General features: G+C 38.8%; 6 protein-coding genes and 1 long non-coding RNA gene across 11 annotated transcripts in view; 3 read left to right on the top strand and 4 right to left on the bottom strand.

Moving 5' to 3' along the window:
• The first annotated feature begins 4,572 nt into the window (after window positions 1-4,572).
• LOC121860418 (cullin-5-like) lies at window positions 4,573-38,724 on the top strand. Its single transcript, XM_042357566.1, is given in 18 exon segments — window positions 4,573-4,864; window positions 10,590-10,639; window positions 11,164-11,373; window positions 11,881-12,063; window positions 15,808-16,008; window positions 19,518-19,679; window positions 20,277-20,370; window positions 21,114-21,244; window positions 24,991-25,120; window positions 25,123-25,157; window positions 26,193-26,330; window positions 27,645-27,769; window positions 28,309-28,442; window positions 29,587-29,759; window positions 30,804-30,965; window positions 32,441-32,559; window positions 36,110-36,233; window positions 37,424-38,724. Coding segments are annotated over 17 exon segments (2,334 nt in total). The 5' UTR covers window positions 4,573-4,864; window positions 10,590-10,621; the 3' UTR covers window positions 37,619-38,724.
• A 16,514-nt stretch (window positions 38,725-55,238) lies between these two features.
• LOC121860416 (probable ATP-dependent RNA helicase DDX49) lies at window positions 55,239-74,385 on the bottom strand. Its single transcript, XM_042357565.1, has 9 exons — window positions 74,286-74,385; window positions 69,272-69,465; window positions 67,554-67,732; window positions 66,115-66,280; window positions 63,159-63,335; window positions 60,241-60,402; window positions 59,099-59,275; window positions 58,607-58,743; window positions 55,239-55,543 (listed from the first exon to the last, which is right to left on the bottom strand). The coding sequence occupies exons 1-9, from the start codon at window positions 74,377-74,379 to the stop codon at window positions 55,351-55,353; spliced, it is 1,479 nt and encodes a 492-aa protein (XP_042213499.1). The 5' UTR covers window positions 74,380-74,385; the 3' UTR covers window positions 55,239-55,350.
• A 592-nt stretch (window positions 74,386-74,977) lies between these two features.
• On the top strand, window positions 74,978-100,876 carry LOC121860414. 2 transcript variants are annotated; one of them, XM_042357563.1, is made up of 9 exons: window positions 74,978-75,092; window positions 83,636-83,716; window positions 84,878-85,052; window positions 85,320-88,659; window positions 93,004-93,160; window positions 93,853-93,992; window positions 95,437-95,544; window positions 96,226-96,442; window positions 97,287-100,876. In XM_042357563.1, exons 2-9 carry the CDS (start codon window positions 83,679-83,681, stop codon window positions 97,348-97,350), a joined length of 4,239 nt encoding a protein of 1,412 aa, XP_042213497.1. In that variant the 5' UTR covers window positions 74,978-75,092; window positions 83,636-83,678; the 3' UTR covers window positions 97,351-100,876. The 2 variants fall into 2 exon arrangements, with proteins under 2 accessions (XP_042213497.1, XP_042213498.1); XM_042357564.1 differs by lacking the exons at window positions 93,853-93,992; window positions 96,226-96,442; window positions 97,287-100,876 and having other exon boundaries at window positions 95,437-95,524.
• On the bottom strand, window positions 94,724-97,346 carry LOC121860415. Its single transcript, XR_006087873.1, has 3 exons — window positions 97,213-97,346; window positions 96,218-96,425; window positions 94,724-95,561 (listed from the first exon to the last, which is right to left on the bottom strand). It is a non-coding gene; the product is annotated as an uncharacterized LOC121860415 (long non-coding RNA).
• A 16,603-nt stretch (window positions 100,877-117,479) lies between the features above and the next one.
• LOC121860434 (frizzled-9-like) lies at window positions 117,480-159,734 on the top strand. The gene is made up of 12 exons (XM_042357593.1): window positions 117,480-117,902; window positions 131,553-131,684; window positions 133,163-133,366; window positions 138,455-138,577; window positions 145,265-145,419; window positions 145,588-145,699; window positions 149,073-149,246; window positions 149,741-149,933; window positions 150,525-150,686; window positions 150,728-150,763; window positions 152,615-152,724; window positions 153,411-159,734. Exons 1-12 carry the CDS (start codon window positions 117,705-117,707, stop codon window positions 153,651-153,653), a joined length of 1,842 nt encoding a protein of 613 aa, XP_042213527.1. The 5' UTR covers window positions 117,480-117,704; the 3' UTR covers window positions 153,654-159,734.
• On the bottom strand, window positions 152,663-206,558 carry LOC121860413 (tyrosine-protein phosphatase non-receptor type 14-like). Of its 4 annotated transcripts, none has more exons than XM_042357562.1 (22): window positions 206,219-206,558; window positions 202,636-202,729; window positions 199,218-199,397; window positions 198,300-198,475; window positions 197,656-197,753; window positions 196,558-196,628; window positions 196,013-196,168; window positions 195,703-195,791; window positions 195,140-195,275; window positions 194,395-194,529; window positions 193,453-193,566; window positions 188,651-188,785; window positions 186,026-186,183; window positions 184,400-184,560; window positions 183,283-183,424; window positions 180,255-180,441; window positions 178,429-180,126; window positions 177,693-177,911; window positions 175,273-175,473; window positions 172,371-172,530; window positions 162,782-162,850; window positions 152,663-152,742 (listed from the first exon to the last, which is right to left on the bottom strand). In XM_042357562.1, the coding sequence occupies exons 2-21, from the start codon at window positions 202,639-202,641 to the stop codon at window positions 162,816-162,818; spliced, it is 4,257 nt and encodes a 1,418-aa protein (XP_042213496.1). In that variant the 5' UTR covers window positions 202,642-202,729; window positions 206,219-206,558; the 3' UTR covers window positions 152,663-152,742; window positions 162,782-162,815. The 4 variants fall into 4 exon arrangements, with proteins under 4 accessions (XP_042213496.1, XP_042213494.1, XP_042213493.1 ...); XM_042357560.1 differs by lacking the exon at window positions 152,663-152,742 and adding an exon at window positions 169,027-169,366; XM_042357559.1 differs by lacking the exons at window positions 152,663-152,742; window positions 162,782-162,850 and adding an exon at window positions 165,730-169,366.
• A 12,783-nt stretch (window positions 206,559-219,341) lies between these two features.
• Window positions 219,342-233,013, bottom strand: part of LOC121860412 (perlucin-like protein) — a 14,293-nt gene continuing 621 nt past the window's right edge. The window contains exons 2-6 of the mRNA XM_042357558.1: window positions 224,665-224,873; window positions 224,196-224,382; window positions 222,818-222,939; window positions 222,266-222,371; window positions 219,342-221,600 (exon numbers count right to left, since the gene is read on the bottom strand). Coding sequence (XP_042213492.1) covers window positions 221,437-221,600; window positions 222,266-222,371; window positions 222,818-222,939; window positions 224,196-224,382; window positions 224,665-224,873 — 788 coding nt within the window. The 3' untranslated portion in view covers window positions 219,342-221,436. The remainder of the gene's footprint in view (window positions 221,601-222,265; window positions 222,372-222,817; window positions 222,940-224,195; window positions 224,383-224,664; window positions 224,874-233,013) is intronic.

Below are 233,013 nucleotides of genomic sequence, written 5' to 3'. Positions count from 1 at the left end.
GTTTTAGCTTCCAATAACTTGCTTAGACATGAAACCATTGACTCTTCAGGCTTCTACGCTAGGGTTGCCATATCTGAACATTCAAAAGAGACACCCCCCCCCCCCGGCACACACAGGCTAATATACATCATACATGGTATAGAAATCTTTAAAAAACATTACCTTTGCTTAAGGCTGAACATCTTCATTCCCTTAGCTGCAGTCTTCTCCCCCCACTGTGTGTGATGTGCCCATGCATACTTTTCTGTAGATCGGATCTTTTTCAGTATTGGCTGATCGCTCTTTAGAAAGGTATAGAAGTCACTGCAAGATGTTTCTCGGAAGTTGTACTGTACAGTCAGAATGCCTTTCATTGTTTAACACTCAATTTGTTCCTTTCCTTTGTCCATTGGCTTTGCATCAGTGAAAAAACTTTCTACATTTGCATTGCGAGATGATATAGCAAAGAAGAATTGTGCAATTCTTAGCAATTCTGAGTGACATTCAATGTTTGATTTTTCAAAGTATCTGGTCCACTTTTTGTGCTGGCAGATTACTAAATTCTTCATCACTTGTAATTTTCCACAAACTGCTTCAGGTTACTAACTTGGTCAAAACACTTGATCAACTTCTACCCCCTTATCAATCAAATATTTGACAGCTAAATTGACAACACCGTACAGGCGTACAAGTGACTTATCAGCTGACGAAAACTGAACGAGATCTCTACGGTTTCCACCTTCCCTCTCTCTCTCTCTCTCTCTCCCGTCATTACAGTTTCATGTTTTTTTTTCCGTGGAGAAAATGATGGAAGCTAAAATACCGGACTTTTGAAGAATTTTAAAAATTCCTTCCGGATGAAGATTTCGAGACCTAAATGGAGGACATGTCCGGGAAAATACAGACGTATGGCAACCCTATTCTACGCCCTTAACTCATGAGACATAAAGGCAAGCATGAACTTAGCATGCTTCCCTGTTGGGCGCTGTAAACGCTTCTGCGCTTCACCTTACACGAAGATGTAGGGAGGGTGCCCAATAAAAAAAAAATAAAAGTATACTTTCATTCAGTTTGGCCAAGGCTGCTTGACGTATCCTGACATCCGAGAGTAATTCTTGGGACTGACTCAATGGCTTCTTTGATTTGGACCCTTTGGCATACTTGTTGCAGGAAATGTATATCTGTTCTGGTACACGTGATGAACCTGGTGAAGGTTCTCTGGTGGACTTCCTTATTTCTGTGCCGTAGATGGGAGTTGTTCATCTCTCCATAATCTTTAAAGAGTTTTCTTGAGAGTAAAATAATGTTGCACGACGGTTCCTGTGATAATACAGTTTGTCGTCATATTCTTCATGTTGTAGATCAGTAATGGGATGGAAGTTATGGATGCTGGCTGCTTTCTACACAGTTTACACTGACTTGGTCTATCGGTTGGTCAGATCAGAGATGGCGCTGCCGAAACATATGATACATGGTCGTTTCTCTTGTCCCTTCCAGTGAGGCCGTGTCTTTAGTTTCTCTGGATCCATCATTACATTCACTCACTCATCCTGTAAATAGTATACATCTAATTATGATTATAAATATATATACCTGTATATATACCTGTATATATATATATATATATATATATATATATATATATATATATATATATATATATATATATATATATATATAGAGAGAGAGAGAGAGAGAGAGAGAGAGAGAGAGAGAGAGAGAGAGAGAGAGATTCTATCATGCATATTTGCCATCCCCCAGGCCTAGGGTGTACTATCACAATAAAATGGGTGCGTATACTCAGGGCCGGATTTACCAATAGGCCAAGTAAGCCATTGGCCTAGGGCCCACCGGTATCTGGGGGCCCACTGAAACTAATTTGTCGCCAGGGCCGGATTAAGCTTAATAGGGGCCTGAAGCACAAATCAACTTGGGGGCCCCTACCCTCAAGGTATATATATATATATATATATATATTTCATTAGCCCAATAGCACGAGGGTTGAGGTGTTGATTGTGTGTGTGTGTGTAAAATGGAAGATGTTCTGAAGCTCAGTAATAACGAAATAACTAGAACAAATGGCTTTAAATTAGATAAATTCCGATTCAGAAAGGATATAGGCAAGCACTGGTTTGGTAATAGAGTTGTGGATATGTGGAATAGGCTACCGAGTGCTATAGTAGGATCGGGGACGCTAGGGAGCTTCAAGACGAAGTTGGATAGGCACATGGAAGTGCTGGGATGGGTGTGAAAGGGATCTGCCCTTTATGGGCCAGTCGGCCTCCTGCAGTATCCCACTTTCTTATGTTCTATATATATATATATATATATATATATATATATATATATATATATATATATATATATATATATATATATATAGCAAGAACAAAATATACCAAAATTTATCAATGATTTCATCAATATTAAGCTTCTGCAAAATAACACATTCAATGTTCATAAGAGACAGAAAATTGAGACGTTGCTGGGACATACGAAGTTCATGTTTTTTACGCTTCTACTTCGAGAATGTTTGGATTTGGGGGTCCCTTGGAGTCGGGGGGCCTGAGGCCAGTGCCTCAAGTGCCTCATGGTTAATCCGGCACTGTTTGTCGCGCAGCGTGCCAGCGTATAACCTTGTTTCAAGTGTACACCGAGTATTTCATTATATCATATATTCACAACCATAAGGGCTCCTGTACAATAAGTATAGGCCTGCAGTGGTCTTCAACTGGTGGGCCATGGCCCACGCCATGGGGTGGTTCTCAGGTGGGCCACGGACTAGGCCCTATACTAAAATGAAGAAAATAAGATAATAATAAAAAATATATACATTTTTTAAATGTCCGTGTCCCACCATCGATCTGTCGATATATTTATTTATCTACCTATCTATACATGCATATATACTGGGGAGAGAGAGAGAGAAGTTCAAGAAACCTTCCGCGCCTTGACGTGTGAAGGACAGGATCGTTTCACGTTCAGTACGTGTCAGGGTTACCGTTGGTTTGCTGACAGCTCGCTCAGCCAGTCATGCAGTCAGTCATTGAAACATGCAAACATTTCTATAAATTTGGGGGCCCACAATTAGGTAAATCCGGCCCTGAACATTTCTATAAATTTGGGGGCCCACTGATGAGTTTGGCCTGGGGCCCACAAGTAGGTAAATCCGGCCCTGAACATTTCTAAAAATTTGGGGGCCCACTGATGAGTTTGGCCTGGGGCCCACAAGTAGGTAAATCCGGCCCTGAACATTTCTAAAATTTGGGGGCCCACTGATGAGTTTGGCCTGGGGCCCACAAGTAGGTAAATCCGGCCCTGAACATTTCTAAAAATTTGGGGGCCCACTGATGAGTTTGGCCTGGGGCCCACAAGTAGGTAAATCCGGCCCTGAACATTTCTAAAAAATTGGGGGCCCACTGATGAGTTTGGCCTGGGGCCCACAAGTAGGTAAATCCGGGTCCGACTAATTACCCAAATGCGGCTACCTTTGGCTACATTTGGGTAATTCCTCGCTCCGTCGGTACATGCACGCGATCTATTAACTCAGATTAAAGTAAGTTTTCCAATTTTTTGTGACTTTCTGACACCAAATACTAGTCGAGAAGTGATTGGCAGTCCGATTTATTCATTTAGGACCATTATTTGACTTCATTCCGGCTATATTTGGCTACATTTGGGTACATTTGGGTAATTAGTCGGACCGGGTAAAAATCCGGCCCTGCGTATACTGCAGAGTGGTGCCCTCATTATGGTACCTATATCTCACTCGGCTCACTGAATACCTGTATAAAGAAGGCTGGTAGTTTATCCGTTCAACACTATAATCATTGTCTTTCCCACACGAGTGTCGTTAACGACACCTTATGGTTGGCAGAAATAATGACTAACCTCGTATGGTTTACGGGTGACAACTTGGAAACCGCCTTACCAACTAGACAAGTCAGAGTATGTCCTGCACTTCTCTGTTCCCTTTGCAATCATCCCGCAGCTGTGCGCTACTGAGCAACTTCACCTGGACTGTGTCGGTCAGTGACCAGTGACCACCTACCATACGGAGAGCCGCTGACCACAGTGAGTCACAACTTGTTTCAACTTTATAAATTAGGTAAAATACTAGTACCCAACCCACACCACTGGATACTGACTGGACTCGTTTTCATCTCTAGTTTGTGCAGATAACATTATAAATAATTTCAATGGTGATCAGTAGTAGTATCTATAAAGATAAATTAATTAAATTGGAATATATATGAGACTTAAATACTGCTCTTAGTCTACAATAAGGAAATGCAAGAACATTTGAAAATCGCGGGCAGCTGTCGAGTTAAAATGTATCAAATGAGAAACATAACTTTTTCTTTAATAAAAATTGACGTAAATATCAACATCGATTTATCTGTGATGAGTCCTTATCTTATAATTTTGCTTATAAAACAACAATTTTATTAAAATTTCTTCAAGAGATGATATAAATTTTACAAATGGTAATAACATGAACTTTAATAATATGTCATGGCGGCGTTGTTAAAGGTTTGTTGTACTATGGTATTACTTCACATTTCTTTATTTTCTCCTCCCCAGATGAAGCTAGACACAAGATATTTTGTTGTTGTATGCATGAACAGTTAAATATTGAGTATTTAGTGAGATTTTAGTAATTTATTGCCGAGATAAGGAGTAATAGGGGCGACAGTGGCATGTCATGGTTTGTTTACATCTCTATATGACTTTGTCACCGAGCTGGGCTGCCATCCAAGAATTTCTCTTTGTTGTTCTGAGTCGCACATGATGTCGTATTTAATGGCGTAGTTAAGGTTTGGCTGTGATGGAAGACGCAGTGAATCTAGCGTCCCTCAGAGCAAGGCAGTGTGGGAAGTGAGGGGTTGGTGGTGGCCAGAGCTCAGTTGTTGGTCTGGTATACAGCAGGCTCTTGTACCTCAATGTTCTCTTCTGCCCTTATCATGAAATATAGGTCTGCTGCTTGAGGCCCAAAAGTGTAGGCGAAATAGTATTTTGGGATTGTGGGTTTGTGATGGCAAACCTCGGGAATGTGTCATATTTATCAGAGGTCATAAGTTTGACAGTGTTTGTAAAGCCAGTGTGTTGTGATGTGGGAGTGCACTTAATTTAGAATTTTTTTGGAGACATCCAGCATGCAAGGATTTCTCATCAGAATACAGGAATCTTTGAGAGAGGTTAGGTTAGGTAAGGTAATCTCAGTTCGATGGTAATCTCAGCTCGCCACATCAGCACGAAGATTCAAGTGCTATAAGTACGTACTCAGTGATCGCGAGTGTCCTGTAGGCCTTAAATGTTATTCTATATATTTATTTTGAAGGTTATTTTAACACACTTTTGAATTGTTTTTTTTTTGTAACTTTCATTTTAGGCAGTTGTTACTTGTCTGGTCACGGACTTTTACTTACTTCTGCTATTTGTCTGGCATTCATTGTAATTGGTCATTTGCAAACTTAAACTGACCTAACTTACCCATGTTTACAAGTGACTGAATTCAGTAATCTTGGTCATCAGCCTCAACCAACAGAGTGATTGCTGGACAAATAACAGAAGTAAGTAAAAAGTCTAACCGGAAAAATAACTGCTTCATTTATTTTACCATTGGTAATAATGCATATAATTCATGTCTGTGGTAGAGAAAGGAAAAATTAAGGAAATTGTTTTAGTGACGTTTGTGTTTTATGCATGAAAACCATTATTTCTGGGGTATTTTGGTGTTTTTTGTTTTAAATATGACCTTCATTTCCTTGGAAAATTAATGGTTTTCAAGTAAGTGATGATTTTACATGTCAATGACATACAGAATTAACTAATAAAAATAACTACCTAACTTCCTAGCTGGGGGCTCCGCCCCCTCGGACCCCCGCCATATTAAACAGAAAGTATTTATTTTGATATCTGGTACCAATGAAAGCAACTTTGTCGAAGCATCATGGAGTAATTTAATGTTTTTAGTGGACATGGGAGTACTCTGGGACTGAGTGGGCCAGTTTTTAAACAAACAGACGACACACAGAGATTTGGCAGATTTTTCGGAGGAGTATTTACAGTAAATAATTCAACTTTCGACATTACCTCCAAAATAAAGACTATCCAAGAATATTGAAAGGTAATGTAACCTTTATCTAAAGTCCAAATAGCACAATATTAACTCTTTCTACAGGAAATGTTAACATCAGTAAAACCAACGTTAATCAAAATTAATCTTAAATTTACTCATCAATTGTAAGGATTCCGTGGCCTCCACATCTATTGTGCTTTGCTGTTTTATAATACGAAAAACTTCACTAAAAACTAATTAATTTTAGCAGAAACCAATGGGTGCTGGAACAATTGGTCAGTGGTTCATTCCTGCTAAAACAAAAATAAGTCTGGCATTCTTGCTGATTCTTAAGTAAACTAAAGTTTTCAGTATCTTTACACAGCTACCAAGTACGACAGTATGTATTCTGTGCATTAAAGTACTTAAAAAGCAGAAAAGTAAACTACAAGTATAAAACTTATAAATTGAAACTCTCAAGTGGAAGATGAATTAATTTGTTCTAGACACCTTAGACACACATTGAAAACACTTCTCTAGGTAAAGAACTTACCTTGCTGGGACCAGAAAAATTTCTCAATTACTGTACAGGACTGTACTATATGTACAGTCAGTAAAAAAAAGTATCTACCATTTTCAATGTTGTACAATATGACACACTGGACCAAGAATTCTGACCAATTCCTCTGAGTTGTGCCATCTGTTGGTAGACCTGCAGTCCATACTTCGAGTTGCCAGTTACTCTTTATCTTTTGGTTTTTACAGCTAAGGTGTTTAATTGTTAGTGTGCACAATGTGTTTTAAATCATACAAATAAAGCAGTGAGGAAGGTCTCTTATAATGTGGTATAATAAAGAGGTTTTGTAAGCTCATTTCATAAAACATTTATTTCTTTACAGCAACTCATGTCCTGATGAGAATTAGTGTAGGGCTTACAAAACTTAATACAGTACTGTAATTTATATTTTTCTTCCTCTTTGATGAGGTCATATATTTCATCCAATGTTACTTTAAATCAAATATAAGTTTGAATACTGAGGAGTTGCGTGAACCTCTCTTTATCTCATATGTGATACAGTATTCCTATAAGGCAACTCATATACACTAGTATTGTATATCCTATAGCGGAACATATTTTTTATGTGGGTAATACAACATGATATACATTATATTAATATAATATTGTCTGTTTTTTTTAAGGTTTTCCATGTGCCGTATTATGGTCAATTTTTCTATTTTAACTATACGTAATATAGAGGATATATCATATTTGTTAAACAATACGTTACACGATCAGAAATACCAATCCTACTAAATGAACACGATCTCAGACACAGTGATCATTTTCAAGGCCATCAGATCAGGGGTGCAGATCCTTTTTTTTGCTGACTGTACATACAGTACAGTAGAGGTAATTGTGAAGAAAGTCATCATGTAGCTACAGAAAACAAACCTTGCAGTCCACCTGATCTGTACAGTAATAAAGTTTTATATTTATAATGACAAACATGCGGTTATAGTCTACAGTACAGTATTTGCGTTGATCAGTGAGGGGTGGAGGGGACAACTCTCTCATCCACAAAATTCATTCATTGTACAGGGTATACCATAATAGGCTTTGCACCAAACATTGCAAAATATTGCACTCATTCTATCTCATAGAAAACTGAAGTGGTTGAGCATTTGACACGGTGGGTCATCATCTATTGCTTCGTGATCTTTGGTTATTTGGTGTCCATGAGAATGCACTCTCACTACTTGAGTCTTATTTGTCAGAGCGATCTCAATGTGTGATGGTTGGTGAAACCATTTCAGACCTTGTCTCTTTGCAGTTTGGAGTCCCACAGGGATCAGTTTTGGACCAATTCTGTTTACAGTCTATGCAAGTGCGGGTAGTCTGCATCTCTGCTGGATGCTCATGGTGTTGCCTACCATTTCTATGCCTATGATACACAGCTTTGTGTGAAAATGGTAAAAGTTGAGGATATTGAGGAGATATAGTAATGAAATCCTTGATGTCTGATATTATTACTTGGATGGCTAGGAGAAAATTTAAACTGAATGACAGCAAAACCAAGATTATTTTGTCATCCAAGGAAATAGGAGGGGTGAGAGCACAGATGATTTGGCTCCTTAAATTTGGGGAAGTGCAACTCAGTCCTGTCAATTCTGTTAGTAATCTTGGAGTGTACTCTGACTCTAAAATGAATTTTAAAGTGCACATAAATTCAGTAGCTAAGAGTTGCAACTTTCATATTTGAAATTTATATTCTGTTAAACAGTTTTTGGATGGACAGTGTCTTGTGACACTTACAATCCCTTATTTTGTCTCGGGTTGACTATTATAACTACCTAATTATATACTGTACTGAAGACATTTCAAACATTGTTTAACAGGGTTGCCAGGCTTGTTTTTGTTCTCCCACCGAGGACTCCCACTACCCCATTCTTGATTGAATTACATTGGTTTCTAATTAAAGCTAAGATAAAGTTCAAACTCTGTATAATGACTTTTGAGACACTAATGTTTGGTGAGGCTAAGTATTTGGTCAACCTACTAATTCCACTGACTATACTGTACATTCTGAAGTGATTTTGTGTAGTACTGTTGTAGTACGACACCTTGAGGAGCCTAGAGCAGTACTGTACAGGAATGTTCTTTTGTTGACCGATCCCTTTCCTATACAACACCCAGATTGTACAGTCAGTTGCCTGCATCCATGAAGCAGCTGACTTCTGTGGAGGTCTTTTAGAAACAACTTATGACCTTTAATTATTCATTTATTTATTTATTTATTTATTTATTTATTTATTTGTTGTTTTTTAAAGCTTATGATCCCAAACAGGGTACAGTGATGGAGAATTACAGGGCTTGGGAAGTATTAAAACTTAAGAGTATATGAATGATAGAAGTTGAACTGTCACTTTTTGTGATCTTTTATTGTAGTACAGTATAGTTTTTTTTTATTCTCAAGTCTTTGACTTCGTTGTATTTCAAGTGCTAGTGAATTCCTTAGAACTGACACTTTTGAGAAACAAAAGACCAGCAATTATTATTATAACTTATGTAGAAAATTTTGAACTGGTAAAAAATGTGATGTTTGATAAATTATTATTTACAAAGAAATGGTTGAAGCTGTAAAACTACAAATTGCGTGACATAAACTAAAGTAATTTACTTTTAAATTGATGCCTGAATGGTTTTGCAATTACAGTACTGAATATGGAATAAGCTGACAGATATATTTTTAAGTTAGAAATTCAAGGATTAATCCTGAAATCCCATATTATGTCAAAGCCCAGGACTAGGTGACATGAATGTGTACGCTCATTAAAGTGTCTGTCTAGGACGTGGATACCATGACAAAAGTGACCAGGATTATTTTAAATGAATAGATAAACTAAATAATGATTGCCAATACTTCAGACAATTTCAGAAAAATATTGTACACTTTTGGGGAGAGAACAGTGTCTTGGTGACAACAATGGTGAGATGTAGATTTGGGGAAGCTTTTGTCTCTTTCCCACATACATTTACTGCATAAAAACTTATTTTCATTGTACTCCATGGCTGAACTTACAGAGACAATATAATACTATACCGGTACTCTTCGACTTACGACCACCCGGACATACGACCGCCACAGTCGTATAAAATATTTTTCAAATTACGTATTTTCGAGTCCCAACGTTAGTGATCGCGCTGTGTAATGACAAAATTTTCGTTTGTAATTCCCTTTAAAATGGCTGGCAAGCGTAAAAGTGAGAGTTCTCGTGGTGCTGAGAAGAAAAAGAGACACCCATTTTAGATTTTCTATGTATTATTTTCGCATTTTCGACTTACAACCAATTTGACTTACTACCTGGTCGTCGGTCCCTAACCCCGTCGTAAGCCGAGGACTGTCTGTATTACTTTCTGGATGATGATTTTTGACCATGATGATATCACTGGGTTGTGTCATGATTACCGTACATGAACTTGAGACAAGAATTATATAATGAAGCTATGAGTAATTTTTGTCCAGTATTTTTATCGTCAGTCCCAAGATAGAAAATAAAAATCATACCTGGTAGTTCTAAGTTTCAGTATTGACAAAACTAAAGTTATCACCCTTAGTGTCATCATGAGGTACCGGTAACTTATGCTTTGTGTTTCCGCTCTAAGTGATGTGGTTATCTGAGATGGACATCAGCTGTGCAACACTTGTGCACTGTAGTGCCCCAGTGGATCACAATAGATATGGCTGGTTATTGGTTTGCTCAATTTGATTCCTTCATTACACTGTAACATTCAAGGAACTGAAGTACTACTGTGATTTGTGATGTTCTCAGATATGCTAAAGAAATTTTCAGTGAACTAATGAATTGAATATATATGAAGGCTCAGGAAGGTGCCATATGCATGGAAATATTTAGGGACTAAGTCCATTAAGTGTTAATAGTCAGAAGATAAACTACAGTAATCGACTATAAGTTTGAAATTTATTTAAGTGACTGGGGGATTTTTTGCCGATAAGTGATCACTCTGTGCCTGTGGACCTATTGACAGATAACGTGTGATTAACACCACTACCCCAAGCTATGGGGTCAATTTGGCAGGTGAGTACTTTGGTTATAGATAAAAAAGTCATCACTTCAGGGTTCACTTCCTCACAAGGGTAGGCCTGTACAGTAAATATCATACAGTATCTGGATAGATCATACCCTTTAGTACTGTACTGTAATCCAGAGTCATATAGCTGGAGGCAAATGGTGTCAGGTTGTTGGGTTATTAGAAACAATCTCTGGTGGAGCTGATCAGTTTAGTACAGTATAGTCTAGATTGATAACAATAAAATTTTGGAAAATTTACTATTAGAATAATGAGTATATTATCCTGGAACATAATTATTTTGCTACTGTACTCTACTCATGTTGGGTCATGATTGGAAAGGTATCAGTGAACAGTATCAGATACTAAGGATGATATTGCATTGTCAGGTTGGGAATAATTTCAGGTTGTTTGGTGAAAATGTGATGATTTTTAAATTTTGATTCATGACAGAGATAGTTTTTGACCGTGGACATAGTATGGGTAGTGTTATGGGTTAGGCGGCAGGATATTGAGTATATTATCTCCCCAGGACAAAGGAACCGTCACCTTTGAGGAGAAATGGCCGGCGATGCGACCGACCGTGTTGAAGCTGCTGAGGCAGGAGTGTGTGAGTCGTGCCGAGTGGCAAGACTTATTTTGGGCTGTCCACAAAGTCTGTCTGTGGGATGAGAAAGGCCCTCCAAAGGTTCAGAAGGCACTACAAGATGACATACTTGACTTCATCACACATGCTCAGGCGGTAAGGAAAACATTCTTTTATCTTTGTTAATCAACTCGGTGTTAACTGTTCCCAGCATGACTGTAATGTTTTTATATGTGAGTTTATTTCAGATGCAGCTTAACACACTCATCTGTGTATTTTTAACTGGTAGTGTTAGTAGTGAAAATTTTTTAGTGTTACATTACAGTATGTATACTGCTGTTGCTTTTTAAAAGTAAAGATTGATTTACTGTATTATTATCCACTTACTGTAAGTAACCATTTCTTGAAACCAAGTATTTATGTACCTCTACTGCATTATGTGATTTTTATAAAACAGTACTAAAAGTAATTACTTTCAGAATACCGTTAATATTATAGTTTGTTAAAAGTAAGTTAAATTGAGCACTAAACCTGCCATTGCTATTGCTCCTTATTATGATGGAGTAGAGAAATGGCTACAGTATAATAGTAACATGAGAAAAGATGTGTAGCAGCAAATAGCACATACAGTCGAGAGTAATAATGATACTTTGGTGTTGACAGCGTGTACTGGACCAGCATGAGGATCAGGCACTCCTGAAAGCATATATTAGTGAGTGGCGAAAGTTCTTTCAACAGTGCAACTACCTTCCGCTACCTTTCAATCAACTAGAGTCTGCGTTAGCGGGCAAGACTACTACCTCAGTCTCCAAGAAGGTCCAAAATGATGACTCAATAGTTAGAAAGGTGAGTTTACCAATACTAATTAGTGAGGCATCTTCTTCAGTTGGTGGAATGGTTCCAAAACCCAGATATTACCAGAATTTTGTGTAGGCAAGAGGGAAGACTGTAAAGTGTGTTGCCAGTTTCTGTATTATGTAGAAAGCAGACTCCTTATAAGGATGCATGACTCAGGACGTAGAGCTTCTTTCCTCTGTTTCACATGTCTTTCCAAGCTGGTTCCAAGTTATGAATGAAGGTTTGATCCTGAAAGCCCAATTTTAAATAGAGGAAACATGGAGCAACACAAATGCCCCAGGACGTTAGTTTACAACATTATCAAATAAGTTGGCATCTGTTCAATGGAAAGAATGAGATGCACAGTGTCATTTCATGCCACGGGGGTGGAGGAGACTGCAGTGGGAGCGGGTAAACAAAGTGAAAGATTACAGGGAAATAGTGTTAGGAATGATGACAAAACTGAATTAGACAGGGAGTTTAAAACTAAACGCGGTAGGGGGAGGACTCAGAACACAACTAACTTAAATGTATACTACGCAAACAGTAGAAGTATGAGAAACAAAATGGATGATATTAGGGCCTTGGTATGTACCGAAAAAATCGATATAATTGCATTCACTGAAACATGGATCAACCTAGACACATGTGAGTTACCAGTCGAATACCAAATTGCGGGTTACAAACTTTTCCATACCGATAGGCAGACCAGGAAAGGAGGCGGAGTAGCAATCTATGTTCGGGATAATCTGAAATGTGAAATAAATAAGGAAATAAAAACTGACCGGAATACAGAAACAATTTGGATAGAATTAATCGACGGTAGAGAAAAATTAATCACAGGAGTAATATATAGACCTCCCAATCTTGATAGAGTCAAAGAGCGACTTATCTGGGATGAAATGCGCAGGGCTTCCATACACAACAAAGTCTGTATAGTAGGCGACTTTAACCTTGGCCAAATAGATTGGACTGACCTTACAGGTAACTCAGAATCAGAAGATTTTCTCGAGACTATCCAGGACTGTTTTCTAAGTCAACATATAACTGAACCCACGCGGGGTAATAATATACTCGATTTAGTTCTGTCAAACAGAGAAAACCTCATTAGCAGGGTCGAGGTAGGGAACGAATTTGCAAGCAGCGATCACAAAGAAATTAGATTCCAGTTAGACTTTCAGGGCAGACGTAAGGAAAATCCCACTAAAGTACCAGATTTCAGAAGGGCGAACTTTGACAGTTTAAAGAGGCAGCTGAGAGAGGGGGTGTCGCGCTTGGCCGTGAACCTGTCAGATGACACTGACCTGATAACGAGATCTGAGATTGCCGAGTTCCACAACAATTTAAATAGTGAGTTACTTAATGCACAAAGGCAGAACATACCATACAAAAAACTCAGATCAGACAACAATGACCCTAAATGGATTAATAATTATCTAAGGAACATCATTGGCCAAAGGAAGGCTATAGGTAGAAGGATAAATCGTGGCGAAATTCACCTCCGGGACTATTATAGGGTACTGGCGAGTAGGGTTAAAACCGAGATAAGGAAAGCAAAGAGGAATAATGAGGTAAGGATAGCAAGGGAGGCGAAGACAAACCCCAAAGGATTCTACCAAATGTATCAAACTAAAACACGAGAAACGATTGGACCAATACGGTCAGACACCGGCGAGCTCACTGATAACGACAGAGAAATGAGCAATAATTTGAATAAATATTTTTCAACAGTTTTCACCACCGAAAATTTAAACATGATACCCGAGGCACCGACTCTATTCAGAGATAGTGAAGAAAACAAATTAAGTGAGATAGTAGTGACTAGCAACGATGTTAGTAAGCAAATAGACAAACTAAAGCCTAATAAGTCACCTGGTCCCGATGAGATATTTGCCAGAGTATTAAAGGAATGTAAGGAAGAGCTTAGTATGCCCTTAGCAAAGTTGTTTAACATGTCCTTAAAAACAGGTGTAGTACCAGAATCCTGGAGGATAGCGAATGTAATACCGATTTTCAAGAAGGGGGATAGATCACTATCCTCTAACTACCGCCCAATCAGTTTAACATCAATAGTAGGCAAATTACTGGAAGCAATCATCTCAAACTCTATTCGAAATCACCTGGAGAAGCACAGATTGATCAATGATTCCCAGCATGGCTTCACAAGCGGACGCTCTTGCCTAACTAATCTATTAACATTCTTTTCATCAGTTTTCGAATCGGTGGACGAGGGGCACAATTATGATGTGGTATATCTCGACTTTAGCAAAGCCTTCGACAGAGTCCCCCACGAAAGACTAATTAGAAAGGTAGAAGCACATGGCATCAAAGGTGACATCCTTAAATGGATTAGGGCGTGGTTACAGGACAGGAAACAGCGAGTGAGCATTAACGGCACTAAGTCCCATTGGAGCAACGTCACAAGTGGTGTTCCCCAAGGCTCAGTACTTGGACCATTATTATTTATTATATACATAAACGACATAGATATCGGCATAGACAGCAACATAAGTAAATTTGCTGATGACACTAAAATAGGACGTGTTATTAAATCTGACGAGGACTCGGCAAAACTACAGGAAGATCTAAACAAATTTTTCGAATGGTCTGAAAAATGGCAGATGAAATTCAACGTCGACAAATGTAAAGTACTCAGTATAGGAGATGTAAACAGGGAAACCAGATACCAGATGAACAACGATGCCATAGAGAAATCCGACTGCGAGAGAGATTTAGGAGTAATGATAAGTAGGAACCTTAAACCAAGTAAACAATGTGTTTTTGCTCGTAACAAGGCTAATAAAGTACTTGGGTTCATACAAAGGAGTGTTAGTTACAAGACTAGAGAGGTCATCCTACAACTGTATCTTGCTCTTGTGAGACCACACCTGGACTACGCAGTTCAGTTCTGGTCACCGTATTACAGAATGGATATAGAATCCTTGGAAAGAATTCAGAGGAGAATGACAAGACTAATCCCGGGCATTAGGAACCTTGAATATAGAGACAGGCTAAAGCATCTTAATTTGCACTCCCTCGAGAGACGTAGAGCGAGGGGCGACCTGATAGAGGTGTATAAGTGGAAGGCTGGGCTAAACAAAGGGGACATTACAAAGGTACTCAAACTATCCAACCAGGAGTGAACTCGTAACAATGGTTTTAAATTAGATAAATTTAGATTTAGGCGTGAAATCGGTAAACACTGGTTTGGAAACAGAGTAGTGGATGAATGGAACAAGTTACCAAATATCATCATTAACTCGAATACGCTGAATAGCTTTAAACATAGGTTGGATGCTTATATGAGCAATAGGGGTTGGGTGTAAACGGGACTGCCCAGTATGGGCCAATAGGCCCGCTGCAGTTTCCTCCATTCTTATGTTCTTATGTTCTTACCTCCCATGTATTAAGGGCAAACTTAAGACACTATTGGGTGTTGGTTGTGAAAGTGGAGTTGGGCAATCTTTGGATTACCTCTAGTTGCATATTTCAAAATGATATACTAGGTAAACTATGCAATTTTTAGCATGAATATAAATGGATTACTCCTCAATGTTTCTGTCTCGAAAGAGAATTTTTTAAGATCAAACCCCATCCCTTCCATTATTATTTGGAGGGTGGGTTTATTTTATAAGCTCCCACTGTTTTCGGAGGAAATATCAGGCTGTTTTTATGTAAGTAATGTTGATGATCATTGAATTGATCAAGTAATTCAGATGTGAAATTTTGTTATTTTGTACTTTTCTTTTCCAGTTAATGCTGGATAGTTGGAATGCAAGCATCTTCAGCAACATTAAGCAACGGTTACAAGACTCGGCCATGAAACTGGTTCATGCTGAGAGGAATGGAGAAGCGTTTGACTCTCAATTAGTCATTGGTGTCAGAGAGTCTTATGTAAACCTTTGTTCCAATTCTGGCGATAAATTGCAAATTTATAGAGAAAATTTTGAAAAGGTAACGAATTTACAGATTTTGCTTTTCTCTCTCTTCATAATCTTATGATTGTGATGTAAATCTACAACCAGTAGAAACATACATACAGTATATTTAATACATCAGTAGAGTTAGTTATCCCTATGCCTTTTTTATCATGTTACTGTGTCTCTCATTTATTGACATTCGAGTCAATAGTAGGTACAGTAGTAGGCAGCTACCAAACAGGGAGGTACTACTGCCTGGGAAGATATTGGAAGCATAATGTGTTGTCTAATGGTAGACCCTGCTGCTATATGGCTTCACAAAAATTGTGACCAAGTCCCAGGTTGCTGATCTGACTTTCTGCTTCATTTACACACAATTGCAGGGTCTCAATTGTTTCTCTTACTTTAACACAACATACTGTATACCGTAATACAGTACTGTATATTGCTTCTCACTTTTGATCTTTTTTCATTTGGTTATTTCTTTGTTATTATTATTATTATTATTACAGTGTTATCATCATCATCATCATCATCATCATCATCATTAATTTATTATTTTATTTAAAAAATTTTATTTTTTATTATAAATTTTATTTACTATGAATTATTATTACTTTTATTATTATTATTATTATTATTATTATTATTATTATTATTATTGTTAATATTACATTTTCACCCCCAGGCCCCGATGTGGGTCAATGACCTGTGCCCGAGTGAGCTAATCCCCGTAAAAAAAATGCATTTTTATTTTTGTCACTTTCATTCCTTAAAGTGCTGAAGATTTACTAATACAGTAGAACGGTGATATAACACGAGGTAGGTTCTAAGAGAGGTTGCTTTAAACCGAATTCGCGCTGAATCGAAGTGTTGCTTCAATGGAATAATTTAGTTTGGTACTAGAGAGAAACACAAAATACTAAAAAAGACTTTTATTAACTAGTAAATATGAGAAAAATATATGGTGTAATGATATATATGCAGCAAGCACTCCCTGCAGTCGAGTTGAGAGCTGGATGGTACTGATACTGCGTAGTACTGTCTGCTGCCTCGGGCCACTGGCCCTCCCCGACTGAGAGTATACACCCAGATGCACCTCAGCTCATCTCCTAGATTAAACAAAACATTGTTTTTGTACAGGCTGTAGTATTATGCTAAAACAAACACTTGTAAATCAACACAGCTAAAATTACTGGATGCGAAATGGTCTGTTTACTAGTGATCAGCTGATGGGGGAGGGTGGTGGCGCTGGTGCCGCGCTCCACCCGCCTCTCGTCTGACTCACTTTCCTCTCAACTTATATTTTAATTACTTTATGCTATCAAAAATAGGTTTTCAATCACCTTTAGTTAGGCAATTTATCCTCTGAAGATGCAGAGCCCAACTCGACCAGCTCAACATCCACATCACTGTCTAGTGGTGTGGCTGTTGACACATCTGACATGCGGGAAGCACCGGATGACGGCCGTGTCTGCCCAGACGTAGATGGGCCAGCTACCTCAGGAGCTGAAGGAATGGAAAACATTCATTAAATTATTGAAATTCTGCCACATTATTATTACATGTCGTATAACCAGAATTTAATGTCTATTTTTCCAATCAATAAACATTCAGTTTCATATCAAACTCACCTGATGAGGATATTGGACAGAAGAATGAGGTGATTTTCTTCTATTGCTGGGCCATAATCAGTTGATCTAGCAGCTGAGAGTACGGAGATGCAGCCTGATTCAACGCCTGCACCACTTGCATATTGCATTCCATATCAGGGTCATGTTGCAGTGCAGACTGGGTGGCAGAATTGACGTGCTGCATAAACTCCCTCAGCTTAGGAATTGTCAGTTCCTTCCCCACTGTTTGGGGTTCATCTGTCACTTCCTCTTCTTCTTTGTGTTTTTTTGCCATTTCCACCATCTCCAAGACTTCTTCAGAAGTGAGAGGATCCTCCATGCTAACAAGCAGTTCAGTCACATCCTCTTCTTGGATGGTGATGGTTGATACATGTGGTAGGAGATAGTGTCACACAGTATGTCCGTTCACTAGAGCGTCAGCACGAGAACTGAGAATGCTTGAGGGTGTGAGAGAGTGGCGGACAGCCGTGAAGCGTGTCCAGAGATGCGTCTGGTGGGAAACATTAGGCGCGAAATTTAAAATATGTTGCGCCAGATTGACTCACGCAAAATAGGAAAGATTCACTTTAAATTTAATCATTGACCTTAATTGTGGGTGTCGCTTTAAATCAATAATCTTAAATTGATTCGCTTTAAATCGACGTTCTACTATACAGTACAGTGACCCCTCGGTTAACAAACTCAATCCGTTCCAGAAGGTCGTTCGTTAACCGAAACCATTGTTTCAATGGGTTTTTGGGTAATTGGTTCCAGCTCACCGAAAATTTCCTAAATTCAACAAAAATGGTAGAAAAGTTCACTTACTTTGAGGTGTGTTTGTAGAAGGCTCCTGGATGATGATGATGGGATTTAGAATGGGGGTGGAGGAGAAGGAAGAAGAGAAGGCATTGGGGTGGAAGAGAAGTCACCCCATGGCGCCATTTCACCCATAAAATTTTAGCTCTCTTGGTGTAATTCAAGATTATTTTCTTTAAATCAACACTGCACTGCATTATATATTGTCAATATGTAAAATATATTTCAAAATGACCAATAATTTGCTTGGAAACACAGAAAAAAAGTGTTTAGTTGAAGAGAGTCTCAAGCAAGATGTTACCTCCAGTGAAAACAGAGAGAGACTAACGCCTGTTTGCTGTGTTAAGAGGCTGGATGCCGCGCATTAAACTAGTCACTTTACCTTCAATTATGTTCAATAATCGTTAAAATGACTAAAAAATTGAATATTAAACTTTTAAAATTATTGAATAGTATAAACTTCTTGATATTTACTAAAATAGTAAGGAATTTAAGCCCTAGAACCGATTAATGTATTGGCGGACTGATACTAAAGCTGGTTGCCCGGTCAGTGCAAGCGAAAACATGTTGAGGTCGGTTCGTAAGAAATTCGTTAACCGAATTTTTGTTCGTTAACCGAATTGAAGATCCTTATGGAAGGCAGTTCGTTAACCGAAATTTCGTTAACCGAGGCGTTCGTTAAACGAGGGGTCACTGTACTGTGCTACAGGGCTGGAACTTCTGATGAAGAATTCTGTGTGTAGCTTGAAGAATCAGACAAATGTATAAAACAATTGTTATGACCAAAGTACTTTGAGAAATGAGTTTGTGACAGGAATTTGGAATTGGAGCACTAATTGTAGTTTGGGGTTAAAATAGATTAAGCAAAGCAAGTAAATATGGAAAGAGTAAAATGAAGTAAAATAATGAAGGAAAACAGCAATACCCTGTACTGCATTTTAGTGATAGTTATGTGCTGAAGAAGGCATGGCAGTGCCAGTAGAAGTATACCAAAGAGACAAACTGTGTCACTTTAACCAACATGTTGACATGTCCTTGCAAAATTGAGGCCAGCCAGTTATTACAGTGCCAGCAACTAATATATGATTACTAATGACTGCTGTCTCTCCCTCAGGCATATATAGAAGCAACTAAATCATTTTATCGAGTCAAAGCGCCACAGTACCTAGAGGCCAATGGTGTACAAAACTACATGAAATATGCAGAGCTTAAGTTGAGAGAAGAAGAACAACGAGGAGACAAATACTTAGAGTCATTTAGTGGATCATTACAGAATGTAAGTTTATTGTCTGATTATAGTTTCAGTCAATTTGTAACTTTATTTTTTATTTTTTGCAAATTTCTGGGTACAGTACAGGTACTTTTAAAGATAGGCAAGGTGATTGTGCTAAGATCTTGAAAGTTAGAATGTAAACCTGCAGGCATGGCAGAGTTTACTAGAAAGTGCAGGTCAGTCTTCCATGAATACATTTATAGCAGATTTAAACCAGTCAATGTGCTTCCAAGAGTTTTGTCTCTGCACATCATGTAACATTAATGGTATTTCATAGGCATATGAGTAGTGTCCATATGTCTGATTAGGGTCCATGTTGGGAATTTTCCAAATTCTTCTCTTACTTTACTACCAGTTTAAGCTTGCCATCCAACTGTAAGAATATTGATTGTAATCTTAATATAAAATTCACTCTTAAAATTTTTCCCCAGTTCTTTGGACAGAACATGAAGTGTGTTACTAAAATATTGTATTAAGAGATGTGTGGTAACTATGGATAGAAGTTGTATAACAATTGCATATATTCCAAGTAGTTAGCAAAATTTATACTCTATATATAACTACCATTCTTTTATATATTTTCTTGTCTTGTACTTTCAGCTAAACGAATGTTGTGTTGAAGTGTTGGTGACGACTTTCCGTGACACCATCTTGGCAGAGTGTTCACAGATGATCAAGAACAATGAGACAGATAGTCAGTATCTGCCAGTGAAGTGTTTGAATGTTAACATTTAGATTTTCATGGGTGTTCAAGAGATGAATTAGTTTGCAGAAAAAAATTATATACTATACACTGCATTTATGATTACATTGCAAACTGATGTGTAATTTTACATGCATTTCCCTTTGGAGGAGTTGTCTGTCTCAAATTATGATCCTTTATCAGCTGTTTCTACATTTTTGTACTTGTTGGTCTTGAACAGTCATAATTAGTGAATTAGTAGAGGATTAATGTGAGCATGTGAAGGATTATCTCTAGCTTGAATATTAAACACCATAGAGCACATTAAACTTGTATTAAATGATATACCTTAAGTATGGTATAAACCTTTGATTACAAATTTAGTTTATTATACTGTAACTATTATTACAAAATTTAGTAGTGTAAGTAAATAAAAAAAGTTAAACAACAATGATTTTTTTCAGCATATTACAGTTGTATCTTTGTTGTGCAGCCAACTGCATAATGAGATTAAACCTTTTTTCTTCAATATTAAAAGTAAATGATTATTATAATGTTAGATTTACATAGAAAGAAATTTAAACTCATATTTTTGCAGGTTATTTATAGCAAACAGGATTAGAAAAGAGAGAATTTTCCTCATGGGAGACAATACTGTACGTGATGGTACTGACTGATCGAGAGAAGGAAGTTTGGAAACGTTTGTATGGGAGTGAGAGGTGGCTGGAAGTACTCATTTCTGCATTGCCTTACAGAATTGCAGCTTATGTTCAAGTTAATGGATCGTGTACCAGATGGAATACAGCCTATGCTGAATGCACTAGAGGAACACATCGTTTCAGCTGGCCTGGCAGACATGGTGGCAGCTGCAGACACTATAACACAAGTGAGCATTATGATTTATGTACAGTATAAGTGTTTGAAGGTGTATTTTTGAGTTGTGGATATATTACTTGTCTCCTGACTCCCTGAAAGACATCAATCATTTTAGATTTTACTGATCACTAATTCTTCATAAAAGTTCTGAAAGTTGAAACCATATGTGGGTTGTGAAACTCCCCCCCCCAACTAAAGATGGTTGATATCCTTAGAGGTGGAGATAACAGGGCTCAACAGTTGTACAGTATAGAGAATGAACCTTTGCATCATGTACTTTAATTTTTAACTGTAGATGTATCCCAATTTTTTCCAGGTGACCCAAAAGAATCATTTGGTTTCATTATGGTGATATTTGTGTTTAAAGAAAAAAAAAAAAGGAACATTCTGGGTACTGTATAAAATTTATCAGATTTTTACAGAATATCTCTGGGCTGGTCAGAGACAGTCTGACTGTTCTGAGTTTCTGAGACATTGATAGCTCAACTGTAGACATTATATTTAACTGCATTTTTTTATTGTAGTTATAACACCCTATCATTTCCTGTGGTAATTATATTTTTATACTGGTGAGTTATTTCTGTATTTTGCAGATTAAGCATTAGAAATTACATTCTTCTCCAATACAGTAAAGCCTCCGATAACAACGGTTCGACCAACAACTTTTCATATTTAGGACCAAATTCAATTTATGTCCTTATTTCATTCGTATTTACAACCAAAATATACCGTAATACAAATAAAATAAAATAATATTTTCATATAAATAATAATTAAATCCCGTTATGTATTATAAAAAAAATTACTGTAAAAAATGAAGAGCGCCATGCGCAAAAAAACTGCCTGGCTAATGAGTGGTAATGCGCATCGCCAGTAAACAACAGTCGGAGCTTGGCGGTCCATTTGTTTTCACGCATCTGAACAGGAACAGGAGAAATACTTTCTGAGGTTTCTTACAGCATTTTTGCATCCCTATTCGACATGAGCAAGAGAGCAAGTGATGGTAGAGTTGTTTCAAAACCTAATAGAAGGTGTATAAGCTTAGCCGAGAAACTAGATGTGTTAAAACCATATGAAAAAGGTGAGAGGTCTGTGGATATTATATGGAGCAAGCAATGAACATATTTTCTGAAGTGGATCCATTAGCAGAACAAAACATTAAAATTTAAATAAACGCAAATGACCTCTACGTAAAGATGTATAATGAGAAAAAAAGCAGCTGTGCAAGGTTCTTTCGACAGCTTTATTATTCGAAGGCCTAAATATCAACTTCAGCTACACCATCAAATTCAGCATCATAAGCAGCTTCAACAACAACTTCAGGTTCAGTAACAGTTTCAGCAACAGCTTTATGGAAAGCTACAGCTTCAGCCAAAGTTGAACCTGATGACTTCGTCATCTAAGTAAAAACTCGCACAATATTCGTTGTCTGTCCTTATGTTTTAGACTTTACCACCATTGGCAAGTAGGATTTTTGTTTTACATTCGTTAATATTATTTAAAACATATATGAACAGTAAATAAGTGTTGCTTTCATATTCATATGTAGAGAAATGACGATATGTTTTTACTTGTAATCACTTAGGTACTGTTCATTCGTTGGCGTTCCCAATCGTCTCGCTTTATTTATTTACCATTAGTGGTTAGCGACTTCTAGTGTTCCATTTATTAACATTAAATAACATTACTTAAAACATACATACAGGTATTCAATTTTTTTTAAATTAAGTTCACTACAGCTACAACCAGGGTTTTACAGTGGAGTATGCTATAACGAATCTAATTGGTTCTAGAACCTCGTTCGTTATAGCATTCGTTCGTTATAGGATTAATCCATTCCAGGCCCCCAAATACAACCGCTTAACACAGAAAAATTTCTGTGGAAAATGTAAAAAATACAGTACTTTATCTTACCTTAGTGTTATTCAGCATGCAGGTACCCCTAAACACTGGCACAGCGCTATCACTTGCACTGGGAGTCTTGGCTTTAAGGTACTCAAACAATTGTTTGGCCTTCTCACAAATTATAGCTTCACTAATGCTATCACCTGCCATTTCTTTCTCCTTTATCCACACTAAGAGTAAATTTTCCATCTCTTCAATCACATTACACCTTGCTTTGCTAAGTCTAGAGATTCCCTTAGCCACTTGCACAGTTTTTAACTCCTCTTTATTCTTCAAAATCGTACATATAGTCTATTTAGCCATCCCATATTCATCACTAAGTTTCGCAATGCTTCTTCCATTCTCACGTTTCTTTATAATTTCTTTCTTAATTTCAAGGGTTATTAGCTTTCTCACTCGCTTTGGACGATTCATTGTTACAATTGTATACTTGTATAACAAAATAGTTATACAATTAACGCGAATTTCCACATCAAAAGACGAAATTTCAACAATAACAGTGGTGCACTGGCTACACAATGAGACAAAGATGGCGCATCATGCTCTTGTTGTGAGCCGCGGTACAACAATATTCATGCGCCAGACGAAATAGTCCCGTATTCATCCGCGTTCGTTGTAGGAGTTGCGTTCGTTATAGCATTCTCAATTTTATAGGTAAAACCGTTCGTTATAGGAATATTCGTAGTAGGATCCGTTTCTTATGTAGAACCATTGTCACTCACGAAAACAATGCCGTCTTGTCTCCTCGTGTGTGTTTTAATATTCTATGTGTTATTAATGAATTGCATTGTTCATTTCACATATATAAGCATTAATTCAATCAAATACATATTCAGTAATAAACAATAATGAATCTTTTGTACATATTCTGAAGATAAATGACTATGTTTCCTTGAGTGCACACGTATACATTGGCGTTCCACCATCAGTCTCACTTTTTCTTTAATATCAGTGGTTACTTCTACTGTACATGAAATAACATTAATGAAAACATACATATTTTTTACATTAATTTTACTACAACAACAACCGGGGTCTTATTTTCTTCAGTTTCAGGTGGATAACTGACATTATGGGTGTAAACACTGACAGCAATGCCGTCTCTTATCCTCTTGTGTGTTTTAATATTCTACGTATTATTAATGAATTGTATTGTTCATTTCGCATATATAAAGATTAATTCGATCAAATACATAAACAATAATGAATCTTTTGTACATATTCTTAAAAAGATAAATGGCACGGTATCTTTAAATGTGCACGTATATGTTGGCGTTCCCAATCCATTATTAACATTTAATAACATTAGTTAAAACATATATATTAATTTTTTTACATTAATTTTACTACAGCTACAACCAGGGTCTTATTTTCTTCATTTTCTCGTGTAGAACTATCGTCCCGGACTCCCGGCTGTAAACACAAACAAAAACAATGGCGTCACATCTCCTCTTGTGACCATATTATTATTCATTTATATTGTATAAGGTGCATTCAGAAACATTATTTAAAGAATATAGTTTGCAATTTTCATTAATTGTATTGTTTTGGGGGGAAAAGAGGGTAAAAAGCCACACAAAAGATATGAAAAGGTCACACTTGGGAACATCTCATTATTGCTTTATTTTAATGGTAATTAATGATTTGGTTACGATGATTCACCTTACACTGAAATATTAGAGGACACATTACCGTCGTTATTTAAGGCTTTACTGTACAGTACAGTATATTCAGGACTGTACACTGTTATAATTATCTTCTCATACTTGGGTTTAGTGGCTTAGATGCTTAATTAATAACACACCAAAAAGTTGTGTGTTCATTTTCTATTTGACTGTTTCTTGTTTCCAGGATTCAGAACAATATGTAGAAAAACTTCTAGACCTGTTTCAACGATTTAGTAAATTGGTAACAGAGGCATTTAATGAAGACCCTCGGTTCCTCACTGCAAGAGACAAGGCTTATAAAGAGGTTGTCAACGATACGCAGTCTTCAAATTAGAGTTGCCAAGTAAAACAGTACGTTTTCATGCATTGTTCCATTTTTTAGTTGTGTTTAAAAGATAAACTTTACCCAGATTTATGACATAATATGCCATCAAAGTGTGTCATCCTTTTGACGAGAAAGAATTGTGAATGCCAGGGGGTCTCACCTCATATAGTAACCAAGTCTGTTCATATTATAGTTATGAAAACCTTGCCCACTCAGAATTGGTCCAGAGTCATGGATTGTGTGTCGATTGTTATTGTTTCACAGTGATGCTCCTTGTTGATCAGTCTGTTGTCAGTAGATATACTCCTGCTGCACAACAGGATGCCTAACATGCACAACAGGATGGAACTTCTTTTACACAGCACTGTCATGTGTATCCATATATTTTTGCAACACACACACACACACACACACACACACACACACACACACACACACATTTTACCCTTTTACTAGTCTTTTTCTCTACCATCAAGAACACAGTTTCCAATTAATTAACTTTAGAGTATGTCTCAGCAAGTGAATGGTTTGGGATCATTTCTCAACTGGAGTGGGGGATTGGGTTACCTCCTTGTACACTTGCACTTATGCATTAAGCATTGAATGTATACACCATCATGTGTATTTGCTGACAGTAGAACAACCCTTTAAAGACTAGTATCCTGCCATGGGGATGGGATAACCCCATTAGCTGCTGAATGTTAAGTCTCAGTTGATCAGCACCCATCTGGCATCCTTGAATCATTGTAGGAAAAGGCTTGTATGATTTAAGAACAAATTATATGTACTGAATATACACTATTTATGATACTGTTTATGATAGGCTTATTCCTTTGTCTGTCCACTCAACAAACTCCTTAAACTTACCTTGTATGCTTCCACACATAACAGTAATAAGTTTGCTTATGGTAAATCTCTTTGAGAGATATTGCAGGCTGTTTAAACATCATTTCACTGAATGTTGAGAGAAACAGGACCATGTTGTGTATGTTGAGTGATCCACCTGGTAGTAAAACAGAATGGTGGTACCAGTACTCATTAATTTTTTTATTTCCCTGCAGAAAGGGATTGGCAACAAGACCCAACCTGAATCTAAATGTCCAGAACTGCTTGCAAACTACTGTGATATGCTGCTCAGAAAGACTCCACTTAGCAAAAAGCTTACTGCAGATGAGATTGAGAGCAAATTAAAAGATGTGGTAAGTACTATATTCCTGTACATTATATTTGGCAGGGCTTAGCACTGTTTTGCTCTGTGGTATGTAAGATATACATATAGGATGCTTGTTTGTCTGTTTTCAAGTAGTTTGTGTATTTTATTCTTTATATGTATACTGTATACCAAATCAAAGTGTTTTTTGTCAGTACTCTTAACTCCCATATTTTTGCAAACGTTCTCTTGTCTTCTTAAGCATAATTTAAATAGAGAAGAGAGTTGCCATATATGAGGTCTGTCCAAAAAAGAAACCGAACTTTTTAAATAGCATGCCAACGAGCCGGCGCAGCGTGCTCGTGATGGGAGTGCTGTGTATTGGTGACCTGACCAATTAGTCATCGAGTTACACGCGCTAGAGTGAACGTTTGTTTAGTGCACTTAGTGATTTGTTGCAAGTTGAACAATGAAGGATCTTGAAGAGCAACGTGTTTGCGTGAAATTCTGTTTCAAATTGGGAAAAACTTTAAGGGAGACTTTTCAAATGTTGCAACAGGCTTATGGGGAGGGTTATTTGAGCCGTACACAATGTCACGTGTGGTACCAGCATTTTAAAAGGGGGAAGAACATCCACCAAAGACGATCCCAAATCTGGACGTCAGAGTCGCTCAAATGTGGAGGTGATGTTGATTGTCTTTTTTGATTGGAATGGAGTCGTTCATCATGAGTTTGTTCCACGTGGTCAGACAGTCAATAAAGAGCTTTACGTGGAGGTCCTGAAGCTTTGAGGGAGGCAATGCAGAGGAAGAGGCCTGGACAAACAAGACCTGGATGCTGCACCATGACAATGCACCTGGTCACGCGTCGCTCCTTATCCGTGACTTTTTGGCGAAGTTCGAGGCGACTATCATCCTCCAGCCACCCTACTCTCCGGATTTGGCTCCTGTGGACTTTTTTTGTTCCCAAAGTTGAAATCCACCCTGAAAGGTCGCCGATTTCGGACGATAGAAGAGATAGAAGAAAATTTGCTCCGTGACTTGCGCACCATCTCTCAAAACGCGTTCCAGAACTGGAAAAAACTTTGGGAGCTGTGTATCAACAGTGGAGGGGAGTACTTTGAAGGAGACAAGTCTGATTAAGTTGTAAGTAAAGCAATAAATTTTTTTTTTTTAAAAGTTTGGTTACTTTTTGAACAGACCTCATATTAGCTTACTCTTGTTGGTAGTTTGCATATACTGTACTTTTAATTTATTTGTGAACACGGTAGCACTGGGAAGGGAGGAGCCACAATTTATCATCCATAAGATGTTGGGGCCTTAGAGTTCTTTGAGACTCATAATCTTTGTAATTTACTCCCCAGTTGCTGGTGCTAAAGTATGTGAGCAACAAGGATGTCTTCATGCGGTACCACAAGGCGCATCTTACGCGCCGTCTCATCCTCGACACCTCAGCTGACTCAGAGAAAGAGGAGAATATGGTAGAATGGTAGGTAAAAGGAATATGATGATGTTATAGGATATAGGGGTGAGTCACAATATGATAGGGTGATGGGTCAGACTCATGAACAAAGATGTTAGGGGATAGTGAGTCATTAGGAAGACTCATGTTTGGTGGGGTAGAATGTGGTAGTATGGTTGGTAGTGAGTGAGGAATGTACAGCAAATAAGTCGTATTCTGTGTGAATGGGTAAAAAGGATGCTATAGAGTGATATATGGGGGAGGACATGCTGCTAATGACTGCTGGGTTATGTAAAGCAATAGGGAGAAACCAGATGGATATTTTGGGCCTTATTGTGGAAAAGGTATCAAAGTAGAATATCTGTTACAGGGGTAAGAATAAAAGAACGACAGCATATGAAAGGAAAATATGTATGTGTAATTGTGTATGATTCCACCCACCTTACATTATACAGTAGTTGAAAGTCAAAATGCTGTAACATGATATTATTTACAGACTGCATTATAATTTAGAGTTCATGAATGAAAAAATTACACATACTGTATGGTATTTGTATTCTACACAGGTTGCGAGAGGTGGGCATGCCTGCAGACTATGTCAATAAGCTGGCAAGAATGTTTCAAGATATTAAAGTGTCCGAAGATCTCAATCAGCAGTTTAAGGAAACCATTAGAACTACTACCAAGTCTAGTGTAGCAGGTAAGGATTTTACAGCTGCTGTTGAACAAAGTTTCATCCTTTCCATATGGTCTTTCTTTTCCAGGTAAGCAAGTGATGATTGCTTCACTTAAATGACAGCCAAACATATGTGTAGTAATCTTCAAGAGGTGTCCCAGTGTTCTTGAAAAGAGGTCCATCTTAGTCCCTAGACCTTTCCCCTCTATATTTTGGTCTACATGGTCACCTTAAATTTGTGTAGTAAAAAAATTACCCAAGAAGCTTAGAAGACACGAAGGAGACAATTACGGGTGAATGTGCTAAAATTTATATTCCCATGTTAGGAGGGATTCAGTTATCTTTGCAAAAAAGAGTTGTAAATATTATACGTGTAAGTGATTCTCATTTTGAATAATAGAAATACTGTAGATTTATTACGTTAACATAGAAATGCAGTACTGCACCTGTACATAAATATTTATAAATTTCTACAGGTCTTGACTTTTACTGCACCATTTTACATTTATATGAGTCCTCCAATCCTAGTACAGTAATATTAGAAAAGAGGATTTCAGGGTTACTTTTATTTTTTTCTTCAGAATTTGCAGTAGTGTCTGGTGGGGGATCACTTCAAAACCTCCCACCTTATTGTATGTGGGATTTTTATTTTATAGTTTTATTCGTTTATGCTGTGATCCACCCCATATTAGGTAGGAGAGAAGTAAAGATAAAAACCGTGATAGATTGGTAAATAGATGTTTTACTTTATAATAGAATGGTAGACATATGCATATAAGAGCCAAATACTGATATTGTTGGTGTTTAAGTGGGGGTTATTTGTTATCCACGTTGAAAGAATTGGAGGCCCAATGAGGAAAGGAGTGTGAGTAGGAAAGAGACCTCCACTATCAAAAGGGAGGAAGAGGATGTTCATGTATGTGGCATTTAAAGAATGTTTTGATGACAAGTGGTGGAGTACTGATGGTAAGGTGGAGTACTGGGAAGAGCATCTGGGTACAGTAAGGCTTGGGCTGGTACATAGATTGTTGGCAATTCCACACATGGATAATCAAAGTTCTGTTAATGGAACAGTTTAACAATTGGATATAGTATGAATGTTAAGATATGTGAATTTGCATTTACAGTAAATACTATGTAATCATTCTTTGTTTACCATTTTTTACAGATAATCTTAACATAAAAATATTGAATGCGGGAGCATGGGCGAGAGGTAGTGATCGAGTAGCAGTCAGCTTACCCATGGAGCTGGAGGACTTCATCCCAGAGGTTGAAGACTTCTATCGAAAGAAACACTCAGGCCGTAAACTTCAGTGGCATCATCACATGTCCAATGGCACAGTAGGTCCCCCCTCCCCCCCCACCAAACTTTCCTGTTTAGAATTTTAGCTATGTTTAATCATTTATTGTATGCAAAAATTTTTGTGTTATTAATAGTAAAGGTGATTCTAGTAAATTATTGCACCCAATTCAGTTCTCATCAGTGGCATTTCCGGAACCTCAAGGATTGAAAGGAGGATGGGGAACAAAAGTAATCAATGCAATAAGAGCCACCTGGCTTAAGGACTTGTGCAATGAATGGAACATTGATCTTGAAATAGTATTCTTTAGCTGTGCCCATAATTAACCAGGCAACTTGAATACCCTCTCTCCTCATAGAATTTGTGAATTAGTTAGTTGTAGCAAAATTTCAAATTAGCAGATTCACCCTGAAATTGAAAATAGCTAACAGTAGCTTTGGCACAAAATAAACTGATGAGAGAGACAAGGTTCTGTAAGGTCTGCAGCTAGAGGGCAACTGTTATAACTAATACCCTTATTGGAGGCCAACAGTGTGATGGGGAAGAAAGATCTCCCAGGCTACAAGCTCCAAAAGACTATGATTTCAGGATCAAAACTTCATATATGGACTAATCTATAAAAATATAGATTAACCTTCAGAGATAAAGTTCTATTTAGGAAGTTAAGCTGATAAATAAATAAATAAAATTACTCATTATGGGGGTATATTGACACAGGTATTTGGATAGCACAAATAAGAATCCGTGAAGACTTTGGTGCAATGACTGTGCAGACAATAAGGTTAGGTTTAGCTTGGGAATAAATTTGATAATGTAGTTTGGATGCTGCAATGGTGTGTTTTAACTATTAAAAAGTATGCATTTTCTAGTGTTTGTGTTTCTTGAAATATATATGAGAGAGAGATTACCGTACAATCGTACATGTAGATTGATATGGACCGAGTTGCTGAAAATTTTGGTTGGGCTGCTAGCACTAACAGAACTAAATTGCCAAAAAAGAGAATGCAGTTACATATGTTTCAGTAATTAATACCAGAATATTTTTCATATAACATTAACTCTTCCTTTTTCTCATTCTCTACAGATCACATTCTCTAACAACATGGGAAGATTTGACTTGGATGTCACCACTTTTCAAATGGCTGTCATGTTTGCATGGAATCAGAGGACGCACGACAAGATTTCTTTCGATAATCTTCGTCTTGCCACTGAGCTGCCCGATCCTGAGTTGCGACGGACATTATGGGTAGATAACTTCTGTTGATGTTGGATAAGAAGTTCTCTTTCCTCTGTTATTATTGAATAAGAAGTATGTTACAGTTAGCAGGGCACAAAGGGGACAGCAAAAATATGATGATTATTTATGAGTGAAGCAGTAGTGAGAGATTAAGTGGAAGGCAGGTAATAAGCAGAAAGCTGTAGAATTTAAGAAGGTGTTTGATACAAAAATAGAGGAACATTTGTGGAAGTTTACTGCTTTGTTTACATATCAAAAGAAACACAAGATGAAGAACAAGGTTAAAGATTTTCAGACTTTGACATAAAAGTTTTTACGAATAAAAGAAATACAGGAAAGGAATAAAAAGACAAAATATGCCGTAGAAACAGACTAAATTTCCCTTCCACCCTAAAAACTGTTTGATGAGTGATATATGTCATTAAAGGGCAATAGAGACTGAGTGGATACAGTGCTTACTTCCTCTTTTAAGGGTTAAGTGTTTGATCCTAGGACATCTCAAATCCATCCAGTTGTAAAGAGGTACCAAACTTTACAGTTGGGGAAATGAAAGTGGTTGAGTGGCCCACCTCACGTTAGAACCAACACTCCTTGGGGTGAGGCCTCTTTTTTCCTAATGCAAAATACTGCAGGTGGACTAAGGTACTGTGCCAGTGAGACTATGGTATATTGACTAGTTTGGACTTGAAAGGTATAGTAAACATTGTTTACAAAACTCACAAAATGACAAACACAAACATAATACTGTACAATAAATTAGTGTACTAATCACCTGACAATACTAAGGACTGTTATGATTTCTAGCAGTACTCGTAATCCCTGATGTGTAATAATAGGGATGTAACAAAGCTGTTTGTAGTACGTACATATGTCATCCAGAGGAGAGCTAGTGTATATGGATGTTCATTCATTGAAATGTTGCAAGGAACTGAATCAAAGATGGCAGATTGGTTCTGAAATAAGATGTCAGAACCATTACCTTGGAGAGAAGTGTGCTGATTGGTCAAACACAGCTATAATAGTGCCTTCTTTTCCCAGAGACAACAGAGGGAATGCAATTAGGGAATGGGGATGAATAATATAGTCTTCAGGTTGATAAATATTTTGAACTTGGATGAATGGATTGATGAATAATCAAATTTGAAGTAGAATTGTCTTGAATGGGCATTTCAAGGTTATTAGTAAGTATACAGTACATGGTGTTACAGTGGATACATACTCCTGAAGTAGAATTGAAGGGAAATAATTGTAATTTGCCTAAGCTTGTGAAGTTAAATATATGGTATAAGATGGTGATTCGTATTTGTTCTAAAAGGTGAATAATGTCAAAATGTACATATGCTAGGATGAACATTGTGCCAGCAGCCCACCAGCTGTAAGTGATGTTGGTAGAGGGAGATCCTTTGTGAACTTCCTTGTCTGACATACTATGAGCTGTATTGAGTCCTTGTTTTCTCATCTTCTCACTTCTCTTTCTTCACCAGTCGTTGGTAGCATTCCCCAAGATGAAGCGGCAGGTACTCAGTATGTCTGGGGAGGTGACATCTCCGAAGGACTTCACTGAGAACACCCTCTTCTGGGTTAACCAGGAATTTGCCCCTATGTGAGTATGACTTGGCTGAGTTTTAAGTTTTTATAAATTTTCCATTATTGTATTATGTACTGTGTATGGTATTTGTTATAAATTAAATATAAATGATTGTAATAATAACTATTCATCAAAAGTTGAACATACATTATTGAGTATGTTCTTGAGTGTGCTTAACCTTCTGGTGAAAATTTGGAATACCCAGTACATATTTGGACACCTGTCCTGAAAATACATATGAAGTACACAAATAATTTTTTGGAAAACAAATTGATTAAAACAGTTGAATCTCATTTTTATGCTTTAATTGCCAAATACGGTACAATACTTTATTAACCCTTAGGCCCCGGGTGACATTCCAGAACGTCCGCCTATTTTCCCGCCATTTATTTATTTTTTATTTTTTATTTTATTTTATTTATTTTTTTTGAAATGTTGATTTATCAATTTAACCCCGTGTGGGGGGTACTGCCAGCAGCACCCTAACCCAGGGCTTAAGGGTTAAAAAGAAAAAATAATCACTTGATTTTTCTTCTACTTATCATGAATAAAACCATTGATATGCTTACTATTCCCTTTCCTTCATTACTGATCGACTAGATTTTTAACATTTACATCATGATACCTTACATGGTCAACACCCCACAACATGAGATGAGAATTACACAAAAATTAATGAGTTAATGTTTCCAGATTTAAAGAAGTATATACAGTACTAGAAATAATAAACTGTCCAGTAATAAAACTTGTCTATTGTACAAAACTTTAGTTGAATATTAAAACCAACAGTATACTGTACAATTGACACACCATTAAGGCAAAGTAAACAAACTTAGATGTATTTGTAAATCTGGAGTGATATGTATCTATGAATGACTTAGAGTAAACCCTGAGGATAACGGACAAATGGAGAGGGGGGGGGGAATAGTAGCTAAAGCTGAAAATCCGTTAAAACTGATTGACCAATAATTATTTCGAACTAAATGGGGGAGTTTTGAAATACCAGATATTTTGAAATTGGAGATTTTATTGCAAATTGTTATATAAATTTGAAATAACATATTCCTAGTAACAAATGTTTTACTTTAATCATCCATTAATGCTTAAAGGTATGTACTGTATTTAAAGTCCCTGATTATTGACAAGATAACACTTCTGATATACAGTCGGGTTTCAAAGTCGTGAGGGTTACGTTCTTCCAGTTGGTATTCATGCAGTGACAATAAAAACAGACAACTCCTCGGGGATAGCAGACACCTGTTTGTTGTCTTGGGGGTTTGTCCGATAGGTTTAGAGCGTTTCATTATAACTGGGTTCCGTTATACACTGTACATTGTCCGTTATACTGAAGGGTTTACTGTGCTTGCTTACTCCCATGAGAATTACTGTACAATAGAATGGTGCAAGTAAAATTATTTTCCCTATAATCTTGTAATTTCAGCTTGGAAATGAGGTGCTCCGCATTACAAGGGGGTGAAGTGCCAAATTTAAAAAGAAGAGAAATACGCGTTTAAAGTTTATCAAAGTTCAAACAACCATAACTTTGTTGTTTTTTAAGCTAGAGGGTTAATTTTATTTTACCGTGCAGCTCAATCCCTCTCCTAGCGAAGAGTGAAAACTGGAAGTTAGTGCTTTGAATAGTTATTATTTTATTAAGAGTTGAATTAGAATAACTACCAGTTATTTTCTTATTATTGTGGGATAATACTGTAAAACAAGTTAATGGTCACCAAAAAAACAACACTCGTCTTACCCCTCCCCCAAAATGATTTTAAAAAACTCATTTGCTTATCAGTGTTTATCTTTCCGTCCCTACTATTAGCCAAAGATTTATAATATTGTTTAGTATAATAGTGTGTAATAATAAGGAAACACCACTACACTCATCCCCCCAACAATTAACCTCTTCCCCCCCCCCAACGTAATTAACATATGAATACAAAGGCGGAGAAAGTTTGCATAATCTTGGGTAAAAACAGTATTATGATTGTTATAGTATTACAATCTTACTTTGTTTAGTTCCTTTATTTTATTATTCCTGACGATCGTAGTAAGTTGAAGTTAAGTAAATCCTGAGGAGTGCATATAACTTTAACGGCCTCGTCATAATCATTCACGTACTGTTCAGAGTCTTTCTTTGCCCTCTCAAAAAATCGCCATCAAAATCACTATCACCAAGCATGGCTGGGTTGTCCACTTGAGCACTATTGTCACTAGACACACACTCAGGATTTAGGGCTCCTGACGCCACACCAGAAGGGCTGGCCTCACTCGAATCTTGCTCTAAAATCGACCAGACATTGTGTAGCACTTCTCACACCCATGGAACACAAATAATGTCCATGTTAAGCCGAAAAGTTATCCAAAATAGCAGTAGAAACACTGAACAGCCTTATGCTATGCAGCGCGGCAAGACTAACAGGGATACAGCATCCGGGCGTTTGGATTGGCCGAGGAGCTGTGACATAGCAAGGAAAGTCCATTGTGATTGGCTGACTCAGAGGGTATGGTCTGCGGGACTCGCGCTGTCATTGGCTCACACTCCTCTCACTCTGAACAGGATGTGACCACCTTTACTTACTGAGCGCACAGTCAGATACGTAGCTCCCGGCCTGAGGCGAAATGATACCCTATTTTTGAAGGACTTTCAACCATATTTCTAGTCTACCTAGGGGATTACATCCAACACCAGCATGTAGAAGAAGGGTGAAAATAATGATATCCATCAAAAAACTCATTTTGCCCGGGGTGGTGATTTACCCCTTTGTAATACGGAGCACCTCAAATGTTGTAAGGATGATGTCATGAACAAAGGTATTACAGCAATGAACTTGTGAATGGTTGCTGGTATTTATTAGCCATAGACCCTGAGCTACTGTGGGTTTGTGTCTATAGGTTATAGAATCATTATGGTACAGTACACTGAAGAACCAGAGAGGTAAGATGATGACTGTGGTCTTTAAGAGTAAATGGCCTCTTCTTTTAGCTTTTGTCTAGCTTTCTTATATTTATAAAATTTTGTCCTTTGTCTATTGAAAGATATTATTTGAAGATTCTTGCATTATCTCTCGTCACTTTCCTGTTTGGCTAAATATACCTTCACTCACAGAGCTTTATACTCTGTATAAAGCCTCCGGTAACTATAGTAAACATCTTTCTGTGGCTTGTTAAGACTTGAGAGTTTGACCCATTGATGTTTTAAGTGAAAAACAAAAATGTATACATCCATAGTTGCATCTTGATTAGGAACTCCGGATGACTTACAAGCCCTACACAGTATTAGTACCCGGTATGTACATTTAGTCAGTTTTCTATTAAAGGGTATTGTGTCTCCTGAAACACATAATTTTGTGTGATGCTGCACGATTCTGTTTTACTTGGGTTTTCCAGCCACAGTTGTATTTTGTAACCAAGTTCATTAACCTTGAGCAGTTGATCCTTCCTGTTACAAGTGTTGATAAGAGAGAAGTGGGCTCATATATGACTAGAAATACCTAATGAAGTAAGGGATGACATTTATATACACTCTTTGTTTTGTTATTTTTTTGTGATTTCATTCCAACAGTAAGAATGGAAAGCCTCAAAAACGGGGAAAAGTCAACCTTATTGGGCGACTTCAACTGAGCACGGAGAAGAGTAAAGAGGAGGACAATGAGGGTATTGTGCAATTGAGAATACTTCGTACTCAGGTCAGTAATCAGCGTAACCGTTACAATATGATGTGTGTACAGCACTTGATGCACATTTGTATTTGTAGCAGTTCCCTGTGTTTATTTTATTGTGTCTCTTGCTTGACAGGTTACTGAGACATTAAGCATAACAGCAGATGGTCCCTGGAAAAGTTTGGCTTCTTTCACTTTTCCAGACCACTGACTCTGATGCTCTATTTCAGGTCGAGTTAGATTATTATGTAATTAAAAGACAAGATGATGCCGTTGTGTATATCAGTTTAATGGTAGGTGGAATGATTATTTGTTATCTGGTAGCAATTAGTAGATGTTGAGTGTTAAAGCAAGGGTAAGGGGTGAATTTGAGACACATGAAAGAGAATGGTAGTACAGTATACCATGTTAAAATTAATATAAATTGCATACTGCCAGGAGGTGTAAAAAAAATGTGGAATAATGAAACTGCATTTATTATAGTCCAGTCAAATGGTGAGGAAAACAAATATGGGCTTTGTGTTATAAGCAAGAAACTTGTCACACTTATAGAACTTGATGTGCTGACTAATCCTGAGGTACGGGGGCACTTAAAAATGGCTCTTATGACATTGAGGAAATATTGTAGAAACTCAGTAAAGTTGTGGCAGTGAAAAGACATAGTGATGATTAAGGTGTGGCTTCCTTTATCAATTATGATTTAAACAAAGAAAATGATAAGTGATACTGATAAAGTTATTACTAAGCACAAAATCCATGATAAGGTGCTTTGTAAATGGGTCTGGCATTACATAAGTTTAAGCTTCAACTTGGCATTCATCATTTGAATGGGAAAACTGTCCACTGGAAGTGAGGCCACCAACAAATTCATTAGTGGGTTTTTCAAGTTGTGGTGTCAGTGGTGCAGGTGTGGGGAAGACCCGAGGGTAAGTACTGTTCAAGGAAAGTGTGATTAGATTGTGTTGATGAGTGTTAGTATGAATGAATAATGTATATTGTTAGTACTGGAAAGTACTGTACACAAGAGTTGAAAAAAAATACAATCAAGTTTATTCATATGCCTTCATATGCATAATAAGAAATGAAAAGAAACTGCACTGTATGTATTGTATTGCAGAATACCAGTATACTATGTGGTTTGATGTGTTATGAGAGAGTTTGATGTGCTGACATACAGTATATGTTACGTATCAGTAAAATACATTCTTGTTCTACAGGAAGCCATTGTGAAGATACTGAAGATGAGGAAGAGAATCTCTAATGCACAGCTTCAGACAGAGCTGGTGGAGATGCTCAAGAATATGTTCCTTCCCAGTAAGAAATTAATTAAAGAGCAGCTTGAATGGCTCATCGAACACAAGTACATGAAACGTGATGATGATAATATTAACATATTCATATACATGGCCTAGTTGCAAAATATTGGGCTGCAACAGAGGAAAACCGTCTGCGCGTGCAACCTCCTGGCACTTTGTGCAACTGTACATATATGGAGTCTCTTGTGGCCAAGTGGTTGTTGCAATGGCTGCTGCCTGCTTACTGTCTGGTGGCTGTTACTGTATAAATAATAGTGTAAGATTCTTCACTCCGTATTGGCCAGATAGTTAAATGTTTCTTCTGTCAAGCAAGCAGCCAGTGGTGAGGTTAATGGGTGTGTTGGGGCTTGTGCAGGCACAGGTCAGGTGCTCTGGACACTATCAGAGACCAAGTTCACATTTTTTTGCTATTAGCTGTACTACTTACAGCTAGTCAACAATTATAATGAACCTGTCTTGTGAAAGTTTAAAGAAGATTTTAAATATTTCACTGCTGCTAATATCACAATTTTAACCCCCACAAGCAGTGCAAGTTTTGAGTTCAAGATCAGAAAGTTAATGATATTTACAATGGTATTCCTAAAGAAAATCATGGAAAATTTAGAATTAACCAAACACACTTTTACATATACTGTACTGGTAAGAACAACTCTCATGTCTCAGAAAATTCTGCATAATTAAAATGCTTTTACATAGTCATGGTAAGTCATTCGGCCTAAATGATCCTGTCAGGTTAACTAAAATATGACTGATTTTTTTCTTTCTTTTTTTTTTTTTTTTACTATAACATTCAGTTTCAGCTTGAAGGCAGGAAGATTTTTCCTTTGGAGATGCAGATTGTAACTGTCAGTAGTAGTACTTATTACTTTTAATAGTTAACTTCATTGAGTGATTATTTGATGAACTACAAGCGCTCACACTAGTTTCTGAAGTCTCTCTAGATGAGGATCATAAGACATTTGGATGGACAAGGGCAAGGGAGGGGCATAATAGCTCAATCAAAATGGCAGGCAGACGTAACTGAAATCGCAGCTCTGGATTTATATACATGATTGTTAAGCCCTCACTTGTACCAGAAGCATTTTGTGGAACCTCAGGTATCTCATAGAGGTTAATAAAATGTTTAACACTTGTGATACATATGAATATTATTTGTAAATAAAAAATTATCTTGTGATAATATTAAAAGTACTATTCCTGAATTGGGTTGTATTGGTTTCTCTGAGGAAATCCTAGTTGTCATCAGTTCGTAATTTGTAGTATTGTGTAATACAGTACAGTAGAAACTCAGCTATCAGCATTTCAACTACCTGCAAGCTTCACTTATAAGCACTTTTCTGGTCTTTGACCTTAAGCCAGGCAGTTCTCGTAATACAGGATGCCTACAATAAGATCTTATGTAATTTGATTAGCCTTTATAATTTCAGCTAAGGTTGATCTATTAATTCATATGGATGTACTAATCACCTTTCCTTCCCTATCATGCCGTTAGCCTTAATGAGGGGATTTGTTGATAACAGCTGCCCACTGGAGGTTAGGCGGTTTTAATAGAGCTGTGATGGCCAATCAGCTCACGATATGTTTCTGCCAATATCCACCATCTTTGGTTCCAGGAAAATCCTCTATTTTCTAATACAGTAATTCAATTCCTAGCATACAGTCCAAGAGGACAATCACAGTAGACCAACCCTCTCTGTTTTGCTAATATTGTACAAAAACTAAGTGTTGAGCCCCTTGGGACACTTCAAGGTGTGTTGGCTAGAGCTTCCACAGTTTTAAGTACATGTACAGTATTGTTATACAGAGTAAGATAAAGTTTGTTTATGTGTTACTGACCCTCCTGAGTTCAAGTTTGCATGTTATAAATGGCAAGTCTGCACTGGTTCTTGTTGACTAATCATTACAAGCAACATATTTTGTGGTCTGTTGATTTGCAAGGGGGTTGCTTTTGACCTGTCAACGTAGGAGTATGCGATAGTCATGAACTGGTTAAGGATTCGAAACTAGACAACTTCCACTGGGCTTTAGCATTCTTGCATATTACATATCCTCTTTTATAATCCTGGGCAGCTTACCCTGCTTTAGTTTTGATCTTCATGTATTAAACTTGGTGAATCCTTCAGGGGAACTATTAGGTAGCCCAGAGAGGTTGTGGTTAGTCAGTGAGTGCATGTTTGCTAGACTTGAACTTTGAAATACCCCCCTATCCTCCCCCTCATACTTGTATTACTAAATAGGCCTTTTTACCCTTGGGGACATGGGATTTATCTTCATTTAGATATATGGACTCACTGGGTAAATAAGCAATTGACAAGTAAAGTTTAGCTGCTTTAACTTGCTCACAGTGTTGTACTAATACTATGATCATCTAGGTAATACTGTAATTGATATAGTTTGTTAATGAAGTTAATGAACAGCATTTAAAAACAACTCTAATTAAATGATTCACTGTATAATTATGAACTGTGTGGTATCTAGTGGAGGTCAGCTCTAATGTATTCTTTTGATACTGGGTGGCTTTGGATTTTTGGGGGTTGGACCAATGCTCTGCTGGGTAAAGGAGGGGGGGCTGTTAGATTGGGTGAATAAAAGTACAGTACTTCTGTATTTCAGAAAGGGCATTGAGGGCACCTTTTAATGGGTCATGTGGTTGAATATAGTTTTGTCTGAGGATTGGGAAAGGCAAAATAAAACGTCAAAAAATATTTAAGTTTTGTTAAAAGAAGGTCAGATTCATTTGTTTGCTACACCTATGTTTTCAAGATTACATTGGTCTTATCTGTGGGTAAATCAGCATTCTGTTATAAATCTGTATCCTCAATCAGCTCAACGGTTCTCATGGGTTTTCCTTGAATTTTCTGCTTAAACATGACTTATTCTTAGAAAATAACATGATTTAACTCCACTGCTTCTTGTGACCGGAGAATGGCAGAAGAAATGTTGATTCATAAAGAGAATGAGGGATTTAACTGGGGTTTCTCTATTGAAGATGGGCTTTCACTGCCCCTAAATCCTGAACTGTGATTCTTGGGTTTCTGAAGTAGTTCAGGAAGGTTCTAATATAAAGGAATAATTTCCTATTCTTTTGGATTTTGGAATATAAATACTATTGGATAAGTATTAGGTATTGAAGGTTCAGGGTAGCATATTTGTAGACTATTCATGTTCTTAATGCGTATTGGGGTCAAGAGTAATTTCTTATCCTTGGTGCACATGGCCTTGGTGGTTGCATTTTACTTGGCTTTCCTCAAAGGTTTGTCTCCGAGTCAAACTTTTGGGAAGGAGTATAGATACTAGAGAGGACTTCCTTGGGTTGTTTGGATTAATCTTTTGCATAGTTGACCTGCATGGTACCTTGGAACCTGTGGTGCTTTCATCCTGGTTCCTGGGATAAAGGTTATGAGTTACTCAATTACTTGGATTTCATGCCTTCATCTTCTGTATTAGTTGTCTTAAGCATCAATTGGTAACCCAGTCCATCTTCATTTATATACAATACAGTATTAGAAATTAATCCTGAAACCCTGTTTTATAACTAACATGGATTGGGTAACTCTAATCTCTCCCTCCCTCCCTGGGAATGCTGATGAGCAGAGGATTGAGATGTGCATCTGGGGTCCCTTTTTATAACCTGCTTTGGTCAGGAGGTGCATGCACAATGTCTTGGCATTAATAGACTCAAAGCTGTTGCCTTTGAGCAACTGATTCATTGTCATCCCATTATTAATTGGGACTAGTTAAATCAGAAAAGATCCCATTTCTAGTTGTACTGAATTTCTGGGTTATAACTCAACAGCACAAGTGCAGATCCTGGCATTAAACCCACAGGCTACTGATGGTGCAAATAAGTTGCCTGATTCATTTTCTATATGAAATGAAACTTCAGGATCATTCTCTAATTTCTGGTGAAGCTTGTAGTCAGGCAGGTTACTGAAACTGATTGGAAAATCGTGGATTGTTTTGGAATCAAAGATGACAGACATTGGCCTAGACATGTAATTTGATGATTGTTAGATATGGCATTAATAAGACTTCCTAGCCTCCATAGGGCAATTGGTACCCAAATTCCCCATCAATTTAAGTGGACGGTGTGAGATAAGTGAATGCTATAGCCAAATGGATTTATAGGTCAACCATAGCTGACCTATAAACAACCCACTATTATGAGAGCTACCTGGCTATGGGCTTTGCTAGAAAAAGGGATTTCAGAGTTATTCCTCCAATTATCCTCATATACTGTATGTATCGTCCAAAATTTCAACAATCTGCAAGGAGAAATACACTGCAGTAGAAATAACCGTGAATTGAGGAAATGGAGTAAACTTGGGTGACATGCCTCCTGTCCACACCAAGAGTCAGCCAGAAACCATTGAAGTTTATCCTGCTCACCAAAGGTTAGAAAAGCCCTGAACATGAATTATTTTAAGAAGCACTTGTGTTAAGTCAGACTATGAGTGGGTCTATGGTAATTATCAAGGCCAAAGAATATCAGCAGAAAATACAAATGAGAAGTATGTACCCATCCTTGGGTTGCTAAGTTGTTTTAAAGGTTGTCCATAATAGGTAAGAAAGCATGTGCCAGTATCCTTGCTCCAAAGAATTGACTTTAATGGTGGCCCTACTGACTTGAAAGTAATGTACCAGTGAAATCTACTGAGAGTACTGTTTATGTACCAGCTTGACTCAATAATCTGATGAGGACTATTCCTGCTCAGTCTGTAACATAAACTCCATAAACACCAGAAAGACATGTTAGTGTATCAAGTAAAAGGTGGCATGTACTGCATTCCCAACAGAAAGACAACGGAGAAGTGTGAAAAAGTGGATTAACCTGTGATCGACCACAGTGACACAAGTTAATATATACAGTACATGCATAAAGGTAAATTAGTGTTTCAGTTCTGTAGTTTGTTGGTAATTTATATTTTGACAGCAATACATCTCCATAGAGTGGAAAGGGTGACTGTTTTCACTTCACATCCTTATGAGTATAAACTTACTGTGAATTGACTGTACTGTACACAACAACTGTGTGCACAAGGTAGTTACATAAGAACAACACCCATACAATCTGAAAAATAATTTAGAATACAGTACCTGTAATGCACTAGGCCTTGTCAATTTTTCAACTTGTTTTGCATAGCTGTATAACTTGAGATGTGTATAACCTTTCAAATGTATTATTTTCATTTAATTATAAAGTCCACTGTCACTTGCTTTCTAGTTTGGTGTGCTGTAGCCTAGTACATACTGTACTCCCAAAGTGACTTAAAAAGAAATCCTGTTCCCTAACTTTTTTTTACTGTTTATGTTAATATGCTATGCTTTCACCTCAGAAAATTTTGTGCATAAAAAGTTTATTTTGCAGTGCAAGATCAGTTTAATGGTACAATTTTGTCCTTGGTGACATCTTGCCACAACCTTTAATATATCCCCCACCTCATTTTCAATATCTCTCTGTAAATAATTTATATCCACGCAGCTTGCATGAAAGAGATCTCAAGTTCTTTGAATAAGAATTGAGAAAATTTTGGAAGTGGATATATCAATATGACAGTGCAACCCTCTTAGCAACCAATCCACTTATCTTAGCTGCCATGATTGCTAAGTACAGAGATTAGTGGGTAGGTTAGTTGTGTGGCCAACTTCCAGAAGATTCTTTAAGAAAACATCTGGATGCTGGGGAGTTAGGTACTACAATACAATAATAGGTCTTATAATGTTTTAACTCCAAGTAAAGTATTTAACATACAGTATAGTATGTAAAAGTTATTAGTCAAAATGTCAGAACACCTTAGTGAAGATTCAAGTATCTGTAGTTGTTAACTGCACATGGTCAGGAATAGAGACTTGGAGGTAATAGAGTTTCTACTGTTGTGTAATGCTTCGTTTTTCTTCTTAGTTGCATCAGTAAGACTATAAATTGTGTGTAAGTAATAAAAACATGAGTTACAATGATGACATTGGAAAAATCATAACATTCAACAGTTCACTTAACAAAAGGGCAGTGGTAGAATTTTGCACACAAACTGAAAACTGGATGGCTAGACCCTGCTGCTGTGTCCAAGAACCCCAACCTTTAGTGTTTTTCTTTTCTCATGCCAAGAGTCACATTTCACTCTTTCTCATGGATTTATAATTTTTATGATGTGTATTCTATGATGACTGTATATACTGTAGTAATTAAAGAGTTTAAGAGTCTTCTGGTGGTACAATGTGCTGCAGCAATGGCGAGATGGTGATTAATGATTTTTGGATGTCCAGTTTGCATTTTTCTGAATTTTTTTTTAATTGTTTTCCCGACAAATATAATAATTATGATGACGTCTATGATGTGATGCGCCAGCATTCATTGAGTGCCTCAATCTTGCATGACAAATGCTTGTTAAGTAATCACCTATGACTTCCTGCCTTTGATACATTGTCAATACCAAAACTATTGATACCTGTATATTGTAGAGGGGAAGGCTGAATTTTGTGAACAAATGCATGAAACCCCAGATGGATTAGGTTCACGTTACTTCGTAAGGAACAGGCAATTTTTTTATCATGAAATTATTTATCACGATATTGTTTTCTAAAAAATTTCACTGGGTTTAATAATAAAAAAATATATCCTGCCTTGGTGACTGTAAACCCTGGCATTGATGTACATGTTTTGATCATATATCCAAACCCAATTTAAAACTACATTTGGAAGAATTAGCAGTGTTAAATTGTTTTAAACATCTATCAGCATCTACACCATAGCATTGATAATTTGTCATATTGACATGATGAAAAATGCAAGCTGGCCAAGGAATAAGCCTTTGTCTTATCACAGTAATATCGCCTTATTCGTGCCCTTGGCACTCTCATAATGTAAATACTATAATAATAACTATTAACTAACCTCTGAAAATGCCAGCTGTCCAGAAAGGCAAATATTATGAAAAACCATAGTGATTTTTACCGGTATGTTATGTGACTAGTAGAACAACCAATGATGGGGCAGCTCTGTGTATATCCCTGTGTGGTCTTTCCATACACCCTTCTTATGTCTGTATAGTATTATACTTCATCCTAAATCATCATCCCATACCAACACTTACATTAGTTTGAGGGCTTGGCTGTAGATTGTGTGGTATGGTAATCTTGATTGTGCATTTCTTTGGGGGTATGACTGAATGTATTACGGTACTTCTTCACTCTTTTCTTGATCTGCTATTTTTGTTATAGTAGTGACTTATAGTTATCTCTCAATTGGTCTGGTAAACAAGTACAGTACAGTACTGTATTTGTAATTTTGAAAACTGACCTGCAGTATACTTTCTCGTTCTGGAATTTTTTGTATCATTGAATGTACCAAATATAGTACAGTAATGAACTGTACATCCCATGGAGCAAGTGGAGAAGCACATATTATGATAGATATGGTTCCTCCAGGGGCAAGTGTCATTAAGAACTTGGTTGTTCCTACCCACAGTATAAACCATATGAGCTTTTGTCATGTGTACTTGTCATTCACAGCTATAAACAGAACTCATATTAATCATGTAAATTGTAACTTGACTGTTATTTAACTAGGTTACAGTCAAGAAAATTTAGACTACTGTAGTTAACAGCATTTTAGCAATTTGGAATATTTGTGTTAATTACTTGAACTTTTTTCCAATAGGTATGTAATTTTCTTGTTCATGAACCTGCTATCCTCTGACCGAAGAAAAAGACAGATTTATTGAATATTTTTTGGGCAGCAGACTGGTTGGCGTGTTGTTACAATTTCTGCAATATGACATTAAGAATTGTCAAAAGAGAGAGTGCTTTTATCCTGCTTTCTTTCAGCTTCACTTTCTTGGCTACTTGCACCATGTTCTTCAACCCAATTATGATTAACTACAGGCTTGTTAGTTAGTTTTACTTCTTGTACTGGAAACACTCAGTTTTTACTCAAAAACAGTGTATTTTAGTAAGTCTTACTTCTGTCACGGAAAAACTCTTTTTTTCTCCTAAAAATGCTGTTTTAGTTAGTTTTACTACTTATAGTGAAAACACTCAATTTTGAATGAAAACAGTTGAATTCGTTAGTTTTACTTCTTTTCACGGAATACGCTTGTTTTCTGCATAAAGCAGTGCATTTTAGTTTATTCTATTTTTTCACAAAAAATGCTTGTTTTCTGCTCAAAAAAAGTGTATTTTAGTTCACTGGCGTCTTTTGCGCGGAAAACGCTTGTTTTGTGCTCAAACTACATGCATTTTGTATATCCCATTCAGTCGAGAGTATCAAGCATATTCAGCTGCCCCAAGAGCTCTGTTTGAGACTTTTTTTGCTGCCATTTATGAGTAACTCGTACTCACTTAAGACTGCAGCACAACTTTTAACACTCTTTGTAACTTCTGCAGTACAGTATAACCTCAAAATTCCAACACTGTTGGGAGTGGCATCATGCCAGATGCACAATTTTGCCAATTTACTGGTCAGTGCACCTCCCCTTTATGTCATCTTCCTTAAAAACGTTTTATGGCCATTTTCCACACTTGTGTGGAACCATGAACCAATTCTCTAGTGAAGTTCCTGAGGTAAGTTATGGTTTAGTTTAGTGGTAAATGCCTATTAAGGAAAATTTTCTTTAAAAATAAGAAATATAGTATTGGTTATTACAGTAGGACTTGCAAACAACAATGTCCTTGTAAGACTGGTTTGGACATTTAAGTGAAATAGTTATGTCAAGTACCATACTCATGTAAACAAGATGAGCATAAACCTTTTATGAAACAGACAAAATTAATCAACTAAACCCTAACCAATCTTAATATTACAACATTTTAAAGTTTGGTAGGATTTGGTTAGTGCATGTCCTATGTTGTCATTAATGGTTTGTTTGCATTATTTACATGGCTGATTCTTTTCAGTATGTATTTTCTCATATTTTTGTGTGTTTAAAATCTCTACATTATTCCTACAAGGTTGTTTGTCGTTTGTGGGTACAGCCCCCCCCAAAAATTTTTCGGTCCTCTATTATTCGCGGATGACACTCTGGATGTACCCAAGAATGTCTGTGGGTAGTTTTAAAGTTGCCGGCATTTTTGCGGCTGGGACAGGGAGCCATTCGTTCTAGAGACAGTAATTTCCTTTACCTGTAGGTATTGTAAATATATGTGTGTGTGTGTGTGTGTAGACACACTCACACATACAGTATTTACAAGACAGGTAAAAGAAATAATTGTCCAAAGGGCAAACACATAAAGGAAATATACATTTCTTTGTACACAAGTAAAAATGTAACACTTTTATTAGGTCAGCAAATGTTATTTGCGGATTTGGCGATTCGCGGCCATATTGAGAACCTAACCCCCGCGAATTTGGGGGGCCCCCTATATTAAACAATGCCGTGTATGATTTTTGTATGGATACTCCATTTTCAAAGCAGTGTGCCACTAAATTGAAAGTTTTATGACTACCAGTGCCAATCACATGTCCACGAAATTGCTTGTTAAATCAACATCCCAATATGTCTACGTTATGAGTTAGATTTTCCTTTACTCTTTAATTTATATGGTTCCTTTTTCCATATACAGTATACAGAACAATTGAACAATAAACAGAACCCCAAACACTTATAACTATATTTCCTGCTCATGAAGTCAATAACCAAATAAATGAATGAATGACCTACAGAGGTCAGCATATACTACTATATTTTATACCTAATATTTAACTTTGGCAAATAATTTGTAAAAAAAAAAATTACACTGTATATGTAAATGATCAACATTGTATTTTAAATTTCTTGAGTTCTAAATGGCTGACTGCTGTTTACTTCTGGAGTGTGCGTGATGGGAGACATCCAAAATTGTATTGTGTTCGGTGTCTGTGAGCATAGCTTTTACTGTTATTATGAGCTTATCATCTGAGGCTCTTGAGAAACTGATTTAGGGATTTGTTGGAACACCCTGGGTTATCTTACTGCTGGGGACACCCTGGGTTATCTTACTGCTGGGGACACCCTGGGTTATCTTACTGCTGGGGACACCCTGGGTTATCTTACTGCTGGGGACACCCTGGGTTATCTTACAGCTGGGGACACCCTGGGTTATCTTACTGCTGAGGACACCTGATTGTCACCACTGGGGACATGGATTTATCTTACTGCTGAGGACACCTGGGTTATCTTACAGCTGAGACTTTTGGGTTATCTTCGCTGAGGACACCTAGTTTATCTTACACTACAGACACCTGAGTTGTCTCTTACTACTAGAAACACCTACAAGTTTATCTTGCTGCACGAGACACCCTGGGTTTGTCTTACTGCTGAGACACCCTGGGTTGTCTTGCAGCTGTAGAGACACCCTGGAGGTTGTCTCTTACTGCTGAGACACCCTGAGATTTGTCTTGCTGCTGAGACACCCTGGGTTGTCTTGTTGGGGGCACCTGGGCCATCCACGCTGAGGCACCCTGGGTTATCTTACAGCTGCCAGAGACACCCTGGGTTATCTTACTAACAAGACACCTGAGTTTATCTCTTACTGCCTGGGACACCTGAGTTTATCTTACAGCTGGGGACACCCTGGAATTTATCTTACAGCTGGGGACACCCTGGGTTATCTTGCAACTGGGGACACCCTGGGTTATCTTACAGCTGAGGACACCCTGGGTTTATCTTACTGCTGGGGACACCTGGGTTATCTCTTGCTTCAGGGACACCTGGGTTGTCTTGCAGCTGGGGACACCCTGGGTTGTCTTGCAGCTGGGGACACCCTGGGTTGTCTTACGGCTGGGGACACCCTGGGTTGTATCTTGCAACTGGGGACACCTGGGTTGTCTTACTGCTGGGGACACCCTGGGTTGTCTTACTGCTGGGGACACCCTGGGTTGCATCTGCAGGGGCACCCTGGTTATCCTTACAGCTGAGACACCCTGGTTATCTTACAGCTGAGAGACACCCACAGGTTTATCTTACAGCTGAGAGACACCTGGAGTTATCTTACAGCTGAGAGACACCCTGGGTTGCATCCTTTACAGCTACAGGGACACCCTGGGTTATCTCTTGTGGGGACACCCTGGGTTATCTTACAGCTGGGGACACACTGGGTTATCTTACAGCTGGGGACACCCTGGGTTATCTTACAGCTGGGGACACCCTGGGTTATCTTACTGCTGGGGACACCCTGGGTTATCTTACAGCTGGGGACACCCTGGGTTATCTTACAGCTGGGGACACCCTGGGTTATCTTACTGCTGGGGACACCTTGGGTTATCTTACAGCTGGGGACACCCTGGGTTATCTTACAGCTGGGGACTCCTTGGATAGAAGGATCATCCTCCGTCTTTTCACATATGATAAGTTGTACTGACATCACAAAACAAGCTGTAGGCAACTACGAATTTCAATTTTGAGTTAGATCAACAATCAAAACTTTTAAACATATGTATGAAATGCTTTTGTTGTGTCTCCTATTTTACCAAAAGAGGTACAAGTTATTTATGCATGAGACATATGAGGAATTTTTATATTTAGTATTGATGCTAAATGAAATTTAGTTAATTTTAACCTTGTTTGTGCAGCTGTAGTCTCCTAGATGGGGAAATGAAGCTCAAAATGTATGAGTTTCACTGTTACCCTCGATAAAACTAACATGCTCTACTTAATTGCATTGTTTCTTGTTTATAGGCTTGCAACCCCCAGACAAGAAGCTATATCTGAGCTGATGCCTTGACAAAAAAGAGTGACCAGCTTTATGTATACAATAGACAATAATGCTTCTTTAGTCCAGTCTGGCTATATACAGTACATACTGTACTTTCACCCGAACTTCATGGGCTGGTAATCCAAATATATGCCAGGTGAAATATAACACCCACATGAGCCGCAACTGTTTTTAATATACAGTAATTGTTGATTGACCTACACAATAGCACATCATAAATCTACAAATTGAAAACTCAGGATTCATAATACCTTGGCTAGTGACTGTAACCAATTTGAAAATTGTAGGCCTTTTTCTCATACCCAGGTCTTTTAAGAGATCAGATGGATACAAAAGTTACCATTGTAGGTTGAAGGCTGTGAGCCTTTGCTACCACAAATATATGCACTCTGCAATTTCTCTCTTAGTTCAGGTACAAAGTACCATTTTTGGGTCATCTGATTCAGTTCCAATTACCTTAGTGAACAGAGCAGACACACCCAGTTTATCTTGGTTCCTGTTGGAAGCAAATTGCTGACCTTTTAATAATTTTAACACATTTCTCAGGATATGACAAGCCACATAGTTGGATGTATAATAGTACAGTACAGTAATTCCTCTCAACAATGGAATTTTGATAACTGGAATTGAGATGGATTCCCCCCAAAAAATTACATCTTCAAAATTCCATTTTAGCATAACACTTTTTTTTAATCCCATAAGGCAACCGTGTGCACTCAGAACTGTTTTGTTACCTCTCCCCACATTGTTAGTCTATCTCTGCATATCATTTTTATGGACTTTACTTTTTAAAACCTTCACCATGCCTAAAATTTTGTAAGAGTTTGTAAGAAAAAAGTAAATGTATTGATGTTAATAAAAAGCTTGAAATTTTAGAAAACTCAATAAGAAAGTGCCGGTGAAAGATCTGATGAAGAAGTACAGTGTGGGTTGCTCAACAGTTTATAATGTGAAAATATAGAAAGGAAAAATTAACAAAGCATGTTGCAAGGTCAGTACCAGATCACTGTGTTGTTGAAAGCCTGAAACAGAAAAGGATGGGCACTGAAGTTTGAAAGAGTCAGCATGGCAGTGTACGACTGTCATAAACAACAGCGTGCGAGTCCACTACCCAAGGACTCTAGGGCAGCAAGCTACATGCATCAGTGCTTTTTTGTGCAAACACAGGTGGTTCCCACAGGATAAAGTGTAGACCACCTGCCAGTGTCATGGAAAGCCAATAAGCACGTATGGTTCACCTGTGAGTTGTTCACAGAATGATTCCATTACATCTTTGGACCAAGTCTCTGGCCATTCCAGGTATAGATGGGCATCCACAGGAATGTGGTCAAAGTACTGTTGCTGCTGGTTAATGCACCTGCATAACCTCAATGAGGACAAACTCTGGAGTAGTGACAGCTGCATTAAAGTGAAATTCCTTCCTCCGAACCTTAATAAGAAGCAGCATAAGATTGGTGACTACTTCACCCAGGTGCCCAAGCAATCTCCAGATGTGTCAGTCGTTCCTTAGACATCAGTCTCCTCAGCACTAGCACCTTAGATCCGGGACCAATTGGCAGCCCCTTGCTATGGGTTTCATCTTCAGACAGAGAAGGTCCCTCATGCAGCACTCCTGTGTATGAGCCTTGTGTAATACTCCAGACCTCCCTATAGCAATTATGGAGGAGGATGCGAATGAACAAGAGTAAGTGTTAATTACAGTATTTTGTAGTGCTGTAGTGAATTTAATACAGTACTGTACCAGTATGAATTTTGTAGTACAATTAATTTTGTACAGTACAGTACTGTACTTGTACAATAGTAGTTTTGTAGTGTACAGAAGTGAATTAATTTTGAACAGTGCTGAAGTGAATATATTACAGTACAGTGATCCCTCGGTTAACGAACGCCTCGGTTAACGAATTACCTTCCAAAAGAATCTTCAATTCGGTTAACGAAATTCTTACGAAATCATGTCAACACGTTTTGGCTTGCTCACCAGCTGGAATAATAGTCCACCAATACAGTAATCGGTTCTAGGGCTTAAATTCGTTCCCATTTGAGTAAATATCAAGAAGGTTGTACTATTCAATAATTTTCCAAGTTTTATATTAACATTTTTAGTCATTTTAACACTTAATTAACATAATTGCAGTACAGGAAACTAGTTTTTGGTGTGCCAATCAGCCACTTGTGACTCGCCCACCAAGGTGTCAGTTTGTATCTCTGGTCAGTGGAGGTAACATCTTGCTTGTGGCTCTCTTGAACATAAACTATTTTTACGTTTTTACAGTACAATTATTGGTCATTCTGAAATTTATTTAACATATTGACAATATATAGTGTAGTGCAGTGTTGACTTAAAGAAAATAATCTTGAATTACACCTAGTAAACTTAAAATGTTATGGGTGAAATGACGGCATGAAGCATGGGGTGATTTCTCTTCCATCCCCACTTCCTTCTCTTCTCCCTTCTCCTCCACCCCCACTTCTAATTCCCATCATCAACCAGGAGCCTTCTACATACACACCTCAAAGTGAGTGTACTTTACTGCATTTATTTTTACTTTGTATGTAATTTTCGGTGAGCTGGAACCAATTACCCAAAATCCCATTGAAACAATGGTTTCGGTTAACGAACGACCTTCTGGAACGAATTGTGTTCATTAACCGAGGGACCACTGTATATGCTAAAAAAATCACACAAGGAAATAGGAAACAATGGAGCACCTTAGCTTTCGTCTTTATTAAGACATCTTCAGAGGCAACTGAATTACAAAGACTGAGAGAGAGCTTATGGACACAGGGTGACCTTACAAAACATGAGGTCAGGTCAAAAAACATGACATCCACTAATCCACAAACCAAACATAAGAAGAGATTATAAGAACGGGCGATATAACTAGTCATGTCACGTCAGGTAAAAAATATGAGACCCACTAATCATCTATCATACATCTACCTTACATGCTTTCAAAGCATTTTTAACCTTGGGCCACTGACAAATAAATTTATGTAATATATTATCAGTTTTGTACTGACCATCACTAAGGTTTAAAGAATACATTTCCCTAATCAAACTTGCTTCAACTAGAAGTGTTTCTGTGACACATGAGGATTTATACACTTCTAAACTGTTTTCCCAATCTATGGGATGATTATTGTTCCTTATATGAACGAAAAGTGCACTGCTTTCAGATGCCGTTCTAATATTGCACTTGTGCTGTTTAATTCTGAGTTGCAATGCTTTCCCAGTCTGACCTACATAATTTCCAAAACAACTGCAACATGGAATACAGTAAACACTTCCATATACATTCAAGGTTGATGATGACATGCCATATTCTTTACAGAGTGCATTGGTTCTAATGCCTTTTTCATGTTTCATAATAATTTCTGCACTGTATATTATCAATATGTTAACTAAATTTCAGAATGACCAATAATTTTAATGTAAAAATGCAAAAATATTCAAGAGCACAACTTTCTTGATATTTACTCCACTGGAAACGAATGTAAACATAGAACCAATTACTGTATTGGCGGACTAGACGATCAGCTGATGCGCACAACAAAGCGTGTTTCTTGTAAGGCTGTCATTAATTGAAGTTTTGTTCGTTAATGGAACTGAAAATCCTCATGGGAGCAAATTTGTAAACCAAAATTTCGTTAATTGAACCGTTCGTTAATCGAGGGACCACTGTATATATTGTGCGTGTGTGTGGGGGGGGGGGGGGACAACAATGAGTAACAAGGGGTTAAGAGTGGTAGACAAGTTATTATCATAAATTTCACAGCTCAACACCATGCCTCATAATTCCAGCTGGATTTTTTTTTTTCGTAACGAAATGTTCGGAATGCTGTACAGGGGATACTTCACTTTTAGTGTTGAAGGCTATACAGAACATTCATTCCACCTTGAAAGATGTCAGTTCTGAGCATAATATTCTTTTTCAAGTTTATCATGAAGTCCCCTATGTTCAATATTAGGACATAAGGAAGCCTCATGAGGTATGTGCATATAGGTAACTGAAAGGGTTGTCATAGCTTGAGTCTTCGCTGATGTGGAAGTTCTAGGAAGGGTCTTAGAACTGTTCTTATACAGTACTCTGGAATGCCTATATCACATCATCAGGAGACAATTCCACTTTTTCTGGAAGTACTGGATTTAGTGGAGAGGGTAATAGATTCTGTGCATGAACCATAGTGATTAATTTGTTCGTTTGGAAGGAGGCATTTCTGTGGGTCAGTATGACCAGGAATCCCTCATTCCTTAGCTCTGAACACCTTAGCAGGAATATGTTGAATGAGTAATGAGCTGCCTGAAGATTCATAGCTCTCAGTGGTAACGTTTGTACCCAATAGTGTGACAGGAAGGTACTGTACTTAATAATTTTCAGTTTAATTCCAGTCTTTAATCAAGGTATTGTATAGATAATCCTGGATATTCAACCTGGAGAATTGTATGACTAAATTCAAGTCACCTGCCCCAGGCTTGACTATAAAATGGGATTTGTGGATCAGTCTTTCATTTATTAGATCTAGAGAATAATATATCACTCAAGAAGACTGCTACTTGTGATGACTGTATTGTGTGCCTTTGCTTCTTAAATCAGAAAAAAAAAATCCTGGTAATAGCATAATTTTTATGATTGATGGAAGGATACTTCACTGTTTTGACATACGGTACGTCACTTCTGAATTTCAAGTCATTAACACTTAATATAAAGAACTATTTGGTAACTTTTGTGTAAAAAAGCAGTAGGGGGTACAGCCAGAACTGTCTGTTAATATTAAAATTTCTATGCACCTTTACAAACTGTCCTTGGAGATCTAACAATAAAGCTTGAAACTTTTGTTTATTGGTGATTCAGGATCATAAATGGTGAGGATTGACATACCATAATTGTGTGGATGTTACATGATTTGTGAAGCATCACTGCCGCCTTGACACTGCAGATTATTGTGTAATGCAGTGTTGTGAGCCAAGATATCAAATTTTTATGAAATCTTTAGAATTATTTTCTGAATTAAATAATTACACTTGAGACTCTGAATGTTACTGAGGTTAGTATTGAACAAAATTAAGTATGAAAGGTTATTTAGTACAAATGAAACTTATTGTGTGTTTGCCTGTATGCATGTAAGCATATTAATTCCCAGTTTGACAGTAACCAGTTTTTACCTCATACCCAGAACACTGTCCACAACCTGATTCAGGTTTATGACCCTGAGTTTATAAAAACAACAAAGGCTTTTCATGAGTATGGTAACTAAGTTTACCAACTGATATTTCCTTTGCATGTTTATGAAGTCCAGAAGTACCCACAAAAAGTTTCTAATATATATCAAAGTTGATTTCATTTCAGTGTGTGTGTGTTTGAAAGCAGTAGTTGAATGATGGGGAGGGGTTAATATTAAGAACTCTTAAACATTAATATATAGACTACTGTAATAATCAAGGTGGATTTTTTTTATATACTGTACCGTTTAATGGATTAATGCCAGTGTCTTGGATGAGTCAATAATTAGCAGCTTAGGTTACACATGAAAACTGGTTGTTACTGGAATGAACAAATGGGTGAAGAAAAAGTAGCTGTAAAAGGAAGGTAAAATACTCCTGCCAGACCACACACACTTGTTCTTCTGTCTTATGTTGTTACTGCTGTCCCCATCTTGTTGTATGCTGTGATGTTATTTTAAATAAATGAATATTAATTATGCACTTCTCTTAACTTCCTTACAGTGTAGAATCATCAGATTGTAATTTGTATTTACTTCTGTTCAAGATATACCGGTATGTACCAGTGTTTAAATACAAAAATAAAAATATCGGTGAACCTGGTTGTAAATGTGATAGTGGACATATTTTTTGGTTGTCGCTCTAATGGTTGTATACATTATGAAGTGATTTGTTCAGGTTTTGATGCACTTGTGAGGAAGATTATCTTTGTTAAGGTGGATGTGGGTATATCTGAAAAAGTCTTATGATAACTGCAATTTTTATTTGTTTGAAAAAAAAAGGGACTGATATCCAGTAATATCCACATTAATTTTATATATTTATTTAAAAAATAATATTTTCTTTACTATGAGTAAGTCCTCAACAAATAACTGTACTTCTATAAAATTTAAGAATACTATTTACAACTTTACTGCCATTACTTAATTGGTGATTTTGGTTCCTTTATCTTTTCATCTGCTACTCCTTCAGAGATGTGGCTCCCCTTACCAGCTTGTCTCTTTTTTTTCTTTTTTTCCAACTCTTCAATTAGCTGAATGCGTTCTTTTCTCTCCGCCTTTCTGAGTTTCTTCACACGTTTTTGTTTCTTCTTCTCTTCTTCATCAGGATCTCTAAATGGATTAAAATATAAAGAAAATATTAGTGTGAAATGAATGTGAGGGGTAAATCTGATGGATATTTTAGGGTTGTGTTGTAAAATCATTATACCATGAAGTCCATTCCTCTTGATTTCAGCCACCCTGTATCATGTGGGAAGACGTTTTCAGGAGGGTGAACAAATTATGCACGTCATTGCTGTACAGTACAGGGATTTCTCGGGTTAGGTACGTAACTCTCGACATAAATAAATTTTACTTTGTGTGTAAGTCCTATTAAAAATAAAAAAATATCTGACATGAGCAGATATTCTATGTTATGCTACATACGGCCAAACTTGGTCATAGAGCATTGCAGAGGAATGTTGATGATCCTGACGACCCTACAGAGGAGTATGCTGTCCTTTCTTCCTCCTCTGCTACCTACGTGAAGTAGTAACATCGCCATCACATAACCACTTCTGTCCCTTCAAACTAGCAAGTCAACACTAAGAATTAAGGTACTGTACTGTAAATGTTCATTTATAATCTATTCATACAACACTTTTGTATATTTCAATTCAATGGATACAAAATAATCATATACAGTATGTACTGTAGTACTTTAGTTATTTAAGCCTTAAAGGTTGCATTACCTTATGCTAGGTATTGCATATAATATGTTCACAACGTAGGCCATCCACTTAAGGTTACTGAGAAAATCAGATTTCTATAAAATTTGAGTTACATAATGTTCCAGGAACATAGCTCTTACTTAAGTTGAGGAGTGACTACTAGGGGACAACTCTAGTGCAGCTATGTGATACATCTATGTAAAGAAGAATACAGTGAGAATCAGCTCCAAGGGAGGGCCTACACTACAGCCACATTTCCCTTCCTTCTCGATCACTCGCCTTGAATTTGGGTCTGGGCAAAAATTCAAATTTTGCCAGCTGGGAGTCAGCTAACGTGGCCATCTTGGGGAGAGATGCATAGATGTATTCTCGCTCACTGATCACACTGCCCCCTCCCTCCCGCATCTCCCACATCGTTCCATTCATTGTGTGTGAGAAAAGATGTCTATCCACTTGTATCCGTTCCAACCTTTCGTTATGACATCCAAGCGTTCCGATAATTATTTGGCTACCAGTAATACACCGAAGACACCACGAAAGGCTGTGATTCTTGAGACAAAGCTGGAAGTAATTAAGCATCATGAACACAGTGATGGGCCCAACCAAGATTGTGAAAGATCTTGGTCTGGCTGCTTCTACTGTGGCCACAATTTACTAGCATGCCAAGGACTGTGGTGTCCTTGGCAGACAGCAGTGTTGAGGTGGACAACCCTCTACATTTCATTAAATAAGGCCCTTACTCAGTCCACCCCTGTTCACCCCCTTGTGGTGGTGAGCCCAGACTGCCCTCAGTAATGTACCAAAAGTTAAAAAAAAAAAAAAAAAATTCATGTTAGGTAGTAAATTAGAGAAGTTGTGTACTATTTATCATTAGTTTTATTCTTGTTTGTAAACCAATTTTGTGTTTTGGGGGGTATGATATTGTGGTATTTTTGTCATTGAGGAACCGAACCATATTTTCCCATATGTTTATCAATTCATGATAAGAAGATTCACATAACTAACGTTTTTTTTTTTTTTTACCTAGCCCATTTGTATTTCAAGGGATACCTGTACACAAATACTATGACTGTAAAAAGCAGTTACTACAAATCTACTGTACATATAGTAATCCCATTTAACTTAAATCCTCCTGCTGATTTGTTTATCCATACTGTAAGTAAATTTTTCCATCTCACAAATAACTTGTGGTCACTGCTTCATTATCACAGTAGATTTTAAAGGCACTGAACCTTTCATACGTTCCTTTATACGAGCTCTGTCCTTCATAATCTTGTGTACAGTTGAGGTAGCAAGACCTGAGGTAACATAACAGGACCGAGTTCACATTAGAGCGTGGTGACAGTTTTCCCTCCTTTCATACTGCTTAATTAGTTTCATTTTCTGTTCTAGTTCTATTACTTTACGTTTACGAGAAGATCTGCACTGCACTCTTACTATTACGTGGGTGCTTTCCAGTCATTTTGCTACAAAATTAAGGGCGATTTATGATTGAAATTTCTAAGACGATGAGTAGGGGATGCGCACCGTAATAATCTAACAAAATAACACCTTGCCCAGCCACTTTATGCTTACTCTGTGGGTCTCTTCTGCACTATGCCACACTACTTAATGTCCGTAACAACGGATACTCGTCCACTACCCGAAAATGGACTTGGGGAGAGTATCCGTAAAAGTCAGAAATACGTAACCCAGGAAGTGTCTGCATATGTATATCAATAAAGAGAGAAATAACATGGAAAAGTGGTCCAAGACAATTAGGAAAACCCCACATATGACAATATTAATTCTTTGCCTCTGTACTGATTCACAATATGTACTCTTTATACATTTACTGTACAGTATATACCAAACTTAAGATGTGTGTTATGTCACAATTTGGCATTAATTTTTCAGATACAGTATTTCTACCTAAATTCTTTTTCAATTCATATCAAGTTTTTATTTAAGAATTTTCTCTATATTATTCACTAAAAATATCAATGTAAATAAACAACCTAAAAGCAAAACTATAAATGCAAATTCTCTACACCTGCACATTAGTTTGTTTTATTTTACTGTGTGCCAATGGTCAATATTCCTTATACCACACAAAATAAGTCACTACCAGGACACATTTTTTCACATCTAAAACTGCCTCTGTATTTCTTCCATCTAAGAATAAATTTTTCTAAGTGCTACTTACCTCACATTACCTTAATTAGGTAACATCTTGCTGTCCACATACTGTACTGTATTTCTCACAGTGGCAAATTTGTTAAGTTCCCTATTTCCTTTGCGATACTTTTCACTTTATCTACAATTCATTTCTTAAATTTCCCATATATTTTTCACAATGCCTATTCAGCACATCTCAAAATAATCATCTATTTACTTTATTGTTGAATTTATCTATCACTTAATCAGCTCTTAACCTTTTCTCCAAGTAGTAAAAATTGCCCTCAAAAACATCCCTCTTTCTCACCTGCCCTCCATAATGAGCCGTTTGCGCTTGTTTATGTTCCGACGCTCATCAAAATCTGTCTGATTGAGTTTGATTTCTTGTTCTCGACGGGTTACATTGACCTGCTTCATGATCTTCCTTACTACAGCTTCATCCATCTGTACAGGCAACATAACTCTACTAGTAAAAGTTTTATATATTGGGGAACACAAAACTTTGATGTTATGTTATATATTAATAAGGTTTCATCAAACAAAAAATGAAAATATTGTTTGTCTACATGTTCAGGCAGGTAAGTTTTTATTTAAAAGCTTAATTTGTCCTTCTCACTTATAACTTGTAAGTACAGTAACTTAAAGCTTTAAAACTAGTCATTCAAGTCTTCTCCAAATATTTTTATGACTGTACATATCTGTATATTCATCTCCATACAAACACACCCATTCATGTCATTTCTTAACAATATATATTGTATCTTTTCATATGTCAAATCTTTGTATCTTTTCAACTTACTTTTAACTCGGTCATTTTTTGTCTGGTCTCTGCCTCAATAGCCAATAAAATTTTGATTTCATGAGGAGTGATGAAGGAGACAGCCTGACCAGCTCTGCCAGCACGAGCTGTCCGACCAACTCGATGGATATAATTCTTGGGAAGGTTTGGGATGGTGTGATTGATTACTAATTCCACCTAGGGGAGGATAAAACATAACATATTATAAAAATAGTCAAAAACAGTGGAAGAATTAACCCTTCTCATCAAATACAGATATTTCTATGACAACAAGTACACAACTTCAACTTTATGCCATAAACACTTCCTTGTTGCCTTGTGGTAATTACAGTATCCAACAATCAAGTAAACATGTCCATCATTTCTCTAATGCCTTTACTTAGTCAGTCTGCATCACTTTTATGGCCCCTTTTACAAACATTTCAACATATTTCACCCACAGTGGAAGGAAAAACTTAAAATGCTTTTTAAGTTAAAAATAATACAGAATAGTGTATAAAAGTTATTGTTAAGAAAACTGTAGCAAAATTAAAAACTGATTCTTCATTTGTCAGCCTTACTCCTAGACTCGTTCAATTCAAGTTTGTTTGCTGGTGAACCTGTATTTAATGTTAGATGATGGAAGCTGATGTCTTGTTCTTGAACTGAAGTACTGTAGATGGGATCAATTTTATCTATTTCTTCCCCTCCCCGGATGCTTCTGGTTCTCACAAAACTGCAACAGCTTTGTGGTACAGTAGAACTACATTAGTAGCTCCTTATAGTTTTCTTTGGTGGCAGTGTATTTGGTTTTGAGTTTTATAATCTATGTACAGTCGGGGTCAAAAGTTCGCTCATTTCCAAAATGAATGAGCATCGACCCTAAATGAGATACAACAGTCAGGGTAAGTCAATTTGGAGACTCCTTCCCATGACTCGGTTTCCCCACAGGGAGTGAACTTTTGTTTGCGACTGTACAAGGTACTGTACTGAGTTCCTAATATTCATAATGAAAACTGTCTTGTATCAATTGTCAATCTGTTTACAGAACCCATTTGAGTAATTGGATATTGTTGAGTTGACATTATTATATGAGTGTGGGGCATAGACTTTGGGGGTAAGAGGAAGTAACAAATTACAAGCAACAGAAATAGTGTACTTACCAGAGGAATGTCTAGCCCTCGACTAGCAACATCAGTAGCAATGAGGACTTTCACCTGAGATGACTTGAATCGTGCCAAGGCAGAGAGTCGCTCTTTCTGGGGCATCATGGAATGCAAAGCTACACACTCTATGCCTAAAGAGTTCAGCAACATGCTCAGTACCTGCAAAGGAACATATAAAAATAACAATCTTACAGTTATTCAGTGAGGTCCTCGTTATTCGAGTATTCAATATTTGTGGATCCGCATTTACGAGGCCAAATTATTGTAAAACTACTGTACTGTATATGCAAAAAATACACGAATTTACGAGGATTCCACAGATGAAATCCACCGGTTGACAGCATAAGTGCTTGAAATTCCCATTCTCTCCAAGTTAATCCTTCTCACCCGCGCCACACATGCTCAGTAACAGTCGCATTCATCCCCAAGCCTTATTTTGAAAGTGCTCCAAGGATTTTTTTTTAATTTGTTGTGCCTTTGGTGGAATTTTTTGTAGCCATGAGTTCCAAAGCAAGGTGGTGCGGTGCCTAAAAGCATAGTAGCTGTGCCTGAAACAACCATCCATACCATACGTACTTGAGAATACTAAAGAAATAGATACGGGCTACAACATTATTGAGCCAGTCCAAGGTGAAATTAACACGGCAAAGGAGTGATGTGGTGGAAAGTATGGAGAGGCGGCTTGCCACATGGATTAAAGATCTGTACTAGCAGCATACACCGTCAGCTTAGCCCTCACCCAAGAGGCTTTAAGGTTACATGAGGAGCTAAGGAAGGAGTTGGGAGAGTAGGCAGCTGCTAAGGAGAAGGATTTCAATGCATCTAAAGGATGGTTTCACTGCTTCCAGAATCGATATGGCTTCAAAAATATCAAAACTCAGTGTGAGTCTGCCAGTGCTGACGTCCAAGCAGCCGAAACATTTCCTTGTAAGCTAAAGAAGATGATCAAGAAAGGTGGTTACACATCATAGCACATGTTCAACATCGATGAAACTGGCCTCTACTGGAAATGTATGCCATCTCGCACCTACATCTCCAAGAAAGAAACCAGTGTGCCAGGTTTCAAGACATCTGAAGACCATGTAACTCTGCCTGTGGGAAGTAATGCAGACTAGTGATTTTAAGTTAAAGCACTTGCTTGTGTTTTGCAGTGAAAATCCACCAGTATTGAAAATTTTTACCAAAGCTTTTCTTCCTGTGATTTGGAAGTCACAGGAAAGGCATGTATTACATGACAGATTTTCTGTGACTGGTTTGTTGAGTAATTTTTACCAGAGCCAGTGCTCATAATCTTGCCTTTGTGAGTTAGTCTCCAAACGTGAAAATACAAAAGTGTTTTTGCCACCGAAAACTACAACAGTGTTAACCCATGGATATGGGGGTCATTAGTTGTTTTAAGGCTTATTTATGCCGTACATTAAGGAAATTAATCACAGAAAATGATGCAAGTAAAGTGATAGTGCAAGAATTTGGGAAGAACTTTAACATTTTACATTGTGTGCAACTATTCAGCCAAGCTTGGAGAGAAGTTTCACCTCAATTCATGAATGGTTGCTGGAAGAATTTAATATCCGGAAGCTGTTGACTCTTTTGAAGGCTTTGATGCTGCCCAAATGCACACTGAGATTGCAAGTCTAGCAAAAGATGCAAGTTTTAACAATGTTGGTGAAGATGATGTTCAAGAATTGCTACAATCTTATTCTCTTCCATTATGGAATGAGGACTTGGCTGAAGTAGACAAGATGACAACTCTACTCCTGTTGCAGCAGAAAGTGAATGTTTAACAGTTAAAAGTCTTATAAAAACCTTCGTAAAAGTTGAAGCTGTGCATTATTTTAAGAAGAATAACCCTCTCTACGATCTTGCTCCTAAAGTTGAACGTGAAATAAGAGATGTGTTATCCTGCTATTCTACAATTTTGCATGAAAAATATTTGTTGGTAAACAATTGATTCTTTGACTAGTTCTTTGTGACACAAATCAGTCACAGAAGTTTCTGAACCTTAGGCAGGTCCTTCTGGTGTAAGGCCACCACCTCGAAGAGATGATGATGGGATAGCAGTAGACAATCCACCTAGTCCTGCCTCTCTTTCCCAACATCCACCTCCATCCGTCCCATTAAGCCCAACATCTCTACCTTTGAAGGTAAGCTAATAAAAATCATTGATATATTTAAATTATTAATTTTTAAAACATTTTAATAACGTGTCTCAATGAACCACTTTTACTGAAATGAGCGTGTGAGAGCAGTTACCAGACCGTGTGGTTAGATAGCCTGTGCAGTATCAACACACCAACCCCAAATGACTTTAAGTACCTTAAATAAATTATAAAGTTAAATATACTGTACTGTATGGTAAATTTAAAGAAGTGTCAGTTTGTTATGGGAAGTGAGAGTTTGGGAACAAGAACGTATAGTACAGTAATTCAGAGATGAGTAGTAGGAGGGAGAAAGAAAGACGTGAAGAAAGAATTATAAGTGGGAGGGACGGACATCCAGGACGGCAATTTGTGTGTTATAGAGAGGAAGGTTTATAAGGATATCATAGAGGTTAGAATGAATGGATGAAGAGTCTGCTTGCTCTTGTTTACAACTACCCTACAGCATAATTGGAAATTCTTTGCAAGATTAACAAAATAATAATAAAAGACCAGTCATACCCACTGTAGTTGAAGCACATTAATGTAAGGTTCAATTTATCACTGCCTACAATATGAATAGTTTGGCTAGTAATAATTTTCTCCACTGACTAAGAAGATGACAATTAGTAATCTATTACATAGAGGTCCCTAAAAAAAAGTTCTCTTAACCAAATTCCAGTTCCTGCATTTTTTACCACCCTGACAAAAACTCTTTTAGGATAACAAGTACAGCACTTACTAATGTCGAGTCCCTCTCCTAATCATGTTACATACCTGTGTACTTTTGCATGTATTGGTGAAAATTAAAATGAGTCCCCTTGGTTTCTCTTCTGTGTGTTGAAGTACTGTAGCAATCATGGTGGCATCTTTTACTATGGGATTGACTAGTGCATAGCGCTCATCCAGTTGTTGAACAGTGGCCTGTTTATTTGTTGATTGCCAGAGAAATACCTAGAAATATGGGAATGCTTTTAACAGATATTTGTTTTCTATAGGGTACAGAAATTCATTACTTAAACTTAGTCATTGAGACATTCCAGAAAACAGTAGCATAATTTGTTGAAAAATAAAATAGATATATAGGAGTAAGCATAAGTTTACAAACTAGAGGTGTACCTGTGAAACATATGCCCATAGTGGTGCAAAACATAACAAATTCAACATGTAATCAGGTACACACATGCTTTTTCCACTTGTTTTGTCCATCATTGCCCCAATTATTTTTTCCTTGGGAGGTGAACCTCATTTTTCGTAAAATCTCAAATCTCGAATTATGGTGATATTACTGTACCTGTATACACCCTGTAGGCATACAAAATGCAAACAGTTAAGAGAATGGCTTGAAAAATTATGACAGCATGCTTAAATGGTAACTAGATATACAGTAGTATTGTAGTAAGGAAGAACTATGGAAATTGACTAGAAGTGCTAGGAATGCTTCTGGATGCAAATGCAGGGCCAGATAAAAGAAAGCAAGTGTGGATGTATCTTCATGTTGTCTTATAGATCTTTCCAGTAGCATTCTAAACATAAGTCTTGCCTTGCATCACTCCATACAATATCTTTCTTTCTTTAAAGTTCTGTATCCCTTGATCCCTCTCACACAAAACGAAGAGAAATAAAGAAATTGGAGAAACAATTACTGTAAATTACTTTACAAATGCAAAAACTATACACACCATAGATCTTACATGTTTTCAGACACTCCTCAAATCTAACACACCAGCACAGGAGAAAACACCCAACCCATTCCTAGGCCTCACTTTCCTTTCTACTTAACAAGACATATTAGCACAAAGTGTAGCCTTCAAAAATCTTCTTTCCAATTAGAAACACTCAAGAAAACTCGTATTATTATACCTTACACTGCTCCTTCCAAATTACTTCACTTTCCAGAAAACTATGTTTAAATTTTGTGCTTGTTTTTTTCCCTTAAAACTTCATATCAAAATTAAAATACCCACATATCTTTGTCCATGCACCAAGTAATTTCAATCATATTGTGCTGTACTATCATAATACAGGTACCCATCGATATACGAATGTTCGAGATACAAAAATTTGCTTTATCGAATTTCATAAATTGACACCACTATTTCGAGATACGAAAGCGTCTCCAACTTATACGAATTTGGGCCTGGGCAAAAATTCAAATTTCGTGTGCCAGGAGTCAGCTGGCACGGCCATCTTGAGGAGAGATATGCAGAGACATTCTCGCTTGCAGATCATACCCTGCCATCCCTCCCGCATCTCCCACATGCCTGCATTTTTCCTTCTGCCATTTGTTATGTGTGAAGTGATCTCTCTTTATCTGTGTTGTTACGTGCAATGTAGGATAGAACTACCCTTAACAACCAATTACTAAATGAGCTGTATGCCCCTGCCAGATGTACTGTAAATGAGTATGTATTCTTGATATATATATATTGTATGATTATATATTTTTCCTAACTAAAATTACATTGTTTTGTTTTTGTGTGTGAATAGTTATCATATTAAAGTCGGTAACACTGTAATAACATTAACAATGAGACGTTGGTTTAAGTACGATGTTTGGGTCAGTCTGCAACCCATATAAAGCCGAGGGTTTCAGAGCCGGCTTAGAGTAGCACTCAAGCTTGGGTAACCTCCGAACCTTTAGACTGGCCTGTGTTGTCAGTTGACTTCTGTCTTTGATCAATCGGGTGATGTACTTATGGTCTTCATTATTGAGGCTGGCTGGCTGTATTTAGTGTTTAATGTACAGTATTTTTGTTCTTGAATCGTGTATTGATTTAGTTGTCAGTGATATTGGCAACCTTAAAGTAATCTAGTATGTTCATGTGATTAGTCTTATTTCTTTGTTATTTGTGGTAAGCATTTGTTAATATAGTTATACGTTTTATTTAAGTTTCTTTACTCCAATCATCAAGTATTCATTTATTAAAAGGGGGTTGCATTCAATCCATACATTATACCGTAGTTGGCGTTGTTCTCGATACAAATTTAAGAATCATATATTGTAATTCTCTTTAAATGCCTTCACTTTTTGTTTGTTACCAGCTTTACCCCTTTGACACGTAACAGTGTGTATTTGTGTCATCCTTTTGTTATAACTTTCATGATGGCATCCCCAAGCGTTCTGCTAAATCTTCGACTACCAGTACTACACCAAAGAAACCACAAAAGGTTGTGACTCTTTGAGACAAAATTGGAAGTAATTAAACATCATAAACGTGGTGATGGCCCTACCAAGACTGGGAAAGATCTTGGTCTGGTTGCTACTACTGTGGCCACAATTTACAAGCATGCTGAGGACAGCAGTGATGAGGTGGAAAACCTTCCTCATCTTGCTGAGTAAGGCCCTTACTCAGTCCACCCTTGTGGTGGTGAGCCCAGACTGCCCTCCCATAAGGTAATGTACCAAAGTTAAACAATATTTTATTACTTTTTCATGTGTTAGGAAGTAAATTATATTCGTGTCCTATTCATCATTAGTTAGGTAGGTCTTGTTCTTGTTTATGAACTGATTTCATGTTTGGGGAGAGGGTATGATATTGGGATATTTTTGTCAATGGTGAACCGAACCTTATTTCCCATATTTTCTTTTATTCAAGATACGAAAATTCACTTGAGATGGGACATCTGTAACAGTATTTTTTCCAACTGACATCTAAAAATCTGTGGTTAGCTCTTGAGAGTATAATTTTATTGCATATTATGGGAACACAAAAAAATAAGAATAATGTACCTCAGATGTTGCCAGTTGTTTCATGCGCTGTAGTCTGTCTGTGACGGTTGCAGAGAAAAGCAGTGTCTGCCTCTTCTCTGGTAGAGCCGCCCAGATAGTGCGCAACTGGGTGTCAAACCTGCCATCCATGAGACGGTCAGCTTCGTCTAAAACCAGGAATTTTATCCTGAAACAAAGCAGACAGATATCCTTAGAATGGACATATGATTTCAAGCTATGAAACATTTGTTGTGTGTATAGTTAACCTATCAGTAAACAGAAAATAATTATCACACTTGTTGGTTACACCAAAATGCAAGAGTAATTTTTCTATAAAGTGTCTGTAGTCATTTTCTACACAATTCAATTTTTATCTTAACATGCAAGGTAGCTAAGATTGAACATTCTTACCACACACACATATATAAATAGAATAATAAGACGTGAAAGGACAAAAATATCAGGGTAAATATGGCAGGTAAACAGATGGAGGACAAGGAGAGACATCAATTATTTTTTTTTTAAGTGAGCAGTACTGTACTACACTACAGTAAACATCCACCCTTAAACACATCTCATGTCCACCCTCCCAGTCTCAATCAGACTCCTCATATAAATGAGGAATTCATCATGAAATCCCATTCTTGAAGCAGACAATGCACCAACAATTTGATATATTGACACTACTAGAATTTAAGACTTTAGTGACACACACACACACGCCCACACACACACGCCCACACACACACGCCCACACACACACACACACACACAAAGCAACCCAATTTTAACCAGATCTACACAAAATCATGTGTGCAACAATATATAAATACAGTATACAATACTGTTAACATATAAATGCACAAACATATACACTTTAAAAACATATAAACATTCAAAAAAAAATATTCACAAACACTTCCTTAAAAAAAAAATATATGAAGGGAAATGGAAGTCAGTGGCTCGTTTAATATCCCCATCGTTTCTGAAGTTTGTCCTTCATTGCCCAGTGTTCGTACAGGAGGAAACCGGAGTACCCTGAGAAAACCTGTGATGTTTGGCAGGGTCACACTGAATAACATCCTTCTCACATCCAACCCCGGCATATATAATAGTAAGAGGGAAGCATAGAAGCATGCTGTTATAGTTCTTCTTACACCTAGAAGGCAAGAAGTCTTAAGTCTCAGCATAAGCAGCACTGACTCCTTCAAGTACAGTGTACCTCCTTTTAAGGGATGTTGTTGAGCTGGGAAAGATACCAATTTTGCAATATATATATTTTTTTAAGAATTTCAAGAAAATTATAAGCTACACAAGATTGATATCCTAAAAGCCCTGGGGTGTCAATCTGTAATATCATTGACGGTACTGCATGTGGGTCACCTGATTCACCGTGTACATTATAAATCTACAGAAATATCTTATACAATTCATATACTGTAGTACAGGTATACCTTTACCTCTTAAGTGTAAACTCTGGTGATGTCTCCAAAATATCAGCTAGGCGTCCAGGTGTGGCCACAACCACATGGGGAGACCGATTCAACTCGGCTCCCTGTGCCACTCTGTCCAGGCCCCCTATAATCACAGTGAGTCGCAATGATACTGGAGATCCAAGACCCCGGAACTGATCAGCTATCTGCAGGAGACAGTCATCAAATTAACAAAGTCATACATTTACTGCACAGCTGTTACATAAAGTGATTGGAATTTTACTCCTTATATTGTAATGAGGTTTCACTTTCCTCAGTCAAAACTTTAGATGTTCCCATGTTTATTTTCATTTATGAAATATATAATAAGCTGTAATGAAAATCTGCATCTTAAAATTACAGGTACACACTGCAGTGAAAATTCAATCTACAGTAAGCACCATTAAGTTTGGTGCAAGGTGACTTTTCAGACACTCCTTCAAATGGGCAGGAACTGAGTCAGAGAGGTTTTGAAGCTAAGTAGGGTCTAACGTAAAGAGGAAGCGTCCCTGTTTTGTAATTTTTGTTTCAATAGAGACCACAAGTTCTCAACTGGGTTTACTGTAGGTCAGGTGAAATCCCTGGCCAGTCATTAAAACATTCCACTTAACTGTCCTTAAGCCAATCGGTGATGTATTTAGCTGTGTGGCAAAATTATTGCTGTATCCCACCATGCCAAAGAGTTGCCAATGTTTGCTTGAATGTCCAGGAGAGATGAAATACTTTGGACTGGATATTTGTTTAATTGGCAACTCATCTCATGCATAATACTCGTGCCCCCTGGTCAGTTACCGACCAACTATTGTGATGGATGCGTGTCCTTTGACCTCTGTTCAGTATTTTATAGTTCTTTTGAGGAAAATATAAATATTTGTGTTTTGTAGTACAGTAGCTCTAAGATAGATATATGATATAAAAGTGCCTTCAAGTAAGAACTGTGCGATGCAAAATCGTGTCAACATCCCTTCTCACTTGCTCTGGCTGTGTCGCAGCAGCTTCAAACAAGACATTGATTGATTGTGGTAATTAGATCCCTGGCAACGCAACAGCTTAGGTCATATGTCACCGAATTAAAACAAAGGCTTAAAAAACTCAAATCAAATAATGCAAGGTAAAAACAAGACATCTTTCATCACTCCACACTGCTTATCAGCACCCCAACCATGCTACAATCAAAGTTGAATATAAGTACTGTACAGTACATTCTTCTGGGTTTTTTCTATTAATTAACCCGTTTATAAGGTGACAATGGATGCAATTTTTTGGGCCAAAATATGTCAGCATAGGGGGTCCAGTGGGTCTGTTATTGCCCAAGCCTTAAGAGTTAATAAATGGCTATAAGTCATTTTAGAGATGGTTATTTTTTATTATAAACTGTATTCAGGTAACTTTTAAAATGTAATACTGTACAAAAGTCTGTAAAACTAATAATGAAATACACTTAAGTTATTAAATACCAAGAAAGGTCATGATCACTGTCAGCTACATACAATCTTTGAAAAGCTACAAGTGTGACATAAGAAAAAGAAAAGATAAAGACGGAGGCAAAAATCATGCTTGACAGACATTTACACAAAGTTGATTTAAAATTCATTCTCCAGTCATACATATACTCATATACTGTATAGTATTACAGCATAAACAAATTCAAAATAACACAATTATTATGAGTTATCACAGATCACTTCACTAGTAAAAACACTCACCTGGAAAGCAAGTTCCCGAGTAGGGGTCAGGACTAGAGCATATATGCCATATGGATCAATTGATAGCTGCTGTAAGATGGGGATAACAAAGGCAAGAGTCTTCCCAGAGCCAGTCTTTGCTGCTCCAATCACATCTCTACCTTCAAGTGCTGGCTGGATGCAGTGATACTGAATGGGGGTTGGCTGATGGATCTCTGAAGGAAGGAATGGGTGAAAAAAAAATATCAATCTTCAATAAGTAATCACAGTAAAATGAAAAATTATGACAGTAGTCTCCTAGTTACTTGATATGTCTCAAGATAGAAGTGTGCTCTGTACAACATATGCTAAAGATTCTGGCAGATGTAAAAATTTACATTGGTAAACCAGATTTGTATATCATAGTGAAAATCCCAGAGAAAAAACTATGACCCCGAGGACAAAGTTACCTTGGAGAATAATTGAGGCCAAGATAATGATGGTTAACATTAAACAAATAACAATCCTCTGCTCTATAATGTACACTCCACAAGTCCCCCCATATTGTCAAATATCCAATACAGTATTCCTACCGTCTTAGAATAACCTGATAAAAAGGCCAAGTTTTGAAGCTGACAGCAACTTCAGAAAACATATAAACACTTAATACTGTACTGACATAAAATCTTAATCTGATGGTTAATGCTCAATTACAGTAAAAAAAAAGAACTTAATATAAAGTAGTTTAGAATTTCATATAAATAGGAATTGATTTCCCCTGTAGATGTTTATTTCTCTTATCAATGTGATGGTACTTTTTACATAATGGCTTTCAAAAAATATGTACAGTGCAGGTATCCCTCATGATACGAACGTTCATGATACAAAAATTTCCTTATACAAATTTCCTAAAGTGATACCTCTATTTCGAGATATGGAAGCTTCCCCCGTTTAAACGAATTTGGGTCCAGGCAAAAAATTCAAATTTTGCGTGCCGGGAGTCAGCTGGCGAGGCTATCTTGGAGAGAGATGCACAGAGAGGTATTCTTGCTCAACGATCATCCCCCCTCTCACATTTCCCACAAGCTGCATCCTTCCATCCGCCATTTGTTGTGTGTGTGATGTGATCTCTCTTTTATCAGGGTGTATTCATGCCATCCTTTCGTTGTACCTTTCGTTATGGCATCCAAGCATTCTCTTGAATTTTCAGTTACCAGTACTTCACCGAAGAAACCACGAAAGGCTGTGATTCTTGAAACAAAGCTAGAAGTAATTAAGCATCATGAGCACGGTGATGGACCCTACCAAGATTGTGAAAGATCTTGGTCTGACAGCTTATACTGTGGCCACAATTTACAAGCATACTGAGGACTGTGGTGTTCCTGGCAGACAGCAGTGGTGAGGTGGACAACTCTCACCATCTCGCTGAGTAAGGCCCTCACTCAACCTATCCCTGCTCTTCCATAAGGTAATGTACTAAAGTTATACAGTATTTAAATTCATTTTTTCATGTGTTAGGTAGTAAATTAAAGTAGTTGTGTAATATTTATGATTAGTAAGCTGGGTTTTGTTCTTGTTTGCGAACAAATTTTGTGCTTTGAGGGTATGATACTGGGGTATTTTTTTCATTGTGGAATCGAACCCTTATTTTCCCATTTGTCTATCTATTCATGACATGAAAAATAACCCGAAGAATGTTTTTTGTTTTGAACCTAACCCATTGTATCTCGAGGGATACCTGTACAATATTTCAAAATACAGTGTAACTGTTATTGCAGCAAAATTGTACACTTCAAATTGGCAGCCAAAATATTCAGCTACATTAAAAAAATTCTTATTACTGTATCATGTTGAAAATATATGTTAACAATGTAGTACAGTACAGGTATTTTGAAATTTGTCCCAATCTTGTATAATTTTCAGTATACTCGTACTGTACAGGCATCTGAGTTCTAAGTACCTACACCAATCGTTTTATTTGTCTTCTTATTCCCATACAATACATAAAATTCCAACTTTGAAGTTCTTCCCAGGCTTATTAACAGTTGGGAATATCCACAGATTATACATAAAGATAAAGTAGATCAGTAGTAATACCCATACAGCTCCTCCCCGACTTACGACGGGGTTAGGGACCCAAATCCAGGTCGTTAGTCAAAATGGTCGTAAGTCGAAAATACTTAAATAATACATAGAAAATCTAAAATGTGTCTCTTTTTCTTCTCAGCACCACAAAACTCTTACTTTTAAGCTTGCCAGCCATTTTAAAGTGAATTACAAACGAAAATTTTGTCAGTACACAGCGCAATCACTGACGTTGGGACACGAAAATACGTAATTTGGCAAAATTTTGGTACGACTGAGGCGGTCGTATGTCCGGGGGGTCGTACTGTAAGTCGGGGAGGAGCTGTACTGTACTGTATCTGAGAGTGGAGAACAAGAAGCAAGCAGTGTTTGCACTTGGCCACCATGACCCACAATTTAATGTATAACTCATAACCATAAATGAATGAAAAGAGGTTTAGGTTACTCGTCTATACAGTTCTCATGGAATTAGAGTGAGCCATATTTCAGCTGCATCAAGATTTATCACAATTACCAAAATCATTAATTGAATAAAGGTACGGTACTTTACATTTGAATATATTAGTGTGGTTGCACATCATTTGAATATGCATCAATAAAAAGAGACAAGTTTTTCCAAGTGCTTTATTTTTGAAGAGACAATTGATTTAAACACATGAAAGAAGGCTGCATCCAAGATTGGTTCAAACTGTGGAATGGTGCAAATCTGTATATTTCATCATTAATTGGTGACTGAATAGCAGTAATTTTTTTTTTTTCGAGTGCATTCACATAAATACTATACAATGACATGAAAATGTGGTACAGTAATCCTTTTTGCCAATGTTGCCGTAGTCCAGAGCATTAATAGCTGACAACAGATTGTGAATGTGCTGTATTACCTTCAGGATGGAGAGCTGGACATGAGTGAGAGTGGCATTCCTAGCGGTCAGTGATGTTACCTACAACAAACTCTTAGAGCGGATAATGTAATATCGTAAAAAAATAAATAAATAAATAAAAATAGGCCGAGGTTAACCATAGTCAAATTTCATCATTACGTCTCGCAATTAATGAGAGTGCAATTTCTTGACCATTGCAAGACTTGTAATGAGATTTCTATGTTTAATGACCTTGAAAAAAATAGGGGCAATAATTACCTTTCCTTATACTTTTTAATTATTGTATACTGTATATGAATTTTAGTATTGAAGAAAAAGTACTTAATATCTTGTAAGTACAGGCAATCCCTGATTAATAAAAATTGTTCCACTCTTGATAAACCTTCTTGTAAATACTGTACATTTTTTCATTGAGATCACATTTTCCTGTAATTTCCCATTACAAAGGCTCAGATATATTAAACTACAACAAAAAAATCCTTCCAGGAATGTCTTAAAATGATAAAAAAACCTCTTTTTAATTGTAATTTTATGTGCACACAATGGCTGAGGTTATACACAGGACCGTCCTACAGCTACCTCAAAAAGGTTAGATACAGGACTGTCCTGATATTTCATAACATGTCATGTTCTGACATGAATATGGCACAAACAGCTTCTTTCTGAATTTATATGAAATCTCGCGACATTTCCCAAAATTAAAAACGGTCCTGTATATAGCCTTTTGCATTAGTTGCAGGATGGTCCTGTTGCTATATAGTATTCTTTGAGTTAGTTGCAGGACGGTCCTGTATATAGCCTTATTGAGTTAGATGCAGGACTGTCCTGTATATAGCCTTATAGAGTTAGATGCAGGACGGTCCTGTATGTAGCCTTATTGAGTTATATGCAGGACAGTCCTGTATGTAGCCTTGAGTTAGATGCAGGACGGTCCTGTATATAGCCTTATAGAGTTAGATGCAGGACGGTCCTGTATATAGCCTTATTGAGTTATATGTTAGATGCAGGTCGGTGCTCAGTTATATGCCTAGAGGTGACCTGTCTAGTGAGTTATAGCATGAAACGTAAGGACGGTCCTGTATATAGCCTTTTGCATTAGTTGCAGGATGGTCCTGTTGCTATATAGTATTCTTTGAGTTAGTTGCAGGACGGTCCTGTATATAGCCTTATTGAGTTAGATGCAGGACGGTCCTGTATATAGCCTTATAGAGTTAGATGCAGGACGGTCCTGTATATAGCCTTATTGAGTTATATGCAGGACAGTCCTGTATGTAGCCTTGAGTTAGATGCAGGACGGTCCTGTATATAGCCTTATTAAGTTAGATGCAGGACGATCATGTACAGTATATAGCCTTATTGAGTTAGATGCAGGACGATCATGTACAGTATATAGCCTTATTGAGTTAGATGCAGGACAGTCCTGTATATAGCCTTTTTGAGTTGGTTGCAGGACAGCCTTGTCTATAGCCACTTCTGCATACAATAAATTTAAGCTAATAATATCATTGGCTTATAATCATTGCATAGGCAAAATTTCTTATAAAAAATATGGGTTAATATTCGTTTGATATTTTTCCTATTTAATAAAAAATAAATTAAAACCAATTTATTCTATGGTTGTTGTTGAGGCAAAAGCTTTACTTCTGAGTTACTCTTATCCCCTTGTATGATATTAACACAGCCCACCCACCCACTAGGCACGTGGGATTTTTTATGAATCGCACACTCGTTTCTTGGGCTAAATTTGAGTCATAAGGGATGTGTTGTATCTCCATTTTAGACAATTTAATCAAGAAATGAATGTATAATGTAACTCATTCAAAACTGTCAAAACACATCAGAATTTGCAGGAAAAACAGTCGTATCCAGAACGTCGTGGGATATCTTAAATCGAATATTGATCAACACAGTGTATATGATTTGTGGCATTTTCAGATATTTCGGGCAAGTCATTTTTCTTAACAAGGATTTAACACGAGATGAGGGATGATGGTTGAGGGACAATCTGTAACATGCTTCAGGAGCAATTACAATACACGTATATCCTCACAAAAGTACTTATGGTATACCTAACTTCCTGAGTTACTCACTGAGTTGGTTTAATTGTTCTATCACCCAAGGCTGAAGTCCTGTAATATCTGCATACGTTGTACCACGCGTGTCCTGGCTCACCACGTCGGCCATGTTCCTTGTTTGTAAACATTGTTGCATTAATGTGTGACGGAATAATTGTTTTGTTATTTATGATAAGTAACTTAAACAAAAGATAGAAATAGAGGCTTAGAATGAACATAATTGCATAATTATAATACATTATTTAAAAACAACTATATAATATATATTGTGTCATTCAAGGAATATTGTCATTATTAATAGTGGTCCTTAAAATCTCCGTTCACTAATCCTATGGTCACATGGCGAATTATTTCACGGTAATTTATTATCATACCTTTTAAGAGTTTTAACTCCGTGAGAAGATGAGAGCATGGGTTTATATGTTATCACAGTGAATGTATAAGAGCGGCCAGTTCGAATGTGCGCCTGCGTAGCGAGCAGCGGGTGAGTGCCAAAACGCTGCCATTAAACCCTCTCTATCTTTAAGTTACACCAAATTTGTATCAGCAATTTATAAATTTAAATATTTATAAGTAATAATATAACAAAAATATTAGATAAAGATATCTTAAACCGATGAAATTATCTGTAAATTAAGCCGTCTTGGGGTGCTAACTGGCACCACTGACAAATTCCCCTTGTCACGAGCCTTCCTTGCCAGTTTACCGTGAGTGTTGCGGGTAGGGGCGTGTGGCACCGCCCTTCCCCACGTGTGTATTGCACTACTTGTTTCATACACTAACCCGATATGTCTGCTGTTTTTTCACCTCTCTAACATCATGGTAAGTCCTTCCAGAGAGAGACCTTGGCACTACAGTTATAGTACTGCTTGATACCTCTGATATTTGAGTATCAATGAGACGCTCTCACATCACCAAGAACTATCATGGTACGTGAATATAATGATAAATGTCCGTTTAATGAGCCTCTGCAAGACGGTAGTGCGACTAGCGTGTGAAGATCAGATATTGTAGTCAATACAGGGAGAGGAACCTACGAGTCCGGGTATTATACTTTTTCACTATACTCATTTACGTATTATTTGTTACCCAGAATCCTTCTAGGGACTTTTTTCTAGAATGAATTATAGTTCTGATTATTATATTGTATCTACATGAAGACTACTAAGGTAAGGCAGGGGGGGTAATGCTATAAAAAGAATGTACATGTCTCCGTTGCAAGACCGTCTCCAAGGTGGTGTTGCCATACTGTAGGTGTTATTATTGTGCTGTTGGCTTGCCGATGTCTCATGTCACATTAATTTGTCTTGAAGCTTTGACCTTAGTGAGTCTGTTTTTGGCTTCACAAAGACCCTTAGTGTTTGTGTTTACTGAGTTCCCCATGGAGGTTACAAAGCAAAAACATCGTGTTCTATGTTTTTTCTGTACACCACAACTATTCACCACATCCAGTGACATTTTCCTTTTTATTTGCTTATCAGGTAGAAGTGGAAAAAAGAACGCCATAATGAAGTCTTTATAGTTAGACTTATGAATCTAATTAAAAATAAACATGGTTAAGAATTCCGTTATGTGAAAAACTTATAGAAAACAAGATGATGTTTTGGATGTGTAACTTCAAAGAACTCTGTAAAAAGTAGTATTATGGGAATTGTAATTTTTATTATTGTGTGCTTATTAATAACGTATGTAAATGTGTGTACTGTTGAACAAACTTACAGATGATAAACTGTTTATTAGTGGGGAGAGAGAAGTTAGGGATGTGATTTCTCCGTTTTCCGTTTTCTGTTTTTTCCCTTTCATCGTTTTAGGCAACCCACGTGAATCGCGTAGACTCGTTGAGAAAATGGGGGGTATGACCATGAGAGAGATGTTTGACAATAAATAACAATAATTGACCCTCTAGGGTAGATGGGTCTGCCACGTGAAGACTGTACTGAGTATAGTGGCCGCACTCTGCATGTTCATACATCACAATTATACTCTATTTCTCATTGGCGGAGTATTGCTTGTTTTACATTCCATTCTTCGATTCTTTAGTATTTCATTGACCAAAGATTAATGACGTCATACAACGTCACTATTAGAAGCATTATAATATGCCCCTCCACCCTGTCCACTTGATCCACCCTCCCCCACCGTCACTGGCGGGGAGGGGCTTTTCAATATAACTAAGTTTCTATAATCATTTTACACTTTCTGATGATCACAATTTATTCAATATCTTATAGTTGTATACACAACTCTGTGCAGCATCTCCGAATGGGGAGGTAGAAATTTGGTTAAATTCAATAGTAATAAAACTCAGCATTTACCAATTACACTTTCCAGATTAGATTATTTTATTTATTTTTTTATTTTTTATTTTTTTACGGGGATTATCCCATCCGGGCACAGGTCACTGACCCACATCGGGGCCTGGAGGGCGAAAATGTAATAATAATAATAATAATAATAATAATAATAATAATAATAATAATAATAATAATAATAATAATAATAATAATAATAATAATAATAAAGAACCACAAAGAAATAAAAAATGAAGAGTGAGAAACAATATATGTATGTTGTGTTGTCAATGGTGAGAGAAACAATTGAGACCCTGTAATTGTGTGTAAATGAGGCAGAAAGTCAGATCAGCAACCTGGGACTTGGTCACAATTTTCGTGATGCCATATGGCAGTAGGGTCTACCATTAGACAATACATTATGCTTCCAATATCTTCCCAGGCGGTAATACCTCCCTCTTTGATAGCTTGATCTCCCACCAATCACATTTCAGGACTCAACCATTCTGCCAATTTCTAAAATAGATATGCTAGGCCTCACCATTTCCTCTAATATGTCATGGAAGCCACACATCCTCAACATTGCTAAAGCTGCCTCCCAAAAGCAGTTGCTTCAAGTATATAAGGGATTCATTCATCCTAACTTGGCGTACTGCTCTCATATCTGGGGTGGCTCTTCTTCTGTCCAACTGTTAGATAGGGTGGAATCAAAGGCATTTCGTCTTTTTAACTCTCCTCCTTTAGTCGACAATCTTTCTCCCCTTTCTCTACGCCGCAATGTTGCTTCACTCTCTCTCTTCTTCAGGTACTTTAACAGGCAATGTTCGGTGTATTTGGCATCCTGTGTACCGCCGGCAAGGCCATGGGCCCACCGTTTCTCTGTGGGTGTCGGTCACACAAGAATAACCCGTTACAGTACCCCCTTCTTTCCTCACACAGCCAAACTGTGGAATGCTCTGCCTTCTTCTGTGTTTCCATACTCATACAATCTGTCTCACTTCAAAAAGCTGGTTTTCCAGCATCTTTGTGGTGTAGATTAATAGAATCTTTTTCTTTTCTATTTTTAATTTATTTTTACTCCTATTTTTTCGCCCCCCAGGCCCCGTTGTGGATCGAAGACCTGTGCCCGGATGGGCTATTTCCCGTCAAAAATATAAAGAAAAAATCAGTAGGGCATGTGTGTGTGTACCCCAGGAGGTCAAGGCTGTAGGGCATGTATGTGTCCTCCAGGAGGTCAGGGCTGTAGGGCATGTGTGTGTGTACCCCAGGAGGTCAAGGCTGTAGGGCATGTATGTGTCCTCCAGGAGGTCAGGGCTGTAGGGCATGTGTGTGTGTACCCCAGGAGGTCAAGGCTGTAGGGCATGTGTGTCCCCAGGAGGTCAGGGCTGTAGGGCATGTGTGTGTGTCCCCCAGGAGGTCAGGCTGTAGGGCATGTGTGTGTGTGTACCCCAGGAGGTCAGGGCTGTGGGGCATGTGTGTGTGTCCCCAGGAGGTCAGGGCTGTAGGCATGTGTGTGTGTGTGTGCACCCCAGGAGGTCAGGGCTGTAGGCATGTGTGTGTGTACCCTAGGAGGTCAGGGCTGTAGGGCATGTGTGTGTCCCCCAATCAGTTGTAGGGGCGTGTGTGTGTCCCGCAGGAGGTCAGGGGCTGTAGGGCATGTGTGTCCTCCAGGAGGTCAGGCCAGGGCATGTTTGTGTGTGTCTCCAGGAGGTCAGGGCTGTAGGGCATGTGTGTGTGTACCCAGCAGGTTAGGGCTGTAGGGCATGTGTGTGTGTGATCCCCAGGAGGTCAGGGTTGTGGGGCATGTGTGTGTGTCCCCAGAAGGTCGGGGCTGTAGGGCATGTGTGTGTGTACCCCAGGAGGTCAGGGCTGTAGGGCATGGTGGTGTGTACCCCAGGAGGTCAGGGCTGTAGGGCATGTGTGTGTGTGTTCCCCAGGAGGTCAGGGCTGTAGGGCATGTGTGTGTGTGACTCGGAGGTCAGGGCTGTAGGGCATGTGTGTGACCCCAGGAGGTCAGGGCTGTAGGGCATGTGTGACCCAGGAGTAAGCTTAGGGCATTGTGTGACCCCAGGAGGTCAGGGGTAGGGTGTGTGTGTGTACCCCAGGAGGTCAGGGCTGTAGGGCATGTGTGTGTGTGTCCCCAGGAGGTCAGGGCTGTAGGGCATGTTGTGTGTGTCTCCAGGAGGTCAGGGCTGTAGGGGCATGTGTGTGTGTGTTCCCCAGGAGGTCGGGGCTGTGGGCATGTTTGTGTGTACCCCAGGAGGTCAGGGCTGTAGGGCATGTGTGTAGACCCCCAGGAGGTCAGGCTGTAGGGGCGTGTGTGTGTGAACCCCAGGAGGTCAGGGCTGTAGGGCATGTGTGTGTGTACCCCGGGAGTCAGGCTGTAGGGCATGTGTGTGTGTGTCCCCCAGGAGGTCAGGGCTGTAGGGCATGTGTGTGTGATCCCCAGGAGGTCAGGGCTGTAGGGCATGTGTGTGACCCAGGAGGTCAGGGCTGTAGGGCATGTGCGTGTGTACCCCAGGAGGTCAGGGCTGTAGGGCATTGTGTGCACCCCAGGAGGTCAGGGCTGTAGGGCATGTGTGTGTGTCTCCAGAGGTCAGGGCTGTAGGGCATGTGTGTGTGTCCCCAGGAGGTCAGGGCTGTAGGGAGTGTGTGTGTGTCCCCAGAGGTCAGGGCTGTAGGGCATGGTGTGTGTGCTCCCCAGGAGGTCAGGGCTAGGGCATGTGGTGTGTACCCCAGAGGTCAGGCCAGGGCATGTGTACCCCAGAGGTCAGGGCTGAGGGGCTGTGTGTCCCCCAGGAGGTCAGGGGCTGTAGGGCATGTGTGTGTGTACCCCAGGAGGTCAGGCTGTAGGGCATGTGTGTGTGTACCCCAGGAGGTCAGGTAGGGCATGTTTGTGTGTACCCAGGAGGTCAGGGCAGGCATGTTGTACCCCAGGAGGTCAGGGCTGGGTAGGGTGTGTGTGTACCCCAGGAGGTCAGGGCTGTAGGGCATGTGTGTGTGTGTACCCCAGGAGGTCAGGGCTGTAGGGCATGTGTGTGTGTGCACCCCAGGAGGTCAGGGCTGAAGGGCATTGTGTGTACCCCAGAGGTCAGGGCTGTAGGGCATGTGTGTGTGTCTCCCAGGAGTCAGGGCTGTAGGGCATGTTTGTGTGTGTCTCTCCAGAGGTCAGCTGGTAGGGCATGTGTGTGTGTGTACCCCAGGAAGGGCTGTAGAGCATGTGTGTGTGTGGTCACCCCAGGAGGTCAGGGCTGTAGAGCATGTGTGTGTGTGTATCCCAGGAGGTTAGGGCTGTAGGGCATGTGTGTGTGTGTACCCCAGGAGGTCAGGTGTAGAGCATGTGTGTGTGTGTGTCCCAGGAGGTCAGTGGCTAGGGCATGTATGTGTACCCCAGGACGCCGGGGCTGGGCATGTGTGTGTGACCCAGGAGGTCAGGGCTGTAGGGCATGCGTGTGTCCCGGAGGTCAAGGCTGTAGGGCATGCTTTGTGTGTGTCTCCAGGAGGTCAGGCTGTAGGGCATGCTTGTGTGTGTCCTCCAGGAGGTCAGGGCTGTAGGGCATGTGTGTGTACCCCAGGAGGTCAGGGCTGTAGGGCATGCGTGTGTCCCCAAGGGGTCAAGGCTGTAGGGCATGCTTGTGTGTGCTCCCCAGGGGTCAGGGCTGTGCATGCTGTGTGTGTCCTCCAGGAGGTCAGGGCTGTAGGGCATGTGTGTATCCCCTAAGGGGTCAGTGCTGTAGGGCATGTGTGTCCCCAGGGGTCAGGGTGTGGGCATGTGTGCACCCCAGGAGGTCAGCTGTAGGGCATGCGTGTGTCCCCCAAGGGGTCAGGGCTGTAGGGCATGCTTGTGTGTGCCCTCCAGGAGGTCAGCTGTAGGGCATGTGTGTATCCCCAAGGGGTCAGTGCTGTAGGGCATGTGTGTCCCCAGGAGGTCAGGGCGAGCATGTGTGTCCTGCAGGAGGTCAGGGCTGTAGGGCATGTGCTTGTGTGTGTCCTCCAGGAGGTCAGGGCTGTAGGGCATGTGTGTATCCCAAGGGGTCAGTGCTGTAGGGCATGTGGCCCCAGGAGGTCAGGGCTGTAGGGCATGTGGTGTCCTGCAGGGGGCTAGGCATGTGTGTGTACCCCAGGAGGCAGTGGCTAGGGCATGCGTGTGTCCCCAAGGTCAAGGGCTGTAGGGTAGTTTGTGTGTGTCTCCAGGAGGTCAGGGCTGTAGGGCATGTGTGTATCCCCAAGGGGTCAGTGCTGTAGGGCATGTGTGCGTCCCCAGGAGGTCAGGGCTGTAGGGCATGTGTGTCCCAGGGAGTCAGGGCTAGGGCATGCTTGTGTGTGTCCTCCAGGAGGTCAGGGCTGTAGGGCATGTGTGTATCCCCAAGGGGTCAGTGCTGTAGGGCATGTGTGCGTCCCCAGAGGTCAGGGCTGTAGGGCATGTGTGTGTCCCGCAGGGGCGGGAGGGTGTGTGTCCTGCAGGGGTCAGGCTGTAGAGCATGTGTGCACCCCAGGGGTCAGGGCTGTAGGGCATGTGTGTGTCCTGCAGGGGTCAGGCTGTAGGGCATGTGTGTCCTGCAGGGGGTCAGGCTGTAGGGTGTGTGTTCCGCAGGGGTCAGGGCTGTAGGGCATGTGTGTGTCCTGCAGGGGGTCAGGGCCAGGGCATGTGTGCGTCCCAGGGGTCAGGGCTGTAGGGCATGTGTTGACCTGCAGGGTCAGGCTGTAGGGCATGTGTGGTCCCCAGGGGTCAGGGCTGCAGGGGCTGTGTGTGGGGGTCAGGTATGTGTGTGTCCCGCAGGGGCCAGTGCTGTAGGGCATGTGTGTGCCCCAGGGGTCAGGGCCAGGGCATGTGTCCTGCAGGGGTCAGGGCTGTAGGCATGTGTGCGTCCCCAGGGGGTCAGGGCTGTAGGGCATGTGTTCCCCAGGGGTCAGGGCTGTAGGGCAGTCTTCCAGGAGGACCTATGATGTGTAGGAACATAAAACTCTCCAGCAGTAGGTATAGAAGCTTGTTAAAGCAGAAGAGGTTGCAGCAGGAGGAAAATTGTGTTTAAGAAACAGTTAGAATCAAAGAAAACAGTGTGAGGAAATGGCTCAAAAACAAGGAAGAGCAGAGAGGCCTTCCAGCAACAAAAACAGAAGCGTTTATTCTTGAAAAAAAATAGCTTATGGGAAAGAAAACTAAATATTTTGTTTGTATATATCATGGAACAGGCTTATTGTTCTTATTTTAGTGCTACATATGCTATTGAAACCCCAGTTGCTGGTGCATTAGACATAAATCCCTTTGGTAAGTATTAAATTATGAATTCTCACACAATGCAGTGCAAAAAAAGCTTACCTTATAATTTATCTTCTCAATAATGCACAATTAAAAATATTAAAAAAGTCAAGTTTAGGAACAGCTAATATTTGTAAAGGAATTATTAGGAGTATATGCATGAAAAATATTGTTGTAATAAACATACACGTTTGTTTTTGGGTACTGTGTATTTTAACTATTAGGCGCTCACAAAACGAGTAACAATGTGAGAAATTAGGTTAAATATGGTAAAAACTACCCGGGTAGGTGTTTCCCCGGACCCCCAGCTCAATTTATTCTTTTTTTTTTCCAAGACCCAATCACATCCCTGATAAGTACAAGTGACCAACTGTGTCTAATGGTGATATACTTGGCCACTGTTGCGAACGTTTTGGTACAGGTGATATAACTTTGCTTAAGCATGGTATGAGTACTGGTGACGGGTACTATTCCCACAATATGCTGAAGGCATACAGTGGTCGCGATATGTACTATCAAAAAAAAATATATATATAGTTGTTGAATGAGATGAACCCTGGAATGCTCAATGTCATTGCCACGAGGTATCATTAAGTTTGAACATCCGGCAGTTAGCTGCAAGTCACTATAAATAATGAGTTAGTGAGCAGTGTTAGTTGACAAGATTCGGTATCAAAGCCTAGTAGTAGAAATAACACCTTTGTTTATCAGGTCTGGGAGATGCACAGTAACAGCTACGTGATTAAAACTCATGTGTTGGTTTTATATGTAATAAGAAATAAATGCCGTTACTTATTTAAGGAATGTCTATTTGTTTAGATTAAGAAATTAATGTATGGTTCACTAGTAGAGTAATATCTAACACCACTCCTGTAGCGTGTTGAACTGTAGTTATTATGAAGTACTGACGGCATCCAGATTCACAAAGGTTAGTGCGTTGAATATTCATCACGGTGTGACTACATAAGAATGTACACCTAACTGGTTGGCACAGCACAAGATAACGTACAAAAATAACATCAATATAACGCAAACCACCGTAACCAGATACGTTCACTCAATCAACACAAGTTAGGAAACAAGATCCTCACCGACAATTATTGGAAAGATTATCAACGTCCTAAAAATCCATTCATTCAATAACCTTACTCTGATTAGTAGAGCATCAAATTCCTTCTTGGAATCGGTATTCATGGGAAAGCTCATTAAAATTTTCTATGAACATTTCTAAGAGTTTCGTCAAGTTTCTATGGTTAAGATATTTTATTGCAAGGCTACGAGCAGTTTACCTTTCATGAAATCACAAGAGAGGGACGAACGCCCCCAATCTCTCTTGACGGCTTTCAGTGGTAGGAAAAGCTTTACAAGAGAGTTGGATGACAACGAACAATATATTATGGCATACAGGTAATTATTCCCCGCTAGCGCAGACTCCACTCGACGATGTTTTGTGCGGTACAGTACAATGATCATGTTCATCACGTGTCAAGAACCGACCAAAACAGGCAAGAATAATACTACTGTACATCTACTATTCTACTTAATAGTTCCAGTACAGTATTTCCAAAACGCCTCACCAAGAAAGCGCCGTATTTAGCCACCAGAAACAGGAAAACAGACAAGTCAATTTACAAACTAACTCTAAAAATACTCAGATTTAAGTGGTTTATATCTTGACTAAAATAGTTTCATGTTCAGCCACCTACGTTAAAAATTATTCAAAACATCCAATAAACGTTACAAGTAATTAGCTCCAACATCATTTGCCTCAAGGATACCAACATAATTTACGTTTTTTTTTCTATAATTGAAAGGTCGGTAGGCGGTGCTGTATGACGTCACTCGATCACCACCGCCATGACACCTACAGGCAACAATATCCTGCCAGAGATTAAGTAAGTTTTCATAAGTGATTTTTGTTGGGCGTGTGTTTGTAATGGTTGTGTTTGTTTGGCGTTATGCGTCTATAATGGCTGTTGTTTGTCGCGTGTGTAAGGTTGTGTTGTTTGTTGCAAGGCGTGTTTGTAATGGTCTGTGTTGTCTTTGGCAAGCAGCGTGTCTGTACCATTGTGTTGTCTTGTCACGCAGTGCGTCTTACATGGTCATGCTGTCTGTCAAGGCTTGCGCCTGGTAATGGTCAGTTGTCTGTCACAGCTGCGTCTGTAACGGTTGCGCTGTTTGTTGGCAGCTGGTCTGTAATAATTGTGCTGTTTGTCAGGCAGTGCGTTTGTAATGGCTGGTGTGTCTTTGCAGCGCGTCTGTCGGTCTGTCTTGTGTTGGCTGCGCGTCTGGTAACGGTTGGCTGTTTGTCAAGGCGCTGCGCGTCTTGGTAATGGTTGTGGTTTCATTGGCATGGCGCAGTTTTGGTAATGGTGTTGTTTGTTGGCAGGCAGTGTGTTTGTAATGGTTGTGTTGTTTGTTGGCAGGCAGTGTGTGTTTGTAATGGTTGTGTTGTTTGTCTATGTATGTGTTTGTAATGGTTGTGCTGTTTGTCATAAGGTGTGTTTGTAATGTGTGTGTTGTTTGTTGGCAGGCAGTGTGTTTGTAATGGTTGTGTTGTTTGTTGGCAGGCAGTGTGTTTGTAATGGTTGTGTTGTTTGTTGGCAGGCAGTGTGTTTGTTGATAATGATTGTGTAATTTTGTTGGTGGAAGTTCTGTTTGTTGTTTATGTATGTGAGTCTTTATATGTTGGTAAAGATTACGTTGTGTCCAATTTTATTTGTTGGATGTTTTACGTGTTAAGGGAACATCTAACGTTTTTCTGACTGTAATTATCAGAGACGTGACCGACCGCCCAAGCGGCTAACGAGCCGATCAGTGGCGAAGAGGATAAAAGTAAGAAAAGGTACTTCTTCACTTTGTCTGGGATGTGACAATACAACTTCATTAGCTTAAAAACTGTTGTCAGAAAAAATATGAAAACAAAATGTGTTATCTCATCTCCACGTACAATTAAAATTGAACAACGGGTAGAACATATTTATAAACGTTGGGTGTAGACTAGCAACATAAAACACGTATTAATACAGTAAAAAGGTATGATACTTTTTCCGTAGGTTTCGTTGGTGCCGGACAGTAAGGTGCCGGGTGCAGGAAGTGTGGCTGGTGTTGACATCTGTGACGGGGACGCGCGTGAGTCTCACCTTGCACCAGGACCTGGGCTGGTACGAGGCTCCGCCCACACCCATACCCTGCGGCCTCCACACGGGCTTCATCCTCATCCAGGACAAGGTAGGGCTGCTAGTTGGCGCTTTAACTGAAGACCCCCTATTAGCTAGGGCTCCCTTATCAGCCAGGGCTCCCCTATCACCCAAGGCTCCCCTATCACCCAGGGCTCCACTATCACCCAGGACTCCCCTATCACCCAGAGCTCCTTCTATCACACAGGGATAATTTCAAATTTTCTGTAGTAACTAGGATCCCTTAGTTTGGGTGTATACGTGCGCGTGAAGGTGCGTTTGTGGGTAAATTTTCACCGGATGTTTCATTGTTTCTCAGGTTCGTGACGCGATCACAGGCAAACTGCGAACCCGGGAGAGGGACTATAAGGTTGACCCGTTCCACATCGTGCCACACAAGTTCGCTGTTGAGTTATTCTTACAGTCAGATCAAACATCACCCTTCTGGAGCGACGTGCCAGAGCTGCGCCTGCGCTACCTCAGCTCAGACCACTTGGAGAGACTCGCCACCTCCACACATCACGACTCACTCACCGACCACCAGTCTGGCCGCCTCACTGGTCGTAAATGGGTCTCTTCCACCACTTTGAGCTGTACCGGAGATCCAGTGAGAAGAGAGGTAACGTCTTCCAGCACTTCGAAGGTTATAATTGATTCCAATGTTGAGAGAAGGGCCCACCCAGGAGAGCTGACTAGAGGCAGGTCTCACAGCCAACTCCGCGCACCATCCACGTCTTTTGATAATCTCAAATATCAAAGAGAAGCATCAGTATCTTCGCCAAATCTCTCACGAGCTTTCCAAGTGGCTGTCGATCTATCACGTGCTAGTTCTAAGTTCCTGGCAGGGCTATCCTCCACGAGTAGTGGGGTGTGTCTTGGGTTTGAGGATGGTAGTGAGCCTCCCTCCCCGGACACTAAAGACTCTGCCAACATCAACAGTCCCTACGCTGCTGGCGGGGAAACATCACAGGATTCCGAAGACACTGGAGGTGCCAGACGGAAGAAGTCCTTATACAGCTCCCGAGATCGGTCTCTTCATATTGAGGACTTAACTGGAGAAGAAACATGGAGAGGGAGGGGAAGACGACCCAAAGAGCTCGATGAATCCAATGCCTCCAGCACGTCATATGAAGATCTCCTTGCTTCCATTTCTTCAACCAGAAGAGCGACATTCAAAACGGAACTGAACATTTTACGATTTGATACCCTTGCACAGGAACGTTTGGTAAAGGAAATATTAGCACCTTCAGATTCTGATTTTGAAGACGAAGAAGGGGCGTGTGAAGCCAGTGATTCTGACCTAGTGGGACCTTACGGGTGTGTCATAACCTTTGAGAGTCGCAGCTCTAGTATGGACGATGTCGGGTCCCCTCGGGCACTTGAGGACGTCCTCGTGTCCTTGACATCAAATGAAAGTCACCCAGAAGTCACCTTTGAACCATCACAGTCCCAGCCGGACTTTTCCTCCGCTATAGAACATGATTCAGAGTCCAACCTTGAGACACCAAGCAGCTCTGAAAGGAGACAACCTCAGCCTAAATCCAGAACGATCACTCCCGTGTCACGTTCAGAGACGTCAAGTTTGGATAGTAAGACGTCTTTGTCAGTACCTTTAAGGATGAATACGAGTCCCGTGTCTGAGTTTGTGATGAGCGTTGTGGCCTGTGACTCAGAACTAGATCCTCCCTCTGATGGTGATCCACCACATGACGAGAACCGTATGGACGATGACGTTCACATGTCTGATATAGAAGCAAGTGACAGTGACGCTGAACATGATGGAGCGACCGAGGGTAATGGCCTAATTCCATCAGTCATGGCCACTAGAGGTCCACCTTTAACACCTGACATTGAAGATTATAATTTCCAGTACGACTCTCTGAAACACGAGGATGAACACCTCCCGATAGACATCAGAAATATTGATAGTGAAGAATCGCTAGAACCTGTCGTATCTAAACCTTATGGTGCATATGATGCAGACGAGGAAGAGGAGGAGGAGGAACCCTGTTGTCGACCTGACACTGGTGCCAACGAGAGTGAGGGGAGCGGCTTGTATGAGGTGGAGGGGGCACAACCCACCTACTCATCAGTGGACGGAGAAGTGCCCAGTGATTCTCTCACTCAAGTAACAACCAGCAGCCAGAAAGTCACTGTGAGAGATGTCCAAGATGTTCATTTTTCTGAGAGTGATAAGAAGTCACCGGTGGAGGAGAGAGAATGTGTGAGTGACACAAATGGGAAAGGGAAAGTCAGTAGTGAAGAATTTGATGTGCCAAAGAGGAACGAGAAAACAGAAGAAATTACAGTAGAAGACCTGTTAGACGACAGTGATTTAGTGTCAGCAGTGATTAAGACAAAGGTTACATTTAGTGGCAGTAAGACTGGTGGACCCTTGTGTGACGTAGTTGGTGAAGGCGAGAGATCTTACGAGCGTGGTGACTTGGGCAGAACTTTAGTAGATGGTGATAGGGGTAGAACTTCAAGAGGTGGCAATGAAGGTAAAACATTCACAGTTAGTGACAGAGGCAGAAGTGTAAGTGACGTTGAAGGAGAAAGTTTAGCAGTTGGTGACAGAGGGAGAACTTTGATGGGTCACAATGAAGTTAGAACTGACACACGCATTGGCGGCAGAGCTAAGGCAAGTGATGGTTTTAAATCTGAACATGATAGAGAAAATAATAAACAGAGGCAGTTGAGAACACCGGCAGGGGGCAGCAGAGAGCGGCAACTTCCAGCTACAAGAGGAACCAACCCTCAACACCTGGACCAAAGAGATTCTGAAAATTTACAACCACTTCCGAGGCCTCTGAGGCTCCAGAACGCCGGCACGCAAACACCGCAGACGAAACGCACTTCGAAGATGACATCCACACGGTCACACAAATTCAGTGAAGGTGAAGGAGCCGCCACGAGTACCACAAAATACAGTCGATCTCCTCTACGTAACAGGACCAACGGGCAGGCGGAGTCTCCTTACACCCCACTACCAGATAGACTGAGTGGCCCCTGGTCACAGAGGGTCAACAGAGGCCCCACTGCTCCACCACCACCTCCGGCTGGTAAACCAGAGCTGGCCACACTACAGAGGAACTTATACAGCCTGGTGCAGGCACACGAGGCGGGTCAGGTGGGCCAGAACAGCCTGCTTCTGAGACATCTGCAGAGTGAGTTGAGACAGCCGCGAGGGTACCACCTGCCCCACGGGCTGCACCTGGCCCAACACATCCTCCCGTCCGCCTCACCTCACCTGCCACCACCTGTCCACAACACCCGACATCATCGTTATCATCATCACCACCACCAGAGTCCTGTCAAGCACCATCACCAGTCATCCTTTCATAACCGCCACTATCAGTCTACCATACACCACCACCAGCCTGCCGTCCATCGTCACCACTCACCCGTCCATCATCACTCACCCGTCCTTCACCACGACCACCAGTCACCCGCCCATCACTCCACCCCACCATTTCTCCACAAGTACCCGGTGCTGAACTCCACCTTGGTACAATCGTCCTCCTCCATGGCCTACTACAACACCCGACCCAACCCGACCTCACATAACCCAGGGGACAGGTTGGGAGGTGTTAGCTACGGGGGCAGTGCCGGTGACCTCGGCAGACTACAACACACCGCCACTTTTTCACACCACACCGGTAAGTCCAGGATTATTTGTGGTTCTTTTATTAAGGTTTTCTCATGAATTGGCGTACAAAATGGCGTCAAATTTACATGGATACGATCACAACACCATATAAGAGGATAACTTGAGAGAGGTTTTATGAATCCCGAACCAAGTGTGTATTACAGTATAGTAGAAACTTATTACACTCGTTAGTGATGTTAGAATGAGATGTGTAGAGTAATTTGAGCTTACGACATTGTGTTTGTGGTGTGATAATGAAAAGATACATAAATTTATTGTTTATGACACGATCTTATGAATAGTGTGAGTAAGGTGAGTCGACAATACATTGGTGCTTTATTCTGAAGCGTGACCTTATGTACGTTTATGATGTGAATTAAGACCTTATGACGTGAGTTTCAAGGCATAGTTTGTGGTGTAAGTAACTGTAAATTGTAGGGTGGTAATGTGTAAGGTGTACTAACTAGCGTATAACCCGTGGTGGTGATGACTCAATATTCCACATTATTTATTCAGTTCAGGCTGTCGCTGAAACATGGTGTGCTCCGTGCAGGCTAACACCCCCTCCCCTCTCCCGTACCCCACTGAGGACCCACAGCACGTCTCTGGACCTCACAACTTACTCTACACATACAATACAATTTCATACGTTTTTAGTAACAACATGAAGATACAGTATTTGATATTTTCGATGTGAGTAACTCATAAGAACGAATATTTGGCCGGAATTTGGGATCACGAAGATTAGCTCCTCCCCCACCCCAGTCCGAGATGATTGAACTGAGGGGAGATCATGTGAGATTAGGTTAACATTAATCTTAAGGTTAAATAAGCTGGAAGGATTCTACCATTTTCTATACGATTTCTTAGGTGTTGAAACTTATTGTTATTTAACAGGGAGTGATGTCAACAATAGTCGTTCCGTAGATTCACATTTGTTTCTTCTTTTCATCGCGTGTGTTGATAACGTTCCCCTTGGTATATGGGCAGTCGGAGCTCAGTTTAGTTTTTTGTCTAAGGTGTGTGTGGTGTAGAGTATTGGTGGTAGTAAGAGGGTGTGGGGCCAGCGTCACCCCCAATACACCTGGCATTTACCGATGTTATCAGTAGAGGAACAGCAGGGGTGAGGCTCTACCACCACTACTACTACCCATCACTGTCAGATACTTCCTCGATCAATACCTCACCGCCACTCACAATATGCCATCCTGTGTGACATAATCCCACTTATTCTAATATGAAATTATCTATCGTAAACTGACCTATTCAAACCCAACCTAAAACTGTGATCCTAACTAAACCTAAAACTATCTTAAACTCCCCTATCCAGACCTAACTTAAAATAGTGATCCTAACCTAAAACTATCTTAAATTTACCTACCCAGACCTATCTTAAAACAGTGACCCTAACCTAAAATTATCTTAAACTAACCTATGCAGCCCTAACCTGACTTGACCTAACCTCAAACTATCTTAAACTAACCTATCCAAACTTTACCTAAAACAGTGACCAGGAACCTAACCTAAAACAATCTACCCTTCACTGACCTGGCTAGCCATAACCTAAAGTAAACTAACGTATCTAAATCTAACCTAAAGGCAGTGTGAAATTAACAAATATTCTAAAGTACTGAAGAAAGTAAGCCTTCAGTGCACACGGGGTGTAATATGGTTGTCACTACTCGATCACCTTCACCTCCCAAAGTGTAGAGGCGGAGTAACAGGGGGTGTTGTCTTGTACGAGATTATGTTTTTTTTTTTTTACGACTTAATAGTGTTGAACCACGCAGTTGTGCTTGACAGTGATCGAGAACGTCAACATCATGATGTATTAAACTGTAATTTTCAACCCAAAATTGAGTGAGACGCGGCAAACAAGTGGACACAGAGATCTTGTCCTTAAAGTCACTGGTTCGCGCCTTGGGGATCTCTCATAGATGATGTAAATGGGTGTGAAGGAGGGTCGGAGTAGTACCGGCATCCTGAAGGTGCGTTGTGTAAGTTGGTAAAAATTAATATTAATTGTATTTTGTGACTTACAGTAAAATACTTGAACTAACGTGGGATTTTGGACAAGCGAACTGGATAAGTTTTATGTTTTATTTGGGGTGAATTTAGTAATGTCAGTGTTGATATTGTTCGTCCGTCGTCCCAGACAGAACCTCTTGCTCGGTAACCTGTAGTAGGTGGATAACTAATTAACCGTGCGTGTCTCAGGTAAATTGTTTCCGTTTTTACGTAGATGTCAATGTTTGCATGTATCTTATACTTGCATCTGTGTACTATACGTTTTTTGGTTGCCATTGTTTGTATGTTTATATTCATGAGTGTATGTTTATTTGGGTGTGTATGGGTGTAGATGTAATATTATGTGTTATGAATATTTTAGTGTGTACAGTACATGTGCGCGTTAATTAGTGTACATACATGTTTATTTTTTGGCGGTGTTAGTGTGAACAGGAGTATGCTTGTGGTTTGCTCTTGTGAGTGTCATTTTATGTAATTATGTATGCATGTGTATGAATTTATGTATATTCTGTATGGCTGTCTGTGTATGTGTTTATGAATGCCACTGAGTGTATGCGTTTGTGTGTAAATGTACGTGTATGTTTTGTATGGGTCTCTCTCTTCTCTCTCTCTTTCTTTCTTTTCTCTCTTTCTCTCTCTCCATCTCTTCTTTCTCTCTCCCTCTCTCATATGATTGCCGCATGCGTGAGAGAGTATCATGATGGGCAGGAGTGGACCATCACGCCACAGTCACCCTCGAACCGTGGTCAGGAAAGGTAGTTCGTCCCGTCTTTACCTCACACCCCCTCTCTCTCTCTCTCTCCCTCCCCCTCCCGCGGTTCTCCTTGCCCTATTCAGTGGTTCTCCGTGCGTAAGTGGTTGACGTTGCGTGGTTCCTGCAGCGCTGACGTCTGTTACCTTTCTCTTGGTAAGCTAAAAGGAATTTCACTTCCTGCAGTATCGACTTGTCTACAAAGGTCAGCTGACTGCCATGTTCCCACCTTGTGATCAGCCTCCTGTTTACTTGAATAGTTTTTATATTATATGTGCCACTTCAGGACTAATTGCTTGAGGTTCTTCATAACTAGTAGTATATAGTTTTATATACTTATCTGTGGTTCTACATACTTAATTACCTGTGGTTCTTCATAATGAATTACCCGTGGCTCTACATCCTATCAGTGGTTCTACATACTTATCTGTTGTTCTTATATACATGCGGTTCTTACATACCTGCGGTTCTACATAACCTGTGGGTCTTACACACCTGAGGTATGACATATATACCTGTGGTTCTTACATACCTGTGGCTCTTACATACCTGCGGTTCTTACATACCTATGGTTCTTACATACCTATGGTTCTTACATACCTGCAGTTCTACATACCTGTGGGTCTTACATAACTGCGGTTCTTACATAACTGTGGTTCTTACATACCTGCAGTTCTACATACCTGCAGTTCTACATACTTGTGGTTCTACACTTACCTGTGGTTCTACATAACTATGGTTCTACATACTTACCTGTGGTTCTACATACTTACCTGTGGTTCTACATACTTACCTGTGGTGCTACATACCCGTGGTTCTACTACCTGTGGTTCTACATACTTACCTGTGGTTCTACATACTTACCTGTGGTTCTACATACTTACCTGTGGTTCTACATACTTACCTGTGGTTCTACATACTTACCTGTGGTTCTACATACTTACCTGTGGTCTACATACTTACCTGTGGTTCTACATACTTACCTGTGGTTCTACATACATACCTGTGGTTCTACATACTTACCTGTGGTTCTACATACTTACCTGTGACTGAGCATCATTAACCTAGCATCTCACTCATATGCCCCCACACGTTTTCCCTGGTTTCTCCTGATGATAACAAACCCCAGGCAGGTAATTACTTGTTTTCCTCAGTAATTACCTGTACCTTGGCTTGGCAGTCACCTCACTCACTCATGGTAATTACGTCTGTGTACTGATTCAGCTGTCGGTCCATACGTAATTACCTTTGTGTCTTGGTGATATTTACACACACACACACACACACACACACTACACACACACACACACACACACACACACACACACACACACACACACACACACACACACACACACTACACATATTTGGCCATGTATGTACCTATGTGTGTATGTAAGTAATTAAATTACTCTTTTTTCAGGCAGTACTGTACAGTATGTTATTGTTTCAGTAAAGTGTCTAACTGTCATCAGATTGTTATTATAGGTGTAACTGTGTGTGTGTGTGTGTGTCCAATTATAATTATGTATATCTGGACATAACAACTGATATCCTTAATATTCTTGTCCTCAGTAAGTGGTGCATCAAGTATCCGCAGTGCCTCCAGCCTTCCAGACCTATACCATACAGCACCTGCTGGTCACCAAGGTCCTGCCCGCACCACAACCTTCACTCTCAGTAACCCCGGGCCCTCACACGCCCACTCTGCATTCGACGTGATGGTGGGCAGGTGAGGATCCTACGTTTATTTTTGCACTTTCTCATGCAGGATTTACTGGTTCTGTGTATGTACAAAGTTAAAGCACATATGAAAATGTATTGATATGTTTTCACAAGTTTTCCCTAATTAGTTATGGACATGTTACTTCACCTATTGATCAGTCTTGTTACCAACATTATGTGATGTCATACACTAGTTTTGACCTAGTACCAAAGTGCTAGCTATTATTCTAAACTGAATATGAATATTAGTCCTAGATTATATGCACATCCATATAAGTACTATACTGTACACTCTTAGTGCTATTGCATGTGATGACAGATCTGCTTTTTTCCTCACATACATGTTGCCAGTACTCTACTGCTCTTTCCTTTCTCTCACACTTGTTAACTTTCCATCTCCTTCATACATACACTGACAGCCTGTCCATGTCACAGCTCTTAACCACAGTGTTCTCTCGTCCTTTCTCTTCCTTTCCCCTTAACAATTATTGACAATTGCATTCTTTCTCTCTCTCCCTCTTACACCTGTTGATAGTCCTCAGCCCCTCTCCTCATACATGTTAAAAAGTCAGCTTCCTCTTTTCCTCCCTTCTTCCTCTCTCTCATTAAGATGCTGTATCTTCTTTCCTTTCCATCCTATTTCTTTCTTTCTCATACACATACACACACATAAACCTATTCTTTTTTCTTATCTTTTAGTGGTGGTGGTATTGGGCAGAAGGGGACCTACTGGGACAGTGACAGTGGTGGCTCTACTGATTCACTCATTGATGAAGCTGACCACATCACCACCACACCCCTCGACCCCAACATCTATACTGTTTATTACCCTGGCAATGGTATGTACCTCACACCCTCGATCCCAGCATCTCCTGTAATTAGTGTACAGTGCTCCCCTAACAATAGTATGTATAACTACAGTACCTCATAGTTATCTGTGGTCTATGCCTGGAAACTCACTGTCATTCTAATTTCCCAAGACATTCCTTTATATAGCAAGTTAAGTTTTAACTTAAAGAATATACCTGTAAAGTACTTCTGTTAGACATACCTGTACACACATATTCAGTGTAATTGCTTGTTGTAAAGATTAAAACAGTACAAAATTGGAAAAATAAACTTATTGTAATGAGGGCAGTAACAGAACAGTAGCTTAAACTATGATACAGGTACTGTACTTCAGAGTTTTAGATTAAACTCATAAATTAGTTTTTATCCTAATAAAAACAAAGAAGAGATGCGAAATGATAATCACTTTAAGGCTCAATAATTGCTCCTTGGATTGAGCAACTATGATCACATATTATAGCATTAACCCCACGGGTTGAAGACCTCAGGTAAACACATAGAGGTTTGGTCAGTAAAGGTTGGAACAACAACAGTCATCCTTAAAGAAGGTTCATTATAAGCCAACATACTAAATTTCAAAGTTTAGTTCCAACTGAAACTCCATCTGGTTTGAATAGTAGAGTGGCAGCAATTTCTCCTACAACCCAGGGAAAGGGAAGCAGAACTAAGAGTTTTAGCCTCTACTTTGAGCATTATACAGGTAGTGGAATATCACGCTGAATTCATGTTGTAATTTTTATTTCCCAATGACTACACTCAACTTCCACCTTTATTTAATATAATGATACAACAAGAAGCACATCATTTGTACCACAGAAGAGTGTCACTGTTTCTAAACCACGAAGTGACCGAAACAGCTAGACCAAGCACAGGAACATTTGGGTCTATGATCATGTAAAAATTAACACATTCCTTGTAAAGTAGAAATGCATTTAACAGGTTGATTTAAAATAAGACACATAACTAATTAATGAATTAGTCCCAGCCACTAAATTCTAGGGTTTACAAGGGTTTCCTTGTAACACAGTCACTTGGGGAGGACATCAGTCATGAAAAATGATATTATGGAAGTTGATACAGCATATTAGTATTTAATTTTAAAATTATTTGTCATATTGTGGTATATCACTTTCCATTATCTGTTAAAATTATGGTTTCCTCTCATTAATTTTTGGTAATTTTACAAATTCATTAAAAAAATTGATAGTGCTTTTCATAGAAAAAGTTTCTTTTTGATAATTCGAGTAAAAAAAAAAGTTTCAACCAATTACAGTTACTGGTACATTGTGTCATGCTCCCACACAAGATGCATACTGTATTTGTAATCGTATTATCATATCATTAAGATTTTTAATATTGTTCTTAAAATTGTTGTAGTGTACTATTGTAGTGGTAATAATTATCTGTTATTATTAACCATGACCCTGCCAACAGACAGGGATGGACAATACAGAAAACGACACAGACAGCGGAGACGGAGGACACGCTCACACCAAGGTGGATTCAGTTCTTGGAGAGGTGAACCTGATGCTGCTAGTCTAGGTTAGTCCATCTGTAAACTATAGTCCAATGAGTTCGTTACAACTGTGTGTTTATGTTGTTGAATGAGTGTGTTATAAGGAGTCTTCTTGTGTATTGTCTAGTGTGTGTGTGTGTGTGTTCAGGAAAGTATTTGTGTAAAGTGTTCACTGCTTATACAGTACTGTACAATATGTGCTTTCAAGTGTCTGTGTAATCTATCAATGTTTGTGTGTGCTGTAATTGTTGAGTGTTTATGTCAGTGTTTCTGTGTGCTGTAATTGTTGAGTGTTTATGTTCATTAGTGAGTGTACTGGTTTATTGCAGAATATTAATTTGTATTAAGGAATGTCTGTTGCATGTTGTATACTGTTTTATCATGTACACTATTACAAAGCTTTGTGGTTATTCTGAATTGTTTTGGTGTGTCTGTGACTGCTGTAAAATATTTATGTGCTATAGTGTTCATGGTTATTGTGGAGCAATTTAGATTTCCATGCTGTGTTGTTTTCTTTCACTTCATTTTAGTACACTTACATCATTATGTATACCTGTACAGCACACTTACTGTATATCACTTACTGGTATATCATTAAGGCTTAGATTAATATGTATACTAATCATTCAACTTATTTTAATTAATTTTGTAATGAGAATACAGAGTTAAAAAATGCTGTACATATACAGTATAACTTACTTCCACAGGAGCCAGCAGTGGGCGTCCATATCTGCCCTACCGTGGTGACCAACTGTCCCCAGGTCAGCAGGTGAAGGTGCTCGCCCCAGGTGGAGGAGTAGCAGTAGCTAGGGTCCTCACTAATCAGAAGTCTTCGTGGCATTTAGCTGATAAGAGTCGTCGTTCATCTTCTCTTCCTGTTGCTTCTGCCAGTGTAACGGTCATCCTGCTGAGTGAGCCAAACAGGTAAGTACAGTATTGTAAGAGGTACTGTTGGGTTGTGATATTACAGTATTGTACATAATTTTGGAAACACTTTAGAAAAAAATCTTCTTAAAAGTGTTAAAACAACAACACAAAACACACACTCATACACACATTCCTGTACAGTAGTATTTAGACATAAAGAAACCTTAATTTATCACAAACAGGAGAGTAATTATATAATATTCTTAAAAAATATTTTCAATGTTACCAGGTTAGACACTCATCCCTCAAGCAGGACCTTCCACTGGAATGATAAGTTTGCCATAGCGTATTATAGCCAGAAACAGTAAAGAGTTAGTGTTGGTTATAATATGTTACCTTACCTGTATCTCTGTCTTTTGTATATACGTACTGTACAGTATGCACTTAAACCCAGGGAAGGGAAAGACAATGAAACCAGGAGTAGGAGGAGTTAGTAGAATCTGGGGGGGGGGGATTATATAGCCAGGTGAGGGGAAACTGCAGAACTACAAGAGAGAGAGATAGTACAGCGAGGAAGGAAGGGGAATCAACGGTGTCAGTATACAAAGAGGAGACAGTAAAATTAGGTGAAATTGATGTTAAAATACTGTATGACCTGTACAGACTTAAGTTCATACACATTCATAGCAAAGCAAGTTAGTGGTACCTGAGGCATGCAATCAGGGTCGCAGCTTTTCTTAGATCAGAAATTAACCATGTCATTCTTTTCATTCTCTAACTTTCCTTAATTTGTAACTTTATGTGTGTTTAAGGAGCAAAGTACATACTGTATACGGAATCTGCTTTACATGACTAGATGTGAATTTCTGTATTGGATAAAAAGCTTGATGTCGTATTCCAGGTTGCAGGGAAGTGTGGTGACTGTCCCCTTGGAGAAAGTACTGCTTGCCTGGCCAAGAGCCTAATGACAGTAAGCATTATCACTACTCCAATCAAGTCCGCCAGTGCCACCATCAGTACTGTACTAGCATGTAATTTGAAAATAAGAAAATATATTTTGTATTATGCATTGTATGGCATTAAGTATATTAGCCAAATGTTATTTATCATCTGTATGTTTCGCCTAATATAAGCTAAAATTCATGGAACATTTTGTGGATTTATAGTGGGTATATTATGACCAACACTATTTTCCTTGTACTGTGCTTCTAAAATTAGAGTATGTAAACCTACAAACTATAACCAAAATATGCATTATGATAATGTTTAAGTCTATTAATCTCATACCATATGTACCTTCTCAGTTATAAAGGAGCGATAAAGTGCCTGAAGTCTCAGACAAAGTGTGAAGTATCTCTTGTACATCTAATTTTTTTTACAAAAGAGTTCCCAACCTTAAATTCATTTCCACCAGTCATTTAACATGATGTACAGGAGACAGTTGATACAAGAGAAATTAAGGATTTGACATCAGTGAATCATGAAAAATTAGAATGCAAAGAACAAAATGATTATGGCATATTACAAGGCTTAAGACAAAAGAAATTATGGAACAAATTTTCCCCTGATATATACTGTAATAAATTTTTTCTTAAATGTGAGTGAACAGTGAAAGTAAAGGTATTAAAATGATAAATCTGTAACTTGTCATTGAACGGGCAGCAGAGTTTGTTACCTGATATAGTACAGTACAGTATATGTAATGTAAAAGTGTCTGAGCAGTGAGAGGATTAGTTTTATCCCATCACCCAGACAAGAACACACCGTCCCTACATGGAGTAAGAGCAGCAATTTTGCATGTTAACCTTTAATAAATTGTTATATTTATACAACACAACATAATTTTAATAAATTCTGTATACCAACATAATGAGACCCATGAAGATGTGCCATGAACAAGGAAACACACCTTAATAGGACAAGACATATGTAGTGTAGTCACTATAATGAATACACTTTAGGTTAAGGTCACTCAAATTATGAATTAATTTAGTCATTTGCTTTCATGATACTACCTGGAATCCATTGTAAACTTTTATCTCATGGGTTCATGTTTTTTGCTTAATGAGTAGATTGTAATTGAGCTGTGCACACTGCCAAAGCTTAAAGGATTGTACAGGTAATTACTGTATTGGCTTGGAAGACATTTTCTTCTATTAATTACAGTACTCTTATTTAATTTTTGTTGCATTTAACTAACTTTATCACTGTCATCATCAAATTTTCAAACAATTTATGTGATGCTGTTTATATGCTTATTTACCAGTCATCCACCTGGGCATACAGACGTGTCACCAATTAAGATGAGAGGCCTCTTTTCAAGATTTTACCTGCCATCAGTTGTTTATGTTATACCAGCCAGCACATGATATCTACTCATACTCAGGGGCTCTGTGGCTCCTTCAAGGAACCCATGAAAGTAAAGCTTAAAGAGGCCCAAGATTCTGAATTAATGATGTACTGTATATGTTCTATAAAGTAAGGGAAATTAATCCTCATACAATACAGTATAGGCAAATAAAACATGTTCAAAATGTTACTGAAAGATAGAATCAATGCCTAAATAACCATTAATGATTATAAATATTATAAATTGTTACCTAAAATGTTATCCTACGCAAATATTTATTTTAATATTTCATGTTATGAAATAGATTTACCAGCATTTATTTCATCTTGACTTATCAAGTAAGAAAAGTGCCTGCCAGGTTATCCCAACTCATTGTTCAATACAGTATAACATAAGAATGAAGGAAACTGCAGTGGGCCTATTGACCCATACTGGGCAGTCCCATTTACACCCAACCCCTATCGCTCATATATCTATCCAACCTATGTTTGAAGCTATCCAGCATCAAGGTTGTTGAGCCTATTAAACCACTTGCCTTAAATTGGTAAATTAATAAAGTGGGGATAACTTATTGGTTCTGTTGACTAAATTGTTCTGTTCAGAAATATATTTGTTGCAATGAAACTGATTTTATTTAGTTGACTATATTACAGAATAACTATTTTTGATCTCTTCATTTGCTTAGAGTTCCACCTTATAGTTTCTCTTGGCCTTGTTAACTACCACCAGACTACTGCTTAGCATTTTCAATAGTTATTTCTGAAGATAAACAGATCTGCAGTATCACAACAGAGGATACAGTCACTGGGAGGATACAGGTCTCACTGTCATATTGAGGATAACTGATTTATGCTCAGGACACACCCAGTTTGCCCAGATATAAATGGATACCTATCTTTACAGTTTGGCAGTGAAATCCGTCAAGTGCAATACTGCCCATGTTACTTCCTTGTGGTTTGAAGGTTTGAGTATACAACTGCCTCTAATGGGCTGTTAGGCCTATGGGATCCACTCACCCCTTTTCACTATACATAAACACTTACATGTTAAAGAGTATACAGTACTGTACATTACTACTGTATTTGCCAAATTTACAAATATGAGTCTTGAAGCTCATGTTCCATGGTGTGAGAACACACGTTTATTGAATCTTTATTATACCTGAAGAAACATGATGCTTAGGCACCCCAACGTGAACCTCACATTACATGATCTTATCTAACTTAAACTAACCCCTCCAAGTAGCATTAGAGGGTTTAACTGTCAGGTGAAATAAGCTGGGTTGCCTAATCTTCATGTGAACAAAAACATGAAAAAATGTACTGTAATAACTAAGGTAGGTCAAGTATTATTTAGAATTTCCATATAGTGGAAGTAGTCCTGAGATTAGTATTTTTTGTTGTTGTTATTTCATATACTGTACTGTACAGTATACATAAGTATCTTCTAAATTCCTGGCCAGGTGTTATTATTATTATTATTTTTTTTTTTTGTGGGGGGAGGGGGTTACTGAGGTCCATTATATGGTACTGTATTCTTAATCCTACATTTTCTGTCTTTCAGTAGGTCCGGTGATCCAACTTTCACTTTATTGCCATGTTTTAATTATTAGAATCATCAAGAAGAAAACATCAAACCAAAACTTGTCCACTTTTTCACCATCACAAAAACATTCTTGATGGGGCAGAGGGAAGTTGTGGTGCTCATGTTAAGGAGCTAAATGGGGCAAGACCTACCTGGGTACTTCTCTTTAAGATCTTTCTTCTACTACAGTTATAAGATTCTGTAATGAATAGATTATACAGTTTTATGTATTTGATTTATTGGTTATACAACATTATTCTTAACACTAATTTCTTTGTGGTTTATCAAGATACAATTCTGTGTAATGAGGTAAATGATGACAGTACAGTAAGAACAGAGGACTTATGATCATTCCTTTACTGTTGTCCTAAGAGATGAAAGTTTCTTCTTTAATGTATGTTGAATAATAGATATATTTATACTGTCATGAATTTTGTAATGAGTGTTGCACAATTTGCTATCATGAATGTGTGATGTATGACCTTACTTTACATCAACATTGTGCTACTGCCATTTATCAATGTACAGTGTCTACCCAATTAAAACTTGCTATATAATACAGGGGTTTTCACTCATTTAACATATAAGTTTGATACACCATGTAATTCAGCCTGATCAATTATGTTTTTACCACGTTCTGGCTTTTTTCAAATATTTCGCAAAAAAATTTCAATATATTTCCATCGTTTTTTTTAACTTTTATACCTTTGTTAATCACATTAATTTACCCTGTACATTCAACTGTCCCAAGTAGCTCGTCTTGTAAGCATATTAATCAGAGCCATAGTTTTGAGTTTCTCACCTTTATATGATTTATCAACAAGTTAAAGGATTTCCATCAACTTGTTCCTGAATTCGGCTATAATTTGGAGAAGACATTCTCCAAAACTGTATATTTTACACACTGCTTCTGACTAATGGCTGTGTTCAAACTGGGATATTCTTCTAGTTAGCCAATGTAAATTACTGTAATCACTTTATTTGCATTAGCCACCAGCTTGCCCACACTGTTGGACATCAGATTAAAAGCAACTTAACCTCATACTGTATTATGTATAGTACTCTAATTCACTGTAAGTGTGCAGCTCATTGACTGACAATTCATAAATACAAAAGCTCTTATTTCATCTTAATATCTTAATAGTGACATTACTGTATATAATATATACAGTACTATATATTATATAGTACAGTACAGTATACTGTACAGCTTACTATGTACAATATCACTAGTAAATGGGGATAATCATCCAAATAAGCCTTTTAATATAACTATATTTAACCAAATACACAGTACAGGTACTTAATTTTATCTTTATTGTTGACCAAACAAAAATGATTTAAACAAAATACTGTACTGTACAACAAAATTTGCTTTCTCATTTAAGATGTCATTTGTAATTAAAACAAAAACTACCTGTAGAATATATGTAAATTCTGTTAATTTAGTGATGATATGCTTCAATTATACTGTAATTAGTGTATGATCATCAGTTCACAAATTCACAATGCAGTTAGGAGGTTAGGGCAGGCCATTTGCGAGGGAAACGTCATAGAAGAAAAGTTTCTTAGAATTGTCTAAACTACTTATTCCAATATTTAAATTCCCAAGATTCCTTGGATGACCGAAACTAAAATAAAACCTTAATTTGTATCCTGTATTAAAAAAGTATACACCTGTATAAACAATCGTCATTTCGATGCGTTCCCTACCTTAGTTAGCATGACACATGCAATGATGATGATGATATATTATACTGTATATATTCATATAATATACTGTATACAGTACAAACAGGCGAGGTGGATCACCCCCCTTCGTTGTTTTATTTGCTGGCCGTGAATCGTGGTGCATCTCCCCAAGGACATCCATATACAGTGTAGAGGTCATGCTATATTTATTTATTTATTTTATTTTATTTTTTTTTACGGGGATTAGCCCACCCGGGCACAGGTCACTGACCCACATCTAGGAATAATGCACCCTATTAAGCCTTAAAGTGCTACCCTTACCTTTGCCTAATAATGATAACTTTTAAATTAGTTTAAGTACGCAAATCTTGTTGTGGATATGATATATTATCGAGGTAATCGACTACTTTATAAACGTAATAATGCGTCTTTAATAGCTACTTTAGGGGCGCAAGAATGGTAAAGGATTACTCACTTGGATATTCCTAGGGATTATTGAAAACCAGTATACTGTATACATGTAGAAAGTAACAAATGTACGATAACAAAAGTAATATTTGTTAGGCGATAAACCAAACCTTCATCCAATTTTGGGTTAGACAATTCCTTCCAGCCAATTTATGCTCTCGTTTCAGGTAAGATAGATTTACCCTATCATAGACGTTATTCTGGCATTTCGTGGAACAAAATGTTTATTATATACTCATAAATATGTTATAAATATATTCTAATAACCACATTAAGGAATTATTTTTGTTTGCTGTATGTATATGTCGACATTATGCAGTAGTAACCCTATCAACCACTAGATGGCAAGTGAATGAAGTACATTAATATTATTGTTCTTGGTGTCGGGCAGAAGTACTATCCTTTCCATTTGTTTAATTTAATTAAAACTTTTTAAGACTTTGGATTAATTTAAGTACATGCAGCGCCGTCAACTGATTTGAATACCGCGATGAGAGAGCTGATTTAAGAACTCAAGACAGTACCAGTAAGTGTTGTTTTTTCCGTCTTAAGTTCTATTTTCACCCGTACCTTAATTCTTATGTGGTTTAATATTTAGAAGTTGCCAAGCACGGATCTCTATATTCATTCATGTATAAGGAGATAGAGAAAAATTAATACTTCAATCAGTAGCGTTCCCGGCGGAAATTTGTAGTTTTCGAGTTATTTTTTGTTTTATCCTGGAATTTAGGAAAAATTCTAGGGGAAACCATCTTTTTACTTATTACCCAACCAATTAGCGGAAGTTTGTATGTCACGTTATACTTGTGAGCCAATCAGCGGATGACCTATAAGCATGCGCAAACTCCGAAATTTGAAATGGTTATTGGTTACTTGTAGGATGGCGGCGTCTGTCTGTGATGGCTCAGGTCTGCTCGATGACGGATTGTCGTGTAATTTGGTGATTTTTATTTTTGTTCTAGATTTCAGCGAATTTTTGAGAACCAAGCTGCAGCTGTTGACAACTTAAAGAGGACTCACTGTGTTCTCCTTTCTTCAGTTAAGTGTTCAAGATGTGATTCTGACTCAATATCGTGAAGATCGGCATGCTGTACAGTATTTGGTATTTGCTGTAAGAGAAAGACTGTCCAAGGTAAGTTTTTTTTATTTTTTTTAATACACCGTCCAGGGGGGCGTTAGTAGTTAAGGTCAAGGTTTCTCTGGTTAAGAGCTTTCGTTTTGGTATTACTTTACAAGTGTACTCTCAAAAGATGTTAGTAAATGAATTGTTGCTATAGGTAGATCTCACCCATCTCTCATTTTTCCTTGTGGCATTTCTATAAGAAATTACATGTTAGCGAGATATTTAAAATTTTTGGTTATTTACCGTAAATATTCCTCCTGGAGTCACCGCTTATCGTCTGTTTGTTTACAACTTGGTCTGAGCTGCCCTCACGTCCACAAAAAATGTAAAATTACACTATGACACTCAAACTAGTTGCTTTTATTGGTACCAGATAAAATAAGGTAAAATTTTACTTTCACTCAACCATGGAATCTTAAGAATTTTATCTTTGCACTCAATAGTTTAGACAATTCTAAGACACCTTTATTCTATGACATTTCCTTCGCAAATGGCCTAAACATTATCTAACCTAACCTCATCTCACCTCTTTGGAACCCCCGAAAAGTATCTCAGAATTGTCTAAAACTCTAAACTATTGATTGCAAAATTAAATTTCTAAGATTTCATGGTTGTGTGAAAGTAAAACAATACCCTAAATAAGTACTTTCTTTATTATATGGCGGGGATCCGGCTAGGAAGTTGGGTTTCTCTGGTTGGTTGGTTGGTTGGTTAGGTCAGGTCCTACCAGGTTAATTATCATTCATTTGCGACGGGAGTGTATAGAATGAAAGTTACCCAGAATGCTGTGATGTATCTATTGCATGCATTAAAAACCTTAAAATCGCTGAGAGTCCACTTGTAAAAATTAATATTTTTTTGCGTGTTGACCTATCGTTCCCTCTACTTCCAAAGCTTTGCTCACTTTGTGTTACCAACATTATTGGTAATTGGGGGTGGGGGTCATATCTCCATAACTACTCATTTCCGCCAGAAATGAAGGTCAAATTCTTATAAAAACGATGGAATACACTGTAAAAACATAAATTCCATAGTAATATCCACGCATGACAACTTCTAATTATTTACCATATCCAATGTTTAAAGAAAGCCGAGCACACCATGAATCGTTTTTATACAACTTGAATATATTAGAATGGCGAGTTGTGTGTGACCAGACAAAATAATGTAAGGGAAAACCGCCAACATCTGTTTGTTAAATGACTCATGAGGGTGCAGACGACACTGAACGAGTTGACAAGGAACCGACTGTCAGCCATCCAGGAGGTGTCATGGGTGAGGTTGGTGGTGATGTGTTATGGTTGAGGCTGGTGGTGATGTGTTATGGTTGAGGCTGGTGGTGATGTGTTATGGTTGAGGCTGGTGGTGATGTGTTATGGTTGAGGCTGGTGGTGATGTGTTATGGTTGAGGCTGGTGGTGTGTCATGGGTGAGACTAATGGTGTCATGGGTAAGATTGGTGGTGATGTGTTATGGTTGAGGCTGGTGGTGTGTCATGGGTGAGACTAATGGTGTCATGGGTAAGATTGGTGGTGATGTGTTATGGATGAGGCTGGTGGTGTGTCATGGGTGAGACTAATGGTGTCATGGGTAAGGTTGGTGGTGATGTGTTATGGATGATGCTGGTGGTGTGTCATGGGTGAGACTGGTGGGGGTATCATGAGTGAATGTCCTTGGAGTGAGGTATCATGGGTGAACGTCCTGAAGGTGAGGTATCATGGGTGGGGCAGAAGCCAGCACGAGTGTCAAGTGGTCGCCGGGTACTCAGCATCAAACATAGCCGACTGGCCACAGCGCTCGGCCCTCACTCACCCATGTGATAAACTAAAACATCCGAGACATTTTTATACACCAAACGGAAATCTTAAATTAGAAACTTATTGTGTAGGGGTGGCCCTTTTTTTAAGGCGTTGGTGAGTTTCTTGTTAGTAAGGAGTTGGATAGGCATTCTTAGTACTGTAATTATAAGGAAGAACGAACGACCTGAAACTTGACCGAGAATCTCGCGTTTCAGTGGGAGGGGTTTTGAACCACCTGCCTGAGGTACGACCACAGCAATGCACCCCCTCTTTCCCTTGGTGTGTAAATATATATATATATATATATATATATATATATATATATATATATATATATATATATATATCGGTAAATAAATAATAAGACGCGTAAAACATAACTGAGTGATTGTAACTAATTCCCAAGTCTATTATCATATTGTAAAAGCAAATGCATATACTGTGCTGGATTATATATGTTAATATTCAATATTAGACTTGGATGTATTTGCTAAATACTATCCTCATTTTCCTCTTACCTCACGGCAGTAAAATTGTTTCATGTACCCTAAGTTATACTTTTTTGGACAGAAAAATGGTAGATTTCCATAAAATATTTGGGGTAAAACAATAGGAAGTTGGGAACCCAGCAGGTCCTCAAACGCTCCCGCCAGTTAACATGTCACACATTCTTGTTATATTTAAAATGTCAACTTCTTCTGTTAAGGAACAAATATGTGACGTATTGGTTATACAGCAACTCTGGGCACCTGTACATATTTTGAGCTACTGTTAATGATAGGGGTATGTTTTAACTGTTGTATGCTGTACTTTAAGATCTTCAGTATCGCTTATATTTTTCTTTTGGTGACATCGGTGTTGTTAAACTCATTCTGTTTTCCGCACTACACAGCAACTGCATGAACATGTATTAAGTTGAAGCGCCCATGACTGAGCGAACTTGCTGGTTAAAAGTTTCAAGATTAGAACTTTTTGTTAGAATATTGAATACTACATTATTCAGCTGTTACACTCGCTGACACCTGGGCAGCAGATTCAGATAGTTCTTGGGTGTTGGCATTTGCCGTACACCTTCTTGTAGACTTAAGATGTTTTTCTAAACTCCAATGAACTGTGTGTGGCACCGCAACATGATCCACTTCAGTGTCTGTCGTCCACAATCCCAGGAGAGCTGTTATTATGTCGCTGACTGCATCACAGGGAAGCTTTGTACCCACACCCGGCAATGAGAGCCACAGCAAGCACGTGTTCAGATAAATAAGGCAGCTTATCACCCAGCGCTAGTGTTTGGTGGCCATGAGTAGCCTTGTTGCGAGCCTTGAGGCAAGAATTTACAATGTATTTTTATCCGAACCTAAGCTTGAATGTTTCCAAATCGATTTACTTTATTAGATTCTGACTACATATCCTTTGAATTAAGAAGTATTAAGATAGTCGTCACCAGCAGAACGAGTGGCTGAGTGAGCCAAGAGTATAAATTAACGGAATCATTTGAGAAGTGTGTGTAGTTAATTTTGTCTCCTGAACGTAAAAAAAATTGTGTTGAGAAGAAAATTAAATCCCCAACACGTAGATTTTTATACATGTTTAGGTTCAGGGGTTCAATGTTGGCATGTTACTGGTTTATAGACACACGCCGGGGGGTCCAAAAATAGTAGCTACCGTGCCAACTTTGAACCTCTGACATGACCTACCGGTATTATACTAACGCCTGGCTGTTGCTGGAGTGAACATGCACTGGTGGTGATGATGATGTAATTACTCCACCACCAGACGGGCTCCTGTTGGTACTGGTTGTATCATGCCCTGGCGCCATGACTTCAATAACTTAGTTGTACTGTACCATTAAGTGTGGCTTGACGGAGCAGCAGCACAGATAGGCGTCATGCACTAATTTTGAGTTCAGATTCTCAAGGTTCGTAGGATGAATGTTTCTCATAACTGAAAATGTAAGAATACGACTACATGTAAAGTGACGAGGGGGATTATTTATATATAATTTCACCATTTATCACCTTACTATCCGTGAGGGCGATTAATATCTTATTTTACTACCTTTATTGTCCAGTGTAAGTACAGGAGGAACTCGGAGGGCTCAGGAGAGGGGGGGGGGGGCTGTGATCTTAGGGGACTGAACCCAGGATTGTGGTGAGATACTCGCGTTACCACTGTACCACCAGCAGTAAGAAAAACGGATAATATATATATATATTTTTTGTTACAGTATATCATGTTGGTAGAAACTGATAGTACTGGTGGGTGTGGACGCTGTCATGGTCGAGAAGGCAGCACTCGTGTGGGTGACAAGTGTTTGGCATGTTTAGTTTTTGTTGTGTGGCGGTTAGTTTATTTATATTATTTTTTATCATCATTTCACCACTCATCAGATTACTAGCCGTTAGGGCGGTTGCTCTATCCGGTGTTAGTGTTATTATGTCCTTCCTGATGACGAGCGCAAACACCTACAAGTATATATACACTAAAGACTGGATCCAAGCCTCAGTGATACATAAGTATTCAACAGTTGTACTTACGCTGAGAAAGCTCTTCCGCCAGGTTCACTTGTGTATTATCTTGAGCGTTGGAGGTTATCAAAATGTCATCTCATTCTTTATGGTTTACTGACCAAGGAGTTTTATTAGATGAGACAAAATCATAATCGACTCTCTCAGAGGCAGTTTGTCTGGTGCATGTGTCCTGTCCTGCTCCAGGAGACGTAATAAGTGTAACTTCACATTGATTATCTTCATCATCATTGCAGGTACGGTACACCTGTGTCTGGCTTTACACTTCAGCATACTACACTCAGGATTGAAGGCAGTGAGAGACATGAGGGATGAGAGGGAGTCAGTTACGCACATGAAGACTACATGTATGTGGATGACAGAACTCTGTTTATATAGTAGGTGTTGCTCAACTGTCTCTCTTGGTACACTTATGACCTACTGTCCTTTCTGTTTCCCCCAATCATCCCCACAATCACCAGTCATTCCCCAGACTCACTCAGTCCCTAAATTATTACACACACACACACACACACACACCTTGCAACCATACCCCTTAAGCTGCTGTAGTGCCGCCGCTCGCCCTCCCCGTTCCTCAAGGGTCGTTTAAGAAGATAATCTCCTCGACATCATTAACACACTAACACACCTTGTTGGCAACATTGTAGTCGGCCTTGAGATATGTAAACAACTGCTCAGGCGACTAGTATAAACACGCCCGATCCCACACACACACATGCTCCCACCCACACACCCATTTACACGCTCACACCCACTTACACCCACTTATACCCACACACCCACTTACACCCACACACCCACTTACCCACACACCCACTTACACGCTCCCACCCACTTACACGCTCACCACCCACTTACGCGCCCCACCCACACACCCACTTACATGCTCACACCCACACACCCACTTACACGCTCACACACACACACACCCACTTACATGCTCACACCCACACACCCACTTACACGCCCACACACACCCACCCTTACATGCTCACACACCCACTTACACGCTCACACCCACTTACACGCTCCCACCCACACACCCACTTAAATGCTCCCACCCACACACCCACTTACATGCTCACACCCATTTACACGCTCCCACCCATTTACACGCACGCTCCCACCCACTTACACGCTCCCACCCACTTACACGCTCCCACACCCACTTACTGCTCCCACCCCCACACCCACTTACTGCCCCACCCCCACACCCACTTACCCACCCCACACCCACTTACTCGCTCCACACCCCCACCCACCCACCCACCTGCCCCACCCACACACCCACTTACTCCCACCCACACACCCACTCACTGCCCCACCCACACACCCACCCACTGCTCCCACCCACACACCCACTTACTCTGCCCCACCCACACACCCACACCCACCCACACCCACTTACTCTGCCCCACCCACACACCCACTTACCTGCCCCACCCACACACCCACCACCCACCCACACACCCACTTACTGCCCCACCCACACACCCACTTACCTCCCCACCCACACACCCACACACGCTCCCACCCACACACCCACCTACACGCTCCCACACACCCACACACGCTCCCACCACCACACCCACTTTCCCACCACCACACCCACTTACACGCTCCCACCACCACACCCACTTACACGCTCCCACCACCACACCCACTTACACGCTCCCACCACCACACCCACTTACACGCCCACACCCACACACCCACTTACACGCCCACACACGCGCACACCTTCACACCCACACACACGCACACACCACACCCACTTACACGCTCCCACCACCACACCCACTTACACGCCCACACCCACACACCCACTTACACGCCCACACACGCGCACACCTTCACACCCACACACACGCACACTCCTCCCATACACCCATACTCCTGCTCCCATACACACCCATACACACACATACACCTCCCCTTTACCACACACACACACACCATCACACACCATCAGGGTATTATAGAACAAATGAGAACATTCCTAACCCGGACAAGTAGTTACCCCTCACACAAACATCGCTACCACACTGGAGGGTTAGAGTTAACATTCTAATGTCAGCGGAGGACAAGTACATTTTGCGTGTATAATGCGGCACCGACAAAGGCGGGCGAGGAAGCAGTCTCGAATTCTCCCGGTTTTAAAAGATGTGCCGCCCAGGGTCGACGAGCCCCCGTCTTGTTAGCTCTCCCTTCCTCCTCGACTTTTGATAATTCTAACTAATTCGAACAATTTATTGACGCAAAATCTAACGTCTTTGTTGCGTTATAAGACGTGTCGAGGTTAGTTTATGAGTGGGAGGTGATTATGGCTGAAGTGGGTGTTTATAAAGTGTTGCGTATGTCTAAAAAAAACGTGAACTTTAGTGAAGATGAGCGAAAAACTGCGAGAGTAACATGCCCGCCTTGCCGGGACAAAGGTGACGCCGACCACTGTCACACGCAACCATCCCATAACACTTCGCTCTCGTCGCCCACTACTGCTCCCAGAATACTACTAAACACAGTAACATCTCCCTGTTCTTATACCTCTAATAAACTGGGCAACTGACACTTACAATAAGAAATAATATAATGTAAAGATATAATATTAACCCATTGTATATACTGAATCTTCTGAATGGTACTTTACGAATAACGACCGAAATGTTAAGAAATAAAACAATCGAGAGAGATACTTCATCCCAACTTCCAGTCCCGCCAAGACCGTCATCCGACACCTACCCGGACTAGAGGGACATATGGTCATGATTCACTTTGACCTCTATGCCCGGGGAGGTTAATCCTGTGAGACACGGGGGGAAATGGCTGACGTCTCGCCCTGGCGATTTGTGACTATTTGCCATGACAGAGAACACAAGGCGGGAGTACAGGAGGAAAAGGAAAGAAAACAGACGCAGTAGAAGATGGTTGGCAGCGGCTGTGAAAATAGGGTGGCGCTGTTTGTAATATTGTTGTTAGGGCAGAGACATGCTGGAAGAATGTTGTTGAGGGGAAGTGGTAACACTGTTGAGGGCATTTTTTGGTTTATCCCTAGCTGGGGATATGTTGGTAACACTAATGGGGATATGTTGGTAACCTTGCTGGGGAATGTTGGTAATCCTGCTGGGGACATGTTGGTAACACTCAAAGGTTGTAATGTTGGTAACAACTGTAGGAATTTTGGTAACACTTGTTTGAAAAATTTCGTAAGATTATCAAGGGAATGTTGGTATTACTGATATTGGTAACACTGGTGCAGGAAGAATGTTATTGGTTAACCTGATGGAAGAAATTTTGGAAAGTATGGATATTGGTAACACTGGGGGGAGAAATGTTGGTAATACTGGAGGAAGCAATATTGGTAACACTTCCTGGGCAGCTTTTCCGTGGTCGTTGGTAACACTTTTTTAAAAAATTTGTAGCGCAATAATTGAGTGAAACTTGTGTAAGTGATGCTGGTAACACTGCAGGATGGATTAATATTGATAAAAAGATTGTTAACAGTGAGAGAGTGATGGTAACAGTGCCAGGTAGAGAATGATGGTAACAGTGCCAGGGAGAGAGTGATGGTAACAGTGCCAGGGAGAGAGTGATGGTAACAGTGCCAGGGAGAGAGTGATGGTAACAGTGCCAGGGAGAGAGTGATGGTAACTGTGCCAGGGAGAGAGTGATGGTATTGAAAGTGCCAGGAGAGAGTGATGGTAACAGTGCCAGGAGAGGATGGTAACAGTGCCAGGGAGAGAGTGATGGTAACAGTGCCAGGGAGAGTGATGGTAACTGTGCCAGGGAGAGAGGATGATAACAGTGCCAGGGAGAGAGTGATGGTAATGAAAGTGCCAGGGAGAGGACAACAGTGCCAGGGGAGAGAGTGATGGTAATTGGAAATAGAGAAAAGTGATGGTAACAGGTGCCAGGGAGAGTGATGGTAACTGTGCCAGGGAGAGAGATAGGGAAAACAGTGCCAGGGGAGAAAATGATGGTAACTGCCACGGAGAGAGTGATGGTAACAGTGCCAGGGAGAGAATGCCAGTGCCAGGGGAGAGAATGATGGTAACCAGTGCCAGGAGAGAGATGTGATGGGTAACAGTGCCAGGGAGAGTGATGGTAACAGTGCCAGGGAGAGAGTGATGGTAACAGTGCCAGGGAGAGAATGATGGTAACAGTGCCAGGGAGAGAATGATGGTAACAGTGCCAAGGAGAGAATGATGGTAACAGTGCCAGGGAGAGAGTGATGGTAACAGTGCCAGGGAGAGAGTGATGGTAACAGTGCCAGGGAGAGAGTGATGGTAACCAGGGAGAGAATGTAATGGGGTGGTCAGTGCCAGGGAGAGAGTGATGGTAACAGTGCCAGGGAGAGAGTGATGGTAACAGTGATAATGGGGGAATGGTGGTAAAAGTGCCAGGGAGGGAATGGTGGTAACGGTGCCAAGGAGGGAATGGTGGTAACATTGCCAGGGAAGGAATATGGGTAACAGTGCCAAGGAGGTAATGGTTGTAGTAGTGCCAGGGAGGGAATGGTGGTAACAGTGACAATGGGGGAATGGTGGTAGCAGTGCCAAGGATGGATTTGGAAGTGTCAGGGAGGGAATGGGTAACAGTGCCAGAGACGGAATATGGGTAACAGTGCCAGGGAGGGAATGGTGGTAACAGTGCCATGGAGGGAATGGTGTTAACTGCCAAGGTAAACATGGTTGCCATCACTTGTTTGGGAAAATAGTGGCAACACTGTCAAGAAGCAAAGTTGGTAACACTTCTTGATGGAATACTGCAAGCTTGATGTGTTGTGTTATGTAGATTTGTGTTTGTGTTGCTTTGTGTTGTGTCGTGTCGTGTCAAATTATGGCGACCAGTGGTGTAATTTCTCACTTACTAAATCCACAAACTACGCTGTCTAGAGTTAAAGTCGTATATACTTAGCCGAATGTTACAACGCTGCACACACACACACCCAAACACACACCCACCACCCACCCACCCACGCACCCACCCACCACACGCACCCACCCACCCACACCCACCCACACGCACCCACCCACCCATTGACAGCCGCACAATAACAAGGCCCAGACACACGCACATGCTGAACACAGACATAGAGGGTCATCTTTTCATCAGTGCTTATATATAAATTGAGGTCTGCTTCTATGCATCGTTGTAGATAGTTAAACAAATGTGTGACCCCATCTAGGATGTTAGTTTCTCACGGGTCACTGCACGAAAATGATAAGGATCACCTGAAGATTAAACACCCCAGTTTAATTTACCTGAAGATTAACGCTAACCTAACCTAACCTACCCTAATTAAATCCAATCTTTAGGTGATCCTTGATAACTATTAATTTTTAACCAATTTCCTGTAACTTACCTTTTACCAATTTCCTATATATTACCTTTAACCAATTTCCTGTACCTTACCTTTAACCAATTTCCTTTATATTACCTTTAACCAATTTCCTGTACCTTACCTTTAACCAATTTCCTATATATTACCTTTAACCAATTTCCTGTACCTTACCTTTAACCAATTTCCTATATATTACCTTTAACCAATTTCCTGTACCTTACCTTTAACCAATTTAAAGTAACGGTCAGTTTATGAAGGCAAGGAGGGGGGGGGGGGCTATTTACCAAACACAGGGCACCCGGACCTAACCTTTATGACTCCCGTGTTCCACCAGGTGTGTGTGTGTGACTGTTAACACCTAGTAAAGTCTCTCATACCTGTCAATCATCTTTTTCTCAGTCTTACTCCTATCTTCTTCCTCTCTCTCTCTCCTCCTTTCCCACTTTCTTGCTATTCTCTATCTCCTCCTCCCCTCTCCCCCTCCCCTCTCCCCCTTCCCTCCCCTCTCCCCCAGACATACCAGGTTGGTGTAAATCTGGTCTCTGCGGCGCCTGTTGTAACTGCTCGTAAATCAGGTCATAAACCGTATTAGATAACAACCCTTGAGAGATAATGAACGTGTGAAGAGATAGTGAGGGATAACGGGAGAGATGGTGTGGCTGATGGTGGTGGTGGGGTGAGAGAGATAGTGAGATATGGTGATGGTGTGAGAGATAGTGATGTAGGTGTGGCGGTGTGAGATTGATAGTGATAATGAGACAGTTTATTTTGGCAGAACAATGTAGATACAGAGATGCTACAATAATAACAATACCAACATGGGTGAGCTAATTGAGAACCTGAGCTCTGTTAGTGGCACCTGTGATGATGGTGTGGGTGATGGTGAGTGATAGTGGTGTGGGGTGTAGTGTGGGGGAGATATGGAAAGATGATGGGTAGCATGGGGGTTAAAACAGGGTCACTTTAACAAGATGTGGTGGGTGTTGTACGGCTTGCGGTCAGTGTGAGTGAGGCTTCTTACAGTGCGGTAACACCAACAGTACAGTACTCCCTTAAACACCTCATACATACACGTATTTATATGCTTCTACATATAAATAAATACCCTTATACATGTAGACCCAAAATACATTTACGGTATTTACTTGATTACAGATTTTATATATTTATTGTGTTTTGATTCCAACTGATGGTCAGAACGACTTACTGTAAAGCCCCCTTCGTCACACTGCCGCCACCTGTTGGTTGTGCTGTAAATACGTTTGTGTATTGTCGATATTTGTACGGTAAATTTTTGTTGTGTAGGTTTTTGTGATATGCCGATACCTAGTTGTGTGTGTGTGTTTGCGTTTTTGTTTTGTTTTTATGGGTGCAAGTTAATGGGGTAATTAGTTCATGTATAGTAAACTATGGTAGTGCCTTCATCCCACTCCATCCACCCTGTATGGTAAACTATGGTTGTGCCTCCACCCACCCCTTCCTCCCCACAGCGTTCATCCCCAGGAAATATTTAGATACGTTCACTCTATTGATTTTTTATTTATTTTATTTTTTTAGAGACTTCATTATAAGTCAAGAACAACATTTTAAATATCACTTAAACATTTACATAAAAATTTTACATCATATTCAAAGTAGATAAATACGTGTCAATGTAACAACACATATCTGCAGTTTTTCATAAGTATATACAGTATCATAGTTCAACAAATATTTAATGTTCTAATTTAATGTTAAGCTCGACTTGTGATACTGAGTTAACATTAGGAGCTTAGGATTATACCTTCATGCGTCAGTTATGAGTTTAAAACGAGGTTCTTCTGTCAAAATATTTTAAATTACTGTATTTTCAAATTTCGTAAGAGCCAAGTTGATACATCTTAGGAAAAGGTGATTTGTTTTCCTATTTTCATAATTACAAATGAAATTAATGTCCAAAAGTTAAGATTATCTCAAAATCATGTGGAATTCAACTAACAGGGTTTCTTATTACTATACTGTATACTTTTTATTATTTTTATCATGATTCTTCTGTATTTGATTGTCCGTTGTGTCATCTCAGTTTTATTCTCTGTACCATTTTCTCTCGTGTGCTGATAGTCTCCATTACTTCAACAGTCAAATTTTGTATTCTCAGTTTGTAGTGATCACTGGCAGGAGTAAATTTCTCACTAGCGTGGACATCGTCTGTCAATGCCATATAGCCTCATCAGTCAAGACCAAACTAAGATGTTCTCACTTCGTGGATTCGGAGAAATGTACGGTACAGTATCTCAAATTTTCGTTGTAGATGACTCTTATTCATTAACATGGGATACGTTTTAAATACCGAAGTAGTTGAATCTAATTAATATAATTTTGACTTTTTATAAACTAGACATCAATAATTATTGATGTCTAGTTTATTATCGACTAGTGGGTTCCGTCACTTGTGTGAGATCAAGAAATTTTTCCACTTCAGCTTGAGGTCAGATTCACCCAGTCTATCGTCTCGTGATCAAAATCTCCATCGGTAGTGCTTGTGGTACAGATGCCGCCTTTATGGTCTCTCCCTCCTCCCCTCGCCTCCTCTCCCTCCCTCCCTCCGAGATCATAAAAATTTTAGTGAACAAAATGTTAAAGTACAGTTATTTGAGTGTCGGTGAAAACTCGTGTTTGTTGAAGGATTGCTAACAGAGCAAACGCAAGTCAAACATACATTACGATTTCGTACACGGTAATGTCAATCAACTTTCCTCCGTCTGAATGACTACAGTTTGCCCCGACCAGTGTGTGTCAGTGACCCAGCCACGAGTAGTTAGGTCGGCTGATAGCTGTCTGGTGTAAGAATATTTTTTATTTCATAGTTTAATACTGTATCCGCAAAAAATAGTAATTCGATAGTAGCTCCGAGAAGTAGTCGTAACGTGTCAATTACTACTCACCAGTAATGAGTAAATGCTGTATTACAGAATAAGTCTTATATAGAGTAACGATAAATATATGTCCATTTTTATTTTTTGGTGACATACATTTACCAACCCAATATACATGCTGAAAGAAATTAGACGTTGAAGCTCACTAATGAATTATAACATTAAATCCTAGTGGCATTGATGTAAGATAATGTTGTGTTTTTTTTTTTACGTATTCCAAAGTGAATTACGTTGTGATGTAAGAGGTGCGTTATACACAATAAATAAACTCCGCCTCGGTTGTCAAGGTAGTGTTACTATTCATCGGTGACACCCCCATGTATAGTCTCCTGACGTTAAGATGCCGGAGGAGGTAACCTACTTCCAACCCCCCCTTAACATGGAAGCCCTTGTGGGGACAACAGGGCTGTATTTCTGAGGAATGAAACCTTATTGTTATGGTACTTTGGTAGCATATTATTTTTGGCTGTCGTTATCCACACACACACACACACTATATATACAGGTATACCGTATATTTATATTTTAATTTCAAAAGGGACCGTTATAATTTTGTTTTTTATATTAATCTTGTCCCTGGATAATAGTTTAGGCATAGCTAAGCATGAACATCAGCGCCATCTTCGCTGAAAAATCACCAATGACCAATAACTTCTTAGCGTGTGATTACCAGAAACGTTGCTGTCACCACAATCACTATACTACCGTCACTATCACCACTACATACCGTCACTATCACTACTATAACCATCACTATCGCCACCAAAACCATCACTCAACATCTCATATATCATCACATCCATCACCACTCACCATCACACTATCGCCACCACATCCGTCACTATCACTCACCATCACAACGGGCTATCATTACCACCACTTCATTCGTGCCGTCAAGTAACTACCACTATCATAACACCATCATATCAGTACCATCATCACCACAGCCCACCATCATCATCACTACCACCTTCCCCGCCACTATCACCACCGCCGTCGTGCGAAGGACAAATGCCAATAAGTGTAATACCGTACAAACTCGTAAATAAGACTGGGATAAACTGGTAAGTATGTGGTAAAGAGTTTTAAGTCGCATCAGAACTAGATTACAGTTTGATAAAAAGATACAAACGTGGTTGGCGGAGAATCTAATATCATGTTCACGTAAATGGTTGTGAGGCAGTAAATGGTAGTTTACCATTGAGGAACAGCTAATGGTGGCCCTGGAGGGAGGATGTGGTAGGGGTTAGGTGAGGGGTGGTGGGAGAGGGAGGTGAGAGCGGGTAGTAGTGGTGGTGGTGAGGAGAACGGAGGTCCACCAGCCACCAGTTGAAGCCTAACCTGTGGAGTGAGAGCGCGCGACACTCTCCTGTCTTCAACCTTCCACGCCTTTCTTGTTACTAACTAAAAGACACTCCCGCAAGCATCGTGTTCTCATGGGGTGCATGTGATCACAGCAGGGGCAGTCTCCTCACCTGTGTGTGGTCGAGGATCCCTCCGGAAGTTAAGAGAATTCTGTGAAAATGAGGGTGAATTTGGTGATTTGGACGGGAGTGTTGTGTGGGGTGGGCGGCTGGGCCCTGGACCTGGACTCAGGTTTGGGCACGGCAGTCCGTAAGTGTGAGAGGATCACTATACCCATGTGTAAGGAGATGCCCTACAACACCACCAGGATGCCCAATCTGCTGGCGCACTTCAAGCAAGCCGACGCCGCAATAGAGGTGATTTTAAGTTTAAGGGAGACGTGTTGATGGAGTGAGTCAGGTGACATGTACAGTACGTATATAGGTATGGGTAGTGTGGTGTGGTGTGGGTAATTCAGGCTGTTTATCCTGGTGTAGTGTGAGTAATTGTAGGACAAATTCCCACGAAACCGAACCTAACATACCGAGCCGTAACCGCACTGGGTTTTAGAATTTGCAAGGTAATGTCTGCGATATTTCGTCATTATTTTGGCTGTGTCATGTACGATGGGAAATTATCTCCTGGGATTTTCCTCCACTGATATTTCGGCCGTGCACTTGTGTGGGTTACGCAGGTATTGCTAGTTGTGTCTAGGCGTGTGCGTGTGGTGATGTAATTATATCAATGATTAACATTAACTCCTTGTAGTTATTACTTCATTTACTTTCAAATTATTTGTATTGTAAGATCTTGTGCGATTTTCCTAATGTTAACCTCCAATTCATTGTCTATATAGCGTCATCTGGGATACGATAGTTCTGGGAGTAAACAGTTATTATTGTTACACAAAATTGAGTAAGCCTAGACATCACAATGCATACGAATAATATGATGTTTTGATGTCCTTATATGGATGGTTACTAAATAGCCTGCTGTAAACATCTAATATGGATATTTAGCGCATTTTGGATCCGTGTTTGAGGAGAGACTATGACAAGTACTGGACAGACTCGAAACTAATCCGAATGAAAAAAAAACACGTAGTATTTCGACCCTTGGATCTGGGGGTAAAATTTAAGATCTTGAGGTTGTACTGAAACTCGATACGTTCTCTTTAACACGAGATCCAGTATAAAATGAACACTGTTTTCCAAATCTGTAATGTATGTTAATTTTGTCTTGTATCTGGTGTTAAGTGAACCTATACTAAGTACAGTTATTATTTTTTTTTGTTCAGCTCTAGTTAAACAAGTTAGGCACATTGTTATAACTTAATTTGGTAGGAATAGTGAGTTAAATTCAAGATGTGTCCTCCCTTGTTTATGTACAGTACGGTATGTTTTAACACGGACATTTCCCTAAAACTTTTGTTGTTGTTAATGTGTGCGAAGGAAATCCCGGGGCGGATCAAGGAAAACTAAAAAAGTAAGCCGTGACCCACATCTTGGCACATCAATGATAAAAAAAAGAAACCCTGAATTGTATCCTGTACCTGTAGTCGTAGTTAAAAGTGCTGTACCTGTAGTCGTAGTTAAAAGTGCTGTACCTGTAGTCGTAGTTAAAGTGCTGTAGTCGTAGTTAAAAGTGCTGTACCTGTAGTCGTAGTTAAAAGTGCTGTACCTGTAGTCGTAGTTAAAAGTGCTGTACCTGTAGTCGTAGTTAAAAGTGCTGTACCTGTAGTCGTAGTTAAAAGTTGTAGTGCTGTATGTAGTCGTAGTTAAAAGTGCTGTAGCACTGTAGTCAAGTTAAAAGTGCTGTACCTGTAGTCGTAGTTAAAAGTGCTGTACCTGTAGTCGTAGTTAAAAGTGCGTTGCACCTTGTAGTCGTAGTTAAAAAGTGCTGTACCTGTAGTCGTAGTTAAGTGCTGCACTGTAGTCGCAGTTAAAAAGTGCTGTACCTGTAGTCGTAGTTAAAAGTGCTGTACCTGTAGTCGTAGTTAAAGTGCTGTACCTGTAGTCGTAGTTAAGTGCTGTAAGTTAAAGTGCTGTATCTGTAGTCGTAGTTAAGTGCTGTACCTGTAGTCGTAGTTAAAGTACCTGTAGTCGTAGTTAAAGTGCTGTACCTGTAGTAGTTAAAAGTGCTGTACCTGTAGTCGTAGTTAAAGTGCTGTAGTCGTAGTTAAAAGTGCTGTACCTGTAGTAGTTAAAAGTGCTGTACCTGTAGTCGTAGTTAAAAGTGCTGTACCTGTAGTCGTAGTTAAAAGTGCTGTAGTCGTAGTTAAAAGTGCTGTACCTGTAGTCGTAGTTAAAGTGCTGTAGTCGTAGTTAAAAGTGCTGTACCTGTAGTCGTAGTTAAAAGTGCTGTAGTCGTAGTTAAAAGTGCTGTACCTGTAGTCGTAGTTAAAAGTGCTGTATGTATTCAGTGAGTCGTTCTAGTTCATTGATTTTTTTATTGCTCGAGATAAGATAAGGGTTCGGAGGCTAAGGCGTATTGGCCTCGTCTTAAATCGATTTGTTTTTTTCCTGCAGACTCGTTGGATTTAATTCTCCGCCTTACATTTTACGTGTTAGTGAATTTCCACCTTTGTAATTATAGAATCAAGAGGGAGAAATGTTGGGATGAATACACACACATACCATGAAACATTTTAACTCCATCTATATATAAAATAAAGTAAAGCTTTGTTACGACAGAACTTTAAAACCATAAATATGGTTACCCGGTGCACGTTACGTACGGCTTCCATCCATTTAGCTAGGAAAGGATGGGTGAAGGTTCGGAGGGCCAGGCCAGCAATACCCCCAACTAAATGTTTCGGTGTGGAAAAAAAATGCGTTTCTTGTTTGTACGTGGATGTGTGGTTACCTGACAATATAGTACTTACATAAATTAGTCAGTTAATGCATCCGGTAGTAAATGGGCCAGTGTGTCTTGATTGGCTCTCAGAGATGCTGCTTCTGCACTAGATCAAATTCACTCATATGTCACAATCGGCAATGTTTGCGAATCGAATGCAGAGTTCAACACCCAGTCAGCAGGTATTGAGCTCAGCCCCGGTACTAAGACTACTCGCTCACTGCCCATAACCAGCTAATTATTCAGCTATTAGAATAGAAGAGTGATAAAAGAAGCGAAATGATTTTTTTGCCTGTTCCGTCAGCCTGTGTAAGCGTTTTATGTTAATTGAATAAGCCTCTACTACGAGGTAGGAGTAGCACTTGGAATGGGCTGTGTTGGCACATTAATTGTATATAGTCAAAGAGCCGTTACCATCACACTAGCCACATAACTGCTAGATTCATTAAGTCTGAAATCTGCCAGATAAAACTGCTGCCATAAACACGATATCTAATGATAGACATGCTGCAGCTTATCTTAGTGGTACAGGAGTTGATTCACTATATAGTAAATTGTGAACTCTTGGAACAATCTGCCAGAGGGTGTTGTGACGGCACAGACTGTGAGCTCATTAAAGGATAGACTTGACCAACACTGGAGCAGGTTCCGATATATTCAGGAGCTAGTGCATGCCTTGTACTTGCCATCAGTGCGTAACAGAGACGTGACCGACCGCCCAAGCGGCTAACGGCTCGTCAGCCACTTGGTCGAAGAAGACAAAAGTAAAAGTTAGTACTTGCTTTCTTAACATGATAAGAGGGTGGATTTTACACACAAACACACAAACAGAGGTTACAGTTCAACGGGTCCATCTCAGGGACTCTACATCCTTGTGTAAGGTGAAGCGCAGAAGCGTTTACAGCGCCCAACAGGGTAGCATGCTTAGTTCATGCTTGCCTTTATGTCTCACGAGTTAAGGGCGTAGAAGCCTGAAGAGTCAGTGGTTTATGTCATGAAGTTATTGGAAGCTCCAACAACTTTCCCTGAATACGAGTTCGCAACTTTCGATTTACAACAGGTACCTACTTTACTGCTAGGTGAACAGGGACTAATGGGGGCTAGAAAGTAAGTCCAAACAACTTCCACCAGCCCGGGAATCGAACCCGTAACATCTCGCTTACGAGGCAAGAACGGTACCGCATCTACCACCGGTCCCCAAACGGTGAGTTAATCAGCCAATCTGACGACACCTTGACCACGAGTTTACCCAAGACGCGCACACCCTGAGCTGTGTATTGTGTCTTCAGCATCACGTACGTCCTGTTGACTTCCTGGTTGAGTGAGGGATTGTGAATGGAAGAGTTAGTGTTTGAGTGCAAGTAACATTGAGAATGTGAGTGGAGGTGATATTAAATGTGAGGTTTTCGTGTTAATCTGGACTAGCTCTTAACATATTGCACTTATTAGTTGTGTGTGTGTTTTTTTACAGGGCCATTGGTGCTGTTTAGACAACATATAGTAAGAATGTATTAATGTATAGTAATCTGCATAATCCGTTGAATAGGCTTTTTAAGTGCATGGTAACTCGGGCCGTCTGTATGACAACTCGGGCCGTCTGTATGATAACTCGGGCCGTCTGTATGATAACTCGAGCCGTCTCCTGTCAATCATCCGTCAGATCAGGACCGCTATATCAGTTAATCTTCTTGTAAGTTCGAACGTTGTCTGTCCCTGCGTTTTAATCTCTTCTCGGGAGTTTTATCTTGATGAATCACTGCTGGAGTTCAGAGATTTTTAGGATCCCTCGTGTGTGTGTGTGTGATGCTTTAAAAACTGAGCCAGTTTATCTTCTAACCTAATGTTTGTAGTTTACGCACACTGTACACACACATCGGGTTACGGGAGTCTCCACACTACTTCCGCCGCAGTGTTTGTGTTGTACGGTACCATAAGTGAGGCTGGTAGTCTCGTTCACCCACCAAGGGGATGAACTGGCAACACGTCTGCAGTAACTTTAACACTTTGTATTTTAAGTCTGACCCAAATATTTTGAATATAGATTTTTCTGCAATCCTTTGTGAACATACTGTACTGTTCATGAATACCCAGGACATCAGCCCATCAAAACTTAATTTATATCCCAGACTAGCAGTGTGTGTGTGTGTGGAACTCCCTGCCTCCGTTTGTTTTTACCTGTGTAATATAATCCCCATCAGATAAAATCATCATGGTTCATATATCTCCAGTCTTTAGCAGGGGGACGCCTCGGTGAAATGGTTTGACGAGGAAACTTGTCTGATCTCTGTTTTTTTTTATGTAAACAAAAAGTGAGAGACATCATCACAAGGAGCACTGATAAAAGGACCATAACAGGGGGACCAGTGAAGGCTCCGGGGGAGAACTGAGCAGAGGTTCCTCACTAATCAGTCACATAAGGTTTCAGGCGACCATTATTCCTCGGAAGAGTCGGAACTGTAAGATATGATAATATACTAAACCTACGGTAGCTGAACGACTTAACCACAAAGTAACGCTTACATGAAGAACTAAAATTATGCTGATATTACATTAACCTACGAGTTACCACCAGATTCTGGAGTTCAAAATGCAGTCTGTACACCATTCCATTTGGGGGATAAAAAAAATATTTATCTGGGAAATAAATAATATGTCACAAATAAACTGAAATTGTAATAATGGAAAGTAATGTTTACTTTTTGTAGATTACTAACACTTGGAGTAACGTATGTTCTCAAATTTAGTTTTCCACGAAGACACGATCTTGACCACAGAAACTTTATACGCTGTGTAGACAAGATCAACCTCAATACTCATTTTTATTTGAACTATTTATTTAAAGAATTAAACACAGTACAAAAACAGTCAATATTGTCAGATAATCCTATTATATGAATCGACGATCCACAAAAACACGGAACCGAATAAACTATACTATACATGGCTGGCTGCGGCCCACTGTACATTAATCTTAGACTTTGGGCTTTACTTTATTATAAAGCTCGTCAACAGTAGCGGCTTCGTGACTCGGCTTATCAAACCTGTCTATAAGAAAAAACAACCCCAGAATATTCAGAGAAATATGAGGCTTACACTTGGGTCATGCTCGTCTTAAAATCTATATATATATCTCCTTCCGTAATGTAATAAATGGGTCGATCAGGATGTGTAGGGTTAGTTACCAGTTTCCTGCATTTACTACCATTACATTATCGGTTCCGGTATATTAACTTGTAATGGATATAGTACATTAAGGGTATTATACAAGGTTTGTGGTCATGTTGGCATCCCTGACAGACTTTTGGTTATGTTGGCACCCCTGACAGTTTTTTTTTGGTTATGTTGGCATCCCTGACAGTTTTTTTTGGTTATGTTGGCATCCCTGACAGTTGTTTGGTTATGTTGGCATCCCTGACAGTTTTTTTTGGTTATGTTGGCATCCCTGACAGCTTTTGGTCATGCTGGCATGACAGTTTTTATGGTCATGCTGGCACCCCTGACAGCTTTTTTGGTCATGCTGGCACCCCTGACAGTTTTTATGGTCATGCTGGCACCCCTGACAGCTTTTGGTCATGTTGGCACCCCTGACAGCTTTTTGGTCATGTTGGCACCCCTGACAGTTTTTGGTCATGTTGGCACCCCTGACAGCTTTTTGGTCTTGGCGTAAAGAAGTTCTTCCTTTCCAGTCGCTCATACGTGGCTTCACTGCTACCTGGACTTTCAGGCATTTTTACCATAATTTCTTCGTTTGGCAGTAAACCTTGTCACATGTTTATTACTAATAGTTAAATTTATGAGTTTGTTCTGGCAGCTGGTAAAATGAGTGCAATGTCCTCCCTCCCTCCTTATTTTTTCAGTTTATTCATTTCATTTTACACTGGTATTAGTTTGATGATTTTTTACACGTAAGGTGGCAAGCCCCAGTGGAGGATTTGCAAACCCTTGAGATTACGTAAAATTATCTACAGGTCAGTGAATAGTTATTTGACATATCGACTGAGGTATGTTGCAGTCCATAGTAAGTTGATTGCTTATGTCCCATAGGCCTGACTGTGGCTCTATATTACCTTTTAAGTTCTCTATCAATTAATTTTGGTATCCTTTTTGCAACTGGGTCGACTGGGGGCACTTTGAGTTGCTTAGGCGGTGTAGTGAACTTTGTTATAGTCGTTGCTTTTGGGCTGCTTGTAGGAGATTCTTCAAACCCGACTTTGTTTTTCCACTTACAGATTTGTTATTTGGTGTGCTATTTATATATCACTTATATTTATGTCATCTATATATATCTACGCTTTTTATTTTTCGTTAATTTTTTTTTTCAATTATGACATTTCTTTGGTGGTGATGGCAGTAAAGGAACCATCATCCTAGCGTACATCGCGGGTAACGCTTACACGGAGTAGCCTAGCTATATTTAAACACATCAGGGTAAAACGTCTGCACCTAGTCACGTCCTTCCCTCCCTTCTCCCCTCCTGTGGGTTGTAAAGGATCAGTTTTCACCATAATGGCCACCAAAAGACGAGTTCATCTCTCATTTAATTTTGACTCGATTTTTTGTATTTTTTTAACGGGAGAAATACCTGGGGAGGGGGCGGTACTCTACGTTGAAGAGGATCCAGTCACTGGGTTTGAGATGCCGCCAAAGTTTTGTGTCCAACGCGTGGCCTAAACTTGATACAGTAATCACAGTTTGGAATATCTTCTCTCTCTCTCTCTCTCTCTCTCTCTCTCTCTCTCGCCAGGATATTGATTCTGCCATAGCCCCATCAGTCATAATTTTTTTAACCTTGTCATGTGTATCTGATATGGCCAGTGACTGGGGGAGGAAGGACTAGGGGGGTAGTGACAGTGTGCAGGGGAGACAGAGACTGTTGGTATGGAGTAGGGGGTGTAATGAGGTAGGGGGCGTTACGAGGAAATATGTGTGTGGGTTGGGGAGGGGGGTGGTGGTGGTGGTGGTGATAAATATTTACGGTTTTGATTTGTCTTATCTTTATGATCTGCTAAGAGGAGTGGTGGTAGTGGTGGCGATATTGGGCTCTAGTGATGATGGTGGTGGTGTTGTGTATGGGGGTAAGCGGTAGGGATACTGGTGACCGTGGTTGTGTGTAATAGTGGTAGTGGTCGTGTGGTATGGTAGTGGTCGTGCTGGTAGTAATGGTAGTGGTCGTGTGGTAATGGTGGTAGTGACGTGGTAATGGTGGTAGTGGTCGTGTGTAATGGTGGTAGTGTCGTGGTAATGGTAGTGGTCGTGTGCCGTGTGGTAATGGTGGTAGTGGTAGGGTGGTGGTCGTGTTAATGGTAAAGTGGTCGTGTGGTAGTGGTGGGTAGTAGTGGTAGTGGTCGTGTGGTAATAGTGGTCGTGTACGTAATGGTAGTGGTCGCGTGTATGGTGGTGGTGTGTGGGTAATGGTGGTAGTGGTCGTGGTAATGGTGGTGGTCGTGTGTTGTGTGTAATAGTAGTAGTGGTCGTGGTAATGATGGTAGTGGTCGTGTGGTAGTGGTCGTGTGGTAATGGTGGTAGTGGTCGTGTAATGGTTGTGTGTAATGGTGGTAGTGGTCGTGGTAATGGTGACCGTGTTGTGTGGTATAGTGGTAGTGGTCGTGTGGTAATGGTGGTAGGTGGTCGTGTGGTAATGGTGGTAGTGGTCGTGTGGTAATGGTGTGTCGTGTGGTAATGGTGGTAGTGGTCGTGGGTAATGGTGGTAGTGGTCGTGTGGTAATGGTGGTAATGGTGGTAGTGGTCGTGTGGTAATGGTGGTAGTGGTCGTGTGGTAATGATGGTAGTGGTCGTGTGGTAATGGTGGTAGTGGTCGTGTGGTAATGGTGGTAGTGGTCGTGTGGTAATGGTGGTAGTGGTCGTGTGGTAATGATGATAGTGGTCGTGTGGTAATGGTGGTAGTGGTCGTGTGGTAATGGTGGTAGTGGTCGTGTGGTAATGGTGATAGTGGTCGTGTGGTAATCGTAATCATGTGGTTATAGTGGTCGTGTGGTAGAGGTGGCGTGCGTGTTTCTCTTCCCAGGATTAGTCACAATGAAGTAATTCTACGAAATAAATTGATGCCAAGACACTTATTTTTTTTATTAGAATCATCAGGGAGTATGCATGCATGTATCACTTACTTCACTCATACTCTAGCAATTACATTATATCGCCAAATGGGAGAAAGAAAATCACCACTTCAGAGTTATTCGTTACGGTGTCGCTAAGTGGTGCAGATTTTTCGCCAAGTTTGAGAATCGCGCCAAAATTCAGCCAAACATATCTCAGACCTGGTCTTTCATTTACTTGGAGTGATCATACGTTTGTTTTTTTTAATTATTCCCTTATCCTGATCCATTAAAGTGTATAGTAATCGTAGGGACAAATTCTCAGGGCTCGCACGGTGTATGTCAGGGCTAGCACGGTGTATATTCCCCGCAATTAAATATGTAAGATAACTCCTAACTGTGTGAGTTTTAAACTGAAACACAAACAAAAAAATACAAAATTGGCATCAAAATTACTCCTGGGACGCTACCATACTTTGATATTCTCACTTACCGTCCATTAGGAGACAAAGTAATGGTACAGAATCAAGAGAAATTCTTTGCTTTAATATTTATTGTCGATCAGTGAATAAGTCCAGTTACGATGGATTCTCGGTAGAATTTTTGATTTGTGTATTTTTTCTTTAATATAAGTCAACTAATTAAGTGAAGTTAACGTACGAACCTATTGAGAATTTGTATTCAACCCCTTACACGAAACAAATATTTTGAAGTATTTGTGATAAAGAAAAAAAAAGAAAATGAATAATGTTTGTGACTCGTAAAACTTCGGGTCAACATCTCATCACACCTAACGCGGTACCGGAGCCTCAGTGTGCCTCAACTGGTGATATTTTATCTAACGTATGATTTTTAGTGGTGAGATTTTGTTCGTGTCTCGAGCCGCGGTCCTCGTGTCGAGAGCCGCGGTACTCAAGAGATTCCGATCTTGGGGTTTCCTCGTAACTGTTGATGTAAATACTTATCTAACATGCTCACTTAAATAAAACACGAAAATAACATTCACGGCATCAACATACATCTAATTTAGTTTAGCTGGACTCGCTCACTCGGCGTTTATTGGGGGGACAAAACTTTGTCGGGTTTTTTTTTGTGCTTTAACTTAAGTCTGCCAGTCAGGTGCGTTCCTTCATTATCATGGGGAATATTCATCGTACGAACCTTTGAGATTCTGGACCTAGATTCCTTCGCTTTGCTCATAGTTTAAGATAGTGTTGTACGGTCGGACTAGTGGACGATGATGCACAATTTATACAAGTTGTTCAATATTACATATATGTATTATCCAATTATACAAGGATTGAAGTTTAGTAAGGAACAAACACAGAAGTCTATAATTTGCACATCTATATTATGTCATTCCTGATATTGACGCCAGGAACATGGTACGTATGTTAGGTGAGGAACAGTGATTTTAATCATAAATTCCAGTTTGGTATGTGGGTAATAAAGGACAGGCAGAGAGAGTTTTTAGCAACAGTAGTATAAGCAACCATCCCAATTTGGCGGCGCTGTTAAACTAGACACCCGAATTATGACTGTAAACTGCCACGATATAAGCTAATTGGCATTAAGGAAGAGTTGCCATGAACCACTTGTGTAGATATTTTGGGCCGTGGCATGTGTGTACCACTTGGTATGAGTTATGTTATAAACACACGTGCTCGTGACAGTTATTTCCACACATATATGACGAAAGTAACAAGAGATATATTATTCAAAAGAGCGAGGACTAAGCACTTGCTTCCCGATTGCCTTAATATATGGACTATTGTTTCATCCGCTGTACGCCTGCACTCTTTTCACTGGCGTTTTATATTCGCGTTCTGCCTCACACACACACCTGGTCCTCGCTGTGTTGTCACCTACTTGTCAGGCTGGCTCATTTAGAGGTGACTTGAGATAAGCTGAGAGGTACAAGCATTGATAATTCAGGTTCAAACGTTATCGTAGAGATCAAAGCGTAGCGCGGGAAACGACTCACTTTTGATGGGTAATTAGGAAGTGTCCGATTCCTTGCTTGGCGAAAGGTTTCTGGAAATTCGTATAGTCTAATGCTGTTCTGTTTAGAAAATATGAGATTTTGAGAGTATAGTAGTTTAGATAAGAGATTTTGTAGTAGTCTGATACAATTATAAGTAAAATAAATGCAAGTTAGAGGATATATTGAAGTTGAAGCCAGACTCCTGTACAGGGATAGTGTGTTGGTGGTGGGCGCGCTTGTGAGGGGTGGTTGCTGCCGTGGATCTGTCCCTCGTCTATTTAGTCTTATAAAACAGTCGTCTATCAAATTTATCAGTCTTTACTGCCTAGCTCAAGTAGTTTTTATTAAACTTCAGAGAACTGGCGGATACTGGGACAAGTGTGTGCAGTGGTAGATGACGTTGACTTAACATATCATGCAATGAGTAAGGTCACATAAATCATATATATGTTTAGAAATTATCGCAGCGTATGTAATATAAAAAACTTACCGATGCATCGTATACATTTTTGACTGAAGATGTGTATGTATATTATGTATGTGTCCTTGTATACTTACGTAACAAATGTTTGTGTATGTGTGTGTGACTTTAATGATTACACTAAATCAATATATATGGCATTTCTTTACGGTGGTGACGTAGTTGTGTATGTAGCCTTGTATATACTGTGATACCGTGTTAGCCTTATACGTAACATGAACTTTATTATATGTAATACCAACTTTATATGGGTGTGAAGTATAAACACAGGATTAAAAAAGGACCGTATTAGAATTAAGAGAAATAAGGAGTTAAAAGCCAAGTAAGGGGTGAAGTGAAGGTAAAATTATAAGGAAAACAAATTTGACACTGAAAACAAAACGAAACAAGACTGTCTGGTACAGAACGAATCTGGGAGTGAAAGATTGGTAAAGAGAGTGGATGGGAGAGGGGAAGGGAAGAGTGAGTAAAGGGCAACTCATGTTAGGTAGGAGAGCACGGCATCTAGTGCTTTATAGGGAAGTGTCAGTAGTAGTTTACAGTGAATGGGTGAAGGCAAGTGAAAGAAGTCTGCTTTTGCTCAGGATTCCGACCACCTGCAAAATGGCGGGAAGAAGCTTGCAGCAGTGAAAAAAAACCTTTTGTTTAATATATTTAAAGTTATATCATTAATGCTGTGATGCGAAATTAGACGTCTAAAAAATAGCAGAGTTGTACAGAGTTTCTACTTTGGCTAGCTTAGGTATCGATAGGAAAAGGAGTTTCAGCTCAGTTTTGAGGTCATTTTCTGGAAGATAAATTTGTACTTAACCAGTTAGGGCTTTCTTATACCTTTACCAGCTTAATGCTTTAAGAGTTTGGATTCTGGCTTTATAATGAAATGTATGTACAGGTACACAATGTTTATCAAGAATGTATTTTTTTATTGCGTTTTTTCTCACCCAGTTAGCAATTGCTTGACCCTGGATGATAATGTTGATTTATTACACGTAATCACAAGCCTAGTCCGAGGATGGGGGAGGGTTGAGGTGCGGTGCCCAATACTGAGAATTTTCCTTCTCCACTGTCGACAGTTTGCAGGCGCACTCCTCGGGTAATAGTGGAAAAATTTAAATGAAATGCTGTTTGGTGAAATTTGTGGTTTTTGACGCTCAGGGAAGGAAAATGGAAGAGGGTAGCCCAGGAGTATTCCACGGGTATTAAGTCAACACAGAATTGTAATGAGGGTAACTCAAGGTAAGAAGATAAAGTAAGAGTTATTAGTTGTAGGATTGTAAAGTGAGGGAAATTTTGGTAGCGTGGCCGATTAGTTCTTTAACTTGGTATTATATTCTTACGGGAAATCTTCCAAACACCAATTCTGAATGACACGGACACATTAATAATTCATCATATTTACGTTACTAGAAAATGACTCCTGGATACAAACAAGAAATGGATACACTTCCCACCATAAGTAACTCGCCCTATGGATCCCTCTGACAATGACTCACGTGTGACCCGAGGGAGGCCCAGTGGCTGGGGAATCTGTCTGTAGGTGCTGCTGAAGAGAGTGGTCCCGGCGGTACTGGACTGTCTCCTGTGAGAGAGACTGTTAGCTTGGGACTCGGTGCTGAGTCGGGAAGTCTCCCTCCCGACCTCGACTAGTGATGAACGTGACTGTCTTCCTCGGAGTTCTGTCTCTGGGAAGGAGCTGTCGGCCCTTTATATTGGCTGTCAGGCCGGCAGATGTCGTCACTAATTAACACTAAACTGGGTGTGTCGAGACAGCTGTGTTTGATGCAGGCTGAAGGGTAGTTTCTCGAGTTAACACGTTCACGACTTCGATTTGACTAATCATGCAGCGGTGAGAACTCGGGTTCCCTTGTGACCGTGACCTCTGCTGGGTCAGGTCTTAATCTCACTTTAATTACTTCCGGTTACTGCTATATGTGTTGTTCTTCTCTGGGCTATAAGCTATGGACTGATAAACAATCATTACAGAATAGAAGATATTCAAATGAGATTGAGGTTCATGGACAAAATCAAAGCCTAAAAAGGTCCACCAAATCATTTGTTATGGGCAGAACCCCACTAAATAATTTTCTATTGAACAAAAGCTCATCATATAATTTCCTTTTGGACAGAACCCCACCAAATAATTTTTATTGGACAGAAGTCCCTCCAGATCATTTTCTATTGAACAGAAGTCCCTCTACATGATTTCTCCACAGGGCAAAGGTCCAAGCAGATTTTTTTATATTTTCCACTGGAAAAAATCCAACCACTTGATACACTTCTACGCAAAATCCAAAGAGACTACACTACTGTACTGTACTTTATATTTTTTTCACCCTCCCTGCCACATTAGTTAAACAATGTGTAAAGCTTTCTTATCATACTGTAATTTAGTCAGTAAGTTTTTTAATGTGCATCAAGTATTATAACAACCATGTTATCTTGATAGTGTGTAAAAAAAATTTGTTACAGCTCGGTTAAGTGACGATGTAGTGTAATGCAACAAGCTGGTGTTTTTTCATTTGTATTGGTGTAATACTGTATTGGCTAATGTCTGTTTGATTTAAAAGGGTGAAAATATTTGTAACCGTTTTATTAAGACAAATAGTAGGTGTTTTGTGTACAATATTGTGTAATATAACATGTGGTGTTGCAGGTACACGAATATATGCCGTTAGTGGACATCGGGTGTAGCAAACACTTGCGGTTCTTCCTCTGTTCGCTGTACGCCCCAATCTGCTCCGCGTTGGACACCCCTATCCCCCCCTGCAGGACCATATGTCTTGAGGTATGTACACATACCCCAACAGATGTATACTTACACAGTATGCACATACAGTATGTACACTCGCTCCAATATATACATGTATATTTATTTTTATTTTTTTTATACGCATGGACGGAGGATTTGACAACCCTACCGAAATAACACTTTGAAATTCATTGGACCCTCTGATAAGATAGTTTTTGGAGCAAATGTACACAGCTAATGGCACATACATAATTTTTTTGCTGTATACAGTATTTCCTTTTTTGTGTCTGGATTCCAAAAATCTTCATCCAATACATGCATTCCCCATGAGCAAAGAATTATTTGTGTTTTATTTTAAGGTCTATATGTCACTAATAAAAGATTTTTAATGCATGTACTTTTTATTCAGCATATACAGAGCAGTATCATTATTATGCTTGTTTAGTGCAATCACAAACAAAAAGTTTGCATACACGCCTGTTTGAAATTGTACCAAACCTCAGTGGGGTATATATAACAGTGCTATCTGTGGGTTAAACAAGTACAGGCATCCCCCGCATTACGGGGTTGCGTCCCTGGAAAATTGACCGTATCGCGAAATTCTGTAACGCGAAACCTATTTTCCCATTGACTTCCATTATAAAACTGGAGATGCGTTCCTAAGGAATTTTTTCGGCCCAAAAAAGTAATTCAAGCACTTTTATGAATGAAAATAAACATTTATAAACACATACAATACAGTACATTAAATAATTTATGATATACATATAATATGAAGAGAAATACAGTTGGAATAAATAAAAATATTGTACTGTACTCACCACAAAAGATGTTGACTGTTGCGTGAGGATAGGTGGTGCAAAGGGAGTTATTGTTGAAGTAGCAAGACCTAATGTTTTTGCAATCTGGCTAAGTTTTTCTCCAGCATCAAACCTTCTTAAAACATCATCTTTAATGTCCAATGTAATGCCTTTGCGGCTTCTTTATGCACTACTGCGGTCACTTCCACTTGATGGACTCTTTCCAGTCATCTTGAATAAGGGTAATGCACTGTACTGTACTTACTGTGTGTTTGTAAAAGTTAAATCCAACTGCTTGGGCGAGAAACCTGCACGCACACTGGATGTAAACAATGGAGTGACTCCGCGTGGCGATGCCACACTTGGCGTTAGCAAATACCAAGAAATCCACACCAAACAAATTATAATTTAAAAATTTTTTTTTTAAATTTTATATAGTGATTTGTTTTTTTATTTGTTAAAATTTACCCCAATTTCCGTAAGGGCGGATTTTCGGGTCGTATCACGAAATTATTGGTCATAATATACAAATTCCGTAAGAGTAAAATTCCGCAACCAGGGGTTCTGTAACGCGGGGGATGCCTGTAGTACGTATTATGACTTGTTTCAGTTGATTGATGTATCAGGAATGTAAGGAAACTTTTATTGATGACTGTACATGTTATTTTTTACCAAGATATTAGAATCTTTCGTTAACTTCTCTTGATTTTTCAGGTGCGACAGAAATGCCTACCAGTGTTACAGAAGTTCAATTTCTCATGGCCAGATGCCCTGGACTGCTCTGGATTACCTCTTCGTGAGGTCTCTGCACTCTGTGTGGAACCACCTAACATTACAACACCTTCATTCACCCAGGAGCCTGGTGCACCTTTCCGTCCTCTGTACCCCTTTGACACACCACCGCCCCTCACTCCACAGGTCGGTGTTTGGCTGGCTCTGTGTCTATCATGATTTTTCCCAAATGATTATTGGCCCACTGCTGGTAGGGAGGTTGCTGCATCTAACGAAAAATACATTTTTAGAAAGGGGGGAAGATATCTGTCGATTAATCTGTATACTGTATGCAGTTATTTATCAAGTGAAATCTTTTCCACAGCACAGCACAGCACAGTACAGTACAGGTTGTACTTTACTGTGTTACCAGGACAAAATTTTAAAGAGTATGTTTTATTATGTTCTGTTGAAGAGAAGTTTTTGTACATTAACTTGCTTATTAACTGTTGTCTTGGAGAGTTTGTTAAATCAAGAGTGTAGAGTATTGGCAGTAACTGTTACTGCATTGTCCATTACCATCAACCTCTTGGTGACAATGTTTCTCATCTATGTCCATCATTACAGCTGTAATGTTATTTCTTTAACTTCTATTACTATGAGGATGTTGGTCAGGGGGATGGGTGTAAGGGGGTCTACTGGAAAATGATAAATTTTTTTTCTCCCCACAATCCTTGTTCACAGTACTGAATTGTGTGTATGATATTACAAGTTTTTAAGTGAAATATTTGTTCCTTAACATTCCCACAACAGATACTTGTGATAAGCCGGTACAGTGGTCCCTCGGTTAACAAACACAATTCATTCCAGAAGGTCGTTCGTTAACCGAAAATTTCGTTAAGCGAATCCATTGTTTCAATGGGATATTGGGTGACTGGTTCCAGCTCACCAAAAAGTACATACAAAGTTAAAACAAAATGCAGTAAAGTACACTTACTTTGAGGTGTGTATGTAGAAGGCTCCTGGTTGATGATGATGATGATGGGAATTAGAAGTGGGGGTGGAGGAGAAGAGAGAGAAGGAAGTGGGGATGGAAGAGAAATCGCCAATAAAATTTTAGTTCACTAGGTGTAATTCGAGATTATTTTCTTTAAATCAACACTGCACTGCACTATATATTGTCAATATGTTAAATAAATTTCAGAATGACCAATAATTGTACTGTAAAAACGTAAAAATACTCTGTGTTCAAGAGACCCATAAGCGAGATGTTTCCTCCACTGAACAGAGACACAAACTGATGCCTTGGTGGGTGAGTGAATGGCTGATGGGGGCACCAAAAACTAGTTCCCTGTACTGCAATTATGTTAAATAAGTATTAAAACGACTAATAATTTTAATATAAAACTTGGAAAAATATTGAATAACACAACCTTCTTGATATTTACTCCAATGGAAACGAATATAAGCCCTAGAACCGATTACTGTATTGGCGGACTAATCTTCCAGCCGGTGAGCAAGCCAAAACGTGTTGACATGTTTTCGTAAGAATTTCGTTAACTGAATTTTTGTTTGTTAACTGAATTGAAGATTCTTATGGAAGGTAATTCATTAACCAAAATTTCGTTAACCGTGGCGTTCGTTAACCGAGGGACCACTGTACTTTTGACAATTCCTGTGTGTGAGAATTACAATACGTTGGCAAGAGTGACAACTGGCTCCTGGGTCTGTCTGGCCAACTCGGGTAAGACAGTCACAATGTTAACATCACAGAGAAACAGTTTATACCTGGTGTTAGGTCATGATGAAGCTGCAACCATTTGTCATCAGAACTGACTATGTATTATTTTACAGTTAGTTAAATTAGCAATTTTCAAAAATACTTTACATATTATAAAAAAAAATTATTTTTAAGGATTTTTAAAATTAATATGATATTTGGATAACTGCACAATTTGTCTAGTACAATACGACACCTAATTATAGACATAATACAGGTGCTCCTCTACTTAAGAACATTAGACCTACAAACTTTCAGAGTTACAAAAATCATCATTGAGGGGGTTACCTTCCAGAGCAGGTGTTTAATGTGGATGAGACTGGATTATTTTGAAGAAAATCACAGATAGAAGAGTGAGCCGTGCTTTAAGGCTGTATTGGAAAATATAGCTTTACTAAACATTCATACCTTTTCACAATGTTTGGTATCTACAAGAGTAAAGTTGGACTTGCAAAGAATTGGACTTAAGAACAAGTCTCAGGAACATAACTCGTTTGTAAGTACCGTATATACTCGTGTATAGTTTGAGTTTTTAAGACCAAGTTTTTAGGCAAAAAATTGGGGGTCGTCCTATACATGCGTAATAGTTTTGTTAGGTTGAACCCGTGCATGATGGGAAGGGCGAGGAGCAACTTTTAGCTTCAGACATGAAAAATATTTACCATTTACTGCCAGTAAACAATGGAAACGTAAAGTATGTACCAATTAGTAATGAAAAGTTGTGCAGTTCCTTCAGCAAATGAAGCTCACCAACTTACAATAGGCTAAATTACCTTACAACGTGCTTTCAGTAGTCTACCGGTATGTTGAAGTTCTTAGCACAGGCTAACTTATCATATCATATACAGTATCACAGTTCTCATTGATCGACAAAAAATACCGGTAATAAAAACCTTTTCGATATTTCACACTTAATATAATACCCGGTATTCTACTTCAACCTCCTATTGTTTACAACGACGCATCACGCACCACCAGCTGTATCAGCTAGACGGTACACGTGTTTTTTGAATCGTTTTCAGTTAAAAAACTGTTACATCACATGTATATTTTACCATAACTGTGCCTGAATGAATTTGTTCTCGGAAATAAATAGTAGTTTTGCTGAAACATGATATATTTTAATGTAAAATAGGATAAAATACATGACGAAAACAAAAGATTTTACCTAACCTTCCGATGTTCAAGAGAAGTTACTCGTTTTTTTAATAGTTTTTGGTTAAAATATTATTATATTACAATGGTATTCTATTCATACTGTGCTTGATATAATGCATTCACGGAAATGTAATATTTTTGCTGAAATGAAGTACGTATTACAGTGGAAAGTGGGATAAAATCGTGAAGAAAACAATGACTTTCGCTTTCTTTCGTTCAAAAGATGTTACCGTAATCGCTTTTCGAATGGTTTTCAGTTAAAAAACTGTTGTATTATGATAATATTCTATCCTAATTGACTTGAATAAATACTACGATACCATATTTCTGAATATTTTCATTAAAATCCATCAAAATCATTTTCCTTGTCATCGTCTGCAGCATCAAACAGCTTCTCCCAGTCCTCTCCTTGAACAGGGCAAGAGGGTACGTGTTTTTTTAATCGTTTTCAGCTAAAAAACTATTACATCACACGAATATTTTACCTAAACTGCGCCTGAATGAATATATTCTCGGAAATAAAAGTAGTTTTGCTGAAACGTGATGTAAAATAGGATAAAATACATGACAAAAACAAAAGACTTTACCTAAGCTTCTGTTCTTGAGATGTTACTCGTTTTTTTAATTGTTTTCGGTTAAAATTCGGTTATATTACAATGATATTCTATTCATACTGTGCTTGATATAATACATTCACGGAACTGTAATATTTTTTGCTGAAATTACGTACGTATTAAAGTGGAAAGTGGGATAAAATCGTGACGAAAACAATGACTTTCGCTTTCTTTCGTTCAAAAGATGTTACCGTAATCGCTTTTCGAATGGTTTAGTTAAAAAACTGTTGTATTACAATAATATTCCCTCCAAATTGACTTGAATAAATACTTGAATGGAAATATACAATATTTTTGTTGAAACTACCCGCGTTTCAGTGTAAAGTGTCGTAATAATAAATGGTAAACAATTTGCCTTCGGCACTCGTGTTTCATGCACGGCGAGCCTCAGTTTATAGGACGTAGAGCATTTTTAGTGAAGGTTTTGTTGTTCCATTACCCTCAAAAACGTGGGTCGAACTATAAACGAGGAATATCGTAAATTAACGATTTCTTGGTCAAAAAATCAGGGTCGACCTATAAACGAGGGGGAGTTATAGACGAGTATATACGGTACTGTAGAGGAGCACCTGTACAGTATAATATTCATTAATACTGTACAGTATTATTATTCATTAATGAAAATACTGTACAAGCAAAACAAATACTACAGTAGTACTTAATAGTGAAGAGTTCTGAGCTCGGTATCGTTGGGGATTTATATATATTTTTTATTAATGTCTACTTCTATGGAAATTGACAGTTCTAAGTGTGCTTCAAACAGCTGCTACAATGAGTTCATGTATAACAAGTATGTCCTTTGCAAAACCAAGTTGTGGTGAAAATGTGAGAAAAGATCCAGTGGTTGCTGAATGTAGGAAGAAAATTGCCCCAGTTAAATATCTAAAACTTCAATAATTTTGCTGAGTAGTCGCAGTCCTGGTTTGAAATGAGGACATAATGTCAACATCTGCTTCAGGTGCAACCTTGTCTCAGACAGATCTTCTGAAGCAGTGTGATTTGTTTCCTGCTACAGTATTTGAGAAGCCATACTGATCGCCTTGACACTTCCAACCTCCAATTGTGAAGTTGAACAGTCATTTAGCGCACCAAGACATGTCAAGACTGGCAACGATCAAAAATGTCAACTGAACACTTGTCTAGATTGTGCATGCTCAGTTTGCATTGCCAGAAGGTGTTAGATAGAAAGAAAGCCTTCATTGAAGATGTGGTTAATTGTTTTGGAGCTGATAAGCGCTGCCTGCAGCATTTATTGAACCATTGAAATTACGCTGTTAATGTTCTGAGCAAGTCACCATCGTGACAGTGACAATCCTTAGGTTTTAGGATTAATGATGCCAAAATAATTATTTTTGCTAGTTTTTAATGCCTTAGGTAAACCATATAATAATTTGTGATTAATAATTTGGTGGTAAAGCTGATAAGTGATATTTTTTATTTTACTGTATTCAAAAGTAACTCGATTATACTTTTACTGTATATGGATGTACTGTATATACCTCTGTTTTTGGAAAACAAATATCAGGTCTTTCCTTGCTTTCTTGTACCCCCAGGAGAAAATCCTGCAGATGCCCATGCATCAACCTGCTGTCTGCTTCAGAACTCTTTTGTCTTCTTTCCTGGCCATAAAAACCTTCCTCTCCTCTTTAAGTTAGTTTAGTCATAAGATGGTGCTCCTAACTGATAAATGTTGTTTCACATTTTCTTCCATGTGTTGGTTTTGAAGGTATTATTGTATTGCAGGAGACCCCAAAGGTGGCATGTCCCCCCCGTCAAACATGGGTGGCTGGCAGGGGGGGTGGCGTGTGCTCACCCATATGTGACCAAGATGTTCTCTTCCGCCGCGCTGATAAACACTTTGCAGAGGTAAACTTATAAATGTTGTCAAGTTTTAACGTTTTCCTTAAATTTTGGAAATATGTTTTTATCTGAAGCACAATATATCCCATTGGGATAACATTGGAAATACATGTTTGTTACATAAAGTTGACTTAAATGTGTGAAGTGGAGGCTAGTACAGTATATGATACAGTACAGTAGTTCAAAATTATAAGGCTTGTTAGAGGTTAATACAGTATACACCTAATTACTTTATTATGGGTACGGTACTGCTTTGGTAATTACTGGCACCAGCAGCTGAAGGCTCCTCGGGGTTTTTATTTACTTGGAAGACCTGATACTACATATTACCACATGTGTAGTTTAAATTTAATGAGCTAAAGATACTACAGTATAAGTTTTAATGGTTACACACAACTATTATCATTCTAACCAGATTTGGCAATTTGAAAATTTAAGAAAATGTGTTTTTATATCCTGGTATTTTTCATACAATTAATTTGCTGATAAATTTAATGCATATATATATTTTCATGTACTGTACTGTATTATTGCTATTGTATGGCTAAAGTAGAAAGTGTCTTTATTCATATCAAACTGATGGTAAATTATTTGTATTGAGTTCAATCATTACTATTAGACAGGAATGAAAATGGACCCAGTATGAAATCCAGAGGTACAACAACAACAACAACAGTGTTACAGGTTGACAATCCCTTATCCGAAATCCTTGGGACCAGATAGCATTTCGGTTTTTGGAATTTTTTACAGGGATTTTTGGCCAAAAATACTTTTTCTCTCTGAACTAAAATTTAATGTGCCTAACTATTTAAGTACATCCAGAATAATACACAAGCACCAAGAAATAACCTCGAAAATCCATAAGTGGCGAGTAATTAGCATTGCAAAAGTAATTAAAATATTCTAAAAATCATTTGAACATTTTCTAAAAGCCATTTGAACAAGTTATAATCAAGATATCAAATTTTGGTTAACAGATCCTTAAGCAGCACATTCAGGAGTACCTATACTGAAATTTTGAACAAAATCCATTTTTTGGCCGAAAATGACAAAATTGTAAGTCTATAGCCTTAAAGGATTTTTGGCCAAAAATACTTTTCTCTCTGAACTAAAATTTAATGTGCCTAATATTTAAGTACATCCAGAATAATACACAAGCACCAAGAAATGACCTCGAAAACCCATAAGTGGCGAGTAATTAGCATTGCAAAAGTAATTAAAATATTCTAAAAATCATTTGAACATTTTCTAAAAGCCATTTGAACAAGTTATAATCAAGACATCAAATTTTGGTTAACAGATCCTTAAGCAGCACGTTCAGGAGTAGCCTACCTATACTGAAATTTTGAACAAAATCCATTTTTTGGCCGAAAATGACTTACAATTTTTGTCATTTTCGGCCAAAAAATAGATTTTGTTCAAAATCTCAGTATAGGTACTCCTGAACATGCTGATTAAGGATCTGTTAACCAAAATTTGATATCTGCATTATTACTTATTCAAATGACTTGCAAACGTAATTATTACATATTCAAATGACTTGCAAGCGTAATTATTACTTATTCAAATGACTTGCAAACGTATTTATTACTTAATCAAATGACTTGCAAACGTAATTTCAATTTTCTAAAAGCCATTTGAACATGTAATAATCCAGATATAATATTTTGGTCAACAGATCCTTAATCAGCATGTTCAGGAGTACCTATACTGAAATTTTGAACAAAGTCGATGCTACAGTATTACTGTTAAACTATTGTACAGTACTATACTTGAGAGACAAGGCTGAGAAACTGTAATGTTGTTAATGATTCAATGTGCAAGTTTGTTTGCATTTTCCCATGATAATATATTTTCCCCGTTAGTTGTTTGAATATGTTATCAGCAACACACACTACTGGCACTTGTCAGAATTCACAAAGTCGTGTAGGAAGTGAAGCTAAAAAGATATATCGGATTAATTGATATAAGTTAAACACAATATTTACCAGTACAGTATACACTTTACATCCAAATACTGTATAGTACTGTAACATGATAATGTACTGAGCAGCTCAGTACATTATCATGTTACATTTAACTTTTGTCGTTTAGTGGTGAAAGGCTTTCACCACTAAACGACAAAAGTTAAATCCAAAATGAAAGCTTTTTTTCTGCTCGTGGCCAAGGACTCTGGATTTTCAAAGATCAACACGGTGAAAGTTTCCTTCTAAATGGCAGTAGAGTAGTGAGAGATGGTATGGTATGGTTAGGTTAGGTTAGAGTTTTAAAGATGTGTTTATAGTGTCTACAAACCTAAGAATACGTGACACACACACACACACACACTGTCGTGCCAACTTCGAACCTAACCTAACCCAACCTAACCCTCCCCTTCCTTCACTGTTAACAATCTTCCCCTCTCACTACATTTTATCTTCCATCTCCAAGTTTATCAGTTCCTCTCCTCTTCTCTTCTCCTGTTCTTCTTCCACCTCCACTTTCTCTTCATCTTCCACATCAGTCACTTCCTTTACCTCCATTCCCCCTCCTCCTTCATTTCTTCCTCCTTCTCCATCCCTCCCTCCTCCTCCCCCTCTCCCTCCACCTCCTTCTCCACCCCTCTCTCCTCCACCCCTCCTTCTCCTCCTCCTCCTCCCCCTCCTCCTCCTCCTCCTCCTCCTTCGCCATCATAATCCACTTGACCTTAATATTCTCACCGCATCTCTCTCTGTTTTATTGGTTTAGCTTCCTCTTCCTTTCCCACGGATCTATTCTCTCTCCCTCTCTCCCTCCTTTTATCATATTTTCTCCTTTCTCTCTCTCTCTCTCTCTCTCCTTCTCTTTATTCGTGTTCTCTCTGTTATGTATATTTTTTGTTATTATTTTCGTTTTTCCTTCTTCGCTTTTCGTAAATTATCGGTTTATTTCTTTATTTTTCGTCTTTTTTGTATATTTTTCATCCTTAGGTATTGTGTTTGTGCAATTATTTCTCTTTTTCTCTTCCTCTCTCTTCTCATTCTCCTTCTCCCTCCTCCTCCTCCTCTTACACTTCTTTCTTCTTCATTCCCTCCTCCTTCTTCTTCACCACCTGCCCCCCCCTACTCCTCTTCTTCTAAGTTATCCCACTCCTCTATTCCTCCTCCTCTACCTTCCTCTTCTTCCATCTCATCCTTCTTATCCCTTCCATCCACTTCCTCTTCTTCCATCTCCTTCTCTATCCCTCTTCCTCCTCCTCTCCCTCCACTTCCTCTTCTTCCATCTCACCCTTCTCTATCCCTCTTCTTCTACACTACCCTTCCTTCTTCATTTTTCGTTATCCCACCACCACCACCTCCCTTCCTTCCTTTCCTCCCCTCCTTCCTTCCCTTCCTTTCCTCCCTCCCTTCCCACCTTCCTTCCTTTCCCTCCTCCCTTCCCACCCCTTCCCCTTCCTTCCCCCGGGACCTAAATTGGTGGTTTACATTGTTTGAGGTAAGTCCTTTTTAACCTCATCAACAACTTCATTTCCTCCGTGATGGTGTTCGTCCCGGAAACCTCTCTAAGACAGTGTTTCCTTCCCAGGTTTCCTCTACCCTTGCCCCCCACCCCCCCAACTCCCTTTCCCTCAACCCCCTCTCCTCTTCCTCTCTCTATCTCGCTGCTGCTTCTTTCTTTCTTTCTCTCTCTCTCTATCTCTGTTTTTTCTTTCAGTCCTTTCTTTCTTTCTCTGGCTCTCGCTTTCCCTTTCTTTATCTTAATCTTCATTGTTGTTCTTTCTTTTTATATCTCTTTCTCTCTCTCTTCTTCATTTCCTTTCCCTCCCTTCCTCCTCCTCCTCTTTCCTTGTCTCACTTTCTCTCATCTTTTATCACTTCCTTTCTTTTTATTTCTCCATACCTTCATCATATCTACCTCCCTCCCTCCCTCCCTCCCTTCTTTCCTTCCTTCATTGTCTGTATACCTACCTCCCTCCATCCTCCTATCCTCCCTCCCTCTCTTCCCTCTCTTCACGCTGTAATAAGGAAGAAAGTCTCTGACACACACACACACACACACACAAAAGGGTCCTTCCGACACGCTCTAACACACACACCTGGACATATGAGAATTTGTTCGTCGTATTACATCTCAGACGACCATGTAGCGTGCCCATATACTGCCAGATCTGGGGTCACTAAATCTAAGGGGATAACTTAACTCTAATCTTAATTCCTAAGGGTCGCTGCCACCAGACCCCCTCTGGACAGCATGTAGCTCGTTAGGTAGCGGGCAGAGTGGACTAGGCATTGGGTTAGGTTTTCCATTGATCAGATCGATAAGGGTAAAGAAGGGTGAAACCATAACATGTCTTCATTGATTTATTTCTTATAAAACACACTGGTAAAAAAAACACATACAACCACTTTGTGGACCATAATTCCAAGGCCTGTCCCAGGGTATAGCACTGGCGCCTCTAACAACTGTTGTTGTGGTCGGTTACACTCCGACCCGAGATGGGTTTGGGGGCCTCGGCCCACGAGGTAGAGTAGAGCCGATTAATCACGCCGAATCAGCGCCATCACTCCTATATTGACCACTGCTGGGTATCCACCGGCTCCGAGCGACCGGTGGGTTTCAATTAAGACCACCCTCGATCTGGAGACAAACGGGAATCAGCGTCAGGGAACGAGAAGCATGACAACACCAACAAACTCTCTTGCCTAGACGACAGACGTATTTACGTTATATTACTTCTACACTGGGTGAATGACAATTCAACTGTTAAATCATGAACACTGGTGAACACTGATAATCACTACAATTGACTGAATTAACTGAATGGCTAGGAAACACAGAACATACCTGGAGACAAACGGGAATCAGCGTCAGGGAACGCTGATTCCTCGCCATCTCGAGTATATACCCCTGAGTTGCCAGTGATCGCTACTCACACAATGACAATAATTACAAACAAACTAACTGTTACTCATTCAAAGATGACCCTCAGTTGACAAAGGTCTGGCGAATTACTTGGGTTGATTTACACAGACTAATTCAAGATTGAGCTTCCCAGGAGAAAGTGGAATTAACAACGTATTGATAACTGTCTTCACAAAGGCGGGGCTTACTGGGAGGGATCGCGAGGATAAACACGCTCCTGAGATTCTACAAGCGCGGTGGATTTGAATATTATGTAGCGTAATATGAATTAAAACGGGTTTTTAGGGATGACAATGAGGTGCGCAGTACAACTGACTCACATTGGGGCCTGGGGGCTAAAATATAATAATAATGATAATAATAATAATAATAATAATTCATAGGTCTAGGTCATGTTTCTCTTTTGATCTTTTTTTTCATTCTTGTATTTCTTTATTATTATTATTATTATTGTTATCATTCTTATTTTATTTTTGTGTATTTTTTATTAAAATTTTTATTTACTATGAATAATTATTATTATTACTGTATTATCATTATTATTATTACAGTGGTCCCTCGGTTAACGAGCACAATCCGTTCTAGAAGGTTGCTCGTTAACCGAAAAACTCGTTAACCGAAAAACTCGTTAACCGAAACCATTGTTTCAATGGGTTTTGGGGTAATTGGTTCCAGCTCACCGAAAATTGCCTAAATTCAACAAAAAAGGTAGAAAAGTACACTTACTTTGAGGTGTGTATGTAGAAGGCTCCTGGATGATGATGATGATGATGGGAATTAGAATGGGGATGGAGGAGAAGAGAAGGCATTGGGGTGGAAGAGAAGTCACCCCATGGTGCCATTTCACCCATAAAATTTTAGTTCTCTTGGTGTAATTCAAGATTATGTTCTTTAAATCAACACTGCACTGCATTATATATTGTCAATATGTAAAATAAATTTCAAAATGACCAATAATTTGCTTGCAAACACAGAAAAAAAGCATTTAGTTGAAGAGAGTCTCAAGCAAGATGTTACCTCCACTGAAAAGACACAAAGACTGACGCCTGTATGGTGTGTTGGCAGGCTGGATGGCATGTTCAATAATTGTTAAAATTACTAAAAAATTTAATATTAAACTTTTAAAATTATTGAATAGTATAAACTTCTTGATATTTACTAAAATGGTAAGGAATTTAAACCCTAGAACCGATTACTGTACTGGCGGACTAATACTACAGCTGGTGGACCGCCAAATGCAAGCGAAAACATGTTCAGGTCAGCTCGTAAGAAACTCGTTAATCGAGGGATTGCTCGTTAACCGAAGTTAAGAATCTTATGGAAGGTAACTCGTTAAGCGAAATCTCGTTAACCGAGGCGCTCGTTAACCGAGGGACCACTGTACCTGTATTATTATAATTATTATTACTATTACATTTTTACCCCCAGGCCCTGATGTGGGTCAGTGACATGTGCCCGGGTGGGCTAATACCCATAATAAAAAAAAATAAAAAAAATTGCTCCACAAAATTTTTTTTCGGTTCTCAGAGCTTTTCAGTTTTCGGAATTTCGGATAAAGGGTTGTCAACCTGTATTAGCCATACAGGATTAACTGTTATCACTTTGTTCTGATAGGTTTTAGTATGTGACTTTAAAAGAATATATCCCATGTGCCCCTAAATATTTGTTAAAGGAACTTAAAGTTATGAATTTTGACAGTCGGGACCCCATTTTAATTCAGATGTAGGTGGTATTCATCAACTGGCCCATGACAAAACTTTTTTTGGCACCTTTTCTGAGTTTTTACTGCTACTATACTCACAACTCCTGCAGGTGTGGATGCTGGTATGGGCAGGGCTATGCTTTGTGTCAACGCTGTTCACTGTTCTGACCTTCTGGCTTGAACCTGCCAGGTTCCGTTACCCTGAGAGGCCCATTATATGCTTGTCACTGTGTTATCTCCTTTATTGCCTTGCTTACTTGTCCAGGTGAGTTGTTTCAGATTTGTTCACATGGTTTATCTAGGGCTCACCCCTCTCAATTGGCAAAGAAAAATTATTTGGTGATGAACTGATTGACATACTGTACTGTATATATTTACATTAATCAATTAATGAACCAAGTATGCAGTCTTAGGAGATTATCTCTTGTTCCAGGCTGGTAGTACCACTGGAGGTGCTGTCTTGTGAGGTGTCACAGAGTGGGGTATCACACCTGGCTGTGGAGGGTCTACAGTCATCAGGATGCATCATCACCTTTATTTTGCAGGTCAGTTTTCAGGAGTTTAGGTTGAAAATCTTGCAACTGTAGATCATCCTTGAGGGAAGCACATAAGAGAAAGCTCTATCAGCAGAGGTGTGATCCTAGAAAGGTCATCCACTTGCATATACAGGAGTACCGGTAAAAGCCAATGGTTAGTGATCGATGGTTATCGAAGCAATTCATCCCATATGAACATAATTTCAGGGGGTTAGGGACCTGCCACATTCCAAAAACTCCCATCTACCCTTGATATATCTTTGCTGTGCACACTGTCAAACAATAAAATAAAGCAGACAAATGAAGCCAGCATAATAAGCCTTAAAATAAGCAATGTAAAGCATAAATTGAGACTTATATACCTGTGTTGAGGATGGTAGAGACGGTCTGGGGTGGCAAGTTCAAGTTTCTACCAATCTTTGCTACTCCATCACCACTCTTATTGTGCCTATTACATCAAGCAGCCCAGCACAAGAAGAACTATCACTGGGGTGTTTAGGCATGATTGAGTAACACATTGAGTTGAAAATAAAAAAAAAGCACGGTCAGAGACGCATAGTAAGTGTAAACATGAGCAAAGATGGCAAGAATGAGTCAGGGCAGTGCGCAGAGCCATCTCATGGCAAGAATTCACACCACGCCACTGCTTACCTAATTCAAAACAGCTCTGCCGCTCCTCTATCAATCGTCAGATCTCTGGGGTATCACTGAAACTTGAGGGGTATTTCCCCTATACTGTATGTAATTGTCGGTTATGAGAAGCTGCAGTTAATGGGACGTCGGTTTTCGGGGTACACCTGTATTAAAAGTGATGGTCTTTAATGATCTGCTTTTAAACACTTGCCATTTCCTCATTGCTTAGTAACTACTAACTGCTTTATAACTGCAACAACAAAAACCTATGTAGATTGAAAAGCCAACCTGCTATACTTTGTACAGCTGTGCTATGTATGTGGGCATCGTACCAGGGTTAAATTTAACTCGCATTTTTGTTTTAGGCTTGCTCTGCATTCACTAACTTTTTTTTTCCTTATTCTGCATTCAGTTGTTACAAATCTGATTTTAAATTAAAGATAAATTTTTGTATGATGTAATTTGATTTCCCATATGCCATTATAAAGTACAGTATACTGTATCCACCACTACTGTACTTCTCAGGGACTGCTTTAAAAAATGATTTTAACATTTGAAAAGTACTCTTAAGATGTCTTGTCAATCAAGATAGTTTTTTTTTTCGAATAATCCTCCTCTGAACTGGTAGATATAAAGTTAATTAAAAAATAAATTAAATCTGTCGGAGGTCACCTGGGCTATTGCATCACCAAGGCACCATATTGAGGATTCTTACATTATTCACAACCTTGATGCAAGTCTAGTTCAGGTGAATTGTTAGTCAGTGTTCTCACTATGGTGTCAAGCCTACACATAATACTTCTTTGTAGTGAGCATAGTAGCTCTACATTCTTAGCAAAAAATGGTGCACATTATGTAAAAAAAAAGTTTTTAATAATTGCAGTGCTGTATATAGAGCATTTAAGTAGACATTATTACACAAAACTGTATTCTTCAACCTCTTGAGTACAGTAACTAGTAAGGTTGTTGAAACCTCCCTCCCCCATGTGGAAGAAAAGTCAGGCTAAGCAGTTGAATGTGTCACATTGCCCAGAGGATGGTTTGCTTGTGGAAGAAGCTATTTTTTGTACATAAATACCCACTGTATGCTCTACTTACCAGTAAATGAGGAATAAATAAAAATAATAATAATAAATAAAAGAAAAGAAAAAATCTGAGTTGCTACTTGGCAATCTCATCACTAGCACGAGACAGCAGAGCCGTGAGAGAACTCCTCCCCTCACTCGCTTTTGCTAGCTCTCGCACAATAAATATTTAATCCTTGTTTTTGACCTTATGAATTTTTTTGGGTACAGTAGCTAAAACAACTATCTGCATACTTCGTGGGAAACAATATGAGACCATGGACAATAAATTTTGGTATATGAGGGCTGTCACTAGTCACTCGAAAATTTCAGAGCATATCGACCCCCACCTGCACAGATATACTGTACATTTTGCATGAACGATTGTCTGTGTATTGACATTAAAAAAATAAAAATCAAGGTATCTACCCCAAAAATATGAGTTGAAAAATAACAAAGTACTCACAGCTTGGTCCAGTAGGGAGGATGAGATCCCAGTCCTGCACCTCCCTCGCTGTTCCTTCCCACAATCGGCACACACAAACATAAAAAATTGTTATTATCTTTATTTTTGACAATATGAGAATCATTTCTTTTATTTATTGTTTTTCATATCCACCACCCACCGCCTCACACCACCCACCGCCTCACACCACCCACCACCGCCTCACACCACCCACCACCGCCTCACACCACCCCGATGCCGCACTCCTCTCCTGCTCCCCCCTTCCTTTCTCACATTCTGACACTAACTACCACAGAAGAAAGAAATGTTCATCTTTTTTTGGGGGCCCGATAGGATAGGTCAGGTGATGTAGCTATGGTGATCTCTAATTTAATGACCTGCCAAGTCCACACACACACATAATCATGTAGGTTAAATTAAACACTTTTTTTTTATATAAATTTATTGATGTTTTTATATTTATAAATTATTTGAGATATTTAGACATTATTTAATCATTATAGCAGCAGGATATAAAACTTGTTTGGGCACTGCAGGGGCTCAGGAATGGAACCTATTTTTCCCCATAAGTTGTTAATATATGAGATTAATCACTTATCGTGGCTTTTTGAGGTCCCTAATCCTATTGTATAATGGTCATTGTCTATAATACCAAAAAATGATAGGATATAGGGCAAACAATAACTATCCTCATTGGTGCATATGGCAGGTGAATTTTTTGTTGATTGTGGTAGCTACTAGGCTACTACCCCTATCAAGTACAACCTCCATTACTTGGTCTATAAAAAACCACTACTGTAATGTCATACAATGTGTGACCATGTGGTATACCCAGGTTTACATCCTGGGTGTCGCCAAGGTGACTGGCTAGCCAGAGGCTGTGAAAGAAAGTTGAAAATTCAAAATAAAAGCCCCTATAATATTTACCTTGGACGGTACAGGAATTGCAATAAATGCAGACATTGCAGTAATCCATGCTTAGGGCTGATTTCACTTAATCTAGCTTTTAATGATACTTGTGTGCACCAGTGAGATGATGCAAAGTGGATTTCTTTTTTGCATGTAGATAGATATACTGTAGTATATTCCATGTGTCATATTCCAGTTTTTTATTTTAGTGTACAATACTGTACTTTCATCATTTTAAAAATGAGGAAGCTTGGTAAGTTTTTGTTTTATATTCTTGTCTGACTTTTATTAAAATGTATATTTATTTCAGTATTACTTTGGGATGGCCTCAGGGATCTGGTGGATGGTGTTAACTTTAACCTGGTTCCTATCTGCTGGTAAGAAGTGGTCACCAGAGGCTCTACAGGCTTATGCTTCATATTTCCATGCTGCTGCATGGGGTCTGCCTGCTATATCCACAATACTCATCCTCACTCTCAAGCAGGTAGGTTTTAGCCCTCATGTATGTTGACTTTATGGAATGTGTACTCAGATTTGCTTGATATCTACCTTCTCCCTGAAAACTTATTAACTGTAATAGTTAATTTTCAAACTATGGCTATATGGGAAGATTCTCAAATTATCTTCACCAATTAATTTTGAAGGTTATTGACCCTCGCTCTGCTGTTGGGTGAACTAACAGGACTATATATACTCAAGAACCACCTCCACGCTCTCTAACGAGCTTAAGATACATGAGCTGCCAGGTAGTAAGCCATAATTAAAGCATTGGTTCCATCTTTTTTTTTTTAACTGAACCCAGAGACGGAGGACATGGACACACCTTCATTCCTCCCTTTGGGTAGTAAGCCTCTCATGTGTGTAGTGGGGCTACCATTAGAGGAGAAGTGTGGATGATGGTATGGTACAAGGTGAAAAATGTGTTATTAGATCAATACTGTAATTGACAAACTTCAACAGCAGTAATTATATTTTCAGGTTGATGGGGATGAGCTTGTTGGTCTGTGTTACGTTGGCAATGTACACCAGTGGGCTCATATGAGTTTTGTGGTGGCTCCATTGTCTTCGGTCTTAGCCATAGGCACTCTCTTCATTGCCTTTGGATTTGTGGCTTTGTTTCGGATCCGTCGGGCAATCAAGAAAGAGGTGGATAATTCACAGATTAGTGGAGGTAACTAAATTATTATTATTATATATATATATATATATATATATATATATATATATATATATATATATATATATATATATATATATATATATATATATATATATATATATATATATATATATATATATATATAAATATATATATATATATATATATATATAATATATATAAAATATATATATTATATATATGTGTGTGTGTGTGTGTGTGTGTGTGTGTGTGTGTGTGTGTGATGTGTGTGTGTGTATGTGTATATATATATAATATATATATATATGTGTATGTGTGTATGTGTGTGTGTGTGGATATATATATATATATATATATATATATATATATATATATATATATATATATATGGGGGGTGTAGTGCAGTCTATGTATCAGAAGTGATGTATCCTTCCCTGACACAAGCATAAGTGACTTGAGTGTTTAATTTAACTATCTTGTTAGAGTCTCTTGGTATAATTATTGTCAACATGTACAGTATTCCCTCTCAGGGGTGGATCCACATTTGCCATTGGGGGGAGGGGGCATGCTTCTCCTAAGAGCAAGTTAGACCCAAAACTTGAACCATTGCCTTTTCAACAGGGACAAATTTACCCATGGCTACTACATCTTACCATGGAACTAAATCAATAAACAGGAAGTTGATGGTGCGCATTGGTGTGTTTTCTGTCCTATACACTGTTCCTGCTGTGTGTGTCATCGCCTGCAATGTTTACTTAGTACTAACCGCCAACAATGGAGAGTGATGGCATCTGTGGCAACTTTGCAGTGTAGTGCAGGACTACATAGAAGCGAGATAGCACATAGACAGTATCACCGAGGTATAATATAATTCAGGTGAGTGTTGCCTTACAGCAGTACTCTTTTTAGTTCTTTGATTATTAAAATGGGAATGGAAGTGATTAGATGATTAACAGGCATGCAATATAATGACAAAGCTAATTCTAGATTTAACCTTTTAAGAATGGTGAATGCATAATCATGGTCATAACTGTTGGCCGGGTGAATATTGCGATTTAAAAATAATTGCTAAAACATTTCAATCTCTTTATCCTATAAACAAAATCATGATTCCAGAAGGAAAGATCACTCCAATCCTATGTGGTGGTTGTGTAGGTGGATGCATGGGTTGTTGAAGCCTTGCTAGCATCCCTATCATTCAAATCCTCCCTCAAATTCAGTCGATTCACCTTCACTTGTCACTATATGCGGAAGGGTCAACCTAGTCTCCTGAATCCTACATAATGCAATGGTGTCGGTCTCCACTTATGTGTCATTGTATGTGAACGGAAGCGGTATGTCTCGACTCAATCATTGTGTAACCAATATATATACAGTATTATCTTTCTACCTATTAAAGCTGTAATTTCCCTCTAAGAACATTTTATGGATTAGGTTTACTCCTGTGTATCATACCATGAAAGGTGCAGAATTGATTGTATTATGTATAGTATTATATTTTGTACCACAGTTTAGTGACCCCGATTCCTAATTTGTCAAATGATATTATTCCAAGTAAATTATAACTGCTCTTACTGTGCATGCAGATCGCATTTTGATTTGTTTGTACAGAACATTTATACTTTTGTCCCTTCCACATTTGATAGACATTAGCAAAACAGTATCCAGAATAGAACCACACAATTTTATAGGCACCTTTGGATTATCTGATTACCTTTTCAATAGGGAGGAGAAACCTCAATTAAGTAGTATTTTCAGGCTGCTCTGGCGAGTTGTACTAAGACCTATACAGGAGCCTCATATAACGCGGTTTTGATAGCAATTTGCTCTAAATTATGAATCGAACAATATTTGTATAACGCGACCTTGTTTGCTATAACGCCATTTTTGCCATTCAATTAGGTATTAATCAGAATATGGAAAGAAAATATCTCCAAAAAGCATTCTGATGATAGAATTCCGTGATTATCGAAAGAAAGGATATAACACAAGAAGCGATGTTATCAACCTCAAAATCACCCTTCTCCCCATCAAGTTACATCTATATTTTTTTCAAGGTAAAGTGTTAAATTTACTGTATGATTTCATTATTAGATATGAATAACATTTATTTAGACTGTGCTATCCTTTGTGTTAGGCTAACTACTAAATTTTTTCGATTCGGTAATCTGCACCTAACCCTATTTTCTCCATAAGCCCGTATTTCTATTGCCCATTTTCTAGAACACGATATTTTACAAGAACACAATTATCGAAGCATAGCAGAACTACCTGTACAGTGATTTCTCCGTTAGCCAGAACAATTGGTGCAGAACACTTCCAGGAATGAGAGATTTCCGGGTAATGAGATGACCTCTCAAAGCCGGAAAAATCCACCATCCCTGGAATTTTCAAGGTAATGGTAAAAAGTTCTTGGAAGTTCCAGAAATTGCCCATTACATCATCTCTCGAACCCAGAAAAATATTCCCCATCCCCGGAATTTTCCGGTATGGGAACTTCAGAATTTTCCCCCTTGGAAAATCATTTCCAAAAGATGGAATTTTCCGAAAAATTCTGGCATTGGGAAAAATTTTCTGAGAAAATTTAAATTCCGGTTATCGGAGAGTTCCTAGTTTGAGTGATTCCGGCCAACGGAGATATTACTGTATAACGCTCCTCATCACTTTTTTTTTTTCATTTCACACAATATTCTGTTAACTTGTAATGGCAGAGTGTACGCTGGAGCAGAGCATCCCATCTGTGGAGATCTTCATGCTTAAAGTCTTCATGTCGCTGGTTGTGGGCATCACAACAGGAATGTGGATCTGGTCTTCCAAGACGGTAAGATGTGTGTCTATGCTGGTAAATCATCCAAAGCATCATCATTGATATATATATATATATATATATAGATATATATATATATATATATATATATATATATATATATATATATATATATATATATATATATATATATATATATATATATATATATATATATATATATATATATATATATATGTCGCCTTCTTTCCTTGTGAATACTCTTGCATTAATCTGCCTAGCATTTATCTTAAGATTCCTTTAATTGCACACCCTGTCTCTAATTCACCAATATTTTTCAATTCCTTTAAGCACACTATCTTTATTTCCCTCACTACCCCATGCACATACAATAATCACACTCGCTTGTGCTTCACTACTCATTTAAAATTCCTTCACTGATAGGAGAGAGAGTGGAAGGATGGGGTTAGAGATACAATAAAAGTGAGGAGGATGGACATCCAGGTAACTGTAGTATGCGTAAGTGATTGAAGAAAATGTCGAGTGAATTTTGGGGAAGGATTTACTGGCTTGCTTGCGGATTGGGAGTACCATAGAAAAAATGCATATTGTAAAGCAGTGAGAATGAGTGAATTACAGTGTGTGTGTGTGTGTGTGTACTTTTGTTTCTAGTATCCTACATGAGGGAAAAGGTTTGAAAGAGTTAAAAAAAAAGATGAAAACGATTGTTATTTCATTAGGTACTGCTGTGGCAGAAGTTCTTCAAAGGTGTGTGTGGTCATCACCAAGCCTTGAGAAAGAAGGATGGTCACATTTACCATCCTCCAAACCAGATAGTGAACATTATTAAGAAAACAGATGGTCAGCACCAGAATCTTCAAGGAAGTAGAATGCAGCAACCATTATCCCAACAATCTGCCGATTTGCCACAGTTCCCTGTCAGGTTGCAGGGTCCAACAACCATACACTTGTCTCAAGTTTAAAGTTAGTATCTTTAATGTATGTACAGTTGTTATAACTATTTTTTTTTCTCAACCAATTTTCGTTTATTTAGGTTTTTTTTATAAATACAAGTATGTATATAATATAATGGAGTACAATAGCTTTAGCTTTAATGATCATAAGTTTAGTTAGTGTAGTGCTCCAGTAAAATCTTTACATATTGCTGAAATGTGACTTCCTCAGCATTTGAATGTAAAAAATTGGTTCTCCATTCCATGATGGTATATTGTTCACTTTTGCTTTGTGACTTACACACAACATTGTACTTTGAAACTAAACTAAATTATTGCTAGATACCTGCCCCCATTGCAGTCAAATTATTCACTGCTTGTTTTTACCCTGGCTACAATGGTATATTAAAGACAAAATAGCACTGCCAAAAAGGCATATGTATCTCTATGGTCGTCTAAACTATGCCACCTTCATCCCACATTTGAGCAAATTAAATGCTTCTTAATTTCATACTACGGTAATTGACGCATATACAAATGCAGGAGCGGATCCTGGAATATCAAAATGGGGGGGTCCAAGAAGTTGTGGTGAGCACATTGAGCCCATCCAGCTTATTTTTTTTGGGGGTTATTTCTACCCTTTATGCTCTGTAATACAGTCCTTGTATAGCATCAGGCTTACTTAAATAGTAATGGAACATTGTTATGACAATACCTGTATAAAGAATATATTGTCATGGATGCCCAGAAATGAGTGCAAAACATCACCCATGTGGTAAGAGGCCAAAGTTGTGTCAAAGTTCTCACAAATGATGTGATGCAGCAATGTTATGTGTTTTGAATATTTAGTCTGTCATAGCTCCAGAACAGAGTTTATGGCATAGAAACTCATTGAAGGCTCTCTTTGCTCTTTGTCCAATTTACAGTTATATTCAGCAAATAGTACAGGTTCAATCTTAGATTATTAACCACAGGTCTTAGTGTGAATCCCTAATGTTTATAATTTATTGTTTCACCGCTTGTCAGCTTACAGTACTAGCTGTTTGGGTGGTTGGTCTGTTCTTTGTTATCAATTTTACTGTCCAGGGTTAGTACAGGAGGTAACTGAAGGACGTGGAGGAAACCTGTGACGTTTGGTAGTCACACTGGATAACACCCATCTCATAAAATTTATGTGTTCAAGCAATTACTCAAGCCCATGGTGAAGACCATTATGCTTACTATTCAGGTTTGTTTCCCTTATCCTTGTTAATTAATGCCAGCCATATATGGGTAAAATGAATTTATCTTGTCACAAACTCGGCCATGAATGGGAATTTCCAGAAACCGTATCTTTTTATACCCTGTTACCTTCGACTCCTTCCATCTGTCTGGGAGTCTATTTGTTTTTCAGAGTGTATGTAAACTATTCCATGTGCAGATTGTAATTGAAGTACAGTAATTACAGTGTACAGGAATTTTGATGAAACTCCATGTGAAGTACTGTATTGTATATGATCACTAGAAAAGGCATAACACCAACTATGTATGTGTCAGGAGGAAAAAGTCACAGCTGAAGGTCAAAGGGCAGCTTTGGACTGTCAGTATTTGGTCAATAAGTGGTGGACTATATGGGGTGCATTATGTACCAATGTTGATTTTGTTATCGTGCTGATATCAATATAACGAGATTAAGTAAAGAAGAATTTGCACCCTCTCCAATAAAGTACAGTATTTTACAACATATGTTCATATAATTTGACATAGGTTAACTGGGTATGTTACTGCACGTGTGTTTATAACAAACTTTTAAATTATTTACATTGCATCATTGGCATTTTAAGTGGACATACTGTTAATGGTAAAACTGATGGTTGTACATATAATTAGCCAGACATCTGTTACATAGGCAAACGGTTAATGTAACAATAAGTTGATTAATAATAATCGGCATAAAATCAAGAGTGCCTACTTGTTAAGACCTTGTTAGCCTAACATGCTGTCTTATTTGACACCTGTTAGCTAAACATGTTTAGCTTGGCAATTGTTGAGAAAGCTTTGTCTATGGGTTAACTTGACAAACCAAATATTTAATGAATTGGATACTTTTTAACTATTAAATGACTTGCATATGTTAACCAGATAAAGAATTAGACACCTCTCAAGTACAGTAGATGTAACTAATTTGTCAGCTGTTAACAAAGCATCTAGTTTACAAGATACGATATTCAAGTCACAAACATCACATCATTGCCTCAGTCACATGGAGGTTTGGACAATCCTTCACTAGGTGAGTTCTCTAGTACAAATGGCATTGTTGAATAATGACTGTTGAATCAAATTTCACCCAACCCCCTACTATGTGGAACTATACCCAACCATCACCACTAGCATTGCATAATAAGGGCACTGCTACATGATTTCATCTCTTCATTCCAAGACAACTACACAGAAACTCCTCCACCGTTGGCTGATCAATGACCAGACCACCTCCCCATATGTTGTCCCATCATATTTTCCAGTTCTGTTGAGCTACATGCACCTAACTCCTTATGCTTATATTTTCTTGACAAACCATCAGTATTTGCAGGAGACCACTGTACTATAACATCTCATTATGATTTTCTTCATATTTTAAAGTTGATAAAGTATATGTTCAAGCGCCTCAAATAGCCTATGAACCTAGAGTTTGTAAGGTATTGGGTACAATCTTTGTTATTATCTTCATCTATTCTTTTGTATACAGTGTACATGTATAGTGTCTGCATAATACTGGTATATGTGTAAATATGTTAATAAGAGATGTATGTACAGCTCACATATATAGAATAATTACCATATAAAAAGGCATACACCTATTTGTGTTTGTATAGATTTATTTAGTATGTAAACAGATCTCTTATACTGCAAAGCATTCTAATTATGAAATTTTTATTCATATATTTTGGAAAATCTTAGATGGAGCTTGGACAGTGTGAGGTAATATTTGACAGACCTTTTCTTGTAGTTATAAACTTCCTAACTGGACAAAGCAGCTTAGTTGTAAATACCGTTTTTAACATTTGAACATTAAACTGTTGACTTAAGATTCACCTAAAGTAAAGGTTGAGGCAAGTTTCAGGTTTAACACTAAAAATGGAAGTTTTAACTATGCAACCTTCTTTTATCGTATGATATTTGTATTGTACAATTAAGAAGTTCACATATGAAAAGATGTCTAATATATCCAGGCCTCTTGCACATACAAGCTCAAACTTGTTTATACCTCAAAATTTTTAATGTGGTCCATGATATAAGCAATTGTATTTTATTGTATGTATAATGCTCTGTAATAACCATTTAGGTTTGAGAATGTTACAGAAGAAAAGTTTAATTAAAGGAGAGGAAACTTGTGCCATTGACAATCAAATGCTCTAAGTAAAACTCAAGGTTGAGCAGTACAGTGACTCAACATAAACCCTTGATATTCAGACCAATTATTGTAACTCAATTAGGAAGATTCAATTTTATGTTAGATCAAGGGGGTGTTTCTCAGGTTACGAAGTTTAAAGGAATTAATATACATGTTTATCATATTTACAGCCATTTTACAAATATACAGTACTGTACCTTACTGCATCTAAGTTCCATTAACCATGAAACAAATGGAATGACAAGACTGTATACTAAAAACATATGTAATTTTGTTTACATCTTCCAAGGTTGGGGTGTATTGAGTGTAGTGGCAGCTATTCAATGGCTGAATTTCATGACGCTTTTCTTTAGGCTGAATTCTGACTATCTTTTATGCTAAATGAATGTATCGAATAAGTTTCGGTATAATTTTAATGCTATATTTTGGTTTAGTCCGACTCAACTCGGGTGCATTCTTAAACTTTCATTTTTATAAGCTCAAATGTTTTAAGAATTGAACAGACAGAGTCCAGATTATCCAAATTAGGAAAGTCTGAATTAACAGGGTTAAGCGTAAACCACAGATTAAAAATAAAATAAAAATTATATTAGTGTAATAATCCCCACATTTTGGAAGGAATACTTTAAAAAAAAAAAGTTCCACAATGTGAACCCAGTTTTCTGTTAACATCCATTATGAAATTGGAGATGCATTCCTAAGTAGAAATCTTGTCCCCCAAAATAATGAAAACTCCCTTACAAATGAAAATATTGTAAACCTTTTGGTGCATGTATTTAACCTTTAAAATATCACTAGTATGACTGTAAAACATCCTTCATATGGCTCTGATGCCCTTCAGTTTTATTAAATTGTGAGCCAATTCTAGCATTCATGTCTCGATAGACTTAACTCTATCCACACGTCAATAGGGTTCTCGGTTGCCTTTGTCATCATGGAAGATGCACATTTTATTTAGTTTACGGCAAGCTAGCCATGCCGCTCCACTCCTAACACCTCGGCCCAACATGCTCAATCACTTCACTGGGGCAAAACAAATGTAAATAAGTTATTAATACAGTATTTTCATTTTTTACTCTGCACGAATAGGCCTTTACGTTTTTAAGAATTTTGTTAGTTTGTTTATTACACACAGTGGTAAGCCAGTTTTTTTTTAATAATGGCAGAGTGAAGATTATTAGAATACATAAAGACCCTCAAATCTGGATCTCCAAAAACCAGACCTTTTCTCTCTCTGGGTTTGGTTAAATTTTGGTCATCCTTCTGTTACCTTAGGCCAACTAAGTAGACTGAAGTTTTGCTTCAACAAACTCCCACAAACTCATTTGAAGAGTTGGGTTGACTCAAATAAGGAAATAAAGTATTGAATGCATACTTTAAATGAAAAAAACATGAATACCATTTTATTATAACCTTGATTTGTTTATGACCAAGTAGCTTCTTTTATGTTACAAGGCTGCAAGAAGTAGAGTTAATAAACATTTATCTTATTGAATAAATAGTCGAATACCTTGATTATTTTTTAAAGTCAATACGCAAAGTACCTTAAGAATGCATCTTCAATTATATAATGGGAAAATTGTGTTTGTGTTATAGATTTCCATCAAGTGGAAAACTACTAATTACTTTTTACCCCTTCTTGGTATAACATCACTATTGTTTATCTGAAGCCAGCTTCAACCCTTTCCCTAGCTGATGGCACTATTTGCATCACTATGTAGACCATTGGAAGTGAGAGGTATCTCATGAACCTGATTGCTGAAACTGACACCTAAGATATCTTTCCACATCCATTTTCAACCATCCCAAATCATTTATACAGCTATTTTGTTCTTTTATCACTTACTCAGTTTATAACAAAATAAAAAAAGAAGTCACAAAATTTTACCCATAAATTAAAAAAATAGAAAAGCCTATACAATTTGGAGGATGCAATTTGCATCAGCCTGTCTACAGGCAAGATTTGGACAGCATGAGCTGCCGGCAAAAGGTTTAACATCCAACTGCCACATTATTGTGAACGACAAGCTCTGTAAAGAACTGTTAACCAGACCAATGTTTGTTCTTCGGGTGTAATGATACTGTAATTTTAAAAGTTGTCAGTTTGACAAAATGTCAATCTGAATCATTGTATCATATAGATAACAACACTCGTGATTGTCTGATGAAGGGTATAAATTTCTAGGTGTATACAACCTAAAATCTTGTTAAATCAGTAGCAACAAACTACTTAGTGATGCTTATTCTGTATTCATGTGCAGCTAACCCATACAATCATGGAAAATGATGTTGATCAGGACGTTTCAAAGATTTATGTACAGTATCCCCAGAAAGTATCTGTCCACTCTATGTTGGGACATGCATTTACTTTGGTATACTGTATAGCATAACATGACTAATGGAATGTGTATTTATATCGGCATAATTAATATGAAGTTTGGTTACCAAATGTAATAGTATCAGTATGCCAGAGCCATGCATACTAACCTGCCCAGGATATCACGAGTTGCCTGTAGCATTTCGGAAGTCATCGGACCCATCCTGGCAGATACTTTTTTTTCTGGATACTGTACAGCTACCAGTTGTTTAACATGACCGTTCAATTTGCATTCCTTGTTGTAACAGAATTGTTGTAATTATGTAAATATTTTTGTAAATATTTAATGTGACCAATATATACTGTATTCGTGAAATAAATTTTAATATATCCATACCCTTGACATATCTCGTATTGCTGCTGCTTAACCACTAAGACTACGGGTGCTCCCCGACTTATGACGGGGTTAGGGACCCAAATCCAGGTCGTAAGTCCGACATAGATTAAAAAAAAAAAAACTGCAATGAAATACAGTACAGTAAAAGTAATAAATAATGAGGAATGGATAGTGTGACTGAACACTTACCTTTAATGTAGTCAGCTGAATGCACACGGGGCCCCCATAATTTTCTATTCACAGGTATACATGAAGACCATATTAATTGGACGAAGCAAAGGAGGAGACAGGGCTGGGTGGGTCATCAATGTCGCTTTCTTCAGACAGGTTTATGTACTGTGGAAACTTGCTGGTTGAAGGTATTGGATCATCTTGAGGGAGTGAAGAGGCAGCACTGGTGGGGCGTGAGAAGACGGCACTGGGGGGACTTCTTAAAATAGATGTCCAATTTAGACTGCACAGTTTGCGTTTTCTTTTCATTATAAATTTCTCTGTAGCAACCAAGTGCATCTTGGATCATTCTGTCAACTTTGGCAAAAAGCTCATAATTTTGATCCATGCCATCAAACATTTGCATTCCTTTATTAATTGTAGCAAATGCCTCTGCCATTTGCTTCACTGAAAACTTTTTGGGGGGTGCAGGTCCTTCTTCTACATTTAGACTGGCTTCTTCCTCTTTGTGTGCTTCCAGTTCAATGAGATCTTCTGCTACACTTTCAACCAACTGTTCAACATCTTCATTATCAATTTCTAACTGAAGCTGTTTACCTAACTCCACTATCTTGTTACTAATATCCGAAATAACTTCATTTTCATTAAAGCCTCTAAAATTGTTCACATATCTTCTCAGGACTTTCTTCTATATTCCATTCATGCAATGTTTTGTAGCCTGATCCCGTGCTGCACTAATGTTCTTTATACATGACAAAATGTTGTACTCCTTCCAAAACTCTCTTAAGCATTTTCTCACCTTCAGTAGCAGCAACAACCTGAGTGAAGGTCGTACGTAAATAATACGCTTTAAAGGCAGCAATAGCACCTTGATCCATGGGTTGGATGACAGAGGTAGTGTTAGGTGGAATGTACACTACCTTAACATCAGGGTGCATGTCGTCCAGGTGTGGTGGGTGTCCCGGAGCATTATCCAAAATCAGCAAAATCTTGAATGGAATCCGTTGTTGCAGACAATACTCCTTGGCTCGAGGAATGAAACAATTCATGAACCAATCCTCAAACAGTACAATGGTCATCCAGGCTTTCTTGTTACTGCGATAAAACACTGGCAGTGTGTGCTTGCTGACATGTTTAAAAGCCCTGGGGTTCTCTGAATGATAGATCATGAAGGGCTTTAGCTTGAAACCAGCAACATTCACCCCCAAGTGTAATTCTGTCCTTGAATCCTGGCATTGTTTTTGCCTCTTTGTGGATGTATATCCGCTCAGGCATGCGCTTCCACAATAATCCAGTCTCATCCACATTGAATATTTGCTCAGGCAAATAATTTCCTTCCACAATCACATCATCTAACTCCTCCTTAAAAGCTTCGGCAGCACCAACATCAGCACTAGCTGCCTCTCCACTCACCTTAACATTATGTAAACTGCAGCATTTTTTAAATCTATTAAACCACCCATGACTTGCTGTAAAGGTTTGCTCACATTCATCTCCTGCCTGCTCCTTCAGGCTTTGGAACAGGCTTCTTGCTTTAGCCTGTAAGGTTAGAAGGCTTAAGGGTACACGCTTCTGTATTTGGTCTTCTATCCACATCACCAATAATTTTTCCATATTGTGAATAGGACCTTGTCTTTTCTTCGAAATTATAATTCCCTTTACTGTATAGGTGTTGTTCCTTTCACTACATCACGAATACATTCCTTGTCCTTCAGAATAGTGGATATGGTCGATTGCGAGAAACCTAGGTCGCCTGAGATTGTTGCTACAGTTTTTCCATTCTCATATTGCATTAACAACTTCATTTTCATCTCAAAAGTAATTGCCTGTCTCCTTTTCTTCTGAGCACCACCAGCACTCTCACTTGTACGCTTTCCAGTCATTATAAAGTCAATTAAATACAATAATAACGTAAGTACACAGCGCGATCGGTATAGGATACGATAGCCAAACACCAACTAAGCGCTGTACTGAGTGTAACCACGCGGTGACCCAAGCCATGCTTTCGCCTGGGACGAAAACGTTTCGGTATAGAAAATGCGCGTGTCATGAAAAAAAAATTTTGGTCACGACTGCGGTGGTCGTATGTGCGGACGGTCATATGGTCAAAGCAGGTCGTAAGTGCGGATTGATGAAGTTGAGTCAGTCGTAAGTTGGGGACTACCTGTATGTATAAAATGAAATAAATAAATTATATAAATTATTTCTTTATATCTGAGGGTAAAGTGTTGAGCCTTCAGTGGACTACAGCTGCTCCCTGACTTACGACGGGGTTAGGCACCGACATCCAGGTCGTAAGTCGGAAATGCTTAAATAATACATAGAAAATCTAAAATGGGTGTCTCTTTTTCTTCTCAGCACCACAAAACACTCACTTTTAAGCTTGCCAGCCATTTTAAAGTGAATTACAGATGAAAATTTTGTCTGTGTACTGACTTTGGGACTCGAAAATATATAATTTGACTAAATTTTGGTATGACTGAGGCAGGTCGTAAGTGCGGGTGGACGCAAGTTTAGTAGGTCGTAAGTCAGGGAGGAGCTGTAAAACCATTTTAATTAATGTAATTTTTCGTGGCATGAATTACAATATCCCATGTCCTGTCATTCATTGTGCTTACTTAAACATCGTTTCCAACACCACTTTCATATATCTTTTAAACAATTACAAAATTTACAAGGTACAGTACTAATGATGAAGTTTCTTTTGGCAACATGTTTATTTTTGATGGCATTAAAGATACTATAGTTATTTGTTACTGTACCCATGCAAGCATCCATATATTCAACAGGAAAGATTGGCCTTCTTGCATAGCTTAATTGTGACAAAAAGCCAATCAAAGAGACATAACTTATGCATGTACGTGTAATATTAAAGTACTTACCTTTAATGTAGGACATCGTGGCTGTAAAACAACGCTACACACAAGTCTGCCTCACTAACTTGGCTCCCACTGTTAAAAAGGATGAGATTTATGGTCACTGTGGACCATCACGTCCAATCATCCCAAAAAGAGGAGGCTAAACTTTCTACATGACATGGTGATGGAACAGTTTAGACCCACCAGATCTTGAATTACTACCATCTGTGGTCTACAGTGAAACTGTCTGCCAAAGAGTATACAGGCATCTGCAAAAACCTCGATGCTGGCACTCTTGAGGCAGTAAACATGAAGTGATCACAAGTCATCAGGAGGTATCTACACACATGTGCACACACACAGAGCATACCCTTAAAATTCGCGGGGGTTTGGGGTCTCAAAATGGCTGTGAATTGCCAAAACCGTGAATAACATTTGCTGACCGGGTCGGGAGTTACATTTTTTCTCGTGTGCAAAGAAATGTATATTCCCTTTGTGTTTGCCCTTGGGACAATTATTTCTTTTACCTGTACATATGTGTGTGTGTGTGTGTGTGTAGCCACACACACTACTATTACTACAGTAAAGTCTCCGATAATGATGGTTTGACCAAAAACAATTCATATTTAAGACCCTAGTTAATTTACGACCCAATTAAATTTACGTCATTATTTTACTCGTATTTACGACGAAAATATAATAAAAATAAAATAAAATAACATTTTCATATAAATAACTAAATCCCAATATGTATCATAAAAAAAAATTAAAAAAGTGTAATGTATAAAAAAGAAAAGAAAAAGCGCCTTGTGCAAAGAAGCTGCTGGGCTAATGAGTGGTAATGCGCATCACCAGTAAACGAGTCGGAGCTTGGCGGTCCCTTTGTTTTCATGCATCTGTACAGGAAAAGGAGAAAAACTTTTAAGTTTCTTTTGGCATTTTTGAGTCCCTATTCAACATGAGCAAGACAGCAAATGATGGTAGTGCTGGTTCTAAAGCTAAAAGAAAGTGTATAAGCTTAGCCGAGAAACTAGATGTGTTAAAAAGAGATGAAAAAGGTGAGAGGTCTGTGTATATTATATGGAGCAAGCAATGAACATATTATTTTCTGAAGTGGATCCATTAACAGAACGAAGCAATAAAATTAACAGGGATGTGAAAAACATGTATGACCTCTACATAAAGATGTATAATGATTAAAGAAAGCTGCTATGCAAAGTTATTTCGACAGCCTTATTATTCAAAGGCCTAAACCACCAACTTCAGCTACACCATCAAATTTAGCATCATAAGCAGCTTCAGCAACAACTTAAGGTTCAGTAACAGTTTCAGCAACAGCTATGATATCTTTATGGAAAGCTTCAGCTTCAGCCAGAGTTGAACCTGATTGACGAAATGATCTGAATAAAAATTCGCATACTATTTGTTGGGTGTACTGTAATTTTTTTTCACAGTATGTATGTAGGATGGTGTGTGCATGTAACCAAGTAGAAATAAATGAAGAAAGTTGCGTATATCTACCCGAAAATACAAGTTGAAAAACAACCATAACACCTCACAGCCATAGTTTTCTTAAAATAAAATATACAGTACCAGGAAATGTGAGGAATAAATAAATTTAACACCAATAAATAAGTAAAAAAAAAAAAAAAACATTACTATTGCCAAGCCAGTAATAAAAGCCAAATGAAAGTTTAACACATTTGCCATTTTGCATACACTACCTGCTCCACCATAGTAACGAAGATCAGCTGGAACATTGATTCCCTAGCAACGCTCCCCATCAGCTACACTTTATGCTCTTCTCCCATTACGTGTTTGCCCTTAGGACAATAATTTCCTTTACTTTTTTTCACTATGTATTTTGGAAGGTGTGTGCATGTAAATGAGTAAAAATAAATGAAAGTTATGTATAGTATCTACCCGAAAATATGAGTTGAGAAAACCATAATGCCTCAAAGCTTGGCCCTGTAACCTGTTGGTTACAATGATGAGCTAACCTAGCTACAATAACATGATTAATCACTATTAAACACTATTCTATCAGTAAACACTTATAATAACAGTAAATCCAGTGAAATATGGCAGGGATTGAGGAGTTACAACTGCAAACGAAGTGCTAACTAGCAGTCACTCACTCCTGTTACCAGGCGCATGTATGAGCGAAATACATGACCTCTTTTTCTCTCTTCACTTGTTTGGGCACCTTCCTGCAGCAGGATGAAGGTGGTTGAGGATGTATGAGAGCCATCACAAGCACAAGGAGCACAGTTGTTAGAGAGCAGAGTAACACACATGTGAAACGGCCAAGTGTTTAACACGGACTGTCACTGAGCTTGGAGTGAACACATATGGTTCAGCCACCTGGGACAAGAGAGACACCTTGCGGGAAGCCATAAAATTTGCGGGCTCCCTGTCTGAGCCACAAAAATGTAGCCAACTTTAAAACTACCCCCAGACATTCTTGGGTACATCCAGGGGGTCATCCGCGAATAATCGAAGGCTGTGAATTAAAAATCTGCGAATTGTTAGGACAATATATATATATATACAGTAAACCCTCAATAACTCAGCACATATGGGGCTCTGGTCTTGCCGAGTTATCCCAAATTCTGACTTACAGAGGCACTTCCCCCTCCTACAAAAAAAGAAAGAAAAAAAGAAAGACCCATTTATGTGTACTATACATGTAATTATTAACGTAAAAACTAACACTTACCAGCACTGCAGGCAATGAATGAAGCATTATAGTAGGTGACACAAGCATGGTAGGTGATGCAGGTGGCTAGATATGTCAAGATTTTCCCAGATAATTTTATATATCTTGGCATTTCCCGAGTTATACTAATAAATTCCAAGACCCTATCCATGCCGAGTTATATAAAATTCTGAGTTATTAAATGCCAAGTTATCATTAATGATAAATGTCCACAGACATGAAGTGCTGCAGTGGGAAACAATGAAATTCAGGATCACTTTTAATATCATAACAATCTCCTCTTTTATTTTACCAAAATATACTTTGGCAATAATTATAACTGATTTAGGTACATCCAGATGCTGTTGGGAATTGGAGGAGAGAAGACCATCCAGAAGGAGTGCAAGATGTCATGTTAGGTTAAACCATTTTCCACCAATATTATCATGTGCTATTTGTACTCGACTTTTACAATAAAATTGTCTCAAAAAATATTACTACATTTATTGATAAATCAATAACCGTAATAAAAATATCAATTATACAACTACAGTATTTGGCATAATTTCTAGATTTTCTTTTTAATATACACTGTACTGCACTTACCATATTCCATCATAACATCTAGCTGACTGGAAAACCCCCACATGGAACATAGAACAAATAAGTCTTGCATTTCTTGTGGGGAAATCACTGCCCTATGCAATAGTCATCCCATCCTTTTGTGACCGAATAGGGCCAACGTAGTTCAGCTGCCACATTTCAATTATTAAATCTTAATCAGGACAATAACATACAGCTTCATGGAATAACCAACATATTCTTTAAGTACAGTCACCTCAAACATTCAATGTCTGTTTCCATACTGGGATCATTATTGAACCTAAATGAGATAATACAGCGCCAGTTATTTTGAGATCCTAAATTACATACAGGCATCCACTGGGTTTTAACCACATACAATGAGTCATTCATGAAGTAACATGATAATATATGAACAAAATACTTGATTTTTACATACCAGAAATGATGTGGAGTGCTGAACTAGGTGAGGTGAGGTGGTGCAATTGGAATTACTGAGAGGGAGAGAGTGGGTCACTGCTGACTCCTGCTTCTCCCTGTGGATCACCATCATCAACTTTGGCTGCTGGCTGTGGTCTTGAGGCAAAGAATTGTTCAATGTGGTCTGTCGGTGATGGAACAATTTTTCAGCCCCTCAAGGTGATCTCCAATTCTCTTGCAAACTTGAGGTTGCATTCTATCTCAATCATTTGCATCACATCTTGCAGTTGACTAAGCACTTTAGACAAAACCTTTGATGTCAATTCACAGGATGTAGATGAAACTTCTGTACAGGTATCTTCCTGTTCCTCAGCAACAGCTCGCTTCTGTTCCATTAACATAAGATCCACAATGGACAGATCCTCTCTGTGTGACTAACAGTTCAACTACACCATCCTGATCCACTTCTTCAAACCATGCACCATTTGCTAGAGTTTAAATTTCCTGCTGCACCTGATCCAAGGTCTGAACCTGGGGAACCTTTGAAATCATGGACACATTCTGGCCAGATGTTCTTCCATAATTTTACATTTGACCTAATCCAATGACTTGGCAATGTTTTATACAGCATTCATGATAAAACTTTTCCAGAAATCTAGGACTGATTGTGGAGCCTTACCGTCAATTGCAGTTATAAGTTGTCTAAAGTCCTGCGTAAACAGTACACCTTAAAGCTGGCAATCACACCTTGATCCATAGGCTGTAGCAAGAAAGTTGTGTTCTTGGGCAGGTATTCAACCCTGATATTAGTGGAGAGGTCATTAAGGTTAACAGGGTGGCTGGGAGCATTATCTAGAAGCAACAAGACTTTATTGGCAATATTTTTTGGGTTTCTGTACCTTTCTGCTGCAAGACAGAAACAGTTGGTAAACCAATCTTTGAATAGGCTGCCAGTCATCCATGCTTTCCTATTGGAAAACCATATCACTGGTAACTTAGATTTAGCGCAGTCCTTGGATTTTCTGAGTGGTACACAAGCATGGGCTTTAATTAAAATTTTCTGCAACATTACCCCCTAACGGAAGGGTTACACGATCTTTGGAAACCTTAAGCCCAGGAGTTGTTTTCTCTTCAGTTGAAATAAATGTCCTGGGAGGAATGCACTTCCAAAACAGACCTGTTTCAACAACATAGTATACCTATGGTGTGTATCTACTAGCCTCAATGACTGCCTTTATTAGTGCTGGATAATTACTAGCAGCCTCAGTATCAGCACTGACTGCTGTTAACGTTGTGTAGGTTTTAGCATTTCTTAAAATTCTCAAACCACCTTTTGATGGCATCAAAGGGTTTTTCATCAGATCTAGCACCTTGTTCCTGCTTAAATCTGCATTCTGCATAACAGACCCTGAGCCTTTTCCTGAATCACCATGATGTTAATGGGCACATTTCACTTGGTCTGGTCCTTAATCCACACACTGAGTAAGCGTTCCATTTTTATCATAACATCACTATGCTGAAAATTCAGTGTAAGGGCTGACAAAGGAGTAGCAACTTTAGCACTAGCCCTAATTTTATCTTTGTTATCACGAATTATTCCAACAGTGGAGGTAGCAAGGCCCAAAGTTTTGGCAATGTAACGAAGCTTCTCCCCCGGGTCAAACTTCCTTAACACATCTAATTTTGTTTCCAAAGTGGTTTCTTACCACCAATGTTAGCACTTGCACTTGATGGCATCTTTCCACTCATCTTGAATAAGATTGCACAGTACTATACCTATAATACAGTCCAGAAAAAGAGAGGCACAGCTGAACATTGGCTGGAGATTCAGACAGACTGAAAATGTTGTTGTTGTAGGACCGCAGCGGCCTTGTGGCTACCACAAAGAATCGACTCAAAATTAATTAAAAAATATTCTGTAAGGGTTAGTTTTTTCCGTAAACCAAAATTTTGGTCATTACTTCAAAATTTTGTATGAATGAAATTCTGTAATGCGGGGGAGGCATGTATTATGCCAGTGAACAGTCTTGGTTATAATGTCCCTTACCTGAGGATGTTAATACACATTGTTCTCTTCCTGTGAGACCACTCTGACAGCAGTACTTGTCTACAAATTGCTGCTGTCAGAGTGGTCTGACAGGAAGAGAGGAATCATTTGGTTTCCAATTTTTGGCTAATACAATACATCCAGAACAAATGTGTATTAACATCCTCAGATAAGGGACATTATAACCAAGACTGTTCACTACTATAATATGTAGTTCAGGATCTCAAACAGCTGGCGCTGTATTATCTCATTTAGGTTGGATTATGATACAGTTCGGACAGAGACACCAACTGTTTGATGTGGCTATATTTCCCATTGAGTTTATGCATTTTTCATTCACTGGGCTTCAAATACCCTAGACAGAAATGAAAGAGGAAAAACAAGCAATAATGATGATAAGCTGTTTATGAAAATTTCTCTGATTAAGCAAGCAAGCATCATATTGCTTACACAACACTCTGGCATATGGGTCTTTGCAATGCAAGCGGCATATAGTATAATAATATGACACGAGGACTGTACCATGTTCACTTTATATGATGCGAGACCCCACTGTCTTTGTGGAGCTATATAAGTCTGGCTCGGTTGAGGTAGGCTAGGAGGACTTGATACACAAACTTGTATTGGGCAATGGTCTGGACAAGAGCCATCCTCTGCTGCCTCAGGTGGAGAAGGACTTTTGGGGGATCCAAAGGAAGATTGTGATCTGTAGCCTCCAAGAGAAGGTCACACAAGATGGTCACCCCTGATCGACCCACACCAGCAGAACAATGAACCAGAACTGGAGTGTTGCGGTTGCGGCCAACACCCCGAACTTCCTGATACGTGTATCTTCGCAGAGTTGATAATTCTTCCAAAAAACCTGTGGAATGAACCCCAATACTAATGTTGTCCTCTAAAATATCAAAACCAAAAGGAATTCATATGTATACTATACTTGTACTACATAATATCACTAGGCACCATACCAAGGGATGTTGAGAAGATAAGAAGAAAAACAGTAATATCAGAATGCTGAAAAGTCATAGGCAACAACCAAGGGGATAAAATTATGAAGTAGTTAAAGATCAGAGTACTGTACCAATAATTTCACCCAAGACAACAATAAAATTATGGATTTACAATTAAGAAAAATGTTAGCGATGATCATGCAGTAGTTTACATTTACCTATTATAGTACAGTAGTCTTGTCCAATGCAGATTTGATTATACACAATTAAATAAGTTAATAATTATTTGCAGATTGCTAATTAAATTTAATTACATGTGGGATAATTCAGGTATTAAGTGGCCCAGCCATGCACTTGCTGCTGCTCACTTCTCAAGCAGCTGTCTCAGCTACCCACCTGCCTTGGCTACCCCTCAGTTTGTTTGCTGCACTAAGGAGTGTGAGAAACTGCCTAACTTTTAGTAATTTTTCTGAATTTTTAAACATTTTGCTGTGTACCCTTAAACCATGTCAACTACAGGTTGTACCTCTCTAGTCCGGCATTCTGTGGTCCGGAAACTCCCATGGTCCGGAACGATTTTAGTTTGTCCAATAGGTAGATAGGCAGTTTTATTTTTTTTATTTTAATTTTTTTTTTACTTATCTGAATTATTATTATTATTACAGGAGTATTAAATTTTTCCCCCTCAGGCCCCAATGTGGGTCAGTGACCTATGCCCGGGTGGGCTAATCCCCTTAAAAAAAAAAAAAAAGCCGCGGGAAATTAAGGTTTGTTTACATCCGGCAGTTCGGCTGCTCTCTCTCTCTCTCTCTCTGTGTGTGTGTGCTTGTCTATACAGAGTACAACATTTAACCCTTCAATATATATGAGCAGTAAATAAGTGTTGCTTTCATATTCTTATGTAGAGTAATGACGATATATTTTCACATGTGCGCACTTACATACGAGCAGTCTCACTTTTTTTACCATTAATGGTTAGCTACTTATATTGTTCCATTTATTAACATTAAATATCATTACAGGTACTTCAAGCAACCATATTCATATTTTTTACATTAATTTTACTACAGCTAAACTCAGAGTCTTATTTTCTTCAGTTTTATATGTAGAACCAATCAGTCACTGGTTTAAGTAGCTTCAACACGACAATGCGGCAGCCAGTCGTCTCTCTAATATTCCCGTATTAAGCCAATAAATTGTATTGTTAATTTTGCACACACGCATATTAATTCAATAAAAACAATTCAGAAACATTAATTAAAATATATATGAACAGTAAGGTTAAGCTTTAATTTATGTAGCAATGACGATATGTTTTTCAAGTGTATGACAGCGCACTTACATATGCGATCTCTTCACTTTTCTTTTGCCATTATCGTTAGCTACTTCTATTGTGCCATTTATTAACATTACAATAACATTACTTAAAACAACCAGTTAATTTACTACAGCTACAACCAAGGTCTTATTTTTTCAGTTTTATAGTGTGCAGAACCAGTCAGTCACTGGTTTTGTAATCAACGAAAACAATGCTGTGTCATTTCGTGTTTTAATATTCTACGATATTAATGAATTGTATTGCTCATTTTGCACACATAAACATTAATTCAATAAAAAAGACATTCAGTAATAAACAATAATGAATCTTTTGTACATAAGAGAAATGACGCTGTTTACACGATTATGCACGTTGGAGGGCCGTTCAAACCCGTCGAAATTCAAGTTTCCGCCGTCAAAATTTTTATTTATTTATTTTTTTGTGTGTTCCAATAAAATACGTTAAGAATTAAAAACTCGCGAAATTTGAGAAGCTACTATACGGCATTTAACCCTTCAATATGTCTTCAAAGAGACCATGACGCAGAGAAAGTGGTGCTAGTGCTTCCAGGCATAAGCACAAGTCACTATCTATCCAGCAAAAGGGTGAATTTCCATGGTCCGGCACCGGTCAGGTCCCGAGGTTGCCGGACTAGAGAGGTACAACCTGTACCCCAAAACAGTCAACTAATGGTGGTACAGTGAAGAAACCAGGTAAAGGAATAACTGTAGATAAGAAAATAGTGGTCTTAGACAAGCTACTTAAGAGTCACTCTCCAGAATCCCTCGGTCACCATTGCAGTTTTATGAAGAAAACTTTATTCTATGGATAAATTCCTGAAGTCAGTGCTATGGGAGCACCGAAGATGTCAAGTACTGGGTTACCTTTTTTATACTGTACGTACTATATTACACTAATTTCAAAATTGCTAAGCTTTAATTGCATTAAACAAGACCCTACTGTAGTTACTATATAACCCCAGACCACTGCAAGAACTGATACCATTACTATTTATCCACCAATCAAGAAATGGTTCTCACTAACACACACCCTTCTACAGTTCCAACGAGCATGGAAACTTCTGACCCCAACAATAGTCACCTACTACTGGTGTTTGGTGGAAGTGATCAACCATTCTTGGATCGTCTAAATGCAATGTAAAGCCTGTTATATTCAACCACAAAATTTCACATTTATATTAGAAGATTTCTCATTATTGATTAGTACCCCAGTCTAAGCAAAAGACCCTACTAAAAATAAGCATTTGTTGGCTATCATTGCTCAAATCAACTTGCTGTGTACCATTGTCTGATAACACTGTCTAGGTACAGTCGGGTATAAAAGTTCACTCTCCGTGGTGAAACTGAGTCAAGGGAGTGAATCTCTGAACTGACTTACCCTGACAGTTTGACTATTTCATCCCAATTGAGGTCAATGTGGCTTCCTTTTGGGCAAATTTTTGACCCTGACTGTACGTTGATTATATACCTTCACTGTCTATGAATATTGTATACCTGCATTGTCTATACATTTTCTGAATAAATGTAAACGTGCATGACAATTTTACAGAATAAATATCTATCTACTGATATACATACTGATAAATCCAAGGGTATCTTCAGGACAACCATGATCGGTCCAATCTGTGAACTGGAGATGCCAAATAGTACGTGTCTTCCTTGCTGGCACATAAACCACCTGTAGTCTGCTGGTGACATGGGATCCACTCACTGTGCTATGCTTACGAAGCACTCGGTACTGCAAGAGAAATGATGACATGTAAGGAATGACTTTTTCCTTCTAAATATATACTGCATATCTTATACATACACACTCACACAGAAAACCCTGGCTAATTGCGGATTCCATGTATCCAGTTTTCATTCTGTATGCCATTTAACCAACCACGGCATTTAGTTTTACGTATCCGCGGATTAGTGTGGCGTCTTTATCCTTCCGCGGTCTAATGTATTCCTCCATAGATGTGAGGAATAAATAAATATAATACTAATAAATAAAATATAATAAAAATACTGCATTGTCATTTGGCAATTATTTCACTAAGGGCATGAGAGACAGCAGCATGCTCCCCCGTACCCATTCGCCGCCCATGATTGCCGCCTAACTCCCATGGACACAAATGTTTATTCTCTCATGTTTTTTTTACCTCATGATAATCATTTCTTTAATTTTTTGTGCACATTCTGTATGAATGATTGTGTGTGTATGTATATCTACCCAAAAATACAAGTTAAAAAATAACAATAACACAGCTTGGCCTGGTAGGGGGGAAAGCTAGATGTACAGGTTGAACCTCCCTAATCCGGCACCCTTTGGACCTGACCGGTGCCGGACTATAGAATTTTCCGAACCACAGGTGGTCTTTGTAAAATACATAGAATTATTGATGCGTCAATCTGGAGCATCACATTTAAAAATTTGCGCCTAATGTTTCTCTGAGCACACTACACTGTCCTAAGGGCAAGGCTGTACTGTAAATATACACAAAATTATGTACTAAATGTTTATATTCAAATTAATCACTATCTTATAAGAATTCCAGCAATGTAAATTATATTCTCCCCGGTCACTTCTGTGACATTTTATTAAAAAAAAAAAAAAAAAAAAAAAAAAATCTAAAGGACATAAATAAACAAATAAATACTTCACTAGACCTTCAGCGCCAACTGTCAAACATGTCACTGTCACCTCCCTCCCAGACAGGGTTTGGTGGTGACACAGTAGTCTTTAAGTTTTATCTTATATAATAACACAGACTAAAGTTAGGAGAATATAATTTGCATTGCTAGAATCCTTGCAAGACGGTGAATAATTTGAATATAAATGCCATATATTTTGCACAAGAGATAAAAAGTTTTGCTCTTTTTATGTCTAATGCGAGCAATAGCATGTTTATACTCAAATTAATCACTATCTTATAAGAATTCCAGCAATGTTAATTATATTCACCCATGTCAGTTCAGTGACATTTTATAAAAGCAAAACTTAAAAGTCACTCTTAAGGGCAGATAAATAAATAAGCACTAGACCTTGGCATCAACTGTCAAACATATCACCTCACCTCCCTCCCTCCCCCCCAGCCAGTAAACAGACCATTTCACATCCCTTAATTTTAGCTGTGTTGAATTATTAGTGTTTGTTTTAACCTAATACCACAAAAAACAATGATTTGTTTATTCTAGGAGATAGGCTGAGGTGCATCTGGGTAGACTCTCAGTCTTTTTAGTATTTTGTGTTTCTCTCAAGCACCAAACTAAATTATTCCATTTAAACAACACTTCGATTTAGTGCGAATTCGGTTTAAAGCAACCTCTCTAGGAGCATATCTCGTGTTATATCCACGTTCTATTGTACAGTGTATAATTGTAATAAACGAAAATCGATAAACATTAATTTTCATTCTGACAAAATAGTTACGGTACCTGTACATAAATTGGTGATGTTCACCTGTAAAGAAGAAAAATATATCTGTACAGTAAATGAAACAATAAAATAAATATGCTTAGGAGGCATAATAAGGGTAAATAACGAGTGAAATATTACAGAAACAATTGAAATACCTAGGAACGCACTTAACTCCACAAGGACCAGATGAAAACAAAGGGTATGCCGAGCCGGACGACGGAGGTGCCAGACAATAGAGTACCGGATTAGGGAGGTTCAACCTGTACTATAAAATTTTTATTAAGCTATTTCATATATATTTAAATCAAATTTAATTAAATGTACAATAAAGGTAGTGTTGTTTATGAAGGAACATACAACTTAGACTTTGACGAGTGTTTCCAGTCATGGAACCTAATCTCCTATTCCCCACAAGCCTTTATTCTTGTCAACAGCAGATTTGCCAACCACGGGGTTTTTCAGGAACTTAACCCGTGTGTGTTGACGAGGGACTACTATACAGTATACAGGTGAACTTCTATTTACGATGAGGGTAGGTTACTGAAAACCCCATCGCAGGTCAAAATATCACATTTCAGGATCATTATAACATGGAGTTCAATGGGATAGGTTCTTGGCCAGTCAGACACCCACATGTATCACAAAAGAAAAAAAATACTATCAGAACCAAACTATTAAACAACACTCACCACATTATTAACCCTTAAACCCCGGGTGACCTTCTTGAACATTCTGAATTTTTGCGGCATATTTTGAATGTCCGGGTGGAAGGAAATACTTTGTGCCATCTTCCTCATATCTTAAGAGACATCTAAGATTTCTGTAATAACATACCAGTACCCAACCTGCTTACTTGCTATCAAGAGAGCTACAGATGTCTGAAGGCAAAAAATTGACCGATTCATTATATGGTAATGTTTTGTGGGTGATGGGTTGCCACAACACTTAAGTTTTCTACTCATTACCATACACATACTAATCATATACAGTACATGACTACAATGAACAGAAATAAAACATGATGGTTTATTAACCCACTGTCAATGGGTTAAATCATCATGTAAGCTCACCTACCTGCCCACACTCAACACTTGTGTTATCTGTTTGTGGCCAATAGGGGAAACTTTTGCTGGTGGCAGTATCACCAGTTACAGATGTTAACATAACCACCAGATAAACATCAGCCTCCCATACACATTGCCAAAAATGTGAGACAGTATTGGCAAGTGGACCTTGGCAGCAGATGTAGAAGCGTTGACTCTCTCCCACACTTGCCTGCAAATGATAAACAATATATTGTATCTACAGGACACAAGCCACACAAGAGATAGGGCTGTCTGGAAAAGATTCAGTCTTATAAGTACAGCAGAAGGAAAGACATTTGAGAAATGTGAGGATGTGGCTCATCTTTCAGAGTGAAGGAACACTAGATTGTGGCTTAGATTCTAAAAACATACAAATAAAGAGGAACTGCCACAAGCTTTACCTCAATATATAAATATAGCCAAACCTGAGGACTGCAAGGAAATGCTAACCAATTGCATCATCAGTTAACCATACCAGTAATTTTTTATATACCATCACCAAACACGCAAGCTTCCCTGTTGGGCACTGTAAACGCTTCTGCGCTTCACCTTACACAAGGATGTAGGGGAGTGCCCAATAAATAAATAAATAAAAAATAAAAAAAATCACCCAACACTACTATAATATTGTAAAATCCTAGTTATCCAGTTGAAACTTACTCTTAGGATCCTCCAATAAATCCTACAATGCACAGGGTTATAGGTTGACCTCGCCAATTCGTGTCTCAGAAAAACAGACTTCTTTTACACTTTATTCCACTATATAAATATGTATTTTAGAAATAAATATAAAATAAAACTAAGATAAGAAAAATGAAGAGCACAGGTGTGTATAATGTGTGGAGGTGGCGGACTATAACTACGTTACCGACTCGCCAGCCCAGCCACCTGGTATAGTTACTTGTAGTGAAACTATAAAAGTTGTGGAAAAACCATTATAATACCTGTACTCTAATGTAGTTTAGAAATAAAGAAAATACTGTATAAAAAATATACTACATAAAAAAAAAAAAAAAATGAAGAGCATTGGTGGATATACGAAGCGCCGAGTGCAACACAGGGCCAAGCGCCCCCCCCCCCCCAAAAGAGTTATACTGTAGTATTATCTGTACTCCCTAACCTTTCCTCTATCTGCATAAAAACAAACTATCCCAGTAGTGCAATATTTGTAAGGCTGAGAGCCATATTAGGGAAGGTAGGTAAAGACAACCCTAGAGCATGTGATCTGCGCCTCGAAGCAGACCGTAGGGGAGATGAGGACAAGCGCCCTCGGCCACCAATTGTAACCTCTCTAGTTCATAGCAACTCATTATTTTCCGGTTTATTACCTAAAGAGAGTCCATGTTTCAAAAAAATGTCATAGGAATGCTATGTAATAACACTTGAACCTTTTTTTTTTCAACTGGCAGAAAGGGGGAGTGAGGGCCATTGAGTGAAAAATAAACAAAACAGAGAGGAGGGTGGAGTGAGGGCTGGTGGCACGTGGCGTGTTATGTTCTTGTCCGAGTGACGAGTCTTATCGTACCAATAGAGGGGAAACAGAGGGAGGAAGAGGTGGCTGGGAGAGAGGTGTGGGTGGTGCGTGTTAGTAGGAGGCTTTTAGCACTAAGCGAGGGAAGTACCTGATTTTCTTTATTATACTTTTTAAGGCTTGGTCCCCGGTTGATATATTGTTTGCTTTTATGAAAACATTACAAAGACCTTTGACTTTCTGGTGTGGTCTTAATACATTACTGCTTCCATGTGATGAAAATTATACCTCAACAATGCATATTAGTAAAACTGCAAGCACTACCCATCAAAAACAATGCAATTTTTACTATAAACAATCTTACAATTTATATGACTTTAATATCTGTAAAACCAGTTTTAAGAGCTCTACACACTACTATTTAAATGAACTCTATATCTCCATTGGTTCAAAATTTTTCCAAACTTTAAGAGCATTTTTCTCGATTGGGATTTTTGGCACTTAGCCCCTTGTCACACTCGGCGCCTCATATATGGGAAGTAAATGTGTGTTAACTGTGTGGCTGTGCTTCCTCCCGATGTAATGTCATGGCATACTACACACATATAACACATCAACCACACATCTTTGAGTTAGCTGGTTGACTACCTGAACTGGGTTGCTTTACCCAGAGGATGGTTTGAGTGTACGAGCAATTTTTTGTACATAAAATATTTGCAGATTTTGATATGCTATACCTGTATATAAATTTTATTGTTTATTATAGCAATAAATATGGCAGCTCATCCCCGTTGTGCACATCATTCAAACTTAAAGAGTCTAGTTGATTTGGGAGGAATTTTTATTTTGTTTACCGTTTCATTTTGGTGCTGGTTAGTTGAATCTACTGGTTGCCCGGATAACTGGGATTCTAATGTACTGTATTAATGCTAACTTACAGTGATATGTGAGGCATTAATGTATCCACTTTTGTTGTCCTTGGTAGGGGTGATCTTGACTCTGTTCTCTTCATAGGGAACAATGTCCTTATACCGATTACGTGGGATGTTGTCTGGTTTGGTGGCTGTGGTGAAATCGGCATTTGATTTTATTCTTGGGATAAGCTCAAACTCCTGGAGGATATCACCACTCACTAATTTGGTCTCAAGCTGAACTGACTGAAATCAGAAAACTTCATCATGGATATGTATCAACATGTATACACCAAGTTAAACAAATGATAACTTTAGTAAAGAAAGCTGGAAGTTACATCAGCATGGTGGTTTTCTTTAATTACAAACAAAATAATAAGTATTGTGCAGAATTGCACTCAGGCATTTTTGTGAAGTAAAAATGAATTATTATTGACCTCAAAATATCTCCTAACATAAACGTGCACCTGGCCTCAAAATGCCCATGATATTGGCCAGATAAAAAAAAAAAATCTTGGGGTGGGGGGCTAATAGTCCCCCCACCCCCCCAAAAAAAATAAATACCCATCTAGGTGGGCTTGCCATGGTCTCTCACCCACAACTTTTTGGACCCCCCCTCTCCTTTTTATATTCCTGGATCTGCCCCTGGATATAATGTGAATTATGTTAAGGAAACATCATTTATTGGTGTTATACTGCCAAGGATATTAAAACTGTCAGGACTAATATCACAAAAATAAAATACCTGGTATACAATACTCACCCTTGGATCTTTTGGTCCCCCTTTGGAAAGCGTTGCTCCTCTAAGCACATCTGGGGTTACACCTTTTGTTGCTCCAGCTCCTTGATGAGGTTTGTCAATAGTCCTCATCAGTTCACTGGTCCCCACAGCATCACGAGTGGATGTTTGTCCAATATCACGTGCAGTATGGGAGTCCACAGCAGTTTCCTTTACCCTTGTTTGACCAATATCATGTGCTGAGGGGGAATCTGCAGGGGTATCTCGCATTTTTGTCTGCCCTGTGTCATGCACTGCCATGGCGTCGGCAGTAGCTTCTCGTGTCCTTGTCTGACCAGTGTCATGTGTTGTGTGACTGTCCAGAGTAGACACATTAGAGGCAAGAATAGGTTCAGACTGCCCTGCCAACATCATGGGACCAGCAGATGGTGCTCCCCATTTTTTTCGCGGAGAGAGTTTAAGGCCACTGGACTCTCCACCTGCTTCTCGTTGATATGCAGATTGCTGCTTTATCTGCTGTGTTACTCCCACTGACTGAGGCTGTTGTCTTAACTGTTGTTGTTGCACCATCTTTTGGGATGCCTGTTGCTGTTGTATCTGTTGCTGCATTTGCTTTTGGTGTTGCTGCTGTTTTTGATGGTCTTGTTGTCTATTATGTTCTTGAATTTGTTGTTGACGTTGTTGTTCTTGTGCCTGTTGTTGTCTCTGCTGATTCATCTGATGCTGCAACTGTTGTTGCTGCAAATGATGGTGGCTACCTTGACTAAGGATCTGAGAGCTCTGTTGCTGTTGCTGAGCTTGTAGCTGCTGCTGAAGTTGCTGTTGCTGTTGTTCCTTTTTCTGTTGTATCTGTTGCTGCTGCAACTGTAATTGTTGCTGAAGCTGCTGGTGCTGCTGCTTTTGCTGCTGCTGCTGAAGGGAGAGAGCTTGTATTTGTTGCTGTATTTGTAAGTGGTGGTGATGGTTATGGCGTAATTCTTGTTGGGCACTGAACACAGGTATCTGACCCATGGCTGTATTAATTGCCTCAATAGGACCTCGCTGTTGTTCTCCTAAACGGTTTTCGATATAAATTTGGGGATCAATTGCTGACTGTCTAACAGGTTGTGAAAGAGCCCTGCTCCTTCCTCCCTGCACTTCTTCTCCTCCCATCTGACCTAATAAATGGCTTCCCTGTGTAGGTCCAACCACATTCATGGGATTATTTTCAATCTCCGGAGCTGAACGGGTGCGCTCACGGGGTTCATCAGTTCTCAAAGCAGCAATATTTTGGTAAATAGGTTCTTGAGAACTTTGTACTGCTCCACTAGGGTACTGAGGGTCTGTGTATTGTGCAGCAAACTGTGAACTATAACGTGGAGGAGCAGAATACTGAGGGGCAGTACCCTGTTTTTTCTGTTGAGATTGCTGGGAAGACTGGTCACCTGCAAACATTGGGTTAAGGTTGAGGTTTGTTCCCATGGCTACTCGTCCATCACTTAGTTGGTATATTGCATCAAGGTCATTGCAGGAGTAATTATGATTGAATGAGTGAAGAGATTGAAAGAATGTGTTGCCCGTTTCTGTCGTCCTTGTTAATTCATTACGTAGACTCTCAACCGCTTCACTCAGATCAGCTAAATTTTCGTAGGTGCGTGAGAGGTCAGGCGAACCAAGACACCCCAAGGAAGCTGTTAAGAGTGCTCGACGTCTAGATGCTAGATCTGGACTTAGATTCCCACCCTGAAAAGAAACCCTATTTAGTATTTAAAGTGACACAAACTTCACTTGACTGTATGAAAGACTAAAACTGAAAAAAAAGGAAGGAAAACAGCACTTAGGCTATAAACACTGGTGAGGATACACTGTACCTGGTTGATTGTAGCCAGGTCAGGAGTGCTGTTACTGGAGGGCTTATTGTAGGGGTATGGAGGTGGTGGCTTGTACACATGTAGCAGCTCATGTTCATGGTCCCGACCTGCTTCTCTCCCTCCGTCACTGCACCTTGACCCACCATCTAACAGCTCACCAGCAGAGGGTGAGGCTAACTCTGGAGTGCTGTGGACAATACCAAATATTATATCAGCATGATCCAGAAAGCAAAAACAAATATCTGACAACTTACAAAGTAACTCCTCCAGGTGACTTATAAAATACTGTATTATCAGATGTTCCTTTAACCCCCTCACTACTGGAAGTTAACTTTAACGTTTTTTGCCTAATGCCAGAAGATTTTATTCAGCAAAGGGAAATATTTTGTACCAAAAGGGCTAAAGAAAATTCCAGCACTTGATGTACAGTCAACCCTCACTTTACGGGGTTAATGTAACCCACAGGGTACCGCGGAAAGTGAGAAACGTGTAAAGTGAATAACATAACATATGGGATTAAATGAAATAGAGACCAGCTGACCCCCAAACTCCACTTTTTCCAACACAATACCCATGTTCTAGTAAAAATAACATCTAAATTTTATGATGGTACATGCACACAATTAATACTTAAGAGAAATAGAGAAATACAGTCGCCAAGTTAATGTCCATTCAAATAATGGACTCAACTCCCTCCCCCTCTTCTCACACTACACTCCTGGCTCTTCCCTCTCTGAGAAATTTTTGGGGAAAACCAGGTATAGTAATAAATAATACCTCAAACTAAAGTTAGGATAATATAATTGACATCGCTGGATTCCTTGTAAGACCAGGAATATTTTGAATACAAATGTCATATATTTTGCACAAAAGATAACATATTTACTCAGAGTAAACATTATATCTAAAATTTGTATGTCTAATGCAAAATCTATGTTGTTTATATTCAAAATGATCATCAAATTGTAAGAATTCCAGCAATGTAAATTATATTCTGGCCGGGTAATTTGTATGAATTTTATGAGCTAAAACAAATATCTTCAGTTAATAAAAAAAAAAAATATTCTTCAGGACACTATCTGTCAATCAAAGTACCCCACCTTGCCTCCCCCCCTCTGCCAACCTGGCCAGATGGTCGATCCGCCCCAACCCTCCCCCCCACCAATCCTCCCTTCAAGAGAAAGGTTGGGTGAAAAAACTAGATTTTAACATTTAGTATTAAATAATACCTCAGATTAAAGTTAGGATAATATAATTGACATTGCTGGATTCCTTGTAAAACCAGGAATATTTTGAATATAAATGTCATATATTTTGCACAAAAGATAACATATTTACTCAGAGTAAACATTATATCTAAAATTTGTATGTCTAATGCAAAATATATGATGTTTATATTCAAAATGATCATCAAATTGTAAGAATTCCAGCAATGTAAATTATATTCTGGCCGGGTAATTTGTATGAATTTTATGAGCTAAAACAAATATCTTCAGTTAATAAAAAAAAAAAATATTCTTCACACCATGGTGCCAGGTGGTCGGTCACCGGTCCCTCCCTCCCTACCAGACTGGGAATACCAGACTGTTTACCTTTTTAGTAATAAATAATAAATCAGACTAAAGTTAGGATAATATAATTGACATTGCTGGATTCCTTGTAAGACCAGGAATATTTTGAATATAAATGTCATATATTTTGCACAAAAGATAACATATTTACTCAGAGTAAACATTATATCTAAAATTTGTATGTCTAATGCAAAATCTATGATGTTTATATTCAAAATGATCATCAAATTGTAAGAATTCCAGCAATGTAAATTATATTCTGGCCGGATAATTTGTATGAATTTTATGAGCTAAATAAAAAATTATACTTCACCCGTGTAAAGGGGTACACCCACCGCGGAATGTGAGCATCCTGGGTTCTGGCAGGGCACCCTGTAAACGTGGAAATGCGGAATGTGGGACCGCGTAAAGTGAGGGTTGACTGTATTTTCCTGTTTTTGCCCACATTTGAATGAGTTTGCACAGTTACATGGGTCCCTAGCCTGAGGTGCACATTTTTAGATATTAACCCCTACGCCCCGGTTGACGTTCTGGAACGCGCACCTTTTCGCGCCATTGTTTGAATGCCCAGCCCGGGTTATTAGGTTTCAGCATGACTATTTGGTGGTCACACCACTCACAGGGTAGAATGGGTGGGCTCAGTGCGGTTAGTACGCATTAGCCTGTCACCATGGAAACTCGTCCCTCAACCTGGTGACAGACTGCGTGTGTCACCGAGCACTTTTTATGAAAAATAATGCAAATAAAATAAATTCTAAATGAATTATTTACAGGAAATAAGTATTATGATCAGTAAATATATGAATTACTGGCCATCCCGGACACAAAGGTAAGCAGAAAATGGCCGCTAAGTGCGTAGTGACCACGAGCGCCAGCTGTCAAAACAACACTGTCCCCTTATCTCCCTCGCCACTGCTGCCCCAGGGGAGTTTCTAGAGGGTCAATATATAGTTTTTCTTACTTCTTTATTATTGTTTTATCATTTAAAAAGGTTAAAGATTATTCTTGGAAAAGTACATCTTTCACGATTTACCTCCCGTGGGGGGATGGCCAGCGGCTCTCTAGCCCGGGGCGTAGAGGTTAAACAAGTATAATAAGCAAGAAATTATTGATCATAAGAATTATGAGGATGATTATTATACAGTAGTTACTCCCTTCACACATTCAAATTCTCCCATACCTTTATAGTAAATCAATGGATAACTACTAAAACATAAAGCCCCAAAAGACGGGATTTTATAAATAAACAAAGGCATTAAGCTCAATTATTCTTAAGTAAGAATAAAATGCTGATTTCATGAAAACCCCAAGAACTGTTGTCTGGGCAGTTACCCAAAATTTTCAATTGATCATCAAAAAAGGATAAAAAAAGACCAGCCACACAACGATTAATTTGGTTAAGGGATAATTTGTTGTACAGCTCAAGGTCTGTGGTAACCTAGAGTACAAGTTTTCACCTGTATGTATTGTGTAGAGGTCCTGGCATGAGTATTCCGGCTGATCTGCTTAGCTGAGGTACAGATGGGTCAGGATGTAGGGACAGGTCCGTGTAGCCCTTGTAATGGCTATAGCTGCCCACTCCTCCAGCAGGTTGTGACACTGTTTAAACTCGGAATTTAGTATAACTAAATAAATATCATGAAAAACTTATACGTATCTAATCATTATGAGGAAGAAACATAATTCTTAAAAGGAGCAAATTTTGCTTTTATTCTTAAGAGCATTTAATGTACCACCCCCATTGATGCCCCACTATCAAGGGTGGATTCATGGGGGGGGGGGGTCCAGATCCCCCTTTTCATCAGAAAATTGAATATTTTTTTCTTTAATACAGAAGTGTACTAAGGCATTTTTGTATAGTAGAAAGTAATTACTACTGACCTCAGAATATCTCCTAATATCAAAAACACATGGCTTCAAATGGCCTTTAAATGTTCATAATATTGGTCAGATAAAAAAAAAATAGTGGGGTGGGGGGCCTACAGCACCCCCTCCCCCCAAATAAAAGCTGGGTTAGGCTCGTTGTGCTCCCATGTTCCCCCACTATGCCTAATGATGCAAAATTATGTTTCTTTAAACTGATTCAATCATGTGAAGGTATGTATTATCACCCAATAGTTCCACACTAGAGAGAAGGCAACCACTCCCAGGTTATCCTTCAGAGGGACAAGCAAAACACAGACTGGGAGTTTGTTAATATCATTCCTCACAAATGTAACATTTCACCTAAGTAAACCATCCACTCTAATATGCAATGTTCCAGCAATATGCTGGAATAAAATGCATATCCATCTGCTAGGGTCAGAATCATCAGCAGTATAACCCCTTGAACCTCCTATTATGTGGGTCCAAGGCACTCCAATCAATCAATCAAACAAACACTTTACAGTACACAATTTCACTTTCCATTCTATTCTTCCAAATTTGTTCTCATTTTCTGTGTTTCAATGCATGCTCCTGCAGTATAAAAAGCTTACATCAGTACTGCCAACTTCTACCCTAACTCTTATACCTTACAGTCAAACAGATATGGCAATGAACTTTATGGATCTCAAGGCTGAATCCTCCACTTACACTCATGAGCAGTTCCCTCCATTACATGACTATTGGAGATCTCTGGCTGAGAAGAGTACAACATGGTGGCCCTTAAGTTGGCAGGGTTTACTCCAGGTCCATACTTCTGTACTAATGCAGTCTCATAGTCTGGCGCTGGCCGGTACTGAGGGAGGAGGCTCCTGCGGCAAACAAAATACAAAATAACTGTTGGGAGAAGTGTTGTGTTTTCCTAAAATTGAGCATCTAGGAACGGGACCAATTAACTGGAAACATTTGGGATCAGGAGATAGTTGCGTGACCTCTGTATGCACAGTAGCTAAAGCAACTATCTGTGCATACTTTGTGGGAAACAATATGAGACCATGGACGATGAATTTTGGTATATGAGAGCTGTCACTAGTCACACGATTTTTTTTAGAGCATATCGACCCACACCTGCACAGATAGTTGTTTTAGCTACTGTACAGTAAATGGAGAAGCAGGATGCAGCTAGAAGACAAGTGGGTATTACAGAAAATGTTTACCAAGCTGTGCATGTGGATGGAGAAGACACACAAACTGTTCCTGTACCTTAATGTATATCAATGCTTCTTTCCTTCACTGGGAAACACACACCCTCTATAAAGTGAGTCACTCAGTGTCACTATGTGCACCTGTCATATACTTGGGGTCATTATGAGGACATGTGAGTAACTGCATTACAAGCAACATCTGTGAGTCACTTGACATATTTATGACTAACTGAGAGTCACGTGGGATCATTGTGATCACCATAATGATACCTGTGAGTAACTTACCATCATACAACAGAGAAACATTTTTGAGCAATTATAACAAACAGTATAAAATTTATAACCTTAAAATCAATCCATTAAAAGCTTTTGTCTTGCAATCAACAGACCCATGCACCCTTTTAGTGCAGCAATTTCCTTTTATGTGCGATACCTAATGCATGTCTCACAGATCCCTTGTGTCCATCTAAATGGTGCTAGTGGTGGTAACTCTTATCATGTGATGTCAACTCCTGTCACTTCACCTCACACCTGCATGGTGTGTAGGAAGGCAGAGCCAGCACCTGTGAACACCTACTCTATCTACCCCCCTACAATCTAGTGTCAGTGGTGATAACACTCGTCATGTGAGGTCATAACTCGTCACCTCACAACTACAGGGTGTGTAGGTGGCTCCTTGATCACCTACCCTAATTATCATCCCCCCCCATAATCTGGTGCCAGTGGCAGCAACACTTGTCATGTGAAGTCATAATTCCTGTCGCCTCACTTCTAGGGCCTCTCAGCTTGGTGGTTCCTTTGTAATGTTAACAAGTTGACTGACTGACTGACTAGAGGTAGGTTGGCAGCTTAATGTAGAGGTAAATTACCTGCACCTGACATAGGTCACTAGTCCTGATTAAACATGTATGGGGAGATGGGGTCACATAGCATACTATGACAAATTTCCATCTAGGTATTTACCTCAAAATATTAGTCCATTCACCAGAACACGAAAAATCACTTGCCTGGCCCCCTAGTCTCAGCATGCAAGACTGCCAGGGACTGCTAAACTGCACAGCCTGGCTTAAACACTTTGAGTAAGGTGTTTCCATTCAGCTATATCAAATAAACAAGTAAATGTAGAGCAAACCTTCTAAAACTTGTTCTGGTTGTTGGAAGACTAAGATTTGAAGAATAGAGAGTCACTTGTTGCCCTCCTCCATCCCGCTGTTGTTGTTGCTGTTGAGACTGTTGTTGTTGTTGCAAAGCTGATGGTTGTGACACTTGATTATGAGATGTTAAGACAACCTGTCAAAAGAAAATATAAATATAACTACACAAACTTTAAGAGCTTTATAGAGAAAGATAAACAAAATAAAACAAATGCTACTTCCTATTACAGTAAAACCCCCACAAAATTTTAGGGTTAAATTCCTGTACAAGGCTTTGTTTTTGTACACAGTGTTGTGTGAACTCGTGAGTATGTGGGAATAAATACCCAATATTCCTCAAGACATTTGACTATGTGTCTTCCCAAATGTTAGTCAAAGTACAATAGTATTTGTGATACCATTGACACAATAAATCTTAGAAGTGGGCTTATAATACGATTCATGATTTAATAACAAAGGAATGAATATTTTGCTCATAAATACGTTGGAGATACTGATGGATGTGTTAGTGTGTAGTGGTGAAGACAGTGGCAGGCATTATTTCTATCTTTGTTTTAAGTTAAAATTTTCTCTCTCATTTTCTTGCTTGATGCAACTTCACCAGAATGTTATACAGGGCACTTTGCATACAGTACTTTATAATACACGCAGAACTATTACAAAGAAGAAACAAATGTAGCAAGGATGTTATAAAATGATCTGCATTGACCAACACTATTCTTGCTTCCATGGCACATCCAAGATGGCTGGCAGAAGACTTACCATCTGAATAACTAATGAACTAGCATCACCAATCACAATGACCTGATTATGTTACATGAAATTTATCCACATTTTATAATGCACATTATAGCAATTATGTTTGAGTTTATTATACATTTTTCATGCACACAAATTAATTTTTTTCTGGAGATATAATGTAATCAATTTGATTTTTCACAACAATAGTGCCGTTATCCTGGAGGCTCTATCCATGTACATCTTAGATGATACTGAAACCACCAATTTGCAATAACTATCTTTATTTCTTAAAAAAAAAAATCCATGAAATATATCTATCAGCAAACCCATGTGGTCCTCTTTATGGTGCGTTTTTTCCCTTACCTAATCACACTTTAAATTTCTTTTTCGTTCTTTAAATTTTCACATTTCTTTTCTCTAATTTCATCCACACTATCATGTGTTGGTTCATACTTGAATTATTGCCGAGTCCATTAGTTTAGCTTTAAAATTTATTTATAGACATCTACTGTACTGACCCTGCCCAGTAACTATTTACACAACCACCATCTTCTGGTTCACAAGTATATGTATCATAAGCCTCTTCCATGTTTTTCACCATCTGGATATATAAACTGATGTTCTTTCTCACTAGTGCAATTTCAATTTATTCAACTAACTTCACTTCATCCCAAATGTCCCAATGCAACTTTTCCAGTGACCAGAAAATATTTCCATACCTCCTACCTTTGCATAATGCTCTCACAGTCCAGTTCCTACTTTAGGACTATGCCTCCTCATTCTTAAGCTTTGCATTTTGCTGTTTAATGTCTAAAGCTTTGTTTTACTATGAAAGTGCTTGCAAGCACATGAGGCAATTCAGTTTGACCTTCAGATGAAATTGGTCCAACAGAATTGCCCAAAAATCATCTGCAATGTCAGTGCATGGTTGCTCTTGAGCAAGACCTGATATGCAATCAGGTAAGAAGCCCAATGCCTTGTCTCACCATAATATTATTGTATAGTGATGTATGATATATATGGACACAAAGTAGTACCTTCAGCTGTATATTATTATATTACTCTTATATTACTCTTATTAATTATGTATAGTAAAGTATTACAGAACATGTATTAATTCTATGTAATATTCCATTTATTGTGCACCATGTTATGTATATAAATTATCACATTTATACTTTATGTATTCAGCTTGTGAATGCTGGCATCTGTACAGGCCAGCGCGTAGTAATACATAGATAGATAAAGAGAGAAGACAGAGTCCTCGTGGCGTGACCACGGGCTTCTGCGTCCTATTGTATATATATATCTCCCGTACGAGAATAGAACCTACTTTTAAGACAACAAGTGTTTGTGTATACCCTCAGTAGTATAGAACATTCTTTGGGTATCCCTAGCAACACGCTAGAAGTGATATAAAAGTTATTAATGAGCCTTAGTGATAAAGTTTTTTCATACCACACTCTGGTAATGGACCAGCCCTTCACATGGTTAATTTTAAACAACAAAACTAGTAAGGCCTTTAAGACATAAAAAGAAAGCCATACAGCAGACCTTTCCCTGTATAACAGAGTAATATGAGGAGAATATAGTGTATGAACCTACAACACCATACATATTACTGACTAAGCTTCTTCAATTTTTACTTCCTCTAAAATCCCCCAATCCTCACCCTGTGCTCTCTTCATAATATAATATAAAAAATAAATAAAAAATCAACAATCTTTACTCGACATCGAATCTATAATTTGTTCTCAACTCCTATGAGGAGGTTACATTATGATGTAGATACTCAGGGATACCTAAGGTGCCCTGAGGTAAAAGAAAAGATAATTTTCAACAGGAATTTTTTTTTAACTAACTTGGTTCTGTTGAGGATGGTGAGTGGTATTTAAAGAATATGCTGACTGTGACAACAACGCATATGATGGGTCACTCATCAACTGTGAACTGGAAGACTCTACTGTAGCACCCAGGTGACCACTTGACTCTGCCGACTAAGTGAAAAAAATAAAAAATAAATAAAATATAAAAATAAATAATTAACATAAACTTATTCAATTCCACATTTAAACATCTCCTATAAAACCAAATTAAATCATATTGCAGGTCTGACCTCTATATTCCGTCACCCTCAGGACCAGACCACGGGAGTTTGCTCCCGAGATCCCACTAAGTAATCATATGTCTAACTCCTTGGCTTGCCAAATCTCTTTATAACAAAAATACTGTAACAAAATACGTACAATCCATATTTGAGGCACATACAACCAGAATGGACAAACCACCAAGAGAAAAAATGGAGACCTCTGCCCGCCACCCTAACCGTCAGCCCCGCACATAGTGATACGTGGGTAGTTTTAATTAATAGCAAATTTGACCATATTGCCACTTCCATTCTCAGTAACCGAATCTCTCTTGGGATGCAGATGTGGTTTCCTTATCCTTTTGTGAATAAATCTTGATTTTGACCACAGTGGCACTTTATCCACTCTGGTCATACACATATCATTTATTGTTTTGTTATAAAAAATAATATAAAGAAAAAATACAGGTAGCTCCAACTTAACACAAGCCACACCATATAAAGGCGCCATCATGCCAGAGCCCGCCTCTGGGTCACACATATATCGTTATGACTGGCTAAGTGACCAAAGAGTAACAAGTGAGGTGCTCCGCATTACAAGGGGGTGAAGCGCCAAATTTAAAAAGCAGAGAGAAACGTGTTAAAAGTTTTTCGAAGTTCAAACAACCATAACTTTGTTGTTTTTTAAGCAAGAGGGTTATTTTTTTTATCGTGCAGCTCAATCCCTCTCCTAGCGAACTTGAAAACTGGGAGTTAGTACTGTGAATAGATATTATTTTATTAAGAGTTGAATGAGAATAACTACCCATCATGTATGGTTGTTTGAACTTCAAACCAACAATAATCGCATTTTCTGCAAAATTTTCTTATTATTGTCGAATAATACTGTAAAACAAGTTAATGGTCACCAAAAGCAACACTCGTCTTACACCCACCCCCCCCCCAAAAAAAAAGAAAGAAAGAATTTAAAAAAACTCATTTGCCTATCAGTATTTATCTTTCGATCCCTATTATTAGCCAAAGATTTATAATAATGTTTGGTATAATACGTAGTGTATAATAATAAGGAAACATCCCCCCCAACGTAATTAACATACAAATACAAAGGCGAAGAAACTTTGCATAATCTTGGGTAAAAAAAAGTATTATGATAATAGTATTACAATCATACTTTGTTTAGTTCCTTAGTTTTATTATTCCAGACGATTGTAGTAAGTTAAAGTTATGTAAATTCTGAGGAGTGCGTATAACTTTAATGGCCTCGTCATAATAAATCACGTGCTGTTCAAAGTCTTTCTCTGCCCTCTCTAAAAATTGCTCCTCTCACTCTGAATGGGATGTGAAAGGACTTTCAACCATATTTCTAGTCTAGCTAGGGGGTTACATCCAACGCCAACATGTAGAGGAAGGGTGGAAATAGTAATATCCACCAAAAAAACGCATTTTGCCCGGGTTGGCGCTTTACCCCCTTGTAATGCTGAGCGCCTCAAGTGTGATGCTGAGAGCAAGAGACAAAAGAAAATATATTTTGGTTGAGATGAAAATTAGTGATTGAACTTTTTGAACAGAGAGCACTGCCAACATTACTGGTACAATGGGCCTTCATGAGCCAATCATACATACAATTTGTGCAAATGCAGGTACAGTAATTACAACAGTTCACAACCCAAACTGTCACAATATTCTCTGGCTTGGTAATATTGTACAACAGTTCACAACTGACAATTTCTGGCTTCTTTAAATGAGGCTGTGACCTCAAGTGTAAGAAAACCATTAAATACTGTATATCTTTAATGTTCCATTTCTTGGTGAAGCATTAAATACAGTAGTACTGTACTCTTAATATTGTATGTTTCATTAACTAGGTTTTTAAAGATATAAATAACTATCAAACAAAGAGTCGATCTGCTGATGAAGACGTAGTTCCCCCACCAGTATGTTGTAACCTCACAACATGAGTCACCTTGAGTCTGAGCAACTGCAGCCCAGAAACTGTTGTTAAGACTCGGAGTTATTATATGTTAATAAGTGTTTTGAAATATTGGAATTAGTGTTGAAGTGAGAAAAAGTAGTCTCAAAGAATTGATTACTGTACTGCACTCTTATCCTCTTCACCACTGGTCGGTTCACTACTGCATCGTACTGTAGCCTCTTTGCCTTTAGTGTAAGAACATTTAAATGTGTCTTTAATGTTTAATTTCTTAGAGAAGCATTAATTATGTCTAAGGATACATTAAATATATTTTTAAATTTAATAATAGAAGAAGACAATCAGCTGATAAAAGCCTAGGTTATCCAGCACCAATTATTTACATAGCCTGAGTATGGATGACAACAATACATGTTCTAGTATTCCAAGTGGAAAGGCTAAGACATACAGCATGCCCTTAATGTTCGTGGGGTTTGGGTCTCAAAATGGCCGTGAACTGCCAGAACCGCGAATGTCATTTGCTGACCATTGGGGGGGGATATACATTTTAATTTTTGTGCAAACAAACGTATATTGCCTTTGTTTGCCCTTAGGGCAATTATTTATTTTACCTGTACTGTATATATATGAGTGTATGAGAGTGTGTGTGTGTGTGTGTGTGTGTGTGTGTGTGTGTGTGTGTGTGTGTGTGTGTGTGTGTGTGTGTAGCCACACACTCAAATAAATCATAATGGGAAAATCCTCTCACAAATAATCAGACAAAACAACAAAATGTTTTGAGATGTAAGAAAAAATGTGAGTCTACCCTCAAATCAACTCTATGCTTTGCTATTAAAGTTGGGTTGATTGAGTTGACATATGGCAATTTCTTGTCAAAATAAGTCTCTAGAACGAATGGCATCTGAGCGCCAGCTGGCTTGATACGTAGATCAAACCAACAAAATTTCTTCAGTAGCCAACCCAACACGAAGGATGTCAGTAATTGTGGTGTAATACTGTACTTTTTTTACAGTATGTATGTAGGATGGTGTGTGCATGTTACTGAGTAAAAATAAATGAAGAAAGTTGCGTATATCTACCCGAAAATATGAGTTGGAAAACAACCATAACACCTCACAGCCGTAGTTTTCTTAAAATAAAATATACAGTACCAGGTAATGTGAGGAATAAATAAATATAACACAAATAAATAAGTTAAAAAAAAAACATTATTATTGCCAAACCAGTAATAAAAGCTAAATGAAAGTTTAACATATTCGCCATTTGCATACACTACCTGCTCCACCATAGTAACGAAGATCAGCTGCAACATTGATTCCCTAGCAACGCTCCCCACCAGCTGCACACTATGCTTTTCTCCCATTACGTGTTTGCCATTAGAACAATTATTTCCTTTACCTTTTTTCACTATGTAATTAAGATGGTGTGTGCATGTAACCAAGTGAAAATAAATAAAAAATGTTACATAAATCTACCCAAAAATAACAGCTGAAAAAACCATAACATCTCAAAGCTTGGCCCAGCAGCCTGGTGGTTACAATGATGAACTAACCTAGCTATAATACCATAAGTAATCACTATTCTATCAGTAAACACTTATAATAACATTAAATTCAGTGAACTATGGCAGGGAGTGAGAAGAGTTACAACTGCAAACGAAGTGCTAACTAGCAGTCACTCACTCCCCTACCCACTACTGTTGCCAGGCACATGTATGGGAGAAATACATGATCTTTTTTTCTCTCTTCACTTGTTTGGGCACCTTCCTGCAGCTGGATGAAGGTGGTTGAGGACATATGGGAGCCATCACAAGCACAAGGAGCACAGTTGTTAGAGAGCAGAGTAACACATGCACGAACCAGACAAGCATTTAACCCGGACTGTCAATGAGGTTTAGTGAGCGCACATGGCCCAACCACCTGGGACAAGAGAAACACCTTGCGGGATGCCATAAATCTTGCGGATTCCCTGTCCTGGCTGTGAAAATGCCAAGTACATACTTTAAAACTACCTGCAGACATTCTTGGGTATACTGTATCCAGGGTATCATTCGCGAATAATCGAAGGATGCGAATTGTAAGGGCATGCTGTATTTGTAATTTAGTATCTTTAATATCAAGGCTTCAATTCTGGCTAATCAATTACAAAGTATAGTATTCATAAAGGGATTCCCAGGTTTTTAAATATATGTATTGAAGAGTAAGTGCCACAGTCATCTCCAGTATATTCAACAAATTTCTTAAGTTAAAGTGCTCTTAATCCCTAAAGTTATTTAAAGCAAACATAAAATGATCTACTGTAGTGACAATCCTCATGCAACAATGGAAAGCCGTCATCTCAAAACCTGGTAAGATTCCACCATACTCAGGATATAACAAAATATAAGCGAATACCGTATAGAGAAGCCAACAGAAAATAAACATAAGAGCTCTCAATGAACTTCTAGTCCAAACAAGTACAGGTGCCCACAAGTATAGTGTTCCATCCCACAGTGGCCTTTCTGAACATGTGGTAGTGTCGGATTTATTCATAAAGTGATTCTGACGTTGGTACATGTTCACGTAGACCACTGAGGGATGGAACACTATATCTGTGGGCACCTATACATCACACCCCTGTTGCTAGTGTAACCAAGACGAGGAACTGACCTGTTGTATATAAGACATATCAAACTGTGGCAGTGTGGTGGTGTAGGAGGCTAAGGCTCCCTGATCTGCAGAGCTCCTCATGGTCAACTCTCCCAGCCCACCACGACTATCCACCTGTGAAGAAAATTTTAGAGAAATTAAATATACCATCAGAGAGAAATTCTGTACATAAGTAGCCCCCTTAAAATGCATTACATACAACACTCACCTGTAGCAGTAAAACTGCATTTGTTTTTAGACCCAGTTCTTTACTAAGAGTGGAAGAAAGGGAGTGCTATGCTCCCTTTTGGCTATTCTTACAGCGATATCTTATACATTTAGTTTATATAAATTGACATATCAAAATATTATTTATTTCTCAATTTATTCTATACTTTTATCATCCTGGGTGGTTAAATCAATTTGGGGATAATCAATAGCCATAGAACATTTTAGTTCTCAGCAGTCTTCAATATATCACTTTTTTATGAGGATTAGCCAACCAGGGCACAGATCACTAACCCACACCGGGGCCGGGGATAGTAACACTAATCATAAAAAATATAAATAAAATATATTAATAATAAAAAATGCCCTCAACTTATTAATATTCCATCTGCCATTTCTTAACTATGCCCAGCTGATTCCACATTATATTCAAATCTTCCAATATTAAAAACTGTACTGTACTACACTCCTAACATAGCTCTCAATCCTTTCTTGTGTTAGTACTTGTTTATCAAACAATCTGAGAACTATTAACAGAGCTTTAATTATCAAATTGCAAATAATAATACTGATGATCTCAAAGTGGAATCCTCTGGGAGAATATCATTTTCAATTAATAGGTCATATGGAATTGGCTACAAAATTAACACAAAAAGTTTTGCATGTAGTAAGCCAGTATAATGAAAAGTGGCTGATCAATGCTAGTTCAAGAGACAATGACAGTATGTGACTAACCATATCATGTGAAGCACTGAGGTGCTGGAGCTGTGCTGTCATGACAGAGCTCTGTAGGTCTGGGATGGCCAGGCTACGGGTATCAGTGCCACTGTTCCCTTCCAGTACCTCCTGGTTCCTCTTGTAGAAGGTGTGCTGAAATATTCCATAATTAGTCCGAGATAACCAAGATTAATATTCAGTGGGACGTGAAACCAAATTAATAAACCTGAAATTGGGACTACAGGACAATACATCCTGTACCCCTGTAATGGCTATAAAAATTTCAGTAGAAGTCTTCCTGATATGAATAATTTGTCTTACAAATCACCACCAAAATGTTAACAACACAACTTGGAAGGTAATATAACACGATACACACTAAATGGTTTAAACCCTCCCAGAATTTATGAGAGGATGTGACCCCACACTGTTAAATTTACAAGTTATACAGCACAGCAGTAAATGATGTTTGTGGTGTTCATCTCATTGCAAGACAAAACTGACATAATGGCATTAACGTTAAATATTCTAATTTTATCAAAGTTTTAAAATCTTTTACCCAGGACTTATTCCTTTATTTAAAAGAGCTAATTATTGTACATAGGCGAATATTAACTTTCAAGGCACTACAATCTAAAATAATTTACAATTCCTTTGACCCTGAGAAGAATACAATGTCTCATATGAATAGACAGAAAGATAGATAAAGATATACTGTAGATAATATGGAAACCTAAAATCCAATACATATGCACTAACTCACCTGTTTGACACACATCTTCCAAACATACTTGGCAGCATCAGGCTCATCAAAAGTAAAGTGAACAGTTTCGTCTGTTCGCTGACACTCGATACCAAAGTTACGTTTGTTGTTGACCAGGTTCGTAATGTCATTCCATCTGCAATACATGATACAAGGGGTTAAACAAAGATACTGTACTGTATAAAAAGAAGACCCATACAGGTACATCAAGTAGTCAAAATAAAATTTATTCATAACAGCTTTTTAAAGAATAAAGAGCTAGTACAAATACAAGTTCCTCACTTTTGCCATAATGTAACTGAGAAAAAATAGGAATTTGTACACAAGATATGGTGACCAAATACAGTTGTGTACACACATAAAATGTGATTAAGGAATCTCATTATGCCTTGCATCGTGCAATAAGTATTCAGGTATTGAACAGCATAGTAAAGGTACTTTACAGGTATGAAAAATAAGAGCATACCTGTACACCTCTGTATCACTGGGTCAATGACTCATCAGAGTTATTCTCTCCATTGTTACTAATGAATGGCTCCCTTACAAAAGCAAAATAACCTCACCTGTAGAATATGTGCGTGTGCCCAGCTGCAGGTCTGACATCTATACCCATAAGTGATGTGCCAAGATAAACCTCACTACCACGCTCATCCTGCAATAATACCGAGTTATTAAGCTAAAGGTACAGAGATGAACAATTCTTAATTTAGCAAACTGTAATTGAACATTAAAAGTTTTTTGTTCCTAACACTTATTACTTCAGATGCAAGTACTTAAAAACTAATATTCACATTCAAGGAAAAAGATGACTTGGAATTTTGATGGTTAGGAAAGTATGCCTCTCGCAGGGTACAAAACTATGCAGAAACTTACCCTGGCCATGAAAGTTTCTTGCCCATACCCATCAAGACGCTGAGCCTCTAGTATGTAGTAAGTCTCAGCCAAGGCTTGTGCTAGGCCCTGTAGCGAGGAATACTGCCACACCACCGCCTCCAGCAATGCTGCCACCTCCCCATCACTTCCCACCTGCTGCTCCACCATACACAACCATCAAAATTAAGGTTAATAAAAAGTGTAAGATATACCAGTACTTAACATGGATAATATTTACTTGATTAAGATGGATATAATGAGCACAGATATACATAGAGAAGGGGAAGTGGATGGTAGTATCTGAAGAAATATGATAGTGTATAATGCACAAAAGACGTTGCAGCCACAAATCTGTACACTGGGTTAAGGATTAATTTAAGAAAAGAGTAGAAAACAAAAACAAACACCAAAAGTATAAAGTGAAGTTTATACTAACAACAACTTAAATCATCTGTGTGGTACTATTAAACCGGCAGTAAAGTGATTTCCCCCCCAAAATTTTATATTATCAACATATTGTAGTAACAAACTGGCTTTAACCTTACTTTTGGGAAGAGCATAAAATCCTTGAGGTATTCTGCTGTATGACGATCTGGCTGGTGGTCACCAAATTCAGCTGTTTGACGAAGAAATAAAGAATCAAACATAAGTTTTTTGGGGGGAAGCAACACAGTCAGACGTATGCATAGAGAATCACTGCTATATATTATTAGGAGAGTAGAAAGACACTGTACATGGGTGTCTGGAAATACAAACATGGGGGTAAATCCAGTAGCTGGTGTTACTTGTGGAAGCATTGCTGTGAGAGAAGTAAGAGAAGGGTAATTGGAGAGCTGGGTAGTATCATGAAGGTCAGGAACATAAGCTTCAGTGTAAAGAAGGAACTCAGGGACTGTATTTCCTATTTTAATTGATGGCCAAGAAATAGAAACCTGGAAAGGTAGAAGAGGTCCTAAAATTCAACCCAGTGAGATAAATTACCTGAAAGCTGTATTTGGGGTAACCAGAAAAGAAGGATTAAAAAACAGTGATGTGTACAGTATAGGGATTTAGGAAAGGCAGAGAAGGCAAAGATAACCTGTAGGATGGTGGAATCGGTAAAAAGGAGGTCACTGAGATGGTATGGAAATGTGAGAACAATGCATGAAAGGACAGTAAAGAGAGTGTACAGGGGCAATGTCTGATGCATTAGATAGAAGGAAACCTCCCCTGCAGAGTGAGCCAGTACAGATTAGATATACAGCCTCATCTCTTTATTTAGCTGGTTCCTCAATCACAAGGCTCCTTTGATTGGTACAAGAAATCAAGGATTGATCACAGAAAACCTATTTCATCGATGAATTAGGGCAGAGAGACTCAGAACCCTCCCCTCCTTATTCCCATTGATTCCATTGTAATTATTCCTTGATACAAATATAGATATATTGTATATACTGTACAGGCAGTGATTTTGGGTTAAAATCAAATTTATTAGTTAATGCAAATGTATAATGAAAGGGATTGGATATGCAATCCTCGATTTCCAAACATCAGTATAGTTGCAAACAAAATTATCTGAACTCTTGGCAATATCTGGCTTCTACTTTTGGGTCATACAGTACTATTTATGATTGGAGGAGCCATGCCAAATGACAGTGACTAACCTTGGAGACTGTAAGAGGCAAGCAGAACAGCTTGCTCATGGTTGCACCGTAGTTTACCCTCCAACACATCTTGCTTAACCTGCAGGAAGTAGTGTGACCTATAAAAAAAAAAAAAAAAAAACAATTAATCCTTTTTGGTCATTAATGTGGGTTATGTTAGTTCTCTACTATTCACGTTACTCTCTCCAATGAGGCTTGATGATTTTACTTTATTTATCTTGGCACACATTATAAACATACTTATGAAAAACTAATGGTACAAACCATATACTGTAGGGGTGAAGTAGGCAGCATATATACTATCTTATGTCCACTACACCCACAGCACAGTACCTGCTGCCTTACTTCTACCACCACTACAGCTTCTAATGGTAAATACATGTACTGTACAATCCTATGCTGAGTTGTCTCTATCTTTCTCTTTCTTCATTTACCTTCAAAACTTTCTTTGTTTTTATTCATTTTCTATTATTTTGTGTTTATTTTCTATCAGTTAAGTGAATTACTATATGAGAATGTTTACAAACAATCAGAATTTTCTCTTAACTAGACAGGTGCCACATACCAATTAGTCTAGTTAAGGGAGACTTCAGCTACTGTAAATGTCAGCTGGAGGTCACACCAACATCTCTGGCAAAACTCACCTGGTGACATCATCCTGCAGCAGAGACACATCGTGGATATAGTAAAGGACAGCTAATGCAAGGGCCGGGGATTGAGCATATTTGTCTAACTGTTTCTTCAAAGGTCGATCCAGTTCTACCCATCTGACTTTGGGGTATGGCTTCTTGCTCATGTAACGTAGACCAAAAAATTCAGGCTGGAATAGAATGCATTGTCAAATACAGACTCTAAAATCTACTGAACTAAAATCATAACCAACAGTATAATACTACTTACATTGCTCCAGATGGGTCACTGCCTACCCTTCACATAGCTGACCCATAAAAGTCTTCACAAAACACATAAGTTTATAAAAAATATAATTAAGATAAAGCAAACTGAGAAAATCACTGTTAACTCTTAACCAGTGTCTGCCCAATTATTCTACTGTATATCATCCCCTTAAAAGGCCATTTCATTCTCTGGTATTTTGTTGTGTTCCCCACTCACCAAATATCAGGTTCACAGCACTGTACCAACCTTGATGGAGTCTTTCCTAAAATTCATTAGCAAACCCATAAAACTGACAAATTTCCCCTTTGCATCTTTGAAGCTGCAGGAAATAGGTAATGTTTTAATAGTTAATCAGGTATCATTCTACTTTCTTTCAGAACTGTATTTCAGTCTATACAAAATGTTGAAGTTTCAAAATCTACAACACTGTTGTCTGCTACAGCTTCATCAAAAAACATCTTTCCTTCCTACAACCATGTTCAACTTTCTTCTTTTCTTTACACTTCAAGTTTTACCACCAACTCCACATGGTGTGTTTAAGAAAATACACAACATTTAACTGTAAAAAAAATGAAATTAATACTAATACTGTACTGTATTTTATAATGGTACTGTATTCTTGACTGCAAAATTACATAAAGACAAGTCCCAAGAGACAACAGTACCTGGTGTAATGAGAGCCTCTGAAACACATTGTGTAGACAGTCCTGGCCTGTTGAATCAGCTGAAAGTGTACACTCTAGTGTGGTCTTGTCTAGCAGCTCTACGCTGATGACGAGCACATTGCGCGACAACACATTATAATGCCTTGTCTTCTTTAGCCGCAACTTGAAAGGCATTTTAACCTGCAAAACATTATTAGCACATAAAAGCACATATTGCTACAATACATAAATAATGTGGACAGAAATTTTAAAATAATTTTTACAATAGCCACACTAAAAAGTCGCCTATGTTTGTAGATACAGAAACAAGTACAGTACAGTATACTCTCTAGCTAATGGAATCCGATATACTGTACTGTACTGTATAGCAAACTCTCGAATTAGCAGAAGGAATTTTTCCGTTATTTTTCACTCGATTTAGTGAACTAGTTCGCTAAATCGAGATTAATTTCATTAATACGCTCACACCTCAGAAACATGATATGTACATAGAAACATTATCATGGCTTACCTTAAACCTTAAAGGTCTGAAGTCGTCCCAGAGCGCCCAATGTCGTCAATCTAGCAGTTAATTTTTTTTAATTTTCCCGCGTGAGTAGCGCGACTCTTATTGTGGCAATAACTCATCCCCGCTCACCTACACTTCTCCTTGACCGCATCTTAAGCAAATAATCAGTATAACAGTTGTTACCATGGAGGAAGATCATGCATCTACCTCTCTGGATTACCCACTTAGAACTCCAGCTCCCAAGCCCTGCCACTTCAAGCCACAGAGTGTATATAGTGTAATAATAAGGAACCATGTGAAGGTGTTGTGAAGTTGTAAGAACATGGAGTGAGTTGGTAGTGCTCTACCGTTAATGTAACAGCACCATTTGTATTATATCCAGTATAAATATTCACCCAAATGTATCATACCAAATTATTCACCAAGTTATTCAACTGTGCCTCAGCTATTGACATTATTCATGGCTGAGGTTGCAGTTCCTTTGGGGGAGCGAGCGAGGTCAGCTCATGTTAGCACAACAGTACTATATCTGACGTGTAGGCGAGGTCAACCAAGTCATAACATACCTGGCCTGCTCCTCCCTCTCTCTCTTGGTTAAGAGAGGCTGGGGAGAGATCAGACTCATATTTTTTGTTACCCAGAGAACACCTCACTTAAGTGTTCTCCTGTGTACGTACACTAAAACACTTCCCCTAGTAGAGAAGGTATAATATATTCTCAACTGAACTAAGTACCTGTGGAACTATAATTTTCTACAATAAAGAAAAACCAACAAAGTGTTTACTTCAGCCCTGCCACTTATTAATTCCAAAGCTAATATATATATTTGTGTGTGATATATATCTATAAAAAGGACCAACACATTCACTCCCAGATGCGAGATAACTGCTAGATGGGTGCTGAGGTACGATGTCTCGCCGACTTCTCCAACTCGTCAATAACCATAGGTGGTGAGTACAGGTTGACAATCCCTTATCCGAAATCCTTGGGGCCAGAGGCATTTCGGATTTCGGAATTTTTCGGTTTTCAGAATGGTTAGGTTTTTTTTTTTAATGAGTAGTAGCCCACCCGGACATAGATCACTGACCCACATTAGGGCCTGGGGGGCGAAAATATAATAAAAAAAGTATAATAATAATAATAATAATAATAATAATAATAATAATAATAATAATAATAATAATTATAATAATTCATAGGTCTAGGTCGTGTTTCTCACTTTTGATCTTTTTTTCATTCTTGTATTTCTTTATTATTATTATTATTATTTTATTATTACAGTATTATTGTTATTATTATTAAATCTATTATTATTATTTTATTTTGGTGTATTTTTATTAAATTTTTATTTACTATGAATAATGTATTATAATTATTATTACTATTATATTTTCGCCCCCCATGCCCTGATGTGGGTCAGTGATCTATGCTCGGGTGGGCTAATCCCTGTTTAAAAAAAAAAAAAAAAAACTTGCCCCCCAAAAAACTTTCGGTTTTCAGAGCTTTTCGGTTTTCGGAATTTCGGATAAAGGGTTGTCAACCTGTATAGTAATAATTATGTTATTTCCTATTGGCTAACATTTCATATGATTAGAAATTTCATTTTTTTAGCCTACTTTTCAGTTTTTGAAGGGAGACCTTTAAGGGTTAAACTAGGGGGTTTGATGTTTGTTTTAATTTTTTCTATAATTTCCAAAACCTTTTCCAATTGATAGCCAAACTCTTTTGACTTTCTCCCAACACCACTTTGTTTCTGAGACCTCTGAGAGACTTTCGGCATAATGTCTAAACACAGAATAGTTAGTTGACCGAAATATAGACCGAGAGGTAGCAGTGGACAACACACGCGGTGGCGGCAGGACACAGACTGAGCAGATGTAAACAAACTCCATGCACTAAGCAGCGCATTTGGCAAGGAATTTAATGTGGAAAGTTCAATTTAGCAGAAATTTCAATTTAACGGAAAGGGGTTGCTCAAATTACTCTGTTAAATCGAGAAAATACTGTATACTGGGTATATTTGCTACAACAAAATTAGATTGATTTGGTATAAAAATATGAGATCCACTGCTAAATATACTGTACTAGTAGCACATGTGTTTGTTTTAGTTTCCTATGTAAATGTCATCCTCAGCCATTCTTAATAAGAACAAAACAAATAAAGGATTTTAATGTGATTCTGATCTTTTAAAATGTTAGTTTTTACATAATGTAGTATTATTGATATGTAATTTGCCTTAGTATGCCTTATTGTGGGTAAAAACAAGTACTATATATTAAATGCGTCCTCCGAAAGCATGAATTTGCTACCAGAGTTTAACAGTTAATTCATGTATACTGTATAAGATTTCTGATAAGCTTCCTATGTGCTCATGTTTGAAATAATGAATGTGTGTATCTTTATATAATTTAGCTAAATATCTTTCTCGTCAGAAACGGTCATCCCAATGATTATTATGAATAAACTCATTTAGAAATACTGCAACATTATCTCAGGACGAAATCGGACAGATTTGCAACAGCCACTCAGTTGTAACTCTTGAGGAGGGGGCAGGGCATCTCTTCCCAGCAGGGAAAAATGTACTATAATACAGTACATGTACTGTACAGTACCTGTTCAACCCTCCCTTAAAATCCAAACAACTCTTAGTTTAAGCTTGGGTTTGATTTAGTAGTAAATTTGAACCACAATGTAGCTAAGTACTGACCAGTGGTCTGGCACTAGTCCACTTACTCTACATATATCAGGTGCAAACTATGACCATACAGAAGAGGAAAACGATACATTACAGTATAGAAAGGTGAGAATCAACCAGGTTACCCAATAAATGGTTTAATACTCCTTTCCTTCTCAATTCTGGAAAAAAGTTTATGCACCTTATATAAAAAGTTTATCTTATCCTATTTTACCTTCATCAGGTAACACTAGTGTAGAACTGGTGCATGGTGGAGACCCTCCACTGCATCCCGCCGCTGCTCACCTCTGTTGTGTCATGCCACCACCCTGAGTGATACACACAAACCTTAGTCACACATAAGGGTTATCACTGTTGATAGTGAAGCTAACATCAGAGGATGTGTTTTAAGGGTACAGCTGATTTGGTTAGTTTTAGATATTGCTACAGTGATAAATGTAGGTGTATGTACAAAACATAATAGTGTTAAATACTGTACTGTCCAGTAACTAATATGTCTGACTGGTTACAGTAGATGCAAAGGCATCCTAGAAGTAAAAGCAAACAAAATCATACAGGTATGATGTTCGTGACTGGTTCGAACAACATTGCACGTTATATATCATAATTATGGCAGGTTACCATGCCATACTGCACATGATACAGGGTTATAATGTACAACACCTATAGGTACTGGCATTTACTATATCAGCTCACTTTGACTTTTCTTAGATGGAAGCATAGGCTTTGTGTAGTACTTCAGAATATAAAGTAACCACAATTAAACAACGAAAGAGGCATGTTGATGACAACACTTCTCCAGAGGCAGGCTAGAATGGTTGCAAATAAAAATATATACTGTACAATCGGTTCAGAATAGTGATAGAATGCTGCCAAAAGGATAATGATGACATCAGAAATGAGGCTCACAAATTTGCAGAAAAGTATCCCTTGATTAACATACGGATCTTCGTTCAGTATGCCCAGAAGACTGTAGTAGTATCTATTACCGGCTCCAATCCTGGCTATAATTTACATTGGTATTTACATAATTATTTCTTCTTCAATCTTGTATTCTTATGTCATAAGTAATCAAAGGTATTTAAAGGACTCGATTTTTTAAATATTCATTCAACTAATACTAATAAGTTGTGGGTTTTGCCTTGGGTTTCTTTCCATGATCATTGTCTTGGTCTTATCCATGGCATCACGAAAATTGTGACCAAGTCCCAGGTTGCTGATCTGACTTTCTGCCTCATTTACACACAATTGCAGGGTCTCAATTGTTTCTCTTACTATTGACAACACAACATATATATATTGTTCCTCACTTTTGATTTTGTTTTTCATTTTGTATTTCTTTGTGGTTCTTTATTATTATTATTATTATTATTATTATTATTATTATTATTATTATTATTATTATTATTATTATTATTATTTCGCCCCCCAGGCCCCGATGTGGGTCAGTGACCTGTGCATTGGGTGGGCTAATTCCCGTAAAAAAATAAAAAAATAAATAAAGCCACTCCTCGACTTACAACCACCCGGACATACGACCGTCCCAGTCGTACTAAATTTTTTTCAAATTACGTATTTTCGTGTCCCGACGTTAGTGATTGCGCTGTGTACTGACAAAATTTTCGCTTGTAATTCCCTTTAAAATGGCTAGCAAACTTAAATGTGAGAGTTCTCGTAGTGCTGAGAAGAAAAAGACACCCATTTTAGATTTTCTATGTACTGTATTATTTTCGCATTTTCGACTTACGACCTGGATTTGGGTCCCTAACCCCGTCGAAAGTCGAGGAGTGGCTGTACGAGCATTCTAATTTTGATCTTATTTAATTCATTTCCTTCCTGCATATGTCTCATAAATTGGGTTCAAGTTATCTTGTAAATGGGTATGACTTGACATGTTCTGATTGGTATGATTTGCTTGAGTATGAGTTGTCCAGCACCGGAATTATTAGATCTATAGATTGCAAATGCCAAAATCCCCGAACAAGATGGTTGTACATAAATAAAATAATACCAATTTATGATCAACCTTAAACACGTTACAGTACTGTACAGTCAAACCTCTATTCGACAGACAATATACAGCTCCTCCCCGACTTACGACGGGGTTAGGGACCCAAATCCAGGTCGGAAGTCGAAATGGTCACAAGTCAAAAATGCTTAAATAATACATAGAAAATCTAAAATGGGTGTCTCTTTTTCTTCTCAACACCACAAAACTCTAACTTTTAAGCTTGCCAGCCATTTTAAAGTGAATTACAAAGGAAAATTCTCTGTGTACTGACATTGGGACTCGAAAATATGTAATTTGACAAAATTTTAGCACGAATGAGGCAGGTTGTAAGTGTGGGTGGTCGTAAGTCGAGGAGGAGCTGTATAGAGAAAAGTCGTTTATATCAAGGGTCCATATGATATGAAACCTTCATCTAAAGAGCTATATGGAGATTAAAGTCTATTTTATCGAGGGTCTGTTGGATGCAAAACCCTCCATCTAACGGATTACAAGGAGAGAGAAGTCCATTACATGGAGGTTTCACTGTACTCTTAAGAACCCATAGAATGATCAGTACAGTACATGAGATAGACCAACTGCTCGACTGGCTAGTGAGCTAAAAAGTGGCAAAGAATATAAGGTACAATTGAATTTTAGGTATCATCATTTCAGTAATGCAGCGAATTCAGGTTTAGGTTGGGTTGAAATGTTTTTCTGATGGTTTTTGGTGTCCTTCAGAAAATAGGTGCATGAACGAAAAGATAATTTTACCCAAATTTATACCTTTAACTGAGAAGAGTATTTCTGGATAATCTTCATTGTTGTTATTTAATCAAGCGAATATCACTGTTAATCGTCATCTACTATAATATAGAGCAGTAATTATTGACGAATGAACCCGCAGCCGATTTTCCATAGAAAACGATTATAAAAACACTGCAATTTCACTGTTTTATAGTGGACACTTGTATTTTGTGCAAATGTGTTAAAAAGTGGTTATTTAAATATTAAACCTAACCTATCCTTAGTTGATATGAGAAAAAAGCAGCAGAAGCATTGTTAGAAGACCTCACCAACCTAACCAAACAAATCTACCTAACCTTACAAACCTACCTAACTTCCGGACCCCCGTTATTAAACCAAAAGAACTTACTGTGATACCGTGTAAATTTATGTTTTTTGTGTAAGTGAGAGCAGCCGCCCGTACCAAACACTCACAAGCATACACTGAGCTTCGGCGTTGATTCGGATCCGGCCCTGACAGCGGAGGGTTTTGAAATACGTCAATATGATTGGGGGCTTACATCCTGGGATGAGACGTCAACGCCACATTACCGCTGAGAAGAAGTAGTGCGTGCCTAGGCACCTAATTATCCACCAAACAAAGCATTTCCACAAGAAATGCTGATCTTATCAGAACTCACTGAAGAAAAGAGTAAGAAAATAAACAGCAAAACAAATAACTCTTCCGCGGGTCAGTCGTCAATATTAACCTATAGAGGTGAGGTTTGGTAGGATTTAGTTTGACTAAGTTAGCTTCAGTTACATTATGTGTAGCTAAATTAAGTTAAAGAATAGTTAGGATGTTTGGGTTGTGCTACATACAGAAAGTTTAAGTTACACAACATAAAATGAGCCTGCCTGTCCTAACAAAGACTGCCTCAGTTTGGCTGGGCCGAGGCCTATACAGAAAATATTTTTGTATCACTAAAACAACTAACCCTAACACTACATAATAAAACAAAAACAACAGCATGCAATTCTGTCTGTCAGACCAACTACACTGAGGAAAACAGTCTAGACTTACATTGTTATTGGGTTATGTGCTCAGGGAAGAGAGTAAGCCAGGGCGTGGGTGTAGGTGATGTCCTGCCGCCCCCAAGCAGGTGTAACACAGGTGGGCCAGGTGTATTATACACTCCCTCCCTCCGTCCCACCCCTCACCTCACATTCACGTGCTGCTACCAGGCGTCGTTTATCACCCAATGTGCGATATTCCTTCCCAGAACACTCTGTGTGTCCTGTAAATTGTGGACCAAGTTCACTGAACACTGTGACCAGTTACCCCGTGACACAGACTGCGAGAGGCGACACCCACACTACCTCTCTCACTCCTTTCACAACTTCCACTACCTTCCTCTCCCTCCGCTCCCGATCCCTTCTCGCCAACCTTTAATTCAAATGTCGCCAGAATGGCGTGAAAATTTCGCCACTGTAAACTATATTTCCATTCATCCCATTTAATTTTAAATTTACTTATTGGATCAACATTAATCTATAAACAACTATGGCAAGGTCTACAGAAAAAAATAATTCCAAAGTCCCGCGACTGTAGCCTTGCCTCACAACTCTTGATCCGGGTTCGAATCTCGCCTGAGTCGGGTGTAAGAAGGGTGTCATCCAGTGACCCTCCCAAACACTGCAGGTACAGTATTCTCTGATGGGCGCTGTAAAAACGATCAACCAATAACCTGATAAGTGACGAATCGAATGGATTCAAATATCGTCAAAATATATATTTTTTTAAATATAGTCCACGAAATATTACTAAAAACCTAGATATGTAATCGTTCCACATAAGCTATATAGGCTCAATGTTGAACGAAATTTAGATTTATTAACTAAAACCAGTAAACAGAGCATGTGTGTGTATGTGTGTACATGGGCCCTAGTTTGTGTGGTTGGGGTCTACACGAGCTGTATACATAGGTAACATACACCAAGCATTTCCTCCCTTGTTCAGTGTACCCCACCCAATTATAGACTACGTGAACTAACATTTGATGAGGGTGACACACACAAGCGTTCCACAAACTATCACAAATCCACATGCGCTGAACAAACCAAATACTGTACTGACTTGTACAATATGCCCCCCCCCCTCAACAAATGCCCTAAATGAAGCCTAGACCAAACCTAATTTAATTTCTTTGTATTGTCTGATGTTAATTACAATCTTTCAATAAAAAATAAAACAAATAATCTCGTCCAACTTGCTAATCAATGAGGTAACATAACTGTAAACAGAATTCACGAGCGCTTGGAATGAATAAATTGTAGTTTAAAATAGCTCAAGGGTCATTTAACGGCACATCCTGTTTCCGAATATTACAAGTCCGCTCCCACATGAGGAAGCCAGTACAGATTATGAGCAAGTGATGTTTTTGTCACATGTATTGGGTTTATTAATAAACTCATAAATGAATAAGAGGAAGTGAGGTGCTAAAAGTAACACTAGTCATTATACTCGTAGCTTAATTTCTCGTTTGGAAGCTACGAGTATATTGACTAGTGTTAATTTTAGCACCTCACTTCCACATATTCATTTAGAAGTTTATTGATAAACCCAGTACATCACTGGGTGGTGAGGTCGTTGATTTTATATATATATATATATATATATATATATATATATATATATATATATATATATATATATATATATATATATATATATATATATATATATATATATATATATATATATATATTTTTTTTTTTTTTTTTTTTTTTTCCTCTTCACCAAATGATATCGGCTCTGTTACGCACTGATGGCAAGTACTAGGCATGCACCGGTATATCGTAGGTAGTAGGTAGCTATCAAACAGGGAGGTACTACCGCCTGGGAAGATATTGGAAGCATAATGTGTTGTCTAATGGTAGACCCTGCTGCCATATGGCATCACAAAAATTGTGACCAAATCCCAGGTTGCTCATCTGACTTTTTGCCCCATTTACGCACAATTGCAGGGTCTCAATTGTTTCTCTTACTTTGACAACACAACATACATATATTGTTTCTCACCTTTGTTTATTTTTTCATTTTTGTATTTCTTTATGATTATTATTATTACATTTCCCCCCCAGGCCCCGATGTGGGTCAGTGACCTGTGCCAGGTGGGCTAATCCCAGTAAAAAAAAAAAAAAAAAATATATATATATATATATATATATATATATATATATATATATATATATATATATATATATATGTGTGTGTGTGTGTGTGTGTGTGTGTGTGTAACCAGTTATGTACCCGTCCGTGCAGTCTGGATTACTTAAGCACGACCACACCACGTGTTCACCTTATTGTTCGTGACTTCCTAGGTCGACTGCAACAGTGCTTAACCTCTTATGTGGCTCATCGACATTACTTATTTTACTTTACCTTCGTCACTGATCGATCTGTTAGCCGCTTGGGCGGTAAGTCACGTTTATGTAATTTTCTTTAGATATGTTGTCTACTACCTTTCCTCTGCCATGTGTCTGTGTGTACAGTTTCTTCTCACAGAAATACCTGGACCCCTTGAGAAGTGACACCAGCAGTAGACGGCCAGGAAATCAATATTAGTTCCAAAACAAATACGAAATTAACCTGGACTTTTATATCTCTACTTGGAAAGTCAGCATGCACACTGAACTTAAAACTCAACTTTTCTCCCTTTAAGGGAAAAAGAGACACTAATGTTTCCTATTTATCACCCCTTCGATCACAATACCTCGCCAGGGTGCCCTTATTAAAGTTACACTTCACAGAATCTGGGTGAGGGTATGCGTGTTGTACACTTGTTAAATATCACATAGCTCTCCGTCTCGAGTATGTGTAGTGTACTGCATTTACTTTTTTATTAAACATTGTGGAGTGGTGCTAATGCAATAGTTGCCAACTCGCCAGGCTAACATGGAGAACGAATATAAGAATACTTCTTTGCATAGATGGTGGTGGTAGACCTATGGAATGGTCTACCACCTCAAGATTAAAAAAAACAAACATTGTTGGGCTTCAAAAATTATCACGAATAATGGAGGGACCCTATACACAGGCCACTGGCCTTCCCTTGGCATGGTCATCTCTAGTGGGTGGCCAGTTAAGAAATAAGGTAAATGACCGTACTATGAAGCATGGACAGTATATTAAAGTTACATGGCAGTGTGTAATCACTGTGCAACAATTTTTTGTTTATGTTGATTTTGATGTTTCTTTACTAATTTAGACATGCTGATTACGAATCTGCCATTGGTTTTGCCATGCTGTCAATATTTTTTTTTTGAAAAATTAACAATATAACTGTGCATATTTAATACATATAAAGGTTTATTAAAACAAACACCAATCAATAAAAATAGCAAAAAAAAAAAAGGGAAAAATACGATATTTCAAATTGAGGGCTTGACTAAAAGCTGTCTGGCAACTGCCTGGAGAATAAGGTCGGTGGAAGGGCACAAGATCAGTGCTGCTTCAACTGTAAAGGTTTTGTTGGACATGCTCAACTATACAAGAAACAATTGGGATGTATGTGGAGACTTCAAGATGATAGGTTTCCTGCTTGGACTACAAGGTGGCTATACCAAGTATTCTTGTTTTCTCTGTCTATGGGATAGTAGGGCAGATGACAAACACTATGACAGAAGAGATAGGCATGTCTGAAGCGAAATAACTTCTGGTGCACACAATGTATGTAACAATGCTCTTATTCAAAGAGAGAAGATATTGCTGCCATCACTTCACATAAAGCTAGGGCTTGTGAAGCAGTTTATCAAAGCATTAAGCCCAGAAAGTAGCGCCTTTAAACATGTCCGCTGAATGTTCCCAAAATTGTCTGAGGCCAAAGTCAAAGGCGGCATCATCATTGGACCACATATTAGGCAGATGTTGGCATCTAAAGATTTGGAAGACAAAATGTCAACTGCTGAAAAAAATCCCTGGCAAGCATTTCGGCTTATAGTACATGGGTTTCTGGGCAACCAGAAGTCTGAGGACTACAAAGAACTGGTGGAAAATTTAATTTTATGTTATAGAGAACTTGGCTGCAGAATGTCACTGAAGTTACACTACTTGGACTTCTTCAGACCAAACTTGGGACACGTGAGTGAAGAGCATGGTGAACGGTTTTATCAGGACATACAAACTACGGAGAAGAGATATCAGGGGAGATGGGATGAAGCTATAATGGGTGACTATGTGTGGAGCTTGATTCGAGATGACCCTTAGGAACACAAAAGAAAATGCCGTTCAAGTGTTCATTTTTAGCATAGTTTATTGTTTAATTTCATTAGTAACAAGTATAAAAAAGGAATGTGTTGTTTGGTCATGTTTTATGCTTTCAATATAACATAAAATTGTGTTCTTGTTTCATTTATTTCATTAGCAAATGTGATGTATATCAACATTTCACCTTCTGATTTCTGGTTAAATTTCAGAGATGATAAAAAATTAATTGCTAATTTCTGATAAAACTATTGATGCTGCAAAAAATAGTCATTTTTTGAATCAGCGTACTCGAAAACATATATAAACAGTTAAAAATTCAGATAAACACAACTTTCCCTAAAATTTGTTGGACAGTGAATCGTTTATTTGAAATTCAACGCTATCAAATGTATGATAAAATCTCACACACACACACACCGGTAGGACACACCTGTCCCCCCTAACCCAACAGAACACCTGTTGACCCCTCCCCCACCTAACGAAGCACATTAGTCCCACCGCCCCCCCCCCCCCAAAGTCCCACGTAGTTAGAGATGCTGAAAACGTGTGTAGCCTTAACACAAATTACGTTATCATGACGTAAATGCACTGCTACAATATGAGTGGATTGTTGTGAAAGGAAACAATGTGTGTGGCTATATATGTGAACACTATAACTATATAGTAGCATTTTTTTGTTGCGTAGCTTAATCTTCAAAAAAATATTATAACCCTTCTTCCTGTCACTCGTCCAGCGGCTAGTAGCCAGTCAGACAGTCTGTTTGCGTCACCATCACCATGAAGCCACTTTTACCGCCCCACGCCTTCCTTCACTTGTACTGTACAGGTACATCACTTTTGGTGATTCACCGGTGATCATTTCTTGTGAAGTGACGTAATAAGGCTGATATTTAACTTAATGATAACATTATTCTTTACAGTACACAACAGATGTCTATCTCCAAAGGTAGGTCATGCAGTCAATGGATTGTATTTTTAAATTTATCTAAACCCCCGTTTCAAAGTTTCTTATTCACTCGAACCCGTGGAATGTAACTTGGCAAACTCAGTATCTCTGAATGTTTTTGCGAAGCTCAGCCTTTCAAGGATTGGTTAAGCGTACTGTACAGTAGGTTCAAGAATTACAGATGAAAAACTTGTAAGTCTTGTTCTTGTATTCAATTCAGTACCATTATCAAATGTCTTCTTGAAATCTATTGAAGTTACACGTTTTACTTACTTTACTCCGTAACAGAAATTGATCGCTTGTTGGCTGAGTGATGCACGCACAGTTGTGGAACGATGCAGTGTGCATTAGTATATTATGTCTGAGTGACTGAGTCAGGGTCAGTTCAGATGGCACGGTTTTTCCTGGAATTCTCGTGTAGTATTTTTGTCTTTCTGCCCCACTGTAAATAGTCACATCACAGTTATGAAACTTAATTATATTACAGTATATACCGGTACATAATAGACACACACACACACAATATATATATATATATATATATATATATACTGTATATCCCAAATTACCTGAATACCTTTATTTTTTATATGTAAAAGGATATTCCTAACTAATGTAATGTAAAGACAGTATGTAAAGTGTTATCTCACAAAAATTAGGTTTCACAAGTTTAAGATATACTATATCGAACCGAAGTAGTGGTGTCGAGGTATTGGTAGAGAAACGTCCTGTTGATACTGGTCAACTCCGGCTTCTTTGTGTAGTGAGGTACTGATTGAGGTTTGAGCGTGGCGGCGGCGGGGTGCTGTGGACGGCTGGTGTGTGTCGAGCACGCTGGCGTGGCGGGATATAGCCAAGCTGGCTAATGCTACTTTAACCTTTTAGGAACCTTTGGCGCTTAGTGTGTGGTAAGGTAATTTTCCCTGTAACTGTTTTATACGTGATTAATTTATATATCGTGTTACCTGGGGGTCATTATTCATTATGAGCACCTGTGAAGTACCTGATATTACCAAGGTATGTATAATTTATACCTTGAATATTACGAGCACGCATGAGACACGCGGGATCATTAATGAACGAGCACCTGGGGCAAAGATCCCATTATAAGCGATTGACGTCCTTATAAATGCAAACCGGTCACATGACTTGGTCATTGTAAATACTTATTAGTCTCCTGAGTTCATTAAGCTACTGAATCACATGGCATTATTATGATCATCTGTGAGTCACACTCACATATGGCGTCATTATGAGCATCTGAGTCACATGGCGCCATTATGAATATGAGTCAAATGGCCGTCACTGACAAAATATTCCTCGACTTAGCTATCGTATTTGATAGCACACCGCACGAAAAGTTGAAACTTAAACTGGAAGGGTAGATGAAAGACTGTACGATTGAAAGTAGCACATGGTGATTAATGGCCCAAATTCGTCTCGTGTACCATTGATATGACTGGGGTACCACAAAAGACAATATGCTAGGATCAACCTTTTTCATTTGGTTTATGTATTGTTATGCCGAGCATAATTTCGTATTATAATTTGGTAAACTAGGTGTTGATTTTCTGTCCCATGCAGCAGTTATTTTGGTAAATTTAGTGAATCTTTCGTGTATATAGTGTTATATTAATTGTGTAAGAATTTTCTGGGATGTATTGCATCATTTTTGTTATGATTCACTTCTTATTGTAAGCCTAGATCATTCTAGAATTCTCCAGGCGTGTCGCAAGCCGACCTCCCGCGTAGTAAAGACGAAAATTACGATGTTATTTACTTAGACTTTAGCAAAGCATTTGACAGAGTACCGCATCAGAGGCTTCTGAGAAAAATTAAGGCCCATGGTATCGAGGGGAAAGTTTTAAATTGGATAAAATCATGGCTCGCCGATAGAACGCAGAGGGTCAGCGTAGATGGTGTTAAATCTGAGTGGGGCCGTGTAACCAGTGGGGTTCCCCAGGGGTCAGTACTAGGCCCACTCTTGTTCATAATCTACATCAGTGGTTCCCAAACTTTTTCTGATCATTACCCACTTTTCATATATGATCCTTATCCATGGCCCCCCTCTCCCAATCCATATCTCTGGCTGGCTCAGCTGCTGACTGGCTGTTCTTGTGTGGTGGGGCTTGGGATTTTTATGTGTACATAGCCTCAGCTTATGGCCCCCTAAATTTTGCTGGGGGGCCATGGCCCCCAGTTTGGGAACCACTGATCTACATAAACGATCTAGATACTGGGATCAGCAGTAACATAAGCAAGTTTGCGGATGACACCAAAATAGGGCGGCAGATTAATTCAGGGCAGGATGCAAATGCATTAGAGGATCTAAATAAACTGCAGGGGTGGTCCGAAAAATGGCAAATGAAATTCAACACCAGCAAGTGCAGCGTACTTAATATTGGAAGAACAAATACTGTCAATGTATACAGCCTTAACAACATCAACCTAGAGAAGTCGACTTGTGAAAGAGACCTAGGGGTACTTGTAAGCCCGGACCTACGGCCTTGAAAACAGTGCGTTAATGTTCGAAATAAGGCAAACAGAGTATTGGGTTTTATATCTAGAAGTGTAAGTAATAAGAGTGCAGAGGTCTTATTGCAACTATATCTTGCGCTAGTCAGGCAGCACCTCGGTTATGCGGTTCAGTTCTGGTGCCCTTATTATAGAATGGATATCAATTCACTAGAGTCGGTGCAGCGAAGAATGACGAAAATGATTCCGGGACTTAGAAACCTTCCATATCAGGATAGGTTAAAGAAACTAAACTTGCATTCCCTAGAAAGACGAAGAGTGCGGGGAGATATGATTGAAGTATTAAAGTGGGTGAAAGGAATCAATAAAGGGGATATAGATAAAGTTCTTATAATATCCGAGCAGGATAGGACTCGGAGCAACGGATTTAAGTTGGATAAGTTTAGGTTTAGGAGGGAGATAGGAAGGAACTGGTTCACAAATAGGGTGGTGGACGAGTGGAACAAGCTTAGCAACTTTGTAGTAAGTGCTGGAATGCTGGAACTTTTAAAAGGAGGCTAGATAGATAGTGGTTGTAACTCTCGACAGGAGCTGCCATGCACAGGCCAACCGGCCTATTGCAGACTCCTTACTTTCTTATGTTCTTATGTCTGGACATCTCTAAAATGCTCTCAGCGTCTGGCGAACCATATACATAGTGTACTGTATAAACGGCCGTGGGCTGCCTAGTGGAGTTAGTCGATCACTTCTGTTCATAGTGTAAAGAATAAACCTAGCAGAACAACTGAAGGCAATTGTTTGTGCAAGTATTGTGGAATTGTTGTGATTAATTTTAAGTGAGAAGACTAAGGAATTGTACTCTGGTAGTGTGCTGACTATACGCGTTTTTTGTAGATGCACAATAGCTAACGCGTTAGATTTCCCGGACTGTCATTACAAAATATGACCGTCTTGGGAATAACTGTTGTACAACACAGTCTTCAGAAAACAATAAAATTAGGAGAACTGTTATTTGGACACAATACGGAAATAAATAGTGAAGAAAATATATCGAAAATTATGGAATGAAAGAAAAAAAGAAAAAAGTCAATCAGTCAACAATAAATAAGAATAAAAAAAAATTGAGCCTTTGTAAGGGTAATTTCTCCAGGACTCTGAAACCACATCTAACAACCAGAGCAGCTGCTCCACTACTCATGTTATCTCTAGTGGCTACGTGTTCGCATATTTATACACGAAATAAGACGAATTTCAGTTTCGTTTGTCTGAATTTTTGCACTTACTGAACTGTAATTAACTTGTTCGCCCTTATTTAAAATATCTGATGAGTAATAATATTAAGGTTTCAATCATATTTGAGTAATTATCAATATTGTTACACCAAAGTCACCAACTGCTAATGAAATCGGACAACGCCCACTTATAAAAGGGCGGAGCCAAAACAGGTTTCAACTAGGCACTATCAATTTCAATTCTTTCACACTGTATGCTTTGTTTTAGGTCCTATCCAATATACTACCGTATATAGAATTATTTTTATTATTATATCAGTTTTTTATTGCCTTTCATGCCCCCAACTCTTCAATATTAACCAAAATACTGTCTTCTCCGTAAGCGGTCATGATCCGCGTATTTACCCACTGGAGAAACTCGCTGATTAGTTGTTAGCTATTCCGGCGCCCCATCAAATTGTTTGCTTTTCCCCTCAAGGTGTCGTGCACAGAACTTAGCAGAAGCGTCTGCGCAGACAGAGTAGCTAATGCGTTAGTTATTCTGTGCATCTACAATAAACGCCTTATATACTCGTATTCGAAGTGTAGAGCAAAAATGTGAAGACATTACCCTGTTAACAGTGTTGTGAAGAATTGGTGTTTATTAAAGAAGACTACAGTGCACAAGTGTGTTTCTGGGACCTGGTGGAAATCTACCTGCCTGTTGTTTGTCTGTACACTGATACCGATCGTCGGGAAATTACCGGAGACTGGCGGCACAGCCAGTGGTAATTCGACAACACTTGAGATATCTACTGTTTCTATACATACGACCCTAGCCGCTGGTAACCAGTGGTGGAAGCTGGGTAAGCGGTGAAAGGAGGATTATAACAGTATGTCAGATACTATCCATTTTTAGATGATGTTAAACTATTTGGACACAGCATTTTGAATTGCAAGATAATGCATTTTATTCGTGAAACAGTTGAAGTAAATCACGTCCCAACGTTACGAAAAACTGCAAGGTTGAGTAACCGAACCAAATATGAACGGGATTTTGGCGGTTATGGTAGGCAGCTACCAAACAGGAAGGTACTACCGCCTGGGAAGAGATTGGAAGCATAATGTATTGTCTAATGGTAGACCCTGCTGCCATATGGCATCACGAAAATTGTGACCCAATTCCAGGTTGCTGATCTGACATTTTCTGCCTCATTTGCACAATTGCAGGGTTTCAGTTGTTTTTCTTACTATTGACAACACAACATACATATAGTTTCTCACCTTTAATTTTTGTATTATTTATGGGTCTTTATTATTATTATTACATTTTTATTTAATCTTATTATTATATCTTCGCCCCTAGGCCCTGATGTGGGTCATTGACCTGTGCCTGGGTGGGCTAATCCCCCTAAAAAGAAAAAAAACACCTAGAGCTTAGTATTGGTAAGGGACACCTTGATAGGCTATGCATTTGTCTAGCCGTCTCTTGAACGTTAACACAGAAAAGTGACTACCTTCTCACTTAAGTGTAAAATAAGCAATGTTTTTCCTTCTTTATACGTACAAAAATCAACAAGACTCGGCTCCAAATTGTGTTTTACCCAAACCAATTCCTACATGCCCAAACGATTTCTAAATCATTCAATAATAAGCACAAGAAAAGAAAATTCGACATTACCTCATCTGCCTATTGTTATGTTAACCAAACTTATTATGATGAAACTTATTTGAAGTTAATTTAACTTATCCGACCTCAAACTAACCTTACGTTGGCTCTTTTGAATGTGTGCGTCGAGGTTCCAGCGTCGGGGTAATTATTTAGTATACTCCCCAACTGCTTGGCGGCGTCACTTTGGGCGGTGAACGCGTTCACCCGTTGGAGTGGGCTTTCCTTCTAGTGTTAGAATCCTTGGTACTGTACAGCCGCGGACAAAAATTTACATCCATAGTGAAACTGTATCAAGGGAATGAGTATCCGAACTGACTTACCCTAACCTCTGTATCTCGTTTGGGGTCGATACTGCTCCATTTTTTAGGGAGGGGGGGGGGAGAGGGGGGGGCGAACTTTTGACCCAGACTGTATACCCCCCACCTCGTTGATCAGGACCGTCAGGCCACAACTGAAACAAGGTCTGCACGCAAGCTCACACAGGCTTAAGCTGACCTCCTGGCCACGAGAATTGCAGGCTAGTTTTTAGGTAGTTCCTTCAAGCATTCAGTACAGTTCACGAACCATGCTTTTAATTCAAACTACCCCCACACATGCACAAACTGGATTGCGCAAACCGGTTTGTGCAGTCGAACTGACAGCCAGAACTAAGAATGTATCGGGGGCTGAAGTGAATCACCCGTTCAACCTCAAGGTTGATCATATGGACTTACGGTGATCGTAAATCGTTAGGGGATCTAGGCCCAGGCAAGGAATGTTTTGAATGGATTTCATATTCATATCTTGGGTAAATTCACGAAAACCTTGCCAACTCAACCAAAATTGTATGGTAACCCCCCCCCCCAAAAAAAAAAGATACAAAAAATCCAAACCTAACGAAACCTGACCTAACCTAACCAAACGGAATTTTCCCAATCTAACTAAACCTAATTTTACCTAACATAACTTTACCTAGCCTAACCTAACCTTTGTCTTCACAATTTTGTGCCGTTTCACACATCCAAGCACCATGAATAATTACATCAAGCAGGGCGTCCAGCAGCATTGGCATTCCTTTACAGGCTTCGTAGTAGAAGTTGCATCTTGGCATCTCAATAAAACTTTCAGTGATGAAACAAGTCTTGATAAGAATGTTCAGCTTAATAAAGGCTCGGAAGTATCATCGACAGTCACATAAAAAAAATGACAATGATATAGTACGTTTTTGCTTAAGTGATTTATATGACAAACTCTCGTATCCGAAGTAAAGGGAAATATTGTACATATTTAGGTTTATGAATATGAGAATTCAGACCCAGGTACCCCACCTCCCACAGATTTAGCTGCGCATAATGGAAGCAACTATTAAAACAAAATAAAATGGAGGAAATTGTATAGTTATCAGCCTTTGTTACTCAGTATAAGAATGTAACTTCAACAATGTTAATTTCATTTAATCGTGAAACACCGAGTTCACCAGAATAGTGGCTGTGGGAGGGCTGTTACAGTGTTATGCACGTGTAGAGGACATAACGAAAACATACTGAACAATAGAGGGTAGGGGGAAAGGTTTTGGTTCCACCCCTTCCTGTTGTATAACACCCAAAGGAGAGCAGAGACTAACACGAACATGGTACACACTTCAACATACAACCAAAATTGATTCTTATTGGCAGTTACAATAAAGATATTTTCACTTACCAAGGACTGCAAACTTTATCTTCGAACACAAGGTACTTGTGTACACTATATAAAAATATAATTATCTGTGGCACTTTATCGTTGGACTCTGTTTCTAAGTAAAATCCACATAAGTTATATGACTATACTTGGAAATACTCTACAGCCTTTACAATAACACATGCAGCAATGGAGAAATGACATACAGAATATGGTAAGAAGCTTTTAAGTCAGTGGTGGACCTGTGGCCCATAGAGGTTACGTTGATCGTTGTCCATGCGGCCGAAATAGCCGAAAGGCGAAGTGGCCAGTATTCTCCAAACCGCCAGTTGTCCATGCGTATAACAATTTTATTGACAATGGGCGCACTTGACGCGGCAACCAATAGTTGCCAATATTAAATAGTATTTCCTTTTCATTAATAAGTATATTCTACATTTATAATTACCTTCATTGCTACTCAGGTAATTTGCGAATTATGTATTTTATATAATTAATTATAAAACACATTTACATTATTTTAATACGGCAATAGGGGTTGGTGGTGAGTCACACGTCTCAGTACTGGCATCAATGTGCTACGGGACATCTTATTCTATATGCGATAAAACATGCAAATGTATTAATATATATTCTAGCTTTTTCTTTTGGGTTTGATCAATTTTTTCAAGGAAGCGCCCCTCTGGTATGTTGAAAGGGAGGATCACTCATGCGACCCACCAACTTCGGTTGTCCATCACTGCTTTAAGTACTTGAACATGAATACATTCTATACTAATTGCAGTCACAGTCATACAATTAGTCCATATTAAGTGTTACTAACACAGCTAAGTTTTATACAGCATTCCTTAGGAAAAGAGAATTAGTAAGTCCTGTACAGGTGCAACTAAATTCACCGACATTCAACAACCTTTAATAATCTACTCCCAGTATCTTTTCTTCACAACAGACGAAGAGGAAAATTACGCATACAGATACTTCAAATATTATTTTATTATAAAAACGTAACAAACTATATACTGTATACCCTACATCAATGTTAATGCTCGTACGTACATGCATGAGTAAGGTTTAAATTTCAATGACCGTGAATGCATCGTGTGATGGTTTTCTAACGCTAAAATTTTATATACTGTACTGAAGAATTTCAGTTTGATTGATTTTCACATGACAATATACCGTTACGAAAAAGCCATTGGCTCTGTTCTCAAGACTTTTTGTGCATACCTCACCATGTATTAGAAAACTAAGCTTCAGAGTGAATAACAGACTTGCTTATCAATTCCAATGTAATGAAGTAAGCCAATTTTTGTGTGAAAATTTTAACATATAATGGGATTATTGCTATATTACAGTAGTTATAGACAGTGCTGGTAAAAAACAAAAAAAATTCAAAGTTGGAGGCCTGGGAATTTTATGATGTACCTACTGTATAGTATATTATACATCGTAATATTCCTTGGCCTTCAACTTTGAAAATCAAGTTCTATTTCCCAATCTAGATTTTTACCAGTACAGTATATAACTACTGTGACATACCAGTAATCTCACCTGATGCCATACTCTCAAATTGTTCATGTACACTGTACAGTACAGTACGGTACTGTACTTCCTATCTGTGCATCCATCCCTCTTCCTGCTACCATAAACTTCCAAATCTAACTCTCTCATCCCCTCTAACTCCCCATTCTCTTAAATGTACAGTATGTCTCGAAATTAACCAAGGCCAGGTTTCTGTCCAACAAACTTTCCTCTCCACACATTTCCATCTAACTTCTATTTACTACTCTGCATCCCACTCACCCAACATATTACTTTCAAACATGTCATTTCTTTTGTTTCTTATCTGATTCATCCTCTACCATTTAAAGTCGAAGCTTCACATCACTTTCGTAATGTTGGATTAACAATTCTTCTAGACATCCCTAACTTTACATGTTGACACCCCCCCCCCTCTCTCTTTCCATGTTTTCAGTACACTTATTGCTTTCTTTCCTTCGGCTACTGATTAAATTTGTCAATGTTCCAATTGTTGAAACATCAATCCCAGAATTCCTAACCATCATCCTGCCCCCATTCAATCAATGTTCAAAGTATCATTTATACCATAGAGACATTGTGGTTTAGAATTATCCAAGGATTTCATCCTCCAATTAAATGTATTCTTTGCTGGGTATTTCCGCCCTCCTTTACTGTGTTTGCTTACACCCACTATTAAACTTCTTCAAAACACACTTACAAACATGCATTAGTATTTGTAATTTCTTTTTAATGAATTGCCTTCCCGTAATCACAGGACAATACGCACAAAACACTTCAACTCTTTACGAATTTAAGAAAAAACCCTGATGTTCATGTTTTTCATAAATTCTCATCACTACTAAGCATACAATGGTTCAAACAGATGTACTTTGCTATTTCCTTCCTCTTACATACTGACTGTTGTACCTTACTTACCCCCTGAATATATGTGCAATATGCCGTAAGAAACTAGCTTTTTAACTCCTTCATTACGGGATGCTATTTTTAATATTTGATTTAATTAACGCCAGGCAATTTTATTCAGCCCAGACGGACCCCATAAAAAAGGGGTTACTACTACTACAACTACTACTAATACTACGACTACTACTACTGTTACTACTACTGTTACTACTGCTGCTATGCCACCTATTGGTTATTGGCTCCATGAACTTTACTCCACACAGCAAACTAAAATTATAAGATAAACCATGAATGAGAAATTCAATTCTGGACTTGTGTGTTAACTTACCAGATTTTCAGAACCATTCATATATGAGAAGGGTCCCATAACTCGCCTCATAGCACAAATGGTCCACAGTTGAGAGAGACACTTGATGGTTGGTAACTTGATATATTGCTGAGCTCAAGGTAACTGTCATGGTAGCTTGTGATATGACACATATGGTTCATGACCCCAGGAAAGGGTCCTGGTAGCTTGAGGTAAAACACACACTTCATAACTCCAGAAGTGGAAAATGATAACCGGTGGAATTATACAGATGGCTCAGTGCTCCAGAATTGGATCTGGTGACATGATGCAAGTGATTCAAATCTCCAAGAAGGGGATCTGACAGATGAAGCGGAGCTCTTGATCACACTGGTTATCATTCCAGGCACCTTGGAAGAGCATGGCACAGTCCTGGTCCTTGGTGCTCTTCACATAGTTGTTGGGCTGCCCGATATCCCAGTTGACGTAGCTTGGCTTACTCCCTGCAGACATTACAAAATCACTTCATTATATAGTTACAGTATTTTATCATTAATTATTTTTTTATATAAATTACACCTGCAATGTACTCAAACATCATAACAACTCACAAAGACTCAGGTAATTTTAGGAACTTACAAGTTATTATTCATACACTCCCTTATTTTTACTTTACTTTTTTATTTTTTATCACCTTTTCCCCTGGTCGGGTAATCAGTCTGTTCTCTGAGTGCACTGTTGGCAAGTATTGGACATGTTGGGACTCCAGAATGTACTTGAACATATGCCGGTGTTGGTCAAGTCTAATCTTTAATGAACTCGCACGCGGTGTTGTCACACCATTCTCTGGGAGGTTAATGTTGTGTCATCCCATATCCACATTTATTATTAATACTTTATACAGTACTTACTCTACAGGTATGTGTCCTCAATATTTCCATATACTGTAAGGTTAGATACTTTTATATATCATCCTATATATTTGCATGAATCCTCATGTGTCCACAGACAATACTACGAAACACGAATGATGCGAGATGTTAGCTGCAGTGTGACATGGGACTAAAAGATACAACCTTTCTACTAAAAAAGAAACAGAAATTATTGAAAAAAAAAGTAAAAAGCAAACAGGAGACAGTCCCTATAGAAGGAAGGAAAGAGTTCATACCATCAGACAAACGCCAGTCGCCCTCCTGCCGGCGGTCACTGAGGCCGATCCAGTAAGCCTCCCCCTCCTGCACGCTTTCCTTCACCACTCGTTGCTCTTCCTCACTCTGGAATATCAGCAGGTGTGTTAGTGGTGGGGTACAGGATACGGATGACAGGGACATACATGATAAGGTACTGCAGGAGGTAGGACAGTGTAGGGTAATGATCCAGTTATATTGTATACTTAAGTACTGTTAAAATTATAAGTCTTGTACTCTTGTGTTGTGTGAAAATACAGCCAGTGATAGTTGGTGGTTAAATAGATTATTATATCACTATAAAATGAAAAACAAAAACAGAAAAAACCACAAATGTTAAACCAGCAAAGTTTAAATGTATCACATTCGGTGCTTCAGCTCAGTGCCACAACTGTATTTTTTCGTATGGTTTAAATATTTACTGACGATATATCCCCCCATCAGCCCGAGCAGCAATGTTTACCCCACATATTATAAATTTAACGGAAAACACACATACAATACTACAATCTCTGTCATGTACAGGTACACACCTTTATAGCAATCAGCTGAGCACCATCCTGAGTACAGCGGTCTTCAGCTCCCTGGAAGGTGAGCTGCACCTTGTTGAACACCCGGTAGGCGTAGGTGCACGCCATTGTGTAGCTGCTGGGGGCTGGGACACAATGATGGAGTCACTGGGTTGCCACATGTCACTTGTGGTGTGGCGAGAGGCAAGGACTGGTGTGGCTAGTGTTAGGAACAGTGGTGTAGCGAGAGGCAGGGACAGTGGTGTGGCTAGTGGTAGGGACAATGATGTGGCGAGAGGCAGGGGCAGTGGTGTGCCTAGTGACAGGGACAGTGATGTGGCTAGTGGCAGGGACAGTGGTGTGTCTAGTGGTAGGGACAATGATGTGGCGAGAGGCAGGGGCAGTGGTGTGCCTAGTGGCAGGGACAGTGGTGTGGCTAGTGGCAGGGACAGTGGTGTGGCAGCAGGGACAATGGTGTGGCGAGTGGCAGGGCACAGTGGTGTGGGCTAGTGGCAGGGACAGCGGTGGATAGTGGCAGGGAAAGTGGTGGGCAGTGTGGGTGGCAGGACAGTGGTGGAGTGGCAGGACAGTTGTGTGGCTAGTGGCAGGGACAGTGGTGTGGCTAGTGGCAGGGACAGTGTGGATAGTGGCAGGGATAGTGGCAGGACAGTGGTGTGGCTAGTGGCAGGGACAGTGGTGTGGCAAGTGGCAGGGACAGTGGTGTGGATAGTGGCAGGGATAGTGGTGTGGCTAGTGGCAGGGACAGTGGTGTGGCAGGGACAGTGGTGTATAGTGGCAGGGACAGTGGTGTGGATAGTGGCAGGGACAGTGGTGTTGATAGTGGTAGAGATATATTAGTAGTATGACTAGTAACAGAGATAGTGATGTGGCTAGTGGCTTGGATTGTGATGTGGTTAGTAGTTTGGATAAAGACGTGACTGATAGGCTTGTGACGTAACAAATTTTTTATTTTATAAATTATAAATCCCAAACCAAGCAATTATTCTCAATTCTGTAGTCGTTGTTATTATATTGTTATCACTGTGTTTCAACAACGAAGGTCATTAACCACGTAACACAACATTTAACAAATTATGAGGCAAAACTCGTTTTTTTTTCCTGTAGTCTATTTATCAAAGTCTATGTTAAACCTTACACACTGAAATTACCCACAAATTCCAATAATTTTTTAATATTTTTCTTTATTTTTCGTAACTATGACAAAGTAAAGTATTACCAGGTACCGCATTCGTTTAGTTTAACTGACTTACTATTTTTGGTGTCTTGTAGATAAAATGAAACACTTGCAGAAAACAGTGCAGTACTGATTAACAGTGACTTCTGTTAGGATAGTGTGAGACACTAATGAAGATTGACATTCAAACACAAATAAGACTCGCACCTTTGATAGACCCGTATTTGGGGGAGGAGCTACCCCTCACCAAGTAGATGCGTGCCCCAGGGGAGGACACGAGGGTAAAGGGGTTAGGAACACACTGCAGGAGCCCACACCGACCCTTTGTCATAATCCCGCCTGAGGACTCGGTGTTACAAGACTTCTGCCCACTGTCGCATCCATCCTCACCATTCTGTCGTATGGGAGGGATGAGACCTTAATTAATGCTTTCGTTTATGCACTCAGTATTTATGAATACCTAAATCCAAGTGCATTGCCCCACATTGATACTGTACGTCACTACACTAACAACAACAACAATGGCCGAGGACTGAGGGAGATATTACCATTAACAAAATAAATAATACAATAAAAATATAATACAGTACTGTAATATTGATCTAAGTAGTACAAAGAGGATATAACAATAAGTAAATAACAGTGACTGTGGAGGGTACAGAACAGCAACACTGACCGTAGAGGTAGGAAGGGGTAGCCAGACAAAGCCAAGACAGGTGGGTATGCCGGAGGCGAAGCAGGCGAGGGTGCACTCGGCGGGCGTCATGAGTGTTGTATGAGTGTATGGAGGCGCCAGATCCCGTTCTACCATCAGGAAGGTGGAGGTGGGGCCGCCCAGAGTCACAGTCACCCCCAATACCGCCAACAACAACACCATTTCCATGCCTGTAGGGTATAATGACACATTAACAGCACAAGCTCGATATGAGATGTGAATCTAACTGGAAAAGAACGACATAAAATTATGCCACATTTTGAAGCCTGTACAAGCGCAGCATATACCAACATGCCCAACTGAGAACTGACTGACTGTCCGACCTCTCATAATAGACCATAAATGGCGAGGACAAGGACAACGAATGAAAGAAGCTGGTCAAAATTTTTATTATTATTATCCAAATTTAATTCGTTGTTGCTGTCATATTTAACAAATATTTTTTTTTTTTTTGGAACGTGGATGTTGGTAGCAACGAAACATAAATGGTTCTGGAGTATGTGTGTGTTCGCTATTAGCTCCCAACAATTATTTTTCTTTCTGGGTAGCAGCGCCTTTGGCATGTGTTAGTTATCAATGTACAAGTACTGTACAGTAATTGTGTCTGTTGGTGCATGTTCGTTATTAATGTCAAAGTTGTTTTTTGTGACCATTCGTCATGAGTAGTGTACAGTACAGTACATATTTTTTTCGCGTACCCGGTATGTGTTCGTTATCACCTATCGGAATCATAGCATAACTGTATTCTAGCACGGTGTTCCTTATTAGTGACCTAGTACAGTATAATAAGTACAGGTATTTCCTGGCGGGTGTGTATGTTACTGATGTGATAGCGTAAGTGTCTTCTGGTGTACATCAGGTATTCGTTATGACTATCTACCGTCTCAGAACACAAGATATTCTACACTAGACAAGAAGAATACACAGAAAATTTTCCCGCATCGAGGCGATAAGTATCATGTCAGTGCCGCAATCTTTAAAAGTGGGCCGGACACGCTCATCAACTACATGCAATCAGACGGAACGTTACTATTTTGTTGGTTTCCCAGGATGAGGAAGGAATTGCTCTAATTATATTAATGATTTATTAAACAAAAATACTAACAAGCTGAATTTCACCTAATTAACCTAAAGTGTTGAGCGGAATGGGAACGCAGGGTACACAGAAAGCAAAGATTTAACAAAATGGAATTTCAACAAAAAGACATGGACCAACCCAACTGCCCCAGCAGGCGACTGAGTGTACAGGATAAACTGGAAGTACTCGTGTCTATACAATAGTGACAGCAATAATATAGGCTATTCCTGTGAATATGCAAAGGTGGAAAACATTTCAGCCAAGAATTAAACATCTATCAAATTCTTACACGAGGCTTTGGATACAAACTAGTGATTTTTTTAAACGATTGGAATCTCCATATGTGAATGTAATTAAAAGAATTGAGTCAGAATTCTCGAGTGCAAGTTCTTTAGAAGTAAGATATTTGTGACCCAATGGACTATATTTCTGTGGTTATCAAGCACTACCATCTCACGCACGCACGTATATTATAAAAAAAAATCATAAACTTGCACGGCACGCTAATAAACCACTAGTAGTGAATGGGTAGCCAATTTGCTGACAGATAACAGTAACAACCATATCTCTTCTCCATTTCCTAAACTCTAAAGGGTTAAAACTTTAACCCTTTAAAGATTAGATTGTAGAGGGCAGCGGTACACTTAAGAATTTTATTAACGACAAACGATTTATTTTTTTAGCTGAAAGAAACCCTTGCCCTCTAAAGAGTAAAATAACATAATGTCTTAACAAAGTTTGTTAAACAAAGAATGGTACTACCAGGAAATTACTTTGTAAAACTGTGTAATGTGTAATCAATATCACTTCAGAGAATCAGAACACGGTTGCATTTACTCTAAATTCTACAGACGTGTGTACACGAAGTTTCACGATTCTAGAAAATAAAGCCACCAGTGACTCTCTCCGGTGGGTTTATCATCAGCATGCAGCATCCGTTTCAGGAAGCGACCATATTTAAAATTTGATGCCGAAATCATAGCCATAGCACTGAAACAAAATGACACAACACAGGTTCTCTAGAGTCTAGACAATATTATCATGATATATTGTTCCATTCAATTCATGTCTAAAGTTGGATAGCCACTGACCGTTTGATAACGAAAATTTAATATCCTAGGGCAAGGCATGCGAAAGTCAGTGCAGTACAGTGTATCTCACACACATGATATCGTGAACCACTGTTAAGCTGAAACTGAGGGAATCTATTTGCAGGATCAACTCAATGTGCATTATTGAGAACCAAGAGCAGTTGTGGTAATTACTGTTGGCCTGCCAACAGGTTAGCAAAACTTACAGAACTAATAAAGCAATGCCCATATTTATACATGTGTGTTAGAGCAAATACAGTGCATTGGATGGGTGGGTTTGTTCAAATTATTATTATAGTCAGCTTACAGGTTAAGGGTACTGTGCTCGTCTGTAACAGATCAATGGAGACTATTTGTCAGGTAGTAGGCAGCTATCGAACAGGGGGGTACTACCGCCTGGGAAGATATTGGAAGCATAATGCAGTCTAATCCCTGCTGCCATATGGCATTATGAAAATTGTGACCAAGTCCCATGTTGCTAATCTGACTCTGCCACATTTACACACAATTGCAGGGTCTCAATTATTTCTCTTACTTAGACAACACAACATACATATATCGTTTCTCACTATTGATCTTTTTTATTTCTTTATGGTTCTTTATTATCATTATTATTATGAGTGTTGTTATTATTTTATTTTTAATTTTGTATTATAAATTTTATTTGCTATGAACTAATTATTATTACATTTTCACCCCCCCCCCAGGCCCCGATGTGGGTCAGTGACATGCGCCCGGGTGGGCTAATCCCCGAAAAGGTAAATAAAATTAAAATAAATACATAAGTGCCAGGCTTGACGGAGATAGGTTTTTTATCAAAGGGTTGAGCTGAGCCCCCCAACCGCTGCCTGGCCAAACCCTCACCATTTTAAATCGCACTGCCAGTTAGGTCTCATTATTTTTGGGGGGAATATTGACCTGCGTGTAGTAGGCCTATTACTTGCTTCATTAGGGAGCTAATAAAACAATACGCCTACTACACAGCCGAAGGTGCCATTTTCAATTCCATGCAAGTTCGTTTAATGCAGCATTGACACAGTTTGTGATTTTGATATTTGGCATAGTTTGACATTCACAAGTCTGTAGTTTCAATACATTTTTAAAACTTGATAATAAATAAAGTTTGTCAAAACAGTACTTATTCCAACCGGTGTAAGTCTAGCTGAGGCAGACACGCTTGGGTGTTTAGTTTTTAATATAATGGTATGGCAGTGATTCATGGAGGGGGAAGCCAACAGTAAACAATACACACACCGCTGCCTCTCCCGGAAATGAACCTACATACCGGAAGCGCTACGCGGAACTGGAGATATTATGTAGGTGCTTATGCCAGACCAGCCTTGAGCGGCAGCTGTCATCAAGCCGTGACCTCCGTCTACCGAGCGATGCAATCTGTTAAATTTCATTGTCAACTTATCCACTTTGCAAAAGAAAATACTCACATCAATACCAGCCGAAGAGACATGTAAGATACGATCGCACTGTACAAATACCGGGATCGGGTTCCTGCAGATGATCGCAATAAAAAAAACTATTTATCAAATAATAATAAAAACACTCAGATGCCGACAATGAAAGTGGCATCTATCTTGGTGTCAGCGCTGATCGGTCACGCCGAGGCAGATGTCGGCCGATTCTATGAAGAAGACTTGCCATGTATGTAAAAACATAAGAAAATTGAAATCTTTAGTGTGCCAGCCAGCACGGCGACTGTGCTGAGCACAGAGACTACATCCAGTGTGAAATCTGCAAAGGATGTTCACTTAATTACTTCAGCAACAGTTATATCACTCGAAATGAGCTGTTGAAACAAATCCTTGACCAATCCAACATCTTCCAAACTGCACAACATGGGCACCCTCCTCCTTTTTTTTTCTTTATTTCCTTTTGTTCTTGGGCCACCCATGCTACATTTAGGACACACACTACTACTACTTTGCTGTCACTCGGAATCGAGTATGACGATCATCCAGCTATGATACAATGATATTACGGATGTTACCATCGTTGGTGAGCTCGGAGGTGAATCGAGAGGCCAATGCGGGACCGGCAAGGTCGTCCATAGCTGTTGCGCGTGTGGAGGGCTACATCTAGTGTGGGAAGGGAGGCGGCAGCATCTTTCCAGAGTTGGCGCTTGTCTGCCTCGGTATGCAGTCGGGTTAACTCAAAACTATTGGCACCTTCTCAGGGTGCTCCTCCAAGCGTTACAGTGTGGAGTGATCGTCTCCCAGGTGTGGTGGTCGATTTCGCACCTTTTCAGGTTTGTCTTAAGACTATCTTTATACCTTTCCAGTTGCCCGCTAGCGTTACGTTTACTATTCGTTAGGTGGCTGTAATGTAACTGCTTTGGCAGTCTACTGTCCCGTTTACACCCAACCCCCATCGCTCATATATCCATCCAACCTCTGTTTGAAGCTATCCAGCATATTCGAGTTAATGATGATGTTTGGTAACTTGTTCCACTCATCCACTACCCTATTTTCAAACCAATGTTTATCCATCTTGCGCCTAAATCTAAATTTGCCTAATTTAAAACCATTGCTACGAGTTCCCTCCTGGTTTGATAGTTTGAGTACCTTTGTTATACCGCATTTGTTTAGCCCGGACTTCCATTTATACACGTCGAGTTTTAGGATAACCTCGCTAGTCTTGAAACTAACACTTCTTTGTATGAAACCAAGTACTTTGTCAGGCCTTCTTTTAAGCAAATAGGCAATGTTGACTTTGTTAAGATTCCTACTTATCATTACTCCTAAATCTTTCTCGGTTGGATTTTTCTACAACGTTGTTCATCTGATATCTGGTTTCTCTGTTCGCATCTCCTAAACTAAGTACTTTACATTTGTCCACATTAAATTACATCTGCCATTTTTCAAACCATTTGATTTTTTTATAGATCTTCCTGTAGTTTTACGGAGTCCTCGTCGGATTTAATTACACGCCCTATTTTAGTGTCATCAAGAAATTTACTTATGCTGCTTTCTACGCCTATACCTATGTCGTTAATGTATATAATAAATAGTAATGGTCCAAGTACTGAGCCTTGGGGTACTCCTCTAGTAACGTTACCCCAATCGGATTTAGTGCCGTTAATGCTTACTCGCTGTTTCCTGTCCTGTAACGACGCCCTAATCCATTTTAGAATATCTCCTCCAATTCCCATGAGCCTCCACTTTTTGTACTAGTCTTTCGCGGGGGACTCTGTCGAAGGCTTTGCTAAAGTCGAGGTATACCACATCATAAGTGTGCCCGTTGTACACTGATTAAAAAACAGCTGAAAAGAGTGTTAACAGATTAGTCAGACATGAGCGCCCATTTTTTAAGCCATTTGGGGAATCGTTGATCAACTTGTGCTTCTCCGGGTGATTTTGTATAGTTTGAAATTATTGCTTCCAGCAATTTGCCTACAATTGATGATAAACTGATGGGACGGTATTTAGAGGATAGTGATCTATCTCCCTTCTTGAAATCAGTATCACATTCGCTATCCTCCCGGATTCTGGCACTACACCCATTTTAATTGACATGTTAAAAAAATTTGCCAAGGGCATACTAAGCTCTTCCTTACATTCCTTTAATACGCTGACAAATATCTCTTTGGGACCTGGTGACGTATTAGGATTTAGCTTGTTTATTTGCTTCACTAACATCGTTACTAGTCACTACTATCACGCTTAACCTATTTTCTCCACTATCTCTGTATAGAGTCATTGCCTCGGTTATCATGTTTAAATTTTCGGTGGTGAAAACTTGAAAAATATCTGTTCAGATTATTGCTCATTCCTCCGTCGTTATCCTTTGCAGGTAAATGGCCAATCCAACGTAATTGTTCATGGATAATGATAGCCTCGATGCTCCTTCAGTTGGTGTCAGCGAGAATACTGGCATTTGTTCTCTTGTCTTCCCAGTGAACTCGAAGGATGGAACGTAGACTACGTTGGTGAAAGTTTTCAAGTGTCTTGAGGTGCCTCCTGTATCACTCATGTCTCGCTGCCATATAGCAGGGTGGGGAGGACCACTGCTCGATATACAGTACGTGTACTGTAACTTCGTAGATAATATCAGCTCCCTACAGCTGAAGACACGGGTAGGGAGCCTGCCAAAGGCTTAAGATGCACATCTGATCCGATGTTGAATCTCTTCACCGATGTCTGCGGTAGTGGACAGGTGGGAGCCGAGATACTGAAAGTGGGTAACATTAGAGAGGATAGTACCGTTAAGCTGGATGGATGGTGGAGGTGTGTCTGAACCAGGGGAGAAACAAGGGCGAGGTCGCCTGCATGCTGAAGTTCACACACACACACACAATAATTTGCATCTAACAAAATGCTTTAGGAATACCAATTTTATTCATCAAATAAGATAATAAACTACTACAATGTTTGTAAGCAGTATCATTGTTTTGTCAAGAGTGGACAAAATCTTGTTCATATTGTTGTAATTAAAGTCCAAGATGGTAACTAACGGCTATGGCAACTATGCATAACTAGTTACCTAGTTGTATACTAAATGCTACACGTTAAATGCTTTTACATCAGAAGCAAGATGTGGTGTCTTGGGCCATATAGGGTGTTTCAGTGGTGTATTAAAGTTCCTGTAAAGGGGGAGGGGGGGACTAAAAAAAAAGGGACACTATTTAAGTTCTATCTTTGAGGCACTGTTTTGAAAGAAATTCACAATGGAACGAGATTCGAGGTTCACGAAGCATCCCTATGTTTTCGTAAAAAAAACGGGTCTTTTGGAGAGGTGCTCGCCTTAATTAAATGCTATTTATCTCCCGGAAAGACCAAAAGGTGCAAGAGGTTACATTATATTTTATAAAGTTAGATTAGGTAGGTTTTCGACGATGGAAATCGGAAAATCTAGCAACCGTTACCATTCCTGAAGTACCAGATATTGCGCAATAAAAAAATTACTGCTCATTAAGTGAACCGAGTTAACCGATCATAAATAGTAGTTATCTCCTATTCTAATCTCCTAAAAAGTGTTATTTGAAAAGAAGTCTGGCGAACGTTTACTCACAGAAACTAACAGGCTGCTAGTTCGCCTCTCAATGCAATCGCCAAAGCAATATTACGCAAAACTCACTTCTTGTCTACTTTTCGGTTTTTCATGGTGAAAGTGGGTATTTGTCTTCTGTGTTGAAATTTCCAACAGTAGTCAGTTAAGGAGCGCCCCTCTCTTGAACATATCAAGATGGAATTTAGAGCAGTCTTAACCCTTGGAACAGAAGGAGGAAGTGTGGTCAGTACTGCAATTAACAACTTTCACTTCCTAGCTGTAAAGCTCGGTATCCTTTCACAATTGGGTGAAATATGGGTACCCTGGACACGAACCAGCTAGCCTATCTTTAGGCCTGGGGGGCCGCCACATATACATTTTTATTATTTTTTGTTTAATACAGGGAATAGCCAACCCGGGCAAAAGTCATCGACCCACATCGAGGCCTAGGGGGGGGGGGTGAAAAAATTTGAAAAATAAATTAAAAATAGAAAAGGAAAAGGTTATATTAATCTACACCACGAAGAAATTTCTTTGTAACACTTACTGTAATAAGACCTAGCATTTCTTGTTTATGTAAGAAAAAATTGGGAAACACTAAATATTGAGGCCAAGTATTGTGGTTCGTAATATCGAGGCTTCACTCAAAATAGTTTTTTTTTGTGTGTGTGTGTGGGGGGAGGGGGTAGTCAATTCCTCGTTCTTATATTTCTGTCCACCCTCTCCAAGTAGAAAAATAAACATAAAACGACAGATCAATTAATGAAAATAAAAACTATTATCTTTCCACCATGGCAGCACTGGTGACCTTCACTTTATTTACATAAGTATGCAAAAACTATCAAACCAAACCTTACTTATCTGAACCACCGATGTCAACGGCGAATTATTTTTTTCAAATCTTACCAATTCCATTGACATTTTGATGCCACAGACTGTGCACTGGATATTGGGGTATTTTCTAAGGTTGAAGAAGCAATGTTTCCAACATCTTAAATGTGATTATCAGTACAGACTTGAGCCGCACTGTCCTGCTCCAACATCAGAGGGGCCTCAAAACATCCAAGGGGACCCGAGATTTCGTCTAAGGGCCCTAAGGGGAACATGGCTCCCTGCCGCCCCCTCCCCTCCCTCCCAGAT

This window comes from Homarus americanus, unplaced genomic scaffold, assembly GCF_018991925.1.
Source record: "Homarus americanus isolate GMGI-L3 unplaced genomic scaffold, GMGI_Hamer_2.0 scaffold28051, whole genome shotgun sequence".
NCBI classification, from domain to species: Eukaryota; Metazoa; Arthropoda; class Malacostraca; order Decapoda; family Nephropidae; genus Homarus; species Homarus americanus.
Note: the sequence above shows the minus strand (reverse complement) of the source record. Positions and strands in the feature narration are given on the sequence as shown.

Coding starts and splice junctions, on each gene's coding strand:
- LOC121860414 (XM_042357563.1), top strand. CDS start 83,679: ATGACACCTACAGGCAACAATATCCTGCCAGAGATTAA. Junction 83,717..84,877: donor AATATCCTGCCAGAGATTAA/GTAAGTTTTCAT, acceptor CTTTTTCCGTAG/GTTTCGTTGGTGCCGGACAG. Junction 93,993..95,436: donor TGTTTATTACCCTGGCAATG/GTATGTACCTCA, acceptor CCCTGCCAACAG/ACAGGGATGGACAATACAGA.
- LOC121860416 (XM_042357565.1), bottom strand. CDS start 74,379: ATGGCCGACGTGGTGAGCCAGGACACGCGTGGTACAACGTATGCAGAT. Junction 67,733..69,271: donor CTCGGGAACTTGCTTTCCAG/GTGAGTGTTTTT, acceptor TGTCTCCTGCAG/ATAGCTGATCAGTTCCGGGG. Junction 55,544..58,606: donor CGGCTCATTATGGAGGGCAG/GTGAGAAAGAGG, acceptor TAATCCATTTAG/AGATCCTGATGAAGAAGAGA.
- LOC121860413 (XM_042357560.1), bottom strand. Junction 177,912..178,428: donor GGGGACCAAAAGATCCAAGG/GTGAGTATTGTA, acceptor TTCTGATTTCAG/TCAGTTCAGCTTGAGACCAA. Junction 169,367..172,370: donor AGATACCCTTGGATTTATCA/GTATGTATATCA, acceptor TTCATTCCACAG/GTTTTTTGGAAGAATTATCA.
- LOC121860434 (XM_042357593.1), top strand. CDS start 117,705: ATGAGGGTGAATTTGGTGATTTGGACGGGAGTGTTGTGTGGGGTGGGC. Junction 133,367..138,454: donor CACCGCCCCTCACTCCACAG/GTCGGTGTTTGG, acceptor ATTGTATTGCAG/GAGACCCCAAAGGTGGCATG. Junction 145,420..145,587: donor TGCCTTGCTTACTTGTCCAG/GTGAGTTGTTTC, acceptor CTCTTGTTCCAG/GCTGGTAGTACCACTGGAGG.